The following is a 270,310-nucleotide window of genomic DNA, read 5'->3' as shown; positions in this document are numbered from 1 at the left end:
GAAATGAGTGAAGATTCTAGTTAGACAAAAACAGTTATTGTGCTTTAAAACAGTAAGTAACTTACCGTTCAGTATTCAAATTAGGGTAGTTATTCTACTTATCGTACTTGTCCCGATTTTCGTACCCCCGGATTAAAAACGTATAGAAAAAAGAAATTGTTATATATAATGTTGATAATCAATTGTTTTTTTATTACGTTTACTTATTAACATGAAAGATTTATGGAGAGGTATCATATTTTTCATATGATAAAACAACAAGCATTTTTCAATTGCTGTTCCAGCCATTCTGAGGAATTTAAGTATTATGTCTAGTAATGTGATTTGCGTCGTATGAAACGTCCATTATGTCTTAAAAGGGATTCATTTAGTACTAATAACGATAAAAAAACATAACTGATACATATATTTATATTTTTAATATAAATTCCATAGTAGGGTTGTTCGGTCTCAAGAAGACCAAACACGAGATAAACACGGTCGGTCGCGATAGCCAAACCACTCGACGCGACGCGACGCGACTAGTCCCAAAATTATCGGGTGTCATCGGACACCACTTCGAGACCTCCGTGAACGAACCCATTGACAGGGAAATATACAAACCATTTTTCCTGACCTTTTCACATCCTTCGAATCAATAAATTAAGTACAGTTTCTCCAAATCACATCCCTACTTCGACGACCAAATTGCACCACCCACTCACCAATTAGAGACCTTTTTCACCCCCATATAGATATTAAGACAACCAATAGAAATATCATAAGAGTCGACTTTATACACGACACGAGACGGAACCGGCAGAACGCAAAGTACATTCGTTAAGAACACATCGTAGAACACAAAAAAAACGTGCTAAGAACACATCGAACAACACTCAGTCTCTCGCACATAATACCACGAGCATACTTTGTACGATCAAGGCAAAATATATAAGTATTGTTACTATTCCTTCGCGAGTTCCAATTTAACTAGGCGTCGTTACATTGTAACCTCGTCATAGCCCCGAGTATCGTCACGAGCAAGCGAAACGGGATTTACGACCCCACGAAATCCGGCATACGGATTTGCGATATTTCGGCGCGCTACAAGGGTCATTTTAAAAAAATGTCCGTGTTGCGCGGTGCGTTACAGCGTCGACCGTATTTGATGACGATTGAATAACGCGCCTACCTCGCGATAAATTAATATGTTGAGGACAGATTTGAGGGTGAACTGAGATGGAACAAGGTGCCGTATTTAAACAAGGTTTAATAATAAAGAGACGAACAACTTATCACAAACTATAACAACTATGTACAAAATGTCGGTTGTCGGACTAGATGAGAAGTTACCGAGTGCAAAGTGGAAAGTGATGTAGGTACGCTTCTCATTCTCCGATTACGCCTTCGTATGTAAATGGCGTGGGTGGAGTTAGTATTTCATTGGCTACTTAAATTATGTTAAAACCAATGAATATTAGAACGATGGCCAAGAAGAGGGGACAGCAGAAATCTGGGAGTTCCCAGATTTTCATGGTCTTTAGCGTAGCTGTCGCTGACCGTACCCCTGCTCATGGCCACATCTGGTATCGGTTGTCGAGGGCCCGAGAGCTTCGATGCGGTATTATAAAGAATCTACCTGGGGGTCGTCATAACTTAATTACATAGGCCGCTCGCGACGCGACAGTCCGCATTATCGTGTCCGCTTATATTATGCTGTGTAATCGAGCTTAACCACATTTTCATTAAAAACAATTGAAAAAATGTGCATAAAATGCACCCATGGATACGAGGTACATGGCCAGAGCTCCTGGAAGAGCACAAAATTGTAATTTAGAACATCTCCTTTTATTTCATTAAAAGATATATTTAAAATAAAAAATGTTTGAAAAATCAAAATATATTTTTAATGCATTAAATAGCAGTAGTAGTAATAGCAGTAACAGTAGTATTTAATGCATTTAATGAGAGTCTTTGCAAACCAAAAATTAGCTTAAAGACACGATAATTGGAACACTTACCTTTAAATTTAAATATAAACATATTTCAATATTGAACCGACCGGAGATATGAAAACCCGTTTCTTTAGGGAGCTAGAATTAGCAATTCATAATGTTCCTGCTAGAAAAGTCAGTGGGACGAGTATTTAGTGCCTTGAAAATTCTCAAAGATCTTTGGAATGGTATTAATGAAAATACTCTGAAAAGTAAAATTACTTGTAAAACTAATTTGCATGACGGTCCTTTATTTACTCCAATTTTCCTTTAAGACTGTATTTACGAATAATGCAACTGAAAAAAGAATCAACTCTTATATCTACTAATAACAATAAAGTTAAAATTGTACTTACATAACACAATTGATAATGTAGATGTTAAACTAAAACCATAAAAGAAGTAATTAAGAAGTTAAACAAAGATCCTATATTTATGAAAGTTTAAGAAACAATTACTGTTAAAATCAAGTTCCGATTTTATGATAAAGAAATATTGTTGTCTATTTCCGGCCGGTCACGTATAATTATCAGCTTGTCTATTCTTATTAGTTTGTAATCTATTAGCTTGCTACACTATTTATTTGCCTATTTCGAAATATGTCTTCTTCATCACACCTGTAAAAATATAACCTCGCAACCTGGCCAAAATGGTTTTACTTGTTTTTGTGAGAACAAAAATAGTTGGGAATAAAATAATGACATTATTTGCTAGAACTCCACAAGGAAAATTACAAACAAATTTGTAAATGTTTATAAATATTACACGTTTGATTACTATTTTACTTTAATACAAATTTTCTTTATTAATAAAGAACTTTTATGAGTTTGTCTTATTATCCTTCATCGAACTCATGTAATATTTTTCTTTGTCGTTCCTCTAGATTTGATCCAATCAAAAACTTTTAAAAAATGTTGTAGGCACGAATTGACAGTTAGAATTCCTTCCATATTATGCACAGAAAATTATACTGATTTTAGCGATGAGCATTGGAACTCGTATCAAAGTGTAATCAAGTTCTATACGATACGATGCATGAACACGCAAGACAAATATTATTTTATATATTACACAAGATTTTTGACATCGAATTTAGACCAGTTTTTGGATACCAAATATTCCACTGTGCAGTGGTTCCTTGGTAAATCGTTTCTTTCATTGTCCCTCAACGATTGTCAGAACAATTTCTATGTTATTACAGTAGGCGTGTCGACGCAACAACATTTATCGCTGTTTAGACACGGCAAATATACATATAATACATTTCTGCATGCAACGTAATGGCGATTCAAGATTCTCCACGCGAAACGAAGCAGGCAGAGGTAAATGCTTTCCGATTATTCTGTAAAATTATTGATCGGTGGGATGCAGCAGCGCACGATGCGATCAGCTCCGGCCGGTGCATCCACCCCTTCGCATCGATCGCCGCGTCGGGTTCACCGACCTACGGTCCTCTCCTTACGAACGACGTTGCAATACTCCAGCATCAACCCACACCCCCTGTACTCCCTACACCCCCGGTATCCGGCCGCTTCCCTATCGTTGGCCCAGCCCGTCGCCACACTTTTAACCGTGGCTCCGTTAAATCGGGGCATCGTTAAATTTAACGAACCGGTGTCCGTGGAAGCGCGATATCGATTCGCCTATATTCGGGGACAGTGACGACGAACAATTGCACGTTTCCTCTTGATTTGCTCGTTCTTGGCTTATTTTAGACGCCGCGTAGACGAACGCCTTCGTGGTGCCGGCGTACAAAATTAATTGACGTAGTTATCGTGTATAATACGTCCATTCTGTCACAAGAAAATGTAATGAAAATACAATTAACCCTCGTAACAGCATGACATTCTGGGAAACAGGGTTTCGATATAGAACGAATCGAGCGTGTTATAAGAGGGTTGATTAATGGGTGGAGTATTTATAAAAATTTGTGGGTCGGTCACCCGGGAACAGGATGATATAAATAATTATACAACTTTATATTTAACAACGTCATATAATCCATCGGCTGGAACATTGACGATTATTTCAAAAATGTACATTAGTAATTTACATACATGTAGCTAGAATCATTGCAAATTTGTATTGGCGCTAATAAAAGAAAATATGTTTCTCTTTAAAATTATTAATGCTCGTATAAAGAATCTGCAAGGGTTGACATGTAACAATTTTCTTGCGAGTTGGATATACTATCTGACTTGCATATGCCGACCAAATAAGCAGAATTCCCAGCCTTACTACTGATCAGAACTGGGACTTTTTGGAACTGAAATCCCGTCCTTTAGAAACCGAGTCTACAATCTATTACTAATTTTACATTTTGATCTATTTTATGTAAACTGATATAATTGCATTCAAATCCTACATCATTTTATACTATGATATTTTATTCTATTTACTTTAATCTGCTACATCGTTTTATCTGAAATTTGATTTTGAAATTTGATAACGGTCTATCGCCTAGACCGTTATATTTTATTTAATTTTTACTTCAAAAGGCGTTGATGTTGTATTTATCCTCGGAAAGCTTTGTGATCCCGGGGGAACTTGAATTACAAGTAAATATTGTATCCATTTTATCTTGTATGATGCGCAACGTATAGTTCTGTCACATTTATTTCTTCCTCTTTCAATTTGATTCTCAGTCGCAACTGACCAAATGTCTTCCTATATTGTATACCAATGGATTTTTGACGGATATAATGAATAAGTACACAAGTCAATAAATAAAGAGATAAAAAGATGAAAGGAATAAGATCGAATGATATAATCTCGACGGTTTTGAAACGTCGTGATAGGGACAAAAAGTGCAGCAGAGATAAACGCTCGAAGTTCCGGCAATGTTATCTGTTGCACCGAAACATTGACTGGCATCGTTGCACCGGTTGCAACGTCAGGGATGTTAGCGTTGCCGACAAGATAAGCCTGCGTCAGATTCTATTTGTAAAGTCGCGTTGATCGAAGAGTCAGAACGGCGGGGGTGGAAAGCATTACCGAATAGATTAGCCTGTGTCAGATTCTATTTAGAAAATAGAGACGTTCGTATCACCGTAACGACCGTCTACCGTCGTTACAATTTCCTCAGATCGGTTAGTTGCAGTCGGTTGCCGCGAGGGTAAAGCGCATCGATGACGGTGCGGCGTCCTCGCGGAGGATTCGTAACCCTCACGTGGTGAAGAGGACATGCGCGCACCCTCCGACGAGACGCGAGGGTATAAAAGGTTGGACCGCGCATTGCCGAGTCTCAGTCCACCCTCGTAAACGCGCTCCATCATAGCGACCTGATATCTCAAAGAGCTGTTGTTTGGCAACGCGCTGGTACAGCGCCGACTCTGAATTTCGAAGCAGCGGGAAGCTCAACAGAGCGGAGGAAGAGCGTGGACTGACACCAGAGGAACAAAAACGACTTCAGTGAACACAAAGAGCTTAACGAGACTACCAGATAGATATATTCGATCGTAGCTTGTGAACGACATGCAACGAGTGCCGAGCCAGTTGGATTAACGGTCGGTGTCGAGTGCTTGTGTGTTGGCAGAGCGTGCGTGGTGTAACGTAACGTGAAAACCAGAGCCACGTTCGAGGCGACGAGAACGCGGGGCCGATCGCCTTTCAATTTCGATTGGATCGCTGGTGGGCCGACGATGGAAGACGCGACCAAGCTGACCGATCCGGAAGAGGATCGTCGCCGGAGCAGTCCGAGCGAGAAGATCAAGGAGAAACGCGGGAACAGTTCTTCGAACGCGGTGGAGTCCTCGAGGCGTCGACGCGACTTCGGCGACGACGAGTGCAGCACCGACAGCGGATGCAGCAGCGGTGGTAGCATCGGCAGTGCGGAGAGATTATCTCGGCGCGGGTCCAGCGAACATCTGTGTCGAGCCACCAGGTCACCGAAGACTCATTGCTACCTGGATCGGCTTCGAGGGCGACCGACGCGTTCCCAGGAGCGACTTTCGAGCGTGCAGAGGAGCACGGAACGTGTTCGAGCAAAATCTTCGCGATCGTGGAGCCCAGGCGACGTGAGAGGCATCACCAGAACCAACGACTCGATGTCCTATTCGCCGAGCCCCTCGGACGTGCAGAGTAGCAGCAGCGACAGCGACTCCTTCAAGAAGTCGTTTACCGCGGACACTCTTCGCAGAGCATTCCAGACGTTGAAAATCACCTCGAAGTGGGAGGGCAAGGAGAACAAGCACGCGAAAAAGAGTCCCAAAAGGATCCTGCGCAGCCCAGTCTCCTATACCTATGTCAGAGGGCTGTCCGGCCTACCGACCCAGAGGGTCCCCAGAAGCATGGCCCAACAGCTCCCTATGCCTTGCTCTTGCCAAGAACACGTCGGCCACTACCGATAGAGCTCTTCGATCGTCCGCCCCAATCCCTCCTCTCATCCGGAGGCCTTCGTGCCGACGCCGCGCCGGTGCATGCCGGTCGCGATCCAACATCGTGGGACCAGCGGATCTCGCGATGGAGATCTCCTCTCGCACCGCCTAAACGTTTCGAGCGAGACGGAGCAGCTTCTCGGAGACCAACGACCAATCCAGTGGTATCCAAAACCACCGGAACACCACGGCCAGGAGAGGACATCGAGAACCCCCGAAGACATCGAGAACGTCGAAGGAGATCGAGGACATCCGGAACGGAAAGGAGGGGGGTGAAAGTTTTCGTAAATCGGTGGCGCGGGGACGATAGCGTCATAGGTTACTCGCTACTATTCGTAAATCGAGAATAGATCACGTAGAGAGAAACATAGTCGTTCTACCACGTATACATACTTATGTACCTTCTGTAGGGGCGGTTAGTACACTCACAACTACACAGAGATGGTACGCGAGCCGTTTCGAACGACGAGTATCAAACTAAGGAGAAGTAGCCGATATCTCGATGAATCGATCTTTAAATTTTAAATGTCACCGCACTCCTCGTTATTCTAATATAACGAGACCGCGGTCCGTTCTGATCGGAATTTTGAACCGCAGTGGCCATTAAAGTTGCATCGCTGCTTAGCGCTCGATTCGCCGAGGGCGTACCAATATACATAGGGTTTCGAATGGCAAAGAGCTTCAACGTGTCTCTATCTTCTTTTCAATGATAATTCGAACTCGGTGCAATCTCGATGGCCACTGCTGCGCATTTTATCGAGTACTTTGGTACAACGTTCATAGACTCTTCGTTTTCTATTGTAGTAGACTTTAGACAATTAATTTTCTACGATCACCACTTATTGTCACGGACTTCGAAAACGGCCAAAAATGGACCCAAGCAGTTCTAAATCAAGGAACGGCCATCTTTGCGAGTACCGCGGAGTTGCGGCGTGCTCGTAGCAATCGTGAACGGTTCGAAAATTGCTTTTCGATCGCGGGACGTAATTGAAAAAAGGGTAAGAGACGAGCACCAGCTGCGCAGCGGTCCACGACCAATCGAGACGATCTTATTCTCAGCTGCGCAACAACAAAACTCTTTCTCGGATCGCAACGAGGCCGATTCTCATCTCGCGCATCTCCGCCGATCGTTACCGTTCACAGGACGGAATCGGAATCGGAATCAATTCGCCGGCGACGCGACGTAACATACATATTTATAAGTCAATTATGTGGACACGTTGGAATCGCGCAGTACGGCGCGTCTTCTGTCAAACAGGGTGGAAACGATTGAGAGTCCATTGTCGGCCGCGCGGAATGCGACTTTCGATCGTGTGTACTCGGATACACGTACTGCAGGGGCTCCAGGTGCTCGTGGCACAATCGGGGGCCGTAAAGGTTACGGAAAAATCAGACTTACGTTGCGCGAGGCTATTCTCGTATGATCAATCAAAATCCATGTCTATTTGTTGTCTACCGATTCTATTTGTAACCCAGTCCTTACGGAATGAGATAGAAGATTCGCAATCTATTTAGGGGTGTTCGTTACACGAAGCTATCATCAGGCTGTGCCACGACCGTCGCAGTCGCCTGCAGAGTAGAATATCTCGTTCATTAAGGGTACTTTTAAAAACATATCACGATTCGGAGATCGTAACGCGGTTCGCGCGACGCATCCTTTCACCGTGATTGCTTTCGCTCGGGCGCGAGTCGAGCGACTGCAGCGAATCATCGAGCGGAAAACGGCAAGAGCATTCTCTGTCTTGTCAACCGACCCACCGTGCGGTAATTCCTATCGGTTGGAAAAGCGAGCGTGAAAGGGCCCGCACGCGTCGCCGTTTACCCTACGAGATTCGCGCTTCTCGGATTCGATCAGTAAACCGCGACGATTGCCGGCCCTTCGATCCTCGAGCACCACCGAACGTCAGCTTCCTTTTTAATTCATGTCAATCTTTACATCGGTCGATAGACCATTCGACAATTCGTGCAATTAAAATGGTCCTAACTTAGGTAATTAATTGTTCGCTAGGATCGGTGGTCGAAGGGTTCGCGCGAATTCACGCAGAACACACGTAACGCGATCTTCCAGTGCCTTGTAAATATTTGCCACGTGATTGCACAGTACACACATCGCGAAGCAATTGGCATACGACGATTAAGCGTTTCACGCGCGACGTTCTATACGAGAAGAAGGCGAGCAAACGGAGCGGACTATACTGAGAGTCGAATGCGAGAACGGCAGAATCTCAGGACTGAATGTTTTGTATTTAAGTATTACCTATGTCGATACTCGTAGTTTACTTATCAAATAAAGATTTTTCATTCGAACGTCTCCCGTGCGTCATTTATAGCACTCCAATATCCTTGTACCGCAAATATGATTACCTCCGATCGTTAATGAAAATCCACAGACCAATTATCGACTAACGTCGTTTCGAACCGCTCAGTGTCAATGTCGCCCTCTTCGGTAAATGCCACCCTCTCTCGATCACATAGTTTTGCGTGTCGAGTGACCGTAACTTTGAAACGCAAAGGTTAATTGATCGGACCAGGACATGGCTAATTGCACCTAATAGACAAAGGCCAGTGGCATTTTTTCAAACGCAACGAGCAGAGGGTGACACTTGATACACCCGTTCAGCGGAAGCTGGAGGAAGCGGAACGCTGCGGACGTGGCCGGCAAAAGTCCAAGGTGACGGACTGTAGCAATCTGTGCGACGGCTACCGGAAAACGGTCCGCAGGAACACGCGAAAACGAGGAAGGACGCCGCTGGTCCGTTTATAGCCACGGCCATGACAGCGTCAACGAGTGACCCACTTGCAGGGGTTTGCACGCGACACCCCGTGACGTCACTACAGCCAGGCGACGCCATTCACGACCCTTCTTTGACCTAGATAGGACGACGCTTGGCCCATCCCCATGAAATACCATAGTTCATTCAAAGATCCCGTCTGCCAAACGTCGCCGCTATTCTTGCGCACGCGCCCGATCTATACATAGTTGGATCCATGGCCTCGTCGTACGGTTTCTCTTCCACCCCTTTTTGCCGGCCCCTCTCGGCCCCATCTCGGCCCCTTCTCGGCCCTTTACCGGCCCCGTCCCGGCACCGCACCGAACCGCAAATCGCTCTCCCCTAGCCGACACTATCTCCTTAGGGAACCGAGCCGACGACGACGCAACGTCACACCCGATCGTCTCTGCATATCCTGCTGAAAATACCACCCGCGTAGGTTTCTCTCCACCTTCCTCCAGGCGGTTCACTCGCCTCGGATTTCTCGACGATTCATCTATTAATAGACCCTCGATCTCTTGAGAATATCTTCTTTTGATCAAACTTGGCATTTTTATGACGGCAGAGAACTCTATCCGTTGAACCGCCTCGGTACTTCGTTGGATATCGATCGATAAACAATTCAGATCTTAGGAGTACATACTTCCTACTCCTCTGCAACGTCTTGTCTACGATCGTTGGCGGTAGGAGACAACTTTAGTTGAGGACAACCCCCACGTTAACTAACTTTCTCTAACTTTGCAAAAAAATTCGAAGCTCGTAATGACTCCAAGAGTTTCAAAGTTCAACGGGAAGATGTGCTCGTATCGGAGAGTGACCTACGGAAGCTGGACCCTCGACGTTAGAGAGAACTCGGAAAAATGGTACGAGACACGACCCGGTTGGAAACGCGGTTGATCCCGAAGGATCGACCGAAGATCGCGTACAAGTAGTCGACGTAGGCTTCGGACGATGATCGCTCCCCTCGAACGCTTTTCTTTTTCTCTCCTCGTTTGCCCTAGTTTTCCTTTCAAACGGGTGACGTCATCGACGTCATTGAGGAGACCGCCGACAACGCGCCCTAATTCCGAGCTCGCGATTGAATAAACTCGGTTCCAGCTGGTCTCTCCATCCTTCGATCACTCGACGTCATTGCGCGCACGTACGCACGCATACGGGCTTCTCCGGGGCCCCGACTTCCTTCCTCCTTCGATCCCGATTCATGCATCCAGAATCCTGCACCGTCGATTGTGCACCAATTTTTTTCGTCTTTGATATCATTGGTATCTCACGAGAAGCCAGATTCTGTTAGTTTCTTCATCAAGAACCGTTTCAATCGATTTTAGATATCCAACTGTACTATGACTTGCTTCAATCGGGGACCCTTCCTTTTCCAGGATTGGAGCAATAGATTCGGAATAAAGACGGCAACTTTGACGAAACTTCTTAGTTGCTCGCAGGAAATTTCTCCAATAATGTCTAGACCATGCAATTCGTAGATCATCGTAAACAAAGATGAACGAGTGTACAGGTATCACGAATACTTATAGATCTCCATCCAAGTGTTCGTAAAAGCGGTTTCGACTGTTCTCGGAACCTTTGTCCAAAGATAAAAATAAATACGTAATTATTTATTCAACTTTCGTACTGGTTAAGGGTTCAAAGAATTTTTGCAACGATATCTAGATTGCACAAACCATCGATCTTTCCATATATCAAGATCTACGAGTCATCGAATATGTATCATGAATGCATACAGATCCGCGTACCTGCGATCCCAAACTACTGTTCAAAAATACAGACATTCCCGTCACTATGTTACCAACTTCTTGTGATCGCTATTGCTTCAGGATGTTTCTGAAATGATTTCTATACTCAAATTTTTTACTTCTATAATTCTCAATTTTTTATAGTTCTGAAATTTTTCTATGAAAAGAATTCATTTATAAATTATGATATAAAGAATTAGCCGAATAATGTCAACAACTAGTGAATTAATGCTACCTTAAAATGAAAATGGTTTAAAATTTTGTAAATTAGATATTATTATACGAACAAAACATGTTGTTATAAACATAATTTTTAATATTATGCGCAGACCATGGTATCTTGTTGCTATAAAAACAATGAAAATTATAAATTCTGTCATTAAAAATAAAATCATAATATTGAATTATTTGAAAACAGAAACAGTTAACAATAAGATAATATATTATGTTGAATATGCACGAGTCTGAGCGATCATAAGGACGATTTTGATTGTTCTCCGAGCAACTTTATTAAAAAATAAAGACAACCACGCCACTATATGACAAATTTTCATGCTCGCGACCGATTTAAGAAATTTCTGCAACGATTTCTATACTATACGGTTCTCGCATATTTCCACGAAAGACAAACGAATCAGCAGATAGCACAAGTGCGCGTAAATCTGCATCCAAGCGATTTTGATCGGCTACTTTTCTCAAGAGAGTAGCAGAGTCCGCGGAAACAATTGTTCGATTCGGAACAGCAGATTGGTTCAGTTAAGAGGAAATGAGGACACGTTTCGGTCGGAATTCCGGCCCCGAAAACGGGGAAGAAGCCGCGTAACGAATCAATCGGGACGAGGATAATGGAAAATTCGTTGCAGCAGCCCATTCAAGCCCTTGGCGTAGCCGCGTTTGCGAGGAACGTACGGGCCGGGTCGTTGCGCTTTTCCGATGACGTGCTCGTTGCGTCACGTTGTCATGGATACCCCGTTGTTCCGTCGTCAACGAGCAGCCTGCTCTCCTCGGCGAACCCGTTGGAAATTGGGGCTTCGACCGCGAATTAGGTCGCCGCGTTGCTCCACTTTGAGCCGAGAGCGAGAACGAGCGCGAGTTAGGAGCCGAATCCAAGCTCCTTCCTTTCTCCCCCCACGATGCGCCAACCTACATCTACATCTCCGCTTTGCTCGACGAATCGTGGTTTCGGGATTTTTCGCTACTCGAACACCCAACCCATCGGTCTCTCTGACCAACCTCGAGTACTCCCCCTCTCTCTCTCTCTCTCTCTCTCTCTCTTTCTGTCTTTCTTTCTGCTTTTTTCTCTTTCATTCTCGCTACTAATAGCATCTTCCAGATTTTTAGAAACTGCAAACTGTACAGACAAACGGCGGCACGGCATCATCGAAAAGTCTTAGCGCAGTTGCTACTTGATTCTAGTACTCCTGCGGAATTCAAAGTGGTTGAAAAAGTAGCCGCATCGATGAATCCGTTCGTTCATTGTGTTGTTCTTATTTATAAACGGAAAATCCATTGGAATACATAACATAAAGTATTAGAACAATGGTGGCAATCTCATTTGACTTCAACATTTAACAATAGAAATACGAAGAAGAATTGATCTTCATCACAGTCACTCAACTGTACAGTAATTATACGCTAAGGTAGTAATTCTTGTTGTAGGATCCGAATAAAGAAAATTTGGCATGTATTGTAAAATCTAACAGCTTGAGTGCTGGATCGGTCAAATCCAAAGCGACACTAATTTTTTATCAATTTTGAACATTCATTTACATTATAATATGTTCAAACAAACTGAATTTGGCTAAGATGTTTCGAATGCGTAAGAATTCTAATGTTAATCACTATGATGAACTTTGACTTTCTTATTTCGGTCCAATTAATTAAATTGCTTTGATGTTGTGGGAACTTCAGTGGTTGATTGTCGGCGCTGAACGTATCAAATGAATTAATAAACTTCGTTATTCTTGATGGAGCATTGAAATTTACATAAGAAAGAAACCGTAGACAATTTATTTATATAAGTATTTCAATATTTAAAAAGAAAAATAATGTTATGAACAACTTTTCTAGATTCAACGGGCTCCAGGCCTAAGACGCACACTACAGGCAACTAGTTATGGCCTGTAAATTATTAGCGATCGATTAATCACCTTTGACGTTAGATCTGCTCGAAGTATCCGCAATAAACGATCTCACATTTTTAATTTTAGAACGTGCTTTTCTCGAGATCTGCCGGAGAAACTAATTTATTAATTTGCATGCAGTGCTGCGACTTTTCAAACAGACCACTCTTGCCGCTGTGCTGTACCGTTATCACTAACAACGGTCTCTTAGATGTAGCAATAATTAATTAAATCCACCATTCGAAAATCATGTTCGTCTAAGCACTTTATCTTTTTTTCAGTTAACCAGTTAGCTACTTTATCGAGTATACTTATCATAACGCAAAATATTGTTATTTCTTCGTGACAGTGTATTTGCCGAAAACAGTTAACTGGTTCAGAGGTATGTACAAGATGTCTCTGAAGAGTGTGTACAATCGGGCATTTGAAGATTCCTTATAAAAACATGAAAAAATGTATGTATTAATATAAATAGAAAAAATGTGTTACTCTTTGTTTCGGACTTAGTTTTCGAAAAAATTGGGTTTGAAAATTCAATATTTTATGGAAGTATCGTATTTAAACAAAATATGAAGATAAACAAACATATACAGTATAATTACAGTAACTTACACAATTTTCAAAAAATTTGTAATAGCTAACTGATTAAAGCAAATGATAGTAGATATCAGAGAGCATTTGAGAAGCGCTATCAAGAGACAAAAAGGAGGTAGACGAAAAAGAAGCAGTTACTGATGTACCAAATGCAAAAATAAAGCCACAGGAGGATAAGAGAGGAAATAGTGTGTGAAAAGAATGACAATAGATCAACGTAGAATCATAATGTAATATATTATTCTTATGATTATAACACAATATTGCTATCGTTATCATAAACCGTAACAAGTTTTCCTTCCTCCGTCTCTACCCCACCGTTAGTGGTCGCATACACGACATTTCCTCGATCCTCGTCGATCGTTATCACCGAGGCAATTAGCATATAAATCTTGGTAACATTATGTTTCAGCCGAAATGTAGAAGCTTTCGCGCATAGAGGCACTGTGTGTCGTCAACACGTTCGATTTTCACGGTTTCTTCACGAATCTCGTTTTTCGATCGCCTGCGACTTTTATTCCTCTCTTCTCGAGCATGAATAAGATCGAGAACGAGAAACGGGGATCGGATGGACGGAAAAACGAGATCAACGAGAAAGGGAAAACAGTATACGTGAGACACGACGTTGTAAGCGTGAAGCTTGGAATCGTTAGAAAATCGAGCCTTAATATAGAATGGAAAAGGATACGTTCGTCGAAGCGTAAAAAACTGCATAAAAATTCGAGTGAGAACGCGTCAATCTAGAATCTAGAATTCTGGGCGGATGATTGATCGCTGGTAGGCTGCGGATCTTTACCTCATGTAAACAAACACATAACATTTTTATTTGACTCTTAACGATCTTTTAATCAACGAGAGAAAGAAATTTTTTCGGTTTGAATTTTAGTTTACGTTAAAAAATGGGAGTACGCGTAAATAACCGCTGTCTAATGATCAATAATCCGCCGTTACTACGTTTTCGACTGCCCTGATTCGAAGATCAAGGCGAAAGAGGTATGTAAAAATATGATTATCTCGTTCGTCGATAGAGTTAAGTGCTGCTGTATCGATTATATCCGCGTGATTCTCTTCCATTCTGTTCGCTCCGTTTCGTTTCGTTTGTGTTTCGTTTCAATTACTATTCTTTTCGTTCGTTCGTGCCGGATTCGGAAGCGCTGCAAACGAGATGCTCCTCTATTTGCGAATGATCGTATCATTCTGGTTGCGCGTGGCTCGCCCCGTTGCTCCGGCAAGCAACGGCCTAACGGTGATCATGCGTACAAGCGCGGCGCGAGTTTGCTTTTTTAAATACGAACGGTCATCAACGAAGCGATTCGAACATCAATTTCAGGGCAAAATGACGACGCTGGTTACGCTGGCTCCGGTGAAACAGCTGAAGTCCGTCGAACATCCACTCGGCTCACTCCTGATCAGCAGAGCTGGCTGGATGGTATACGTTCGAGACGTGGAGCTTTTATATACGTTCTAGAAAACATACAACTATTGTCTTTAACTGGTTAGTTGATAACGAAAGCACGCAGTATACCTATACATACACAAGAGTATGCATTTAGTCTAGGGACGATCATTAGTCTAGCATCATTACAGGGATGACTTGACTCACAGGAATCAAATAGAGAGTACATACAGGACTTTGGTTTCTAACTAAAGAACACAACGATCAAATAGAGTCGAGAACAAGCAACCAATGAGTAAGCAAACAGAGAGAAAGAGAGGGGGGGAGTATAAATGATAAAAAACGAATAATCATGCTCAGGGAACTACTCATTGACTTACCTATTCACTGAGCACTGGCAGTAGAGACCTTACGCGAAGAACGAATCAGAAGAAAATATGATTAGCCGACCGAAACGTTTTACAAATGATCCGAGAAGTATACGTATTCCAAAAGTATACAATTAGTAGAAAAAGTCTGCGTATCCTTTCTGAAACGAAGTAACTTTTCTCAAATTGTATCTAACGACTCGTACGAGATAGAGAAGGCAAAAGAACTAATTTACTAAATAATAAAAAAATTTTATGACAGAAAATAATGACGTTTTGCATTATTTTACATTGTTTGAAAACAGTATTTCTTTATTTTTTGTATAATTCCAACCATTTGGCATTTTTACACAACTGTTTTTCGCATATCGTCTAGTGAACTAGTCAATCTAACGCCTCAAAATGTTCTAGTTTCATCCAATTTTACAAATGTTATTCCGTGTTAAAAAGTTCTGCAGACTTTTTCTACTGAGTCTATGTAAAGATTTTCGCGATGAATAACTACACTAATCACTTACAGTTCGATGTTCTGTATAGTGGACGTGGGACAGGTAGTGTCCACCTTGACGTGACAATGCTTATGACACTTCATCTGACAGTCCCTACATTCGTAGCCCTGTTTGCCCAACCGTCTTGCTAGCGTTCGTTTACAGACTTCGCATACCGTTCCCCTGAAACGCAACGCGTTCAATGGACATCTGTTTCTCCTCGAATAACTGCGATTCAATTTCTTACCCCGCCATGTGTTTCGCTATGAACGTATGATCGTTGAATATGTGAAGTTTGGTACCCTTTTTCCTCCACTTGTTTTTCTGTGCGAGTGACAGAGGTACCAAATAGTGCCTAAAAATCAGGAGACTCAGCGTCAGTGGCTGACCGTTAGAGAATCACAAAAGTGTATTGCGTTCCTTACTTTTTGATACCGTTCTCAACCGTCTCGAGAACTAGCGTAGAGGCTTCGTTGATATACGTTCTCGTCGACGCTCCGCTTATACCGGAAGCCTCGCTCAGACTGGACCGTCTCGAGTGCTCTTCCCTTCCTGGTATCGATAAACGAGCTATAAAACCCAAGCGAAAACACTATTTGCACTCCGTTGCGTTAGTCGCTATGGAAAGTAATAGGCGGTAACTAATGTGTTAACTCTAGCAATCAGCGTCATTTAAAGCTAGCAATCTAAGATGTCTACTGGGTTTCTATCGAACTTTTCTACATATACGTTTATAAACCTATGTATTTAGCTGGTTAATAGAATAGCAACTACACGGATGCAAGAGAGCCTATTGACAGGACTGCACCCGAATTTGCATTGACAAAGGGTTTGGCATCCGGAACACTGATAGCATCCTCGCTACCGATAGATAATACTCACCGCACGTTACACACACCGTGCCACAGGCGATTCGTACGCACAACAAACAAGTTTAACTTAAGCTAGTAACAGACCTAGTTCTACTTTGTACCACCTGCTCTTTATATTTAGCCTAGCTACTGTAAATTGCATGGAGAGTACAGATCGAGTCATACCGGATCCAGGATCGCGTGCTCTGTCTGCGGATATGGATCTAGAATGAGGATCTTCGTGATTTAAGTCACCTTCCGGACCCACGGACCTACTCCTTGTTTTCGATCTCGTAAGTCGCTTCTTTATAGTGCCGAAGAAGTCTCGCCGTTTTCTTCGAGTTCTTCCTCTTTCTGCAAGAAAACGTGAACCATGAGCACACGAGTAGATGTACGTTTACGGCATCAAAGAATAAAATACCTTCGGAATTGGAGGAATTCGGCGTGCTTTCTGGCCCTGACGTTGCGCTCATGTCTTTCGTTCCATGCTAAAACGAACATTAAAGTTATCATCCATACTCTTCGTATCGATCAATACTTTATAATTTAAGAGTTAATCGACATCAAACATTAAACATACAGACATTCGAGCACATAATTACCTCTGGGGATATCTCTTGCCAACTGCCGTGTTCCGTGAGGGCGACCTGCCGAATTAGTTAACACACGCAACGCAGCTGACGATTATTAGTGCTCTTGTGAGACGGAGGGTTGCTCTCGGTTAAAGCTATGGGCGCAACTAGATCTACGGGGTTCAAACCACGCGTAATGAAATGGGTGCGATCTATGATCCTAAGAAAACACTTGGGTACAATATATTAGACATTGTCAAACGCATACTCTGTGGATTTTAGATTACCCACAATCGGTTTGTTGGACAGTGTTATCAACGAGGGTTTGATCTATCTTGCGAAAAAACTGAAATGAAATGATACAATGGATAATTGTAATTATTGTAAAGAAAAATGGAAAAAAAAAGATCGAGGAAAAAGGTTTTGGGTGACCCGACTTGTGATAGGCGTGCACGGTTTATAGTCTCGGATGATGTCATGCAGTGTAACGGGTTACCTTAACTACTTGCCGCTCCGGTTGCTGTAAAAGAAAAACGAGAAAAAAAAACGAAACAGTTAGTCAAGTATGAGTTAGACAAGAAAAAGAGAAAGGAAGTATTCGCTGCCGTTGCGGATCCATCCAAGCGGAGCTTTATGGGAACGTACCCTCTGCTGGCTGTGGACGATCAGGGTCCCCTTGTTCCCGTTACTCTGACCAGTCCTGTAGGGCGACTCGATGACATTCCCATTGGTCAGATAATCTACGAAAACGAACGGTTCAAGTTGAATCGGCATGCCCATGAGAAATCCATTCGTGGTCATCGTCGTATATAAGACGCTTGAACGTTGTCCATTGTTTCTCTACGAAGCATCGGTCATTTCGTTTACCAGATGAATTTTTCGCGTTTGGCTACGTCCCGGCGGGTTACGTAAATCGTGATTTACTGTCATCGTCGCTCGTCAAGATCGGTTCTCTGGTAGCCGAAATAACTTTTGAAGGACTGCGTACCGGGAAACATTCCGATCAGGAGGCGAGCATGAAAACCATTCAAAATCGTGCTGGGCGTTAAACACGAATGTTAAGGGGCCCACAATCGTTACAACTAATATCAATCACGCTCCGCTACAGTTTTCTGACCGATCGAAGCATCATATTTTTTCGAAAAAGACGTAGTGATTTCAATTTGTAGAGCTCGTATGGGCCGCTTAAGGAGATAAAGAAGAGGTAAGGGAATAGACAAAGAATCTATGCGCTACTCGAGAATGTCTACATGCGAGTACAAGTCCGCACAATCACGACGCACAGTGTTTCGACAACATTCGAGTTTTATGGACAACGGAACCTCGGTACCACCGTCCAAAGATTTCAAGAATATTTAGCTAGATTCCATAATGAGGAATGTTGACTCTCGGAACACTGAGCGGCGTCTCGATGGTTCTGCTCAATTAAAACTTGGACTAGTGCGCAGAACCAGGCACGTTTCACGAGCAGGTGACAGGCAGAGCAGTACCCTGCGGCGTTAAACAGACGTCGGTAATTCGGAGATACGGTGGTTCGCGAGGAAAAACAGCGAACAGTCTGCGTCTGTGTGGGAGGAAGTGTACGGACGCGCGACACTAATCACTATGATTCCACACTCGTGAATAGGAACGCAATGCCTTTGCAGATAATGTAATTGGTAATTACCCCCTTCGGATTGAACGGTAGAGTCGTACAAGATAAGTGTGCTGTTACCATTGTTGTAATTTAGACTATTGTCGCTGATGAGATTTGTCGGATTGTAGGTACGAGGAGTCGGTGACACCGGCTTTAGCGTCTCCTTCACCTTGAAAGGTTTGCTCCCAATTTGAGGCACCTCTGCACCCTCGATGAACAGAAACTGGGGAAAAGAGAGAGAAAGAAAAAGAGAGAGAGACAGGGGGGTAACAGGGTCTGGAGAGAAAGCGGGTGAACAGAACAACGAGCCTTCAGTTCCGCGTCTTTGATCGAACTTTTTAGTTACCTCGACGGTCAAGGTGCCAGTGATGTCCTCTTCTTCATATGGCCGACACTGGAGAGGTATAATCTGCCTCTGACTAGGATTCGCGAGCAGCTCATCGACCCCGACGATTCCAAGGCCAAGGAACCGCTGAGACTTGTTCACGCGGTCGTATATTTCCAATAAAACTTCGGTGGTGTTCCGGTTCACGTCGCTGAGGATCAAAAAGAAATTAGAATTTGATGCGTGGTAGATAGCAATGCGTTATTATGGATTGCAGGAGAACTTACAACAAGAACGCCTCATCCCACAGTGGGTTCCGGGTATCCTTTTTCACCGAGGTCTGATTCTTTTGCGGTGGCTCGTCCAGCTCGACCACACAATACGGTTCCATGGCACCTTGCTCACCACCGAGCTCCGACGCTCTCACCACTTTCACTAACAACCTCTTCTCACCTAACACGTACTGATTCTGCGCTGGAGTCGGGGTACGGGTCCGCATTTGCTGTTGCCGCATCTGCTGGGCCTGCAACGAACCGCTGGACGTGCTCTGCGAATGAATAAAAAATAGATAGAGGCCACTTTTTGATAATAACCTCCGCCCAAATATAGCAATCCTACCATGCTGTCGTAGTGCACCGGCACAGAAAACCCGGGTAAGCTGGATGCTTGTTCTCTCCATAGTCGTGGACAATTGGGGTACTGGAACAGGTTCAGATGAACGTTGGTCCCTCTTAGAGCGCCGACGACAATTTCCGTAACGACCTCTTGCAAGTGGCTTTCGTCGAGGTCCTTCTTGATCGTTCCCACAGCCGCTAATGATACTTTCACCTGACGCATCGATTATTCATGTGAGCGTCAAGGATCGACCAATAGATTGTCTGCTACAAACCTCTGGCCAGCCGTCGCATTTCAGGTCAAGAAGAAGCTTCTCTGTAATGCAGATGACGTGCAGCCGGGCACGGAAACGGTTTACGTTGACGCGATAGTGGCTGACCTCCAGCTTGTCCGACTTGCGACGAAAAGCTTTTAGCTGCAGAGCGGGTGTAGCTTCGCAGTCGCACGTGATCGTCTGCGAACAAAACAGCAGATCAGAGTCTTTATTCGGGCTTAAGCGGATTTCGGATAAACCGATAGATTTACACATACGTACCACGTCATCCTTCGAGTCGCATTCGCAAAATATATTGGAGAGATTGGGTGGATAGGTTTCAGGGAGAACCCGAATAAATTCAACTCCAACTCCATGCTGCAAAATCAGTTATTGATTAAATTCTCGATACTTGCTCATCCATAATTGGCATGTAACCACAATATGTACAATGATACCCGTAGTGCTAGACGAACACGTTGGAAGAAAACATTAACGCTTTACCTACTGCCTTCTTCTTCTAAAGAGTCATCCTAAAGAAAGTAATGTACAACTCCAGATAACTCGTTGGTTTATAAATGAGAAAACTAACAACTCGTTATCGGTAGGTAAAGCGTTATACGGCAATGGCAAATACTTTATTAGTAAACGCTGTAGCAATACGAAATAGTTCCCCTTTTCATGCAAATTGTTGCAGGATGGCCCGGTTAAATGGGATCATCTAAATTATCGAATCTTTTTTGCACAACGATAACCAAGATGATTCTACATTCGTACGCATACTTCTGTTTGCTCATCGTGACAGTAAAAATGCAGGAGGAAAAACAGTCGGGAACACGTGAAATGTTTTCCAGTCGGTGATCAACAGCGTCGTAAAAGTTCTGCTCGACAGTGGTTGAGCGCGTGTGCGCGCATCTGTCAGACAAGATAAAATTGTCCGATGCCGAGTGGTTGCGACGAGAGTTTTCGTTACTGTGACCACCCACGCACAGCCGAAAATTCAGACCGCCCCTTATCTAGCCCCGCGGCATTTCGACTGAAGACGAGACGAGTTGTCGCGACGTCTCGATTGCCAAAGCAGCGTGGTCGACGACAGAGGAATAGATGCTCACCTCGTCGACAGAGTTGGCGGTGAACTGATTCAGGGATCCCACCCAGACCGAGAGCACCTCGTCGAGGATTGCGGGATCGGTGTAGAGCCAAACGATGATCTCATTGATCCAGCGCACCGCGTCCGGATCGGCGCCGGTCGCAGTCGGTAAGTTCAGGCTCCTGGAGCTTCTGGCGGGGCTAATCAGGGCTCCGGAAGTCTTTCTGGCGGTAAGGCGCTTTCGAACAGGTGGGGTTGGTGGGACGTAAGACGTTGGGGAACCGGAAGGTGCGGAGACAGGTGCGGATGTGTGGCTGGCGGATCCGGAAGCGGAACCGGTACCGCCACCACCTGCCCCAGACGGTGCGGAGGACTTTCCGCTTGACGATCCGCTCGATCCCGATGCTGGTTTCTGCTTTCCCAACGAAAGCAACTTGCTGCCGCCGAAGATACCGCCACCACCGCCGCCGCCACCGCCACCACCACCACCGACACCAACGCTATCACCGTGAACGATATGGCCGTCCTTCGCGGCAATTATCGTACCGGAGGCGACCTCGTTTAAAACGAACCGATTGTAAACGTATTTGCCAACACATAACACCACGAGCCCGAACAACATCCAGCCGAATATTAACATCGATAACGTATCCATGGTCGTGTCACCAGCCGAGTCGAAACTGCATATCAGATCGTCCACCCGCTCGGCCAAGTCGGCCATATTGCCCCATCGTTCGACCAACCAAGTCCAATTGGATTCCAAAAACATTCTTTTCTATTTTCACCCGCGAGCGAACGACGTCCCCCCACCAACGACGTATCGCGGGCTATTAATACGCCGCACCTATACCCTGGGCCCCCAGGTCTACGGCACTGGCTATGTCTCGATTTTCACTCGTGTTTCGTCGGCTACCGACGGTTCCCAAAAACTCTTCCGCAGGTCGCTTCCGCTCGCTTCGAATCTTTTTTCCGCGAACCTCTAGCTTTCTCGATCTACAAACCGGAAGGAGTTAGTCAATTCACTCCTCTACTTCCATTTTCAGTTACTTATTGTTTCTTTAACCCGTGAAAGGCACACTATACTCTTTAAGATGCCAGCAAAGGCGCCTGTGTGTTGATTTTTTGCGAGAAAACAGTATGCCTGTACAGAGTGTGCACTAAAACTACCACACCCGACGAAATTACGGTTTCCAAATTGCTTAATCCTTCTATTAACTCATCGATGTCGCACTGAAGTCACTAAGATGACATCGAAGTCATTTCAATACTGATCCTCGTGAGAAACAGTGTGCCTTTACAGAATTAACACTAGAACTACCGAACCCGACAAAATTATGATTTCTAGAGTACTTATTTTGCAATTATTGAGATTGAGATGATCATTTTGGTTACAATTACTGGATATATCTATGAGTTCCAGTTATTTTTAAAACCAATACAAGCTAATCGGTACAGTGTTCAATTGTTCTAGTGGTAAATGTCTAGTAATTCTTAAATTTTTCGATTTACCGCGTGAATTCACAATCTGCTAGAATAAATCTATCTAAAAGTCGATCGACAGGTTGTAAAGCCATCGACGCCGCAACGCTTCGACCGCGCCTATCCGTCGATTACTTTGTATTTACGGCTCACTTCGATCCATGTATAATTCCAACGGCTTTAGTTCTAAGTCCGATCTAAATCCAATCTTGATTTCTCGCTGAGGTCATCGTCGATAAGAATCTAGCCATTCCCACGGTGTCCAGCGATGCATCCACGACAATCTCATCGTCCGTTCCAGCTAAAATCAGAACGTTGCGTACAGCCCGACCATTTTCACGTCGCCGATCGAGGATGAAATCAATAGCAGCGCGTTCCGTTCACGACTCACAACTCGCGGACAATGAAGTCTCGATAAGCCGCGACTTATCATTATCACCGGCGACGCGTGTTTGCGCGCCACAAACGTTGACCGCGTGGATCGGCCCTCGTGCTCGAATCGCCGCTATATCTTACCGATGCTCCGTCACTGTGCGCACTGTCGGTCGCATCGCGTCATCTTCTATTCGTGGAGTCTTCGACTTTCCCTCTCGTCAGTCTCCTCCGATCCACGATCGCTGATTTATCGTGCTGCTGGCCGGTCTCCGATCACTAAACTCCGAACCCCGCTTTCACGTTGGTACGTTTCTGAAATGTGAAACGATCAGATCACATGTATCACTGGAATAGCAGAGAATCGTTCAAAGAGGATGAAGCTACCGGGCCAACCAACCCCCAAAGCGTTGGACGCTGACGCAGTCAGCGAGAATGACGCCGACGCCTAATCTCGGGGTGGGATCTGCACGAGCATATATCGAAACCGTGACGCACCGTCGTCTTACCGATCGATTGATTCGACCCCAAATCCTTTGGTATCGAAGCTAGCTAGGTCCGGAGTTAGTTTTTGCGACCGAACACGACGCGACTTTGCCACTTTATGACTCCGCGGTTCTTCGACTATCGCACACGCTGGACCGTGTTCTATCGGGCGCAAGCGCGAGACCATACTGCATTTACCTCAACAATAATTCAATTCGCTGGTTCCTCTGGAATTCTGCACGTCTCGGATGACCCCGTTTCCCTGGGACTCGCCAACAAGACGTTTCAGGGTCGCAGGTGGCGCGTCCTCGTCAACTTCCGGTCCACAAGAACGTCGACTTCCGTCGCCGAGAGCCTGAGGCTCGCGTGCACCAAGGTACCGGCCGGCCGGCCGGCCGCCTGATCGGCGCCGCTTTCTTCACTTCTCTCCCTTGCAGCTCCCTTCAGACCCCTACAACCCCCTTCGCCAATTCCTTCGACCTCGAGGCGAACCAGCCGAGACTAGCCGTTGCGCTCCAGATTCTCCGACGGTATCGATCCAGACGCGGTTGCGAAAACACCCGCAGGACGCACCCACAGAAACCCAGTCGTCGCACCACGTTGCAGCACGCGGACTTTAACTATCTTCCTCTTTCTCTCCCTTTCTTTCCGTCTCTCTTTTTCTCTGACTTTCTAGCTATCTTGATAGCAGCGTGCGCGCGCGTGTTTCGACCACGCGGCTTCTGGAAGGTGCGGCCTCTCGATCCTGCGAACGGAAACAACAAACACCGCTCTGCCTTCGCGATCGACCAAACTAGATTCCCCGCTATCCCACTTCACGCGTCATTCATTTCTCCCCCCGTCCCTTTCTCGCCCATCTGCTACTCCCACCTACCGTTCCGTTACCTTGCGTCATGCTCTCTGGACGACCGACGACGTGTAATATCGCTGCTGTAACCGCGATCGGTCAAAGATCGCCAGCGACGATCACGCACGCTGGTTTTCAATAAGATCCTAGCCGTGCAAATTTAGCCTTGCCGTCATCTTTGCCGATACGTGCACGTACATATCTTCAAAGCAATCACTACTTATTTACTACCGAGAATAAAAAGCTGTTGAAAACTATTTCAATTGCTGCGATCATTTTGGGACGATCCTCGCGTCTCGATCTTTTCGCGATCGTATGCCGATTCTGGAAATCGATTAGTCAAATAGCACTGCACTTTAAATCGATACAGGAGTAGGACATTCGCTGATTGCGATAACTTAATTTCTTGTGCGAGAACAAATCTCGAGATTTTCCGGTCTAACCAACTAGTTCGACCAGTCTCTGCTAGAACTTGAAGTTCCACAGGTTTCCTACGTTCAACTGGGTCTCGTATGACCCGATCGTTAATAGCTACGGCAGCAGAAGCAACAAGCGCTCCGCGTTGCTGCGAGGTCAACAACTTCGAGGAATAAATAAGAAAAAGAGAAGAGTTCCACTTTCATAGATCGATTTATCGAAAGAGTACTTCTTAAGTCTTGCTACTTTTTGCTTGTCAGTCTAATGATATTAAAAGGAAAGAAAGTGTCGATTATCGGTAAGTATAGTAGAAAGTTTGAAGCGGTTGCATAAGCGCAGGTGCAAGCCGGGACGAGAGCAAACGGAACAATGTTACTCCGACTGTATTTCGGCGTATACTTTTTATTGTTTCGTCATTCAATTTACATACAAATATTTTCAAGATACGTCTTAAGAAACAGTGTGCTCGGCATCGATTCAAACTTCTCTTTCTCTCTCACACATTCTCACGATCTCTTTCTCTCTTTCTGCGCGCACTAACGCTGCTAAACGTATTTTGTCGTACAAATGTTGTTTCGCTGGGGTATCCCTCGCGAATCACTTAAAATACTAGCAAAATAATACGCTACGCGGTGGTGTGCCTCGTCGAGCTCCCCTTCGATGCGACCGGGATATACAGATTGTACATGTGTATATCCGTTCCGTCGTTGTCGTCGCTCGAGAACAAAAATCCGTCGCCGACCGATCGACGATCTTCTCCGTCGAATTGCCTACGTCGAACGCTAACGATAACGATGGCTTTCGGTGGTGAATACAAGCCATCCGGCTTCGTCGCATCCGCTCTTCGTCGCACGAGGGTTAGACGAAGCAAGTCGGCGAGGATAAACGAACCGTCAGCGTGCATTCTCTCTGCGAATCATCCGAAGAATGCGAATCGGACGACGTTGTCCCACACGCGAGTAGTCGTCACGTGCACTTGTTTACAATCTATATAGAGACTGTAAACCCCGATACGCTCGAGCCACGCAATATCTAACCCTTACCGATAGGTGATCGTTTTTCCTGCTAATCGAATGCAGCGAGGATCAATGGATCTTTAGTCAAGTTACTAATGCCTTCCGATTAGGAAGGTTCCATGGGTTCTTAATGGAAATGATTGAAATGAACGGGCAATGAATTCAAATCGAGTCTATGTGGGAAGAACTGAATTTCAATCGTAGAACTGCACGAATGCATCGCTCGTGTGCATCGGTTCGAAAACAGTATCTGTATTTTGTAACGGGACAATTCTATTCGACGATTCGTTCTTTTTTCTTTCGTTTCGATGTCGTTCGAGGTAATCCTGCGTGAGAAACGGCGGCGAGACGCGATCGGTGGTCAACGCTTCGCGGTCTGTCGACAGCACGGCACATACTACTTCGACGACTCCTGTTGTCTCTCATCGATGATACCTCTAATCACTGGAGACACGAGCGAACCGTCGAAACGTTGACTAATAGCTTCAATTTTGTATTAGTATCCGTACAGGATGCTTCTTAAAGGAGACCATAGGCTTCACGCGAACTCCCATTTTTGTAAAAGTCGAAATGGGACACAAATATAGAAAGAGAAATAATCTCTGTTGACAGCAGCGTTTGTTGGGTAACAGTCTTCGCAATCGTAACAGTCTATTAAATGCAAGTTACCTTATAAAATATGAACAGACATATCATGCCGCACACTATAAATTTAAACGACACGGTATAAAATGGATTCGATCTTCGTCATGTAAAATACAATATCGTGGTTTTCGTGTATGCATCGCGACGCTGCCACAAATAAATCTTGATTCTTGAAAACATCCTGTAGAATAGAAAAATTGTTCGAGTGGGTCTTGGATCGCGAAGCGTTGAAACGCAACACAGATCGTTCGAACGTTATACTGCGCGTGCTCGCGCGCTTGTGCATGTATTTACAGAAGTCGTTGTCCTCGGATAAAAAGTAATTGCCGATGATAACTATAATCGCGAGTTATCGAAACGGTACGGTCGGTAAATAATAGTGCAACAATAATTAGCTTGGTCTCGTCTTTCGTCGCCGCTTCTGTGTCATGCTTGCGACACGTGAAACAACACGTCGAACGCAGCGATTTTCTGTCTGTTGTTTCGCCGATACGAAAAACTGTTCAACGCACATGTTGCTTCTTAATGGCCCTGGACGTGGTATGCCTCGCGATTCGATTCAGTTTGATGCAATACGACTTTCTCTCTCTTCCTCTCTCTCTTTCTCTCTCGACTCGCCAGTATCGCTTCTTAAATAATTGCAATCGTAACAAACACTCGTAATACTCTCGCGATAAACTTGCCATATTAAAATTATCCATCTATGATATATGTATATATAAATATACATATATTAAATACAATATAAATGCATCTAATACTAGTCGCTCGTCCTTGATCAACCATCTCTCGTACCCCGATATATACGATCACGCTCGCACTTTCTCTCTCTCTCTCTCTCTCTCTCTCTCTCTCTCTCTCTCTCTCTCTCTTCGTCTCTTCGTTCCCGGACAAATCTTTTGCCCAACAATTCGTACACTTGCACCATCTCTCTTCCTCTCGCACTTTCACACTTCGTTCTCTCTCCCAGTTTCTCGCATCATTCTCAGCCGGGGTTCATCGCGGTGCACCATCATCGTCATCGACGGTTGCGAGTACATACGCTTTTGTCGCTTATCGTGTGATCATTGGGCGTCGGATAAATTTCGTGCGGTCAATAAAAATCTTGAAGCCAATGCTCTGCACCAATTCACAAATCTAATTTACAGATGTTGCGGCCATTTTTCGTTTGCTATGAGAAAATTTTGTGAACAGGAAATGTGTCATTCTAGCTCATTAAAGAATGCAGGATGACGGGTAGGAAACGCTACCACATCCTCCTCACGGTTCAAACAAATGTCCTTGCGATTGTTGTTTGATTCTGTCTTTGTCGATCTCTGTTAACAATAAACGCCAATTTCACTGGAAAAATTTAACGTCCTGGAGCTTCGACTCAAAATCCGCACGACCTTTCTCCGCTGTCCTTGAAGCGTAGTTACGCGAGCCTGTACCTTCTGCTCAAATCGTTCGAGAAGGAAAATTCGGCGCGTTCGTGAGATCTTCGTGTTTGTTCCCCTTATCTCGCATCACCGACTAATTGTCTGAGAGGTCGATACAGGAAATTGATAACGAATACTGTCATACTGGAAGATCGACACGGAGGATCTCCGCGCGTTTCCACGCGCGGTTCGTTGGAGAAGTCGGATCGATGCGAGAACAGAGGGAACAAGAGGATCGTGCGATCGATCGACCTTGTGACCAACCGATTTCTCGATCGCTAACGCTTGACCGAGATGCCGCACTTCCGACGAATTGATCGACGTTTGTACTGATTCATAGGTACAATCGCGTAAACCATTGATTAAATAAATAAGAGATATAAAGTCTAACGCGATCGTCCTTTGATCAGTCAACAGATAAAACGCAATCAACCCGAACAGGTGCGTGAAAACTGTTACAGGCGAGGCGAGGATGGCAGCGTGTGAATAATCAGTGTACCTTCAATTGCCAACAGATGTTATCACGAAACGCACAGGTCTGGCCGTGCTTAAACTATTCTCCGATTTGCAGTTTTCCTGGTCGACTAGAAAATGTTGCGCAAGACGAAATTCGGAAATTTAGATCCGCGGATATGCTTAGAATAAAAAACGTCTGTGTTCCGATAAATCAGGAGAAGACTTGACGCGGTTGACAAAACCGGGTCAGTTTTTCGTTATCAGTCGTTGCGAATTTTTCGCGAATTTTCGCGCGCTTTCTCCCTCTTTTTTGGCCTTTTTCACAAAATTTTTCTTTCCATTCCCGCGTATCGATACACGATAGCGCTCTGTGTTTTACGAAATACGGTAGAAAAAGATACCGCTGCTACACGGAATGATGGGCACCGTTTTCCGTCTCTCTCATCCTCTCCTAGCTATTCCCCTCTTCTCCATGTTCTCTAGGTTTCCCGTTTAGTTTATTTTTTTGTCGCGCAAGGCTCTCTGTAGCACTCTTTCGTTCTTTCTTTACTGTTTTTCATTATTTTGTATTTTTCGTTAATTGCAATAAATGCCAATAAGCCGGTGCAGATCAGCGTATATACGACTATATTATAGGTACATAGAATATATATGAACTGCAACGTTACTCTTCTCACGCTCCATGAGAATCGTACGGGAGACGATAAAAAAATATAAGAACGGAGAATAATATACAATATCAATATCAAACACGATCGAACGTTCAATCGTCGTGCGGTCAAAGTGTGGAATTTCGTTGAGTCGGTTCTGCGTGAAATAGAAAAATTGGTAAAATTTCTAAAACGCTTCAGTTGATAGATGTATACACCGTCCACGGAAAGATGACACAAATTATGACAGTGAGATGCGAGTGACCCCACTCTTAGATACAACCCGTGTTTATTAGGTAGATGGGATTTCAAGTGGTGGGGGATGGATCCCTACAAGTTCTCTGTGTCATCTTTTCGTGAACCGGCAGTGCGTGTCATGTGTTTGTATGTAATATGTGCTTGCATGTATGTATTTATGTGTATTTATATTTGTTGAATGTATGTATTTAGCTACATACACATGTATGTTTTTATGAATGTATGTGTATATGAGCGAAAACGGTACTCGCGCCGTCTCAGGATTCATTTGATTCGTTTAATCGTTTGATTCGTTCGAAGTCGCGGCAGTCGATCGGTGGACCGCTTCACGTTTTTATCTTGTTTCTCTTGGATGCAGTTTTCTTTGCATTTTCTTTCTTTGCGTCTCGCGGAATCATTGCATGTCTCTTGGAATGTAACAAGCTGTGCGTATCGATTTCATATGTACACGGAAAAAATGTTGGTGCTGTATGTGTATGTACGAAAGCGTGATAAATCAGACTGGATATAGGAATTTCGAGTTATCAATCTCGCAATGTGCCGTGTGCAGCGCGGATTCGACCGTCAACAACTGCGCTATGAAGACGGCTTGAAATTGATGAAACGCGAAAAATGTGAGCGCAGTCGCAGACTCGAATCCCAATCTCTAAATCGCGTCTCGGACTAGAGGAATCCTTTCTCAGAAATATGATGATCGCGATTGGTTGCGACGAATCTCCACCGATATTTACATAAATTAATAGTCGCTGCGTGTCCTCGATCGGCGAAGCGTGGGTGAGGGATGGATGTCGACGCGGTTTTACGATGACGATAAACGATTATTCGTTTACACAGAAATCGTGCAATCCCACCGAAACAATACACGCGTTCTCGAACGTAGTAGTATTGAACTCTACCGAGGCGGTTCATGACCAAAAATTGTCTGTTGTGCGTCGAATTGGCAGAATTAGTAATCGATTCTCCTTACCCATAAATTGGAACGTCGCTTACCATCGGTCTAGCAAACAACGATAGGGTACGGTTTTACTTAGAATGCTAGGCTAGATAATAATGTACTTACGCACAAACGTGCCTGATATACACGGGCTATAAGTCTGCTTCACTCTCGCGAATACGTAGTAAAAAAACCTGTGTTGCGCACGCGACCATTGACACGATCATTTCGGTTGTCTGGCCTATGCGGTACATTGTTCTCCCTATCTTCTCCCATTGTTGCTTTCTTCGAGTCTGGCCCGGCGTCACGTCTTTATCTTCTACTCAACTCCGCCCTCACCGCTGGAACAGTTTTAAAAACAAACAACACATAAGCAAGTTCCTTGAATCATCTCACATCTAGAACCCTTACCGTCCACGATCTCCTGCTTCATTTTTTGGAACTCTTTGCGCACTTCCTTGATGATCTCCGCTTTAAATGCCTCCATTTCTTGGGCGGTGAGCACGGCTCCGTCATTCACACCGTTCACTTTCAGCAACGTATCCTCGGACGCGGAACCGAACCTTTTGCGAACTGATTTCGGAGATTCAGCACCATTCGAGAATTTGTTGTTCGACGAGTTCTTGTCCCAAGACTTCTTGTCAGGCGAACTTTCCGGTTCCTGTGAAGGCAAACGATACATATAAACTAGCTGGCAAAGTTTAATGTTCTAAACGGCAATAAAATATGTACCTGCGGTTGCTCCGGTTGCTTTTTCTCAACAGCGGCTCGTCTTCGCGCCAAGGTCTTCGCCATCTCATCCATCATGGAAGCCATACCACCACCTCCTCCTCTGCCCAAGGTACCATAATTTCCACCACTGCCAGTGCTACCGCTGCTATTGCTGCTCGAACCACTGTTCTCCACGGATTGTTGTGCCGACTGAAAACACGCAAGAATCATCAGTTAAAGAATTAAATCAGTTGAAAGACTGAACAAATGGGCAATTTGCGAACCTGTTTCTTCTTTAAACGTGCCGCCTGAAGAGCAGCGGCCAATGAATTAGCGTCCGGTGGTGGATCCGCGTTGCTGTTGGAACTCATTAATCCAGTGGTGCTCGGCGGATTAAGACTTAAAGCGTTTGCGTTTGGTGCAGGTGGCGGTGGAGGTGGTGGTGGTGCAGTCGGACCGGTCAATGGTACCATAGGTGGCGGTTGAGGACCACCGCTGCCAACAGGCCCGTAAACGTTCGAATTGACTGTCGGCCCATGGATTCCACTGGCAGCAGAACCTGCACCGCCACCAACACCAACATTACCGCTATTGTACTGATTCACGGAGTTCGCAGGAGTTCCGTAGGGGTTTGTGGTATTTGACGCAGCCTGCACTTGACCGGTGCCGTACGGTGGCTGTGCCTGAGACACGACACTGTATTGAGACTGATTCGGCTGAACATTCACGCCTGCTCCAACACCGACACCGACCACGTACTGCCCAGTTGTTGCTGCTCCACTGCTGGCATACTGGCCAATTGAATTACCACTCGCGTATTGGTTCCCACCACCACCTCCGCTGCCTCCACCGCCACTACTGCCACCGCTGCCATACTGATTCTGTTGACTTGGCTGTCCACTTGAGTACGCGTTGCCTATTTGCCCATTGTTACCATAGAAATTATTCTGGCTCCCGGAGGAGTACTGACAAGGACTTTGGCCAACAACTGTGGCTGTTGCATACTGATTACTGTTTGCTGTTGTACCATACTGACTTCCCTGCCCGCTGCTATAAATAGATTGAGACTGAGGCTGAGTCGGTAGATTCGTCTGAGATGACGGTGACTGCGCGTACTGGTTTATCATCATCGGAGGCGGTGGTACCGGTGCGTTAAAGTTCATCATCGTCGGCGGACACGGTGGTACAGAGGTTGGCATCGGAGGCTGAGGAGGTGGAATCGGAGGAGTACCGCCACTCGACATTTGTCCAGCTCCTGACGCCAAACCACCAACCGGCTGAATCGACTGCATCACGGATTGTTGAGGTTGCGGCGCTGGTGGTGCTGAAGAAGTTCTGTGGTGACCCGATTGCTGTTGCGGTGGTTGTTGTTGCAGTGGTGGTTGCTGAGTTTGATGTTGTTGCTGTTGTTGCGACTGTTGCTGAGGCAGAGGTGGGGCTGATGGTTGCGGCTGTGGTAGCGGTTGTTGAACTTGAACTTGTTGTGGTGGCTGCTGCTGCTGCTGTTGTTGCTGAGGCGCTTGTTGTTGTTGCTGCTGTTGACTTCCCAAAGGACAGCTGGGAGATATTGCGTTCGGACTGCCAGTTGCTGGAAGGAAAATGCGGTTTTCATTCGGCTTGCAGTGTAATTTCTACGGCTTTCACCAGTATCATACAAGGAAATATGATAAATAAGGTACCCTGACTTTGTTGGGACATTCTACGCTCCTGAATTATCGCCACGTCCTCCCTGGTCATAGTTCTGTATAAAGAAAAAAGTACTTAGTCATATTGCATAGAAAATTCTGTAGAATTGCGAAATTGCGAACCTGTAGCCCATATCCTCATCGTATTGAGCATTTCCTTGTTGCTGTTGCTGGAAAACAGGTTGCTGTTGAGTGGTCGAGCCAACCGCTGGAGCAAGACTTCTAGATATGTTGCTTCCATTGCTGAGAACCTGAAAAGATTAATGTAAAAATCAGCAAATGATTACGAGAAGACTTTGTCCAAGGATTTTTAGTGTTTCACTGTCTTACTCACATCGAGTGCCTGTAGCATCGCCCTAGCAAACGCGTCGGCGTCGTCCTTGCTGGAGAAATTGAGGCCATACACTTGCTTGTTGTCCCTCCATTGATGAAACGTGACCGTCGCCTGATTATACTTTAGACCCTTGAGAATCGCGCAGTTGATGACGATTTCGTGATCCTGCAACTTCCGTCCAACCACGCGAAATGTGTTGTTCACCAGGTGATGGTATAGCTGGACCTTGGAGAGTCCCGAGGAGCTGCCGCTTGGCACCCATTTCTTATTAACGTCATCGTACACCATTACCGACGCACGAGCGGACGATATGCTCACTTCGCTGGAACACGAGAAAAAGAATCATTATAACTGGTCTCTCGAATTCGGGTCGGTTTTCTGATTTCGTTACCAGGATTGATAGTCCCCTCGACGCGGTAAAAAGCGCACGCTGTCACGAGAATGTCGCTCGGAAATCATCGCTAAGAAGATCTTACGAAAAGAACTCGCAGGAAGCGGTTCGCATAACTTCAAGGATGATAAAGCGATTCGCGTGTTCTCGCAACGGCGGAAGAACCGACGGATTCCATCGGGAACGGTGTTACGCTCGATGTCACTTTCACCGTGCCACGAGCTACGAGCCAAGTTGTTGGACGGATTGCTCGCGAAACCAGAACAGAACGCAGCGGAATACGAAAAGATACTGACTACGTCCTCTTGCCACAAGAGTCGGCCAGGAATGAGCTGGCGTTACGATAACGAGCAGAGTAATATCCGTCGAACGCGCAACCATTTTTAACCAAGCGGTTCCCAATTCCTTCCGCTAAATGTTTCCCTTCACCCGTAAACGTTTCTCAGAATACCTTTACTCGCCATTTACAATGACCCAACTTAAAATTTTGACTACCGGAAATGTTAACACGCTCACCACCTCATCGTGAACCACAAAACTTTTAAAAAACTCCAATATAAGAACATATTATTAAAATGTTTAATTTAAGTTGAACCGTATCATCGCCGATCAGATAACCGATCCGGAAGTTCTTATTCTACAATTATTGAAATTATGAGAACACTTCGACCGAAAAACATTAAATAAATTCGAAAAAACTCGAAAAATATCTAAACAAATTCAATCTCGTAATTTTTATAAGGTATCACAAGTCACTGTTGACATCCGGTGTGGTTAGTGTTAACTTATTTTATTACGGAGTCGCAGAAACAAGTAATGCCACACGTACACAACATAAGCGTCAAACTTATAATACTCCTCAATTTTGCATTGTGGATTCAAAACAAATAACAATATTCCGTGTAGGCATTGATATAACTCTAACGCAATTCTATATAAACTGAAATTGTATAAATGTATTGCACTATAATACGTTCATAATAGTTATAAATTCAATAATAACATCAAAGAAGATCGCCACTGTTAATAAACAGAATATCAAATGCTATTTCTCTGTTTTCCGAAGTTAGTAGACCAAAGAGATGGATCACGATTACAACAAGTTTATGAAACTATACATCTATTTTGTCTGTGAGGTGTAGAAATTTCTATTCAACTCTTTCGATATATCGTTACAGCGAACGTTATCGCAAGATGATCGAATGATACATCCGTAAATGTATTCCTCTCTCTTTCTGCCTCAATAATAAAGATAAAAACGTGTCATAGAAATATATAATCTAAGGTATTTCGTGCAATCATTTGAACCAGATATGAATCACTCACCCGAGATGAATCAGACATCGATGTGTGATTATCGGGAATTTCAATGACAACACCAATTACGAGATGTTTTTTTTCGAATACCGGAAGTACCCGAGCGAATTGTCGTGAAATCACCGAGATAATCTTTAAGTGACAGCATAATTGCGAATGACACGCGCCTGCGTAAGAATGGACGCTTCGTCGGACATAAACAAACGAGTGACATACAATTTTTCGTAGATGTATTTTCATCCCGTCCTGGCCCATTCGCTTATACTGCACACTGCAACTGATGCACACGCCAGGAAAAAAGAACATGGAACGAGCAAAGAAAAGATGAAGCACGGTTTCAGCTTCGGAACATGCATAAAGACTTCGGAACACGAAGCACGAGACACAAAGTGTGTCCCGAATAACGTCGGAAAACCGAATTACTAATTCAAACTCACTAATCGACGCTTCACCGCAAGTTTTCTAAACGTCATTAATTGTAAACTGTGGGACCCTGTATTGTAACATCTCTTAACAATTTTAAGAAACTAGACGACCTCTTTTAATCCTCCCCCAATCCTTGCGCGACGATTATTAGCGACAATAACACGCACACTACAGTATTATACAGTACACAATACATTTAAATAGGTGATAAATGACTCAGAATCGTGTATTCTATGAATAAGAAATAATATTCTACCGATACGTCGAATAAATAGGTGAAATAATAAAATATTTTCTTATCTTATAGTATATTCTACATCACTGTATACTGTAAATATCTACCAAACGTTCTGCGATTAAGTTCAATGTTTTAGAAGAGTAGTCTCAGTGTGTACAACAAAAGCTTCTGTTCGGGTTATGACTAGCTGGATATGAGCTGTTTGCGTCATTGTCACTTGATCGCCTTTATCAAAAGGTTAATAAATATGATAGTACAATCCAAAAATCAAAGGAAATTGACCGATGGAACAATCGAATAAACGCTTAACAGAATCTCCCGGCACCGAATGGGAAACGACCAAGAAGCAGCTATAATGTAAGCAGAAACATTCGACGAAAAATGATATCGCTATCAAAGTTTTAACCCCCCGAAAAATCTGAATGCTATACTGGACAAGAATCTTCCCCCTTTGCGAGTAAAACGAAAACGCCGAAACGCCGTTACGAAACGTCGAAGAAAAATGAGAAGATCAATGTCATCGTGCGAGAAGAAAATCGAAATTATGGATCAAATTATTGTATACAGGCGTGGACAACGGTCGTGGACAAAACGGACCAGTGATCGAAGCCATGAACTCGAGAGACTAGAATCGAGACTGGGGCTTCTCTTTTCTTTGAATGCTATGTCACGTACGTAAAACTTACTTCATGTTTGTCTGACTTGGAAGCGTATGCTATGCCTTCATGCAAGCCGTATTCCTGCTTCTGCACAATATATCACCGATTCCATGAAAACACGCAAGATTCGGGCAGGATTTGCGGTAATTCGACATAAATAACGCACAGGACACTAACACCACCCCAACACCCTGCTTATGCACATCTGGCCGGCCATATTGCCGACTCCAAGCCCATACTCCTACCCTACCACCCTTCGTCGCGATGCACTCGTGTCTACTTAGAGGGCAGACTCGATCAACGAACGTTACCCTATCGCGCCATGTTTACTACTGAAGTAAAACCAGGTGAAACTTCGCTACTCCGATGTTCCTCAACAATCTGTATGCAGCAGTAAGTGGATTCAAATGCGCACGCGTACTACGAATACAGCTAGAAAATTACTTATTTTTAATTTTATCAAAAATATTTAGAACCATAAACATCAAAGGCTTTGACAGGGGTTTCGTAGTTAAATATAAGTTGTAGAAGTGCTAATTTAACTAATTTGTTTATACAAAAAAGTGACTAAATATGTTTGTAATTCGTTTATGTAATTCTGAAGCTATGTTCACGGGAGTAAACTTTACGCATGCGCATTGAATGTTACATCTGCTTACACACGCATGTGCAATGGAAATTGGTTTAAAAAAAAAGGAGAACAAAAAATATTTTTGTAAAAATATTCCAAAATAATGCATCGATCCGTGTTCGATTACATACAGATTCCCATTAACACTGAAAAATTGTCTATTGCACCACAGGAAATATAAATCTTTACTACTCGTAATCATTCCATTCGATTATCGATTTCATGTTAAGACAACAGAGTCATCGATCTATCGAATGTCATTTTAACGAATTCAACTGTAGTTGCGATATAATGGAGATAATAACATCGCAATCGAAACTGACTTGTGAAACTGATACTTCTTAATTATGTATAAATCTTTTTGCAAGGAAAGTAAAAGCAACTTGAAATTTGTGACAACGATGTAAATTCATTTTTCGTGCACAATATATTGAGTATTTAGATGGGAAACTTTTTATAACGGATTACGAACGTTATCAAACTGCAGCTTGATATATTCGTTCTGGTGGATAAAAAGCGATTGCTCCAAGAGAATAAAAAACAGAATTTCATATTAACCGCCTGTACATGTGTAACGGTAGATGGCGCGTCAATTTGAGTTCTACTTGAATACACGGGAGTTTCCACGGGTTTCTGTCGCCGACGCACCTGGCGCATCGACCGAGAAACAGAAACAGCTGTCCGTGGCGAAGCAACTTGAGGAATATCGTTGGTTAATCGTCGATCCAGAATTCTGTGGATCCTTGGCCGCGTTGTCGTGAGATGCGGAGGAGGAGGCCCCAGGGTATCGTGTCTGTCATTGTCCGCGTTACAAACTTACTTTTCGCTTCACCACTCTTCACCACGCTTTAGGCGCTCGCTTCGACAATAACGTGCTTGCCTTTTATTTTTTTCACATCTACGATCTGGAACCTTTCTCCCTCTTAGTCTCTCTCCTTCTCTTTCTTTTCCCTCTCTTTCATTAACTCCTTGTTCCCCTTCCTTTAGTTGCTTGCTTTTACGTTACCTTCCTCTCTCTCTCTCTCACTTCGTTTCTCTCCCTCTCTTTCTCTGTCCGACTGTTCCCTGTGCTCCTTTCTCGCAATATCTCTCTCCCTCACCCTTTCTCTCTGTCTATGCCCGTCTCTCTCTTTCCCTTTCCTTTTTACTCTCGAGTCTCGAGAGATCTCTGTACGCTTCATCGACGATGTAAACAGAGCGATCGCTTTTGGATAAAATTCGTTTGTCTCTCGCTCCGCCTCGTGTGCTGTTTGCGCGTGTATTCGTATTACGTTACCGTTGCCATCGTCGCTACCGTTTGTGCGTACACAAAAGTGACGCGCGTGTACCCGAAATACGCGCGCATCTACGTACAACGACGCGTAACAGATCCTCGGTGACGGTGTCTTTGATCGTAACGAATAATTTTCGGAGCCGACGATTCGGCCGTGGGAAAAGTCTCCTTCACTTTTCAATGATCATGATTCTGCTCCATCAATGTTTGTATCTTCGACGAGGTTATACGTGAACAATCTCCCGCGCTTTGAACACTCTCGTCTCCCACTCGTGTGCGAAATGGAGTAATGTAAAATTGGATCACTTTGAACCCGAATACCGATCAAACATCTGTTTCTGTTTCTCCGAAATATTATGCTTATCCGGTCAGTAAAGGGTTTCGAAAGATTTGGAAACTTCTATGACAGCAACCTTTGTGCTCTCTTTTTCAGCTTGACCCAATATGTGCTTGGAGGTAATAGTACAGCAAAGGAATAAGCCCTGTTGGATCTGGGTAAATTAAGCTCTACATCTTGTAGATATTTCTAGTTTTACAAAATTAGCCTAAATGAAGTTGATTGATGATTCCAGATGTCATATTATAATATTACTGGGTTTATTGACTTCCTGTATTGTTACCTGCAAGTAATATATTTTGCTTTTCCTGTCATAACTTCGGCTACTGATACATGATCACGAGTTGTCTGTACCTGCTAACGTTGTTTCTACAAGGGAACATGTTTGCATTTGCTGTTGCAGCTATATAATTATGACGAAAGTGTAAACACACTTACATGGAACATCAAATATGAATAAGCAAATATGGGAGCGTTACCAATACACATAAAGTTTAACTATCATAAGCTTTAAGAGAGACATGGTTTATGAGGATATAGAAGAAGTTGATCAGCGAACAAAATCATAAGGAATGGTATTCTATTGGATTCTATTGGATGTTAGATAAGCCAAAAAATGTCCGGTGATTCAGGATGGAGCGCTGTCATTCACCATCCTTTGGAGTTAGAACTACAGAACTGGAACTGGGAAGAAAACGATGGGGAGCAGGAAAGAGAACTTCCTTCGACTGTTGATATGGATGCCATAAAAGGTGGAGGTAGCTGGGATCCAACCACTGAACCTAATGGTATTACCTGTTTGTTTTATCAGTTAACTTCATACCTTTACTCGGAAGTCTCCAATATAAATATTTGTTTCATATAGGAACACATTCTGTCGATTCCGAAGAAGATTCAGATTCCGAGGACGAAAGTTCTGGTGGCACAGAAGGCAGTTGCTCTTATTCGGACACGAATTCAGACTCAGACGACGAGAGCAGTGGCGACGAAGAAGGGGAAGATACAGGTTCAAATTCGGATTGCACGTCTGAGCGCAGTGAACAAACGTTCTCTATTCAAGAAACCAATTTTGAATCGGTACGTTGAAAAAGAATTCGTTTATAAATTTATCTACTATAAAATAACTTTCATTCACCTTGCAGGGTGCGCTTAAATTAAAGATCACTATGAAAGGACCGAAAAAAGAGGATGTGGAAAAAGCACGCTGCGATAAGACCAGAAGAAGCTTAACGAAGAAACTTAAAACTAATTGTGAGACGAAGGTAAACGATTGTATTCTAATAGATTGTCGAAAAGTAATTGCCCTTTGCCGACAATTCTTCATTTTCTAGTCATCGGAATGCAGTAGTGATGACTCGGACTCGTCGGAAGGTCGCCTGCCTTCGCCCAATAATTCGCAACAGCAACAGCAGCCACAACAACAGCAACAACAACAGCAACCACAGCAGCAGGAGCAACAACCACAACAGCAACAGCATCCTCCTCTTCAGGAGATAAATCAAGAGGACCTAGCGGCCATCCTACCTGATCAAGAGCACGAGGACGCTCCGTTCGACGGATTCGAGGACTCGGAAAGCGGTCGGCTGGTATCGAAAGCTATAGAACGAATGTCGCTCGGGGCTGACTCGGATACGAGTGAGAACGGCGATCAGAATCCTGTACCTGTGTATAGTTCAACTTTATTGCAGCAGTTCGTCGAGAAAACGGCTCTGTTGTCGGAACCACGGAAGAGACGGAGCAAAGCGAACAAAAAGCTCAATGATCCCGAGTATCCTTGCGCTTCGAACGTGTCCCCGGATTCGGGGATTCAATCAGTGGATAACAGTCCGCTGCATCTGGCAATCAGTCCCGTGAGTCCACCAGTTCCGACGCAGTCGCCGATTCAGACCGTAGTTCCAAAACCGGCGGTGAACGTGGATCGAGTCCTGTATCCGCCTAAACGGAAACCCGGCAGACCAGCGAAAACAGTGTCGACGCAACCACGTGGACCTGGCAGGCCGAGGCTGAAGCCAGAAATAGTGGAAAAGATCGAGAAGATAGAGAAGACCGAGAAAGTGGAGAAAAACGAGAAGAAGGAGACAACCCCACAGCAAAAGATCCCGAAGGAGGAACCTAGTAAAAAGGGGAAATCAAAGTCAACACAGCATAAGACCAATGTGTCCCGAGAACAAAAGGAAGAAGAAAGCAGTGAATCGGCGAAAAAATTAAAAGACAAGCCAGTTTGTCAAAAGAAACGAAACTGTAACGTTTCAAAACAATTCTCGCAGGGGAGGATAAGCGGAAAGAGGAACAACGCAAGTTCTCCCACGCGCGTTAAGTGCCTAAGTAGAACTGTAACGAGTAAATACGGAAAGGATGCAAGTCAATGCGATGGTAGGATGTGCAAGAAGTTAAGGAAAGATAAGCCGGGTACAAGTAACAGGGCTGCGATATCATTGCGTCGGCAGAAACAGTCTTCTTGCGACAGAATCGCGGCTGATAGGAAGCCGGTCAACTCCGGTAGAAGGAGTCTCAAGGAGAACAGAAACAACTCCGGCCCGTCATCAAAGAGGCAAAATCTATTGAAAAAGAACGTTGCGCCGGTGACACGACGAGTCTTAAAGGAGAACAAAAATAGCAAAAGAACGTCGACCACGTTTGAAACGAACGGAGTCGGAGTCCAGACTCTGATTTCGCTACCGGTCGGTCAAGTGCTCAAATCGGAAAAGGTCGAGCGCCCAAGCAACAAGTGCGATAAGGCCACACAACCCATACACAACCATTGTCATAAGCATCATCATCATCATCACAAGCACCGACGACGGTTGCCGTTGAACCCTCCAAAAACTCCAATCCGCATTGATCCATGCATCATTCAAGAGTTGGAAAAACTGATCGAGGAATTCGCCAGGTCGTGTAGTTTGGGCCGGAACAACACGAGTGTCGGTTACTCTGAACTACCGCAGATCTTTCGCGTGAAGAAGCTAACTAAAAAGAGAAAAGGTGATATCGCTTCTAGCGACGACCAGAAATTGAAAAGACGCTCGAAAAAGGAAAAGATACCGGCAGGGGCTGACTCGAAGAGTGGCGTGAATGCGACTGCAAACTCGAATCCTAATGAACAGAGGCTGCCCTTAAAGAAGAGGCACTATCATGTTTCTAGCCCTCACAGCTCTCAGAGCTCGAACGCAAGCTCCAGCGACCCAACTGCCAATGAGAGCAACTGCACTGAGAGTCACATAGAGGAGGCCATCGAGGCTGCAATCACCAGATACGGGGGTGGAAGTTCCACTTCGTCTTCTCAAGAGGATGCTGTGCCAGTCACCCCGAAGAAGAGACACAGGGACGCAGAGAGCTCAAGCCCTGACAAATCGGCGACAGTTTCTTCAGAATCCCTAGAAGAAAAACCGCTCAGTCAAGCGGAAATACAGCCGCGACGAAAGAAAAAGATTGTCAAGGACCTTAGGGTCACGGTGACAAAGCTCCCTGTTGAAAGTAGTCACTCTGACAGAGTCGAAAAGTCGGATAGGGTAGACGGGAAGGTCGAGAAGGCAGACAAAAATGTCGGTGAGTTGAAAAAGAGTCACGCTGCTGATAAACACTGCGGTAAGAATGAGAAAACAATTAGCGATAAATCGATTAAGTCTGACCGAAGTCAAGTGGCAGAGAAGGTGGAGAAACACGAACAATCCCTATCCGATCACGTTCGCCTGGAGAAGAATATCAAGACAGATGCCACAGAGTTCAATGCAACCGAGAACTACGAGGACAGCGAGGCCGCTGGCGAGAGCAAACCGCCGCGAGACAACATTGCTCCGAACCTACCGAATCCCTTAAACTCTACAGCCGCTGCTGCACTGGTGCTCACCAAGAAGAAAATGAGGCGGCGCAAGGCGATCAACCGCACCGGTTTTCCGACATTGAAGAAGAAAAAGAAAAAGAAAAGATCGTTGAGCGCGAGCGAGACATCGAATGGTACAGCGACAAAAGCTGCTCTAACCAGCGACGACAATGCAGATTTGGACCTAGATCTAGATGGCGGCCGAAGCTCGTCTAAGGAAGGACTCGAAGATGCTATTGAAGAGAGCAAACCGACCGTGTTGAGTGCCGATATTCGAGAAATTTCGTCCGGGGGAAACCTGGACAAGCGCACCACGGACGGGAATGTTGGGCAAGCAGTCAAATTTGCTTTGGAAGTCTCTGATTCGACAAAGCGGGAGGGATCGTTCCGGGCTTGCGCAGCTGAGCTTACGGAGTCTCGAGCTGGTCAACTGAGGGTTAGGAAAGACTTGGTGGAGGTAGATAGCGACGAGAATGCTGCGCAGAAGTTCTGCCCCGTAAAGTTCGAGAAGATTCAGGATCTGAGGACGTACGACGAGAACGCGCCCTTGGAGGAGTCTTTGGAAAGATACGAGGCAGCTCAGCAACAACAATGCGCCGCTGAGGCCTTGGAAGAGAATTCGAAACATCCTCCTGAACGGACTGTCACTCAGGCAAATATCAAGACCGAGCACTCGGTACCGTTGAATGGAAACCAAAAGAAACGACGTGGTTCTGCTAGCCCTTGCACCCTGGCGCCCAGAAACGTAAAACGTTTGCGCAGTTCGGGTTACGATACTGAGAATGATAACTCGTCAAACAATAATGTCCTTGAGACTGGAAAGCACTCTAATGCGACACATACCAGGAAGAAACAGTCCAGATGGAAGAAACGGTACCTACAGGGTGGCGTACTGCAGGATTTCAGCAAAGACTGCGAATCGAAGACGAGGAGTGGTGCCAGCGGAACTGTAGAGACTTCTGGAAAGAACAAAATGGTCAGTGAAACAAATGATGCTGCTTCTGCTGTTCTTCTATCGGCTTCATATCAGTGCGGCAAATTCTTGCGCCAGAGGAAAATGTCGTTCCAATTGCGGTACGATTTATGGTGGTTACATGCGCAGTCTAGATTGCCTGGCAGAGAATCAGTACCATCTTGGAACTACAAGTAAGATAATTGATAATGACAAATTGGTATCCGATGGAGACCATATATTTATATCTTTTCTTGTCCACAGAAAAATTCGTATGAACGTTTACTACGATGTGAAACCGACCACACTCTACGAGGCTCAAGCATGCGAATGCAAACCGGAAAGCGGATGCGGTGACGACTGCATCAATCGCATGGTTCTCAGTGAATGTTCTCCACAACTCTGCCCATGCGGAGACAAATGCGAGAACCAAAAAATTCAGAAGCACGAATGGGCACCTGGTCTGCAAAAATTCATGACAGAGGACAAAGGTTGGGGCGTAAGAACCCAGCAAGCCATTAAGTCAGGGGTCTTCATCCTTGAGTACGTGGGAGAAGTCGTGTCCGAGAGAGAATTTAAGTCTAGAATGGCGACTAGGTATACTGACAGAAAATATGAGCGTATTAAAAAATTGCATAGTCGCCTAGCTATAGTGTAAAGAGTTTCAAATTGTTTTAGGTATGCAAACGATACCCATCACTATTGTCTGCACCTTGATGGAGGTCTAGTAATCGATGGTCACCGAATGGGAGGCGACGGACGCTTCGTGAATCATTCCTGCGAGCCTAACTGCGAAATGCAGAAGTGGAGTGTCCACGGGCATCCGCGTATGGCTCTGTTCGCCTCCAGAGACATCAAGCCAGGGGAAGAATTAACTTACGATTACAATTTTGCCTTGTTCAACCCATCCGAAGGACAGGAATGTAGGTGTGGTAGCAGTGCCTGTAGGGGTGTGATAGGTAATGAGATTACATCATTATAAGGAAATTTAATATTCGTTTAGTTAATTGAATTGAAACATACACGTTTATTGTATAGGTGGAAAGAGTCAGAGAGTTCCAAAAACAGTTGTTCCCCTTCCATCTCAATTAGAACCAACAGAAAGACGGTCGGTTGGTAGACCAAGAAAGAATGTGCGTAAATCGAACACTGTGCAGTCTGTCAACTCGAAAGGCATTTGCAAATCGCGAAAAGTAGGCGACTCGAGTCTGTTCCATGCTCCTGCATTGAAACCGATGTCACATCAGCAACGATGCTTCGCGCAACAGCATCATTGCTTTCTGCTGAGGAACTTGGAGAAGGTGAGGCGGGTAAAATCATTGGTGAACCAAGTACAAATGCAAAACGGCAAGGCAAAGTTCGGCAACACTGGTACCTTCAAAGAGAAGAGTCCTGGCGATGCGAAAATCCAATCGGACGCGTTCTTCTCGCAATTAACTGCCCTGACCAACACCAACACGCGAACGGTGCGGACGAGGAGATTGGCACAAGCACAAGACGATCCGGAGGTGCATAAAACCGCGAAGCTGGCAAAGGTGAATGAAACGGGCTTGGCGAGTCTGTTACAGTCTTGCTTGGAATAGAGCTTTTAACGGGTTTTCATTTTTCAGGTGTTGAAAGACTTGTACAGTGTCGTGGCAACAGCCAACGATGAGAATGGGCAATTGCTGTGCTCACCGTTCATAACATTGCCCTCGAAGAGAAAATTACCGGATTATTACGAGAAAATATCAGATCCCATAGACTTAACTACGATCGATCAATGCATTGGAACAGGCCACTATAAAACCGCTGAGCACTTTGATCACGATATGATCAAGCTCTTCGACAATAACGTCCGGTTTTTCGGTAGAACCTCGGAATTGGGTATTGCTGCGGCCAGATTAAGGAAATTGTATCTTGGGAGTAAACCTGATTTCGTAAACGCGATAACAGAGGCCATAGGTTGTCCTCCTTCTCAAGGATTCTTACCTCCTAGAGGATCTACTGCTGGGGAGGAAGACGTTATTAGGTGTATATGCGGTTTACATAGGTGAGAGAGTTAGAAATCTGCTAACTGGAAATGCAGATCTATGATAAACAATTTCAGTAAATGGAAAATTCTTATCCACATAGGGACGAAGGTCTGATGATACAGTGCGAGCGTTGTCTTGTCTGGCAGCATTGTGATTGTGTAAAAGCCGACACTAGCATCGACTCATATTTATGCGAGAGATGCCAGCCACGTCCTGTTGATTTGGAAATACCTCTAGAAGGAGACGAGGAGGAGGAAGGCAAAAAGCACTACGTCACTCTAATGCGCGGCGATCTTCAGCTCAGACAAGGGGACACGGTGTACGTGTTGAGAGACACACCGGAGAAACATACATACAAAACTATTCAAAAACCTGATTACGAACAAATGGACATCTTCCGAATCGAGAGACTTTGGAAGAACACAGTGTAAGAACGTTTCTTAGTAATTTTATTATTCTAGACTCGTATGGATGCTCATATAGTTTTATATTTATAGGGGGGAAAGATTCGTTTTCGGTCACCATTATCTGAGACCTCATGAGACCTACCATGAACCCACCCGAAAATTCTATGAGAACGAGGTGGTTTGCGCTCCTCTTTACGAAGCAGTACCATGCGACTTAGTTGCTGAACGTTGCTGGGTTCTTGATCCCCATACTTATTGCAAAGGTATTTATATTTTTATTCCCTCAGATATTCATTTGCTTTTAAATGAATTGTTTAATTATGTTTCCATACATTTCTCTGTCCACTTTTCTTGGAAACAAAGGCCGACCGGTTGGATCCACGCCTGAACACACATACGTATGCGAGTATCGTGTCGACCGCGCTGCTAGACTTTTCACTAAAGTAGCCAGAGCTAGACATCAGGTTTGCACGAAACCATACGCTTTCGAAACTTTTCCACAACGTATTAAGCATTACCGGACGTATTTGGTAAATATAATAACTGTAATATACCTCGTAAAATGATCAGGAACTCGTAATTAATACACACAAAATATTACAGCCTCACAGTCTCGAAGGGATACAAGTTGGTAATAAAATGAATAAAGATAAAAAGAAAATGAGTAATCAGGATCTCGATTCTAATCAAAAGTCGGAGTCGAGTGATAGCTCGAAAACACATGGCAAGGATCAACAGAAATCTTCTACGAGCAAGGGTAGACGACGCTCAAATGAAATCTTATCTATACACACACCTGCGACGTCCTACGCTCAGGTAAATATTTTATTATTCTCCAGTTTTTTTTTTACGACAACGCATATTAATTCTTGTTTGCAGAGAGAAGAGCAAAGGCGGAGATTAAATAACATCTTAATCGGCTTGCTGCAAAAAATGCCCAACAAGAAAGATCCATTGGATTTGTCGTTCTTGTTGGAGAGGAACAGACGAAATCGGAAGAGGCCCGGTGGATTAAATCCGTGACATTGGATTATACAGCAACGATAATGTGGCATTAATTGATATCCGTACGCAATACGGACCATTGTTAATCCGTTACAGAGAAAACGTCTGTAATCAGAGAGCGTTTTGCTTTGTCGTGAATTCAATTGATTCCATTCGATCCGTTTCATGAGGGTATACGTCGAGAAAGTATTTCGCGTCCCCTTCTTCTGCACTATTAATGCAACCCGTCCATTCGTATCATATTTAATCATGTACCCCCGAATCCTGCGCTCCACTACAAAGGACACGTCGGTTGGGATCTTTTTATATGTTGTTTTTACACGCACGAAGCTGTAGAAAATTTCAGACGGCGGCTATAAATGTAATCGAAATCTTTTACAGTTTCCTAGCATTATCGTTTCCGCCATCCTGGATTAGCTTCTTCTGTTTCGCGCTGGTACCGCGTCGCGACAATCAAGAAGAAGATAATCCGCGATCGCCTCTAGAGTATTTTGAACTGTTGTGCCGCGTCAAGATTGTACGTATCTTTCCATCGAATATAGGGGTGGATTTGTTTTTCGTAAAACGGATCGACTTGGATCGAAAATCTGGCCCCGTAACGTGAGAGAACGTGTCTATGAAATTGGATCTAACGCAGAACTGTTACTTCTCGTAGAATTCTAATCTAATTAGAATCGCGAAATTGTATAAAAATATTTGTAAATTTCTTTCGTAATGAAATAGTATACACTTAAGTGTACAAATTATACGTTGGCTGGCGATCAAATGATCAAGAGGCAGCGATACGCGTGCGCGAGTGTATAATTACAGCCGCATGCAAAGGAGCGGATATAGAAACCGACAAGAACGAAACTATCGAGTACATGCGAGGCTTTATTGCACAAAAGTACCATTATATATTTTTCATAAGCCCAGTGTTATTTGAATTAAGTGTAATATATATAGGTTTTTAAATTAATAGATAAACTCTACTAACATATTTAATTTATTATTGATCGCGGATCGAACATAGCTAATCGTTGCTATAACGACGAATATACGCAGGATTTCGTATTTATTATTACATTTATGCAGTTAGTAAATACATACAATTAAACGCTATTTAATACGCATAAGTCTTGTTTACATCGTGGTTTTTTTCTCATTTTTCTGCACTGTATCCGAGATATTTTGTTGCATAGAAACGGTGCCGTAGTAACACTCTCTATAATTAGTTTCATTTCACGTGACCCCATCTGAACGGGTTATCGCTTGAGAAAAAGAAAGTTACTTACAACATTTTTATACTTCAGTAGACATTTACGATTTGGTCCTTCAGCGAAAATGCGCGAATTATTTTAATTACTAATTTTATTTAATACAACATTCGTATTTTAAAGAATCTCTAACAGAAACTATCATTGTTCTCAATATCGATATGTTTAATTAATATACATTTTTTGCGGGGTAAAAAATTTATTTTAAAACGTTGTTTGATAGTTTCCACGCGTTATAGAACTTATGCAGCTTCTTTAAAAGTAAGCAGTACAGTACTAGTTTAAGAAAGTTCCATAGTTCTCTCCCTTCGATCAAAATGCCCGTACGATTCCAAGAATGCGTTACAAATATTGTCGGATAAATTGCAACGCGTTCATGTGTATATCATATTGAATTAATTTACAAATTCTTGTCCGTAGACCAACAAATAGTCAGCGATTGTCGTTGACGATTTACGTTAAGTATGCGTGAAGACTGAATTACTGTTACAGGATATTTCTAGCGGGTAATAGCGCTGATCCAATCTGGGTTGTAAATAGTTTAAACTCCAAATAAATAGAAGATATTTTTTATTTTTACGATTTAAGTTTGTACACTTTTGTCAACAAGTAAATTCTCCGATTACGAATATTAATTTGCTGATACTCTTATTCTATATTCGACCGGAAGAGAAAACAAAAAAATAATTTTGTTCAATAACTCACTATTAGTAAACTTTGATCGTGGCCGACTTCGAATCGTGGTAATATCCTCTGCGTATCTATTTTTTCTACCACATCCTCTTTCAAACTATCACCCTTGGCAAAAAATATTTTATCAAACACACCAAACGTCTGAGAAAAAAATTTACTCCATTGAACGTAAAACATTAATACGTAAATATAAATATCTTGGATTATTTACACAATACAAAACAAAGAACTTAAACAGCAATCATGAGATCTATTAGTCTCCAGACATTAGTCTAGACAGTTTCCAACTGCAACCAAAATCTATTCTTTTCTACTTAATAAGAGATTTAATTTCTAGACACGAGAAATATTAATCGTCTTTCCAACATTATCTTTACTTGTTTGATCGAATATATTTTGCCGGGAATAAAATGTATTCCGTTTTACGATTCGGTAAGGTACCTTAATTCGAAGTCTCATACGCTGTACATAAAATTTAAAAAAAAAGGAGGTAAAAGACAATCATCCTGTAACTATGAGCGAACAATTTCATTGTTAAAATCGAAATGAACAAAATATAAAATGATATTTACTATTGGCTGGTAACTAGGTTCGTTCCAACGCACAACCGAGAACCATAAAAATGAAACGAGTGGGAAGGGGGACTAAAATACGTGACAACGGGACATGACAAAAAAAAAAGTCAGAGGACGATGAAGGAGAAAGTACGTTGGGTAACGAACGCATATTTTTTGATCATGGAGCAACGTGACACAGATAAAAAATAGAACTTTCAATTCGGAAAATGTGATACATTCTGATAAAAGTTGCAAATTCGTCTCGTTTAATAAAACGCGGATAAGTAAAAATCAAGTTTAATAATTTATTCGTGACACGATATTCTCTTTTTGTACAACACTGTCGTTTGTATAGAAAGATAAGACAAAATCATACACATTATCACTCTCGTGTGTTGTCGAGAAGTTAGATCTGTTCCATTTTTTTTTCTTTTTCCCCTTATTACATGGTACTTTGCTTAATACATGTATAACTAGATTTCCAATAAACGTTCCGTGCAATACGTTTGAAAATCTGTACATATTTACACGATTCTTTTCCGAGAGCGATATACCGTTTCAAGTGTTTCAATTATTTTCATGTTAATTGTGTACTCATATCCAATGCTCGTTTTGTTCTCTTAAAAGGTAATATCGTTCTAAGACGTTACAAGACGTTTATACTGTTATAAGTTACCCCCTTTTGTTCGTTTAAAAAGATATATATGTAATCCGAATTTGTTTGCGTTGTAACGAAAAAGTTTCTCTTCCAACATAAAAATCAATCTGAAATTATAATTACATAATGCTTATAATTCGATTCGTTATGTTGCATTTTCCAATGCAAATGAGTTTGAAGGTGCATGTGTAACGGTGCCTTCACGCGACAAATCTAGATTGTTGCTTGATTCATGAGATACCGCAATAACTTTGGAATTTGTATATCGAACACGATATACGAACAAATCATCGTGAATATATTGTCGTGGAAAAGTTTGTCCATTTATCTGCGTGTGAGATCAAAACCAATGTTTGATAATGAAGACACTCCAGAACGAAGAGCATATTATTTTTCATATACTCCTGACGGTTTTTGAGGGATACTATATCCTACTGTGGAATCACCAGCTAAAGCAGTTTTTACAATATCCACTGTGTTTGCCTGCAAAAATAAACCGAAATAGTGTTAAGAATATTTTTTTAAGAATTTTTTTCCGGCAATATTTTGTTTTCTCATTCTTTTTTTTCAATTATTTTACAGTATAAAATTGTTGATTTAAAACTGAGAAATTGGTTAAATCAGAATAAAATTACAACCATTCATAATACCTCACTGTTCCACTCTTGTGACATTTATCACGGTGGATTATTGTTTGTTTACAGTTTGATCACCACTTGCGGTTGTCTGACCGCCTAACTGCTGCTGTTGTTGTTGCTGCGGCTGCTGTTGTTGTTGGCCCCAATACTGATTGTAATACTGCTGATTCCAACTATTCCAGCTTCCGTTACCGTAACCCTGTTGATTGTACGAGCTCTGTCCATAGCTCTTCCAACTTCCCCCCCATTGCTGCGATCCCCAGTTATTTTGTCCCCATCCTTGACTGCCTTGACTACCGCTCGGCCAATTGCTTTGCTGATTCCATGATTGTTGCGACCCTGAATAATTTCTTAAAAAATAACAAATCATATCATTTGATTTACATTTTCAATTTTGAAATTAAGCTGGTCAAAAATCTAATTACTCAAATGGAACCCAACCACCCAGGCGGGAAGCTATTGTTCGACTTCTATCGTTCCCCATTCGTCTGTCTATATTGCCTCTTCTGTCCATACCACGATGTACAAGTGGTATGGGTGCCCCTCGTCCTCTCCATGGACCATATCCTCCTCCATGCCTCATATGACCACTCCTTTGAGGCCTGTCTCTCCAACCCATATTGCTACCACCTCTCCAGCCAGGATTTCTATTTCTATCCGAGTCTGTAAACAAAGTCCCTTTAGATCCCTTCTCTCCACTTTTGTTATTATATTCTTTCTACGAAACCTACAATTGTTGCCCCGTCTATCGCGATAATCTCGGTCACGGTTGTCACGGTTGTGTCGTACGTTACGATTGTCTCGAGAGTTCTCTGGTCTTGACTCGACTCGTGGACGTTTGTTCTGTTGCAGTCCATAGCCTGCTTCTTTTGCGTCCTTGTTGTACTTTGCTATAACTTTATCACCATCTTCTTGATTCAGTTCGATCCAGTCGACTGCATCAAAAGATTCACCGATGACCGGCGCTCTAAACTTTGCTAAATTCAACATATATACCACATTAGATGGAATACATAAATCAACATACACATCTATCCCCATTCTTCACAAACCTTTCATTTCCATTAGCATCGATTCCGTAAGTTCCTTGCCTTCAATCGGCTTGTGTTTCGCAACGCGTGATTTGTATTCCTCTTCTGATGGTACCAATACTACAGCCTTTCTTTGATATCCACAGAAGGTCTTCATTTTACGTCTTTGTGCATTAGGATATACGTTTACCTGCATTAACATTTCATAAAATATTAAGTTATCTTATTGAAGAAATGGAAAAGTAAAATGTCCAACACATACCTGATCCAATATGTAATTGCGCCTTCTAGTTGGGGCCATTTCCAATAATTTGTCTAACGCGCGCGTACACTTGTCGACAAGGATTTCCCATTGGTCATTATTGTTCTCTTTGTGAGATAAATCTGCATCCTGAAATAATATTGTTGAAATGTGAAATATGTAATGAATGTATGTGTATATATCGAGTTGTTTAAGTACACACTTTGATTTTGTCGATTAAGCTACCAAGTCCTAGAATATTGTACATTTTGTGAGACTGTTCAGCAGCGTATCTTGTTGCCCAAGTTGTTTTCCCACAAGCTGGTAATCCACACATCATTATTACTTCGCATTCTTCTTTTTTGGTTGGTCTCCGTGGACCAGGGATCTTTGATTGAGAATCCATATTGCCAATTGAAATGTAATCTTGCAAAACTTCTTCGGCCCACGGTTTTTCTTGGCCGAAATTGCAAGCAAAGCTGCAATTTTTGCTCAAGATGTGCGGGAACAATGGTTTGCCGCAGAGTTCTGCTTTAGTGACGTTAAATGCAGTTCCTTGGTCTTTCCCATTCACAGTATAAGATAAAATAATGTTATCCTCAGATGTTGCATCGAGGTAACATCCGATAACATCATCTTTGCCAAACTGAAGTCCATAGTCTTCGAAGTGATTGTTTGTCAGTTTCTTTCCAATACTACTATAACCGAAACTGAATTTTTCTTCTCCTAATTGCATCGATGTATACAGAGTAGACCAACCGATTCTAAGTATGTACGGATTTTCCTCGTTTTCTGTATCAATGGGACAGAGATCAATTATTTTAGCCTCATAATAAACTTTTCCATGAAGAAAACCGTACGAAGCTCTTGCACCAGCCCACATGTGTGAAAAGCCATCGTTATGCATAGGTGTAGCCATAAAAAATCCCTCTTTGTCGATAACAAGATTTAAATCCGAATCATCTGAAAGCAGAGAATCTTGCTATAGCGTCATTCTCACCTAAAGAAATACAATTCTAATTAAAACCTACACCACGATAAGGTCAAAGCAGTATCATCGATTTCGGGTTCGTTCTCAACTATTTCCACTGCTGGGGAATCAGCGCGCTCTTCGATAGGACTGGGTGATCTTTTTCTTTTCCTGTCCTCTTCAGTGTCGTTCTTTTCTCGATCCTTCATATCTGCATCTGTATCTTCTTCAGCTTTTGCTTCCTCCATTTCCACATCCTTTACATGTAAATGAAAAAACGATCAATGAGTAAAAAAACAAGCTTATATTAAAAATAATACAGTAAATAAGAAATCGATTATGCATACCTGCTCATCCTGCTTATTATCAGAGACATCGTCAGTTTCTTTATCATCACCTAATAAAATATTTTCATATTCAATCGAAATCTCTTCGGGCTTAGATCCATCGTCTTCATCGTCATCAATACTTTGATCAAGCAAATCGTCTGTTGTTACATCTGTTTTAGGAATGTCACTAGTCTTAACATTACTAATAGGTTCTTCAATTTGCACATTATCCGTTGTTTCTAGGTTTGTTTTGCCATTATCAATGATTTCTTCATTGACATTGTCTATGTTACCTTCTTTTGTAACTATTTCTGTTTCGTCATTTTTTATTACATTCACCTCGCTATGTTTACTCTCTTTCGAAATCTCTGTACATTCCACTTCTTTCATAGAAGTAGCTTCTACAGACTGTTGCAATTTATCTGTTTCATCTTTATTTTCTTGTGACTTCTTTGGAGACAAATTCTCTGCAACAATAGATTTCTTCGGAGATAAATTTTCATTAACAGTAGATTTCTTCGGAGATAAATTTTCAATGAAAGTAGACTTCTTTAGAGATACATTTTCATTGACAATAGATTTTTTCGGAGATAAATTTTCATTGATTGTAGACTTCTTCGGAGATAAATTTTCATCGATAATAGATTTCTTTGGAGACAAATTTTCATTGATGGTAGATTTCTTTGGAGATAAATTCTCGTTGATAGTAGACTTCTTCGGAGACAAATTTTCATTGGCAGCAGATTTCTTCGGCGACAAATTTTCAGTGACAGTAGACTTTGCAGGTGACTTTACATTTTGTACTTGTACACTTTCTGCTTCAGCTTTGCTACTTTTTGTTTCATCTGTATCTTTTACAACTTCCTTTACATCTGAACTTTCATTTTCCGCATCTAACAATGGATCTTTCATCTCAACTTCATCAATTCTCTCCAAAGAATCAGATTTTTCTACTTGAGGAGAAACTTCTTCTTGTCCCATAGGTTCCTCTGGTATAATGGGTTCTTCATGCAAAGCAGGTTCTGATATTGTAGGCGACGATTCGCGAGACATATCATTTTGATCCGATTTTTTTGGTGATGTTCGTTTCCTGGAGGAATATGAAGAAACCCTAGAGGTCCTTCGTTTCTTTGTGCTAGGAGTTTCGCGAGGTGTTACTGCCACAGCACCTTTAGACAATCTACTGGATTTTTTCGGCGTCTGTGGTACCTTCGCTGATTCTGATTTTTCATCATTCTCTTGATTTGCTGTGTCGTGTATATTCTCTGCATTGACATTTGCTCTCCCTTCATCCTCTTCTACAATACAAACACATTTACAAAGTTACATCTATACAAAACACATCTAAGAAAAAAGTATATTTTCAATTTAAATATTTCGATAAATAACAACGAAGGTGATGCAGACAATTAAAGTACACTTCGGGAAGAAGATTATTGATTGACTGTAAAGAAAATTTTCAAGAAGCGTCGCGCGCAGGAACATATGTAAACACATGAGAAGAATATAAAGTTTTCGCGTATATGTCTCCGAAAATACAAAAAATATCTACGGTAGAATCTTTTATTAAGTTCGGTGATGGCCACGACGCTATTTAGATCGTTTTTGGCCGTAAAGAGACATGGCACAAGACTTAATGGAAGGGCAGCTATCACCTGATTCGAATGTTTGTCAACATTGGATCGGGGGAATGTGGAGATTGTTACGAGAAGAGGAATCCATGTGGATACAGTTAAAATGACGAGAATTTGTAGAATAATGAAAATAAGCGTAACTTACGACTTGCATTTTCTTCTTGTAGTGCTTTACGAAGTCTTTCAACGAGCACTGACTTGACGCCTTTCGTATCGAGTCCACGCTGTGAAAGTTCTGTCCTTAATTCGACCACTCTCAATTTTTCCGGATCCATTGCGCGTGATATTCAACAACGGTTTTTAATCCACGCGCTTTAATTCGGTAGAAAACGTTACAGAAAGCCCATACACGCGCCAGTAAGCCCGCGTTAAATATACAATATGGCGACCCAACTGCAAACAACGCGTTACGTGTTGTAAACGGATTTTATTAGTCAATGTGGCATTTGTTCGAACCAACGCCAACTTCACTGCTAATGGAATTATTTGTCCCTGTTTGTATCGACAACTTAGAAAAGATCTTATTGGTTTCCTTAAGGCGGGATTGCTCTTGATTGGTCAATGCATTGTATATACAAGGTGTTCCTGAATACAACCGCGAAGCTTCTATGACATATTTGAGAGATTACATCCTCTAAAAAAATCTTGTAAACAACAGACTAATTCAGTTCACCAATCGAGATGTAAATTGAAATATTAATGCATGTATCAATTATTATAATAATTAAATCTAATCTATTTTCTTTAAATTTTGTTGATACAAAGGCACAATTTAATTGAAAAACCATGGAAAACAACATTTTTTCTTTAGATTTAACAACATTTTGAATCTGCTGGCAAAGCTTATCAGTTTCCATGGTAGAACACCCTGTATATATGACATTCGTGGAAACTGCCGGTTTTCTTACTTATTTGTTGCATCGAAAGGATCCGATGAATTAAGCTGAGGAAAATGGATTCGTTCGGTCATTAATGTTTTAAAGTAAAAGAAATAGGGTTTTTCATATATATTCTTCCTTTATTCGGATTATTTAAATGTACTGTCCACTAATTATGTACCAATTAAAGTAACTTTTCATACAGATTGTACTGATTGCCAGTTTCGATGTTTATCAATGATTCCGGATATTGTTCCATTACATTGTATCGTGTTCAATTATGAATGCGATAAACGTGAATTGGTTGCATTCAGTGGAGGGTGAATCACTGGTACATCACTTTTATGTAAACACATCCAAAAAAAGAAGATTTTATGGTAAACAAAATTCTTCATTAAACAATTGATACATTTAAACAATTTCATTCTTATATTTACATTTTAAATCATTTTAAAGGAATACTTGAGAGACCACCACTACCATCTTCAATCGAGGAAGTAACTTACAAAATTTTTATGGTCGGAAGATCTGGAGTAGGAAAAACTTCTGTTGTAGCACGTCTTGCTGGTATACAAGAATCGAATAATTACATAGAAACCAATGGTATAAAGAAAACTAATATATTTTGGCCAGTCAAGATATGGGACAAAGTTGTATTATTCAAGTTACAATTTTGGGATACTTCCGAGATGAGCATTAAAAAATATAATCATATATTACCTGTAGGTATAATATATCTAAATTGCATGGAAACAGAAGTCACAGTCATTAATCTTTTTAGGCTTGTAAGGATAAAGTTGATGCAATATGTTCTGTATTTTGTTTTGATGATGCTACAGGATTTAATGATGTTCCTTATTTGATGAATACAATGACAGCTATAAAGGAAAAACCTGCTAATATAATAATAGGAACTAAGTAATATAATATTTCTATTCTTATTTATACTCTCAATATACTCATGATTTTTAATAACATCTCCATTTATAGATTTAAACCTTGGTCAAGCTCCACAATGGAAGATGCAAGAATCAAGGAATTCGAAGATAAATGGAAAGTTAAAGTGATTAGACTTGATATTAATAAATTGTCAACTAGATCTGAAATATTTGACTGTTCTTATCAATTAAATGCTATATGCAGTATTTTATGGAATAGAGACAAAGAATTTATCTCAAAACAAATGGGTCAGAATTAATTAGCTCAAAATTGTATGTTAATCTTTTGTACTTTTTTATAAATACTATTAAAGACATAAATTTTAGAATTTTTATGTATTTCATCTTCTTCAATTTAATTTAATTACATTTAGCTACTTATACATTTTGTTTACTAGTTATTTGTGTCGTTGGATTTCTGAACTACATAACTAATTTTTCCCATTCCGGCCCTCGGTATGACATAAGGAGAATTTATGGAATCAGCAGGTCGGCATCTGGTCGTACAGATTTTATTACAGAAATGATACTACCCAGATATGTGTAGTTGCTTGATAAATATGAGATAGAGCCACCAGTGGTTTCTTGTGAAGGATGTAGACAGTTAACGTTTTCTACTTTATCAGCAATTTTGAATATTGATTACGTTTATGAATTATGTTAATGAAGTATTTTCCACCTTGTTAAATATTAATTCAATTATTACTGTTTCCTACCAAAGAGTAATTCAATTGGTAAAAAATCTTCTTAGAGAGAACACGTATATGAATATCAAACTGCTGTTGTGGCACTCCCGTGTCACGGACGTGTAAGAATATGCAGGATATGTATACATATAATAGCAGAAATAAAAAAAGGCTTACAGTGAATAGTTATATTACAATAATTTGGAAGAATAGTTGAATTTTAGAGATATTTTTACTTTATGTAGAGGTACATGACGTGACTACTCGTATAAATGTGTGGTCACATCACGATGGATCGTGGATCCAACTACAGTCGATTCATTGATACACGACATCACATTTATTGACAAAATTCGATCCATGCACTTTGTTGGTACGTCGAGTGTATATCTATACATATATGTATACGTATGGAATCGATATGTACCGAATCGGATCTATACCATACACATATATAATAGATATACACTGGATACACCACAGTAAGCACGGACCGTGCTTTGTTTGCAAGTATGTCTGTCCCTAAACTTGCCGCTACAAGTGTCATAAAATTCTCAAATTTCTTTATAACTGCACAATTAGCTGCTATACTCTCATCTCTGCGTTTACATTAAGTGATTGAAATCAAAGTGAAAAAATGCAATCATTCCCTTTTTTTTATCTGTAGGATCATCTTCGAAAATTATTTTGGAATCGATGGCAAGATAATATTTATTATAAAGAGTTGGTTAAGAATTATAATTATTATAAGTTATTTTTATAAGTTATAATTAATACGTTGAGGATATAGTTAAGGGTGAACTGGATTGTGTTTAACAAAATTTTTATTACAAAATATATGTAACTAGGATCTTTACGTAAGTTACGACTGATCACGCGACTGCTCACTGTCATCGTCTATTTTTCGTACTAAATCACACGATCGTCGCGAAATCATGACAATCATGCGCTATGCAAAAATAAATGCGCGTAGAAAGCGGTCAAGGTGGCGAGACAGTAAAACACCTGGGAATTCCCAGGTCTATTGTTCATAAAGGGTCAGTGTTGGGGCACGAAATTGAGTTTTATGGCCACATCTGGTGACGATTGCTGTAAGTCCGATGGTTTATTGCGAGTGGTTGTAAACTACCTGAAGCCCTTCATAAATATAAAATGCATGCACAATTCGCAACGTAACAAACATATTCAAATGATCTCAAACAATATTACAAACAGTGTCAGATTTCGCATAGAATAACTCTATCAATTTATATTTTCACATTTTAAAAAATTTACGATAATTTGTAGAAAAAGGCGTAATAATATAGCTGTTCAATTCATTCAATATTTTAAAATTTAATTTATATTTGCAATTATTTAAATAATAACATTCACTAGTAACTTTTCCAAACATATAATTTTATCATATTTTCTAGCCAATTTCCTTTTATTTTTTGTATAACATGGAAATATATTAAATCTTTACGGTTGGTATTCAAATTTAATCGCAATTTTAAATGATACGTAGGGCTAAAGTATACTTGTCGCGTATATGTATAAATATGAACAACTGCTTGCAACTGCCCATCGTTTCCATTTGTCAAAAATATCGAACTAAAACACCATGCTTGCATGCATGCAAAAATTACACGTACTGTAGTTAAGCGAATTACAACCGACATAACTACAATACAAGCTTGCATCTGTTCCAAGCCTACGTTGACAGTCCTTCTACTTAAGAGCCACCTTATAAACACCAGTGTAACTAAACCTGTCAACCTTTTTACTCTACATTATCGATATCGTGAATTCTGACGCCAAAAAACTATGCCTGAATCCGTTCCCCAAGTTTTAGTCCTTATATGTGAATATTTTTCGATGGGAAATAAGTCATTCGAAAGAGGAGCTCATAGGAGCGCGCCGTTCTCATAATTTCATTCAAAATGGCATAATAACGCCTGGATTCCTTGACTTCGTCGCCATCAATTTTGACCTTATATTTTAAGACATATGACTTCTTTTCCATCGAAAAATATTCACATATAACGATAAAAACTTGAGAAGCGTAAATCTATCATTTAGATGTCTCTGTAGAGTCTACCCTCAAGAAGACAAAGACACTGCGCCACAAGGATCAAAAGAAACAATGGTAATACCATCTACGGTGACAGATTTATAAATTAGTTTTCCGTAATTTTACAATGTCTTTGTATCACCTACATTTTTGGAAACTTCAAAGACTTTTGGGGATATGTGGACCAGTTTTATGTAATATAGACTTAGCAAAAACAAAAAGTCCGAGTTATAACAATTGGAGTGATAGATAAAAGATTTATAGAAAAATATGGATAAATGAAATTGTAAGGAATCTATAGAAAGAAACTAAAGTTAAGAAAGATATTTTCTAAACATTTCTACATCTTTTGAGTGTAAAACAAGAAAATGTTGATAGATATAGCGTAGATAGGATAGATTAGAAATTGTAAGTAATGGAGAAAAATAGGCGACATCGTAAAGCAGAACATATTATAAAAGTAATGTAAAAAAAATAGATGTACATATAAAAAATTCTTTTTCTCCTAACTGTACTCAAGCTATATACATTAGTTTCTATCGTTGTATAATATAATCTGCGATTTTTAAACATTTCAGTCTTTAACTCTCTTTCTGCTTATTTTACATCTTAAATCTTACATTCTTTACTTCACTTTATTCTACCTGAATATTTTATAAAAAACAATTTGTACCTTTTATCTATTATTGTTTTTTTTTCTAAATTTACTGCTAATTCTAGTTTAGTTATCTATTTCTGATTACCTCTTTGTTTATGTTCTGAAGGAAATTTGTTATGACCGTGATGACTCTATTTTTTCCCTGTGTCAATATCAATGTTGCATGTTCTCAATTGACTTCGATTTCTTTTCTGAGTTTAATCCTTTCTGTTAACACTTCAAATAAACATTTAGTTCAAATCAGACTTCGATTTCCGTGGTAAATATTATTGTCGTATGATAAGCACGTAGAGTTATATGACAAGAGCACAATACTATACAGACTTATGCATTTTACGGAGAAAAAAAAGATAGCCGATGAGTCTCTTTAATATATTAACTTGAAAGAATATTCAATTCTCATTAATAAATTATTAAACACTTGCAACTAAAGAATATAAAGTGTACTTCTAGCTACTACTTTCACATACAGTTTTTGAACGGATTTTTTGCGTTTTTAAATAGATATTAATAATTATTGCAAGCTGCGTACCAAGATAGCACCAAATAATTTGACAGCGTCTCACAAATAATTAACTTCTTAACTTCTCAGACATAATTTATAATTTATTTTTGCATACGAATACTTATCTATTAAATGCTTGAAATAAGTAAAACGAATATGTAAGTAACGAAGTTAGTGACACTCTCAGGTTATTTGCTACCTACACATGTCGTACAATCAGTCTCTTCTGTGTTACAAATTGCGAGCATAAGGTAGATTAGTATTCTCATGTAAAAATTGATGATTAAAGAAATATAACAAGAGTGAGGTTCATTTTAAATCACTTTATTGTATGGGTCGTATAAAGTGTGTCATATTCAATTCTCAAAGAGAATAAGATTACCACTTTTCAGGTGAGGCACCTCCCCAACTCTGGGTTGTGGCAGCTGGTGCAGTAGTCCATTCTTCAGAAGGCTGTATAAATGAAAGAATATAATATAATAAAGTCATACTCCATGTATTAGATATTTACTGTTAGAAAGGAGGAAAATTTGCTGTTACCTGAGCAGCCCAATCTCCACTTGCTGGGAAAGCTGGTGCAGCACCTGCAGTTGGAAGTGCAGCTGCAGTTGGCGGTGCAACATCATCGGCCCAGTTTTCTGTTGGAACTGGTACTGTAGTTTCAATATCATTTACCCAACCAGGTTCTGCAGTAGTTGCAACTTCAACAGGTCCTGTAAATTCTTTGGCTGGGGCGATTTCCTTGGCTGCCTGTTCTTCTTTCTCAGCCTAAAATAATAACAAACTTCAGTTATTACTTAATTACTTATCTAGTATAAAAGATAAGAAAAAGAAATTTACTCAGAAAAGATTAAGCCATAATTAAATAATGTCAACAAATTATTTTCTGACTACTTTCTCATCATTTTGAATAAATAATATAAACGATATTGAAACATAAAATCATGTTCCACTGGTATGAAACAAACCTCTTCTGGATCCCTATAGAAGAACAGATCGACGACTACATCCCATTTACTTTCGCGAGCAATAGAACCTCTCAATCTGAGAACTTCTCTGGCTAACAACCACCACATAAGACCAACACAGTGTAAACTTTTTGTATTACAAGGAATAGCAATATCGACAAAACGCAGAGGAGAATCCGTGTTACAAAAAGCAATGACTGGAATGTTCACATAGCTGGCCTCTGTGATGGGTTGATGATCAGTGGATGGATCAGTAACAATCAACAGGCGTGGCTCACGGAAAGCAGACTGAAAACAAATATTATAAAATAATTATACAGCAATTCAACTATTTGAATTTATAAAATAATTTCTGTGTATCATCAATCAAGTCAATATGTACAAGGCACACAATATTTACAGGAATATTGTTATTATTTAAGTACTGAATGAAAATTGGAACCAGCTTTGAATTTTAAAACGAACTTTATCTTGTAAAATTTAGAAGATAAATGACCTGAATTTGATTAGTAAAAGCACCAGGAGTAAAACGACCAGCGATAGGTGTAGCTCCAGTGTGTTGAGCAAATTTTAGAACTGCTCTTTGTCCAGTTTGTCTGCAACTGATGACAAATACTTCGCTGGGATGTTCAATAGCAACTATGGCACGTGCAGCCAACAGCAATTTCTCCCACGTATGACAGAGATTGATAATACTAACTCCTAAATTAAACACAGAAATTAAAATCAATATTTTTAAGTAAAAATTTATTTATCTATTTTAAAATAGATCATACCGTCGTTCTTCTTTTTGTAGACATATTGTTCCATCTGAAAGTTAACATTTTCTGCACCCAGATGAGTAAATGCAGCTAACATTTTAGTAACATCATCCTCTTTGAGAGACAATACGTCTAAACCTCCTGACATCTTAACGTTGTGGTTAACTTACGATTAACCTAAATAAAAGAGAAATAAACAGATAAATATGATGTAGTTTGAATTTTACTTTTAACTTGAATTTTAATTTATTGCGGTATTATTTTCAAATCAACTTTCACAGGAAAGTAACCTCACTTCCTAATTTAAAGCAAGAACGTAATTTTCAAATATAATCAGTATATAAGAACGCAAATAGCAAAGATTAAACTATTAGAAACATAACATGAAGCCACTAAATATTTTAAGCTTCATATTTTTAAATTTCTATTATCAAAATTTTATAGAAACAACGCCACGTGCACTGAGCGGCTTAAATATTTCGATATATGCTGTAACTATCGTTACTCGTACTTAAATTTATATAAATATTAACCTCTGCAAGTTTAGAATTTTGTAAATAAGATTTTTACTATTTTTTTATGAGAAATAATTATTATAAATAGTTATAATGTTACGGAACACTTACGTTATCAATGCCACTAGGAGACTTCCAATCGGAAAGGAAGTTGTGAGCCTTGCACAAAGTACAACTCAATCAACTGAGATTAACAAAATAATTAGTTCGACAGAAAAAAGACTCGAAATTGTTGATTTTGAGACCAGAATAATAATTTTTGAAATACTGTATATAAAATTATAAAAGTTAATTGATTACACGTGTTAACATATGGAAATAACTTCGACTTCGCAAAATAACGGAAGTACACTTATCTTAGACCGGGAAATTTAAAATGTTAACATACTAGTTGTTATATGTATGTATAAGAAATGAATTTATGATTCCGGTTCAATGTAACAATGCCCCAGTATGAAAATCACGAATTAATTAATAATACTCGTAAAAACAGAAATGATTTAACTGATTTACTATACAGATACAATTGTAACAGTTATACTTAGATATTAATACAATGTTTATGTTATAAAAAATGACACTTTATTACAAAATAATGCAGATATGTATATGTTATGTTTACATATTCTCTTTACGTACCTATAATATTGTTGTACATAATTATAAGAAAATAACTACAAATGATTTCGTAGTGTCGTGTATTCTAACCTATAATATGTGAGGCCCTCAATGTACTATTCAGGTTATAAGAAATGTGTAAATAATAGGTTTACGACAAATTATGTTCGAAAGTAGGCAAATTTTTAAAATGTTATAGAAGAATGTATCCGGCAAATCATAAGACAATTTTTGTTTTGGATCATACACCATATTTTGGTATATCTACTGAATCTCCACTAGAATTTGATTTCCTAAAAAGTCGCGGACAAAATTTGATCCCTTTGGCACCCGTTTGTAAATCTTTGTGGACTACCAGTGTAGAAGCCTCATTAGAATATTGCCGCATAGTATGGGATCTCTTCCCAACTGGAAAATTGGTATAACATCGTTTTGGGTTAATTTATTTGAAAGATTGTATAATTCGAAAACAAATTACCCATATTTTTGTGACTTAATTACAGATAAGATTTGTAGTAACCGATCGAGCAGCTTACGTATTAAACTCATGGAGCCCGTCACAGCAGAATTTAAATCACGTAAGCTTCCATGGACTTTTTATTTTGGTTCTTAACATATCTTAGCAAATAATATTCTAAAAACAAATTCTTTAACACAGATCATGAATGGCACTGCTATCTTGGGAGTTCCAACGAAAACCCCAGAGCCTGGAGAAGATTATTCTGTAATACATGGTTTAAGAGTAGCTATAGAAACTCTCAACGAATGTTCAGAAATTCAGCACGAAAAAAGGACATCGTTAAATGAGAATGCTAGCAAACTCGTGAACAGGGGCAGAGTAATATGTATTACCAGTGCAAGGGACAACAGCAATATGAAAAGTTTAGAAAATATATTCCTCAACGAGTTGGCTCAAGAGAATAAAACTGCTTTAGCATCAGATCAGTCAGTATATATTTTAAAATCATTGTTGGAAGTTAATGAATATCTAATTTTTTTATGTTTTTCAGTTTGATACCTGTGGATTATTGCCATCTAGTTATATTGAACATATTTCCTAACAACATAGAGTCGCAAGTTACTAGCCAGGGACCTAGAGAGGTATCAGTATTTACATTGCTACAAATTCTCCATATGCTATACAGAGCATTTTGCTTTAGGTTTCACCACTGTTGACGGTGGAAGTACACTCGATCAAGGCACCTGCTCTGCATTCAAAACTATCTCATCTGATCTTATCTCACTATGATTTGGCGAGTACAACGGTTACGGGTATACCCATGAAGGAAGAACAGAATGCCAGTTCTTCTGCCAATTACGATGTCGAAATATTTCATTCATCGGCAGCGCATTCCGCTATTCTGAAGGGTACTTTGATTCTGAATATGATTGTGATAATAAATATAAAATCCATAAACATACCATAGTATGGTTATTGTAGGCAATCCGCAAGATTCAGCTCTAATTAAGACATTCATGAGATTCGAAGAAGGATCGGAGTACGAAACGGTAACATTGAAATGGTGTACACCGCGAGGCTGTAGCGCAGCAGAGATGCAAAACTGCACCGCCATGCACAGAATCACACCGGTGGATGTAAATAGTAGACCGTCGTCTTGCTTGATCAATTTTCTGCTAAACGGTAGATCTGTGATGCTTGAAATGGCTCGCAAAAGTGGAGGAAAAACTATATCTCATTTACTCGCTGCACATGGTGGAGAAATATTTATACACACATTGTCTACTGCCAGAAGTGTATTAGAAGATCCACCGTCTATCAGCGAAGGTTGTGGTGGACGAGTAACTGATTATAGAATAACGGTAAGTTATATATTTGATGCAATACAGTCTTATTCTCTCGATAACGGTTGCGTTTCTCACAGGATTTCGGGAAGCTCATGAAGAATAACGTATTAGTGCCTTTAAAACGAAGTACAAATAGCAACGGCGAAGGTCCAGCAGAGAAAATGCGGTCAAGATTGGAAAGGCATACAAAATACTGGCCAATCACGATTTCCAGTACACTTATGTATAACTTGAAACAGGTAAATTCCGTTGCAACTAACACCCTTATGGAACTTATTCGTCATTTCACTTCGCCGACTAGTCTTTATCAGCGTTTACTTTTGATTTTCAGTTGATAGACCCGTTGCCAGACTTAATGGTGAAAGAGGAGCTTACCGCGGAGGAGGTGTTGCAATGCAAACAAGTGATTTTCAGCTTATTACAATTGGAAACGAAACACGAGGCACTGCCTTTGCCTAGTATAGGCGGCGGACGTGGCGGGAAAGGCGGTGTACGCAGAGAAGAACATTATAGGTTGTTGTGGGGAGAACTGGAAACGTTCTTAAAGTATCATGCCAACAATTCCGCCGCTCATTCCGAAGTTCTGACTTGTCTCCTCGACATACGGAGCAAGGACGACAAAGATAAGGTCGAATTGGATCAGGCGTTGCGTGAATTGGATGGGTAAATAATCTCAATCGAACAGTTAAAAAAAACAAATATGCTACTTCGTTTCGTATTTCATAGGTTTGGGAAAGAAGATGGGACCGCTCGAGCCAGCGTGATAAGAGCAACTACTGATTCGCCGATGTCACCACCGCCTAGTACCTCGATGTCCTTAGGGAAACAACTGCTCAAAAGCGGCTTTTACGCCCCGAAAAGTCTACTGGACATTTGGTTGCAGCGGAGTGCACCCAAAGAGAAGAAACCAGACTTCCATGGCAGAGTGAACAGCGACGGTCACAAGGCCAAGTTGTACCCCAACTTGAAGGAGCCCGGTCGAGAACCTCGGGAACCTATTATAGAAGGTTAAACATCGATTACCGATTACGTATTGTCCGATACCAAAATCTAATGTACTAGAAAAAACCTTGTCATTTTCGTATTCTGAGGATCGGAGAAAAATAATAATTTTTTAATTTACGTTTTCTTACTAACGACCGTGCGTTACATTTGATTCCAAACGGGAGCGATTTATCTAGAAGAAAGAAAGGGAAAAGGATCGAGAGAAACGAGAGGAGAGGACGGGAAGATTGGCCGCGGGCACAGATAGGAGTGCAGTTAGGCAGGAAAGTGTATCAGTGGTGCAACGAAAGCGATTCCGCCGGCCTTGCACTCCGCACGCTCCCCGCTCTTGGTCTCTTTGTCCTTTCCTCGTCCTCTCCTCGTCCCACTAGGTTTTACAGAGCAGACACGTCTGCCGAGTGTCTGAGCCACCGCGATACGTTGACCTCCAATCGAAACTATAGCTCTCTATCGCCGCCTTCCCTACCCGCTTGAAATTCCGTTGCTAATCGATGGAAGGAAGGAAGGTACGGAAGGAAGGAGGAAGGAACCGAAGGCAGACACGGTACACACTGCACATAACATAACGCGAACACGAGAGAAGAGAGACCGAGACAGAATCGACGGACGAGGAGAAGCACAGAGGGAGGAGAGGCGGAAGGGGATCAGAGAGTACAAGTGCGTGACGTAATGGTTCATTCATCCCGAGACAGACGATATCCCGGTCAATGGTGTACATATACACGGACACACGCACTGCTACGTACACGTCTCGATACATAGACGCGTGTTCGCTCGCGTTCATGCTCGCGCGTACCTCTGTATCCGCGTGTCCGTGTGCACCAACGGTGCAAGCCAGCGTGTACTCGTGCAACCTTATAGTTATATGTCACGTAAGATACACACGTGCACGTGGTTGCTGTGTTTGGTTTGCTCATTCTTCGCCGCTGCCAGTTGCACTTCGAGTTTCCTTTGGTCCACTCAACTTGCCTTAGGTGTTACTAATGAGACCGTTGTGATAAGCATAACGCAGATCTTGTCCAACAGCACGTGTTTCCTTCTGAAGCAAAATTCTTACAAAGTAGTCCTGTAGCTCGATGTTAAGTGCTAAGATTTCAAATCGACACCCGAAGGCGGGATTCTCGTTCGACAATATAGTTAATGGGTAAAATGCGAGGAAACGTTGTCATATAATTTCGCAGGAAACGTTGGCTGTCGTATCGCATCGCGTCCCAGCCAGAAAAGTAAATTAGAAATATTGATCGTTGGCTATGCGCGACGGTACGTGCAGGCGGGCGATGAAGAATCCGCCGTTTATAATTTAGCTTGACTATCTAGCCGAAATATCGATCCCGGCAAAAGGTCATTGAACGCACCAGCGAAAAGAGAAATATTGCGGCTGCAGTCCACCAGATAATCGGCGACGTCATTCTGGTCGCACCGAGCATCGAACATTTTCAAAAAAACAAGAAAAAATGCGAATATATGAAACGATTCTCGGTCGAATTGGTTCGATAAGTCACGGGACTCGACGTCTTAGTTTAATTCGATGTTGGCATTGTCGTTAGAAAGACACATCGATAATGCATGACGTTATCGATTCTTGGTACGCATCGCCTAGCTCCGCAAAGTGGATATCGACCGACGCTTGGAACAGGAAAGTCAGGGATGCTCTATAATTCATCGTCGTTCCGCTTCCCGGTCTTTGTGCCTTCCGGACAGGATCGAAGGTTCGTGTCGAGTTCCTTCTTCGTAGAATCGGTCACGGCTTTCAGTCGAAACCGTTAAAAATCGTCGGTCTTATTAACAAGGAAGGATCGATCAATTCGATTGTGGATGTTGTAACGACACCGTGACCAAAGCAAGGGAAAGTCTTTTCATCGAGGGAAGAAGAAATACATCCTTCTATATCTGCTCGCAATATTCCGGAGAGTGCTCGCCGGCTGAGAGGCCAGGTCGAAGAAACGGGACAGGATGAGGCGGTGAAAAACAAGGGAAAATAATCTCCCAGCAGGATTTTCGACCCTCGAAGCGTTTCGCATCGGGGCTAGGAAGAGACCGGGTGATCGTTAGCACGAAGGGGACTTTGAAAAACGTCTCTTCCAGAAAGGGAAGCAGCTGGCGAGCAGCGGGCGAGCCAGGCAAGCGGACGAACGGCAGGCTGAGGCAGGAAGGCAGACAGGCAAAGCAGGCATGGCAGGCATGCAGGCGGACAGGCAGACACACTATTGAAAAGGGGCGACAAAGGGACAGCCCTGACCCTCGGGGATCGCAGCGGGAAAGCGGGTCCTGGACGCTTTTCTTCAGCTCAACGGAATACGTTAGCACGCGACTTGAAAAATTCAGAGAGACGAAGTTTTGGGGAAAATTTGAGGGCTGTGTTTCGAGAGTTCGTTGTAACGGCATATTATTCTTCCGTTATTCTCATATTTTAATACCTTGCTTGACGAACGAGAGTTACGAATAGTTTAACTGACTATCCTACGTGTTCCATTATTTAACAAATCTCATACTAGCGTAGCGAACGGAAGATTGCTGTCTACCGGAGTGAATATGAAACTCCGACGATATTGAAATTCCTTGTTCGCTTCCTTTCGTTTACTCGAGGCTAACGACTTGCTAAAAGTCAGTCCCTACTTCCTTTTTGTTGCGATCATCGCTAGCTTGCGGATCTTTATGCAATCTTGAAATGTTGTGTATCGGTTACAAAATATGGACACTAGGTAATTTGTTTCTTCTTCTGAACTATGAATTACGTATCAGTAATAACATCGAATTCAATTGTTCTGGCACTTTTACTGTTTTCTGTTTCATATACTCATTTATGCCATAAATGCATATAAAAACAGCCTATTATACCTATGGTGAGTCATTGTGGATCTTTTAATCTCATGACAGCATTACGCATTAGATGTGGATGGACTTCCTCTCCTTTTCTGCATGTTCTTTTCGCGATTTCAGTTGCCTTTCCATCCACCGAAAGGGAAATGCAGAGGCAGAGAAACGTCCTCTTTCTCTCGATCAGAGTAAAAAGAGAGAGAGAGAGAGAGAGAGAGAGAGAGAGAGAGAGAGTGTGAGTCGAGTAGAGTCGGCAAGAGGAATTGAAAGTAGAAGACGGAACGAGAACGGTGCAGAAACGGGTGCTGGTCCGGGTGCGGTTGCGGGTGCAGAGGGTGGAGGGTGTCCCTCGAATCGTCCCCGCCATGGTAACGTCGTAGCACGTGCTCGCTACGTCACCGCGTGTTTACAGAGAGATTCCTATAGCCGTACTCGTGACCTTGTGTTTTGTATATATCATCCTCCCTCCTGACGCCTGCGGGATTCCCCCGCTGTCCCGCGGACTCGGGAATACCCCCATCCGGTGTATATCGTTTCTCGTCTCTCGTCTGTCCTCTCTCCTCTCCCTTTCAGCGTCCGCGTCCGCGTCGAGGCGGCGAGCGCGTGCACGAGAGGGCTCCTCAAACTCCCCATGAGGCAACCAGTTGTTCCGTCTGTGACGTAACGGCGTATCACACGACCTGTCGGTGCTTTGTTGCATTCTGTCCCGCTCGTCCCCTCCTCGTACACAATCTCTTGCCCCAATCCCGACCGTAGACTAGCTTCTTTCTTCCTCTGTCTTTGGTCTCCTTCTCTTTCGATCGTTCCGACTCCCGCGCTACTCGCCATTCTCCCTCTTTCTCTCTCCTTCTCACAGCTTCTCTCTGTCATTCCCGATGCTTTGCTAACTTCTCTATCTAGCCGCGTTTCTCTGTCTCCTTTTGCTTCTCTGTCCGTCGATGTGTATACACTCGTCACCTTCCCTCTCGCTCTGCTTGCCGGTGGTTCTTCGTCTCGCGAACACCATGCTCGGAATTCCCTTTCCAGCGCCCTCGCCCGCTTCCACTCCCCTCCTTTACTTCTTTCTGCACCTCCTGCACCTCCTCCTCGGCACTATCCGTGTTCGTCCGTATGTACACACGGCTACGTACACTCGTGAGCTCTCCTCGTGATACAAGTGAGTGAAAGTGAGTGAAAGAGAGAGAAGGAGAGAGAGAGAGAGAGAGAGAGAGAGAGAGAGAGAGAGAGAGGGAGACAGAAGGTGGGAGGATGGTTTAAATGGGTGAACGCATATCGCCTCGAAGGTCGTGCCAGAGTCGACTGGGTCACTGGAACGACTTCGATGACCTCGTAGCGCGCGTACCTCTGCATCCAATTCTCTTTCTCATTTAGTGAATTTAGAATCAATCCCTCGATTTTTCTCCTTGCCGAACCCATTTACTCCGCTTCTATCCTCTACTCTTTCTCTCTATCTCTCAAATCCCGATGGTCCCCGATCCGAGGCACTGATCCTGCGATCCGCAGAGATCTGGAAGCCCTTCGAAAAAAGAGGAGGTGAATCGAATCTCCGGTGGATTCTTCAAAAGCTCGAGCTGTTCCCGAGGAAGATGATTAGCAACCGGTGCCGGCCAAGATTCCACTGGTCGAGCAGCATTCCCCACGGAGGAAAGTTTCTCTCTTCCCTGGCGAGGTTTGCGTTTCTGGCATCAATCCACAAGGCAAGACTCAGCTTCTTTCCTTAATTTTAGACACGTCCCGCCATGAACGCATTCGGGAGTTGCTTCTTTCCACGAAGACAATAACTTTCCTAGCTGGCTTTATTTCTATTCTCAACGACAAAACGACTTTCGATCGATTCGAGTCGAAGAGGACTATGTTCGTTTCATGAAGCTGCTCAGGGAAAGTCGAGGAGATCAGGGAAATCGCTTTCACTTTCCCAACCGGGCATCAAGGCGCCACAGAAATGTTTGTCGGACGAACCTTTGAAATTCTGTTTCTGAAACTGCAGGGACGATTCTTCAGTAATTACCCCTGACTCGTGATCTTCATCAATCCACTCGAATGCACGTCGAGTGCATCCGTCGCCGATTGCGATCTGCGCAGTCACAGCCACATACGCGCGAACGAACACTTTCGACTGGTCTGTTTGATCGGAGCCATTCCGCTTCCAATTTACCAGTCAATTAGCTGCCAAATCGTGATCGGTCCGATCGATTCGTTACAGTTGAATCGACCGAATTGCCATCGGCCGTTCTCCCTTAAACACGATACATAATTGCTCCTTTTAGGTCCGATTAATTTCGAATCGATTACCGACTTGTTTGGGCCGCATGCCACGCCGCATAGTTCGTTGTGGGTTCGGTTAATCGTTCGCGTAATTGCAGCAGCATGCGGTACTATTAACCCTGAAACCGTAAACGCTTTACTCGATTCCCTTTTCCTCGCTCGCGTCCGGTAACCACGTTTCTGACTTTTGCGAAAGCTTAGAAAAAATAATCTCCGCTTTGGACATAATGGTTGATTTGTTCAAGATTATACGTGAACAGTAAACATTTCCGTTCGTTACGGATTTAACAAAATCCAGAAAAGTTAGATGAATTAGTCGAATTCATCAAGTGGAGGGCAACTGATAAAGAACAAGATCTTAACAAGACGGAACGACGAAGGAATCCCATTCGAGACTATGATGCAGTATCGGCACAACTTCGACTGAGCGTTCGACGGAGAAACGATTAATCAGCCCAGTGAATTTTAACGCATGTTAAAATTAACAAAAGGCGGACATGAAAGGGGGATCGATCCGTTGCACCTCGAACGCAGCGCTCTCCCTCGCTCCGTCAAATCGCATCGCGTTGGTCCCGTTCCTGTTACCGTGAAGATGTTCTGCTGTAAAAAATAACGATGTTTTGACGTTGCGATCGTCAATGAGGACGTAAACACGGCGTGGGCGGGTTTCATTTTCCCTCGACCGAGTTCGCGGTAATTCTATCGCAATGTTTCCATTGGACGCGCCCGTTCGGCAGGGGCATAACAGCACAGAGCATAACGTTTTCAAATAATTTATTTAACCTCGTACTTCGTAATGACATCACGTTACTTTACAATTAATCCAAGAGTTACATATCGCTATTCAGAAGAGAAACGAAACTGTTCGATCGCTGAAGCGCTCTATACAAAGTTAGAGAGAATGGGGGCACGGAGGGCTAGGTCTGAGTCAGGTGCTATGATCAAAAGGAATTTGGAAAATGTGCATATCGGTGGGATATGTGACTATGTGGAACCATCTGATTGAAAGCCGCGTGGTCGCGATCCATGTTGAAAGCAAGGCAAAATCGCGTGCGCGATCACGATTCCCTTAGGTGCAACGCGAAACGCGCGATAATGGGGGGAATCGGACCACCGCGAAACGGACGATGGGGAGAAGCAGCCCATTTTGTGATCGCTTCTTAGTTACGGTAAATGGCAGTAATAAAGGCGGTCCCGATCGGTCATCGATCGTTTAAACGGATTTTGGACCTAACACGCGAATGTCTCTAAATTAGAAACATTCCCGTTTCCGTTCACAGCGGACGTTCTCCGTGAATTCCTGGAGCCGTGGAAACCACAAGCTTCTCCGATCTGCTTACACCCTAGGAATGGATCTCGGTTTTACTAGAATATCGCGATAACACGCTCGAATCTCCGCTTCGCCTAGAGAACTAAGAATAAAAAACATGTTTCTAGGGAAATAGAGAAAGAAGAAGAGAGAAAGAGAAAGAGAGCGGTCGCGTAAAAAAGTCTCGCGTCAATCACACAAACAAACAATCCCTTTTTTTCATAATCAATGCAGACTTTTGCCGGAGTTGTCCCTTTGGCAAACTCAAAAGAAAAAAGATTGTCATAACTGAGAAAAAAATAGAAAAATCCTTGTACGTACAAGTGTGTAGAAGTGGAATGTGTTTCAATGTATTGCGCGAAAAACAATCTGCTTCTTTTGCGCTGCGCTTGAATCCGTTGTCTTTATAAGACAATTAAAAACTATACTCTCTCGCTATGATTGGTAGTAGTACTAAGAGTAATAGTAATAATGATGTACTAAAATAATAATAATAATAATAATAATAATAGTAATAATAATAATAATAGAATAATAATAATAATCGTAATGATACTCGTCTTAGCTCATAAACGCGCATTGATTGATTTTTGGACAAGTTGCTTTTATCTTCCATTCGATATATCGTTCGCCAAATAAACGTAGTTCTTTCATCGATCATCAACGCCTTTCGTAAATTTGCACACGATTATGTATATGCATAAATGTATCATTATTTGCCAACGAAATAACCGATGTTGAATAAATTAGATGGTAAATAAATAGAACTGTTCGCTACAGTTTTTATTGAGTAGATTGATCATCAACGACAGTTGCGTCTCCGTTTTATACTCTTTCTCCTCTTGTCTTCGACTTGCTCTTGCCCTTCTGTGTTTCTACACTGGTTCGTTTCCGTGTTTTAAAGGAGAGGGATGCGACGACAAACTGACAATCGATGCACCGGACTGTACTGGAGTTTCCTCTGTGTCCCAGCTCTCTCCGTTTCGAATTTCCTTTCGTGCAGGCGAAAGAAGCGCGGCCGCGTGTCAAATGATAATAGGATTCGGTACTAAAGGGCAGCCACTCGGCCGCTCAGTGTTCTAAATTACAAATATATATTTATATATATTTATATTTATATAATATGTATATTTATAAAATTTGAATGAACGTTTTTTCGATCAAGTTATAGTGGTTTTTCTTTTCCTCTTGTATTTTCCTTTATTACTCGCTTTCTCTCTCTTTTTTCACACGCTTACGTTCTCTCGTTCCCATATTCGGGCCACACACAAACTATTATGCACTCTCTCGCATTTTCACTTTCACTCTCTTGCTGTCTATCTCTTTCCGTGTTTTGTAGCCGGTCGCAATCTCTTCGCGTTAAATATCTCCGTATAGTACGTATAGTGTACTCCTTCGAATCGTACGATTCGTCTCTTTGTATCTTGAACATTATCAAGATATCGTCGTTATTGGTATTCCATCGCGTCGATCGAGAGCTCTTTTTCGTGTCCGCTCGAACGATCGACGATAACTGTTTAATTAATTGCAAAAATACTAGTTAAATCCCTGTACACGAAAACCTCGACACGAGAATGTTGATACCGCGTCTCGCGTGTAGATGAGGTGCTTCCGTATTTCAATTGTTATGTATATACAGGGTGTTCCAAATTTTAATGTTCAAACGTTGTCAGTATATTCTACGGCACAAAGTAAGAAAAAAATGTTATGTAAACATAGGTCATATAGAGCTTTATTAAGAAGTTATAACAAAAATTCGTTGCTTACCTAAGACCCTTAACAGTCCGCGCTTGGCTTGGTTTCATGATACGTCAACGGGTATTGGGACTTTTAGCTAAAATACTAAATCTAACAAATCTCATTAAAACAGAAAGTTTCGCTAAATCTTAAAAACAGCCTGAAGTCACGACCGCAACGTAATCGCCTCGGTACCCTGCCGCGATCCTTCGCATCCTTTACACTAATAGCCATTACTGGAAAAAATTCATTTCAATGTTTGGTGACCTCAGTTAATAAACATAGCTTACATAAACAGACTGAAAAACACAATAGTGTTGATCTAAGTAACAGCAAATTGATTACTATTCTTCTTCGGAATTTTTGTTATAACTTCTTAACAAAGCTCTATATGACCTATGTTTACATAACATTTTTTTTCTTACTTTGTGCCATAGAATACACTGACAAAGTTTGAACATTAAAATTTGGAACACCCTGTATGTATACATATATACATACAATATATATATGTATATACATATATATATATATACGTGGTGTGTGGAACATGCGAGTGTATAGTGTGTAGTTTTCTAGGTCTGCCGCCACTTGCACTCGTTCTCTCGTTCTTGGTGGATTCAAAAAAGCGTTACTTTTATTTCCTTCTAAAGTTTCTTTTACTTACAAGGTATTTGGTTTTGCTTCATGCATCGCTCTGACATGCAGATTCGTTTAGGTATATAAATTATGGTAATGATTCTGTATTATAATTATAATAATAATTATTAATATTAATATTATCATTGTGTGTTCGGTGTACCGCCTTATAATTCTCTTGTTGGTCACGGAATCAGTTGCTCGATCTTTCTTTCTCTATCATCTAATTTTACGGTCTTCGCTGTCTTCTCTTCAGAACGCGTCTCTATCTCTATATCTCTCTCTTTCTCCTTATCTCTCACGCACACATACACACAACACGTGCGCGTTAGCGCTTTCTCTCTCTCTTTCTTTACGTCTTCCTCATACACGCACTGGTGCACACAATTCACACATAGAATGCAATACGCTCGCAGATATATGCTATATACGTGTATACCCAAAAAAGCGTGTCAACGTGTATTCGATTCGCGTTCGTAATTCATCGGCAGCCTTGAACACGCGTTACAAATCATGGTACAAAGGAATGATATTATCGTTCTCGTCGATAAAAGGCTACGGTCGTTTCACTACCGAACAACGTGAAAGCAGAGAAAGGACGATGTTGAGGGGGGGAAGAGAAGAGGCTGGGGAACGAATCCGCTGAAAAAGTCAGCATCAAGATCGCCTCATTCGGACGAGCCGAGAGCACAGAAGATAATACGCACGGAAAAAATCAAGAAAGCAGGAAAAACTCCGCGGTTTCTCGAGTGTTTTCCTCCGTCGACTCGCATATAGTCGAAACACTGATGTTTCGTTAATAGAAATCGTCGAGAAGGAGCAAAATAAACTATAAGCTAAAGAAAAAGTCGAGTCCGCATGTGTAATCTTCGAAACGTTGGTCCGAGAGCTTTACCACTTTTCATTCTGCCCCCGATCGACAGGGGAGGTTTTCCGATTGATCTAAAAATCAGCGAGGTGCCTTCGCGTGTAACAGTCCATCGTGTGTACGAGAATGCTCTATTTTACACAAGAATCTCGAGAAGAAAATTGTATGAAGATGTTCGACGAGGAGACAGAGGTGCATGGTTGATGAACATGAAGCATGAGAATCATATAAAAATAAAATGAATAGAGGTGAACGGAGTTTGTAGGAAACAGCGGAACGGATTAAGATTAAAGTTAAGCTACTCAAAAAATCATCAGTGGTGCAAGGAGAGATGAGAAGAGATGAAGAGACCAACGAAGAGTTTTTATGAGAAAGGAAAGAAGAGCATGAGTGTGTATACATGAGGAAGAAAAAGAGAGACGGGGAGAAAATGAAAGAGAAAGAGAGAGCAGAAGCGAAGGAGAGTCATCGAGAAACGATCGTGATGGTGCGATGGTAGCTACAAGGTCTACTATCCTTGACCCTGATCAGTGACCCTGGCGGATTTTAGAAGCGCCTCGCTGCTATCAGCGTTAGATTGGCGGCCGACACGAGGGTGCTGACGTTGTTGCTCGCATTGGTGGCTCCCTGGCTGGTGGTGGGTCACTTCTTGCTCTTCTTGCTGGGCGGTTCCTGCGCGTCTTGCGAATCCTCGGTGTCCTCGCTGTCGGTCGGTCGTGGCGTATTGTTACTGTCCTCATTGTCGTTCGTGGCGAGGGAGTCATTCGTGTCTTCGCTGGCGACCGCTACTGTGATCGGAGTTGCCGGTTTGTCCATCGAGTCCTCAGTGAACGATGTAGTCGTACTGTTCTCGTCGATGGCCGCCGGATCAATACTGCCTGGCTCCTTGCCGTTCACCGCCACTTCCTGATTGCTGTCATCCGACGGTTCTGTTGCTTCGCCGTTGCTCGGCGGATGAGAGTTCCCGTTCTCCGTCGAACCTGGAATACCGTCAAGGAGCTCCGGCTTCAACTCGGACGCAACGTAGTGTGTCCACAACGCTAGTTCCACCCTATGCGGACTCCAAGTCTTCCCGCTTGTCGCTGCAACCGAGCAATTCATAACCAACAATTATGATATCTTGTTGTAAAGTGACCTTGCTCCCTCGTCCCTCGATCACAAAACACTCTCTTCGAATCCACAAATTACAAATACCAAGGCAAAATTTAAACCTAGTCGGCCGCTTACTCTGTAAACCCTACAGCAACCAAAAAATGCAGAATCTACACCCACTGTACTCTCCAGTTCAAGACTGACCAAATAACAAAAGAAAAGCTAAGAAAATGAATACTCAAATATGTTGCTAACAAGTTAGAACCAAACATCAGTAAGATGACACACATTTTTATATTGTGTCGTAGAATCGGCATAAAAATGGATCAAAACGTAGACACCGCAGTCGCAGAATTGATCCCAATGGGGGGAGGTGGCACTCACTTTGTTTGTTCAGCCTTTCGACGGTATTCTGAATGTGCTGGACGAAGTTGAGGTACTCCTTGGTGGTGTAATCGATGCCCTCGATTTCCGGTATCGCCATCAGGCATTCATCCGCCATGAACGGCGCGTTCTCCGGCGACGCCGCCGCCAGCAGGGCTGACGCCATCGTGGTGCCTACACCTTTCAAATTTGAGAGAGCCGTGATCGCCTGTTCAAGGTTCGGAAGTTTTTTGAACGCCTTCTTCGTCTCTGCCATAACCGCGCGAGGCGTGTTCACTTTGATCAAGTAGGATACTTGGGGGTAGAATTTGCCACGCTGGAAACAAGTGCAATCGTCTCATGAACGAGTTGGTCTCAATCTTGGTTCCTAAACTTTGAAACAGAATCTCGATATACTCACTATTTGCTTCCACTTCATTGTTTGCACCAGTTCCTCGTGATTAAGATGTGCATCCTTACCGCGTGACTTGATCTTCTTTGGAAGCTCATTTTGGTACCTGCAAGCAGAAAAAAACGTCGATGCTTAATTTGCGAAATCGGTGAGAGAAGTGAGAAACGATTCTCCGAAGACACTCAAGAGACGACTTGGCATCAAGTGCTTCAACGAATAGTGATGTCACCGATTATTCATCATCATTACTTGGAACCGATCAGGAATCGTTCCAAAGGATTTAAAGAGTCAACTAGCTAACGCAGAACGAAAGACCGCCCGATCGGGATTAAGTGCCCATCCTTTTTCAAGAATCTGGTTTCCGTCTGTGAGAGAAAACACCCGATATTCAAGTAACGTTTCCTCTTTTTTCCCTTCTTGGCCTTTCTTTGTTCCTATTATTCGGGTCATCGACATGGGACAAGTTTTCGCTTCGCCGTTGTTCTCCAAGTGCGCGGAAGCGAGACAGACAATGAGAGAAGAGAAGACAACGGGAACGAAGGAGGAGAGAGAGAGAGGGGGGGGGGGGGGGGCAGAGAAGCAAGGCTCTCTCCGCGTGCTTTTATTGTGGGTAAGTGTTTTCGGAGGTCGCCCCGATCAGCTGTACGGCCGAAGAGCTAAACTTAGTTACGGATAGTTTGTATTTCATTCACAATAATACGACACTTGGACACGTGTTCCCTTGAATGACGAGCAGTCGCGTGCGTGCTCGTGTTCATGCTATCGCTCACACGCGTTGTTATTCGCGCACCCTGCCTTTGGAAGAGACCACGCTACTCGTACAAATCGACTATCGCTGTACGCTGCTCAACACAATTACGAACTCGCATTCCGCGATCTTTCCGATCAATGGATTGCGAGCGAGCAAGCTGATCGACGTTAAATTCCGAACTGCGGACAGCAAAAGAAACTATCCTGAAATATTTCGTGCTTAAAATTCGTGAGCCAATCTGACTGGAGCAAGATCTCCTGTGTAGCTTTATCGGTCGAGATGTGATGCTACTGTTGGGCAGAGATAAGCTCGCGATAATTTTTTCGTACTTGACAAAATAAAACTTCCCGGAGTCGATTTCGAAGCCAAAACCCCATGTTCTTTCCGAATCGCGAGCGTCCCTCAGTCGCCTCCAACTAGTTGTTCGGACCTGTTCGCGAGCAAGCACGAAATCTTTTGAGGCCGAACGCTCGCGCAACCGTTTCAAGGGGCGCTCGTGATTTGTGACACACTACTTCACTCTGCTCCACGCAACGCAATGCAACGCAATGCAACGCGGCGCAAAAACAACCTTGACACAATCGCCGCGCTTCAGCAAGAGGATTGTGTCTCGCGAGAACTCGATGAGGCTTGTTTTTCCTTGACGCTTTTCGTCGCGCCTTTGTCGCCTGCTTTTTCTACTTTGCAAGTTTCCAAAGAGCTGTCCGTGTTTCTCAAACTACCGCGCGTTCTTCTTTTCCTCTTCGATAAAACGAGACGAGAGTCGCAGTTTCCTCTCTGTATGAAAACAAACTCTCCAAAACCCGTGGGACATCGGAAGATTGCTGCGGTTTACGATTTCCTGTTTTCGCGGGACAAGGAAACCTTGAATTCGGCGTGGTCGCAGAAGCGTAACGCGGTCTCAGATTTGTCGTTATTGGAATGTACTATAGAGGATACTTGAACTCGGTATTCCAACTTAAAATTGTTTTGACGTTCTTCCTAAGGCGAGCCTACCACCTCGTTTAACGGGCTATTGGCTGACGTTCGATGTTTACGAGACGCGCTGGTTCGTTGCGATGCGAAAAAACTGTGAGAGCATCGTCGACCACGAGAAACACGTGGCGTTGCACAACCGGCCGTTACAGCATCGGGAAAATAAACGGAGGAAAGAGCGATCGTAAAGTACCACAACGATCGCGTAAAATCTAAAAAACTTGGTCGCGAAAATGGTGTACAGCGCTTTATCACCAGGAGACATTGGTCGCAATTCTTCTATGAGAAGAATACACAAATCGATGTTTTCCGAACGCTTGTTCAATTTTTAACGTGTTCACCCTTTCTACAACAATAAAACTGTAACTGCGCAGAGACAAAGTGAACGTTCATTTTCTCTTATTCATCTGAATAAGAAAAATTCTATATGCATGCCGAACACGTAAACAGATTCGAAACGGACGGTCAAATCTTTCAAGTAAAATCACTTGCGATGTCCGATGTACTGTCCGGAAATTAGAATCACAATGCGATGACTTTCTGGGTTCCAGATACTGATATCTGGGCTTGTGGAAGCGAAGGAACAATTGAACAGTAAACTGCAAGTGGAATAGATTCCATTATCATTGTTCGATTCCGATTTGTCGTCGAGAAAGAAAGTCTAAAAAGCCTCGACGCGATATTCCACGAGACTCGAATCTGCCTTTAATTAATTGAGGCAGACACGGGTGCGGTGTGGTGCGGCGCGGCGCGAGACGACGCGACGCCGGAGGAACTGAAGCTCGCGCGCCGAGGCGTCTCGCCGCTAGAACCATCCCCATTCCAGGTATGATTTCAGGCTTGAATCTCAAAGTTTAGCAGGTTCCAGCCAAATCGGATTCCCCATAGTAAATTAGCTACTTACAGATCTCCGAGACTCGGGTTCGTTAAACGCGAGAATTACGTGCAGCAGGGATATAAGAAGCTCGCCAGAAACCCTCGCTACAATAACTGTCTGTTTTTCATTGCGATATATCCTGCTCGAATTCATGATTTCTAGGGACGTTTACGTATAGTTTATCGACGAGCGGATATTTCGAAGTCGAGTAAATATCGCACGCTATCTGTGGCGATAACGATAGAGTTGAGCTACCGGGATGGATCGATTGGCCCAACCAAAGAATACTTTCGTTTTCAATGAAACCAATCTCGCTCGAAATCGTAAATGGAGCGAGAGAATGCTGGAAGAGGCTTCTGGTTCCTTTATTCGAAAACTAGCGGTTATTTATTTTTACGAGAAACGGGGTCGCCGACAAATCGGGTCGCGTGTCGAAAAAGGGATCGCGAAAACAAGAGTGGAGAAAGGTTCGTCGATGGTGTTCGAGGAAACCGAGTAGACGAGCGTCGCCGTGAAAGCGACGCCGGCGAGTCGCCTCTTTCACTGGCATCGTTGCCAGCGCGACCGACGCGGGCGAATCTGCCCCGCTATCGACCTAAGCCGTTCGAAAAATCTAACAAAAAGCGTAGCTATTTTCCGTCCCTTGATCGAAATATTGACATTAGAAAGGCTCTACCGAGAGTAAATGCAATGATTTGCGCGGGTATCGAATATTGAGATGCTAACCGCGTAATGGCAACGTCGGGACTTCCTCGATGAGCTGGCAGTAAATTAGTACGACTAAGCCGATAGGATCAGTTCAGGCAGCGAGTTAGGAAAAACTTTTCGAGACCGCGACACGGAGCGAAAATTTGAGAGAGAAGAAAAAATGGTGGAGTTAGAATCGAGCCGGGGCTAGACGACACGTGACGGGTATAGAGCAACTACATATCTCCCGATTCGAAATGATCACAGCAGTGTAGCGATCTTCGCCGATCGCGACATCGGGGTGGGTAAATATGTTATCTGGAATCGTGCCTGGTTCCGCGAGGGGGCTAAACGGGAACATGGAATGGTAAGGAAGGTAAAGAAGGGAAAAGAAAGGAAAGGAACGGTACGCTTACACGGGTACAGAGGGAGAGGGACAGAGAGAGAGAGGGGGGGGGGGGGGGGGGGGGAGGGAGGGAGAGGGGGGGGGGGGGGCACGGGCACAAGCAAGCACAGGAAGGTAGGCAGCCACGGGACGGGGCAGCCACACACGTATGCATGTATGTGTAGGCTAGCTGGTACGCGTACCGCGTACGCATACGCATACGCGAGGTAGACGGGCATGCGGTGGTACGCGGTGGCAACTGGCGCGCCGCGGGTTCATTGTCCCGTGTGGTGCCCGTGGTGGAAGCCCCTCGTTGAAAAGGAGGGCCCGAGTGTCGGGCGTAATGTGTCCACGGTATAGAACTGAAGCTTTCGAACGACTTACCAGTTGTCCAACTTGATCAGCTCCTCGGGTTTTTTTGTCTTGCGATCCGCCTTCAGTCTGAGCGCCTGCGGATAAAGCTTGAGGACGTGTTCGAACTGATTCGCGGTACCCTCCGCGAAGAAAGTCGCTGTGTCTTTCACGGAAGCCATTGTGATAACTGAGCTTCTCGGAACGGCCGTTGGGGCGCAGCAGCAGCGCCTCCACACGCTATACCCGTCTCCGTCGCTCGTTCGCACGCGTGCTCCGTCTCGCTCCCTCCTCCCCTTGCTGATCTTCTATCCTCTGCGAAGCCGCGTATCTCGGACTCTGGCGGTTTCTTTCCTTTCCTCTCCGATCGTGTCCCTCCTCTTTTCCTCTTCTCACCGCACCTCACACGGTTCGTCGCTGTTCCAAGGTGTGCTGTGTGTGTTGTCCTCGCTCGCCGTCGGTGCACGCTCCCTCTCTCGCGATCCGATGGTGCACCCCTCTCCGCGCGTGCCTCGGGAGAGGACCGACCACGCGAGAAATCCTATTTTACCCTCTGCCTCGTTCGAATTCTCTCGGTTTCACCGGCGGCGGTGATACGCGACACACGCGTGGGACGCGTTCACGATCGGTCTGCACACACGCAGCGTCACGAACGCGTGCCCGGGTCAAAGAGATTCAGCGAGACGCGACGAGTAGTTTAGCACTGGCACACCGATTTCTCTCTGTCTGATCGATGTTCTTCTTCCTTTCGCTCGTTTTTCGATTTCTACGTAAGAGTATTCTTCGTGCTCCCAAGAACGACGTCACCGAAACGATATTTACCGGTGGATCCGCGTGGAGTCGAACACGCCGTAATAATGTTTACGCGGGTACGAAATGCTCTGTTCTGCTACGAGGTCTCGTGCGTACACTCTGGTAAGGGAAAATCACCGTAGTTACACGCCGAGAACTCGCCTTCGGACCTCGTTCGACTGTCCCGGGTGGGGAGCGCGACTCGACGTCGCCAATAGGGAGCAGCACCACTCGGCGTGTATCGCTCTCTCTCTCCCTCTCTCTCTGGTTCGCTCTTCCTTGCTCGTTGACGGTTCCCCCTCGTTGATGCGATCGTTCTCTTTCTCGTTCCGTCTCTGTTTCTCTTCCGCCACGTCCTTCCACCTCTTTTCACCACCCTTATTATTCGTACCGAAAATTTCGACGGTTGTGTGCGGATAGTCACGCACGGGAATTGACGTTACGAAAATAAGGTTACAGACGACGATAATGGCGATACTGTTATATTATTGTCGTTCAAACGGTTCGGTGTTCTGAGCTTATGCGCCTGTCGGAAAGGAGTACGCTCAAGATACGGGAGCCGAGAACACTCGGAACCTCCTTTCTCTCTCTGTTTCTCTTTCCCTCGGTCTCCCGAGAATTCGAGACCGCCGTGTTTCCCTCGGCGCCAGATCCTTCCTCTCCTTTTCTCCCTCAGTCCGATGAGAGAAGCTGTCGTACGAATGAGAATGCGAATGCGTGCGGATTCCCCGCCGGATGTCCGCGAAGCAAAGACGGTCTTCCCCCACCGCTCGGATCTCGTACACGCACGTCGCACGTATGCACCGACGATTTACCGAATCAACTCTCGCGGAATACACACGGTTCTCGCGTGCTTCGATCTGCCGCAACGAGACTGTACGCGCGCGTTCCGCAGGGTACGTGCGTTGCTCTCTCGCCCCTTCTCGCTCTATTTATTCGTCAACGTTTCCGATCCTCTCATCTGCCAGAACACGGTGTACCGACGGATTCCATGTAACCGTTCCCAATATTCTTGTCTCTCGACGGTCTGCACTACGGCGGTAAGAGTCCACGCTCGAACGTCGGTAAACTCCCGCCGACGGTTTCATCGACGATGCTCGCGGCAACCACGAGAACACGACGAGGACAACGCGATGCACAAATCGCGTTGAGTCGCGTCGTCTCGCGTACAGTCTTTTTTCTTCCCGAGAAACGGCCTCGGTTACGCTCTATCGCACGTCCGCCTCCGTACGAATCACCGCGTTCGATGGCTGTATACGCGCTCGTTCGCCTGTCTCTGCACGTCTCTCTTTCTCTCTCTCTCTCTCTCTTCGTCTCTCGCAGTCGACCGTCTATTTCGAAGCGCGGATGTGCGAGTGCGAGCCTAGTCGAGTCGAATCGAATGCGCGCGCGCTCGCTCGCGACCGAGCGAAAGAGCGGGCAGAATGAAGCTCGAAGCCTTCCCTCGAAAAACGGGAACACCGGAGACCGGAGTAGTGCTCGCTTAGCCAGAGACCACGTATAGTCAATCGTTCGCTCTTCTCTGTATGCTGACTATAGTGAAACGGACGACCGACTGAGGGCAGCGCCTTCGTTGCCTTCTGGCTCGTTCTCTTCCCTCTGTGCCCCCTCGGGACACTATCACCGCAAAGCGCCGACCCTATCTCCCCACCGCTGCCCTCTTTGCTCCCACTCGCTCTGCCCCCTCTCTATCGGCCAATAACTCGCTCCTCGTCTACCTCACATAAATTCGCCCCCTTGCCCCGCGCGTTTGTCCTTCTTTATCCAATACAAAAAAAGGAAGTAAGAAATGTGATAAATCGTGTCTTTATTATGCGCATTTTATGCCGAAATATCCATCGTTTCGACGGCGATAGCGGCATGATTTCTCGCGCCGTTCCCTCGTTCGTGGGCTTCCAGCGCGCTCGGTGCGAGGCAGGCGCTCGATACGTCCTCGTGAAGGCGCGTACCGTTCGCTCGATCGCGCTGGGTCGTCCGACTGGAAATCGATGCTAAAGCCGGAGTAGAGGCGCGCCAGTGCCAGTGGTGCCGTACCACGGCTGGCATACACGGATCGCGATCCTTGTGTGCGCCGGAGCCTCTATATAAGCGACACCGCCGCTCTATACTCCGCAAGGTTAAATCGTGTGGGTAGAGACGGGGTTCGTTCTACGAAGAGGCAGAAGCTTGTGTGCGACGCGTCACGCTCTGCGAATACACTGAACGCTCTGTATGCGCATGCGCATTCTACCCGTCGATAGTAAGTGTGTACGTGTGCCAGCAGAAGTGGCCCAATACACGCGAAACGACATTTGCGGAGGAGGCGTGTGAGCAACCCTCGCGTCGCGCCGAACCGAACACATTTTCGAAAAGTTTGCTAAGCTTTTGAACCTCTCTAAACTACATAGATACACAAATACATACTACAATTTTTCCCAATGTGAATGGAAGGGATTGTTTTCGAATGACGGTGAATGTCGGAAAAGTTGCAGAACTTAGCAAATTTTCCCAATTTTGGAAACTTAAGGGAACGGTTTTTCAGAAAATTCATAGTCCTGAAACTTTTTGTTCTATAGTTCGATACATTATCACTGTCTTTACTTTTATCGTCGCTTACAGAAATTCCGAGACGAATCGATTTAAATCTCTCGACCTCCTTTTTGTTCGCTGCTTTTGCTCCCTAGCGCCCGTGACCGTCGCGCAAAATTGTAACCGTTTCCTCGGAACGATATATATTTCGCGCGAAGGGTTTGTTCAGTCGTGTTGTGTCGCGTTGCGTTGCGTTGCGTTGCGTTGCGTTGCGCTGCATCGCATCGCATTCGTGTACGTGAGAGAACGGGCGTTCTTTACAGCACAGCATACGCCTATACAGTACCGTATCAGTACTACATGCCACGCTGGTGGCAGAGCAGCGCTGGCATATAATCAACCTTGAGTTGGTGTTGGTATACGATACCAGTGTGCTCGTATGGGTACGCCGTGTATCGTCGTGAAATCTCGCTTCGCCAACCGAGCCATGCCCATGAGTACCATGGAAGAGCGAACGCCTCACTACCAATGTCAGCATCACTACCACTGGTGCGCTCTATAACCGCTAGCCAGTCGACTGTAGCCGTGGAAAGTGCCGAGCGAGCGCTTGCGCTTCGGTAACTTTCCATTGTCGTTGCTCCTGCCGAGCAACAGCGAGAGAACTTGCCGGTAATCTTTGCGAAACTTTCAAATCATCGACGTTGAATAACTAGCCCGGAAAATCTTTCAAATAACCACATCGCGTTTAATCTCACACCATCATCTTTTCTTTGGCCCGCGTGTAAATAGGTCTCTCCGAGAACGCTTACGATGCTCGCGGCCTCTTACTTTACGGCGCATCCCTTATTGTCTGGAACGAAATAGGACTTTCATAGAAGCGTGTCTACAACATTTGTCTACATTAATTTATGATATCTATAAGGATTACAGGGATTCGGATTTGCACCAAGAATTTTCAAATCCGAAGGTTCTAACTGCAGGCAAGGAATTTCAAGTTCCGGCAGGTATACGCGCGGACAATGGGGCAGGTAGTTGGACACCAAGTACTAGGGGTTGCGGTTGTATTTGCCTCATTGCCGGAAGTCGCCAAGACAATTTAAGAAGATTTTTTACTCACAGTGTACACCAGCGTATAGTCATGTTTAAAAACAAATAAATTGCAGATGACGAGGAACCACGGTTTCGTAGACGGAAATTTTGTAAAGTCAAGTATTTCAAAATACTTAATTAAGAGGAAACATTGCTCGAAAGGTACGTCGTTTACTGAATATCAAATGCTCAGCATAATGCGGGAGGTTGGAGAGTTTCAAAATTCGAATACGCAGGGGAATATTCGGTGGTGAGAAACGAGCGATTATGCTGGGACTCAACCCCATAGGCCTAGAGCGCAAGTCGCGGATAATGTTACGAGGGACACGGTACAGAAGGGGAAGACGAAGAGAAAGGCCGGTTTTCTTTCGAAGCGTTTTAGTAGGCAAGAGGCAAGAGAACCAACCGGGCAGCCGAGTATAAGCCTGTATAAGCCCCACATCACGGCCGTCGACTCACCGTTATGCGCCGAGCATCGGTGAAGCCCTCGTGCCCCCTATACAAAAGAGAGAGGCCCGACCCCCCTTGTCCCTCGGGCGCTTGAAATTCAACCCCGACACTGTCGACCGGTAAGTACACGGTTGCCAGATCGGCCGAGTAGGACGCGCGCGCGGTTGCAACGCGCCGTTATCGATGCTCACCGCACGGTTGGACAATAACCTAACCTCAAATTCAGCTGCAGAACGAGCAGAGCTCGATTCTGTTATCAGCATCGTCGAACCGCAGAACAGCCCTCTCGAAATTGAATCGACCGACGTTTAAAAGCGCCGAAAACTACTCTTGAATATCCCCCTGCTGCTCGAGCCCGCATTGTCTCTTCCTAACGAGAATTTGTTCTCACTCTTTTTCTCCCTTCCGACGGAAAAAATTACAGATTCTCTGGCTATGGAATATCTTCTTTTTTTCGACTACGCGCTGTTTGAAGATTGTTTTTAAAAATAAGTTCGCAACCCGCTAACCATTTATCAATCGCAACAGGTCACACTCTCTTTTGTCGGACTATTCTTAAAGCTGAACTTTATTGGAATTTTCTTTACGGATAAACGAATCTGATTAAACGCGTTCAGAAAAAATTGCAATTAGCGCGTGAGGAGAACGAAAGAGAGCGCGAACGGTAGCCGCGACTGCTTGTATCCTGTATCGCGTTCGAAATACGGTGCTCGAATGTGGAGCGCTGTTCGATATGAACACGTGTTCCCAATGCGGCTACCACACATTGTTGCGAGGCAACATGTGGGCCACGACAGTGGAGCAGCAACGACAGTGGCATGAAACGTGTGCGGACAGAGCATAGGACCAGTCGGACGAGAGACGGGCACCAGGCTCGGCTTTATCGTGGGCCAATCCGAGCGCTGTGACCTTGAGTAGCTCTAGAGAGAGAGATATATTTAGCCGTGAGCAGCGCTTGCCGCTGGTTAGGTGTTGTTGTTGCTGCTGCTGCTGCTGCTGTTGGTACTGCTACTGCTACTGCTACTACTACTACTACTATTACTATTACTATTACTACTACTACTACTACTACACTATCTAACTCTGTCTAAGAACCGCAGTCACTTTAGAGCATAGTCAGTGGCTCGAGGCAATGGATAATCATTGCCGGAAAACTCTGCCGACCGGGTTGACCGTCCTCTACATTAAAATTCCACGTTACGAAAATTTGTTGCCGCGATAGATATCGTTTCCTCATTCCCATTGTTGACCTCTTGGACGATTAGTATCGCCCGGTTCTCTGCTTTTTGTCACGTTATTGGGATGGTAGCACAGCTCATAAAATTCGTCGGTAACGACTCAAGGCTGGTCCATTCATTTTTCAACATTGACTTTCGCGAACAGTCGCTTGGTCCGATGTTTTGCTGCAGTCAGGGACATTTGATTATCTGCTTTTTATTTTGGAACGTTGAATCGTGGACGCTAGGTGACGATGATGATGAGTACCGAACCAGTTCTCCTTGGATGCTTCGGAGCAGAGAGAAGTCGGCGGTGTAGACTGGGTTACGAGTCACAATTTCCTCGAATTTCTCGAGCGTTGCGAGCGACGACCAAGCATTCTAAAAATATGGTTCACTAGTGATTTGGAAACCGTACATTTCAATTAGCACGATAAAAATTTCAAGACACCTTTGATTCGCAATAAGTTCTTTACATTTCGTGCCGCATCAGATCATAAATGCAACGACAAAGTGTCCGTTACCTACTACGACCCTGCACGTTCAAACGAAGGAATGGTTGCGGTTCGTCGAATCCGTAAATTCCGGCGTGCAGAGCAACAAGTAACCCGTACGCGCCATCGATCCTGTTCCTTCTCGAATCGATCACGCTGTCGGCAATGGTACTTGGAATTTCCAGGGGATCTATTTACACGGAGCCAATAGTTTGACGCAACAGGCAAATCGAGATTTCACTCTCTTACACGAGAGCGACGCGCGGCGGCGTGAGTTGCGAGAGGGAGGATGAGGAGACGGGGGTGGATAACGGCAAGAGGGAGAGATCTAGCCGGAAAAAGGGAGTGAGACGGGTGGAACGAGTTAAGAGAAAGAGAGATGGAGAGAGAGAGAGAGAGAGAATCGCCGGAGACACAGGAACGAGATGGGACACTGCTGGTAAGAGCAACAGCGAGAGATCGTAAGCCCGACAAAGATGTCCACTAGGACGAAGAGAGAAAGGCTACAAGTCGGTGCGGTATTCCTTTCAGTGTGATTGTCATTCATGCATTGTGAATCAGGGACTTTATTTTTAGAAGCGACTGAATGAAAGTGGAGTACCCGTAGTAGTAGTATAATGTCGGTGGTAGACGGAGAAGAGGTGGCGGAGGAGGAGGAGGAGGAACAGCAGGAAGAGGAGGAGGAGGAGGAGCAACGGACAGGAGGAGGAGAATGAGGAAGAGAAGTACGCGATAGGGGGAAAGGGTAGAAGAGAAAGAAAGAGAGTCGTCCAAGAGAAAGAGAAAGAGAAAGGGGGCGAGGGAGGGCACGAGAAAGACGTTCCACCGATCTGCGAGTAAATCGTAGTACGTCCTCACACGTGGCTGCTCCCTCTCCGTCACCCTTTTCCCCCGATTCCCCCCTTTTTGCTGCTGACGCCGCCACCACCACCCTCAGTCAACGACACAAACTGCGGACACGCGACGCAGAGGTAGACGCACGTGCCCACTTTTACCTATACCTCCGAGTCGACCCAAACAATTCAGTAACGAAGTATGTACCCGGGTATTCACAACTGCAAATTCAGCCGGAACTGAATCGTTCACCGTGCGTGTATTCTGATCGGCATGTGTTCAAGAGGTCGTCAGAGATCGTGGGTGTTGCACCGGTCCAAACAACTATTGAGAGATTGAAAGTGCCTTGAACTTGGACAGACAAGTTGCTGTGCAGTATCTACATTCTTTGCGCCTGCTCGCGAAGGTCTTTTAAACTTATATTATACTCCAATGTACTACTTGAAATAAAGAGCGATAATTAGTAGGTAATTCGACACAAATACTCACGATACAATTCTTGATGCCCGCGGCAAAAAAATGTGGCAGTCACTACCGTCCTCAACCGATGTTTCCACAAGAAAGCAGAATCTGCTACATAGTGTTATCGATGAGTCCTCTAGCCGGCTCGGCACCACTCCTTATTCATCTCTTCTCCATAATTTTACAATCTGTCAGAAGGAAATACGGTTGACAGAGAGTTAGACGCGAGGAAGGAACGACCTTCGAGGTCGCGACTGACGAAGCTAGACAAAGAAGGAGAGACGGCGCCGAACGTCAGCACAGAACATGATACACGTGCGTAGAGGTACATACACGGACGATAGCGCATACGCAGATAGAACGAAGAGGAGAGACGTGCGTAAGCAACGATCCAATAAATTAATAGGATCATTGACACCGTCCGCGTGGTCGAGCTTCAGTCGTAGCCGCGTTGTACTACGATGTTTACAGTTTAATTCGAGATACTCGAAATGACACGTGCGCGCGTTATCCGTGCCACTATGCTCTCGTGATAAATGTGTATCTCTCTCCGCGATTAGGGAACAAGGGAGGGAATCAGGGCGGGTCTTGTGGGAGAGAAGGGGCACATAGATGATTTGACAAACTCCTCGTGAAACGAGTCATTAAGCGGTATGTACTCTCTCGTGTTCTCTCCATCGGTCGCCTTTCCTTCGCTCTCTAGCGGAGCACACATTCTCAGGGTTCAGGAATCTATGTTACCGTTATCTGAATTTGATTATAAAACCGAGCAGCCTTGACCCAGGACAAACTCGTGTCTCGTTTGTAAACAGAGCGCTTTCATTGATTTCGCGTGTACCTACGCGTTCCCAAACTGGCTTCGGGACCAAAAGGAACGAATTATACGTACAGATCAATTATACAGAGACAGACAACGACGTCATTTGCATACACATAAACTTCTTGATCTCTACATAAACCTCTTCCCACTCAGAGCTACAGTTTCCAAGTCTCTTGGAACCCCTGTTTACCCACCCGAGTCTCGTCCACATGTGTCTGCTCACTTTTCTCACTGTTCTCGCCGAAACTATACTTCCCACCTCACATCATCTGATCATTATAGATCATATAATTTAAAGAAAAGACTCGGAGTGTAATGACAAGCAAGTTTTCGTTTTCGAGGAAAGATTTAATAGCCAATTCGAAGAAACCGAAAATCGGAGAAAGAATTTCTCTTAATCGGTTATAGTTACAAATTTTATGAATACTTTCGAATGTCAAAAAATTTATTCAATATTTTATTTAGTGTAAATTAAATCAATGTTTGCAAAAGACAGCATCGTAGAAAAGCTAATATCGCTAACAAAGAATGGAGCGAACTCGTTTGGGAATCCTTTTGTAATGAATCCTTTCCAATCCACGGACGAGGCTCGGAAAGTGATCGTAAAATTCGTAAATGTTCCATTATATCCTACATATAATACTTCTACAAATAAGCAAACGACATCTGTGATCTATACTGATCAATTGGTTGGGTTTTAAATGTATAAGGTGCCCAAAGCTGTAATCCGTATTTGTTTACAAATGAAGAGGCTAATACCACCCTTTGATTTGCTGAGTAGGTAGTAACGTCTGAAATGTGGGAAATTGTGGCTTGGACTCGGTCCGGATTTGGTCTATAAATGAACCTCTATTCGCATAGCGAGTTTATGACTGACCTATCGATAGAAATAATGTCCTAGATCCTAACAGAAATGATTTGACCAACGTGCTGCGAATCATCGGATTCCATCGAAGTTAAGATGACAATTGACTTTGTAAGCAAATAATTCTTTGCCGATAGAATGTTTAAATGTTTTCTCCTGGAAATAATAATATATGAAGGCTCTCTTTGCAGAATATCACGCATTTGCGGGCAACAATCGTTCCGACTATTATCTAATCGTGGCTTCTAGCCTCAATGCGAGTGTTCACGTAATTGTTACTTAATCCCTTTCTGGACTGCGCATCGAACAGATTCTCTGGACTCGGTTGTGCACGACTAGCACCGTTTTTTCAGAGAAAAGGTCAGTATCACACTACATACTTGTGAAATCCGAACGTTATTTGAAGTAAACAGCCATGATAACGTCATCGGGATCTCCCAGAATTTTCTCTCGATTTTCCTCGTTTTTCACCGACGGAGAACGTGTCCTCGATCACTCGTTATAAGGTGCACAGGCTCTGACTGAACCGAAAAGAGAAAGTCTGTTTTTTTCGGAGCGATCTCGATCGAGACGGTGCTACGGGAGCTTTAAAGTCTACCATGTACATTCTACTAGCCAGATGCGGTACACAGGATGTCTAGGTCACCGACTAAAGGACTCGTTCGACAGGATTATAAGATAGCAAGAAGCTGCCGTTCGATCGCGAGAATTGAAATCGAGATGAGCGCGAGATCTGTGGTTCGTATTCCGCGTCTCGTATTTCGGATTCTGGTTTCTTCACGATCGACCGCGGGATTTGAAATGAAATGTTATCTGCCGCGCATTCGGTGTAAGTTGGGCTGTTTCTGTATCCCCGTTGCTGTTGCAGACTGATAAGATAACGCTCTCGATCGGACCGACCAGTTTTCTACTTGATATCCTAAAAATTCAAAATACAATTTTTGTTTCTTTTTCATCATTTCAACACTAAAGTTTAACAAACTTAGCTTTGTTGCATGAGTTGCAGTTTTCGTGGAGACGAATCGATTTCGAAAACTGACGACATGTGAACCGTGAAGATAACACGTTTCTAAGTGATCGCAAGTCTCTTCTCCTCGTCAGCGATAAATCGACGTTGTGCAACGAAACGTTCGTGCATCGAGAAAACAAATCGCTGACACTGAACTGGTTCGGCGCGACACGCGCGCTTGCATTACATTCTTTCACAGCATATACCAATGTCTCGTCCGTCGTGATAATGGCTCGCGTTCGATTCTTCTTTATCATAGAAAAAAAAATACTTTTTCATCAGAATTCCTCAGCCCACAATCCCCCTTTTTAGTAAATTTTTCGCTAAACCTCTAGTTTGCGATTCGTCATTGTGAAAATATTCCGAGTCTTCGAGAAATAGTGAATGATCGTTCTACGATATACAAAAATAAATCAAATTTTGTAAACCCAATCGTGAAAAGAAGCTCGGAGAAATATACTTTGCAGTGCGAACGTTGCGCGCCAGTTCTATTCGCAATTCGCAGGATAACGCTTACGTACCAATTGACGTCATTTTATAGAAAACGTCAGTTTACCGATTTTACGCAACGCTCCACGCTATCGATTTTTCACGCGTAACGTACGCGTACCGCGTATCTGTAGCATGCACGCGATGCACGTTATTCCCCTTACAATAACGTGACAGAAAAAGATAATTTTACGAGTCGTTTAAAAGACGATTGAAGAAGAGAAAAAGATCCAGATAGATCGACGTCAACAAGGCGGCGAATCAGTTCCACGAAAACATAGTTCTTTTCGACTATTACTATTCGAATATATGTACATATGTATACCGATACTGTCTCGGCTAGTAATTACGAAAGTCAATTCCACAGGTTCGCTTATCTGCCCGACCTCTCCGAGTTGCGTATCAACCACATTATCTCTCCTTAGTGTCTCGCTGCAGCACAAAACGCAAACGAGACTGTGAACGCGCGAACGATCGTTCCGCCTCTAACGGTTTGCTAAACGCGTTTCTGTAAAACACGAGAAATGAAAACGAAAACACATAGAGAAAAAAAAACAAAAATTTACTCATCGACCGAATGCGTGTTTATTCTTTGACGATCGGGTTCTGGTAACGGATCGACCTCGTTAAAGATCCCGGTGTCTCGATTCGCCTTTCATGGACGAAGCAATGTAGTGTCGATTGCTTCAATATCGATAAGAACGTTAATTCCGAATGATCTTTCGAAGAAATCTGTCTCCATTTTGTATTCATTATAGCGTGCTTCAAAAACGAGTCTAGAAATGTTCGAGGACAATAGCTGCAACTGCAAATTTAATTTGTTCGATTCCTTGTGCGACCATAACACATTGCAAAATAGCATGAGAAACCGCGAGCACGCATGCGTTTACGACATATTTTCAAAATGCTATTTATTATTAAATCTATCCTGAGGATCTCTTCCATTATTTATTAACGAATTTCCTTGCTGCGAAGATGCAACGCTTCAGGTGTGAACTATAAGTTCATGGCAGAAGCAGAATTCTCTGGCGAGAAACGGCATAGTCGAGCTTTGTGCCAACGGAGCTTATATTTCAAAGGCATATCGTGGATAGGCCGGGATTAGACTATGGATTATAATCTCGTTCTCTCTCCGTCTCGCCGCGTCCATCCCTCTCTCGATTTCATTCTGTCGTTCTCTCGTTCTCTCTCTCTCTCTTTGCAAGGATGTCATGCTCGACAGTACTCCGCGGTTTCCGCTAATGAACCGGCAAGACTTACGGTGGTTTTATTCTGTTGCATCTTGCGTCACGATATCCATCGTCGAGTAAAGGAGTAGGTCTCGCTCGATCTCCGTCGCAGCGACGAACCTCTGCCGGTGGGTTCTGGAAGTTGGCCAGCTGGGCTGCGCCAACCTGACGAGTTTTTTTCCCGACGATAAAGTTCGACAGAAGCAGAACTTAGTCGGAAACAGGAAACGAGGAACGACAGGAAGAGATCGACCATCGACTTCGCTCGTTTTAACAGTTTTATTCGACACGTTAGCACATTACCTATCAATTCTTTTTTATAGATTTAATCGTGTTTCCTGACTCTATTATATGAAACACAATGTATCTCTATAAATACAATATTCGATATTCATGGTAGACAAAGTGCTAATAATGTCAGGTTCACTTATTAAGTACAAATTCTATCTCGACGAAAATGCCGTAACATCGAAATAATTCATTTAATAGAACAAAAACTAGATTTCAAAATGTATCATTGGTATTTTGATCTCGTGATGTCTTATAGAGCCTAATTTTATGTAGGATTATACGATATAGCAAAGGCTCGACTGCACGCAATTTCTCTTTATAATCGTACTTTGCATCGTGTTACCTGCGGATGTCGATGGAAGGGCGAGGGTTGCCAGTTGCCATAAAACTCTTCGGGGTTCCGTATACACTTGTTGCACCTGCCGGATCCGTTCTGAGTCCGCAGGTGCTTAGGAAAGTGCAGGACGATTGTAATCCTCACACTTTCGCACTCGCAAAGACCGCTGTTTTTCGAGGCTCAAATATTATCTACTTATTACTGGTCCGTGCATAACACACCTGCCACCTCGACTTCAATTTTTCTAGAAATCGCAAATCTGTATATTCTATAAATTTCAGTTTCTACGCGTGAAAGGATCTCTCAACGAAATCGCTACTCTTCTTTAAACCTGTAGATACAACAACCGAGGAAGTTGAAGTTCAATCTATCTCATCAATTGTTACCACGAAATAATCCATCTCATCCTTATATAGCCTATTTTAAAAAAGAAGTCGCAAAAACGAGAAATATGTACAAGAATTATAATTGCTAGGATAGCGGAGCTGGTTACTGTGAGATAACCAATTCCTGTTTATTTGTTTTGGATGAACTTTATATTTGTCAAATACGACATATTAAATTTTTTGATTAGAAAATAAACAAAATAGAAGAATACAACATTTCTATATGTCTTATTCAATAATTATAAATTTAATTATGGTTGAAAACAAATCAAAGAATTTTAGTTGTGAACACTTTGTATATCTCGATTCGCTTTACATGCAAATTCTTTGAATGCACGACTTGATATTAAAACCGCATCAAACTGCAGTAAACTTCTCAATATACGATGAGATTTCAAATTTAGACTGTCAAGATGCAAATTCATTAATAATCCGAACACACAGCGAAAACACTTGTTACAAAGCAACATAAGATGGATCTGTTTATTTTCGTATACATATATTGAGCCCCCTTCTGCTTGGCAGTCGAATTCTACCTTATCCAATGCTTGAATCCTTTCCGAAGATGGCAGCACGTACCGAGCATACTTTTATGCACACGATTTACGTCCATAGATGAGACAGATGCTAGATGTAACACTTTAGGATATTGAGCGACCAAATATGACTGCTTTACCCAGCTAGAAATTTAGGTAGAAAAAGATAGAGTGAATTTCATTTCTGCAATTGGCCTCTTAATTTTTATCTCGATAGGATAATCATATTGGGCTACGGTTATTCACAAGATGTTGAGTCTATTCTCATCTTCAAAAACCTCTTAGTTTTCCTCAATAGTTTTCTGATATACGAAAAGGGGTCTCCTCTATCAGTATATACAAGACGGTAAAGTAGTTAATCCCTAGACGTAAATTCATAAGTTATTTGGTCTATATACATATCTTATCCATGCTTTCACTTTACAAATTATAATATAAACAAATAAATGTGTTTCCAATGTTGTCTTCATCGAAACATTCCTTCTGTGAATCTACTCTATAAGACTTGCAATTACGGGGAGCCTAGAAAGTGCGGGAAATCCTAGAAAGAGGAATATCGATATTCAAATATGACCTAAATTTGTTGCATCTTCATATCATTTTTTAGGGATTTGAGAAATTTTTTGAACATGCCATCTTGACTTTTTCGAATCATAAATCAATGTTTTTTCAGTTAGATATGTTGACAAGAAAAGGGAACTTATCATACTCTATACTGTATACGAAGAAAAATTATAATTGTTTCTCGAATAATGCGATTTAAAGTTTAACGATACGGTGCCTCAGAAGATGACGTCAACTATGTTCTTAATCTCCATTCACGGTAGAATTTTACGTCAATTGGTTTCGAATCTTTTTTAGCATGTGCGCGGGTTTCGTTGTATTTCTAATCGAATTTAAAGTTTAGGTTAAACTTTCATTGAGAATCTCTTTTTATGAAACATGGAACGTAATAGTAGGCACGTGTACCATCGATATCCTCCTTTCCATTTCTCGTGAATCGATCAAGAATGCTGAATCATTGCAACAAGGTGCTGGGATGGCTTGTAGAAAATTCATCATAGACCGTTGTTCCGGTTTTCGACAGTCCTAAGAAGAAGAAGGAGAAGAAGATGATGATGAAGAAGAAGAAGAAAGAAGAGGAGGAGGTGAAGGAGGAGCTGGAGGGGGAGGAAGAGGAGAAGAAGACGACCAAGAAGAAATCTACGCGGCCGTCGAGAACTTCGCCGGTTCAGAAGAGCGTTCACCTCTTGTACGAGGATGCAAAATGAACCGATACAAATTTAGAACTGCCTTCTTTCTTTGTTTCGTAATCGGTTAAAAGGGGGAACGTTCCTCGGTGAATAGTCCTCGTGCAGCGTTTTTCCTCAGTTTTACACGGCGTAGGAACATGTCCTCGTCGAGGTCGGCTATTTGGCTAGCTAGCTAGCTGGCATAGTTCGGACGCGTAGTTTAAAATAAACATCCAAAAAGCCGTTTCGGTTCGCGTGAAACCGAAATTCATACTACTCTATCAGGTGCAACTTACGTGTAGGTGTACCTCATAGTTGCATCGTAGGTACGTAGTATCGTCCTAATTTGCAAAAAAACTTCGGATCGGCGAACAGGTTCGGTTCGAGTGATCACGCGTCTGGACCACCGATCCCTGGACAAGGAGGCTGAAAACCTTGGAACTCAGGGCCATTATTGTCTGGTGGGGCCTTTGCCTCTTCCCTTTCCCTTTGATAGCCACGGGAGTCTTTCATCTGCTGAGACACGCCAAGCAGAGAGAAAGAGAGGGAGAGAGAGGAACAGAGAAAGACCGGGGAGAGAAAGTGAGAGAGGGGACTTCTATGTGTGCTGCAAGAGAGGCTGTTTCTTCAACGATCTTGAAGGGGCTACGCCTCGTAGAAGATATGAGCCACGGTTGCGAAGTCGCCACCAGACAAGAACCGAAATTGCATTTCCACCGAGGGTCGCCCTCAGACATGAAGAGAGACCCCTTCCAGACTCGTTCTTTGCCTTCTCCGCCTACTTTTCATCTCTCGTTACGTTTCATCTTCCTTCCTTTCTCTCGCCCTGTTCTGTCTTGTCGCTGTCGCGCGGCTCTTCTTCGCTTCGCTCTATGCCCCGTCCCTTTTTCCCTTTTCTCTTTCAGCGTCTTGTTTGTTGACCCCAGTTTCTCTTCCTTGGAGATTAACCGTGCAACCAACATGCGTTTAGGATAAGTTGCTAACCATACATGTACTAGGAACGATAGTCGTTTCTCGCAATGGAAATCCTCTCGTCTGTTACCATTTCGTTGGTCTTTACGATGGAAATCGGTTTACTTTTTATTAGATGATTTGTACATGGATTGTTTGTTAAATGGCAAAGAAGGTTAGGGTCTGGGTTAAGTAACTGTGCAATAACGAGATCGTTAATATTCGACAGGAACGCACCGGGCGCGCACATGCGGTTAATTTTATTGTTCTCTGTTAATGACAATCCCCAAGTGTAACAGTGTCATCCTTTATAAGATCACGATAACATAACGGTTATGATAATGATGAAAAAGACGGCGCTAACGGCGCGTCAGGTAGGAGTCGTGAGAAACCCTAACAAAGGCCACTGCTGAATTTCATTTAAATTCGATTAACCGGATTTGAATGGATCACGATTTATATTTCCCGCAAATCGAAACCCTTCCTGTGCGAGACTTTGCTCTTTAACCTTCATGCTTCGCGAACCATCTGGTCAAGAATATTTGCAATGGAAAAATCAAAGAAATCAGACATGTCTACGATAAATAAGTCCAACCCCCTTTTTGTTTTGACTCATTAATATATTTCGCGACGAAACCACGGTCAAGAAATTTATCTGATCGCTGGGAATTAGCACAATCGAATAGCGTACAAATCTCTCGGAAACTTTCATTGAAAGTGGGCGGAAGCGTGGATCTGCGACGTCCGTAAATCTTCGACGGGAAGCGAAACGCGCGCGTATTCATGCGTTCGCAATGCGGCGGTCTATTCTCTTCCAAAATTCTCCTGTTCTATTTAAAAGATTTTCATGGGACCAGCAGCGTGATGCTGCAGCCGCAGCTAGGTGAAAAACACTGATACGTCCAGATTCTTCGTCGTATAAATTACAGTACTTTGCCGCGTTTAATTGGAAGCTCGTTTGCAAGGCGGTACAATTCAGTCTCGCTTTCAACGCCACGGTTGCACAAAGGTAATTCAATTTCCGTGGTAACGCGCTCGCACGGGCGCCTGCTCTCCCGTTGCTTCTCTGAAAACATTGCTCCTTGTGTAAACAGCCAAAGACAATGACGCGAATAAACAATGCGTTCGCATGAATCTTAGGTAACAGATCGACGCGGTATTTCAAGTTGTGGGCTATTGATTCGCGTGACATACCATGATCGACGCTCAAACTAATCGTAATGGAGACGATCGCTTTTTTGTTTCTTCAAACTATTTCAAAAATCTATTTCGGACTAATGAATTCAATTCAATCGAAGTGAATAAATTGAATAAAACAAAAAGGAACATTGTTCAGCGTCAAAGGTCTCGTTAACGAACATTCATCAAGGTCGACAATGGGCGTTTTGATAATTAGTTAACGGCGCCTATTTACGTCGAGCAATTATCGATCGACACACGCGGATAATTAACTCAATACGCGTTACAGCGGCGCGACGGTTTTCATTGTTTAACCGCGTTCACCACTGCTGCCTCGATCGCATTGTACTTATGAAGAACGTCAATCGGAGATCTTTATCGTGCCAATTTTGTCTGCTTCGAAAACAACCATGCCCCGGTAACAATTAACAATAACCTGACGCTGACGCATCGATGACCCGTCTCTCGAAACCCGTCGGTCAACTGTAAATAGAGTTGAAAAACGAGCAAACTACGCTTTGTAAACTAAAAGATAATTTCCGGTGCTTTAATCGCTGTAGAAGTACGTGTATCTTGTGCAATACGTCCATCTACCGCGCGACCAAGCATTTATTTCAAATATGTTTACCGTCCTTTGGTAAACATCTATAAGAACGATAGTTCTAATTTCAATCTGAACGTTGCAAATACTATAACCTATCCTGCTTTCACTGCACGTTTATTGAGAACTCACGTGATCGGTGACAATGATGTCGGCGGGAAATGTACAAGCATTTCGTGGTAAGTTCGAACGTTTCTCTATTTCTATTTCTCTTTTGCATATTTCATGGCGCAAGACGCTTTCAAACGTAGAATAATCGTGGTTTCGGTATCGCTTGCGTAATGAGTCAAATTTTTAGTCGATTCTTGTTTCGTAATTTCATCATTTAACGCAATCGTGCTTCCTTCAATGATGAGTGAAATAATTATGCAACGAACACGGCTTCATTCGCTATTATCGCATGGTCAGTATCCAATTACCCGATAGCAATCCATTCTACATGGCAGGAAATGACGGAAAGCGGAAAATACGCAGTACCCTATTATCTTTGGTCTTCAGTTTTGATTTATCGATGGAATTTCAAGAACAGAATATTTATTCCGAGGAACAAACGGAAAACTATTGTACGAAAAAGTTGAATAGACCCGTACTGGTAGAGCAAGCTCGCTAGATCATTCAAAAGCTCGCCAAATCTATTTATCGATTTTCGATCATCGAGCTTTCAATCTAACGGTTAAAAGTAAACCATACACGATGCTTAATCCGTAAATGGAAAATATTGTGATGATAAAGATAGAAAGATAGTGCTGAAAGATAGTGATACAAAGATAGTGCTTTGAAAAGTCGGAACATTAGTGGTATACACATACGGGTGATATCATAAAGTACAAAATGGTGGCAGAGCAGTCGACGCAGCATACATAGAACACGCATGCGCGCGCCTGCGCCACAGAAAAATAGTACGCTGGAGATTTCGTCTGGTAAAATCGCGTTCACTGTCTCTGTGGCTGTGGAAAGCTAGCGTTAGTTGTTTGTCAGCTCGTTTTGCAGGAATCTGATAGTCGTTTAATCGGTGTACACCTCGACATCGAATGCGTCGATCGCATTTCAATTTGGTGTAGAGGCGAATCCGGACGTCGAGGTGGGCTTGTCGGCGCAGTGAGCCAGTGCGCATCGGTGGACCGAAACACGGAGCCGAGATCAGTGGGAGAGTCGAGAGTGTAATGTCTGATAAGACGAGCGATGGACAGCCGTGCGAGCGCGTGATCCTACCTTTGCTTTTGACAGTTCACCTTCCTTAAAAAGTGACACGAATCGTCGAACGGGTCCATCCGCGAGCAGCAGTCGTGTTGCACCTAATATGTTCGTGCCAATGTGCCATTGATCCAGGCGGACTGACGGAGGACTAATTCAGATAATCGTAGGCAGCGCACCAGAGAAAAGCACAAGTGGTCGTTCGTTCGTGTGTATCGCGCGTTCCGTTCTGTAGTCGTGACCACCTACGTGTCTTTGACTCATAGTATAGAAATATCAACCAGGAAAATCTACCTCCGTACCAGACTAATAACAGTCAGTATCTGTCATTGCATTTTCCCAGTGACAAACAAAGGCGACTAGTTTTAGCGCTGCCTTCAACCTCTGGATATATAATATTGTCTCTCTCTCTTCCTCTCTGTCGTTCTTGTTCTCGTGGAACGAAGAAGCAGAATGGAGGCGATAGCAAAGCATGATTTTACGGCTACCGCCGAGGATGAGCTTAGTTTTCGAAGGAGTCAAATCCTCAAGGTTTGTACATCTAATACTCGATCTTCAACCATAGCGATACACTCTCCGAATAGAAAATTGGAGAAAACCGTTCACCGCTGCTAGTTTTCGACACATGGTTTCACCAATCCTGAACTTTCCGAACTGCTATCGCGCAAACGGATGTCGCGTGTCGCTTCAGGATATTCGCGACAATGCATAGCGTTCTGATCAAAATGATGCTCCCCGTTCGCTTTTTTTTCGAGTCGAAGGAAAGATGTTGATTTTTAGGAGGTTTTCGATATTATTTGCGCCTAAAACATGTGGCTCAAAGTAATATTGATATTGTGATAAAGATAACAATTTCTGTTTTTCCTGTTCCGTTTGTGGTTAATTAAAAATTTGTATGACATTCCTTTTAGCTTACACATTTCCTTTTATTAAAAGAATTCACCGGTAAATTATAATGTTGCACAATAGAGAGTCGTTTGTGTTCTAAAATCTTCCAGAGACATTGCTTTTTAATTATCTATGACTAAATCCTCTGAAAGTATAATTCATGTGGAAGTATTTAAAGAGAAAATATTTTCTATTAAAAGGGCATAAAAGATGTATAAATGGTTCAATTGTTTCAAATAATTGTACAGTAGTATGAGCTTTTGGAATAAAATTGAACATAATGTTGTTAATGCTTTGTCTATCGTTATATTAGAATGATAGACATATTTGTTAGCCTTAACAGATTTAACACAGAACATTATTACCATAACATGCATGGTATAACAGCTATGTTATTCTTACAGATTCTAAATATGGAGGATGACATGAACTGGTACAGAGCTGAACTAGATTCCAGAGAAGGACTCATTCCAAGTAACTACATAGAAATGAAAAACCATGAGTGGGTGTTCTATTTCTTTTTTTTTTCATTAATTTATTGTAAATTGCTATTAACTTCTTTCATGTTTTCATTGTTTGCTCATGCTTTGTATATCTCTTACAGTTGGTATTATGGAAGGATAACCAGAGCAGATGCAGAAAGACTATTAATGAACAAACAAGAAGGCGCTTTTCTTATTAGAATTAGTGAAAGTTCGCCTGGTGATTTCTCTTTGTCTGTTAAGTTAGTAAAATTCTATTGGAAAGAAACTACACAGATTAAATGTACCTATTAAGTAATAATTATTGGATGGTTTCCTTCAGATGTTCAGATGGTGTTCAGCACTTCAAAGTCTTAAGGGATGCCCAAGGAAAATTCTTCTTGTGGGTGGTCAAATTTAACAGTCTTAATGAATTAGTAGAATATCACCGTACAGCGTCTGTTTCTCGATCGCAAGATGTTAAATTACGAGATATGGTCCCAGAAGAAGTAATTATATATAGAGAGAGAGAGAGAGAAAGAGAGGAATTGCTTAATTTTTATCGTAATATCATATTTTGTTTCAGTGTCTAGTACAAGCTTTATACGATTTTATGCCACAAGAACCTGGTGAACTCGAGTTTAAACGAGGTGATGTAATTACTGTAACCGACCGTACGGATCAACATTGGTGGCACGGAGAAATTGGTAATAGACGAGGCTTGTTCCCATCTACATATGTCACTCCTTATCACTCCTAGGTAAGTATAATAGCAGTATTTTAAGCTTTTCATTTGATTTTTCAGAATAAAATGATCGTTGATTTTAGGCCTGATATCGCGCACACATAGGCCAAAAGCATCGGCCACCATGTCCCACCACTACTATACACAGGATCAGAGCTGGAGCAGAATTAATCAAGAAAATTTTGCAAACTCCGCCTATTGAATGGGCTACCAGGATGCATTGGTGGTCTAGACGTCGAGTTTTTAGCTTGGCTTGATACACCATTAGTACTCTTTATCGGTCCCATTGAAAAAGCTTCTCCTCGTTTAGTAACACAACTGCACAGATATAGAGTTTTATTACATAGCAGACAGCAAGGTAGCAAGTTTTTTTTTAGTTTGTTTATATTCAAATCGGCAGGAGAACTTTTCACTGAGACTGATATTACTACTCGAATTTATTAATAGTCATTATGCGTGTAAAATAGACACATCCCATAAGCATCTCATATTTCAGTTTCACAAGTAATCGAGTAGAGAGTAGACCTGAAAATACATTCATAACATTTACGTGTGACAAACGAATTGTGGAGTGGTGTTTCCTATTTCTTGGTAGTCCATTAATGGAGTGTTCAAACGCGAAGGTATAATATTGACCTTGTGTGTACATCGGTTAACAAGGAGCATCGGCCATATTAAACGAAAAATACATACTGTTTCGAAAGTCGAATTTAATGTAAGGCTGGCGTAAACACTGTATTTTTCGATACGAGAATTTGCTGTTCGAAGAACGGGTGACCTTCGTGATAAAGAGCCTAGAATGCCAGATACAAGAACTTTATATAGATATAGCATTAAAACGCGTCGCCTTTTGGCATAAAATGCACACTATGCCTCTATGTTGTGGATATTTTTACAAGTAATAAGGGGAAGATAATATTCCTCGAACGATTGAGACAAATCTGATACTGATGTATCAGATATACTTGCTGTGTATCATATAATATAGACTTGTACTTTCAGACTGTACGTTGAGTAATCGTTCAGACAAGATTCGAGGGAAATGTTTTTTTAAGTATTAACGAAGATCATTTGCAATTTCTGTAATGTTGTCTCATGGGTGAAACTTCTCTCGATTGGAAACTTTTATTTTTTTTATTACTACTACCTGTCTTATGAAACAAACTTTTCTTTCTTGAAATATGTCATGGTGTTTTTTTTTTGAGATTTTACGATAAAGAATAACAAACAAAAATGCCAATTTTACACGAACATGGTATGTGTTATACATATACATATATTAATGGGACTCGAGTACAACGAGCAACTGATTTATTCTTTGTAACACGTCAGAAATAAATTAGCGAATCAAGTAAAACACAGAATCGAGATGAATTTGTGTTCCGTAATGCATTTTTCAACACATACCAAAACATGATATAATTCCTCAAATTGGTCATACGAAATAGACTTGTCTGTATAACGTGAGACATATAATTTTTAAAAGATCGCTAGTTCGTGTATATTTTTTAAACACTTTCTTTTTAACAGATTATTTCGACACACCTTACTTTTTTTATCTTCGTGTAAACAGTGAAAATACGTAGCCCTATTTTGTAATTATTATTATTATTATTATTCGTTATGTTACATTTTATTGATAACAATATATTATATTAATTACACTTGCATGCCTTATTTACTTACGCCCATAATCCATAATACTTTTTGGTACTTGTTATGTAAGAATTAATAATTTAAATTCTATGAGTATTTTACAAGTGCGTTATATAGTAATTGAAAGTTGCATTGTATTTGTATGAGCACTACATTTATATAAAATAAGTAAAAACAAGAAGAGGCAATTATTCTAAAGTAATAATAGATTTCTTTTTAATTCAAAGACTGCAATAATTACAAAATACAGTACTATTTGGTTTTAGTACTGAATCCAATAACATAACGATTGACGTTTACAAATAAGAGATTACAAAAAATATATATATAGTTATTTAATAATCCCCTTTACATTGCTGACATTTTTTGAAATGATTTATAATATTTTGTATAGTTCCTATTGAAGCAAATGTTATCCTGATCAAATCGGGAGAAAAATTACTATTTATTGAATTATCCCGAAACAGTAGCGATCGTTTGTTTACGTTTTAAGAAGTATTAAAATTGTTAAAAGTTTTATTCTACCACTGTAGTTAATGTTATTAGAAACGTGGATGTAGAATAGACATTTACAATTTGAAAAAAACTTTGGGAAATCTTTATCTCAGGCTTAAATAATTCAAAAGCATGTAGATCCACCTCTATTGCATATTCGTGTTGACAAGCATATTTACACTCCATTAATTTCATTATTTTTTAATAGGTCTCATTAACAGTCGTTGTATACGTTTTGCATTCTCTAGTTTTCTAAATATTTTATATTGATTGTTGATGCAAGACATTGAAGTATGGTACACATTCACTTACTATAAGCAATGTTTCCCATATTCTGTATAAATTACTTAAATCAATTTGGAATTGAGTTGTCTTGAGACAACAGTATACTATGGATGTATCTGGACCAAGAAATGTATAATAATCAAATATAATAAAGTTACATGTTTGAAAAAAGTTGTATCTGCTAATCCTAACTATCAATTTTGATATCAAAGTAAAAATTATTTATTGCGTAACAATTAAAAAAATTGCTGTATAATTAAATACTACCTGCAAATACATTTGTAATTCGTTAATTAACAGAATAACTCATATATTTTGTACATCTTTTTGTCTTACATTATACTTATCAAAATTATATAATACATAAAGGTACTTTCATTTCAAGGCAATATACATGTATGACATAGTTGTTGCATACAAAAATTGTTTATTTAACATACAAGTCTGTAAGAAATGTATCTTCCAGCAGTTTCGGATGGCCTGATAATTTTTACAACTTGTCCACGTTTTAAGCCAAAATAACGGGCAACAGGATCACCAGCTTGTATACGCATCAACTGATTTTCTTTCAACTTGTACCTGGTAAGCAGTTCTTCTTTTTCATCTGGTGTAAGCACAATGTGTTCAGGTACTAATTCATGTTCTGTGATGTTAATGAGTAACTCTGATTCCAAGAATTGTTCCAATATGTATTTTGGAGCCATGTCTACCAAAGACTGTTTTGCAGATGGTGTCATACCTTGCTGAACGACGATAATAGCCCTATTTGTGATAAATAATTATATAAAATATAGATAGAGAATGTATAATATAAAAATCAAGTTTCCATAATAAATTGTAACACTACCTGTGAATCTTCTCTTCTTGCATTCTCTGACAATAAGTTTTAATTGTTTTGATTCCAATCTTGGGCTCATCCGGAAAAAATACAAATAATTGATCTGTAGGATCGTCATTGTGAGCTACCAAAACAATTAAATCACTGCGTGCTGGTCTTTTTTCGCTCGGTTTATCACCGAACTGTTCTTTAAAGTGTTCCAAAGTTTGATCCAACTCGTCCTGAGTAACGAGATAACCTCGATCATGACACAACTGCATCACAGTCTTTCTTATTCTCCATAACTTATAAGTTTCAGCTTCGTCATCCATATCTTTCCTGAATAATACCTAATCGTGCATGTAACTAATTCTTACTTTTGTTTACTTATTACGTTATTTAAACGAAATAATTAGAGAACCAATTTCATAATAATAAAACACTTTTACAGTGTGGTTCAATAGACCCTCGATCTATCTTTCTGATCGACACTACATAAATGATGCTAAACGCCGGCAGGCAGCGCGATCGCGGCACTCGTAACAGTTGGTATATAGTAGTAACGCTCGCAAACCGTAGAAACTTTCAGAAATTGTACCTTTTTGTCTAACCACTGGCCAACGCAAGGGAAAGAGGAAAGGACTAAAAGTTATGAGTATCGTGTCGCGTTACTCTCGGTGGCTCCTAACCTTCTTTTCCTTCCTTTGCAGTTAGAGAATTGGAGGGGATTCTGAATATTCGTACAGCCCGCGAAACCTGGTTGGTAAAAGCACGTAGATGGTATATGTAATGCGTAGGCGTAGGCGATGTGTAAGCAAGGACAAAGACAATATATGACAAAGATAGAAGACAACGAAGAAAGGGATATGTTGGATGATGGTCTTTATATAAATAAACTATTTGATTAAAATATTTACAGTCAACACTTATAATTTAATTAAATATTTTATATGAGATTATCAAACTAATAAATAAATTATTACAGCTTAATAGACACGCGTTCTCTCTAAGCACATTTATTATAAATTTAATGACTCATTGATATGAAAACAATAACAATTGAATACATATTTACAAAGTGGCAATAACTTATTCATTAATTTAATCGATATTTAAAAAATATTGATAAAATAGAAAACGTTAATTATTTACATCCGCCACATTACTCCCCTTTGAATATTTAAGATCATTTAAATATTAAATCTTGTTTTCTCTTTCTTTGAACCCAGGATATATTTGAGTCCGCTCTTTTTTTGAAAATAAAGGACAGTCTAAATTTTCTAACTGGTCATCTTGCTCTAAATTTTTCAAGTATGTAGATTGTAATGTTTCAATGTTAATATTAGTAGACTGTCCATCAATCTTTATTGTGAAAATACGATCTGATAGTTTGGCAATGATTTCATATGGACCCTCGTACGGTAGTGTTGGAGGTGGTTTGACTGTATCTACTCTTAAAAATACAGTGTATATGAATTTAAATCTTTATTAATAAATACCTTATTTTTAGTATAATGCGTTGTGTAATGTGACTTCAACATTTTCATGTATTCTCTTAATTTGTGTAAAAATATCTTTTGATTAATTGGTGTCTCTTTTTCTAAAAGGGGTTCACCAGGCAATCTTAAAGTTTGTCCATATAAAATTTCTGCTGCTGACGAATTTATACCTTTTTTAAAAACTGTTCTTAATCCTAAGAACACTATTGGTAAAATTTGTATTCAATCTTAAACATTGACTTTCTGTCTGAAATTATCTTTTTTAATTCTTCATTTGTCTGTTGTACTTCTGCTAAGTTTTCTATGATTACTACACAAGCATTTCAATAGCTTCAGTTCTAGAAAAAGTAACTGCAATTATATTTTCATCTGCCTTAATATAATTAAGTTCATTGTAAATTGTCCTATAAAATCTAAATGTCGAAGTTGTCAAAGTGAAGCTTTCAAAGATTTCTGTTGAAGTGCAAAAATTGTGTTTATGGTTAGTTTTATTTATTGATTTATATTTATATATACATATATATAATCTCGTCCTTCAATCATGAAATTAAAAAATTTTAGAATAAAATCCCAATGGTTGTCATTCATAATTAGCATATTATTCCAATACAGCTCGCATTACTGTAACTGATGTATCTGTAGTTAATGCTAGACATGCATTTGCTACAGAATGTACTTAATAATGTTGCATTAATCAATTGCTCTTTTGAAAGATGAAAAGAAGTTTTTCATTCTTCTGTCAATTGAATTATTCTTTTATCCTTCTTTTTAGCACCTGCAAGCAAAGAATGTACAGGAACATGAATGTTTACTGCCATAGGATTAAACCTTCAATAAAAATTTATTATTTCTAAAAATCTTTTAAGTTCTGTCCGGTTTTTTGGAAGAGGAAAATCTTTTAAAGCTTGAACTTTATCTTCAATAGATCTTTTATCTTTAGCATTGACTAAATATCCTAAATATTTAATTTCTTTAACTCCAAAAACAGATTTATTTACATTAATATACAATCCACATTTTTGTTATTGTCCAAAAATTATTTTTAAATGTTCCTATATTCTTCTTCAATTTCAATGTGAGAATTATGTCATTCATGTAACTATGACAAGATATTATCCAAATACATACCTTTGAAATGTTTGAGCAGCATTCGTCAATCCAAGTGGCATAACTAAAAATTCAAATAAACGAAATGATTTGATATATCTTCAGAAACCATTGGTATTTAGTTATAAATTTTAGTAAGATTTATCGCCAAAAAAATTGTTGAATTTGCTAATTTAAATAAAATATCTTGTATATGAGGAACAGGATAGCAATCAGGAATAGTTACTGAATTTATTTTTCTATAATCTAAACATAGTTACCATTCTCCATTTTTCTTAAAAATCATATTTAAAGGACTCGCCCATTAACTAAATGATGGCCTATACATTTCTTTCCATATCAAATCTTCAAATTCTACTTCCACAATTTTAAATTTATCTGGTGTTAATCATTTAGGTTTTTCAGTAATAGATTGTTCATTAGTTAACCCCTTGCCATACCATTTTCTTTACAATTACCATGGTTAAAATTTCTTTGAAGAAAAAGGAATTTTATATTTATTCCATACTTACAAATACTCGAATGTTTAAATATTGGTAACAAGGGAATAAAATTTGATTCCAACTTAAAAGAATGGATAAACATTCATATCTAACAACTTATTGTTATAAATCACCATCACGAGTCTGACTCGTTAAAGTACAGCAGGGGGTTAATATATGTATAATGATAAATATCTTTATCTCTTTTTAAAACATCTTTTTGAATTGATTTTGTATTGTTAATATATTCTTGTAATAATTCTTTATGTGTGAAAAAATTATTTATCATTGAAATAGAAATTGTATGTATATGTTAAAGAAAACCAAATATTTGTAATTTTGTTTCTTTGTCCAATATTTTTTTTTCATTTAAATCCACCAGGAGATTAAAATGACCTATAAAATTGGCTCCTATTATCAAATCTTGTGTACCTATCAAGTCCATAATGAATTCCTATGTAAAATTTCTACAAAATCCTAAATTTACAGTAATTAAACATACTTTTGTCATTAATAGTGAGATGATAATTACCATTTAAGTACCACCTGTACTCCAGACAGTATTTCTAGTTTTTCAATAACAATTTTTCATTTTATCTTTTCTTTTGAACATTTTCAGTCTATGAGCAGGGTTCTTATTTGAAAGAATTTTCTCTAAATTTTTTATGGTGATAACATAGTGATTCTTTATTATTGAACCTTGTTCTTGACGTATTCCATTCTGTTCTAGACGAAATTAATCTTGACTTTTTTCATATTAACAATTAGAATTGTAATTTGTTTTTGTAATTCTTGTAGTTGCGAATTTGTTATATCTATCTTTATCTTTCTTTAAATTAAAATAAAAATTTTCTTTTGCTTCAATCATAACAGCATCTTAATTTTTTCTTTAAGAAAGATCACGTTGAGGTCACCAAATAAATATGAAGGTCATTATATAAATGAACTGTTTGATTAAAGTATTCGCACTTAACACTTACAATTTAATTAAACTTTTTATATGAAATTATCAAGCTAATAAATAAATTATTACAGTTCGATAAACACGTGTTCTCCATAAGAAGGTTTATTATGAATTGAATAACTTGATATAAAAATAATAACAATTGAATAAATATTTACAAGGTAGCAGTAAACAATTCATTAATTTAATCGATATTTTAAAAATGTTAATAAAGTATAAAACATTATTTAAATCGACCACAGGAATAACGTGAACGTGCCAATAAATCTGTTTATTCAGCTTGGGGTAGTGAAGTCTAAAGAGCTGTAAAGCAAAATAGTGCAACGATTAGGCTAGCGTTATCCTTGTTGCAAATAAATCTGTCATTCTCTTACAAATTACGGATATAGAGTAGAAGATATACGTGAAAAAATCGTTAATAATGTACTAATATAGTACCAAATGTGTTTAAATGAAATAGTAGCATACAGTTAGAGGTTCATTTCTGCTTCTTTAATTATTATACATGACGTTTCTGAAGTCAAGAAATTAATTATTTATAGGACGCTATCAAATTGGATATTTAATGTTGTACCGGAACACAGCTTGCAAAATTTATTATTAATAACTATTCACAAACACACAAAACTCAATCAAAAACTATATGTGAAAATAACTAGAAGTTCACTTTACATTCTTTAATTAAATATTAAATACAAATATTTATAATTCATTAGCGAGAAATGAATAATAAATGAATCTTCTCTCGAGTTGGTGTGTAGAGAGACTGGCCGTCTGTTCTTTTTTCTCTCCGTAAAATGCATAAGTCAGACCTTGTCGGATACCTACAATGTCTCTTTTACATCTGGACTAAACGACTTGAATTTTTTTTTAGTTGATAGAAGGATCAGTTTATTAGATTTAGACCGTAAGTATAATGCTCTTTTAAAATTTTACTATTGTTTAGAATATTTATGACAAATATTTAAAAAATACGTTTTATTGATGCTGTAAATTATATGTATACTGAAAATTTCAGCGAAATCGATTAACGTAAAGTCAAGCTACAAACATTAAAAGATTTTTAAAACTGCAGATTTCTCACATTGATCGGTCAAAAATCGAAACAAAACTTTTTAGAATTTTTAACATGCACAGTGACTATTGTGGTAAACAACCGTATTTTTTTCATTTTCGTGATAGCATCAGATAAAAAAATTTAGAAATGAAAATTTTTTTATTTCTTTCGTCATTGTAAGCAATAGTAAAATTTAAGGAAAGCATTCTAGTTATGATTTACTACAAGTCTCGGGATTAAACAGCACGTAACATAAGGTTCGCAAGGATTGTGCTCCCAAAGTCCCGTCGCGTGTCTTCTTTCCAAATGATCACCTAAATATTACATATACACATATACAGGGTGTTTGGAAAATCACTCGCAATTAGTAAATGAAGGATTCCTGAGGTTATTTGAAGTAACTTTTCCCTTAGCGCAAATGCAACCCACAGCATTGTTTATGAGTTATTTACAAAAACCACTGACCAATGAGAGACGAGATTAGTTGACGCGAGCCGGTTGAACCAATCAGCGGAACTGGGCTTCGTCATTGGTCAGTGGTTTTCATTAATAACTTGTTAACGATATCTTGGAGAAAATTTTTGTAAAGGAAAAAGTTATTTCAAATGCTCTTAAGAATTCCTCATTTGTCGATTGCAAGTAATTTTGAAACATCCTGTATAAAGAAATCGGCACAAGCGATTTATGTTATCCGTAGTAAAAGATGCAGCCAAGGCAAGAGAGACGCGTAGTGGGACTCAGGAGGTATAGCCATTACGAACCTCATGTTGCGTGCTGATTAATTCCAAACCCTGATCTATTAGACTGGTCCCGTTCTAAAAAAGTTATTGCATTTTAAAAGGTATCCGAATATTAATCAGGGTCACTATAATTATATTTCACTAAATACCAGGGAATTCGAGGTCTCCAAAAAATGTAGGTGGCAGGAGCGAGACTACTTTCGCCTTTCTGCAAGAGCAGTATATTTATTTCAAATCATGTTCCCCCGGGCTTACAAGGAAGACCCGGGGGGACATTCTTGTTTTATACATTGCAAAGATAGAGAGCATTAGTTCACAAACCTGCCTCCGTAGGTGGCGTCTTAATAATTCTTTCTATTCTTGTCGCACACTGTATTTGTCCATACCTTACACTTTATTTTTATTATGTTATTTATCTTCTATGTCATATAACAATGATTCTTTAAACTTGGAAGACTGTTATAGATGAAAGATCTAGGGAAATTGCATAAATAAATTTACACGTTATATTAACAGCTTTACAAAATTTATATTGTTACACTTTACAAGTCATATTCTATTTCATAACAATGAATTAATGGATATATAAATAATGATTTATAATTTATACAAAAAACGGTATAATTTCGAAAATACCAGGCACATTGGGGCATGATCATAATTTTTTATATAACGCGCAATGATGACAATTGTAGATAAACAATTACGGAGGAGTGGCAAGTATACGAGAATGTGTACAGGAAAATCGTAAGTTTGATATTGATGACATGTTATTTAAGCATGTAAGTATGTACATATGCGCAGTTACGCATGTTGTGTAGCACTATACAAATGTTTCGATTACCTTTGTCTTTCTATATTATATGCACTTTTTTGGAGAAAAAGAAGATATAAAAAATGGTGAATAGTGTATGCTGTTATTTGGTTTTTATCGTTCTGGCTCAAAAATATAATTTAGAACGTAGGACACTAGAAAAAAAGGGGTTGAACTACCTATTGATGGTATCCGAATGTACTGCTACTGAATCCACGACTATCCACCATGGTCCACCATGTCTGATAGACGCGTAACCGGTTAGCTCTCGAACGCCACCTTAACTACGCCGTAACCGTAGCATTGTGATCGAAAGTAGAGAGAGATACGTTATATGTATTTGTATCTGCCATTTTGCAAGTGGTAAATAGGCGCGGGTCTTTCAGTCGGAATTGTCGTACGAAGAGTAACGCTGAATGTAAATCGATCGCGAATACAGCGGTGCGGTTTACGATCGATGGAAAACAAATGGCCGATTCAACGAATGGTTTTTAGTTTGATTTCTGCTGTGTTTGGAACGCGGTATTCATCGGAGAAAATTTTTCATTTTTCTTATTCCTAACTTACCGTCTCAACTGAGCAGTGACTCATAATTCCACGGTAATGACATTTGTGTCTCACGCGACATTCGCTCTACGTTTCACCTGCTAGTGTTTTTCAAGGTCTTCCGTATTTATATTCATCATATAACGATTCAATTTTTATGCGTTTACACGAGTCTTTCGACCGTTTCATTCAACACTCATAGCGATAAACGTCTACGATTCTGTTTCGGTTCGGTCACAGATAGCCGCGGAGTTTACACTGGACCGTTCGTCGCTTCGTCAAATTGTCGCATGTACCCTTCAACGAACCACGTAAGTGCTCCTATTTCAAAAGCATTTTGCAGCAAATCTCACTTTTATTACATGCAACATTTTTTAACTAACTGGTCTGTTATTCACGGTTTCACTCGTCCCTCAATTTCACGGCACATTCATTGTTTCCTAATCAATGTACTGATTACTGCGAAGTAGGTTAGATTGACGTTATTTCGATTCTGTTCCGAGTACATATCTACATATGTAATGTTAACAGGACAATCGTACATTTCTTCTCTTCTTTTTCCCTTTTTCCAGTTTCAGTTAACGAAAGCAATGAAACTTTCACTATGCCGATTACGATATTGAACATACTCGTCGACAAGAACGTCAATAGTTTAGTGTATATATATTCACTTATTAGACAGAATTTCACAAATTAATCAATCTATTTCCTTTGTAGAATGTACCAGTCCCATTGGTAAATCAAAACGGATTGTAGCTGTCAATTGCTTCCAATACAATAATCTAAAACTTAAACAACAAAGTTGGAAATACCTATAAAATGATGGACATTGATCCTCCACAATTTGTGTCTAAGGATGATGAAGTTCAGTATTGGAAAGATCTTGCACATCAACTACACAGAAGGTAAGTTAATTTTTCTAAATTCTTTGATAGGATTTCAATTTTTATGTAATTTATCAATTAGCTATAAGATCACAGAAGTTAGATCATGTAACAAACAAATTGATGTTCTATGATTATAGGAAAGAAGATATAGAAAGAGAATTGGAAGAGTTCCAAGAAAATTCACAATTATTAGAAAAAGAATTAGAAGCATCCTTGGAGCAAGCAGAAAAAACTAATAGAGAACTACGCCAACGAAATGTTAGACTTGCCACTGAGGTGGAACAATTGAGGACAAGATTAGATCAACAAACATCAGACTGTGCAATGTTTCAGGGAAAGGCTCAAGATTTGCAAGCACAACATGATCATTTATTAAAGTATATAAGAGAATTAGAGCAAAAGAATGACGATTTAGAAAGAGCTCACAGGTATTTAAATGTTTGCACTCCAATGATAAGAATAAATTCATTTAAATTACACGTATTACAATTTTTGTATTCCTTCCATTTAGGATAAACAGGGTAACAGAGGAGGAAATAGAGGCTAAGCTTAATTCAGCCATTGAAAAAAATGCTTTGCTGGAATCGGAACTTGACGAAAAAGAAGGCCTAAAAGTTATAGTACAGAGATTAATGGACGAAATTAGAGGTTGATAAAATAACTAATAAGACTTGAGGTCATATTGAGTAACGTAATCTTAATAATAGGCGCTGTTACAGACTTAAAGCAGGAGATTCAAGTCCAAGAAAGGCATCAACCAGATAACGATAAGTCCGCAGACAGAGTTCGTAATCATGTCGATAGTAATAAGCTACAAGTTGAATTGGAAACTCATATATCATCTACCCCAATAGTACAACAATCCATACCTCCAAGTAATACAACTTCGCCACTAAAAAGTAAGATACATAATACATTTCGTAAAACTAAACGCATGTTTTGCTTTGGACCTAAAAGATGATCTTTAATACTCTCAAACTGAAGGATCAACGACAAATATATTAATTCTAACAGATCGATTTAACTGTGAGGCAATAAATGGATGCAAAGTTTGATTATCGAATCGTAAATTATATTTTTTGTATGCTATTTAAAATTCTTTTTCAATGATAAGTAATTTGTTTATCATTAATTGATACTTATTAAAAAATTTTTTGCTCAATCCGACTTTTATGCTTCAATAACATTCTTCTATATGCTTTAATGACTTTTATCTTCCTGTGTGTCTGTGTGTGTATATGTATATATATATATATATATATATAAATATATGCATACACATATCTATATAACATATATACACATATATATGATATTGTTATCAATGAAATAAAAATTATTTTAACAAACTTGTTCTTTATTTTAGTTTCTAAAAAAATATAATGTGCATCCAACTTGCATGTAGACTATTTTTTTTTATTTATTCTTATGAAAGTATTGTGCCATTTAGTAGCTACAGTTTCTCTAAGTTCGATAGTTTAATATTATATACCTGTAGTAACTTTTGTCTTCTCCTGTTTGCAATTAGTTGGAAACAGAGTGGTAGGGGGTGTAACTGGGAACAACAATAACAATAATAATGTGAATCCACCATTGGCACCATGCACAAGAATATTAGCGATGAATATGATTGGTGATCTTATGAGGAAAGTTGGAGTAAGTATTTTTTTTGCTATATAAATACATCTTACATTTTTATACTTGTTGAGTACACAATGATGTACATTGAAATAGTTTTGATGCATGGCTTGTATACCCTGAAGTTTTTAAGTGACTTTATCAGTTGCCGTAAATAATGTCTTTGGCACTAGGTAACTGTTCCATGTAGCATGAATCGTTTATTCGCATAAACAATTTTAGATTGCCAATATTTTCGAACCCTATATCCAAATATGTTGAGTTTATACGAAAACTAGTCATTAGTCTATGATATTGGTAGCGTGACGTAGCTGGTGTTTTGGTAGCTTGACAGGTGGGTCTGCATGGAGTGTAGGAGGGTAAAGTGCACTTGTCTGGGTGGGAAAAAAACAGTGTCTGCTACACCTACCGATTTACCATCCGTCCAGGCTCATACACCTAGTCAATGTATACAACAGCAACCCAGATCAACCAAGTGCTGACCAAGCCTCCATGATACCTCACCGTTAAATTATTTTCTGCATTCTTGTGACACAGGTCTTTATTTGGATTCTTTTGCTTTGAACTTTAAACTTTTGTTACTGTACATACACTTAATTTCCTACTTCCCTGGCTAATCTTCCTGTATGTAAATAGTAGTGTCCAATGGTATCTATTTGTGCACTGAAGAAGCATAAAAATATGTGCTGATCACAACAACACATTTGTAAAACGACAATACATTAACGATAGCTGTTTAATCAACACAGGCATTGGAGAATAAGCTAAACACGTGTCCAAATCCATCTCGGGAGGATCAAGCCGTCCGTGATCTCTACAGGTAACATTAGAGCATCGTAATAATGTTGAAAAATTACGTCATTATTCCTTTATCTTTGTGCACTGCGTGTACTTGTAGTAAAATATCATGTATCAATGTGCAGGTTTTAATATGGTTTTTTTCGGAATTGAATTAAAAAATAGATAATTTATTTTTTGTGCAATATTGCCTCCTTCAATGAAAGAGCTTCTGATAAATTTATAATTCAGTGATAATGGAAAAGTGATACATGATAATTATTAAATTAGCTGTACTTATTTAGTTCTATGTTCGTCCTTTACATACATAGTGCTTCTTGTGAATGCTAGAAACACGAATTTGTGTGTACTCAAAGCTCCCAATGATCCCAGCTCACTAGTGTTTTACTCTGAAAGTTCAAAATATTTCATAAGACTGCATTACTTTTTATATAGTCCGTTCTTCGCTTGCGGTACTAATTTAAATAGTGCATCCCTCTTCTTTTTCACATTGTCCTAATTGTAAGGCGCATTACGTCTTAGTTTTTAATACATCTCTGAGACAAAGCGATCAAAATTATTTAGTATCATGATAGATTTATGAGTCTCTATTAAGTTGTTTGATTTCAATTTAACGTGACTTAATACTTCCAGTTCCATAATCGTACTCTATTATTCATCACATTTTAATATAAGGTGTAGGTGAATACCGAATTGCATTTAACTGTCGAATTTTCTTTTTGTGATATAAAAAAAATGTTCTTAGTTTTGTAATATCTGACGTGGTCTCAATAATTTAAATCTGCAAGAGGATAAATTTTAAACGGTTTTAAATAAATTTAATGTGTTACTAATGAACTCATATTTTTTAATTTTCTTGGACGACTTCGTTAGACAAAATTATTGAGACCTTTGTTTATTTATATTCATTTTAGTTTGAATATTTCATTTAATTCCTAAGTTAATGAGTATTACCTTATTTTGCAATGTAAATTGATCAATTATCTGATATTGTTTATCAAAAGCTATGTAACACTTTTTTCTTAAGTGTCTAATTTTTTCATATTTACTTTAAGTACGTTTACGTTATTATGAAGCTCTTGTGTATATTAGGTTGAGTCAACAATATGTTGTAATATAATATGTTTTTATAATTTCATTTTAGTAGTAAGTTAAAAAAGATAAGTTCATAGTAATATAAGTGTACTTGTAAATAACAGATATACGTATAGATGAATACGCATATTCGGAGTATTGGCTTATGTAATGGCAATATTAGATGCATAATTTCATGTAAAGATTACATACATGTAATAATGAGACTCGATAATTTGTAGAACAAATTATGGCTCAATCTATGTTTACCATTTTAAATGTTGATTTCTCGTGCTCAATTTTGTTTCATAAAATAGCTTTGGAAGTTTTATAAAAATTTGTACATACAACATGAAAGGACAACACATATTGCGTAATACATCAATGGTTGCAATTTATGTTTTCATTGCATGATGTGTATATGTCACTAATGTTCATTTCTTGTATAAAATAAAACCTTCTATTGTGTGTGTATAATATCAAACTGTTTAGACGTATTCAAAGTTGCACAATATAGAACTAGCGTTTTATCATAGTTTTATACCGATTATATGAAACACGCATTAATTACTCATTGCAAATAGGATGTACCTTGAAGAAGCAAGTATTACAAATTGCAAATCCTCAAGTATTCTCTTAATCGTCTCGATATGCATGCTGTACCATTCTACGCACAATCCATAAATATGTACAGCATTTCTCAATCTTTAACTGTGCTCTTAACATTATATATACTAGCTGTATGCAATTGAAGTTATTAAACGATGTAATGGTAAAATAGTGAAAACTATTCAAATCAGATCGAGTATATTGGGGTGGGTGTTTAACAAACAGCAGATTGCGAGAAAAAATCTTTTATAAAAATGATTGGGAAGCGCTGGTCAAATTTGAGTGTGCATTCAAGTATCATAAATTATAGTCCATAGTGTTAAAAGATGGTAATGAAAAAATATTGAATTTTTTAATTAGGACTAGGCGGCAGGTACGAGGCTTTGCCTCTGGAAACAGCAACCACATTCGATTATAAACAACGGGAAATATTCCAACAATACATTTTTACTTCGTACGACGTACATACTTCTATGCCTACTGATTTGTTTTAATTCTTATTCAAATCTCATTTATTAATTTATTGCAAAATTATGGGATGAATGAGAATTATTATTTTTATCGCGTTACTTTTTATTTACTTCTAATAATTATAAGATTACTCGACTCCTAGTTTTAAGGAGACTCAGCGAGTTTCAGAAATTTTCAGTTTCCTATCGTCATTATTTAAAAGTATGCTTTACAACGGTATGAACGGACTTTGTAAATATTTTAATTTCTATGTAGAAATTTGATAACGTGATAATTGTAGGCACGTAGCACAGTTACGTTTTATAGGTACATATTCACAAATGATATTACAAGATTAATTTGTGAGCTATTATTTTCAGTACATAATTTTAACACGATTAAACACTTTGACATAATTTAGGAAGAATGTTGTAACGTCTAGTGCAAATTTAGCTTTTAGAGTTAGATACATGTCTATTTTTAATAACAAAACGAATGAATTGTCTCACGCGTCGTGAAGTAGTTCAGTTTTATACTTCGGAACATGTAAAAGTTATTGGTACTAGATATTTTACCATAATTTGTGTGCTTTTATGCCACTTGCATAATTTTAAATAGCTTTGGATCTCTGAATATTTATACGAAGTAGAAAATATACTAACGCCGCTAAACGAAATGTATTATCTAATAAGAAAATTTGTCGATCCCTTATTAGATTTCGCTTAAATGTATCAAAATAAAAATTATTCAAATGATATTTCAATCGTATTGTTAATACCAAACTGATTGTAAACTGGATTTCCAAATGACGCTGAAATCCAAATAATAGCAAGTAATAGAATATTTGTAAAATAAATTTGTAAAAGTAAATTTAAATCTTTGTAAAATAAAGCTATTGTAAACAGTCTTTAAACTTGTATTTGCATTCGAATTCATTAAATTTATTCTACCTGTGGAATGGTGTTTACCTATAAGAGACAAAGGTAGGTTTATCTTATTTTAAAGATTTATTTATGAAACGTTCATTTTTACACGAACAATGAGTACTTAGCTGATTGAAATGTCCTATGTATTTTTCATACAACCAGAGTTCTAGCATAGTAAACACTACTTTGGATCCCTATAAAGAAACTGTCTTACTTCCTAATGCAAAATGTTTTGCTATATATTGTACCAATAATGATAATGATGACATCATGTGTTGCAATAATGACAAATACAATATAACAGGATCAGAATGAGAAACTAAAGCTCTTTTTTATATTCTTACTAGTACTTATAGAAGATCTGTTCTGTCTTTTATTACGATTATTGTTTTGCGATCGGTTTCCTTTCAATTTATATAATATATATATATCTTGACTTTATAAATAAGGATTAAAATAATAAAGAAACTTCCAATGAATTGAAAGAAAAAGTAAATAATTATACCGATTATTTTAGTAAACTAATGCAGTCTTTGTGTTTACAAGAAGCTATGGACCAAATTCAAAAACTACCAATATATTGAAAACAAATGATAACATTTTGCATTGATTTAAAAGAGCTCGAAAATCTATGCACCTATCGTAGGGATGAACTTGTACACTTTTTGTGGAGTACAACATAATACATAGTCTGGAATGAAAATGCTCCATCCAGGATCGTTATGAATGATAATTAATAATAATAATTGTAGTAATAGTAGCAATATATGGTATGTATGGGAGTTACATATTATTTAAGCACGCTCGCCACGGATTCGTCGAGCAAGCTGAATATCCTTGGGCATGATTGTTACACGCTTGGCATGGATAGCGCATAGATTGGTGTCTTCAAAGAGACCAACCAAGTACGCTTCCGACGCTTCCTGTAAAGCTCCAATCGCAGCACTCTGGAAACGCAAATCGGTCTTGAAATCTTGTGCGATTTCACGAACCAATCGCTGGAAAGGTAACTTTCTGATCAGCAACTCGGTAGATTTCTGGTATCTTCGGATTTCTCGAAGAGCCACAGTACCAGGTCTAAAAATTGCATATTGCATTTTTAGTATTTTAAAATTTTCTTTTCACAGTAATGCAATGGTTATTGGTAATCTATTGCAATTTACATTGAATACCTGACTTACCTATATCGATGAGGTTTCTTTACACCACCAGTAGAAGGAGCACTTTTACGAGCTGCTTTTGTAGCTAACTGCTTACGAGGTGCTTTACCTCCAGTTGATTTACGAGCTGTCTGCTTAGTACGTGCCATTTTTTAAACTGTAACAATGTTAAAAGTGACTTACAAATTATTTACAATGTAGATAAAATATTATTTATTAGACATTTATTTACTCAAAGTTATATTTTCGCGAAAATTCCGTTAAAGTATAAACAACAATTTCAAAATATATCCATTTAATTACTCATGTGCTTTCAAACTTTACGAACTCGATTTTTTCGAAAACAAAATATACACGAAAATATTGTTTTATGTAAATTATACACGATTATATATAATCAATTCATTCACAAGTAATTATCCCTATTTTCGTAAATAATGACACCATGTGCGTATGTTGGGAACAACCGTGTTATCATTTAAACGAAGCGGCAGAAACATAACAACACAGTGGGAACGACGCGGGAAAACTACTTCGAAGATCACATTTCGGAGTTCGAAATGGAATTGTGGAGTGGAGTGTGAAACAAGTTTTCGAATGGGGGAAAGGGTAGGCCAGTGGTGGAGGAATAGTAGTGGGGGTACGATCCGTTGCTATTCGTACGAAGGAACCGCGCACCGAGGAACGCTGCGCATTGCGCAATGTACAAACTTTCGTTCCTTCTGCATCGACGCGAAAAAAAAGCCATGCTAACATGAAAAATGTATGATTCGAATTTGCGGGGTTCTCGTATCCGTTGATTGTTGTTTCATCGAAGAAAACAAACGATTGGTAAACAGAGCTGAATCAATGACACTGGTAGTGAAGCAAGCGGCGAGCATCGGCCGTGAGAGAGAGAGACTCGTAAACGATTCCCTCCACGAACGTCAATTGCAAAATGGAGGCAACACGACAGTACGTCGCGTTCCGATGTGAAAACTTCAATTTCTTAACACTTTTTATTCGTCCCGATGCAACACTACACTCGCCGCGTGCTTGCTGGCACTGCTACTTACACGTGACCAATTGTGATATAGAATTTCAACGAGTTTACGTACCGCTCAAATGAAAAATTTCACGAGAAGCGAGAGCTAACACTATCTGTTTCCTTGTACTCCGATGGCAGTGGACGCTCTCCCGAGTCACGACTCCCTTGTCCCTACCCCCTAGAAATTAAATCGCGAGAGGCACGTAAGCCCGCGGTGCGGTACATCCAATCGGATGTCGGATAGCAGTTCTGCCTCATAGTGTAGGACCTGCGATTGGCTCAGCTTCCTACGCCTAGAAGTCGAACCGAGAAGAACACTGTCAATTGTAATATACACATGATACTGGCCGTCGAGAGCAACCTCGTTTTACTTGTAATAATTGCCTTTTCATCGTTATCGACAACGACACAATCGATATCTGGGTAAATCGGCAAATATTTCAAACAATAATTGAACAAACCGAGCAAAATTTATCCAACTATCATTGCTCGAATTTCTATCTGTTTCGGATGCTTTTACACAGGAATATCACGACTTTGTTCGTGCAATTCTATTAACAATGAAATTGGTTGCTTCGTGGAAAGTTCTAGAAAATATACATCGTCCTAAAATGCAACAAATAACTCTTAGGTCTTGATTGTTTTATTACTATCAGAACTTCACATCCATTGCATGCTGCTATTTATCAAATATACGGTTCGAGTTGATGATGAACTACTGCTTCCAAGATCAAGTATTCGCGTTTCAACTCGGAAATAGTAGACGCCATTGCGTGTCAACGTAAACATTACAGCGTCTGGGTTTACGTTCAATTTTGACAACGCAAATGACGCGGTGTCATTGTCGATTAGACGAACAACTAATTTTATAATTATCACAATTTACTGATTCAAATTAGATTATGATTAAAAGTAGGTTCTATGAAATAGAATGTATACAACTATAACAGGTAAACACATGCATAGATGTTTATATTTATATATGTACGTATATGTGTGCACTTAAGAGTAGTAATTTGTATGTATTAATAGGACTCTTCGATCGTATGCACATTATACTGATAATAATGTAAGGGTACATTTTACTTATGACGCACCATAGAGTAAATTTCCAAGTTCGTAGCATATGTAATTGATATAATTAGTTATGAAATAAACATGATTCATTATTGCGCATTAGTCATAGCGATTCCAAAAACAGCATTTTCGAGAAACCACTTACGGTCGAAATTATAAGTGTATCTCAAGATATCTTCCCCAAATATTTATGAAGGAAAGGTGCACTTTTTGCTACTAAGATAGTTCAATTAAAGTTTATTAAAAATTTCTATACATGAATTTGAAGGTGTAAATTATTATTAGTACTTATCATAATATTATATCTACTAAAATAATAACACATTAAACAAGGCTGTCATACGATCTAATGGACACGAACTTTTAAATTCAAATCAAGTGTGACATGAAATATAAATGCAAAATATTCTGATGCTTTGATAACGCAAATACAGCTAATAACATGAGCCTACGGACGACGCTCGGTACATAATTCTGTAACATTTTAATTTTCTACAGCTTATATTATGAAGTGTTACTTTCTCTACTTGCACAGAAGAAATATTTTACAATTCACTAAAAATGCATTCAATCATTGATTGCAAACTAAGTTTGTTCGGTAACCGAAAATAGTATTAAACATAGGAGAAAAATAGTGAAAGCAGCTAAATTCCTCTGGAAATATACGAATTCTTTGCACGTTTAATTGATTTTGTGTCACCCATTTCACTAGTTATAACATATCAATTATACAAAGTGTTACTATGTGTTAAAAACTACATACTCCGATCTCTGTGCCTCTTTCCTATTCTTCTACCATTAAATCATAAACGTACGTAATTAACTATACTACAAAATATAATATTTATTGATATACTTTATCTCCTGTATCTTATCTTTCAAGGTCTTGGCAGTGTCAATTACAGTAATGATTCATGAAAACAACACAACTGTAATGAATTTGATAGATTGTGAAAACTTTAGAAAATGGGACAACAAAAATGAATTTGATTGTGGGAACAGTTAGATGTTTTGAACAATGAAATGTTTAAGCACGTTCACCACGAATTCGTCTTGCCAACTGAATATCTTTCGGCATGATTGTGACACGTTTCGCGTGAATCGCGCACAAGTTTGTGTCTTCGAACAGCCCAACCAAGTAAGCTTCTGAAGCTTCTTGCAAGGCTCCAATAGCTGCACTCTGGAAACGCAAGTCTGTTTTGAAATCTTGTGCGATTTCACGAACCAAACGTTGGAATGGTAATTTTCTAATCAGCAATTCTGTCGATTTCTGATATCTTCGAATTTCTCTCAGTGCTACAGTTCCAGGCCTAAAATATAAATAATGTGATCAAATTTATGCTGGTACTTTATCGCAATAGCGTACGTTTGTTTAATTAAAAACATTGTTACCTATAACGATGGGGTTTCTTCACTCCACCAGTGGAAGGTGCACTTTTACGTGCAGCTTTGGTCGCAAGCTGTTTTCTGGGGGCTTTACCTCCCGTTGATTTACGAGCAGTTTGCTTGGTACGTGCCATGTCTAGAAAATTCATTAACCATTGATCGTTCTATGTCGACTACATTAGCATTTAATATCCTTAATTGATAAGTGATGAATAATTTCAACAATCGAATTAAGATTCATTCTTTATCGTAAGTGTTAATTGAGCGGTTAAATCAAAATTTTAATTGCGGGAATTTTTAAATGAATAAATTACAAGCAGAGAGAAGTAAATAATCATAGTGGAGACGCAAAAGTTAAAAGCCATACAATATTTCAATGCATTCTACTCATATTTGGACGTAGATCGAATCAATACAATCATACGTAATTTTGGTTGACGTAAAATAAGTTTTAGTTTCCCTCCAAAAGTGGACACAATAAACAAAATGGTGGACAGTGTTCTTGTAACAACGATGTGCTTACGAATTTCGTAGATCACGAAACCTACTCAATTTTTCGTCAAAATGAATGGAATTATTTGCTACTAATGTTATGCAACGTTGAAATTAAGATATTTTGTGTACATCTAAGTCTGAAAAGTTGGTAAACATACCTAATCGGAGTTGTTTTAGGATAAGATCGGCTGGTGTACAAGCTGTTTCGTCCGACGATGTTAACTGATGTTCGACTAATGTTTTTACAGAAACACAGTTTGGCCCTACGAAGGTAGGAGACAGCACTGTGCTCAGATACCCATCACAGGATTGGTCGTTGTTTCGTAACAACGTATGCGATTTGTTAGATTCCTACGAATAGACGCAGTTGATATGGATTTTATAAGTTTATTACGTACATGATTATAATAAAATTCAAAACATAGACCACCTCGATTTTTCTTACCTACACGATGCAGGATCTAATTGAATCACTAATATTTCATCACTTTTAAATAAATGATTACAAAATCTCCCCTTGCTGATATAGCACCAAAAGTTTTAAGTTTGACCATTGGAATTGCACCCTGAAGTTGGCACGTAAAAATTATGCGTTCGCATATTGATTTATGCGTAGTATGTGCATATATGTGTATATATAACGAGAACATTGTATAGACAACCTACAAATGTGTATGACGTAGCAATAATAATGTTTAAAATTGAAAGAGTGCATATTCACTTTTTACATTTTAACAACCCACAAGTATCTCTCACTAGTAGCATGACATCTGCAATCCAAAAACTATGGAAATTAGTATAGTAGATTTAAAAAAACTACAATATTTTCGAATATTCTATTTCCCCAATACGTAAGAATTCTTGAATTACCATGGTTTATTGATCTACCGCTTCCTTTTTTATGAAGTGTACGTGTTGGTTTTATTTAAAATAAAAGTTAATATAAATGCGTACAGAAAACCTAGTAATTAAGAGTTAATTCGTTAACATCATGATACACAAGTTATCAATATAGTTTATTTTCAAATGATCAATTTTATTAATTTACAATATTCATCTTTATAATCCACTACCTAATAATAGCATAAGAAGCAATAATGAACATTCGTCCTACAAATTACGCCATGAGACAATTATTATCTTTGTATCATCGTCGTCGTTATTATTCATATTTTTATATATATATATATATATATATATATTTATATATATATATATTTATATACATTTTTATATATATATATTTATATACATATTTATATATATATATATTTATATATATTTATATACATATTTATATATATATATATTTATATATATATAAATTGTGTGTGTGTAAACTTTCAGTCATCAAGAAAATATCAGAACAAAATTTATTTTACTAACATTCTAACTACTACTACACTAATTTAATTGTTATTTAAAATTGTATTGCCAAAAATACGAGTTGTTAATATTTTCTTTTTTCAGTTGCACACAAATGATGCTTTTTTTCTTTTTTTAGTATTCAATTTGTACTGACATTTATTAGAATTTACTACAATTGTTCGTGACAACAAAAAGTTCTTACTCCATTCTTTCTTTTCTTTTTCTTCCTTTTTTAATTACATTCCATTATGATCATTTCGTCATCGGTATTCAATCAGATATGAAAACTTGTTTGAACATTATGTAAACACTAATATTGATTTGCGAATATTTACGTCGTTTTTGGCAGGACATGAAGATTAAAATGCAAGCCCATATTACTTTTGTACTTTTTGAAAACCATTATTTGGAATGTCAAATTCATGTTGCATGACACCGTGTAAAGCAATAACATTACAAATAAAAGAACCAATTTTTTCCGAAGAGCGATCCATTAGATTATTTAAATTTCTTCTGTTCGATTTAATATCATTGCATTCAAAATGGTAGGAAAAACAGTATGTGCACATATTTTGCAACGCATATAGAACTTGAACATGTAATAATAATCGAAAATCGATATTATAGTATAAAAAGAATTCATGTTAAGATTTATTAGTTTCAGCAATAAAATAAACAAATTATCAGAGAATCGTGATTCGAAGCGCGAGACCTAAAAAAAATGTCTAAAATATTATATGTTTCGGCATTGTATCAAAAAATTTATGTACACAAGCGTTTTAATCTGTACGTATTGGTTTTGTTGTTTACGGAAAGAAAGAAGAGGAAGCAAAGAACCGATCTGGAATTTAGCATATTGTATGTTACGTACTAAATCGCAAACACAATTATCATTGTTTAATTAAATGATTTTGTAATTCGTTTATAAAATAGTTCCGTTCTTCGGCGCTGATAAGGTACTGCCTGATACTCTAAACAACGAGGTACACTAAACATTTTTTTTTTAATAATTGAATACCAAACATTGTTAACTCTACAATATAAGGTTTACCGTTCGACCTGATCACGCAGAGCAATCTATCGTTACTTGTACAATTTCTAAATGAATACGAGTACGAATACAAATACGATTAAGATTACGAATAGCTGAATACTTGGTACAATTACAAATTACAAGTGTGAAAACTATGCCTAATAATATTTTGAACGATTACACGCATGTTTAACCCGTAATTATTCTAAATCACACTCATAATTTGCTAATATATTAACTATTATTTAATAAGGAATTGAAACATCGCGTCATGTTGGATGATCTGTTTTGTTTACATCGAAGAATGTACAAATGAACAATAATTCGATATCTTTCCTTTCTTTTTTCAAGTCGAACAGGAAATCCATTTGACTTTATAAAAATTGATTCATAACACGAAACGCTCTATTAAAATTCTATGTTGTACAAATTGCTTGGTATACGATTAATAATACTACGCAGTCATCATATTAAAATTATGTTGCTGGTTGTTTTTATACTTCCACCGATAAATTCTTTTTAACTGGCAGCACCTTTAATTTCAATTCAATTTAATTGAAATATTGCAATTTCACTTTTTTCTCGTACGTTGCAGAGACGGTTGTATTCTTTTTCTTAGATGCGTCAATTAATCTGTTAAACTGGGTCGTTTGCGGGATATGAATGACATTATCGATTCTTATTTCCTTATAAAAATCTGGTAAAATCCGTCTCTGGTAAACTCTGGCGTACTTCGATTCGAACAATTTCTAGGTACATATAAAATATTCAAATCCATAGAAAATTAGTAATGATACATGAGCTCGGAATACATAGAATCACAATTATTGTATAAAATGCATATACAGAAGTAACCACAACCAGAACAATCGTAGATATTCATAAAACTTTTTTTTTATAGTCTATCATTATTATCTTGCAAATATTGTTTCAATTATTTGCTATCGTTCATGTCAGGGTGACCACAAACGCTCGCATTTTTTAATTTTTTGATTCACTTTTCCGCAACCTATTTATGTGTAAATTAACAATTCGTTCAAGATAACACCATCAATAATTTGTTCTTACAGCAAACGATGGTTAACTTATGTTTGAATTTCAGAAGGCTTTTTTAAACTGCAGCTATTAGGATCACCCTGCAGAAATGTTGTACGAGCGACATTTGCACCCTTTGATGTTAAAATGTTCTATTTTCTTTTACACTCTGAACTGTATTTTCGTATTTTTAGAGAACGAGTCATTTCAATTTTCGAAAATATCTTCTCGTTCGTACAACGGTTCGATTTAAGTAAAATATTTATTATCACAATATACATGCTTCACATAATGCGAATATACCTTTGCTTTCTCTGTGTTTTTCTCGAATGTTTCTAGATCTCTTTGCGCTGTAAGAAGAGCAATGTCTATTCGTGACAAGCTTAATCATAGAATTTACAAATATTCTTTCCATTTGCAATGTTTTGAAAATTCATTACTACTGCACTTTAGGCTATGCAAATATTATTGTACCGGAAGACGGTGTTGTAATATTGCAAAAATATTGAAATACTTTAACGGACGCGTATTTCCATGTAATCCTGCATACTTAAACGGCGGAAATCGAATCGGTATCAAGTGTATTTCATTTTTGTATTAAGTGTTAAGGGGTCACTTTACATTTCTTGTTTCACTCAATATAGCAAGATACATTTAATCGGTTGAGTGCATCAATCGGCTACACATTCAGAGTTTAAGATCAACATTTATTTTGTAAATGCACAGGTCGATAATTATTATTGTTTTTTACGAATATTATTTTTTCTAGTGACATGATGAGCCACTGTCTTGAAAGATCAATAAAAACTCCAAGCAATAAAATTAAACAGAGTATAGAAGAAGGTAGCGCCTGAATTAGTTTTAAACCTCCGTCTTTTGTCAGCGATGCAGAATTATTCAGAAACATGAACAGATCACATTCGCTTCTCGCAGAACGTAACTTTATTACTTTCATAAATTTCTTGAGAATGGCACTGTTTACAGATTGTATTCTTTTCGTGCATAACTAATAGTTTTTCCTTCGACTTCTGTACAATGTTTTCTTCACGTTGGCGTTCTTGTAACCGATCAACGTTGAATGATGTAACATTATTTTGACACGACACATTCATGTTAAAATATGAGGATGCAAATGACTGATACGTTCTTCGAGAGAATGCGCACAAAATTGCGATTGTTTTCGGATACAATTGCATCGTTTTAAAAATTGATGAATTCTTCGATTTCCACGGCCTCCTAAAATTCCTGTTAAAATTATGAAACACCGTCGATCGAAGCATGTTAAAATAATGTAAATGAAAAGATTGTTCGCATATACTTTTAGTTCTTTTTTCTTCACCCTTTTTTAATCAAAAGTTGTATGGGCTTGCTGTAATTGATTATAGTGAAACACGCAGATAGTGTTCCCTTTCTGTAGTTTCTATTGTGTTTATTTACCGCTATAATTCAGCCATTCGGGTTACGTGTCGAAGAAATTTTCTTTAACGCGTGACTGCGAAATCGAAAGTTTGCAGCCTTGTTTGTCTTCTTGTATGTAAAATAGTTGAATCTTTGTAGATACTGACATACCGAATTATAAGATCTAAGTAGAGAAATTGTTAATTACACAATCACAGTTGTACAGCCATTTGCTACCTCGTATTTAATACAAAAATGCTTAGATATCAGTACCGTAGAACTCGAACTTTCCTTTTTTTCTTTCCTTTTTCATTCGTGTCTGTGTTGTATTGTAGTTTTCTGAATGCGTATGCATGTGTATCTTCTGTATGTTATGTTGATTTCAGTCTGATTAAGAATGCGTATTATCACAAAAGCGAAAATAGAGAGATTCTACTACGACAATCGAAGGAGATATGCCAATTAAAGCTCGTGTAGTCTAAAATACACACGAGTTTACGATCTAAGCAGTTTTGTTACACTATAGTGGACAATAATACGAATAATTCGAAAGCGTACGTTCACATAATAATCGCATTAAAATGAGACACGTGAAAAAAATCGAATCATTCTCAACAATGTGTCCGCGTTTGCAGAAGAAAATGAAACAATGCAATATAAGTAAAGTAGTTTGAAAGTATTATAAAAGACGGTGAACAAGCAATAAAGGATAGTAATAGTTGTAGTCGTAGTAATAGCAGTAACAGTAGTAGCAATAGCGAAAGTAGTACTAACAATCGAAGAGAAATAAAAAAAAACAAAGGCATTTACTATTTTCCGGATCGCAAATAGCAATCATTGTTGCAAACAAGAACACATTCTAGGTTGAATAAAACCAATTTTGTTGTTTTTCAATAGACAGAGTGTTCCTGTCGTCGGAATTCGCACTGCTACTAACTATTTAAATAACAAATGCATTTAGTCATATATCAAAACTACAAGTGATTAAAGGTGATACGTGGTTTTATAGCAAGTATCTTTAGTTATAAATTGTAATATAAATGTTCAGCAAATTTGTTTTTAGATATTACATATTACTAGATTACGTAATTTATTTATTGTACAGTAATCTAATGATTATGTGTATGAGTTTTTGCCATCTGAAGTGTGCAGATAATTCTTCCTTGACGTTAAGGAACCCTTCGTCTTCCTTCATTTTTTGTATCGTCTTTAATTCTCTCTCTCTCTCTCTCTCTCTCTCTCTCTCTCTATTTGCTATACATACAGACACGCACACACACACGCACACACATTCTTCTACATTTTTTCTCTTTCGTGCTCATCTATTCTCTCTCTCTCTCTCTCGCTTTCCATCTCTCTTTGATCACGAATACGCACAAAAAAACGAAGCAACAGGCAATCTCTGTAACGTTCAACTAGTGCATAAACAATCACTTGTAACATGGTTCTTCTGGCTCTAATAATGGTCAACACAGGAGAAGAATCATTCGCACAAAACAGAGCATGTAATGTTTTGTATTTATATTATTGTAACTTGTCAAAAATATATTGTTTAATTTGATCTGCCCTATTGTTGGTTTATTTGTGCAGTGTTCAAAGAAACGATACAATACATTGATCTTCTAGAATAAAAAGATCGTTCGATTTACAAAATCTATAATTCGCGGAACAATTATTTGTCGTAAAATTAACATAGCAATTTTAAGCAGTGAATTGAGATAAGAACCAAAGAAACTTTTAGAAAATCCTGGTTTCGAACAATCCGTTTAATATTTATGAATTGTTTTAAAAAAAAACATAGCATATGAGATGTTCGATTGTGTTTGGAATAAAAATAATCACTGAAACCAACAACTGGAGCAGTATTATATAAATATTCAACTGTATGTTTTTTCTTTAGTACAGAATATTTGCTAATTAATTTATTTTGTTACTCTCCTATTACCCTATTTTGTAGCTAAATTTGTTGCTTTCACAATAATTTATGTTCTTAATAATTATTATTTTTAATCGTGTTATCGTTATAAGTAAAATAGTATATATGTATATATATTTATATACATATATATTGTAATTGTTTATAATATTCAATATTATATTATTAAGAAATATCTTTCCTAGATTTTCACGGAGCTCTTCGTAATCATAGCGTATCTTTCACGGGTTTGATGAAAAAAATAAGAATGAAATACTTCTGTCGATTTTCCTCTCTCATTATGAGTTGACTATCATCAGTTCAATCCCTTGCAGAGACACAAAGTAGATTTCTTTGATTCTAAATCACGGAACGATCATCACGGTCATCGTTCTTAAACTTTTTACTATCATTTACATTAAATTCAAAAGCAGTCGTATGATTACGCAGACTCCGTGAAGACAGCATTCTTTACAAGTACTTTATTACCGATCTAGTGTATTAATAATTGTTCAATCATCTACTATTTTCCTTTTCTATTAGAAGAATGTTGTGAGAATTCGCAAGATTTTGTTGTTGTATTGTAAGAGTAACAATATAACGCGTCTACATACAATATCATCGACACGATGTAAAAGGAATTGGGTTATAAGAATAGTATTTAATATAAAATATATTCGAAGAATGCGACGATAAATACATACATTGTTTATTTTTTCAATCTGATGTATCGTTATTGTACTTATAAAGAATGCATTTAAAACACAATTGAAAAATGCATTGTTATAGCGCTAAATTGATTAAATTCTAAATAGTACTTTGAAAATGATATCATAGTACACGCGATCTGGGACGAAAATGAAAATATCTTGTTTGTTTGCTCGTTAGACGCGAGGCGGAATATAATATAATTTGTATTTGTAACAATATCTCTTCCGCGCTCATTCTGGTTCGTCCATCACCATCGTTCTTATTTTTTCTCAATCTCCGTTCAAACCTTCTGTACTCGATACGAGGATCGCTTATACCATGATATATAAATTGTATTATCTTTTTTAGTAACATCTATTATATTTTAATATTAATAATCTGTAATAAAAACGGACCTAATAAAGATATTTATTTCATTTTTTGGCCTCACTTTTGATACTAAACTATGATGGTAATTGAAGAAAAAAATAAACAACAATCAGTTTCATTTGTTGAATGTTAAATAATTAAATAATTAAGTAAAGTTTGCTATAATACCCTTTCTTTTCTCTCGTTCTAGTGAAATTTGCATGCCGTGATTTTTTCTTCTCTTTCATTTTCATTTGTATTCGCATTCGGAATAAACGTCCGCCTTCGACGAGATTTGTCACTTGTATGAAAAGAATTAGAGCTAGCCATTAAAAAATATATATATTTATATATTTATATACTTGTTCTTCGACGTGTAATTTGTGCAGGGTATTATACATTTAAAATAATTTTAATTATACTGTAAATATTAAATAATAGTCTTTAAAAATTGGTTATTGTAACATTGTATGTCTATGAGGAAAAAATTTGATAATGTTGTCCTATCTATTCTAGTTATTTATACTTTTTTAGGCAATATTTTACCTTTCTTATCGTGAATGTATAGTCACTTTTTTTAGTAATAGCAATTACCAGCTACATATTCAAAATAAAAATATTTATAGAGCCGGTATGCAAACGCATTTCTTGCGTTTTATTGAAAAAGCTAATTGGCATGCGCCATTAGTTGCATGCCCCGTTGAGCTGTAACACGTATGTCACATATCACATGTATACGCGTGTATATAGATATACGTACAAATATAAATGTACACGCAAATACAAATGTGTGTGTGTGTGTGTGTGTGTGTGTGTGTGTGTGTGTGTGTGTGTGGTGCGTGCGCGCACGTGTCGTGTTTATGTGTGTTTTATTGTTGGTATCATATATGATTTACGTCATCGTTCTTTTGATTAAATTGAAAAATCCTAAATATTCATAATTATCTTACATCTAAAATGTAAAAACTTACAACACAAACATTGAGTTAAATTTAGTTTAGTAAATGTATTTTCGTCGTAAATAGCATTCTTTCATTATTATCACACACTATTTAATTTAGTGTTTCAATTTCATTGATAAGTATATGTAATGCAATTGTATATATCAAGCATACTAAAACATTTAAAAAGTAAATCCGTACTACATATACGGAGAAAGCATGAAATGTATAGTAAACTACTACGTATTATAACCAAAATATTATTAACTACGAAAAGTAAGGAAAGCATATTTATATACAAATTTGTTAACTACTATATCATATCATTCAACGTATCTAAAGTATAAAAAAATTTGTTTTCTGTGAATTATAGTTTAAGTATGTTTTATAGCAATTATAAAAAGTGAAAAAATACCTATGCATATCTAAGGAAAAGAAAATAAAAGAATTAAGAAAAATTATAAGAATGTCAGAAGCTCGAAATAACACATCTAACATGTCTCATTTACATCGAACCAATGTTATCGTTGAATGTATTATTTTCTCACTCGTCTTTTCGAATATCTCAATTTCAGCGACGTTATAAAAACGAGCAATTTTATTATGTTATATAAAAAACCTAAAAATCATATAGTCTTAGAGTAAGAGATATCATCAATACTACTTTCTCAACCAAAGATATAAAATTTGTTAATACTTGTTTGCGTCATTATCATCAGTACGAGTCAATTGAAAAATCCTATTTAAATATAGTTTTAAATACAATAGAAATATCATTTGACGTGACATACGTTTAACAGCTCAGTAGCAATCGAAGAAAATCGTCCCGTAAACATTATGTATGGGACAGTGTTACTTTTTGTTGCGTTTAATCGTGATATTACAATTCTCATTAAACAAATATATACTTTAGAGGTCCCAAAACTTTGTCCGTCATTATTCCGATTATAACATTTTCATTTTCGCTTTACATACTGTGTAACTGAGTACACGTATCTGGTTTTGTAAATGCTAACTATCTCAGCTAGCACCCTGGCTAATAAATGTACTTTGAATTATATATTAAATAATAAAGTATTATTTTCCATTTCCAAGATCTCGATAATATTCGTTTTTCTTAATACAAAGGATGTGACGTCAGAATCTTTGTAGACAAGCTATATAGCAGGTAATGACTGTTGACACAAGTAGTATGACAAATAGAGACTACGTTCACGAAGTCTTATATCACATCCGTATTAACTTTGGCGATAGTCAAATTATAATATTGCTGTAATTTGTTTCCTCTCTCTCCTCTATTGCAGTCATGCTTCTATACCGCAGTGAAGAATTCTTCAAAATTCTTTTACAATATATGTATATCACCATCGTGTTGGTTTCAAAGTACTGATTTCCATGTCAAATTTTCCTAACGTTCCTCTCTCGCATCGGAGCATCGAGAATATAATATTTGTCCTTGTTACTGAGATACTGCGGTAATTATAACAACGGGGAGTTCTAACAAAGTATTTCAGACCTAACTTGTGGAGACAACCGGAGTCTGGCAGTACGGGCACTCTCGTTGATTTGGAGCGCACGTCGAGCAGACCACGTAGTGGTTACAGGGTGAGAGGGTAACAGTGCGATTTTGTTCCTCGCAAACCATGCACTTTGATGCCGTTTCTCTGTACAGCACCTGTAACGGCAACGACTCAGCTACCTATACTGTTTCCATTAATCGATCTAGTCGCAAATATTAATTATTCTATTACAAATTCTTGATAATTTCAAATATTTCCAATTATCTTAAGAAAACATATATATATATAATAAATCCACGTGCAATATGGTTCAAAAAATCCTACTGCCTCCGTATAACACGTTACTTGAATCGAGTATAAAGACTACATTTATTGTTAGATACTATATATATATATACACAATCTTCGGAAGTCATTTTTCCATTACGTTATATGACAACGATAGCAACTTTTTTATCATGTTGTACGGAGGCCTACTATATTTATGTTTAAAGAAAATAAAAATAAAGAAATAGTAACAGTAATAGTGGCAATAATAATAGTAGTACTAATGGCAGCAAAAGTAAAGATAGTAGTAGCAATAGTGGAAATAGTAGTAATAACAGTAGCAGTAATAGTTGTAGTAATAACAGTAGTAGAAATAAACTTCTCGCATCCTTTTCAATAAACTAATAATTAATTGGGGATCGCTTGTTATACCAACTGTTTAAACCGGCGTGACAACTTTGCTTTACCTTTTCCACCTCTTCAAGATCCGAACGGAGCTGTGATTGAATCGTCTTTAATGCAGCTATCGACAATGTTCTAAGTTCACATGTTCTTGTCAATGTATGAAGGTAAGGACCACCACCGCTGGATGCTTCGTTCTCCGCCGTTAAAGCTTTCACTTTCAATAGGGCCTGTCGATATTTTACGTTTTTAATATGTTTATAAATACAAGTTACTTGAGAATAATTACGACATATAGTAATTAATGATCAATTAAAGATATCGAGAAATTAAAATTATTAAATTTTAATTGTACTAGGAATTTTAGAAATCTGAAATTGGTCATTTTGAACACTCTCATAATACCAATGTTAAAAGATGATACATACTTCATCTCTCTGCTGTTCAGCGATTCTTGCTCTACTTGTAGCTTCCTCGGTTTCTAATTGCCAAGCCGCACAAGCTGCTCTAGCTTGGTTAATTCGTTCCTCCCATGTCGCTAACTGAGCGCGGCTCGATGTTAATTCTTCTCTAAGCCTTTGTACCTGCGAAAAATGATTTTAACCATAAATTGACTATTCTACATGTCGATTTTTCGAATAGAACGGTGGCATTCGATTTAAAAAACTGGGGGATCGTCTAACCTCGGACAAAGATCCTGTATTACTAGGACTGATGGAAAATGCATTAACCAACGGAGATGCTGGGAGAGGTTGTGTACGAGATGGAGACATTCCTTGATTCGTAAAATCAAATAAGCTACTATTAAATCCACTAAGTTTAGAAGCTGAACTGCTAAGTTGTGAGATATGATTGCTAAATGGATCTGATACTTGATTCATAAATGGCATAGTCTGAAATCAATTGAAAAAAAAAAATAAATAACAAGTTCGAAATAACTTTTAGCGATAACTTTTTAATTCGTACAAAGTTTTCATTTACCGATTCCATAGAATCTTGATGAGAAAACCTGGACCCAGTAAGAAAACTTGCTGAATGTAATTGCTGAAGTGGGCTGGATGTAGACGGTGAAAAATTGGTAGGAAACGAACGATCAGCCATTCCAGGAATATTTACTGGAGCCGAGCTCCCCAATAATCCAGAACTTGCTAGGCCTGCTGATATTGAATTGCTAATTGGTGAATTAGTATCCCTATGAATTGATTCAACTAAATTTAAAGGATCATCTAAATGCAACTCGTCTAATGCATTCCCTGAAAGTCCAAGGCAAATTAATTACACACATCAAAAAGTAGAAAGGAAAAATGTCAGAAAGAAAGGGGAAGAAAAAAAGAAAGAAAGACCTAGCCAATCATTCTGAATAAAAAAGACTTACCTACTACAGATTCAACGGTATCATTTGGATAAAATGAACTTGAAAGTGGTGATACGGTAGTTGCTAAAGAATGACTGCCCAAGGTTCCATTTAAACTATAAGCAATGTACAAACTTTGTTTTTGCTGAGCCTTCTCAGCCTTTGTTAATAAGGGATCGCTATCTATAGCAACCATTTGTTTACGAATTTCGCCCTGTTTAACAATATTAAACTCAGTATTAAACTGTTCTCAGCAGTTTAAAATATCAATAACATTATATTGTGTAGAAAGTCAAACTTACAACCTGGAGAAGTGAACTAGGATTGTAGAGTATGCTTAACTTATGTTGATTTGAAGTATTTACAGCAGTATTGGAATTTGAATTATGAAGTTGAGCACCAGGAGCTTTACTGTGTGAACTGTTGCTGCCAATGCTACTGGTACTTGCTGACTCTGATACTTCACCGCTTCCATTCTACAAATGAAACTTTCAATAAGCGCTTAAGTTCAATGAATTACCTTCGCGGTAATATAACAAGGTCTACAAACTTACGCTGCTATCGCTAAGTGGTTTATCTTTTTCATGACAGCGCTTGTCAGGTGGAAGCGCATTACTGAGAATATCTGCCAGATTAGTGCCACAATCTATAGGTACCGCCATGTCCCTCGCCAGGCTCATTTCTTCTGTTGGCAACACTGCTCCATCAGCACACCATACCAACGTCCCAATATATCAATTTTGAGAAGCAATTTTGAATTCTAAGTTTATCATGTACGAAACGCCTACATCTATTAGATACAATCCGCAAGACTACTAAACGCCAAAATGTTTTTATTTTTGCTTTTCTAATAGAAGCGGACTGGTCAGTTAGTAAATCATAAGAAGGTACTTTAGCTGCTGCTTTCGCTCTGTAAGGGCATGCTGTTTTCTTGAACTATCAAACGATATTTTTACGTATATGGAGTGTATTCTTGAAGATTAATCTTAAAAAATACACCCCACAAGTTCAATTACTTGAACGGAATTAAAAACATTTCATATCTGCAGTCACCTTTTATACAGCAGCTGAAACCAGTGTGCCATTGCAGAGTGAGACTGCTTACGAAGCGATTAGCTGTTCCATAAGCGGCCAAAGCCAAAAGAAATGTGAAAAGAACTTTTTCAACTTACTAAGATAATAATAAGTGTTTTACGTACGATTTATGAGGGTACACTCACGGTCGACATGTGCGAATGCACAAAAGACTCCGCGTGGACAGTAACCAGCCTGCTGTACATCATTGCATTTTGTAGATTTGTATATTTCAGGATGAAACTGCTGTTCCGTACGTGTATGACAGTACGTACAAGCGTCTCCCTGTTCGCAATTACCTGGTTCACCCCATTCTTCTCCATGTTTTACATTTGGACACGGTGTTGACCTACAACAATGACTACTCAGCAACTATTCTAACAATTTCTTAAGAATATGTAGCAATTACTTACCGATATTTATATTTACGGGGACTACGTCTTTTATCTTTGCTATTGTGATATTGCGGGCAAGCATAACCCTGACGACAAAGTCTTGGTGGACGTTTGCATGGTTCTGTTTTATAGTTACTGAGTACATAATTTGTATCCTGCCACTTGGGATCTTCGTTCATTAAATTCCTTTCTTTATCCAATATATTTGGTCCATTCGATGACGAATTGGGATCTGAATCAGGATTTTCCAGCGCCTGTATTTCTTTGATGTCATAAACAGGTGGACGAAGATCATGATTGCCATGTGCAAAGGCACAATGAGGTCCATTCTTGACACAGAATCCACGTGTGTCCGTATCATGGACACACATGCAAGTCTTGTAATAGCGAAGGTGATAACGTCTTTCTGTGTCTCCAGCAGTGCGGTGAAGAAATGGACATCTGTTAAACAAACAGGACATATTATAGAAACTAACTGAAGAATATTGCAAACTTTATTATTAACTAGTATCAGAGACATGAATCGATATAAGTTAAAAAATACACTAAAGATAGTGCAAGTTGCAACTTAACTTAGAAATATAATGTTACATTACATAAACGAAAATGGTTACTGATTTATAAAAACACGTATTACAATATTTTGGTGCTCATTTAAATTAGAAACTAGAGATAGTGCATGTATTTTAGAGGGAAAATTAATTATGATTATCCCTCTAAAATTTTCGAATCTATTTCTAAATACTAAAGTAAAACTTAAAAATCAATGGCTGTCAATGAAACAAAAATTCTATTTCACAAAATACAATTTCTAACACTAATTTTAATTAAATAATACACAATTAGAGTCAGAAGCATTAATTATCATAATTAAGATTACACTTACTATCTCCATTTCTTGAATTAAAATACAAAAACACTTTGATAGTAGCTCTGAATTATGTTTGATGAAGAGTAGTAATCAGTTCATGTCTATCGTGAAAAGTCGTTAAAAAACTTAACGTAAGCTTTTACCACGCGTCGAAGATAATAATGCTCGATCGCGAACAAACAGAAACTGCTCATTTTCTTCATATTTTTAAACTTTCATTTTTTCTACGTTTCTATCCGAAAGATGCATTAAACAAATAATTTATGAATCAATAGCAAATCACGGTAAAAAAAAATTTTTCATTCATCTTGTCGAAAATTCCTTTCCCGTAATTTTTGTTGATTTTATACAACCTTCTCATTTGCTCACTACTATGCTCAATTCCGATTTCAACAAACAATTAGTTATTTACAAAAGTCTGCTCGACCATCGAAGAATTAATTAATAATGAGATAAATGAAAGAGGTGACCTAAATTCTGTGTAAAATGGTGTATAGATATCTGTAACTAAATAAATCAGAGTCAATAGCCACGATGTCGTAAATGCGGTCATTTCCATAAGTTTTATTTTTATTCCGTATTGCATTCGCTATACAGATAGAAGATATCATTGCAATTAATAAACTAAAGAAATATATCTCAACTTATAGAACACTAAAGTAATTTAAATAGAATACGTGGCAGTGAAAAAATATAAAAGCTTCATTAAAAGTAATAGAGAAATTCTGTCCATGGCTACCGTGGTGCCTATCTACAATGGATGACAACAGGTTAGCAGTCGACGGTAGTTATATTCTATCGCAAGCAATGGCGGTTGCAGCATGTAAGAACACGTTCTCGCGTCAATACAAATATGATTTAGAACAAGTTTCCGTAATTTTATTTTTCAGCTTTCACTCGGATTATTTTAAATAATATTTTACGTAAAACGAGTAATTAGAAGAAAATTAATAAAAAAAGGAAACTGATTCAGGAGAACAAAGTGGGCTTTGACTTTTCCATTTATACGTTGATGTAATTATTTTGATTACATTTTTTTCATTGATCGCACAGAGTTGTAGAAACCACATCAAATTTATTTGTGTATCGTAAACTTTATATTCAAATTCAAAAAATCTATAAATAATTTCGGAAGCTGTTCGTTACGTCAGTTTGCTCAGGTAGTTAACCAATGAATGTCGATTACTATTAAAGTAGAAGAAAAAGAGAAAGGGGTCGATGAATCAAGCAGAAAAAAGACTAACGAACAGCCAGACGAGAGGCAAAATAAAAAGATATATGTCATTTCATACAGCTAGATTCGTTCGTGAACCCTAGCCAGGCTATGCGTAAAGATTACAAAGAATTATGCAATACTTGGATTGAAATTTTATAATGATCACGTTAAATGCGTCCGTGTTTTTACTCATTGTAATTCGAACCGTTTTAACATATTTAGGAATAGGAGAGCTCTACTATCTCAGTGATTCTCCTTTTACGATCATTCACATGCCTACTTGGTTGTGTTTGTTTACCAACACAAGTTGTATAACGTAATGGCGTGCGTGTCGATTGTGTGGTACGTGTGTAACTATGTGTAGATAGATGTATACATGTATATACGAAATTTTCGTTGATTCTACGGTGTATCAGAAACTAATTTACGAAGCAAGCAAAGCGTTATTCGGGGATAGAGTAAACGATCATAGAAGTCTCTGAATAAAATGCATACTATAAACATATAGGCACCTATTGGTTCCATTCTACTTTCCGATTGTATACATATCCGACATGCGAGTGCAGCAATGTTTTCGAAGAGTTCTAGTCTCGCACTCACTCATACAGAGAATGTAGAGAGGCAGGCGTACACGTACGTATGTTTGAAGCATACGCGCACGCGCACGCGCAACCGCTTACAGTCCAGCAGGGAGTTAGGCACGCGTGCGCGCGCGTGTCCTCGAAAGTTACGTCGAAATTGGCCTCCTCTTCGTTACATAGGTTATTCTCGTCGAGACGTTACGTCGTTACGCGTTACCACGCAAATGCATATTACATGTTACAGCACACGCGTGTCAACGACACAAAGAAACTCACCACTACGGACCGCCTGTTTTTCCCTAAACACGCATCGATTAGACGACGAAAGCGGTTCCATTCAGAAAAGAACGCGTTTATGCGCGATTTTGTTCACACGACAAATGCCGCGTTTACCGCTTTACCGAGAGCGGAGAAGCTACACGTCTCTCGACCGTATGAATATTTCTACACATCCGTATACTACACGCATCCAGTAGTTGCGAAGGCGGAACAATGAATAAATGGCGCGCGAGATCAATCGAGCAATGCTCCACATAAAAAGCTAACAAAGTTTAAAGGGGAGTAGATACGGCGAAATAGGAAGAGCCTTAACGTTTTAATGGACGACTGGCAACACGAGAAATCAATGCGTTTAACACGAAAGCTAGACGTAAAGATATCATCGTGTATCCGAGGATGCTCTGCCGATGGAGGGATCCATCGGGAAGAGAAGTTAATCGCAACGGTCAAGACAGATATGTACTCACTCGTCTCCACCTGGACATATGCCGGTGGTCTCGTCGTACTTGGTGCAATAATTATCGGCGCTATAGTTGAAGGTGCGGTCCCTCTTTCTCACCGGTCTGCGCCTCCGCTGGTTCATAAAGTGCCAGTTGAAGCACGTAAAGGGTCGGTGTTGTGTGCATTTGCGCTGTATAAAGAGGGGACATTGTTCGACGCGAAATTCCTTCAAGTATCTGGAATGCGAATCCACAGAGCTACACATTATTTCGTGGCGTTTTTTGACGCGCGCGTTGATGCCGCGCTGCTCGCGGCCCTCCCTCTCTCTTTTTTCCGTTCTCTCTTTCGTGTTTTTTTTTAGTATATTTATTTACATATACATATGTATATATATATTTTTGTGCACGTATGTATATTTATTAATGATACTCTTTTGGTTTGCACTCCACTTTAAATCACGCACTTTTTGGCCTCCAATTTTTCCTATTCTCTCACTTTTTTCACGTAGCACGCGACCGGCCCGGCGGCCGCTTACTTACGTGTAATGATTCGCCTTTTCCGCCTGAGCTGTCAACAAAGGTTTAGAGTCGGACTTCATCTTGGGACAACACACAAGCGAGCAACGCGCGCGCACACACACGGACGTACGGGCGAACGGCACTCTCTCTCGTCTTTCTCGTCGTCCTCGTAGCCGCCGTCGTCGTCGTTGCCGTCGCGTAGTCTGTCGTTTGCCCCTTTTCCCCTCTTAGACAAACCTCTCTACCATCTATCGGACACGGAATGCGGGACGCAGGGCGCGCACGGCGCAATACACATTATATGCGCCTCGTTTCTGTCCAATCCCGGAGCTACTCTCCTGGTCACGTGACTGCTCTTCTTTCAAGGTCATTGATGTTTTGGTTCACTCGCACGTAAACACGCACTCTCCCACCGAAAAATCAGTGTCGCTGGTTCAACAATCAACGAGCAATCCACTCTATCGATTCTAACATATTTTTCTGTGTCTCGTGAAACGTCCGTTCCTATCGTTGCTCTTCTGTCGATGAAAAAAGGGGGAAGCGCGAGCGTCGAAAATGCTACGATCGATTCTGTACACTCGACCCCAATCGAGTTCCGATTCTACGCTATGTTCTCGCCGAAGTTGATTTGGCAACGTGTAACTGCATCTTTTGCAAAAGCTAACTGCTATCTCTTTCCGTGGACTCTGTTTCAATGTATGTATCGTATCCAGAAGTAGTACCAGTTATAGGTATATGCATATGCTTCGTTTTCAGTTACGTATTTTCTTTTCGAGAGTACTTGGTTGTCAATTTATTCTTTGCAAACTCGCCGATTATAAATTTTGTCGTTCGTGTTTTCCGTTACATCTTGTCTGTTGTACGAGTTTTTTGTGATCACGCACGCAATGTGTTTCTATCATGAATGTATAAAATACATTGATACGTAGCTAACTGTATTTTCTCCGGATAATTTGTATTTTTTAATAAAAAAAAAAAAAAGGTAACCTTATTTTACGTGTCGCAGGCTTCGCTGAATGATTACGTACATGATTTCAATAAAACAATACGACTCAATGCACTCTCACTTTCACTTTTACACCATGCTTACTTCAAACTGCTTCACTCCTATGGTCAATGATCTTATGCTGCATTTCACAACTTCAACTTCCTTAACAAAATTTTCTGTACAACTGACACGTTTTTCCTGTTGTTGATGAAGTTTTGTTATCATAAATGTTACGTGTATGAATCGTCTCTTATCGTCTCCTCGCAACGATTTTGATACATATTTAGATACCTGTATTGAGTACGGTCAGCTTCATTGGTTCTTCTCGATGACGATCGTTGAAAATTTGTCCGACCACGTTTCGAGATTTGTAAACCGCGACATGCAACGTTTAACACTGGCTTGTCGCGTACAAGCGATTCACTTTCTTCCCCTTCCTCCTAACCCTACACTCATACAAAACGCAGTAAAACTGCGTTACATACATATCATGTACGATATATATGTACATACATCGTTATTTAGTTGCTTCCGCACTAAAATTTTATAGAGCATAGTCTAAATTTTTCATCGAACATTACATTGTATAAGTAAGCATTTTTTAAAAAGTTATAGAATTTACATATATTTGATCAAACCGCGAATACATATGTCATATTGTATGGTACATATATACATATGCATATGCATGGACACATCTAAGAGCATGCGCAATTATGCGTGTACGTAAATACAGGGTGATCAAAAATATCTCGGAATCTACGAAAGAGTGCAAAGATGTTCTTACAAAAATTGTTTGATTTGATGATGATTTGCATACTACATGTTTTCAGTAGCCTTGCGTGGGCATAAAGAAGGCCAAGATTTCAAGGTTAAGTTAGTTTTTAAAAATGGAACAGTATATGTTTTAATTTATAATCTGTTACCGTTCTCTGAAAGAAATTCAACGACATATTATTAGTTATTATTCTAAACGATAGAGTCATAAATTACCACCCGGAATGATAACAAATAATATGTCGTTGAATTTCTTTCCGAAAATGGTAACAAATTATAAATTAAAACACATACTGTTCCATTTTCAAAAATTAACTCAACCTTGAAATTTTGGTTACCACTATATCTATGAAAAATATTATTAAATAAATAAAACCGCATAAACTTTCCCGTAAAGTCAAACAACTTTTGTAAGAATATCTTTTTACTATTAGTCGTAATTTTCGAAATATTCTGGCTTTCCAAACGAAACGGACACCCTGTATGTACATATGCATAAATTCATTGCGAATCAGAACTTTACAATTCAGACCAGTTAGAGTTGAATACGTTAAACATATTTTGTCAACATTACTAATCAAGCGATGCATAATGATTTCTTGCATACAAATTGTACACTTCTTTCATTGAAAAATTAACAGCATAGACCAAGTTTTGTGACAGAAACTACGTTTTGACAGAAAATTATTTACAGGGTTATAAAATTGCTGTATCATAAAATTAAAAATAAAAAGAAATTGACACGCAATATAATTTTATTTGTTAATTTTAATTGTCATTACCCACTTTAAATACCTCTTGTATTCGTATCTTTATAATGATATTATATATTTGCGGAAGAATATTGAACATCTTTTTTGTTATTGAGTAAGGAGGATTCGGACGATAATGTAGGCGTCTTTTCATCACACTTATGTTTAATGTATACAAAAAATTTATGATAATATCGAGAAAAAAGCTACATACAATATGTAGTGGAGCATGGTAATTCTCTATCTATCCCACAATTTATGCTGTAAATAACTATAAATGGGAAAAAGACACTTTGCAATAAACTGTTAAGCTCTGCAGCTAATATCTTACATATACAAGTATGCCTTTGGAATATTCATAGTTCTATACAAGTTTTGCATTGTAACAACGACAATGGGAACAAAATCTTAATTAAGGAAAACATAAAGTTCGTGCAACTACAACATACTTTTGCGCAATAGAAACTTCTATGTATATTGGCAGCTAACAATGATCTCAAGTTTTTTATTGGTTCCAGTAGTATTGCGAATACGTGCTGCATATTCCATTCGTAACTTATTTGTCTCTGTACAATTATTTTCTTGTCTACGAAATAATTAAATAAAGTCGTGTGTACACTATCATACTTAGACATAAAGTAAATGCGAATCATTCATCAGACTGATAAAAATATAATGCCTTTACATTATATGAAAATAATACACATTTGGTTTGTACGTATGCATGTTTGATTAATGCTATCTATATTCATGATACTAATTTTCGTCTACTCTTTTAAAATCTATTACAATTCATAGTACTCATTTTCTGTCCATTTCCATGTCAATATCACTCCATAAGAAGTTATAACGTTCGAGAGGTACTCTATTTTAAACCTCTCTATTTTAAAATCGTTTGTCTTAGTAAACATATGTTTTTAATCCCTTGAAACATGCAGTTCTAAAAATTTATACAAGTTTTCAATTGTTTAGCCATTAAAAGAGACTTGGGTAACATATTTAATTTACTAGAACAGTTAAATCACAATTATTAAGAGTTAAGCTAATATTTAAGCACGTATTCAAGCTATGTTTCAAAGAATTAATAGTTGCAGTTTTTGTGCTTTCAAATTAACAGTTTTTCAAAGAAATGGAGAAATTATAACAATTACATATATAATAGTTCAGTACAGTAATTCTAAAGAATCATAATTTCGAAGTATAATGTAAGAAATATTATACCCATATTTCTTTTCATTAAAATAGGTTTCTTAATTTTATATATTGCTTTATTCTGTTTGCCATCAGACACAATTAGATTCACATTAATATTGAGCACTCCTGGATGGATATTATGCAAATATTAATCATATAGTTGTTCAAACTATAACAGCATCTTCATTGGATGTTTTCCATTGGATGGACTTGTGCATTATATTAGTAAATGCAGAGGCAATTTCCAAAATGTGCCTTTCATTTCAAAATGGAGTGCTGAGATTCTTAACTACTACTTAGTCTGGTTTGACGGCAAACAAAGCCTGGTCGAAAAATGGCAATTGTATAATTATTATCACTTTTAATAATGGTTCCTATGGTTCACGACATCTAAATTCAAATATCTGTTGTTAATATTTCCACCTGATGCCAGTGAGTAATTTTTGAAATATCTCATTAATTACATTCTGCAAAATGCAATGTCCTTAAATGTCCTTAAACTCAAACTGTATCTTAGATGTACCTATTTGAAAGTCAAAAGTTTCATTATTTTAAAATTCTATGTTTTTTAATTCGATTGTATTGAAATATGAATCAGTTAATATGATCCAAACATATAAACGATTTCTTGCAATATGTTGCACCTGTTAATAATTAAGAACGTTTTACATTGTGACTGCCATTGTACGCATACACGCATTGCTACTACATGTTTCAATGAATACACATCTAAGAGTTGAAATAGTATAATGTTCGCTTTTTGTATATAATGTAATTTATATTTTCGTAGAATGTTTTTATGTTATTAATACAGTGAAAAGCATTATACCTTGTGACATATACCATCGATAAAAATCCAAACATAAATTTAGACAAGTTTTACATGAAATTATGTATATAATTCTTAAATGTACGTATGTCATGTAGTAGTACATATAAAAATAACATGAAACATAATTGTATATAATTAGAAAAATGTTTAGCCATTTAAATATTTGATTGATGGCTCTTTGTACGCATACAAATGGATTACTTCTGTAGAGGTATTAATGTAACCAAGTAAGTTAATGGTCAACATTAAATTATTCTTCGATTATGATATGACTGAAATGGAATTAAGTAATGATTTTTAAACGATATTTTTAATATACCTACTGGCAGCTTCAAACTTTCTGAACAATTCAGAATGAAGTAACCCTACTGTTTTACCTCACACGTATAGTGTGAATATTACAAGAGAGAGAGAAAGAGAGAGCAAACGTTTTTTAACTTATTTAAATGTCTTTTATCGTAAGCAACAAGAAAGTGTTTTTGAAGTATCATTACATTACAAGTTTATTTATACAATTAATCTATCTATGTACAATATATTAGTATGAATGTTATGTAATTTCTTGTAACATATATTTAAAGAGGCTTTTTAATGGAGCCGGCCGTTCACACACTAAACTTCTATTTATTCGACTCCGCTTATAATCCGTGTACAGAAAAGTTATGAATCTGTAATGACATCCCAGACTTTGCAGATGAGCATTCTATACCTATGATTATATCAACCACAGTAATTCACTTAATCTTTGTTAGAACTCAATACTCTTAGAAATAGTCACAGATTAATTTCTCAATCAGGAACACCCGTGAAAGCACAATTAAAAATGAATAAAATCAACATTTAAACTATGTTACGCTAGACGTACCAAAACAACATTGGATTGAAGAATTTTTAGCAAATAAATTAACAAATGAAAGCTAATCGTCCTCCACTGGTTAGCTAGTTAACATAGATCTTCAATTAGCCACAAAATATAGCATCCATATTGCATTGAAAACGGTAGCAATGCACAGTTAATAATACATAAATAATACTATGTAGATTAATGAAAATTTGACTAAACTTTATTTGGATACGTTTTAATTAATTATTATGCCTTCGCATGACGGAATCTTTTTGTATTATTTAAAAAAAATTCTGATGTATAATGATTTGAATCATTCTTTGCGATACACATATATCCACCTATACCCCTATGGTTTTGTAATGTATTTGAATATCGTACTTGGCGATGCCGTAACTTTGAAAAGTAGAATGAAGCTCTTACTTATTCGTTGTTCTTAAATGTAACCTTGTCGGAGACACGTTTAAACTATATAGAAAAGTATAATTAAATCAAATTCACGAGAGTATTATATGCCTTATGACCTTGTTGAAAATATACACATACAAAAAAGTTTCAGTAAATTCAATTTGCAACGACAAAACGTGTACTTAATCTACTTTGTAGTCAAATAAATAAATGCAAATTTATAAAATTATATGAATAGAAAGATCGTAACTTACGCTATTATATCGGTTTCCGTCTTATCTGCAGTTGTCTTCTATTCGCACCTATTATATATAATTTCTATAATATATTATTTACCTGATATAATATTGATTTAAACTTAAACAGTTGTCCCGTAGGTACTGAACACTACTCTGGTAGTATCCGTGTCCAGAGTAACATCTTCCGGGGATGCTAAATCGACTTTTATAGAACCAGAATTATTTCTTCTTCTGGTTATACCACCTCCCCAATTCGATAACGTCCAGTGGTAAGTTTCGCTCTCCTTCTCAGTGTTAGTGGTCTCTTGCGTGTCGTTGTCCTTGTCCAAACCAGTCTCAATGGAAACTGAGGACTGTGATGCTACAGAGTCGAAGCTGGAATCTGCTGCTCCTCTGTAGCGGCTAACATACTCTGTGGACATTTCACCGGGCGATTCTTCGATCGCTCTCAGTATGTTCTGACACAACTCTGAATCCAGTGGAATCGGATTTTCGGAGTCGCGATTGTGAATGGTAACAGCTATATGCGCTGGATGAGGGATGGGAAGAGGGATTTGCAGTTTTTCCGCGCTGTAAGGACGAATCTGACGTTTCCATGGCTGCCAACGTGCTTCTGTGATACCGTTTGTTGAGGTTGCTCGCCGTTTGCTTCTTGTTGACGTTAAAAGCCCCCCAGTATCACTGTGAAACAAAGCATGTATTTGTGTAGATACTTCAAAAACTCTGACGTCTTACTTTCTAGATCTTCTGTTTTATTTACCTTCGTTTCTCAGATTTTCTGCTATTGCTGGTTTGCTTAGCACGTGGATTAAACGCTGAGACTTCCAAGTAAGGGCTGTAAACTTGTATATTTCCGCGTGGGGCGTAAACTGCTCCTAGCAAGTCCGGGCCATTTGTGCCGCCGAGTTCAGTACTGTGAACCATGTCGGTGTAACGCGAGAGATCAACCCCCGGGTGCGGTTCCAGGCGGAACTTGGTGTCCGCATCATCAAGAGGCTGGAGGAAGTTTAAACTGAAAATGTCCGCGTACATCAGGCCAGCCAGACCAGCCCAGTCGCCGACGCTTAACCCTTTATTTTCCCAAAAATCTTCCTCGTTTCCTGACAATCTCGCGAACACGTGAGTAGGATAGAGGCGTTCTAACATGAGTGCTCCCTGTTGTATCACTACCTGTACCATTGCGAAAAAATGGCTTCAATTCTGAATGCAATGTCAGAAAACGAAAACATTTTAGACACTGGCAATTACCTTCAGGTCGAAAGTAGTCAGCTTTATCTTGCTTCTCACAACCATTCCGAGACCTGTTTGCAAATTTTTTCTACGTCTATCTAGTTTTTCATGTAATACAGCAATTAGATCTTTGGCTTCCTTTTCGAGCGATCTGTACGGATCCTTTGTTTTAGCTAGACTAGCGGCGAACGGGCCAAAACAAGCTTCGACGAATTGCGTGAAGTCTCTCTGCGGTTGAGTAATCAATCGTTCTGTCTCCTGTTGGAAGGCCAGCAATTCGTCCATCTCTAGTTTTGCTTCGAAAGCAGCTAGCGCTTGTTCTGGTTTGATCTAAAATCGGGAAGAAGAAAACAGTCAACAAGTTGATCTTTCGATTAATTTGGATTCATAGGATATGATTACGTACTTGATAATAGTAATCGGATGTCAATCCTGGTCCGGCTATTCGTTTCACTACAAAGCTATCGCTGGCAGGTATGCGACCCCTGTTCTTTATTACTAAATGAAACATAACCGTGTCCCAGAACACTCTAATCCAGTAACGTATCACAGAAACTAACCGAAACAAAACAACAGAATTTATAGACACTGTGCGACTATATAGTACTTGGAGCTAAATTGTTGCACAATACCTGTAAGTATCAGGAAAGAAATAATGGGACAGAAAAGAAGAGCTACGATTAACGCTGCGACTGGTTGTAGACATCCTTGAATGCCGATATTCCAAACTAACGCCTCCATAATGACTAAGTATCGATTTCTACTTGGTTCTGGGCTATCAAGATCCATGATAAGCGCCATGAACGCGTGCAGTGCCATGGTAATTACAGGCATCCTAAAACAATTTTTAAAAAATTATTAATTTTTTGAACAAGCGAGCGTAGATTATTGAAGATCGGATTGTCAACGAACCATAAAACCGCGGTGAGTGCAACAAGAAGTGATCCCAGACTCGTTAGTATACAAACAACAGGAAAAACAAATAATATTACAAGTGTTCCTAGCAGTCCCTTAACGCCGTAGTTCCATAGCCTATTCAGATGCCTTGTCATTCCTTTGCCAATAAATCCTGTTAAACGAAACCATTATCAGAGAGTGTATAGTTTCTTAAAGTTTAATTATCGCCGATCAATCGTCAGGAAATATATGCATCTATGAATTCAACTTACCGGTATCTGGTTCTGTTTCAAAGTGCGTCCGACTTTTGCTAATGTGTCGCCAAAGTGCGATCAACCGAGAACAAAGAGTGGGCATTTGAGAAGACTTTCTGGGAAATAAGGTGCCGTTCAGCTGACTTAATTCTAGATCAGGGGTAAACGGTTGTACGAGCAACAAGGCTCTAATGGAGACCGGACTACACCACGGCACTGCAACGCCCAACAGGAACATAGCGTTCCAAGTCCAACACCATGTCCTGGCTACGTAGTTTATCCAACGCCACATAGGCCACCTGATTTCATATATCATTGTGCGTTAAAAAAGTTGTGTTGGTCTAGTAATCCTGATCTAAAAGTAGCATACCTTGTCGTAGTCGTGTGCAGTATTTCTCTTTCGACTAAAAAGACTGGTTGACTTGGATCTGCGCGGGGAGTTGTAATAGACGTTGGTGTGTTGCTCAGCACCGTTGGTATAATTTCTGACTGGCCTTGGAAATTACGCCTGACGATCCAATTCTTTGGAAGCCATATTTGAGTCGGCCATTGGAAGCTTCTTGTTGGCGTTTTAACTTTTCGTAGTTCTTTCAATAAAACTGGTTCCCTCTGAAAAAGTAAAGGTGCACCATTGGTATTCTCTTCGCAAGAAAGAAACGTTACTATTACGGCGATACGCGGATAGTTCTAGATACCTCTTTCATAAAAGTTAAATCGCGATTAAGAAAGTAGACCGTCTGTTGTAGATTCTGATTGGTACAGAGAGTCAGAGCTTCCTCATGAGCACTCCATTCACAGTCTTCTATGAACTTTTCCTCTACCTCTCTCATTCTATCCCGCATCCAAGGCTCTATTCGCGAGAGTACCGGGTGTTCGTTTTCGATATGACGTCTTAGCGATTCCTTGGTCTGCAGTAATTGTCGTTGTACCGTTTCTACCGCTCGGTGCATCAGCACGACCGATTGCGCCTGTTGCACCAGAAGCTGAGCAATTCCGTTTCCAAGGTCGAGTATGTCTGGATGCGACAAAATATTCGAGAAAACCCTTTGCAGGTACTCACGCATAACCGCTTCGTTGACCTCCTGCGAACCGAAGAGAATTTGTCAGAACGAAGACGAAGTAGAAGGAGATTCAATCAAAAGACACATACTTTTTCGATCTCTTCGTCCGGCTTTTTTCGAGCTCTCAACTCCGATATCAGTCTTTCTCTGAAATGCAGAAACCAGCCTCGTGTCTCTCTCTCCGAAATAGCAACTAGAATCGGTAAAGCTTTTCTGATAGTGTCTCTGCTAAATAATCTAAGGTCAACCACCGCTCCACCAGGTGTTCCGAATACAAAAGGAACCGGGATCGGTAATAGTTGTGACAATTCCCTCTCCACCTCGAACTTCTCCATAGTTGCCCGCCGAAGCTGTTTCCGGACGAATCCGCATAGCAGTTCAAGCGAGTCTTCATACTCCGGCTGAGATGATAATATTTAAATAATTTCATTGGATTTGTAGCGATGATCAGCGATTGCTCCGAAACTTACCCTACACACCAACTCGGCGACCAAGTAGCGACAACGTTCTTCCCTGATTTTTGCATCCAGATTGTGCGCCTGAAGCGACGGTACACCAATGATAATGTCTAAAGAAGAACAAACTACATTATTTTCCAAGGACGATCATGAGCTTATAGGATATCAAAGTTCCTAGTTACCAAGAAGTCGCAACAGTCCAGTCAAGAACGCCTTCAGGGACTGCGAAACGCTGAAACAGTGTGATACAAGCCTGGCTTTCGCCGTGACCACGATGAACCTGGTCGCCAGAGCAAGATCTCGAAGCAGAGCATCCCGTCTCCTGTCGCGTCCACGCTGCAGCAATCCGCTCAATCTCCATCGATGAGTCTGTCCCGCGAAGTTGATCGAATCGACCTCGAATTCCCTGAAAAACGAATTGATCGTTAAGTTGATCAATATCAGGATGAAGAAGCGACACGAATCTACTGGTTTTCTATAGTCGTAAACGGAACAACATTCACATACATGAGTGGTTTTATGTTTTCTTTCTTTCTTTCTTTCTTTCTTTCTTTCTTTTGGGGGATTTTCTGGATAAAGAGAGCGAGAGATGGAAAGACAGGGACGAATAAGTTGGGAACGTGTTTCCTTTCCCGTAACGTTATAGTGCGGTTCTTCCCCGTGATGTGTAACGCTAATCTACGGATCCTTGTCTATCCTCTTTCGTAGAACCAAAACCAATCGAACAGATTACAAAGGCTACAAAGCTAAAAGGCTACGAAAAGGAAAGGGATTCGGCGAACCATTATGTACAGCAAAATCAGCCATGAAAATAAAAGTATTGCGGCAAGCTGCGTGAACTCTATCTAGCATACATCCTAAAACCTTGTGTAGCACGACGTTCAACAGTGGATTTTTGCAGACGAAGGTGGCCGATGCTTAATTCTTTCCATTTAGCACCAAGGGTAAAAAGTGCAACTCGTTGCGATAAGTAGAGCCACTGTTCAACGGTCCGCTATTATACGGGATTGTCGTATAGTTCAGCGATGCCTCGGATTTTTACGCTCTGTGAGAGACGAGTCAGGTGTGCGGTGCAAGATATCACAACAACGATCATGCTATCTCGTAGGGTTGTTTTCAGTGCGAGAATTCCGTTAATTAGTTTTGTCGTAGGGAACACGTGGCGTCCGTCGTCAGAGGTCACGTCACGAGAACGAATGATTCCAGTCTCTAAGTCACTGCCACGAAAGAGACTATCGATTCGTCGTTCGGTGAATATTGTGAGACGCTGATGCATGACATACCCGCATCTTCGAATGCTCTCCAATTGAGTGGCATTCAGCTTCTTCGGTTTTCCGTACTTCTCCTTCTGAAAGCTTTACAAAAATTGTTAGAATATCCGTGTTGCACAGAATCGCGGGAACGAGATACCCCTATTTTTCGTAGGGACGCAGGTGGAGGGATAATCGGGCGATTCGACACGGTCGGGATGCTTCCTTTTTCGACCCTCTTCCCTTTTACACGCTAACTAACTACGGCTACAGCGCGCGACGTACACCTTGAAACAAGAGAGACACTAGAGCGTTCACGGTGCTACAGCTTCGATCTATTCGTATCTGCAATCTTCTATCGTGAAGCGTCTACATACCTGTGCGGTATTACCTGGATCGGAATCGCTAATCTCTAACTCTACGGAATACGCTCGCTACTGGTATCGTGTTTGGAAAGCGTTTCTCAAGGGACTCCGAGGAAGATGGATCGCTGATCCATTGGCTGGTTGCAGCGAGAGAGAAAGATTTCGACCGCGAGCAATAGGGAATCCCTGACGATTGTGCAACTTGTGGATCGAGGACGCGGGGTGGGAGTCGAATACATCCGATTCCAGCCCGCGCGGTAAAAGGAAGACGCAAGAAACGCAAAGCCGTGGCGAATGGAACCTACCCCCGTTTGCTGATGCTCTCCAGCTGTTTCTTGGTCAGTCTCCTAGGCTCGCCCTTGCTGTCCACGGCGACCGAGTCCAGCTCGTCGAAGCTGGGCGCGACGAACAAATCTCTTAGGTGGTGCTTCTTCCTGGCGAGCGTGTCTTCTGGTTCCGTGCAGGTGGACAGCGGCGGCGGAAGCACGATCGGGAACGTTCTCCAGTGGTAGAGAAATTGCTGCGCCACCTCTTTGATGTTGTGCACCAGGGCCTCGACCTCGGCCGGCGCGCCTCGTAGGTGCGACGTATCGAACTCCACCGGTTCTTTCTGAGATCAACCACGAAAACAATAGGAAATATAGCACAAACTCCTCTAACCTAGATTCTGAAGGTTTACGAAAATTCTCATTTTTTTTACACTTGATTTTACGGAAGTTAAAAATGAAAAAGTTGTTCACTTTTTATAAACACACTACTTTCTTTTGTACATAGCAATTTAAAGACTTTGTACTCTGATGTACCAGTAAAAATTGTTACATTACGTTTCAAAAGCATTTCTACATTATCTTTGTTTATAGGTGTATTCAACCCCTTTCACTCGAGTGACAACTCTAAGATACCACTAAAAATTGTTGTATTATATTTTGCGATAATTTGGAGATTATCATACTAGTTTAATAATAAAAAAATAAATATTGTATGAGTCACAATGTGTTGATAAATTCTATAAGTCGGTAAAAGTGTTTCGAATTTTGAATTAAACTACTTGGGGTGTAAAGAGTTTAAAATCTGGTAGAGATGTATAACTCTAACGTTATGCACTTTTTACGTAGTATATGATTTTGAAATAAAAAATATAGTTTTATGATAAAAAAAGGAAGGCGATCTTAAGATAACCTTGAAAATATTCTCATATAGAAAAACTAGTAGTGTTATTTGACTGCCAGTTTATTGTTATTTTCAAATCACGTATCAACGAGATGTTTTACACACGCTAGTTGAATGGGGCACCTTGTATACATTTCTCTACTATATGCTCGACAGTGTAGATCTAGTAATAATTATGGAGAAGAATGGAACGACGGCATCTGTGGATCGACTTTTGAAAGGTCGATGGCCTCGAGCCTGTCAACAAAGAGAAGTTTCGGGGTCGAATATACCTCTGGCTGGAGTCCATCTCCGTTGGGCCGGTGATAAGGATGGTGCGCGTAGGCCTGATGATTCGGAGCCGTGTTGGTGTTGACGGTGTTGGCGGAAGCGGAGTTCAAGTTGTGGGGCATCTCGCGCGTGAAAAGCGTGCGCGGTGGCTGGGGTCAGCTGCCCCGTATCCCGACTATCTCCTCATACACCATGCTGCTGGTCGTCACCATTTATCATTCCACGCCCTGCGCATTCAATTTATTATCCCTCCGCGGGTGCGTTCTCCTCCCCTCCTTTCGGTTTCGAGCTTCTATGCCTCGATGTTTCGACATTCCCCGTTTGATTTGGTCCATCGCGTATTATGCGAAGAGGCCGACTCACTCAAGAAAGAATCGGATTTCGAACGGCGCCGCGGGCGGACGAAAATAGGAAGAACGAGCGATCTCTGTTTGACGCAGGCTCCCATTAACCGATTATACGTCCATTAAACGATTAACATTCCGAGCATTCTATTCGCTTGCCGTGGCCAGCATGCGAGTTAAATGAAATCGACTTTTACGCCGTTTTCCTTCACGGCATTTAGCATATTCGATCGGTATGCAATCGAACCGGGAACTCTGAATTATGATTAATATTTGTCCGATTACCTGTCCAATAAATTGTTTGAGCGAGCGCATAAGAGAGGAGAGAAAGGGAGGGGGTGGGGGGAGCGAGCAAAATCCTGATTAATTCTACCGCCCCCTAGTTACCTAGCTAAACGCGATAGCAGTGTATGCAACAACGTGAACTCTTTTTTCGTTCGCTCAGTTCGACCTGTCCCGATGCGAAACATGAGACGATTCATTGGTATTCTGCCAGCATGAGACAATGCGAGCGGCGGGGCACGAGGATAGAACCGGAGGTGGTCTTCTCTTGGCACAGAGCAACGATGCTTTACGATAATTGCTACATGTAATTGCAGCGCTCGTTTATCATGCGCGACGAAGCAGGACCGCGAACCAAGACGAATCGGTTTTAAAGACCTCTCGCGATCATGTCGGCTTTCTCAATGAATCCGACGCGCGGATGGGCAAGTTCAATCGGTAGAAACGCTGTCTACGACAACGTGGACGCATCAAAGACATTAAAGCTAGTCATGGTCTGGCTCCGATTAAAATCAGAGACTATTTTATTAATGCAAGACGGGGTTGTTACAACGTGGACAGCAATATGTAATGTACACAGTACTTCATTTCAGTCGGTTCATCATCAACATATCCTGCACTGTTTATTGCTTCATACTATATTCATAGTTTTTTCTTGTTTAATAAGTTATGAAGATCATATTGGGATTATTAGTAGCATTACTGTGCATACACAGTATACATATTATACACTGTATTAGGTCTACCGGAAAATTTTGTCGGATAATGTCATATCGAGTTTTAATAAGTATGTATATGCTCATTTGAGACATATATTTTTTTAGAAATGTTATTTACAAATTGCCATCACGCTGGCTAAAGGCCATAGGTATCGAAATTAAATTGTATAATAAATATCATTAAATGTACGAAAAAATGATTATATTCCTACACTTCGCGGACAGAACTTTCCGGTAGACCTAATATTTCAAATATAATATAACATATCACATATGTCGGAGAATCAGTTTTAGCAAATTCTTGTGTATTATCATTGGATAATTCGGGGTTTCTTCTCGGATGATCGGGTTTATTTCGTAAAACTCAGGAAAGTGCCAACTTATGTTACATCCCCCATTGAACTTCAAAACATTTTCGTTTCCTAAACAATCCGTTCCCCTCCAAGACCACGTTCAGACGCCGATATCAATTAATTGTACGTCTAACTTTCTTGTAACAGTTTTCACAAACAAAATTAACATCTACTTATAATGATCGATTGATTCGACATATACATATAGTAGAGAGCAAAACTGAGTCAACACTGAGTCAACAATGGTATAATTTTCTTAAAACTGGTCGAAATGATTTGAATTATTCTCTAATCGTTAAAGGGATTAGTTCACTCCACAATGACTAAACTATTTTTATTTTAATTTTGCCATTACTTTAAATAAGAAGAATATTAAAAAAGCTGTTGCTTCTTCACTTTTTTACCTGGTCTATTATAAAAATTTAGAGAATGCATTTGGAACTTCTCGGTAACTTATATACACGTTAATTATGCAACAAAATTCAAATGATATTAGTTTAACAAATCTTTAACGTTACTTTCTGATGAAATTACACTTTATAATAATGATAATAATAATCATCATTATTAATATTATCTATTTTAATTGTGCATTAGTCATCAGTCTACAACAATTTACCAAGTAATTCACAGCTGTTACAATATTAGGTACAACTAATGAACAGAAGTACAGTTAAAATATCTGGAAAGGTAATAATTTTTCGACATAGGTAGTTACCTTTTTTCATAGAAAACGTTGAGTTGCATTAATTATTGTATACAAAGATATATACTTATAATTAAAAACGTGAAGGTGACCTTGAAATCCCTGAAATTATTTCAAGCTGCAAAATTGCTATTACCGCTATATTTATAGATCTCCCTAAACTAAACAACGATTATTGATAAAGTTTCTTAATATTTTCGAAAATAACAGATATTTACGTGGCCTCCTTCAGATGGGATACCCTGCATATGCAGTGTATTTGATCGAATCGAGAAGAACGGCACGATATTGGCACAGCAATGTGAACACAACAGGATTTTATAGTGCCGATACCAAATTGAGATTGAGAGTGAACCAGGAACGGCGAGATAGTGTTGTTCCAGACCTAAGCGTGGATTTAAAGAGACTCGAATGAAACTGATCGAAACGATTTCTGGAGCACTCGAGCCAACAGAAAGCCAGCCGAGCCGCAGTCACGAACCGCGATCAAGTGCGAAATGAAATACGAGCGTGTCGGCATTGATTTACTCGGTCTTCTGAACTCTTTTGGGTCGCAAGATCCGACCGAGGACATCGTCTCTGCCGTTCGAACGTCTGGGCCAGCATTTCTAGCAGTTTTGGTCCGAAGTTGAACCGCTAACTTCCTGGAAACGCGTATCGAACCAAAATTTTTCAAGTGAAATGGTTGGGTTCTTCACGCGAACGCACAGTAGGCGTCGCAAATCCGCGTCTAAAATGGAACGTTTGAGATATTGAATTTCAAAAAATCTTTAGTGTACATTTATCGATAATCCTTCAAAGATTCAAAATCCAAAATGTTAATCAGTTTAAATAATTATATACGCAGGGACATCACGCAGAGAACAATAGTCGGAAATTAAAACGAAACTTGTCATTCACATAACTCACAAAGGTGTAGCCATTAGTATATGCACTAAGGTGCATGTATCCGATAATGTGGTAGCAAAACGTTTCCAACAAAAGTTCATCGATATTTATTTCTCTACATATTTAAATACATGAAATTTTAGAAACAATTTTTGTTACAAATAATTGAAGTCATTTCGATTTTTTCCAATATTAATATATGTATATTTTTCACTTCATAATATCATAGTTTGTGTCAAGACGAGTTTAATGGCTTACTATAATATAATCTAAACATTTGTAATAATGCTAAAATTTTGGTTACGCCAAATGGTTTTGTAGTCCATTGCGGATTGCCGCGACTAGAATTCTATTGGAAAAGAAACGCCAGAGAAAAAGACTAATGGGCATAGATCTTTGTTCGCGATAGAAGATCGAGTGTTTCGCGTTGGACTTGGAGGTCGACGGCGGTAATTGCAACGCATCGAGGAGAGTTAATTGCCAGGATCGAGAAAACGATACACAGTATCGCGTTTCCGAGCAGTCGAAAGGACGCGGTTGCGAGTTTGTTAGAAATCTGCTAGATGTCGGCGGTAAGTTACGAGTTGTTCGAGATTCATGAGATTCGACAGCAATTAACATATCCTGCGCAGTGAGTAAGGTGGATCATCGAATGATCGAAAGCTTTCGAATCGCATCGCACATGCACATGTGTATCGCAGACGCAAGGGCGTTCCTTGATTCGCTTCGTATTCGGATCACTTTCGGGGCTCCGAAAAACGAGGAGATTGTAACCGACGAGAATCGTTTTCGTATCAAGATTTAACATTCAGCTCGCGTCGCGCAAGGTACCAGTCTCGATACCGCGAAGACATCTACTCTCCTCCTCAAATCTCATCTGACAGATTCTGGAGAAGTTCTTTTTGACATTAGTTTTGCGGATCTTGATTGTATAGATATTTTTACTGAAGCGAGCCAATTTGATTCATACAACAAAACTGAAGTTTTTGCAAAAAAAAAGACAGTTCCAAATTAATTTAAATGAAAAATTTATTATTAGAAGCTTCATTGGAAACATTTCTTACGTTGTATAACGGGAATTATAGAATTAGAAACAAATTTGGCTCTTTTTTGGTAGGAGACGTATGAGCCGTTCACTGCACAAATTGATTAACTCCATGAAACAAAAAGTGGAGAAATATCATGACATAATATATTGTTTTTTAAAATTCCCTTTATAATTTAAATTCAAATAAATATTATAGAATGCATAAATACAAATGTAACTTTCATCTAATAGTATATAAAATTTATAAACAAGAGTAGCCAAAACGTAATCATTAATAATATTAATGTTTTTTACGTTACTGTAAGAGTTAATCGATTTGGCAAGTGAAGAAAGTAATAAGTTTACATTCAGTGTTTAAATTTTTAAGTTATTTAACACAGGAAAAGAGAATTATAAGATATTTTTATTACAGATTTTCCAATAGTAGTGGTTCTGTAATAATATAATATTATTTGTTGATAAATCGTATCGATGAACCATCAGATGATTCATTATTTTGCATGTCCACATTATTATTAGTTTTACTCATCTCGATTATAAGGGTATAATTTTATTTTTTTAAAAGCACTGTCAAATTAAAATAACTGTTTATAATAATTCAAACCAAAATACAATCTGGAAGTGATGGTGAAAAGGCTGAAAAAATAGATTCCTATAGTCCTATAAACCTGGTAAAAGTACACAGTAAAAATTAAAATGTATCGAATTAAACTTTATTCTTGTTAATAATTAATTTGGCTTCGTAATAGAAATTAAAATATACCAAATTAAACTTTATTTTTGTTAATAATTAATTTTACTTCACAGTGGAAGTTAAAATATACCAAATTAAACTTTATTCTTGTTAATAATTAATTATACTTAACAATAGAAGTTAAAATGTACCAAATTATACTTTATTCTTAATAATAATTGAATTTACTTCACAAGTACTTGATTCTGTGACTGACTAATTCGTTTTAGTTAAATTATGACAGTATGGCACTAAAAAATTCACCGTTATCATTCCTGACTCGCTAGTGCATTTGAGCTACATTATTACAACGATTTACAATAGAGTACGGGGTTAATAAAAGTAATGACTGAAATAAATAATTTATTATTCAGTGGTCAACAAATTTTTGTCGTTTAATAACGTTAATCTTAATCATTAGGCAATGTTATTATAAATATAAAAAAAGTTATGACTATAGCAGAAGTGCTTTGACATTTAAGTGTAAGATTTTTCAAAAAGTGGAGTTAATCGATTTGTGCAGTGAACGGGACATGAAACGAATATCTTCATCTTCACTGCTCGAAAATACAATCATATTGGTTTCCTCCTTCATTTCAATTTCGTTATAACATAATTCCATATTCATTGTGCTCGATTTATTATCTAATTGGTGTTCCCCTAATTCTATCAATGTTTTTATTGCTAAAAATTCTCCTTTGCAGACGAAATTGTTTATTTTGTTTTAATAGTAGCAATCCTACATAATTAGATGTGAAATAAATATCAATATCAAAATTATCCTAGGGGATCAAATTTTTGTTGCAAAAAATTACATTTTAAAAATTATATTATTCACTAAAGATGCTTTGTTCGCACGCGATATATAAATCGGAATGATGAAAGAAAGCAGATAGGTAGATAAGTTTTCATTAAATTGATTAACTGTTAGATCATTTTATGAATCAAATTGGCTCATAACCGTAAAAATTTATTCGACAATAAGGAATGAAGGGATTAGCTAAGTAAATGAATTAATATTTACATATATTTTATTACGTAACTAAAAACTATCGTATGTATTTAAGAAATATTATTTAGGTTATACATAGCAATGAAATTTTAAATGAGTTAAATTGGCTCAGTCCGTGAACTTGATGTCAAACATTAATTAATATTGACTAATTAATATTTCGTCTGATCACTGAACGCGCGTCATGGACAGACACACTCGGAATGAAACTGCTTCTGTAGTAAACTCATTGTGCAAGATCCACCACAGATTCCATGAAATAAAAGAAAAACGATTTTCCGCTCGAGGAAGAGACAGAGAAAGCTGGCGAGGACGGGAGGGAAAAATCGGGAATTCTCGCGACGAAACGGCGAAACGATGCGATCGAGCGAGTGCGAAGCTGTATTAGAAGCATAGGCTGGAATAGCTGCGGCGTTTTAAGGTTACGAGAGAGCTTGCGCGAGCTTCGAAGTGGGTCAAAAGGCAGCGTGGCACAGCGCACGGTGCGCTGTGCAGGGTGTGCAACCTACTTGGAACGCATTCGAGCGGAATCGTAAATATTCTTTCTCGCGAATCTCGTTCGCGGTCAACCCGTTTTCCGGGCGACGCGAACGGATGCGAAGGGGCGCTGCAAACGATCCTCCGATTCGATAGATTAGGGGATACTGATCACCGTAATGACACATGGGCGATTGTAACATGTTAAATATCTCAGATATGTTAGATACTATTACACGGTTCAGACATATAATATATGGAACACACTTGTTTATTATACATAGTTAAATACGAAATATACATTTCCGTAAAAGAAGAAAATAAATTTTCGGTACATAAAAATTAACTCTCTTTACTGCATTAAAATTGCGATACAAATATATTCTTCTTTCTTATTTGAAATCTCTAATTTCGTATGTTATAAAGAAATACTGATAGTCACTTTGCAATCAATAAGCATGTTATAAATAGCAATTCACATTTAAAGTTTGAAAGTGCGGTTGTGGATGATTGTAAACGATTTCTGCGCTCAAGTTTCTTCATCATATAATTTAAAAAAGCACCTACAATCATAAGATTTACTAATAAATTTGAAATTGCTAGAATTTAATACCATAATTAAACTTTTAAGTAATTAAACTTCTTAACTGGTCATTACAGCCATTTTACCAGCTTCCCATATTTTATTAATAACTTAAATCTTCTTTAATGCACAACAACACTACTATAACTGAATAATTTTCGATATGTAGGTAAGAGATTCGTATCATAATTGTCGTTGTAAATACAATAGTTGATACGTAATTGTGTTCTAAAATCAAAGTGTTACAGCCGTCTGCGATCTCCCTTACTATGGTTCGAAGCACACTGCTGCCGTCGAAAAAAGCCACTTAATATTTTGGTGACATTAATATTAGGATTAATAAAATAAACGATGAACATAGTTGCATTCATAAATAATGTTTATTTATTTATTAATGTATTTTATAAAAATTGAAAAATTTCTATTTCGTAAACAATAGGTAGTATAATTGCCATTTTTGTCTACTTCGATAGATGGGCATGCTTCATTAACGGCAATCTACAACTCAGAAACAGAGTTATATTGCTTGTTGCAGTTGGTGTTATATACAGGGTGTTTCTCAATTATTGTAACTCCGGGAAATGGGGGGTAGCTGAGGCTATTTCAAGTAACTTTTTCGTTTGCCGAAATGCAATCCGCGGCTTTGTTAACGAGTTATTAACAATTAAAATTAAGTTAAAAACAATTAAAAATCGAGGGCTGCACAGTTGGAAAAAAATATAGGAGATAATTTTTACATATTTATATGATAAATTCAACACAAACAAATTACAACGTCGTTGAATTTTTGAGAAAATGGCATCTGATTCGACGACTGAAAAATTAGCTGTCACGGCTACACTTATCAATGAAGATAAACAGTATAACAAATCGAAAACGAAAGATTCTGAAGAAAAGGGACACGTTTTAATTAAAACACTGAACTGTATGCGTTAAAAACGGTTTTCTTAAAAACCGTTTTGCTGTCGTTCGTACCATAAACTGGCTGAACTATTTGCACATCAAAGGGTTTATTGTTCGTGTCGATGGCTGCTGCTACTTTTTAATTTCAGTCTACATGTAAATGAATCATACAATAACATTTACATTTAATTGCTTAAAAACGTGTTTTTTAAGCGAATATGAATTTTTTTATTTATTAAAACATGATCCCCGGCTCACATACGATGCCCGTGGGTTACAATAAAATAAATCCCATGATAATAACTATGTATCTAATGTAAAGAAATGAACAATATAAATAAATATTATATTGCATAAACTTTCTCTGCGTGATTGTTGTAAATATGATCAGTGATGGACCGATGCTGGAACAAAAGACTAAAGTACTTTTTCGGTTTGATCGAATCACTGAAAGCATATCTGACCATGTGTTTCGGCCTTGATCCTTCGGGAAGCGATTAACGCGGATCGCACCCATTCATGAAAGCGAGGATCCTGGAAAACTCGGAGCGATTTTCCGAGAAACGGCGGTAGTTTTTCTTTGGTCCCGCGAGTTCGTTCGTCGAACGCGAGACAATTGCCAGAGGAAAAAGAGGGAAGAGGGGGACAGTGTAACGACCAACTGGAAAAGTATAACTCGGAAGTCCAAGTCCCGTGGTCGCACGGTTTTCTGAATGAGACACACGATCCTGACTGTAGTCGATGAGTTTCTCCTGCTCCTGTTCGCGTTCACGAGAATGCGCGGAGTATGTGCTCGGTCACGCTGCGTAAAGTTACAAGAACGTCACCGGAACAGGCGAGAAACCGAGTCGAGTTGAGTCGAGTCGCGTCGCGACTGCACACAATGAACGCATGGCCGACGGATAAAGGGGAGCATGTGCATCGTGCAGCTCCATTGTGAACGCGAGAGCCAGTCCTCTCGTTTCAACGTTTCGACCGACGTGCGACGAACTACCAGCGACAAACTACGACCGACGAGCGACACTTCAATCCAGCCCGGGCGAAAATGAGATTCGTCTCTCGAATCGATTCACCGATTCGAACGGTTCGTCGACCTCAACGGACCACACTCTTTCCGATTACTTCCTTTTCTCTCATCCCCCGTCGGGCGTTTTTTCTTGTAAACCAGCGATCAGATTCGACTCGTCGCGCTACGGCGCGCGGTATCATACTTTCATATTTGAACACAAATTGTTTTCCTATGCATTGAAAACTTCTTGGTATAATCAAAAATATCACCAACCTCATATAATTCTGTGAGTAGGTACAGCGTTTTACAGTAAAAAATGTGAAATTAACATTAAAACTATTTGTACACTTGATATTTGTAAGTTCTTGTATTATACTTGTAATTTATTTGCATGTAAGTAAATATATTTCAACTGTTTAGCGTGTCAAAAGCATTTTTTAGTTTATATAGTTAGAATGTTAGGTTTTTGAATATTTAAGCTTTAATAACGCTTATGAAAGAATGTTTAAAAATATTTAATGTAGAACTTCTTTTATATGAAAGCTTCGAATGTTGTTAAGGAGGACACGTAGAGAAGTGTAGTTTTTTGCAGATTTGCTGCGCACTGAACACTCTTATCCAATTTCAAAAGAAACCAAGATTTTTCAAACATTTGTAATGATTTGGTAAAAGAATGTTTCCAACAAAAGTTAGTCGATATTACTTTTTATACATATTAGAATATAAAAACTTCCGAAAGCGATTGGTTTTTAGAAAATGCATTGGGTACCTCGATTTCTTATATGTTAATACTTTTTTCAGTCGATAATACTTTAGCTGCTGTCGAGAGAAATTCAACAACCTACTATACTTTCCTTTTAAACCTTGAAACTACGCTAAAATAATTTAAGTGTGATTGATAAACCACTGCGCGGCGTCAGTGTTACCAGCATTGGACAAAAGTGAAACAACTGAAATCTAAATTTCGTAGCTTATTGTATTTCAAAAAACAAATAAAGGAACATAGATTTTAATACTATCCAAAATTTTCACTTCACATTCATTCCAACTCTTAATGCATTTTTTAAACAATACATCTTTGTATGTTCTTTAAAAAATATTAAGCGTCTTAGGTCGGAAATGGATTAGTTGAGAAGTTATGAATCTGTAACACGTATCGTCGATGCCGATGTATTGGTCGGACGCAAACTTCACAAAATCTTCTGAGGGTCTAAAAGGTATCTGTGTCTCAGTGATTAGGCCCTATTGAGAGCGTTCCAAGAACGGACAACGCTCGAAAGGAGACTGGGCGAAAGGAGAGCAGGGATGTTTCCGATAACGATGGAGCTCCATCTGGAGCACCGATGCCGGCTCGTTATCTGCGCCGATTATGCCGAGGCAAACAGAAACAGAACCTTCGAATACGTTCGGATATCCCAGAGAGGCTTTTTAATAACGAGCCAAACACGTAACAATGCTCTCTTCTATCGAGCCGAGCGACGCAACGCGATTTTTACAATTCAGATGCATCTCGGACGAGCTTCGCAGAACAACCCGATAATGGAACAAGACCGATCGATCGGTCATCGGACAAACGTTCCCGCTTATCATTCCAGATGTCTACGGAGTCGGCTGCATCGAGTTCGGTGTTAACCGTGCGTCGTGGCTTTCGCAAGGACTTTCAAGATTTAGCCGCCCCATTCGATAAAATTTCGAACTTTCGTAATTTTTTGCGCAGTAACACAGGCTCGATATATCCTGTTGTACTCGCGAAATTGCAACGGGTGTAATGAAAACATGTCAAGAAATTGTCGTACCTGTTGTGCGATCGAATCAAGCAGAGTTTCCGATTCTATAGGCGACTGTGAGATAAAATTAATTGATTTATTTATTCAATAAACGAGAATACTCTTTGGAGTAAACGTTCACAGGTAAAATGCGATTTATACGTTTCTGTTCGCCATAAAGCATATTGTGTCTTTCTTGTCCAAGAAGTACTTTTGACCTACCAACGCTGGTGAACAGCTCAAAGAAATAATAATTCCTAAACTATTATAATTAATTTTCAACCTAGAACCATGAATATTTTTTTCGGCTTTTTGAATGTTACACTCACAATCTCAAGATCTTCACATAAATATTATTTATATTTTATTTTATTGAATTAAAATCGAGAAGTTATATGAAATCAATTATTTCTTTAATATCCTTTTGTTTTGCGGAGCTTACTAAAATCAGGACGATGTAATAGATTAACATAACAATTAATGCTCAGTCAAAATGCTGAAGGGCATATGAAGATCTATCAATTGATGAATAAAAACATTTTTGATGAAAAAAATTTAAATAATGTTCATTTATTTATTACATAGAAAATTTTTCCACAATTTTATTACTGCAACTTGTTATACAATTACTTAACAAATTTTAGTGAAACAATATATTTATCAGATCATTGCTAATACGTTAAAAAATGATTTACTCAAACAATTGGCCAAACAAAAGGTGTTGATTACGATTAAACCTATCGAGCTATAAGAATGACTAACATAGCTTACTTCATAAGAATGACAAGATTAAATTTATTTAGACTTTCTGATATTTTTAGTATAACGTATGATATTTTATATAACTTAAATTAAGGAATTCATTCAATCGTTTTCCGTAGAAGAGTCTTCGTAACTCCTAGACTTCCAAAAGACAAAATCTGGACTTGATCATTTTGACTGGCTCGGTAGGTTTAGCATTATTATATGACAATGAATTGCAGTAAAAAATAGCTAAACAATAAGAAAAATTGAAAAAAGTCTATTTTTAAAATATTATTTAAACAAATAACTTTTTCAGAAAATTTTTACAGTGATTAAATTTGTCGGTCCAAAACATGCATTTGAATCAAATTTATTGTTCAACGCTCTCTATTTTATGAGATACCTAACAAATATGGCCTTTATTCTCGATTTTGAGAGTAAAAGCTATTTTTCTTTCATCCCCTAGATATGCATCATTACAGATAGAATAAAATATGTGTCAAATATTTTTCAACATTTCATATTTTACTACAATCTCATAAAAATTAACATGTTATATTCACAAACGTTTGCTCATCCATAGCACCTTTTAGAACAGAATTTGAGGCGCATCACTTTAAATATTATACAAACATACAGTATTAATTAAACTTAACATGTTAATTTAAGAAATTGGGTTCATCCTGCTATTTTTTCATTTAATCTTGCACATAACATCCATTCCAAACCTCTGTATTCTTAGATTTCGTAACTAATTGCTAACTTCTCGTAAAAAGTCAATAAATCAATAGTTTACTTAACAATACTAACGTCGGCGAATTTTCGTTTCATTTAAAAAAAGAAATCGAACACCGCGCGTCGCGTGTCTGCTTTCGTTTCCACTGCGAGTATTGTTCGCGAGTATCATCGCTTTCTCTGATTGAATTCAACGAAAAGTTGAATACCAAAAGTTGAATTGGTACCAGCCTATGAACTACATCCGCAAGTTCTCCACGCGTTTTGTTAGAGTATCTCCGTTGCAAATAGAAATGTTAACGTTGAAGGGGGGAAAAATGCGGTACACTTTCAGGCGGCTCTCGTCAGTTAGGGGTTAAACGCTGCACAGCAGCCCCGCGGCTTCGTCGAAAGGTTCGCCCTCAAGAAGTTTCCTGCGAGCCTGTTCGCACGTGTTTTCCGCAATAAGTACTAGAACGTGTTCGAGTGTGCGTACCTAGACTCGATTCCGTCGTATCGACCCCACGGAATCACGCCGGCGGCAGCCAGTCGCCTCGCTCTGCGCCTAGCTGCGCTGAGCTCGGTTTCGCGCTAGCACGACCGAACTTTATCAAACCGAAGCTGCAATAGGATCCCCGTGAAGATCCACTGCGTCTTTTGTCCCACAGCTTTTTTCGTTTTCGGGCTCGATCCGAAAATCGTGAGCGTTCCCCGATTCATCGTCAACGAGGGAAAGTGTTTAGCCACCGTATCGCTTAAATGGACCCGAGAAAATACGCATCCGAACGGATCTATGGTCCGTCCAACGAGACGAAAGAGTAGATAAGAAGACTTGGCACGTGATCGACGCGTGAGTAGGATAGGTCCGGCACACAATTTTGCGTGCCCCAAAAAATAAGGAAATGAGAAACTACTTTTCTGAATTTTATGTGGGATTATTAATATTATTATTCATTTTTCATTAAGAACAACTATATACCCACTTTACTATTATTTCCAAATCAACATATAAAACTTGAATTTATTGATCGTAACTCTAGGAATTTTTCAATTAATACTTTTCCGACCCTCTATAAATCTTTATCCGATCGACTTTAGAATCTGTCATATGGTCATTCTACTTTGAAAATCATATTACATCCATTGAAATTGCACAACATCAATTTCTCAGAATGGCCTTTCACTATACAGACACATCAATGTCTGTTTACTGTCATGACCATAACAGTAGCCATATATTATTAGATCGCGGATTAATTACCTTCGAAGAACGAATTCGTAATCAGCTAATGACCTCCTCTCATGTTCTACGATTAAAAAACGTAAAAATTCGAAACCATTTTCTTTTTATTCCTCCGATTCATAGAACTACATTTGAAAAATGTATTAGGTCGAGTAATAAGTAATTTCTAATGCAGCTAGGTAGAATCTATTGTTCGCATCTACCCATTATGAGTCACCAAAACAAACGAGCACTTGCTTTCTAAAGAAACTAAATAGATAAGGGTTTCAAATAAATAAAATAATAAAAACAAAAAATAAATTAAAAAATGAAATAAATTTCTGATAAAGAAACAGAAATTATTTATGACTCGACCTAATAATTGCCTAAATCGTATATGTAAAAATGCTAACGGTGATTGTGATTCTTTAAATTTCTGTCGCAACTCACTTTTCGACACTAAAAGCTCTGTTATAAATGCGATACTTTAACTTAACTTTTCTGTAATTATTGTAATACTTATTGTTTTTGTTCATCTTTATAACAAAGGTGTTTGAGTTGTGAGCACTAAATAAATCATATTTGAAAATTAACATTGTGCCTCGGCTTGTCTGTGAAGGCCATCGGCAAAGGACTACAACAAATTCTCCCCTGAATAACGGTTGTTCAACTATCGTTGCAACACCGATCACGTGAACTTCTTATTGTTTTTTTATAGGTACAGTCGCGTTCCAGGAATCGTTAATTAGAAACATTAATCGAAACAGTGCGATCGAGAGTTCGGAAAGGCAGCTGTTCACGATGATTTCGCGAAGAATGGTCGAAAGAGACCAGCTCGATAAAAGCGACACTTAAATTTCAGTCTGCGGTTTGAATGTGGACGGGCGAACGCGTGTCGCTACATTCTCGCGCTACTCTCGTTCTCTGTTGATAGCCGCCCATTCTTTCTTTGTCCCTGTATTCCTTTTCTTTCGTCCCTTTGCGGGCGTTCCGCTGCCAGCGCTTTCGCGCGCCGAGTTCTGTATCGTCGTTAAACGACCATTATCCAATCTACGCCAACACGTACCGCGTGCACCTGCACTGCTCCCGCAGCATCGCCGAGCACGTTTACATTACACGCTCGAACGTTTCCGGCGAATTGTGCGTGTTCGTCCGCGCCGAATCGAAATCGGTTTCGCTGGAAAAAACAATCTCGAGCTGTTCACTTTCGTCCGACAACGCGACTAGGTGGGGGAGAGAGAGAGAGAGAGAGAGGGGGGGGGGGGAGCCAACGACCGCGTTATTATTAATCGAACACGAAATTGTTTCGCGAAACCGAACCCCGGCGAATGCAATTAACAAGGAAATCGACTGGGCGACCGGCGCAACGAGTTATCAAACGGGGAACACCATTAGCGCGAAAACTGCACGTTCGCTGATCGGCGCGCGTCCACTTAATTAGAGAAAATGTTAACCTCCCGACAAAATTAATAACTCTTTCTACGGCGGAGAACGCTCTCGTATTTCCACTGATGAGATCGGATCGAATCGTGACTGAAATGACTCCATCCTTGGCACCTGTTCCACCGAGTTCACGTTCAAGGATTTTGTTTCCCCGGGGACTTTGCGAGAGGCGGGAAGAATCGTTGTAGACGGGAAGAGGGATACGGGGTATAGAATATCGCGGAAAGGTCGATACTAGACGATAACTCGGCCCGAGGCGGCTCTAAGCAATAACGTTTTCACGGAGTTTCAATATCCCGCGGCTCGATAGGAGCATCCAGCGTAGCACAGCTTTTACGGCCGCCGATAAAATTCTCTAATTCCATGAAAAGCCCAGACTGTGGACACAGTAACCGACGTTCGTCGGACGCCGTAGTACAATGGTTGATTCTCTCAGAAATTGCGACCAAAATGAAAAAATAGCAAATTGTTTTCTAAGTGGAAAATTATTACGTAGTTTGATTTAATATTGCTTAATCTAATCGGTAGTATAGTATAAAATAGTAAGGTTTTATACGTTTATTTTTATTAATAATTGAAAAACGTGAAATAATCTAAAATTATTTCAATTTTTATCATTATGTTTCTCTTCTACCAAAATGAATATGCTCTTAGTTGTTTAAAAACAGAATAGTTACATAATATATACATTATAAGTTACATAATAAATAAAAATCGTGTTAGAATTAATTCTTTCTTGTAGCATATAATGTGGTACTTATTACTGCAACCGCAAAATCTAAAAATAGCTGTGACTCCTTGTGAGTTTAGATGCGAAAGCCATAAACAATGGTATGCTTGGCAACCCTCATGGATATGACAATAAAACAAAATCTAAAAATCAATAATGACGTTACAGTTCAATATTTGACAGAAATGATACGCGCATTTTGCGATGATAAATGAAGGATGTATCATTTTGTTGCCAAGTCATAATGATTTTTCTGTCGCTTTTAGAGGAAATCGACCACTGTGCGCCGTAGGTTGACGAATGATCGCGCCCGAGCTCCCGCAGAAAAAAGGTTCGTGAAACGTATACGAATTTAAACGAACCCGATCCTTCCGCGTTCCGGTGGATCGTTTCGAATTAAGCTAGCGTTTCCGGTAAAGCCAACGATCGTGTTACCAACATGAAAAATCCACCGAGCAGAACAGGAAATACAAGTAAAGGACGGCTACGGGTCGTGCATCATCGAATTCGAATAAACTCGATCCTTCCTGTTGTCGTCGTCGCGGTCGTGATTCCACGGCTTCAGGACGAATAATGACTAATTGATGAGAACTGTCCATGTTTTTGCAGCATCTTTTCGCTTGGAGATTCCACTCCAGGAAGAATTTTTCAGCGAAGAAAAAAGGCCGCTTCGACTGTTCCACTAGGTCTCTCCGTTTCAGTAGGAAAACCGATATTTTCCATCGTTTTTTTCCTCCGGCCGCAATGGAGCCACACCGTTGATTTTCGATCCGCTCTCTTTCGCATTCTCTCTCTCTCTCTCTTCCTCTACATCTCTCGTCGATGCTCCAGATAAAACTTTTCTCTTCTAACGCAAAAAAACTCTGCATGGACGTTAGTCTACAGTTCGCGTGCCCTGAAACGATAATCCCACCGATTGCGAGTTAACTCACGTTCGATCGACGATGAGGAAGGTATTGGAGACTCTCTTGTTCCTTGCGGAAGCTTTTGCCGAGGCTCCGAGCCGCGAGATAGATTCTCGGTCGCGATTCACAATATTGTTGGAGAACATCGCGTCGGGGAAATGCTCGCTGCGATCGCGTGACAGCCCTCCGGCCATCCGGCGGCGGGCGGTCATTACGTAGTTAGGCCCTAATTCGTCTCCGTCGACCGTGGAAGAGGATACAGTTTCTGTTCGTCGAACCCGGGCGGAGAGCTTTCAAAATTCGGGCTTGGACTCGATCTCATTCTCCTTTGAATACGCACACTCTCTGGTGGTTTCTCGGAGTCAGTGATCCACAAAATTTCTGATAGCCGACTGGCGTCGAGAGTCTCTTAAGCACAACGTCCCCCACTTCCATTGTGTATCGCGTCAGCTATGCAGAAACTATGGGCAGAAACACTCTGTATTAATCGTGTCTTGGTTACAATGAAAATCGAAAACAGGTCTATTAGGTCGAATCAAGGAGGATACATTTGTTCCTCGAACGGGGAAGAGTTGGTCACATACAGAATGTTCAGAAAGGGTAGGACTAAACATATACAAACTATGTATTATTGATACATATATTTGAACGAACTAAATTTTACCAGAATGGTTAGGAATGGCGATAAGTTAAAATACCATACACTATAATAAATTTTAACTATCTAGTTTATGGTGATTAAATAAAATGATTATGGTGATTATCTGATTTTTGGCTTTTGGCCTCATACGTATTGACTGTATGGATGATTGAGATTTTGCTCGTATCTATTTCTTTAATAACTTAAACATTACTTGTTGCAAATCGAAAATATCGAGGCTAAATAATGTCAGATAATTCAAAGTCAAATTGTTACCTCTGACACTGGTCCTCCCTTCTTTTTTTGACTTCTATGCCAACTTCAAAAATTTCATAAAATAAAAGTATTAAATTTAATCGAATTAAAAAGCTAATTTGTACGATATCAATTAAATTTCTAACATTTGTACAATTTAAGGATCCTTATAAAATTACGAAGATATAGTAATTTTCTGTTCTGCGTGAATAACTCCGTCATCCATGCATGAGTAACACGGTAGTTAAAGTGAAAAGATATTACGGAGATATATTATTTTCGCTGTAACCATTGCAATCGTGAAGAATATCGTACGGCAAAGGGTTAATTCCTATAGCAACGTATCATTCTGGTCGCGCGAAAATGAGGGACGTTCTTGGTTTACTGTTCGAGTTTCCAAAGGTACCGCGAGCAAAGGCTCGCCTCTGTCGGTAGGCACGTTTCATAGAGATGATTTTGTCGTCACCGTTGCCTATAAAACAGTCCGAGCACGATCACTTCACGGCCGTAACCGGCAACAACGCGAGGCTAGAAACCGGGGACCCCCATATGGAGACGAAAGGGTGCGTATGGTGCGAAGAGCTTTCCATCGTGGGAGTGCAAGCACTTCCCACCGAGGGGAAAGAATACTCGACACTCCCTGCACGAAGTTTTTCTCGCGGTGCGTTCACGTATTCGCAAATAATTCGAGAATTTTGACCTGTGGGGATGGCGGTTTCGTCGAACATTCTTCAAAGTGCAGATTGTATTAAAATAAGTAACCGGAATTTTTCATTTCAAAGTGTCGCGGTACACGTATTTGGTAAATTTACAGTTTAATGGCTCTATCCTGAATGTGTTAATCTCTCTCCCACCTTTTTAAAAAACGATTTACATTATCATTAAAAATAAATATAAATCGGGAGAGCTTCGAAAAGTAATGTGCTTTTTTTACTTCCTTGACAAAAAAAAACATATAATTTAAAAGCTATAGAATGCGGGGGCTGATTTTGATAATTTTAAAGAATGTTATAAAGGATGAGATTTTGAACAACTATTATCTGCAAAATAATTGTCTCTCGATTATAGTTTGTATATAGCGGGTGAACCGATGAAGAAAGTATCTTCTTCGTAGAGAATATAGAGATTCGCTTTTTTAGAAATAAAATAATTTTGTATGAACTTGTCGATTTATAAACTCACATGTTTTAGCTAGAGGGGTTTGGTTTTATCCATGAGAGGTACGGAATATTGTAGTTGCAAGAGCGTCGATTTCCCTCCCCACCAACCCCACGCAACGCTAACCCCAACCAACTTCAACTACACGTTCTCTTTAATACTTTGTATACGTTAACTACCGTTCAGTAACAGCTCGTTCCAGAATAATGTGTACTTGTAATCTATTGGGTTGGCAAGAAAGTAATTTCGTTTTGCACCAGTAGATAGCGTTATGTTTGTTTCGTTATTCTTTGTCAATGTTAGAATTTTTTCCTCTTGAGATTTGGTAGTCAATGCCACTAGGTAGCTTTAGAAACAAATTCCGTGTAATTTTGTTTACAACTGTCAGTTTACGGTCAGTTTTAATATGGAGTGCAAAAAGCAGCATTTTCGACACATTTTACTTTTTTATTTTCATAAAGGCAAGAAAGCGGTCGAGGCTCGGAAAGATGTATGTGAAGTTTATAGTGTTGATTGTTTAACAAAAGGCACGTGCCAGAATTGGTACGAAAAATTTCGTTCTGGAGATTTCTCATTGAAAGGTAATCAACGTTCTGGTCGACCTTCCGAAGTTGATGATGACAAAATGAAAGCAATAATTGAATCGAATCGTCATATAACTGTGCGAGAGATTACAAAACAGTTGAATGTATCACACACAACAATTGAAAATCATATAAGACGTCTTGGACTTGTTAAGAAGCTCGATATTTGGGTTCCACACGAATTGAAAGAAATTCACCTGACACAACGAATCAATCACAGGCACACAGCCCCGATCTTGCACCATCGGATTATCATTTATTCCGAAGTTTACAAAACTTCTTCAATGGTAAAAATTTCAGCAATAACGATGACCTTAAATCGCACTTGGTTGAGTTTTTTACTGTTAAGGACCAGAAATTCTATCAACACGGGATTATGAAGTTAACAGAAAGATGGCGAAAGGTCATCGAACAAAATGGAAGATATTTGACTGATTAAAGTTCATTTTTTGTATAGAAAAAATTGAATTTTATGTTACACTAAAAAAACGAAATTACTTTCTTACCAACCCAATAAGTTTTCTAGCGTCGACAAGTAGTATCTTTTCAACAAGTTCAATCGTTGTACGTATGCAGTACGTTGTAGAAACAGTAGATGGGCGGCGATCTCATAAAGCGGCATACACGTGCATGTATAAGCCAAATTCTGTGTAATAATAGTAGTAGTAATAGTAGTAGTGGTAATAGTAGTAGTAAACATTTTTAGAAAGGAGAAAGTTTTTAAGAATATCATATTTATAACATAAAAAAATTATCGAAATCGGTGCAGCCATTCTACAGAATTACAAAGACTTTGTTAATTTTACATTTAAAACAAAATTGGTAAAGTACATTATTCTGAATCGAGTTATATTCATTATTAACCCCTTGCACTACGATTCCTTTCGGGCTGCGTTGATTAGCACTTATTTGCTCTTAATATTTTTAATAATAAGACCAGACAATTTTTTTTCATTTATTGTCTTTATATACTTTTGTTTCTAGACTTTGATAAGAGAAGAATTTATCTTTACTTTGATGTAGAAGAAATTAATAATGTTCATATTTAGTAGATCTTCCATGAAAAATCTGTATCACGAGTCTGACACGTTACGATAGTTCAAGGGGTTAATAATAAAATAATGCATTTCAAAAATTAAAATATAAAATTATTTAGGCTGGAGGAATTTAATTCTCTTTCATAAGTGTATGTTTGCAGTAGTATTTTGCAAGTTTGTATAAAAACAAAACCTTGATAGTATTATTAAATAAATAAATATCACTTATTTTTAAAATGTACCATCTTTCTGTCACAGACTACATTGCTTCGAATAGCGCCTATTTCGAACACAACGAAATCAGTTCGGATGAACGAATAAAAGAGTTTGCGTTTTATTCACAAATTCCAGGTAGTTTTTCTACACAATGCAGAGTGCTCTAGCCGGTATCAGCCGGCCGGTACACTCGGAACCCGTCCCCGCTGACATCGACGACAAGTCCGTTACAACCTTCTCGATCTTATCTCGCACGATGATTAGCTGTCGAGACTCGACACTCGGCTACTTGACGGGCCTCGACGAGACGATTGGGGGGTTGCTCCCTCCGAAACCCGATGATATAGAACGTATCGGGGGAAGATCGGAGGAGGTTTGGACATCGGGAGGCATACTCGCAGAAGATCCCGTCTCCCCACAGCCGATTTTCTAGCTCGGAGAATTCAGCACGATCCAGGAGTGGATTCCGACCCTCGGCAGGCGTTCATTGGGGTGCACCTTCTCATCTGGATAATACTTTCGTCAACACCGAACTCTCTAGTCCAAACTATGAAGAATCAAAGGATTCGGCTCGAACGCAAATAGACGATTCTCGGTAGTCGCGAAATTGCGTAACTGCGATCTTGGCCACAATGCGTACTCCCACCGACCCAGATTTCCTCGTTTATCTTGAGAGACCCATCAGGTTTCTTTCGCTTTCGCAAACTTTTACGACGTTTCTCGCGCGGATGACCTGGATCGCAAGTCGAAAAATAGGAAGCGCACCCGTTGACGTCGAAGTGAACGGTCCAATCGCGGGAATCGGTGCACAATGAGCTGGAAATTTGTTCATTTAAACGATTCAAAAACTAAAGTATTCAGCATTTTAGATAATTTATACAGGGTGAGTGTCATCTAACCTTGGACTTCAAATATTGTCGTTGTTGTTAAAGATACGTCAAATGTTTTGATACTATTTCTACAAAAGATGATGAGACACTTTCAAATAATTACTATTTCACAATATTTTATGACGTTTTTCATAATTTTGGAAAATGGATTCGGTAAATTGTGAAGAACAAAATATCGATAAAAGTAGTGTTAAGGACATAATTGAAATGGGGCTCACACGATACCATAATAATATTTATTTCTGTATTATTTTTTTTAAAGCCATTAAGATCACCTACATGCTTAAAGGGGAGTGCCTCTTTTTAAACACCTACGGTGATACTTCCATTAGATACTCAGTGACTATAATTATTTTCGATCATTGAAGATTACGGACAGAGAAAACGTATAATATTTAAAGTCTGAAAGTAGAATACGTTTATCACGCGTGAAACTTTCAATAAACATACTAAAGTTTTTCAACGAAATTGTATGTTTAAATCTTATCAAATAAAGCGAAACTAATAACGTCTTATAACAAGAGTCCATCGGTATTCATTTCTCTGATTTCAATATCAAATATTTCGGAAACAAATTTTTTCAAAACATTGAAGTTATCTCAATTTTTTAATATTAATTTACAGTATGTCTCGGGATTTTGCGACCAAAATGAGAAAATATAATTTCAGAGGAAAAAAAAGAAAAGAAATGTAATATGAAGTTTGCGATTAAACGCATTGTAACAGATGATGTCTTAAAAAATATCTATCGAAGTTATTGAATTGTGATAGAATTTTATATTATTTAACAAATGTTTCTCGCAAATAAAGATATTATTGTAAGATACGTCTATAAAATTGATTTCTCTATTAAAATTGTTTTTTCATTTTTATAGTATGTATAAGCAATTTTCTACGATTTCATGTTATTTAATAAATGTTTGTCACAAACATTAGACATCATATATACGATTTCTCCTTTATTTAGCGTTGAAATTAATTTCTCGTAGTTTTCATATTACAGTCAATGTCGAGATAAATCTAACGACCTTCTACACGATAACCTTAAACCTTCTAATAACATTAAAATAATTTTAGACACTATAAATGGGTTTCCAGTATGCTGTGCAGCGGTTATGATTCGCTGGAGAGCTTCGACGTAGGTTGAAATTGAATCAGGGAGACAAATTCGAACCGATGGTAGACGAGTAACAAGAGCACGATTACACCGACTTAGAAACTCGGTCGGGTTATTGCGAACGAAGGGTAATACCGAATCAGAAACTTCCATGATTACTGCTGACGCACGCCGTAGATGCTCCCACGCCGCCAATTACGATTTCTACCGTCCCGAGAAGAATCTCGCAACTCGAAACGGATGCGTACTTTGCAGATCATGCCACGTTTCGGTCTAGAACTTTCAACACATTTCGCTTCGAAAAAAACCGAAGTAGGGGAGAATACAGCTTGATCGGGGCTCCCTCTCTTCATTCAACGAATTTGATCCCGTTACATCCTGGTTCGCATGGTTCGCGCGTCATGGGCTCCTTTTCTTCTGGGCATTTTACCCTCTGAAGACATCACGTGTCCGTCGGACACGTGTCCCATGTCTCTTGGAGATCCTCTCTACTATTCCTCCATTTTAGTGATTAACAATAAACCTATCGAGCCCTATAATGGTAGAAATATTGTGTTTCTATCGATCTTTCACCATTTTTATTATAATCATAGATTAAAAAATGTATTCTACCATTTTCTATAAAAGAATCTTTATGATTTCAACAAAACTAAAACAAAAATGTGATATCGATTATTTTTACCGAATCGATAGATTTAGTGTTAAATATGGGAAAATGTGTAAAACGGAACCGACGCACAATGGGGTAAAATGACAAAGTTGTGTCAAAGTCAGAGAACTTGTGACAGAGATGAGATAAAGTGGTGTTATTTTTTCACGTTAAAACCGAAATATTGTAAAATATGGGAAAAATTTTGGAAAAGTAGTATATAACTTTTTTAATGTTGAACATTTATGTTAAACATGAAATATTCCAACGAAACTGTATTACGTACAGTTGGATTTTTTTTTATGACAACATTTCCCGTAAATTTAGACACGCTGATTTTAAATCGAGTCCAAGAAAAAATCGATCCAAGTGAAAAATTTAACTAAACCAGAAATTTTCGCTGAAATCACAGTGTGTCATTCTAAAACAGGCCAACTGTACATAATATCGGATACATTACAATTTAGTTGGAATACTTCAAGTTTAACTGAAATTTTCAAGGTTAAAACATTTCATACTACATTCTTTCTATTTTGCCCTTATTCTACATCAGGGGTTACAAATTGATGGCCCGGGGGCTACTTATGGACCGCGCGTCATCACGTTATCACACTCAGACACTGGCACTTCGCATGCCACATACACAACTGAAAGGAAAAGATGTGCGGCCTGCAACGGAGAAGTTTGTTGCTTCTGTTCTACATAATTTCAGCTTTAACGTAAAAAATTAGCAACACTTTATCCCATCTCTATGTAACGTCCTTTAATTTTGATAAAATTTTGCCGTTTCTCCTTATTAAACGGCAAATAAAACGAAATGGAATCAGTAAAACGAAGCAGCAACGTTTTTCTTAGATAATGGCTGCAAATAGATTTATATCGTGTGACATCGGATCAAATGGTCCTCACATCATTATGTGATCAACTATTATATGAACTCGCAGTGACATTACTTTATAAATTACAGTGTTTGATAAGTTTGTAGTGTTGAAATTTGCCTTTCATTTCCCAATCATTTTTTTAACATCTAATCGGAAAGTATAGCATTATATTATAATAGCTTTGTATTCTGGTGCATTACTACTGAGTAATACAATTCTTTATCTTACTGTAGTATAAATATTACATTTTTACTAAATTATCTCACGTGCAGTACGACGAAACATTTACATATAATGAATAAGGAAGAATGGAAATGTCTATTAATATTCGCAATGTTGAAACTGTACAATAAATTTAAACTGTACACTAAATATTTTCCACACTGTTTAGTTTTACATAATATACCATATATATTTGTTACATGATAGAACGTGTATTTTTTTTATATGTAAATTAATAGTTTTCCGTTCACAGAAATAAAGTATCTCTTATCTTGCATATTCTTAAATGGGTGTTCCCCAGAAAAATAGAAAATTTTATTTTCCTTTGTAGCTATATAGTTTTCTTAACAAACTGTTTCACTTTTTTTATAGTCAAAGGTTTACTTAAGCCTGCTATTAATATTTCATGTTGTTCTTGTCGTCTAATGTTTTGTCATTAGTGTCCAAAAATAAATGTTCCGTTTTAATATACAATCCTGTAATTATTTGATTAACGGAAGATGTAACTGTACAACACATTTATATAACAATTGCACCCTTATTATAATAAGATAAGTGATATAATAAAAGCGCTATCATGACTTGGTGTAATTTTGAAAGACTAACAAGAAAGAAAGGAAAAATAAAGCTGCTAATTGTGTTTAGAGTTCAGTTTATTTTTTGTTGACTTTCGTTAAATATTACCTATTTATAATCGTTAATCTCTGCTAATTATTATTTATTGTAATTTATTTTTTTTATCATCTATATTCTATAATTTAATTTCATATAAAGAGGATGAACGATGACAAACGTGCCATTCTTTTTCCCTTCTCATCTCTTCATCTTCCTTCTTAGTTGACCTCTCAAGGTCAAACAGGTGGAAGTAGCAGTTTTAGTTTACATTTTTTTATCTTTTGTAAAATATACTTTCGATCTATCTATATAGATCTGGGCAATTTTGACCTACCAACTACACTACTCCTACTGTTACTACTGTAAATACGCTCGTACGCTCGTACGCGGGACATGCAAGAGTTCCAGATATTTTCTTCTGTAGTAAAAAGTATTTGAGTACTTTAAAATATAAAATACAAACACGATACAAAATAACGTAAATACAAAAATCAAAGAAACAAAGTTAAAATATTTTTTAAATTAATCAGTTTTCAATGTCCTAATACTTTTTTGTAGAGAATAAAAAAGTGTACAATTCAATATAAATAAATACGAATGATCTTGAAATCACCAAGACGTCTCCACTTACGAAGTTTACAGGTGTACTGAATCATGTATTATCATGATACCTTTAAAAACTGTCTAATACATTTTTTGATACATTTTAGTAGTATTGTCCTAAATTTGTTTATCTTTTCCAGAGTTAAAAATAAACATTTATTTTATCAGTACAAACAATTTGGAGCTCAACAAAATTAATTAATTAATTATTTAATCAATTATTTAGGTTGGGTTAGATGCGACGTGTTTCCGGTACCTACATTCGAAGTCAATGTTATAGTACTAACAATTTTTACAAACATCTGGAAAATTAAGACCAAACAGTAATCGTTCAAATAAAAGAATTTCGTCCCGTATAATGTATTTCAAAACTATTACTCCACGCATATTGCTGTTTCTTTAACACGTTTCGTATTACTGGTAACCACTGATGGTACATGCTTATACATTTGTTCATTTAATACACTAAACGAATTTAGAACTGGAGAATTAATTTACTACCACAGGAATGCGTCCTAATAAGTTTGCTTTATTGTTGTATATATGATAATTAATAATTACATATAATATATCAAGTTTTAGTAAAATATCACATGGCCAGTGTGAAGAATCGAGTAAAAACAGCTCAACACGGAACGTGTTAAATATTTCTTTTTTGTGAAAAAAGTAACAGAAACACATTACATACTCTTGCATCCTCTCCTGATCTATATTTCTGTTTAAAGTAAAAATACAGCTCTTTTTATAAAAAGACCCAAGAAATCAAATTATCAACATTTGTTCTATCTTCTGTCATTTGACTGGGCCTAGTTGTTGTAGGTATGTGTAAGTGGGTTCTTAGTGTAGTAGTAGGCAAGTAAAGCCTCACCCTCAAGAGAAGAGTTTTCTCTGATTCCCATTCCAACTAATTTACGAGTCAGCAGCAAATGGAAATATCACTTCCTATGGTCCGACGACACTCGGAAACTGGAAGTTACGGGCCGGATGCATGGGCGCATTCTTGGTCCGCTCGCATCTCGAACCAACCGAGCTGCAGAATTATGCGAATTCCCATAGGAGTCGCGCGCGTAACCGCAGAATTTATTCTGGAACGCTTATGAACGAGTTTCTCTATATCTTATCACCCTACCCTGGAACGATCGACGTTCGCCACTATCGATAGATCTCCGATCGATTGAAATTCGTGCACTCGTCGGCGCACCGTTTAACGAACTTATCGCATTATGGAAATCGTTGGAACGCGGGTAAAGGAGCGGGCGATGCCGCGTTAATCGCGTGTCCGTCTGGAAAGCATCGCCTTGCTCTACGGTTGTTAGCGCTCTTCGCGATCGGGTCTTCGCAAAGATCCGTGAATACGATCGCGAGATTAAAGAAAAATTAAACCGGCCTCGAAAAATTACATGGAGACTCTCTCAGTGCTCGTAAAAGTTGTTTTCGCTTCGAGATTTACGAGGACAGAGAGTAAGTGGCAGGCAGCGTTACAAATTAAAAGATCTCTCTCTCCCGCTATTTCGAGTATCTCGGCAACTCCGAACTCCGAACGCAACGAGATGGCAATTTTTCCAACTACGGGAGCCCAGGCTGTCGAAAGTTCGCGGAGCCGCGGAAAACACGGAGCCTCGATCGCTCGTTACTCGGTCGTAGACTGCGGACAGTTTCGGCTAAAAAACGGGAGCCAGAAACACTGGAAACCCGTCCTTCGGAATCTTCTCTCTATCCCTCTTTCTGTGGAAACTTTGTTTTCGACACTGGTCTCGTCTTCACAACTCTCCTTCGTATTTCGAAACGGTAGCAAACTTTGCCCCTGTTTGTTAAGCGCGGGCTTCCTAGAGTTTCGATCGCCTCCTTTCCTAGTCGAATGAACCGCGGGTCTATGTACTTGGTTTTAGATCCGAGTACAGTACTCTCTTCCAATAACTCGATATACGCGACTCCAGGGGAATATATTTCCAAGAAAGCAAGTATCGGGGACCAAAAATTACAGTTATTCAGAAAATTTCAATGGAAAAAGTTATTAACAAAAACACATCTGTTGTTAACACTTCAATTACCGCATATTAGAAATGAGAAACAAATGTATACAGGAAATTAAAATTTGACATATTTATTAACCTTGTAATTACTGTATTATAAAGGTAGATTTTAAAATAAGTTTAGTAATTCCGCAGAGTATATTTTTAAAAGCAAGTTTAATTGTTAAGTTTTGGATAATACTCACGAACAATAACGAAATTAGAGTGGGAACATATCATCTAAAAAATATGGAGATTTATCGTGTCGATTATAAATAACCATTATAATATACAGAAATTTTTTCCCTTACCGATAACCTCGTTAGAGTAATCGAGAAAATAAATTTTGTTTTATTCGAACAACAGTTATCAAGGAGGGAAATTTATTTTGTTTGTTCATAGCAGTTATGAATAAGGAAAGCTCTACATCGATCGTTCATAACAGTTATCGATTAGAGAATTTCTACCTTGGTTACTTAGAGTAATTATTAATTAGGAAAACCTGTTTTTAAGGTTCATAACTATTATGAACTCAAAATTCTATTTTTAACACTCGCAAAAGTTACCGATGAGGCTATTTTTATTGTTCTTAATACTACTGACGAGAAAAATTAGATTTTGGTCCTTCATAATATCTAGTATATATAATATTACTTTTTTAGGATTGTTAGCGTTGAACCAGCCATTTTAGATTTGACAAATTCATGCACAAAATCACAATTTCAGAAAAATTTAGCTAATATAATAATTGAACTGTAACATATAGAATTTACGAATTTTTCAAAAAAGGCATCGTGAATACAAATCCTGTAAACCCAAAAAGATTATGCTATTTGAAACACTACTAAGACGAAACCATTAGTGATTAGAGCTAAGCGACAACATCTCGGAAGTAAAATCATGTGACTTACGGCGTTCTTTCTTGCGACCACAGAATAATGTTAGATGATCCGCGTTGCAATTTGTGTCCCAACAGTATAGAAAAGCTAATGTTTCTTAAATTGAATTGTATTTTACGATTATAAATAAGGAAAGTGAAACCAAAACTATAGTTTTCTCATTGAAAATAAATTTCCCTCGCCTATAACTGTCATGAATGATTAAAACCAAGTTTTGCTTACTAATAGTTGCAAGGAACAATTTTTCTCATTGATAGCTTTAATGCGTGACCAAAACAAAATTTCTCTCATTAATATCTACTATAAGTAACCAAAATAAATTTTCCTTACGGATAATGATTATCATTAAGGACAAATTTTGATTAATTATTTATAATCCTTAATAATTATTACCTTACAACTTTTTTTCATTTTATTTACAACTGTTGGAATCTCTACAAACGAACAACAAATGTTATCCCCCCTTATACACTGTTTCTCTTGAAGATACGTATTATTTTGGATATGTATTAACGTTGAACCTACTGACCGCTGAAAGTAATTGATGTGTCTTACTTTACACGAATGATTACACTGAATTTATTTAGACTTTTTGTCAGTTTCACAGTAATATATGCTTAAATTGAAAAGTCGATCCTATCAGTTTCTAAAGAAAGATTTTTGTAACGTTAACAATCTTAAAATAAAAATTGGGGAATCGTTCATTTTTACCGACATGGTAGCCTTAGATGTACTATTAGACTACTAGTAGCCTTAAACGAACTATTAAAGAGAGTACTGTACGTAGCAAAGAAATTCAATTTTAGCGGTAAACAAATGGATCCAAAAAGAATTTTTATTATTAGCAATATTAGCGTAGAATAACTTTGTCAAGAAAAGCTAAAAGATGGTGACAATTATCAATTTATCAACTAAGACAATTTATCAACTAAGCACGAAGCAGCTTTATACATTGGCCACTACAAATAATACTATAGAAAACAATCGACGATTAACCTGTATATAGTCATTTATAGAAGGTCCAATAAAAGGATCAATGTTGACATTGTAACGGCTTTATTTTGGAGAATATTAGCGATGATCGTATAAGGTAAAGCGTTGTTTATAGATCCCAAACGATTAGAAAATATACAACGCTTCTACGGCTCTAGAAGTAATAGGAAGAGAGCAACTCGAAATGTTCGTAAATTTCGATTGTGAGTTGCAGCTGTTCCAGAAGAGAAACAAGATCGATTGGAGCCGAGAAAGGAGAAATCAGTGAAAGGCGACGAGTTAATTCGTCTGAATTTGTTGATCTGCCTTCGTTCGGATAATAATGCAGAATCTTTTTTCGCGTCTACGAGACTCTAGCGACGATAGTGTTTCGCCTGCATGTGATAACGTTGCCACAGCACGAGATCGATTAAACCGTGTGCTGAACACGCATACGCACACGCACGAATAATGGTAGAGAGACAGACACGCGTCATCCTCACGCACGCGAAACAGATCCCTTTGTGTTTCGCGATTTTTTCGGACGGAAACGTAAAACTCATTTCGAAAGACAACGCCCCGTCGTTGCACTTGTCTCGGGATGAATTAACAGCTTCGGCAAGTTTGCCACCTATATTCCACTCGTCCTTGATCCCGTAACCCGTAAACACGTTAATCCCTGACAAGAAGGAAATGTTTTACCATGATCCTGATACGCCATATTTTGCGCGCGGTTTCTTCAAATCGATAAATTGGTTGAGCGAACAAAAGACAATCGGAACGCTCTCGGCTCCAATTGTTCAAGAGAACGTTTATTTCAATCCCCTTTTTGCCGAGTAACTAATAACATTACTCTAGATATGGAATAATTGGTAGGTGAAGAGGTTCTGAGTAGCATTTTCTGACAAAAAGGTAATTTCGTTTATAGGTCGGCGAAAAGGTTTGACCAAAAGATAAATAACGGTGAAGGAGCGGTTGGTGGGAGAGACCGTTGGATTACGGGCGAATTAATGACAAAAAGCTGCAGAAGATAATTAATATTCTGTCGGGTAACCTTCGCCGCGTCTAACGAGACGAGTAGCTGTCAAGCGGCTGCAACGGTTCACACTGATACACCCGATAAAGAAATTAAACAACCCGCCGCTCCAATATGGTCTCTCGATCAAATTATCCTTGATTCTGATAAAACTGAACACCCAAGTCCTGCTTCGTAAAAAGACAAGTTACGAACGTGAATTCGCACCAATTGTTATCCGGTACGGCCTGTGGCAGCGAACGATCAAACGACATCTCGGTGGTACCATGAATATTTTCGTACCGAAGCGGTTCGATGAACAATTCATGTCATTTACTTATAACAGTGCAGGATTAGTTGATGTTCGAATTTCACAGATAAATACATGGAATGACAATCATTGAATTGCAACTAAAGTATTGTACACTGACAAAAGAAGTCGTCCGGACAGCACAGTACGTTTCAATTAAACGTTCAAAGATGTAGCCAAAACGGTACAAAGCATGTCGAGGATTAGAAACCGTCCAAACTATTGAGAACTCGTTGCTTTGGGACATCCGTTAGCTTCGAATTAGCTAATAAATTGACGAACCCCGAGCGACATTCTGAAAACTCGATTAAATTCTCGGGTAGCGGTCTCCCTAACGACCGTGCAATCAAACCGAATCTCCGGACCTCCCTACGAACACAGATTATAGCAAGTAACGTGTTCTAACCTTGATCGAGGATGCTCGTTCGATAATCGTCGAATTGATTCGGCAAGTCGGATGTCCGAAAATTTTGCAAGGATCCCCGCCAAATCTTTTCTAGGTCATTCGACAGGGGCAGAACACGCACGGCTCCACAGCTGATTTTACTGGCCGTGGTCGAATAAATCCACGGTGTCATAGAACGTTGACGAAAGCGGAGAACGCGAGACGATTTCTTTTCGATGATTCGAACGAGTACTTACCGCCCCACCGATCACTAATAATTTACCGCGGAACTGCACGCAAACTCGTCACAGAAACCACACAGCACTGACACCACGCCAAAACAGCCCCTGCGAACGACTGATTTTTATCGAACTGTCCGCGGCGAAATGCAGCTCGTGTTCTTACTCCGCCATCTTCCAGCAAATTTTCCAATTAACCTCCGTCGACTAACAGATATGTCGTGCTGTGGCGCATCAGTACAGTCCAACATTTCCCGCGCGTGCGCATCACTCTCTAAATGTCAGTTTTTCATAGACCTGAACTTGGCTTAGACAATATGTATACTCCTAGGCACAGTATACGCATAGTAAGATTGGATAATTCTTGAGTTGATTATAAATCGTAGTAACAAAAATCAATTCAATCGAACCACGAAAATAAATTTAAAAAAAATCTGTATTATACTGTATTGCTTACTTCTTTATCGCAGAAGCTAATTTTTTTAATCAAACCTAAAATGCAATACTTTAATTTCTATGTCTATTTAGAAACGATTTACCAAATCAAGTTCTTCAATAAAAAAAGTAACACATTAAGTGTAGAACACTACTAAATTAGAATGGTATATTTATTTATTTATTGAGAACTTGCAAAATGAAAAATATACATAAATCATCATTTGTTAAGCATTCATTTAAAGGTACTAAAGTTAGAAATTTTATGGACACTTTGAATCGAAGATCGAGTCATAACTAAAAAAGTCGATTCGTTTCAATATTGATCCCATGCCATCTCTAACATATAGTGTGTGTTGTGTAGAAAAGCTAAGAGATGAGTGAAACAAAGATGTCAAAGGTGACATGGCGCGGAGTAAAATGTTGATCATTTGAAATTATTGACATGCCATTAACAGAGATGAGTAGAAAGATTGCTAACGTTCGGGTTTTGCTGTTTCGATGTTACTTGACGAAAATCGTCAAACAACATTATATGCACCGAATTTTAAAAATGAAGATTAGAACCTTTTTCAGCGTTGGAGGGAAAATTTAACCTGCACTTCGCCCATCTTCGTGCGCTCTCGGTTATATTCGAATGGTAGGAAAAAAGTAAAGGAATCCTAGACTAGATCATGGACCACGGATCAGAACACGAATTTAGAAATACATAGAGGGATGGTGCGCAAACTAGAAGGGCGGATCATGTTCGTGGAGAAGGAATGCTATTTCTGTTATAAGATTCGCTTATAGATTTCGGATTTAGCTACAGTATGTTACATGTGCATGCATAGCACTTATGTATAGTAATCTCTGAATTCAAGAACCATATTCGGGGGCAACGTGGATCTTGAATCGGAAGACGATTAAAAAATTGCTTTGCTCTGATTGTCCCCATATTTCCTCTAAAGTATACATTCGAAATATTTCTCAGTGTGCTTGAAACATCGTTTGCAAATACGCTGAAGATATGGTCAAGAATTGTACAAGGTGAAAAATACAAGACGAATATTACACTGCGTGTTTCAGATAGAACACCAGGTTTATGAATGCGCGAAAAGAGTTAGGTCGCAAGCACAATAACTACAACTCTTGCTATATTCCCTTTTTGTCTTTGACTATAAGGGCAGCACCGTTCAGCTGTGATTCGTCAACCAATCAGTGCAAAGCAGTTTCTTGACCATTTCTCAATTCAGGATCTACGTTGTCCCCGAATATAGTTCTTGAATTGAGAGATCAGTGTATTATATCTATAATGTGCATTCTCATTTTCCCTTTAATATGAACACTTGGGTTTGTATTTAGTGAATGATGATAAAACATGGCGGACTCAGCGGGCAATTGGTGTTCTATTGAAAGTGATCCTGGCGTTTTCACGGAATTAATTAAGGAATTTGGTAAAGTATTGTAAATCTGATATAGTATTGCTAAAAAATAGTTTTACGTAACTGTATTAATAAGAAACTTTTACATTAATAATTGTTTTGTATATTTGTGTATTGTGCCATTTTTTATTTGCATATTTCTAATCTATTTGATACTGGCAATATTATTATAGGTGTAAAAGGTGCACAGGTGGAAGAATTATGGAGTTTGGATGACGAACAGTTCGACAGTTTAAAGTGAGTAAATTGTTTTATATAAAGTCACCTAATTATCACTAGAAATGTTGACCAAATTTGTTTTGTAAATTAAATTAAACATATTTCTACATAAAACTTTATAATAAAATTAATATTTAAAGTGTCTTGTATATGTTTAATAAATGTAAACCAAAGATAGTTCTACTATTTTTATTTTTCATTTTTAGGCCTATACATGGTTTAATATTTTTGTTTAAATGGGTACAAGACGATGAGCCTTCAGGGAACATTGTCCAAGATAATAGGTTGGATAAAATCTTTTTTGCAAAACAAGTAAGTATTATGATAATGTACTATTAAATCAATCCAGAAGTTTGTGCAGTTTTAATTTTGATTTAAATTCTCCATATAATAATTGCCTAACAATTATGTCTCGTACATCATTTGAAAGCTTTAGCTTCCTCCTATAATGTAATTGTTTAATTATTCATTCCATGTGAATATTAAAGTGATTAATTTTTTGAAAACTATTGTGTGCTAAGGTAACAAGAACGAACATCTATATATTTTATTGTATAATTAAATAAAAAATGTTTAAATTTTTGTTACCTTGACACTCTATAGTTTTTAAATTCATAATAAAGTGATTCATTTTTTAAAAACTGTAGTACCAAGTTAACAAGAATTATTTTATATTTTAACATTTACGATTTGATTGTATTGCAAAATATGTCAGATATGTTCATTCTTCCATAGTTTTCATAAAATTAATCATTTTATTACTCATATGAAACGAATAAGTAAACAATTGCATAACAGGAGAAAGCTAAAGCTTTCAAATGACCTATGAGACATAATTGTTAGGCAGTTATTGTATGGAAAATTTAAAACGAAATTAAAACCATACAAACTAATGGATGAATGCAATATATGTCAATTTTTATAACGTAAAGAAAATATCATGAAGATATATATATATATAAAAATATTTTCTTTTTTGAAGGTAATTAATAATGCATGTGCGACACAAGCAATTTTAAGTGTACTATTAAATTGTAAACATTCCGATATATCATTGGGACTAGATTTGGAGGAGTTCAAAAATTTTTGCCAAAGCTTTGATGCTAATATGAGAGGACTTGCTCTCAGTAATTCTGATATAATAAGAGAAGTACATAATTCTTTCTCAAGGTATATGTTATTTCTATACAAAAATGAATTGTATACATATTAATTCTACAAAGTGACCAATTAAGTTTTTTCAAAACTAAGACGCTATTGTTTTCATGTGCATGGTGGTGATATGGGTGGACGTAATTGTTTTAGAAATGGAATTCTGTACTTTTTTGCTATATGTCTTATAGTGTTCTCTGTAACGGATTTATTGATTTTTGTGAGAATTGTTATGTTGAGTCATACCGAATCAAGAAATGTAATTATCATTTTTCCAAAAATTAACGTCTATCTCCAAAATGCAGTCATATATGTATTATACAGGGTTAAGCCGAATAACATGTATAACCAGGCGTAGGTTGAATCCTTATAAAGAAATTAAGAAGGAAATAAAATAAAATCTACTCATCTGGAGTTTCGTTTTTGAGAAAATGGAATTTGAGTATCCGTTTCGCTCAACGTCTATCTCCGATAATTACATACGACGTATAACGCTAGTTTTTATTGTAAACAAGGTTATATATATTAAAATATAAATATACTATAATTGATAATAATTAAATAGTTTTGTTTTTCTTAAATAGCATAATTTTGATATGTATATAGAAATTGAATTTGTATTCTATGAATTTTTAAACAATTTTGGAAATGATGCCAGTAAAGAAATTTAATTTTCTTTTGTTTCTTAATTTCTTCTAAGGAATGCATTTATATATGCTCGTACATGTTATTCGGATGTACCCTGTATAATTATATAATATTGAAATAATGACTAACTTATTGTAGTACAAACTTAAATCTCAAATTGCTTCTCTCACAACAAATAGTTTTTTTTGCACTTTCTGTTGTCTCTATGTATCTGTATGATCAAAATTTTTATCTCGATATCGGTTTGGTACTTTCTTGGACATGGTTATGCCAGAAACGGGCCATGAATTTAGGTGTTTCATGTAACAACGCGTTAATTTGATGTGTCATGATAAATACAATGACTATGGAAAGAAATTAAGAATTCCTCTTAAATTAAGGCATCGTTTATATCTTAATTGGTCGATTTCTAAGAATTATCTGTTCATTAATTTTAATACAAAATAATATATTGTACAAAATAAATATTATTTATTGTAGGCAAACATTGTTTGAATATGACTCAAGAAAAGCATCTAAAGATGATGATGTATTTCACTTCGTTAGTTACATTCCAATTGATGGTCGACTGTATGAGTTAGATGGACTAAAAGATGGACCAATGGATCTAGGTCCATGCCCGCTTGGAGATCAATGGGTTCAAGCAGCTAAACCTATTATACAAAAGCGAATAAATAAGTAGGTATTTTAGGTTCTCAAATTACTTTAACTTTTTATGTATAAACTATTTTCTTGCAGATATAATGAAGGAGAAATACATTTCAACTTAATGGCAATAGTAACCGATAGAAAAACATTGTACGAACGACAAAAAGCTAATGTTTGTGATCCAGCTGAGTTGGAGTGTTTACAAGCACTGATAGAAAAGGAAGTACGAAAATCTAAAAGATATCAGGTGGAGAATATTCGAAGGAAACATAATTATTTACCATTGATTATGGAATTACTTAAAATGCTGGCTAAAGATGGGAAACTTGTACCTTTGTATCAAAGAGCAAAGGAAAAGGCATTAGAAAAAGAATCTAAAAAAAATAATGTTTAAAGTTTCATGTTTTTAAAAGTTGGTGTGTACTACATTTCTGATATATATTGGACACCCGAATTATAACAATTTCTTTTTTTAAATAAATGTAAATATCAAATTTATTTTGTCACAAATTTCAATATATTTCAATAAATTCCAGTATTCCTTATTAACATACATTTAATAAATTAGTAAAAACATTTAATAAATGGTGTGTTCAAATATTTCTAATTTTCATCATTTGTAGGCCTCATTTTTATCAATAATTTCAACACTTCCATTTTTGTATGAAAATCTTGGGAGAAATTTGTCAGTATGACCATTTCGTAATTCAGGAATTCTAATGTCATAAAGATATTCTATAACATCTGAAACATAAAAAGTGTTATTAAGCTTCTCTAGAAAATGTATTGTCGCATTTATACGATAGTTACCAGGGACATGTCTTATGCCTGCTCTTTTATGAACATATTGGACCATATGAAAAAACGTTTGACATAAGAAGTTGGAGGTAATTCCATCAAAATATCTGGCAACATTGGGCCATATTATTTCTCGAGTATTTGAAATTCCTTTGCCATAAACGCTGTAAGGAAAGTTTCATATGTAATAAAATTTTATTATATTAGCCTTCTGTAATATTATTTTTCAGGGAGATCAGTGTAACGATCGTCACAATTTTCGAAGCACCTCTAGTAGATTAACAAAAAAATGTATCTTACACAAATACTTTACTTTTTTTATCGTTAATATATTATAAAAATAAAAATGGAATATACTAATGTTGTTCAGAAAAACATTGAACTTCATAAATACCATAAATTGTAAGTGATATTGTGAAACATTCGATCAATAAAACAAATATATATCTTACCAAAATTATATGTAATATAATAAGTATTGATATGCATCGAAATGAGATATTTAAGCTATATTAATACTTATCCATTCGTATTACATTATATTTACGTGATATTTCGCCAATATCATTGACCTTATATTTTTGTCAATACCGAAAATATCTAAAATTTTATGACAACCGTTATGTTGATCTCCCGAAAATCAAATTTTTTATATAACTTACAATTCAATTAATTTTATTCTAATATCATTTAAGTAAATTGATTCAGGGCAAAACAATTGCATATGCAATCGACAAATCCAAAATCCTCTCAAAACATTGAAATTTATATTTAGTTTCTTTTCCATTTGAAGCCAGATTGGTTTTGGAATGATAGCATCTTTCAATTCTCTTACATTATCACATAACATTAAGTCCAAGAGAATTTTTATAAATTTACCAATTAATTCTAATGTCCACTGCACTTCTGTTCTTGCTGTAACAATATTCATAATTAATTTTTTTCTTGTAGGTGAAGTTATTATAATTTAATAAAAAGCTTACGTTTCTTGTTTATAGCAGTTTGCATATTTAGAAGCGTTCTGTAACGTGAAAAAATTGAATGTCTGTCACGTCCTAGCATTTTTGACAATGTGAAGAAATGATTTGTATTCTTACGCCTTCTACGATACTTCTTCATATATGATAGAATTATTTCATCTTCCGCTGGACTGTATCTGTATAAATAAATCATTGATACAATAAACTATAGACTGTATGTCAGTACATGAATTATTTAAATTTTAAATTATACCTTCCGAAAGATTTTATACTTTTATTAAACAAGGTTTTAAATCTTTGGAATACACTACAAGTTGATCTACATGGCAATCCATTTGCTAAATACTGAACAAATTTTGCTCTTTCTTCAGAACTCTTAATGTACAGTCCATTTTCATTTTTCATGCCAATAAATGGTGTTACAACGTTAGGATTCCAATCATGAACCTATTTAGAAAAATAGTTGGTTAAATATGAGATACTATAAAACAATATTGAATGAACATACTTGACAGAATGTTTTCCAATTATTCTTGATAATTTCATCTTCACAAGGTAAAAAAACACCTTTCCTTAGTGATGCATATTGCAGAAACAAATTTCTTTCTGCTGTCGTTAATGATCTTGCTCCTGGTGCACACTGTACTTTATGTTGCGGTGGTACATCATGCGTTAATTGAACTTTCAAGTTACATAATTTCTACAATAAAGAATATCAATGGAGTTTTTATAGAACTGAACAATTTAAAAATACTAAAAAGTATTTTAGGTACAATATTTACCTTTCTATCATTTTCGGACAATTCTTCGTCTTTTATGACTGACGGCATATCTAAGTCTCCTAGTGCTATTTTGATTCCACTCGGAGTTTCATTAAGCTTCATATTATGCAATTCCATACTTTTTGATCTATTCCTAGTTATTAAATGATATGTAGGTTGTACATTCTCTTTTTTGTTTTTAATAACAATATCATACTTATCATCTTTGTCAATAGATAAAGGATCAACTTCGGAGTCTTTTGATATTTCTATATTGTCTTCATACTGCACATCGTTAGTGGTAGAGGATAAAAAGGTTGGTGTTATTTTTATTTCATCAAACTCCATCATAAAGTCTAGATCATGTAACATTTCTATATGATCTGTATCGTCATGTAATTCTGCTTTCATTGAATTTAAAAATTCATTATATTCATCAGAATCACTAATTTGTCTTTTACTTCGTTTAGAAGGTGAATTAGACTGTTCAAAGTAAGACTTTCTTCTTTTAATTGGTGTTGATATTCCTTGTACTTCTTGAGTATTATTAAAACTCCATTCTGCTGTATGTGTAGTCAATATGCTAGGAGTATAATGTATAGGACTACATGACTCTTCTTTCACGAATACTGAATTTTTTAATCTCTCCTTCTTTATAGGTGTTTTGCAAAGATCTTCAATTTTACGGATCCTGATTAAGGACTTTTTAGCGCTCCTTGTGACTTTGTTACTACTATTAGAAACAAATGCCTTCTTTTCATTACTACAATTAGTAATTTGTAAATTATTATCACATTTATTTTTGGTAGGTGTTTTTTCATTTTCTTTCTTTATATTTTCCATAGGAATAGATGCTTCATCAGATTCTAAAGCATTCTTTAATTCGACATTTAATGTATTGTTCATTTCAACTTTCTTTTTTTCAAAACTTTGCAAATTTTTTACATTCATATTGGTAAGTTTATGAGACATTTCTGTAAAATAATAATTTTATAAGATTCCAACTCCTTGCAGTTACTTTTGTGATTAATATCTTATTATCTTGCAATAATTTTTACAAAATGAATCGTTTTTAAGAAACTTTTATTACATAAATAAAAAATATTTAATTTATGAGAATACATTTTCAATAGGCACATAAGGGTAACATTTCAAAAAATTTTTTTAACCTTGAAAATATACATTTATTTCAATTGTTGATCATAAGATAAAATAAAATTATTACCAATTTTCATTTTAGAAACAATCAAAAATCAAATTGACTTGTAATAGTAAATAAAATAACATTTACATCTACTAAAATACTGTTACTATCATTCTAGCGTCATTGTTCAAACATTAAATAAACGTTTGGTTGTGATCATAGATTTTTTATTTTTTTAAGACTGAAATCAATCAAATTGATAGAGGAGAAAGAAATCTGGTAGTATGTATTTAAAGTATAGAAAATTGGAATTCTAAAAGCTTTTATATGAATTTCTTATTGTTTATATTGTTTGTTTTTTCTTATCTTCTTTGTAAAAAATTGGTCATTCTGAATATATTTTCATCGTAATCAGGGCTTTATTTTTAAAATGTAAGCATTATAAATATGTTACTATTTTGATGAACAATAATAAATTTTATTCCTTAATACGACTATTTGATTATAGCTATGCAATTTACCTTGAGCAAGGAATATAAATCATACGGTTAGATTCCGCATTGTAATAATGTATGATAATGTGGTCATCTTCAATCAATCGGCAACGAGCACTGTATATAAATTAATGATGGGTTAGGTTCCCAGTAACTTTAAAAGATATGAAAACTTTAAAATACAGTAAGTCTGTTGTTACGTTCCCATTAGTCCAGTATTTCAAGAATTCGATTTCAGATGTCGCGAGCAGTTAAAATCTTGTGGTGGATACGTAGTTTCGCACTCGGCCGCCGTAGCGTTGGTTTTCGAGGCGAGTTGATATACTACATTGTTCATAGTTCGTGCGTACCGTTTCGAATTTGTTTCGGACTGGTTCCCTAAAACCAAAGCTTCCTTTCTTCCTTCTTGTACCGTTAGCTTCCGCCGGAGAAACACCGTGTGCCTCCCGATTAAGTAAACTTAAATTATAATTCCACCACGTGGTGCAGAACCGTGGCGCGTCGCCATTAGTTAATATACAGGGTGGGGCAAATAAAGTGTTACAGTGCAATATCTCCATTATCATTAATGATACGCGAAAATGCTTCAGAAACAAATTGTTTGGTTCGGAGGGGGACGTATTTTGGTGGAAATGTTTTTTTTCAAGGTCATATTTTTTGAGATTTCAAGGTCATCGATGTTTTTTTAAATGGAACTATATATTTCTTTTTCGATGACATCATTGCCGATTTTAAGACGAATCCAGCGACCTATAATTTAAGGTCATTTTAGTCGCGCAAAGTATGAAAATCGTTGAAAAACCGAAGAGTATCGCAATAATCACTTTCACAGGTTCCAATAGCCTTGGTGTGGTTTTGTTTACAAAACATGCCCGAAATAATGTTTGTTTCATCCTCGATGGATGAAAACTGTGCCACTTCAACATCCGTGGTCCGTTAATTGTTGGTGCGGCATTGTCGGAGATCACGTCATTGGTCCACACTTTTTTGAAGGTCGCTTGACTGGGCAAGTTTGTGCCAACTTTTTGCGAAATGTGCTCCCTCAATTATTGGAAGACGTGCCCTTGCATGTTCGCATGAACATGTGGATGCAACAAGACGGAGCACCACCCTATAATGCCGTGTGTTCAAGACAAGTCATAAATGAGATTTTTAGTGAAAAATGGATAGGACGAGGCGGTCCTGTACCTTGGCCACCTGATCACTTCTGTCTTGTCCGTCGGCACAATAGTTCCGTGACAATCCCTATCTTCAGCTATTTCTTTAAGGGGTGTCCACAACAGGGCAGTATCACATTACAGCGACTTGATATAGACAATTCGCCGTAACAGTATCAATGTTTTATCGTGATTTTCTACTTAGCTGGTTATGGAGTACTCTGTACAAACGGAGAAACTACTTTTGATTTCAGTACTTTCCTCGAAATCAAATCACACATGAAGTGGACAACTACTTCTGATTTTAATACCTTCTTCGAATGAAATTAAATGGTAAACAATATTTTGGAGTTTTTTTATATCGTTCCGAAGTTTAACATTGTACTTACTTTTGTGCATTAATTGAACGTTTTTTGTATTTGAAACCATTTTGTGGGGGTGGGGGGTTGTTATTCACAATTCTTACAGGTTTTTTGGAGGTTTTACTAATATCATTTGAATGCTCCCTTGGCGGACCAATTGTTTTACGTTGATATCTTCTGTATGCTTGTTTGCGTGAATTCATTGTTGTGGAGACTTTTTGTGGGTTAATTTGTCGGAGTTTTTTTGTGAGAAGCAAAGTCCCAAGCAAACTCAACTACTTGGCCTATTTTACGTTGCCCTGGTAATGTTTTTTATTGTGATATATAGTGTTACGTTACCACGTTTCATGAGCAACGCGAACATAGTCACTAGTTTATATTACGACGACCGCGCTATTAGACTATACGCTTTCAATTTATGGCGACAAAAGGGAAATTCGAATGTATATACAAATTTATATCGCATATTTATGTAGAGATACGGTGTCGGCCGAGAGGAATAACTGAGAATATGTAAAGAGATAATGAGAGAGTTCCCACGAAATTCTTCGTTGAGCCTTTTTTTTATCTAGCGAGACTAATCGAGGAATGTAGAGAAAGTCACGTAGCCTCTCGTAAGACCCTCTCCAATTTCACATGAACTAGACGAGTCTCAATAGCAAACCTGGATCTCTCAAGTACAGGACGTCGTAAATCTTTAGACAAGGACTTCTCGGAACCCTCTCTGACCCCTCTCTCTTACTCAGTCCTCGAGCCGAAATCTTCGCGCGCGGCACACCTCTACACCGTTCGTTTCGGCGGGTTTTTTACCCCTGCGCGCTCGACTCTTGCGCATCCCCATCCGCACGTGCACCGTCGAACCACCAATCTGCAACCGGAAGACGGGTCATCCGACGAATCAGCATCCGGTTAGAGAACCCCAATTTTTCCTATTGGACAAGGAATGAAAAAGAAGAAGGAACGCAGGAACAAAACTTGATTCCTCGGGAAAATACCCGAACTTTATTTTTGGGAGGCTTGGAGATAACATCTTTATCCAGGAAATAAAGTTTTAAGGACGATTTCTGTGTAACTAGTTAATTTTTACAAGTCCTACACAAGCAGAACACTTTTGTGTTCCACGGGCATCCGAACCAGCCAAACTTCCTTAAATCCCACCCAAAGCTACGCAACATCTTCATTCTATCTACATCCGCCCACGGATCAAAACGTAATAAAGCTTCTTCCATACTCCGACCTCGTGTCCAGTTATTTCCGCGTGTGCGCACTGAACCCCGGTTGAGATAAATCCTACAGACTATTGTAGGATGTGTGTAGTGTGAACGAGCGGTGCGGTTGAAGATGCGGTACTATTGAAGACGCGGTACGATCGAAGCGCGGCATGTTTGAAGACGCGGTGCGAGTGAAACGCGGTATAACCGATCGCGGTATGTTTGGGGACAGCGCAGCGGTACGATTGAGACGCGGCACGATTGAAGCGCGGTATGTTTGATGACACCTGGGCGAATGGAGTGTGTTTGTTTCTGACGACGTATAAAAGGAGGCCCTACGGAGGACTCGGGGTCAGTCCGTTTTCGACGTTGCGTGGTGGAGATCCTTGTGCGAGAGTTTGCGAGTATATTGAGAGAAGTGCGTGGAGAATCCTACACTATCGACATAGAATCAGATTCAGATGCAACATTGGATTGTGGTTATGTAGAAAGCGTGTTCGCTCATCGATAGTATGAGTCTGGGTCCAGGTCGCAACTTGATCTGTCAGAGGGTCGACATCGAAATTTTCTTCACGCACGAATGAAAATTTAAATTTGTACATTTTTCAATAAACTTTTATAAAAGCATTAAGATTAAATTGAGCAGCTGTCTAAACTCGAGTATAATCAGACACTTTTATTGATAAATATGTATGTATGTTTATTAATTTCGGCCCTTGGGCCAAGAAATGGACTTGATTTACAGAAAAAAAACCCGCTTCATTCATCCTTCCATACGTTAGTACACATCCTTCCATACTTTAGCACACATCCTTTACCTCAACTGTTCCCGCCTTCCTTCTCTCTCCTCTCTTTTTTTTCTTCACATCCCTTACCCAGTCCGCTACTTTCTCACATTCTCTACCTTCTACAACTTGCTCTAGACTACACCTGCTTCTCTCCACCCCCTCACACTCCTCCACCAAATGTTTCAGTGTCCCGTAGTCCTTTCGACACAGTTTACATTTTCTCTTTTCATCCTTCATCCAAAACCTATTATATTCCTCTAAATTCCCACACCTCACTCTCGCTAACAATCGCTGATTCCCATTTCTTCCTTTCTTAATTAAATATTCTGGTCTATTAACGAATCTGATAAATTTATATCTATTATTGTACCTTGACCTTCTTATTCTCACAGCCTGTACCTGCATCTGTATGTCCTTATCTCTCTTCGCTAATTCATTCCGCACTACTTCATCTCCTCTCTCATTCCTCAGCATCTTCATACCTCCCTGACTATATCCATTTCTATTTAAGTATTCTTTCCTCTCCATTCCGCTGCGTGTTTCCGTATCATTCCCTACTTTTTCTTTCCAACATTCTTTAATTAATCTTTGATTCTCTAGTTTCCTAATTTTCTGTTCATAACACATTGCCCTTTTTCCCAGTCTATATCCTTAATCTCTCTACTTTTGTTTCCTCTAAAACTATATACCCTGGCGTACATCTGTCCAGTTCTAAGCACCATTTAATATATTTTAACTGTACCGCCTCTAGCGCCTCTCTTTCTTTCCACCCATATACCTCCGCCACATACAACATGTCACTTGCCACCAGGGTGTTGAACATACACATTCTTCTGCCAAAATCGTCCTTAACCCTTAGGGCTCTATGGACGCATATATGCGTTTGGCGAAAGTCGCCGTTGTGGCCGGAGGACGCAGATATGCGTTTACTCTAAGTCATAAAGACCGTAAGCGCTAGCCGCACGCCGTCCCTACGGACCGTTTCGGCCGGGAGTATTTAGAGCCCTAAGGGTTAAACATCCTCTCCCCAATTCCCCAAACCTCTCTTATTGCTACACTTGTCCTTTTCACGCATTCCCTGATTTGGCTTTTCTATTCTCCATTCTTTTGGAACCTTACCCCTAAATATGAGAATTCTTTAACCTTCTCTATCTCCTCCCCTTTCCACTTCCATATCGCTTTCTTTTTCTTTCCTCTTCCTTTCCCAAACACAATTATCTTAGATTTCTTTACGTTTAGCGTCATCTCCTTTTTGTCTAAATATACTATTTTCCAATCTCCTTAATAATTGTTTCATTTCTTCCTCCCTTCTCGCCACCATTACCACGTCATCTGCATAGGCCAGCGAACAAAATTTCATCAAATCTTTTATATGCTTTTTTAACCTTCCTTTTTTGGCTTTTGCATTCCTGATCCCACCATTTTGTCCATCCTATTTTCCTCTCCTGCATCAGTACTTCCTTGCTAACTAATGCTTTCCTTACTACCTCCGTTAGCTCTTGCCATCCCTCCCTTTGTGTTGAAATTCTGTTTCATATCGTCCTTCTTGTATTGTTCTGTTGCCTCCTTATCCCAACGCACTACCCTCTTCTTCGTATATTCCCGTTCCTTTTTCCCTCTCTCTATTCTCCCCTCCAATTCAATCTCCAATGGCAAGTGGTCCGACTCTACTCTTTCCTCTACCCTAAACTTCCTGATTCTGTGCCTCGTACAGTATTCGCTACTACTGTTCGTTCGTATCGCGCTGTGATGCCGTTTACGGTTCGGCGTCGTCGAAGGGCGTAAATCTTCAACTCAGGGCTTCCTGACAACGCGTACTGAAACGAATTCCCTACAACCTGGTCGGGTTCTAAAGATATTATAATAAATGTATGAACACGAGATTTTATGTCACTGGTAACTTTATTCCAACTTTTAAACTGTTAAAATCTATACGAGGTAACGACGGGCTGAGCGAATGAAGTAAAGTGTGGTCTGACTGAAGGTTCTGTTGTTAATGTCAAGAGTGAGGCTGTTTGCTCAGAGGTAAGTTCGGTATGGGCGTGCAGTTTCGGATGAAAAAAGCGGATTCGTTGCTGATATATTTTGAAATTGAGAGAGGGAAATGGCTGGCCTGTATTATTGGTTAGGGAAATAGTAAAGACAAGAAATAGGTGAAAGGCTAGAAGGAAAAGGAAAGAAGACAAAGGTAACCGCCCAGAGTACTGGTCACTTACAGGTATGAACCGTACACTGAATCGGTGCGCGCGTGCGATCCGCATGTCACGAAATTTGACCGTAGCAGGCAGTAAACCCGGAAAAATACCTCGACTTAGACGGGGCATATGAAATGAAAGTTTGTGAGCGCGGTAATAGCTTAACAGTCGATGTGCGGTATATAATACGGTACCGTCGCGTACTCGACCAAGATGACTCTTCGGATTATCCCGGTTTACGGCACGTCCTGGCTGTAAGCTTTTTCGAAATGCTATTATGAAATTCTCTTAGAAATCTTAACTTTGTGACACGTCACGGTTATTGAAGAAAACGGTAAAATTATGTCATGTTTAGTCTCACTTTAATCAGAAAATTATCAGCAATATGTTAAAAAGAAATTCAGTTTTCAAATCTTAAAATTAAAAAAGTTTTGTTATAGTATTATGAGTTGTCTTCTGGGAATTAGAGTCAAAGGAGCCACGGCGCGTGCCGCAGCACACGTGTTGAAATCAATAAATTACAGTGGCGTAGCAATAGCACTGCGACAGGAGTAGAATCGAAAAGTTGCGTCAGATATCGAACCATTACTGACTACGAAATATTTTTTCATTTTTATCCCTGTGACATTCAGAGAGATACTAATGTATTCTCAGGATTGAGAAATGCAGTGACATTTTCTTATAATCCATATCCTCATAACTTGATATACATATTTTTATAATTTTACAAATTATTTTTTACGTTCTAAATATGTATTTTATATGTATGTAAAATTTTATATAAAAGCGAGTAATCTTTTTGTAACCACCGCATACAGAAATTACCGAAAAAGTAAGTATGTATTTTAAGTTTGCAAACAGATATTTTTATAATTATCTATAATATTTATATATTTTTCAGCGGCACGGATTGTGCAACAAAATGCTGTTTTTGTACACCTTTTTAACCATAACAGATATTGGCTTGTGATTTGGTCACAATGATACACAAATGTTATGTGACAAACAGGTTTGAAAAATCGTACAGAGTTATGTTTATATCTATAATATTTTATTTATTATTGTTATAAGACAATTTGTCTAAATTCTCAATTATTTTTCTAGATATCTTTTCTCGTATGCTAGATGCGAAAGGATCAGAGTGTATGTATTTCTACTTGCATCGTGTTTCTTTTTTATTTCTAAAAAAAAACGCGTGTGGCCCTGTCTCGTATTTATCAAGTACATAGTTACACATTTCTGAGTAATATAATTTCTGTTATAAAATCTGTATGACCAAACACCGCCTGCTGAACCCGTAAGCGTATTTTGTCTTAAGTTTTGATTGTTTGACTATGAATCCGTTATTTTATTCATTGGTTTATTCAAAACAGAGTTGTGCAGCTATTGTTTGTATTTAAAAAGAAAGATTTTAGGTCATCTTACATCCGCGGAGAAGTTTCCTTGAGAAACGGAATATTTAATAATTAGTCAATTGTTATCACTAATACCTATCTGCCCCATCTTACGATCCATATTTACGTTATGGATAGCGCAATTAGTTTGTAGGAGTTTTTATATAAATAAACCATATGATCTACATATGTCTATGTATATGTACCAACGCAACGTTATTCGCGAGGGTTACGCCTTTTAACTCCTGTCCAGATAATAAATATCCAACCAAATATCTAGTAACTGGTGGAAGATATAAAGAAGGTTAATAGCTACTAGTTTCAGATTTCATTTTTCGTATCTTTAATCAATTACGAGACACCTACTTGGACATTTATGGTCGGACACCTTTTGCACTGTTTATATTATAATAATAACGTATTTCGAATACAGTAGATACAACAAACGTGGTCCATTGTAGACAAAAGAAAACAGGAAAATTAAACAATTTTTTGAGATGTTAGAGATTAGTTAACTAGACAATGCTTAAACAAATTTTTGCAAAACTGCAATTGGGTGGAACGACGGAATAATATAAAAAACTTAAGCTTTCAATCTTTTTAATAATTCTGTATGTATAGAATCTATAGTTTATCTCTTTGTTTACCGATTTCGATGGGATTTTCATTATGCATACAGATTTATAGTACGTAAAAATTTACTTTCAAAATATTTGAGATAGTTTTTATTTTTTCTATATGGCCATACACAAAAATATATTTAAACTTATATCTAGTTGCTTTAATATTAAACTTATTGCAAGGTAGAATTACATATATTTAGAAGTAATATTTAAATGTTTCCAATTGTACGAAAACATGCAATTATGATAGTTATCACTACGATGTCACTATTACACATATTTCAATGATCTGAATTTTACTCGATTGTGTTTCTACAATGTGCGCTGGTTGTTTGTGAATAAAAATGAGGATATCACATTGTGTATAATTCTAACCGTATGTTTAAATTTTTTCAACTATTAATTACTAAGAAAACAACACACAGATATACTATTTTGATGCGATTTGGGTTTTTCAACAGGCTGTATATTTTATAATATACATAGTATAAAAAATTTAATTAGTCAGTGTCATTATGCGAATTAAAGGATTTTTCTCATTTTTCCTATATCTGTTGTTCTCTGTGGAGTAAGTTGTCATGTCGTACATACCTATGTATATGCCTCAAACATACTTAACGAGCATTATAAAAGTTTACTTAACCTTTTGCACTCGAGACTATTTTAATTGTAAAATAAAGACATGTATTATTTGATAGTGTAGCAATTTTTAGCGTCACTTCAGAATCGCCAATCGAGTACAAAAGGTTAATGTTTGAATGACTTTGATCAATCAAAATTTATAAACTGAGGTACAATTTCCTATGTAAGTACGGTTCACACGCAGCAAGAAGATACCTTTGTATTTACATTCCCCTTGTTACTAACTGTTCCATTGTCGCAGCTATTGGTCGCTATTAAACGAAAACGGTGATGAAGATCGACAGCGATCAATAGCGACCGATAGCTGCGGCAGTGGGGCAGCTAGTAAGAGGGGGAACCATAAAATGCCTTCTTGTCCCACGAGGACTATATTTATTTCGTCTTTCTTGAATAGGAGAGACAACTACGTCTCTTTCATGTCTAGTTCGAGTGTTAAATTAAATATGTCGACGGTCGATGGTTAATACGGTCGATAAACGCAAATGTTTGATGGAAAACAGTTTTCAAAAAGTAGTATGTGAATTATTTTTTGATAGAAATGGTACTCGAGTTTCTCGTGATCCTCGTTTGATGCTACTATCATTGTTGATCGTCGGCGTAAGTCTACGTTGTGTTGTGGATAAATCCCTAAAAATAATAAAAGCAGTCATTAGACACAATGAATTTGTATGTATTATTAAACATTTTAATGTACGTAAGTGTAAAAATTAAATAAATCTTGATAAATCTTTGCCTGAGATAATCACATAAATGTTTTCACAGTTCAAATAGTATATAATGATATTCTCTACTTTTACGGGTTGAGTTACTATACTCTCTATCTCAATATGTAAAAGTACGAATATTATCATGAGAGAAATCAGTTTTATCCAGAAATATATCCGCAACATAATTTTTTAGGAATTAGATGTATATTTAAAAGATAGGCAAAAATTTTCAATTCAATAGTTTGCCTCCTCTTTAATTTTAGGATCATCAGCGCCTCCTTCTTTACTTTATTACACCGCATATGAGCCATTATATGCCCAGTTATTACACTGTTTGTTACAGATGTCAACAATAAACAGTTGACATTGTATGCGTAAAAGTTCAAAGGGGACTAGCCGTGTGAGATAGTCTTTACCGACAACTTTTCTAACGAATATTACCACCCTTCGATACTAGACCAAGTAAAAATTATTTCAGCTTTTTTATCATAAGCTGTAGTCGCAACAAGTGGAAAACCAAATAAAAATCATTGTATCGCTCTCATATTAATTTCCTAATAAGCACGGTTCTCGTAATGCTCGTAAAATACTGTCATGAGACTTGCTACTACATCAGTACAAATGATCTCAATTATGTTGAGATAAAAATGATATTTATTAAGATAGTTATAACTTCATATTTAATTAACTATATAAGTCTTATATAAATAACTATGTCACTTCATAAAAATCTGTCATGATTGTAGGCAGTGGGAATGGTATACTAGTAAATGTATATTTTTTTATGGTTATTCTACGTGACAATAGTTTATTATGTTAAAATAAGTAGCGTTTCGTTCGCGGTGAACAATCCAATTTTCAATTTGTATAAACCGTAGTGACTAATTCGGCAAAAATTGTTCGTTTGAACTACATATGTGTTACTGTAATATTTATAACGTACCTGTGATAGGAATTGTTACGATTTCTTCGAGACCATAGATGAAAAGCACCATAAATTAATGGATTTACTAAACTGTTGCTCATGCCGAAAAAGAATATTCCGCTTAGCAATTCTTCACTGAGCTGGAAGAAATATAAACTTGTTAAATTATAAATATACTGTTACAAATATACAGTTAGAAATATACTGTACATGGAATGTAAAGTTTAAAATCCGAAATTGTTAGCTACTTTGAAGAATTGTTTATTTTGCAGCCTATTGAATAATTATACTCGTTTTAATATAATATTATAACAACGCTTTGCAAACAGTCTATTTGTTACATAATAATACATAAATATGAAGACTGTGTCTTTATTTTTCATCGCGATACATTTGTAGTAATTGCTAAGTTTTTTCGACAGACAATATGTGACAGCAGTGCACAACTATAGGAAGTATAAATATAATTTCATAAATTACTCGTTAAGCAATAGTACTGCAATGACATGTGATCTTTTTATTGTAGGTATTGAACAAGTAATGCATAAATGAAACTGTCACTTGATATCTTCAGCCCGCAACATTCAGATCGCAAGGTCTACGCCTCCTGCGGCGTAGTCTACGCGATCTAAATGGTGCTTGCTGGTTAATTCCTAACGTTGACCTAAACCATAAAGGGCTACGAGATTACTGAGAATATCAAGTCACGATTGTATTTATGTATTACTTCTGCAATACCTTCGATAAAAAAATCTAGGTTCATAGGGGCGATTGTTTGAAACGATATCGTACCATAAAAAATATAAAATGTAATTGTATAGATTGCTTTATAATTGATAAAATCTGACGTTTGTTATTCAAAGCATTTTATTAATAACAAAAAAATGTGCACTTACATGTTTATTAGGGTTAAGGAACATTAAAATGATCATCATAGCGTAATAAGGAGTCCACCATATGATAAAGGCAGCTACAATGACGATGCTGAGCTTTAATGACTTGGCCTTGGCTCGATGCATCAATTTCCTCCTGTTTATATCTCCGTTCACATGATAAATGTTATTGTTAGTCGACTTTAGTTTGAAAATTTTTGCATTTTCTGAAATTGTTGTACAGTTTATATCAAACGACTGAAGAGGTTATATTTGAAAAAAGTAATTGAATACTAACACTTTCAGGATGCCGTAATATGTACATCGGTGATTCGTTCTACCGTAATCGTTTAATAGGAATTATCATAGTTTAATTTATAAAATCTTTGTCAAGGATAAGACTCACAACCGATTATGCTGTCACAAAATATTAGTGTAAGAATCACTCGTGACTCAGCACATTACTTAATGTGCTTCGGTAAAAAAATGCACCTATTGAAAAATAAATGTGAAAGATAAGAACAGTTTGAATGTAAATGTGCTACACAATTTTAAAAGCAAATGGTAGGCAGCATTTTTTTGAAACTGATTGCTGTCCAGAATTTGTTAATATTCAGAAAATAAAATTAAATGGGAAAGTGTGTGAAATTGTTTTAATAGTGATCAAATGGCAGAAGAACAAAATTAACTAATTTTAATAAATAAAAAGTAAACGAAATATTCGAAAATTACATGATTATATATACGGTGTCACATATAAAATATTATACGCTATTTCTTTCGAAATCGCTATAGATATTGAAATATACAAGAGGTTTTATTAACTCTATTATGAAGCAATATTTCTGTTGTTTTTAACGCTACTCATAATGCTAGTAGAGGAATAAATGGTATGATTCCAAGGAACACATGTTATGATAAAAATCATTTTTTTTAAAAGACACGTTTCTCAAGATTTCAAGATAATTAATGTTTTTCTAGATGGAATTATACATATATTTCTCAATAGATAGCTATGTTCAAGACGAATTTAATGACCTGTAATATCATGACAGTCACTTTTCTTTGAGTATAAGAAATCTCAAAACCCTTAGAAAAGGAAACACTTAATGAAATAACTACGATAGGGAGATTAACAATAATAAATTAATTCTAATAAATGCTTTAAGAAAATATTTAAAAAGTAAGTGACTCAGGTAGTCAGAATAATCATCGTTTGACATCTTTCGTTCTAATGACGATAATAAGTTAATATTTGTTCTTATTCAACATTTTATCGTTCGACATTCAACTCACATTTGGTCACCACATTTACTTATACATCTCTCATTATCCAGATTTTACACGATAGAAACAGTTTTAGACAACAGACTATTTATTTCGTCATTTGAACAGTATACTCTGTTTAGATCATGAATTATCTCAGCATGTGTTTATGGGATTGAAATAAACCAGAGACGTAAAAGGAGTAACATAGTTATGAATAAGAAAGTAGCAGAAATAACGGCAGTGTGTACTTACGTGAGATCGTGATCACTGTTGAAACATATGTTGTTATAAGAATAATTAGCGGAAGAACGAACATGAAGAATAAGCTAAAGGACACATAGAGCTGCTCCTGCCAATGTTTTGTGTAGAAACCATGGGTTACGCATTGTGTGAAGTCTTCAATAAATGGACCCTTGGCTATGTGGAATATAAAAACCTGAAAATTGAAGGAGTTTTAATTTATATTCAAATATAATCCAAATAAATTAAAAAAAATAATTACGAAATTTTTCTAGCGTTCGCCACAACTGTTATTTTAAACGATTTTTTATCAGAATCTATAACGAAAATTGTAATAGTGCATTTTGTATATCTCAAGTTCAAGAAAATTTCATTAGGATTGGTAGAAAATAGCAGATTTTCAGAACTTTTCATCAATAATTTTAAAAAATCTGGAAAATGCATCTTTCAATGCTTATATTTATTTCTGAGTTAATATGAGCATTGGTGTGCGATAGTAAATGTTTCGTAAATCGGGATCACATATTTTATATAATTTTATATAATTTTATGTAATTTTATATAATTTTATAATTATATAATTCTAATTTGATAATTGAATAATATGTACACAACTATATTCGCGAGTGTTTGATGGTAATGATACAAGTTTAAAATGTCGTAAAATGTAATTATTTTATCGCATAAGAAAATATCAAATGTATGCACAAGGCATTTGACGGTGACAACCACTTTGATTAAATACACTAATTTACATATTTTATGTCGGACAACTTTTTAGCATTCGTTCTGCTTCGCGTTAACGTCCTTAAATATTACTATGTACCTCGTGCAACTCATTTCCTGGATTATAGCATTTTCTATTTTTATCCTTTTCATTGAGACGAGACACCATACTAACGGTTCAAAGAAGTCAATCTTTTTTGTTTTGATTTTATTAAAGTTAAAATTAAAATATTGATTTTATTAAATATTACGTCAAAGCGATACTTTGAAATTTTCAGCGACTGAAGATAATTTGATCTTTCAACTCGATCGTCAAGAAATTTCCGAATTTAGCAGATTTGTTTCAAAGTTCACAGTGATATTCTGCACAGAGTATTCTATAATGTAGCATATAATTTTTTTATATATCGATTATTTAAATGAATAGAAGCATTTGAAGATTTTGGGATAAAAACTATTCTTTCTTTAAATTGCGATCATTTTTACAATTTTTAAAACTTTCAAAAACCTTTAGGTTACATTTTAGATCATAGCTTCTCGTTTATGAATCAATAAAATTGTTGCAATTCAGACCTTTCTATTTGCCAACCGTGACCGACAGAAATCGATATTCTACAAGAAATGGTTTAACGTCTATTTCTGAACGCCTCAGGATGGTGTCGTTCTAAGAGGTTTCTTCATCATCAATATGTCATGAAATTGTTTCGAGATATTAATATCGAAGAGGCAGGATTCATTTGAAACAACGATGCTTGTTCATTAACAATTTGTTTGCAATGTGACACAAGAAAATTTTTGCGTATTTCGTCAATGAAAAATTCGAAGTGGTTTCTTTTAAACAAAGTACCGAAGATCATCAAATTACGGTCCAGTGAAAAAGATTTTTGGAATTGAATGGAACACAATCAAATTGTACACCAGCTAATTTATTTCGTTGTCAGGTATCAACATTATTATCCAAAATCAACCTACGCTAGCAGAATTAACAATTTATTTACCGCAAGTTTATCTTTAAGGATCTTTTAAAAATAATAATTTCAGAAGAACTTGTCGCATTGTATTCATATAAATGATTTAGACGTTTTTCAAAGAAATTCTTAGCTGTTGATGTTCGATCTTAAAGAGCTATTAGCTAAATTATTTATTTATTATTAATTATTTAAATTCTATTTATTTATTTTTTTAATACTTATAAATATTTTTGCAATATGTGTATAGATATTTCTAAGTGCTTTTAACGTTTTTGTTGTTTGAAATTTTACTAATAACTCTTCGTTATAAAAGCATGATACCTGTTTAGCGATGATATTTGTCCATGAAATGGGCCTGCATGTTAAATGCTCGTTGATTCATTTAGTTATAGTAGATTCATAAGTGTGTAATGGCGCTACCAACATCTATCGTTATCCTATTGACATTTATTTTTAAAAATAACAATTTAAGTATTTAGGAGTATCTAAGACTCGAGATTCCCAAATAATTATAATATAAATGGTAAATATTGGGACGCCTGTATTTTTTTATATATGTAATATTTACAAATGATTTTTATCATGGTAATTTAATTAAATTATTTGTACAAAAAATCGAAGTCATTTTCAATATAATTACATGTAGCTAATTTTTATCAAGGTCTTACAAATTATAATTTGAACGATGATCGACTCATCTACAACTTTTGCACTGGTGGTTTCTGCGATTAAAAATCTTCGTGAAATAAAGGGGTCTACGACACGTGAGATTCTACGTTATCTTTGCTCTGTACACAATATTCCAGCCCAAGTTGCACGACGACAGGTACGTTCAGTTCAAATATACATGTAATAATTCTTGGCTTTTGTACTTTCTTACTGTGACTGTAATTTTATTTATAACCGTGCAGTTTTCCTCAATAAGTTGGGTTAATGTATCGTACAATAAATATTAGTTTCGTATTTTAGACTGACTTATAGGCTGACTTGTAGTGACTACAATATGACTAGTGTATAGGCTGACTTAGTAAAACATTTTTTAGATTTCCGAATTTAAATAAATGTTATCAATTCCGAAGACTACATAGAAGAGAAAATAAATCAAAATAGTATATAAGAATTCTTAAATAGTCAGCCTGCTTGAAACATTCCATTATAATATAATATATTATTTAAAAGATCAGATTTGTGTGAAGACAGAGTTTCGCTCGAAACAAATTAATGATAAAATTAATCGATTAGAATCTATCGATTGCAGTGTAGTTTGAGAATTATTTATTTTGCTGTATTTAAAATAAAATAATAAAGAAATAATCTTCATTTTGAAGTTGCTATTATTTCGAATGCATCGATACTATTGTTATTCTAGAATATCAGCATTGGATATGATAATTTGAAATGAATTCACTTACAAATTACAATCTAACAAGCTGAAATTATGTTTAAATGAACCCAATAAATTGTATATCGTTTGTTCAGATTGAATTAATTAAATTGTAAAGGTTAACTCTGAAAAATATTCAGCTAAATTGTTGTACGGTTAAACGTGATCCTCTAAGAAATCACATTTTCTTGGACAACAGATGCAAGCAGTACTGAAGCGTGGGGTGGCATATGGTATTTTCAAGAATAATGGCGGTCATTATGTCTTGCCACTTAGCTATGATTCGAAAGGTAAGGAAATCGCGTCCCAGGAACTGAACTTGTTAGACTTCTGTCGTAAGAAGCGATCGCAAAAGTTAGCCTGCAAATGCAAGAAGAAGCGACGACGGCGTCGACGAAGAAGAAGTATGAAAAGTTGCAAATGCAAGAAGAAGAGGAGTAGAAGTAGAAGCAGAAGGAGAAGAAGGAGCAGGGGATGTAGACGAAGAAGGACAAGGAGTAGGCGCTCTAAAAGGAGATCGAGGAGAAAGAGCATGAGCTGCAGACGGCGCAGAAAGAAGAAATGCAAATGCGGCGGTTTAGGAAATAAGAGCGATCAGAATCGAATGAAAAAAGCTGAAACACAACGAGCAGCCAAATATTTCACAGACGATAAAGCCTTTGACTTGTTAGCTAAGGATAATGATTCCGAATGTAGTAAATGTAATTCAGCGTCTACTATTTCTTCAGCAGTTGAGTAAAATTGTATGGATTTTTGGAATCTATACAAAACGCTATATAACATTATTCACGGTCAAAGACAGGTCAAGGTTAGAAACACTTTATATTACTTTTACGAATTTTTGTGATCTTTTATTTTGATTTAATCATTGTGCTTTTGAGCTTACTTTTGTTTTACACACTTCCTGTATGTTCTTGGATTTGAGAATTTACCGATAAACGAAAAGATATCTGACATGTTTCAAAAATTCTATCTGACATATACGTGATTTATTATTCTATAAGGAAAGTATGCGTTTGTCATCTTGACTTTTAATTAAATTTTTAGTTTAGTTATAACAACGTATTAATAAAAATAAACACTTTTGCATAATTTTAGCTTGCATTTGATACTTCAACAAATTTCTTTTTTTAATATCCAGCGAATAATCTTTGTAGCATAAATTGTAGTAATCCTTGTAGTATAAATTTTTTAAAGCTTAAACCCATCATTTTGTCGGTAACTTTGTCCACATACTTATCGATATCGCTACGGAGTCTAGCTTCTGATACAAAGTACGTAAGTATCGTTCGTGTCTAAAGAACGAAGTGAACTAAAGACCACCATATCATTAGCTGTTCCGTCTCGGAACAACAATTCTTCACACATATTATGTCCTTTCCATAGAAAATATTCATCACAAAGGCTCTGCGAGTACAAGAAATGTTTTATGGCCATAAAACGGTCGAAGCCGCCCCTCCTCGGAAAAAAACCCATCGGGCGACCGACCGACCGACCACCACACTGGCGTAAAAGCGCCCTTCAAACAACCGATTCCGATTGGCTCTTACCGGATCATCAAAATCGTATAAATATGAGGCATTTTTCAGAAATCAGTTAGTCAACAGTCAATAGTTAGAATTAGCAGCTATCGATGCTATACGCGCTATCGAGTGATCTGCGGCAATTCCGAACGCGGACTCGACGCAACATTAGCCAACACAATAAACTTTATGTGAAACATTTTTTTATTATTACAGTAGATATCTAGTTATTCCAGGGAATAGTTTTTATTGACTAATTCTGTATACTCAAAATAATTTCTCTAATCTGTACAAAATGGATTCTTATCCATGCAGATAATGCACAATGTTCTCCGTTAATATTCATACAATCTTTAAAAGAAAATAATATATTCAAAATTGTAAAGAAAGGACCTGAGCTACTTGCGAAACCAGATGAATTAATTTACTAAATGTCGTGTAAAAGAAATTTTGGAAAAATTGCAATTAGTCGGAATGCTTCTTTTAATATTAGGGTCTGAATTACCTACTGAAAATGCTGTGGTACGGTAACGTTCGATTTTATCTAAATGGATTTGGACAATTAACTGCAGCAGAGAAAAGTGTGAATCTGAGATGGATAAATTTACAGCTTTCTTGGCTTTTAAAATTATATTGTTGCTGTGTTATATCCCTACAAAAACTATCGATGCTTGCGACATAAGCGTTCAAACTATGACTTGGCAGCTTGTTGTTAATGGCACAGTCGTAATTCACAGCCTGGAATTCGTACAGATCCTAAATAATGCAGAAACGTACTCTTAACTACAACATTTTTTATTTCGCATACTTATATTAACCCATTCGCTGCCAAGCCTAAATTATATGAAGTCATTCCCATTGCCATTTTTATTTCATCATTTATATTTTATCATTCTCTATAAAAAATAAAGTATTATTTTTGTAAAAAATTTTATTTGTAGTATTTTTTCAAGTTTTTTACATGTTTATATTTATGTTTGTGGCCACAAAAAATTTGCTAATTCAAAAGCCTGCATGTTATAATATATTTAAAGTAGGACGAGTATACTCGTCCTGGCAATGTGTGACACCCTGCCAAAGACGAGTATACTCGTCCTTGGCAGCGAATGGGTTAAACAATTATGTAGCTAATCGTTGATTTATTCAAAAATCTTAAAACTTTTCAAGCTTTAAGAATTTAATATTTTTCATACATATGTAATTATATTAATCCGAGGAATCTATAGAACATGAAAAACGTTTTAAATATTTGTAATTTAGACATAATGTTAACAAATTTCCTCACATCAACATAACCTCTTATAGTAAGCTTTATGCAATAAATACATATCTCGTCTCTATACGGAAGGTATTATTTCTTGGTATGAAATTGTTAAGAAAGGCATAAACAATTGCAACATCGTAATTGTTAACGTGTTCCCGTATATGTTGGCGCCGGTAGCACTCGTTCGGATTATTTTGCTAGTTGCTAGGTTTCTCTCGAGATTTTTGTGACATTATCAAATGTCAAGTTTTACTAATCTCAATAATAGTGTTCTCAATTCTGCCCCTTCATTTTCATAAAATATTGAGGATATACACTTGTTCACGAAAGTATTCGAACGCTTACATTTCTAACATCCAATTAATGAAATATCTATATGTTACACGCATAACAAAGTATGAATCTTAAGATTACATAAGTGAAAGCAGAAAATAATTCAACAATGTATACTGTTTTTATAGTACATTTATCGTAAATATGTACGAGAAGTGGCTCGCAAAAGTATTTGAATGGAGCATTTAATAGTTATTTAAATTGAACGATTCAAGGTGTGGGATTTTAGTCATTGACCCACAGAAACGCTTCTCTCGGTAAAATCGTACGCTTACTTACTGATTCAAAAAACACTTTTGCAAAGAGTTCCACCATACAAAGGCCGGCGAAGACTGACCCCGAGGCCTCTGTAAGACTTTTTCACATATTGGGTTGAGGAATAAGTTCGTAGCGTTTTTATATTTTCTTTTATTTTACAACGATTCGTTGCTGTTTGACAGAGTGTATAATATTCATTCGATAAAACTGTTTCAGCTCTACAAAACTGTGTTAATAGTTATAACAATAAATTAATCCATTATTTACTATTTATTGTTTATTATTTTTTTTTACTACGCGAAAGTAATAAATAAATAAATAAATAAAGGAATAATGTAATTTCCGTCCTTGCAAACGTCAAGGAATGTTTTTTTTCGTCAAACCCTTGGAATCTGCAAGCGGGCAGCTCGAATGGTTATTACGGTCGTCGACCGTGTGTCGCTACAGCCTCAAAAGTAATAACAAATTCAATGATTCAAAAAGACGATTAGCACAGTTTTGTAGAGAAGAAACATCTCTATTGAGTGAATATTATACACTTTGTCAAACAGCAACGAATCGTTGTAAAATAAAATAAAATATAAAAGTGTCCTCAAACATGCCGCTCAGTTACCGAGTTGTCACTTTAATCATACCGCGTCTCAATCGTACCGCTCGTCCACAGGTGTGAACGTGTCACACTATACGCATCCTACAATAGTGTTGTAATTTAATTTTAGCGAGCTCCGTTCACATGGGTTATCAGTGAAACATACATGTAACTATAAATTAACTATTTAATATAAACGTGTAAAGAAAAAGGTAGCGACGCGTTTCTCTTTTTATATTTTGTATAAACGACGCGTGAAATCGTTTAACAAAATTGTTTGATTTGCCTTGCCTAACCCCGGTGGAAATCGTACAGTTCACTGTGGCGCGCGTGGTCTGCTAAGTGATACGATCGCGCATTGATTCTCCAGTTCATACATATCTCACAAATAGGAAGCTGAGCTACCGTTTGCTTTTATGAAAACCTTAAGTCTGATTTTCATTCAGTGAAATAAGTTAGAAGTAACATTTAGATCTATTGAATGCCATATTTTAATAATATTTCGTTTTAACTGTTCTTTCAAAGTAATAGCTGTATTTCTTAACCGTTTTTTCGACTTCATTCTAAAAGTGTTCAATGGGGATTAAGTCGGGACTTTGCTGTTCATATGGAAACACGTGTGGAACATTATACAATATCCATTCTTTGACTATTTTATCCGATGCCTCGGATTATTGTCCGGTTGAAATCAATAACTGTTTGGTAAATTCAATTTTGATACACTGTTTTTGAAATTTTCCTACAAAATTTTTAAGTACTTCTTTTCTTCCATTTTATCATCGATAAACACAAAGTGTCCCATTCCACTACATGCCATGCAGTCCTAAACCTATACAGATTCACCATTATGTTTTAGAGTCAGTCGAAGATTTCGCGGTACTAATTCTGTGGTTTATTTCCTCCAGACACTGTTACGTTCATCGCTACCAAGAACGTTAAATTTACTCTCACCAAAGAGTAATACTTTGTCCCAGAACGAATTATTTTTATAAACCAATTTTTCGGCGAATTTTAAACGTACAATTTTATGTTTAGTTAAATATTAGCGTTCATAAACATAAGCGTTCGAATACTTTCGTGTATGAGTGTATATGTATGCATAAATGTAAGACCGACATTTGTCCAACTATTTTCATGGAATGCCAACATGGTTGTTCCGTCTCGGAACAACAATTCTGATAGAAAATATTCGACACAAAGGCTCTGCGAGTGCAAGAAATGTTACAGCCATAAATCGGTTGAAGCCGCTCCTCCTCGGAAAATCCATCGGGCGACCGACCGACCGACCGACCACCAAACGGTCCTACAAGCGCCCTTCAAACAATCGATCGTGATTGGTTCTTTACCGGATCACGAAAGGCATATAAATATAAGGCATTTTGCAGTTAAGAATCAGTCAGTCAACAGTCAGTAGTGAGAGTTAGCAAGAAGGAAACAGTAACGCAGGAAGGAAACGAGGGTCATCGGCAGTGACGGAGTGACGAACGAGCAATATCGAAAGGAAACAACCACCAAAGGCAGCGAAGAGCAACGAGAACAAGGCATCGCTACAACCCATGTATCCAACATCCACTCCGTCACATCCGAAACATATCCCATTTCAAACATCATTAAATCACAATAAATTGTTAATTACAATAACCCGTTGATTCCACAATTATCTCAACACACGCGCCTTCGAGTGAGCTGCGGCAATTGCGTACGCGGACTCGACGCAACAATGGTGTCACCGGGTGGTAAATTGCTAAGATGTTCAGAATTGCTTTTAGAGCTTTTTCAATGACTATTTTACCGTTCGATAGCAGACCAAGAAGAAGGCGTCTGTGCAAAACTTCCACTCTGTAAATTGTAGACACTCGCCTCCTGCCTCGTAGCGCCTAATGCTGAGATAGGGCGCATCTTTTTGGCTTTGTTATTAACAACTATAACATTAAATATCTGAAAAACCGTGTACACATTACAAACTCTAACACTGACATTTCATTAAAAAGTGAGAGTGACCCCTTGAGATGTATCCTAGGTAGTCGCATCTCTAACAAATAGAATTGTTATAAATATCAAGAAACCAGAAATATGGATGTGTGCAATTAAAATTGATTCTTAATCGGGTTGGCCTCTTTATTTTATTCTTCGTGCCGACACGAGGCTGCCCGCTTGCCCACGTAACTCGGCGCGAATATAATACGTCATACGGATTTCAAAAACATAATAGGGTAGCTCAAACAGCAGAATTTGTTTACGAGTCGTTCTGTTGAAAAATTTGGTGCCAAAGAGACTATTGGTCGCAACCGCGAGTACGAAATGCCTTTCCTTATTCGTACGGTAGCCACGAATCGTTATTTTCGGTCGGTCATTGTATCACCTCGATGTTCAGAAAATTTTATTCTCGAGTTTTTTATAAAATTACTCAGTCAGTATATCTAATGATTGGTATATTGGCTCGCATTTCATATTTTGTCGTTTCGAAAGAAAGAACAAGGTATCGAATCGCATACATCGATTCAGGTATCGATCCAGGGAACAGGATGTTCATTGCGACTTGTAAGATTGATTTTCCGGCGCTCGTATTTTCGGATGATAGAATTACGATGACATTATTTGATGTGGGTCTCTTGCGTTTATATTTAGTTTTGCGTGGACAAAAATGAAACCACATGGGAGTTTATCATTCTTAATGAAATAAATTAGCGTCGCGATAAAGAATGCATTGCTCGCGTTTCCTTTTGGACAACAATGCCTATTTCTTAAAATAGTGTTGCGCAAGTATGGTGCACTCGAGCGTTCGTTTGGTATACATATTGTGTTGACCACCATTTATCTAATGTATAATATCTTTCATTTTTTATATTTGTTCAGGTGCTACTTCAAGCTTAACACTCAACCACCGCCGGTCAAAGTTTCATATTAAGTCTAAATAAATTCAGTCTTATTGTTCCTACAGGACAACACACATTCGTCACTCTTAATGCTCGGTAGGTTTAGTGTTAAGTCTGTTTCAGATTATTTAGTAAACGAACATTAAACAGCGACGATGGAAAAGTAACACCCACTCAACTCAAAGCATGATCATCACATATCATAAATTTCATTTATAATAATTATGCAATTGTGCTGTAATTTACAAAAAAACCTAAATTACTTTTGTAACAACTCAATACCACAGACTTAGAATTCGTAAACACATTGCATGTAATGCTTATAACGTTAACGTTGTAAATAACCATCAGCAAGATCAAATGTATGAAACTATCACTATACAATGTGTACTGTCATCAATTACGTAATTAGTCGAAATATTTGCTCAACCGACCTTAAAAATAATTACATTTCATATCATATTAGGTCTACCAGAAAGTTATGTTCGATGATGTTATTTTACGTTCACATTCTTGATACATTCTTCAAAAATGATATTTATAAATTGTATTACGCTAGCAAGCGGGCATAAATAAAGACGGAAACTATACAGTACAATAAACATTATTAAATGCATATAAAATTTATTATTTTCTTTCATATCAAGAACAGCCAGAACTTTCCGATAGACTAAATAATATTCAGCACTCATAGTAGAAATGAAGTATAAAAGATAGTCGCTTCTTGCTAACATGCCTACTGTCGGTAACGCTGAGTGCGATACAAAGTGGTAAGGAATTACCAAAGAAATTATCGTGCCTGTCCCAATTTTCATATCCCCGGATGAAAAACGTATAGAAAAAGTAAACTGTTATATAAAAATGTAATACCTTTTCATGAATCTTATGTTAACCCTTTCGCTACGGTGCGTTTGTGACAAAATGTGATAGTTGACGGAATGCTACGAAGTAAGTAGAAGTCGTTTCTTGTTCTTTAAATTTTACAATGATATTTATTATATATAGTAATAACTGAGTATTGTTACAACAAAACACAATATCGTCTTGCCGGTGGTATTATTTCATGATAGTCAACTGTTTGAGGCATGCAGCGTTGCCAGATACTCGATTAACAAAAGCACCTTATGTAAAGTATGAAGTAAAAGAAAGAAAGAAAGAGAGAGAATGAGTAAGAGTGTGAGAGTGCGAAAAATTGTATGCAAATCTAAGGAAAGATGCAAGGGCCGACGAAAAAGATCGAGGGATTCGTAATAGAACCACCGCCCTGTAAAGTTGTGCGTTGTCATGGATATACATAGTTGTTGCGTTGTCATTGTTAAGTGTAGTCATCGTTGTCATCGTGTTGCCGTTTAAGTCATAAGAGGTGGCTATAGGTATTGCTGCGCGTTTTCTGCGAACGTCACGGCATCACGTTTATTTAACACGAGATGCACAACTTTTAACAATTATCACATAACAGAATAAATCGGCTCAATCGATCAGTTTGCTGACTGGTTCGCTTGACAGACAGATTTCAATTCCGTCTTTTAACCGCTACGGAGACCGACTGTATGTAGTCGGCTGCCGGGCGAAGTGCTATGTGTACGGGTGCCGACTATAATCGACGTCCGCGAGACCCGTGATATCCAAAATCGGTCCGGTATGTACCCATGCTTCTAAAATTTGTTAATATTTGTATATTTCTGAATACCCACAATATACTCATTTTTATGTTTTATAACTCTTAAAAAAGTATACATACAAGACAATCCCAAAGTGCTATTGGAAGACGTAAGTGCGAATATCGAAGACTACCGATGCGCAATGTGCATACTGCGCGGCGTGGAACGGACTGCCGTAACGAAAGGGTTAACTTACTGTCGATTCAACGCTTCCATAACAACCCCGAACTTCTTATATTTTCTTAAGGGTTGTTCACCGTGAAGTAATTTTTCATTATAGCGACTCCATATGAACAACCGCCTTAACAATATAATATCACTAATAAACTGTTACTTTTATTGTTACCCAACGTTGTTTGTTGCTATTTGTTATATTACCACGGAGTTTTGTGGGATTTGCCAATAATCATCCCTACAATACTTTTCGTTTTCTATACGTTTTTAATTCGGGTGTACGAAAATTAGGACAGGCACGACAATTGGAGCTTTATATAGAGCTCACTAAAACTGAAACAGAGAAGCCCATAAGATGCACTGTCTGTAAGGATCCTAAGTCTGTGTTAAGTGTTAGCATAGACCAGAACCTGTTTAGTAAGGACGAGGTGTAGATCGAAAGACTCAGATGATAAACAGTGCAGGTATAATTTTTATTTATAGTTTTTTTTATCAATCCTTTAAATCTTGGTAAAGCAGTATTTTAGGCGAAACTTCCGTTTATGGTCCATCTCAGAATTCGATGAAATTTTGAAAATAGGTTCTTTTTTTACTAAAATGACGATTGCCAGAAGGATTTTTGGCGACTCGAAAAAAAAATTTTATCATTTCAATGTCGCACTCTACCTTACCGACTTATCGACTTTTTATTTTATATAGAATATCTTCAATTACCATACCTGAGACACATAACCTGAGATGGACCATAAACGGAAGAACAGCCCAAACTGTTATTTTGTTGTTGTTAAAAGAAGGTGCTCAGTCTTATTGAATTATTATTTCCACGGAGACACGTAGAATATAACTCTTTTAAAATAATCCTACACATTTTACATTAATTTCCAGAATATATATATTTAATATCGTCAATTAATTGTAAAAATGGATCTTTGCCAGCCTGTTTAACCTCATAGCGCCATAAAAATTCACACATATGATCTATAAGGGAATCTTTTCTGATTCCACCTCTAGTTAGACGAGCTCGCAAAGCACGCCACGATGATTCAATATTTTGTGTATACGCTCCACTATCCGGATCTACGAAATTTGCACTATGGTTCACAGTTTTATGGATATAACCATGATCTTTTAAATTCATATATCCCTTCCAACAATCTGTATGAATTTCTGAACCCACTTCTACATGTTTTTTAATAAGAGATATTAACGTAATCTCGTCACGTTTATTGTCGGGACATATTTCCAACCGATATTTCTTCCCTCCTCGCTCTATCATACCTACATTGATAACAAATGTTTTAAAATAAAAGTTATTAAAGCTCGATTCCCTCAGAAAAATAAAATGATTGGCCACAATAATTGCACCTAATATCCATACCCCCTCACGTATACGCCCTTTTTCAAATTTCCTCCGTCCAACTTTGCATTCGTCAATCTCTACTATAACACCACGACCACCTATTGAACCTTTCATCTCGTATCGTCTATCAAGACAAAGAGTACATACTTCTCTGCAGAATGAAAATCTATCGCTAATCGTTTCCGAGGAAACCGTCTCATTTTCAACTATAGAGCACTCATGTTGCATTAGTTCGAATGAAAATTTCCACGCAAAACCATAAGTAATAATCATACAAGTCTCAATGTTTAAATGGCATCGTTCAAACCTATTAAAATTTTCAATTAGAATTCTACCATATAGAATAATAAAAATAATAATGAACCAAGTAATAACTACCATGTATTATGTGCAGCTGTAATCCAATGATCATATTTTCCCATTTTACGACATCGAAAGCGACCTAGTCTTCCTCTGACTTCAACATACGTCATTTTATTCTTATGTTTTCCACAATATTTTTCGGTAGGAATTAACCCAAGTTCTCTCACCCATTCTAGTGCTGACGTGAAATCATTCATTTTTTTTACAATGTAAAACAAATTCAAATGACTCATTGTTAAACTATACGACTTATACAACTCTAAAAGCACTTGACAAACTGTTGCATCATACTTACGCATGCGCACAGCACGAACATAAAGTACAAAGTCGATAAGTCAGTCAGTCGGTAAAGTAAAGCGCGACATTGAAATGATAAAAAAATTTTTTTCGAGTCGCCAAAAATCCTTCTGGCAATCGTCATTTTAGTGAAAAAAGAACCTATTTTCAAAATTTCATCGAATTCTGAGATGGACCATAAACGGAAGAACAGCCGTATTTTATAACTAAGTTTGGAAAAACTTAATTTTTCCGAATCCTTTATATGGGTTCTGACCTATGGTAACATTTATTGGATGATAGGGTCTAGTCTATGCTAACGTCTTCTGGTTTGCATTGTTCGCCGCTTGGTGTAACATCATTTCTACAGAAGTTTGAGTCACCGAAACCCCGGGTACAAGTATCCTGATTTTCTTTCCACTATTTGCTTTGTAAAATTGTGCCTTAACACGACTCTTGTACACTAAGCGCGGTTAGTCACAGTGGATCGCATATGTAAGTATTAAAATGTATACCTATTTCGACTACAAGATGTTTTTTGACACCTTTCATTTAAATGCAAATAATTGTTAAAACTGTCGAGATTTGAAATTATCAGTTAATATAGACAATTTAAGCAATATATTTATCGATATTATTTGTTAAGATTTAGCTCAAAGGTGTAGGATCGCAGGAAAGAATTAAACACTAGAATCTAGAGTCGCCGCTCGAATGCAAAGAGTTAACAACAATTGTATGAAAAGTCAAAGAATTAGTTGTGGAGAAATAATTTAATTTAGAGTATAATTTGAAATTTAAACTTGAAAAGTGTCTTTTGACACCGCTTGGTAGAAATAGTATGACCGGTTTCAGGTATTTTATTTAGAGTTCTTCCTCAAAAAACTGTCCCGTAAGATCTAGCTTCCATGAGAATTCAGTCTCAGGAATGTTCTTACCGTTGTTATAAAATAACAAACGACTCTGTTTACGACTCTGTCTAGATGATAGAAGGAAATACTGGTTAACTAATTACACAGTATCTAAACAAAATTTTTAGTTAATAACTGTAAATTTTTGAAGTGACCAAACAACTCACGTTTGTTACATTTTGTGTTCGAGTATAGAAAGAAAACAGTGCGTTTTGTAGGTTTCGGTGATTTATACATGTATGTATTTATGTATACTAATAATATTTGTGACATTTTTTAAATTAATAGGAAATTCATAAAATCCTTGTTCATTACTTTGATTGTGGTTCAAAGCCGTCGCGCCCCGAAGTGAGATAGACTTCAGTTAGCTAGCTGGCACGCGTAGCAGTAGGTTGAATCCTCGCGCGCGCGCCTTTCATTTGCCTATCTTCTTTCATTAATAACTCGTTAACAAAGCCGCGGGATTGCATTTCAGCAAAGGAATAGGTTACTTAAAATGGCCTCAGGAACCCCCCATTTCCCGATGTCTGTATACTTTTGGTACAGCCTGTATATAATACTAATTTCCCTGAAACGTTCAGTATGTATAGGTATAGGTGAGATTATTGAATTGCGGACGAGCCGACGTTTGTTTCACCGTCGGGACCAACAGAAAGGGTAACTTGCAGACGAGCCGACGTTACTTTTGAGTTGGTGCACCTCGAGCGACAAAGTTACACCATAGTGGATCTGATACTAGCTACAGGAATCGGTGATTGGATGTGGATTATAAACGAATTTGACTTTAGGTATCGATATACAAATATTCAAAGTATATTACAGAAAACAAGACTTATAAAAGTAGTTGATTATACATCGTAGAGCCTAAATTTCGAACTCTCAGTTTTTACGCATTGAGAAATGCGTGGGTTCGTACAGTCTAACAGTTTAGGTGAGATTCAAGCGTACATTTTATACTCTGCTGATTTTGCTGGTGTACTGACCGAGGTCGAGGAAAATCGTGACCCTTTTACACCCCGAAAGTTGTTTAAACGTGGCGGCCAAACATGACCATGTGTCCGGTTTCCCACGATTTTCCTGCGATTAGGCGCGATGTTTTTTCTAATGAATGTATACAAAATGTGGTATCTCCAACGCTAATGGAAAAGCGGATTTTTGTTTCGAAGAGGCAGGCTCAGTCAGAAAAGAGGAGATAAATGGTTTCTGGAGCGACGTACGAAGACAGACTTTGTACATGATGTAAAAAGTCTTCATACGTAACAGGGGTAAAAGTAACTAATGTGGATTAGTATACGATAGCTGGGTTTTCTCGATTGCGACAATATCACCAGCTGTTGGTAACAGCTTTTCCTTAGTCGATTGCGTGTTAGGTACGACGATTTGTCGTTTTGTAGTATGTAATTGATAGCATAAGAAATCGAATGTTTTTAGGAATCACGAATATTCTCGAGAACTCGTCTCGACCCGATGTGGATCTTATCGTCCTGTTCCAAGCACCAGGTTTTAGGTATTCAAATGTTTTCGCATACCTCTACAGTTAACCAGTTTCAACATTTTTAGTACGGATATTTAAGGTCCAAGGCCTACAAAATGCACTGCTTAACCAGTTAGCTGTGGCGATCTCTTTGCAAAGCGCCCACCAGTGTGTGCCGCGATAATCAAGCGATGACGAAGAAAGTTATGAATCCAACTTAAATTATTTATAATTTTCATTTGTTTGTTTCATTCCGTCTTGACCTCTAAACATTTTAAACATATTAAAATTTACGAACATATTTTAGTTGTCGCCAGAATTACAATTTAAATATCAAATTGTAACAATATTTTACGCATGACGGATATAATCGTCAAGACACAAGATTTTGTCACATCACCATGACGGATATAGTCATCAAACACACTTAACTGGTTAAATTGTCAGTCTAGATTTATAATAAAATGTTAAAAAATGTGTGATTTTTGAAAAACATTTTTTAGTCATTGTATACGAACTAATCCGTTTAGTACCTAAAAAATAAAAAAAGTTAAAAGCTGTTCCGTTTTAAAAGGTTAAAAAGACCGCCGTGTCGACCCGTCCGATACAAGGACATTCCTCCTCGAGACGAGAAAAAATACATGCGGCATGAAAATACGTTCCGGAATGTCCATCAAAACCGATTAACGTTAATATGAACTACAATTGGTTAGATCTCGCTGCCGCCTCTGATACTCCATAATAAAATTGTTCTATTTTAGACAGTTGTGTTGATAGAGATGTAACATTGACCTGCTCATTTAAGAGTTTTTAAATTATGGTTTATAAAAGTTTCACATATCAACACTTTTGTCTTATAATAAGTGATCATGAAATGATCATTATTAATAATTGTTCGTTCGGGAAATTTTCTCAATCGGATGAATTATTGGTATCAGCGTCCCTAATTAATAGTTCGATCAAATTGCAGTCATTTGGAATATATAACATTTTTAACGTGTTCATAATTGTATGATAACATTTTATTTTCATGAATGTTAAGATTTGAGGTTTAGTTATGACTAGGTGGGTGCGTGTTACCGGTTATCTTATTCTACAAAAAAGCTGAAAATCTTGTTATTATTATCATAATGTCGTATACTTATTTATACAGGCTAAACTTGCTCGGAATTAATATAATTAGATTGTGGAATTTAAATAATCTAGGGACAATAAATAAGTAATATTCAATAATTGATATATTTAGTTAAATGCTGTTGCGATGGCAATACCGAAGGTCGCACGTGCCTAGCCATCCCATTAGCAATTAAATCATAAACGTGCGAATAGACCGGCAATAGGTAAAAAATCCTACCAACGAAACGACTTCACGACTACCGCACTTTAAGAAATTCGACTCGACGAACGAACAACACGTGCGACAGACCCACAGTACCGTTGCACGGACAACCACTAATTAATTTTACTTTGACAAACGAAGACGACACAAACCAGAACTTTCGACCAAATTTCCCACACTTCATTCCAAGTTCCTTCCGACACACACACCTCCAATCAAAAACGCTTCATTTCCTCCACCAAAAACTACCCTCTACCAATCAACAGAAATCCGAGGTGACAACAGATAGAACACGACGAACGAAAGTCAGAACGAAAGTAAAACTCGAACATAACGCATACAGAACTAAATTCAAACTCAAACATAACGCATACAGAATGAAAATCATCCTCAACTATAATGCATTCAGAACGAAATCCTAATTCGAACATAATGCATTCAGAACGAAATCTTAAGTCGAACATAACGCATTTAGAACACATTCAGAAATCGGGAACATTATACGAGGGTTGCCTTTAATATTTCGGGATTAGAGAACAAAAACAAATATTAATCATCGAAAATCACTTTATTGTTTTTCAAAATATTCCCCATGAAGATCTATACACTTTTGCATGCGTTTGAACCAATTGTCGAAGCACTTTTGCCACTCTGATTGAGGTATCTCCAAAACATGCATTCTGAATGCAGCAACCGCTTCTTCAGGTGTCGAAAAACGTTGACCTCTCAGTTTGTTTTTTACGTACGGGAATAAAAAGAAGTCATTCGGTGTCAAGTCAGGACTATACGGCGGATGACTCATCAAATCGATGTTTTGGATGCTCAAAAATGCAGTTGTTTGAGCCGATGTGTGAGAGCTCGCATTGTCGTGGTGAAGAGTGATCCGTCTTCGGCGGTTGGTTCAAATTTTTTTTACAGTCAAATGTTTATGCAATATTGAATGTATGCTGGTCCCACTAATGCCTAAGGTTGTCTCAATCTCACGATAGGTCACATGACGATCTTGCAATATCAGTTCGCGCACAGTATCAATGGTTTTCGGAACAACAACTGATTTTGGACGACCTTCACGAAATTCATCTTGGTGTGAACTACGACCACGATTGAATTCACCATACCATCGATAAACACTGGTCCTTGATGGAGCTTCATCGCCAAAAATTGATTTAAGTTCATCCATGCACTGTTGCTGAGTTAATCCACGTCGAAAGTTGTAAAAAATAATCGCACGAAAATGTTCACGATTTAATTCCATTTTTGGGCCGTGATGAATCTTTTAAGTTACTGTAAACAACGCAAATAGCGCTCGTATGTGAAAACGTTCTGAGTACGTATAACCTCAAAAATGTCCAACTTTACGATAGAGCTGTCAGTTGCCAGATTGCAACACTAGAGTTGCCAAATCCCGAAACATAAAAGGCAACCCTCATATCGGTACAATGTTGTATTGATAAAGTGTAAATAGAAGCAAACAAGCGTCTTCATCACTACGGCATTGTACCAAACGCATATACATAATTTTGGTCCTCCGCGCCGGATACAACAAACGCGTACACAAATACTATGCACAATAATCGTTGACATTTACAAACTAGATGAATTACAGTGATTGTATGACTTCAATTTTAAGCTATGATGTACTGTTTTCGAGTTCTGTAAAATACTACCTATTATATGAAAATCTAATCTCAATTTAAAGCTAACAATAAGTTCTCATCTTTTATATGGTGTTCCACTGTTTTTTCTTTTTAAAAAGCTACGAGTATGAATATTAGCCGATTTATAATTAGTAACAATTTGCAAATGTAGCAGAACACAAAATTTTGTTATATTTGATTTCAATTAGTTTGGTAGGTAGAAGATGCAAATCAAAGTTAGACTTCCAGCTAAATTATAGGTATATGTTGTACATTAATAAGTGACTATAATTGGCAATGTGGGAAATCATTTCGTTTATATTGGGTTGGGGAGAAAGTTTGTAGCGTTTTTATATTTTCTTTTATTTTACAACGATTTGTTGCTATTTGACAAGGTGTATAATATTCATTCGATAAAGCTGTTTCTGCTCTACAAAACTGTGCTAGTCGCCTTTTCGAATGATTGAATTTTTTATTACTTTTGAAGCTGTAGCGACACACGGCCGGCGGCCGTAATAATCATTCGAGCTGTCCGCTTGCAGATTTCAAGGGTTTGGCGGAAAAAAACATTCCTTGACGTTTGCAAGGACAGAAATTACATTATTCCTTTATTTATTTATTACTTTCACGTAATAAAAAAAATAATAAACAATAAATAGTAAATAATGGATTAATTTATTGTTATAACTATTAACACAGTTTTGTAGAGCAGAAACAGCTTTATCAAATGAATATTATACACTCTGTCAAACAGCAACGAATCGTTGTAAAATGAAAGAAAATATAAAAACGCTACGAACTTATTCCCCAACCCAATATATTCTATTTTACAATGATTGAAATTGTAACGATATTATTGCAGAGAATGTTTGAATGGATTTTTTTATTATCAAAATCGTAAAATATTCGAATAAATTCAATTTTGTCACTTTTTGGGACAATGCGTTTCAGCCCTTCGGTTCGTGATACAGATTGCATTTTATGGGCTTTTGTGGCTTTTGTGTTATGTATCTTACACGTGTCATGCTCAACGCTACTGATAGTTTATGTAATTTAGGCACGTTTGTAAAAAACAAATATTCTACATATAGGGGGAAGTTGTCAATATCGTATGAGTCATTATGTACTTTTGATTCTAGACTTTGATAACAGAAGAATTCAATTTGATTTCGGCTGATTATTATAATTAATAATATTCTTATTTAGTAGATCTTGCATGAAATCATTATCACGAGTCTGACTCGTTATTATAGTGCAAAGGGTTAAAGGTTCAGTCAATCATAATAGTTGTTAACATTTTGTGATGCGCAGGAACATGTTTCTGTGCTGTCAAACACTAAACTATTATTGTTCTCAATGTATTTGATTTTTGATAAGTATCCGTTTCTTCAATAAATAAATATAATATAAATTAAACTCAAATCATTCTACAAATGACCACATTCCACTTTTCACCTTCAATAGTACGCTTTTTAAACCGTGTAATTAGGTATTGTAAAAGTGATAACAAAGGTACGGTTTGGGATACAGGTTGCTAAAATTGTACTTTTCGACCTTTTTCAAAATTGAAATTAAAGTTAATAATAAGCCTTCTTCCACATTTATAAAGATAAAAAATGTTTAAATAACATGTCATTGTGTTACTCTAAACAATTACTTTTATAGAAAAAAATTATCACTTTCACATGTTTTTAAATATGCTTAAGTGGTACGATTAAGACAACTCTCCCCTGATTTGACCCTCATTGTACAATTACGTTTGAATTGATATGAAACACCTAACAAAAATTTCTTAAAATGCTTACCTGAGGAGCTGCTAAGATGAGAGACAGTATCCAAGCTATGATAATTAGCCTGCAACATCTGTTAGACGTGTTCAGTCCTCTCATGGGATATCTCACAGCGATGAAACGATCTGCGCCAATTAATACGAGTACGAACGTGCTTAGATATAGGCTGAACATTTGTAAGTATTTGAACAGTTTACACGTAGCGTTCCCCCATATCCACTCTACTGTGTAGCTCCATATTGCTTCTCCGCCTATACAGAATACACTGACCAAAAGATCAGCTACAGCCAGGTGTAAAATCAATGTGTAAATTGCAGTCCAACTGTGCCGACGACGACGATTTTTTGCGATTGAATAGATGGTCGCTACGTTCGCCATAAAACTGAGGATCGCCATGATGGATAAAACGATAACCTTGAACAGGATTCTGTTTGTTAATTGTGGCGCATGTTCCAGACACGTGACATTGTTTAACGAATTGAAGTGATGTAGGTGCTTGAGTTCGCTGTTGTTGTGCCATGTTTGAGAATCGAGACCGAGACCAGGTCCACGGGAATACTCGACAGACGTAGCAGTCAAATTGTCGCAGGCCGGTAAGACGGCCAAGGCAAAGTTTCCCGCCAGTTCAGTAAACGTTGCCATCGTGTGATTTCTTCTGTTTCATTTCTCTCGGTTTTCATGCCTTTGGTCCATTTCCTTATTCGGCAAAAACCTAATTTGTAAAGATTGACAGTTACATGAGAAAGGTGGAATTCGAAAGAAACATTGCATGCAGAGGGAAGTGTGGCATTATTGCTTTTCTCGATATTATGAAACTGCGTAAATACACTAAATTCTACCTAATAATAGTCTATGTATTAACACATATTTGTCCGGTAATTTTTTTCTGTAAAATGTCGGCATTTTATGACACTACTTGTAGAAATGATACGGTCTATATAAAAACAACGTAACTTGTTAAAAATCATATATTTCTCAGTGAAATCTTGGAAAATGATAAAAAACAAATTTATCTCTATTGGAATTATTTCTGTTTGGTAAAAGTTAGAATTTAATTTATTTAGAATTAAAAGAACAAGAATTAATTATCTTCTGTAATATACAAATGACGAATTTTCGTCATGCGGACGTATAAGTATTAAGGGCTAGCTTACATTGTTTCTGTGTTATTCCTACGACTGTACAGTAAATTCTGCCTAGTAGTCCATGTGACTGTCTTGCTAAAATTGTCCACGTACTATTCATATGCACATACAGTCAGCTACATTGAAAATCGTCTAGCACCATATCTTTTCTACTTTAGTTTATAGGATATTTTTTATAAACAAGTAACTGTTACGAACTGTACAGAAATGTTCTACATACTTTACTTAATGATTTCATGTACAAGATAATATACAGTTTTCTATAAAAACGAATAAAAATTAATGTTTGAAATTCGTTAACATGTAGTAGAAGCGATATCCGGGGATTTCCCGAACTAAACAATGTGTGGTTAATTGTTTTTTTTAATATTTTCTTCCTCATTAAGTGTCAGATTAACCAGCGGGCGTAAATTACTTAATGTATATTAAGCCCGCATGTCTGATGTCCGGTAAGAGTTAAGTTCTAGTACACATTTTAAGCGTTTTGAGTAATGACGGAAAATAGAAAAAGGTAAATAACAATAGAAGAATAAAAACTTGTAATTTTTTATTATACTCAAGAGATTTCCAAAGAGAAATTGCAAAAATAGTAAATAAAAATCGGACTACAGTGCAGTATATTCTAAAAAGATACCTAAATGAAAATCATATTACAAATAAAACAAAAAGAGTGATAAATATAGTAAACGAATATGACGAAAATTATATTTTAGGACAAATAAAAGAAGATCCAAAGAAAAGTGCTTCAAAAATTGTTGCAGACATAGAAAAATATTTGAAAAAGAAAGATTGTCTGAAAAATATTAGAAGGATTTTGCGAAAAAATAATTACCATGTGTCAGTAGCACGATCTAAACTTTACATTAGTGCTCGAAACAAAGTCAAGAGATAATAATTTTCACAAAAGTCGATGAGCATGGATTTTCCCTTCTGGAATAATGTGCTATTTGCAGAATGAATGAAATGAAAGGAATTATGGATATGTGGATATATTTAAACATGTTAGAAAAAAATGTAAAACATAGTCGTGAAAAACTCAATATTATAAACACCTATTAATACTATCAAGATAACAATCCAAAACGCAATTGTGTAATCATCAGATAATGGCTGCTCTGTAATTGCTCTAAAAACAATGAAACCCATGTATGGTACGAATTAGAAACTAAAATAAAATAATATATTAGTAATAAACGAAATCTAAAAAATAGATTCATGATACAGTGGACTTCTCGGAAAATCGATGTATAACAGATTAAAAGTTGTAGAAAATAGTAGACATCCGAAAAAATATTAAATATATGTAATTTTTACAAATAAAAATAGATGAACGACTTTTAGTGTTTCGTAGATGTCACTGAAGACATTAATTCTGATTCGTTTTTATACGAAAATATATATTATTTTGTACATGAAATCATTAAATAAAGTACGTAGAATATTTTTGTACAAATTATAACAGCTACTTATTTATAAAAGAATGTCCTCTAAACGAAACTAGAAAAAGTATGGTGACGGACGATTTTTAGTGTGAGCGAGTGTATACGTCACTCTTACGCCTATGCTAAGATTCGACGGAATTGGACAAGCGTATCATGCGACACGTGACGCGCTCTTTAGATTGGAATTCCCGAAATGACAAATCACAATATAGTATCTCTTACTGTTTATCCGCGCACACACGATTATCTTGATGGTACGCGGTTCCCGGTGATTCTTTCGAATGACAAGGATGATAGAATTGGTGGATGTAAACGTAATAAACTCTTTATTATAATAACACTTAACAACAATATCAAAACTATAAACGACGTTGATTCTGTGACTATTATTAATTGATTATGATGCCGCGAATAACTAACAGATGATAATGATGTCTAGACTAATGAATTTCGTATGAAGTGTATGTTTGTACTGGAGATTGTGTTGCGAGAGTGTCGAGTGAGATGCTATTTTGCTCCGAGGTAAATTCGGTATGGGCGTGCATTTTTGGTGGAACAAGCGGATTTGCTGATGATAAATTTCTAAATTGAGAGAGGGGAATGGTTGTCCTGCATGATTGGTTATTGCCAGAGTAGAGACAAGAAATAGGTGAAGAGATAGAAGGAAAAGGAAAGAAGGAAGAGGTGACCGTCCAGAGTACTGGTGACCTCCAGGTATGAACCGTACCCCGGAACGGTACGCACGTGCGATCCGCATGTCTCGAGATTTGACCGTAGCAGGCAGTAAACCCGGAAAAATACCTCGACTTGCACAGGACATACGAAATGAAAGTTTTCTAAACGCGGTAGTAGCCTAACAGTTGGTGAGCAGCTGCTGGTCATAATGTAATAAAGAGATAAAAATTTATTTGAAGTAACGACTTTTCAGAGAACTGCATGCTACGGCTGGATTTATGTTGACCAGGTCATAGAATTGTATTTTGAAGCGAAACATCCTCCCCCCCTTGAGAGGGAACCGATCAAAGTGTAATGGTGTGTATGAATGTGATGTTCTGTACAAGTGTGCATATTTGTGTGGTATATATCTTTCTATTCATGAATTATTAGAAATAATGTTTCCGGGTTGATCATCCGATTGGGTCGGCAATGGTACGAGTTTCTTGACGCTCCGATCGAACACGTTCGTAGCAGTCTTTACTGTAACTGTACGAACTATGCCGTCGGAGCCTGGGTGAATCTTGATGACGCGTCCAAGAGGCCATTGCATAGAAGGCACATTATCTTCTCTGAGGAGAACGATGGTGCCCTCGGTTATAGGGTGATGTCCTCTGGTCCACTTACGGCGCGTGGTCAACTCATTGAGATACTCCCGATGCCAGCGTTTCCAAAATTGTTGCTTTAATTGTTGGACACGCTGCCATGCAGATAAGCGATTTGACGGAGTGTCCTTGAAGTCTCGTTCGCATAGACTCGTAAGAGCATCACCAATGAGGAAATGGCCTGGAGTTAATGCAAGGAGATCTGTTGGGTCGGATGAAATTGGAGTGAGGGGTCGAGAGTTAAGGATGGCTTCGATATCAATAATTAATGTGTTTAGATTCTCAAATGTAAACAGTTCAGCACCTACGACGCGTTTTAAATGATTTTTGAACGATTTTACCGCTGCTTCCCAGAGACCTCCAAAATGGGGAGCTTGGGGTGGGATGAAATGCCAATTGATGGCGCGTTCTGTGAGGAATGTGGTTATCTTCTCGCGATGATCATCTGAACGTAATAATTCGCGCAGTTCCCGAAATTCATTATTAGCTCCCTTAAAATTCGTTCCGTTATCGGAATACAAGTTTAAACAGAAGCCTCTTCTGGCGATAAAGCGTCGTAATGCTGCGATAAAAGCTTCGCTGGTTAAATCACTAACGAGCTCAAGATGGACGGCTTTTATGGCTAGGCATACAAATACTGCGACGTAAACCTTGACGCGACCACGGTTTCTGAGTTTTCGTTCTTTTATAAAAAATGGTCCGCAATAGTCGACTCCCACGTTGGTAAAAGGACGCGATTCTGTTATTCTTGCTTGAGGTAAGTTGCCCATAATATAATTGACGGGTGGCGGATTGGCTCGACGACAGCGGATACATTTCTGGATGGTGTGCCATACTTGGCTTCGACCATCGATTGGCCAATACGTCCTTCTTAATGAATATAGGGTATGTTGGGTGCCCGCATGTAAAAGGTTCATGTGTTCGTTTAAGATGATACACGTTGAAACGTGCGATTTTGGCAGAATAATGGGATGTTTTTGTGCAAACGTCAAAGTTGAATTGTGCAACCGACCTCCTACTCTGATGATGCCGTCTTGATCGATAAACGGACTTAGTTTTGATAATTTGTTTTGGATTTTCTGGCCCGCTTGATGCCTAAGAGCGCGTAACTCCTTTTCGAAATATTTGGCCTGTAATAGCTTGATTACGGTGATTTTCGCTTGCGCCAACTCGCTGACAGTGATACTTCCCCTTGCGATCGGACCCGGCTTCCACCGTCGGCATAGTGCAATGGTCCGCACCAATTTTCCCCACGATGAATACCGTTCAAGGATACTCGTGTCAATTGATGTTGTTTTTGTAGCCAAGCAGGTAACTATTCTTTGCTCCGGATCGCCTATATATGGAGTTAGGTCCCAACTGGGCCAGAATGACTGCTCCTGTTGAAGCCACTGTGGTCCATGTTGCCAGATAGATGGTTGTAGGAATTCTTGAACCGCTTGGCCTCGCGATATCAAGTCGGCTGGATTATCAGCAGAGCTGACATGACGCCAGTCTGGGATGAGAGTGTTTGTCTGTATCTCGGAAACTCTATTCGCGACGAAGGTTTTAAGGGTGTGAGGTGACGAATTTAACCAATGTAAAACTATTGTAGAGTCGGTCCAGTAGATTGTCCGATCTATTGGTGTAGTCAGGGATTTCTTGACGGTGTTCATGAGTGATGTTAATAATAGTGCTCCGCATAACTCAAGACGTGGAATGGACTGGCTTTTCAAGGGTGCGACTTTAGATTTGGCTGTTAATAACTCTACAAGCGTGCCACCGAGGCTATCACGTGACCGAACATATACGCAAGCGCCGTAGGCTCGTTCGCTTGCATCGCAAAACCCATGCAACTCTATATTTGATGCGGTATGAACGATGGTTTTCCTACTGAATACTATATTATTGAGCAGGGGTAATTCTGCGTAATACTGATTCCATTTTGTGTGTATTGACATGGGCAACGACTCATCCCAATCAATTTTCAATGTCCAAAGTTCCTGGAGGATCATTTTCGCGATAATGATGACTGGCCCTAAAAGGCCCAGAGGATCGTAAATTTTTGCGATTTCTGAACTGATGAAGCGTTTGGTGATACGATGTGTGTGGAGAATGGGTTTAACTGTATAGGTTATTGTATCGGTTGCTGAATTCCAGAATAATCCTAAAGTCTTGATTATAGATGATTCACCTAAGTGTAATTGTTGATTTATGTTTGATTCGGGTAGTCCGTCCAGTAAACGTCTATCGTTCGATGCCCATTGTCGAATGTTTAAACCTGCGGAGTCGAGTAATGATGTTAAGTCATTCCGCAATGACATGGCTTCGTGAATGGTAGAGGCTCCGGTTAGCAAATCGTCTACGTAAAAGTCCTTTTTTAATACGCTAGAGGCCTGGGTAAAACGATAACCTTCATCGTCAGCTAATTGCTGTAAACACCGTATAGCTAGGTACGGTGCTGCTGATAATCCAAAGGTAATCGTGTTCAACTGATAGGTTTTAAGGTGATTCTTGTCGTCCCGCCAGAGTATTTGTTGATATTTCCTATCTTCCGGACATAGTAGAAATTGTCGGTACATTTTTTCTATGTCGCCAGTGATGACGTATTGATGGGTACGAAATCTGAGAAGGATATGGAATAAATCGTCCTGTATTTTGGGTCCGGTGTGTAGTGTGTCATTTAGCGAGATGCCTGTACTAGAAGCAGCTGATCCATCGAAAACTATGCGTAGTTTGGTCGTCTGGCTGGACATCTTGATCACTCCATGGTGGGGTAAGTAGTATCCCTCATTGTTGTCTGGAACCTCAGACATGTGGCCGAGGTCCAGATATTCGTTAAAAATGGCCTTGTATTGAGCCATTAACTCCGGGTCTCGTTGTAACCTCTTCTCTAGGGATAGAAGTCGCTTGTGTGCGGTTGCCTTGGATTCTCCGAGTTGGGATTTTTTGTCGTTGAACGGAAGTGATACGGTGTATCTTCCTTCGTTGCTTCGTGCGATTGTGTTTACGAAGTTTTCTTCGCAGGTCTTCTCCGATTCCGAGTAACGTCGTGTCTGTGGGCCGTCTTCTATCTCCCAAAACCGCGCGAGGTCAAACTGTACTGTGGTGTGACATGAAGCGCTCTGGATTGGGTTGAACGTAGGTGCGCTCCCTCCGATAACCCAACCTAGCATTGTTTTCTGAAGATAAAGGTCTGGGTGATCGAGTTTTGCAAGATTAATTTGACCAACGCTTAGAATTGACAATGCTGTGCCGGCACCTAATAGCATATCGATCGGTGCTGGGCGATGAAACGCCGGATCTGCGAGTTCAATATTCTTCGGTAGGTTCAAAGTAGTGCGGTCGATTGTGTCGCTAGGAACGGAAGCAGCAATGTTGGGTACGATAAGAAATGGTAAGGTGCGATGATAATTGTTCAATCTCGAACGAATGGTCGCTCGAACGGTGTGTTTTGCCACAGTGGCTAGTGAATCAAGAGCGCCGACGGGAATGGAACATTGTTTCTGAGGTAGTGACAGTTTTTTGGCTAGATTTTCTGACATGAAGTTCGCGGTTGAACAAGTGTCGATCAGGGCTCGACATAGAACTGGTTTATTTTTCTTGTTGATTGCGTTGACTGTTGCAGTAACGATGAGTTCGTTGGGATGGGCATTCACGGCGAAGATATTGTGAATGCCCTTTGATCTTCTCCGATGGATTAGTCATGGATTGCGTATTGATTGTTCGGGAACTATTTCCTTTTCCTTAAATGAGCTGGTGGTTGTCGATGTGGTCGAGGGGGTTAAGGGTTTGCGACTGTCTGTGTGTGAATGGCGTGGCTGATGTAGCAAAGTGTGGTGTCGTTCATTACAAAGTCTACATGTAAAATGTGAACGACACATCCTAGCATTATGACCCGCGCGTAGGCAATTTGAACATAACGAATGTTTGGTGACGTGTTCCCATCGCTCGGACAGAGAATATGTATTGAACGGTTCGCAATCCCGAACGCTATGCTCTCCGTCGCAGATTGAACATTGCGAGAATTTGGATGTGAAATATATTTGTTGTTTCGGATATACTACATGATTGTCTTTAGCTCTTGTAGCTGATGAATGGTTGCGAATTCCGGTGGCTGGAGTCGGTATACAACGTACCGTTAGTGAGCAGTTTGCTCGTTTTTGTAGGAAGCTGATTAAATGCAAGTATGATGGCATGTTTTTATCCGCTAGTGTAAGTTCCCACTGCCAGATCGTTTCAGGATTAATTTTTGATAGAATCGTCGATACCAAGAACGAGTTCCATGATTCTATTGGTTCCCCGAGATTCTTCAAAGCGCGTAGGTGTTGATTTAATGTATCTAGCATCTCGTCGATGGCTTCCGGAGTATCTTTCGCGAGTCTCGGCATGTTTTGTATGGCGTCACAGTGTCGAAGGATGGTTTTGCGAGGGCAATCAAACTTTTCCTTCAAAATTTCAATCGCGTCGAGGTAATTGGAGTCGGTAGTCTCTAAAGATTTAATGCACGCGGCGGCTTTTCCGGTTAACGTTGATCGAAGGTACTGTAATTTTTGTACAGCGGTGAGGTTGTCGTTCCGTTCGATAACTGACGAAAATATATCATAATATGATGTCCAATTTTCGATGGTTCCGTCGAACATAGGTAGCCTCATTTCTGGCAATTTAATGGCGATCGGGGCACACGCGCTTGATACAGGTGACACATTACCGCTGGTTCGCGGGTCATTCGAGGGTTCGCAGGATTGAAGGAGAGCTTTAGCCCGAATAATGACGTTCATGTAACTTTCTTCTATTTCTTCTCGTCGCGTCTCTTCCGAAGGATCTTGTATTTCTAATTCTATTTGAATTGCCTCAAATCGAGTCCATGCTTCAGTGAGTGAATTGAGATATTCCGTAATTGTTATCTTTAGGTTGGTTGTTGCGTCTTGTTTGTCTAGAACCTTTCCGAAGGTCGTGATTTTTCTTACGATGCTACCACGCTGGCGGCGTAAAATGCTGACTGAATTACTTGGAGTGGACATGGTTGGAGAATTGGAACGTTATATGGGAATTGGTGATACTATAAACGGGCCTACCTTACGATGCGAAGACGTCAGTGCTGAGGTGCCTTGGTTGGTGCAACCGTGGTGGTGGCCGTTGGTTGCGTTGTCGGTGTCCGTTGATTGTTCACGAACACTATATCCGGCTCGAAGGACCAAAATGTTTATCCGCGCACACACGATTATCTTGATGGTACGCGGTTCCCGGTGATTCTTTCGAATGACAAGGATGATAGAATTGGTGGATGTAAACGTAATAAACTCTTTATTATAATAACACTTAACAACAATATCAAAACTATAAACGACGTTGATTCTGTGACTATTATTAATTGATTATGATGCCGCGAATAACTAACAGATGATAATGATGTCTAGACTAATGAATTTCGTATGAAGTGTATGTTTGTACTGGAGATTGTGTTGCGAGAGTGTCGAGTGAGATGCTATTTTGCTCCGAGGTAAATTCGGTATGGGCGTGCATTTTTGGTGGAACAAGCGGATTTGCTGATGATAAATTTCTAAATTGAGAGAGGGGAATGGTTGTCCTGCATGATTGGTTATTGCCAGAGTAGAGACAAGAAATAGGTGAAGAGATAGAAGGAAAAGGAAAGAAGGAAGAGGTGACCGTCCAGAGTACTGGTGACCTCCAGGTATGAACCGTACCCCGGAACGGTACGCACGTGCGATCCGCATGTCTCGAGATTTGACCGTAGCAGGCAGTAAACCCGGAAAAATACCTCGACTTGCACAGGACATACGAAATGAAAGTTTTCTAAACGCGGTAGTAGCCTAACAGTTGGTGAGCAGCTGCTGGTCATAATGTAATAAAGAGATAAAAATTTATTTGAAGTAACGACTTTTCAGAGAACTGCATGCTACGGCTGGATTTATGTTGACCAGGTCATAGAATTGTATTTTGAAGCGAAACACTTACTTTTTTTAAATTTAAACGTTGTAAAACTGATCTTTTTAACATATAGAATTTAAACTATAATCAACAAATCCATGTTGTTGTTATTTTCCATTGTAACCAAGCTTCTGCTAACATTTGGACAAGTGTTTCTGTTTATATAAAATATAATCAATGGCTACTTAATTGAACAAATATAGTCTAAAGCATGTTTTGTTTCGTCTCATGTTGATTGGAAGAATCTCGTCGATATGTTACAAAATTTATTCATGTATAACAAATTGGAAATAAAAGAGTTAAGGCATCGTTTTTATTCTAGTATAGTTTAGATACAAAGCTTAGATTTAAAAAATTGTTGAAAGTGTAACTGTTATACATAAGACACGAGCCTCAATTTCATATGCATAGAATGAATTTTGTTATACATAATAGAAATACTATATAAGCAAAAAAAAATGATTTTAGATTTGCAGTTCAAATGACTTGAAAAGTGCAAAGGGTTAACTTTTGTTTTGTGCTACCATTATGAATTATTATATTATTAAAAGAAATCAAATTACCGTTGTTACAAGAGGTTTTTGACATCGTCCATTTTATATTAAAAGTTATTCACTAAACAAAGATATACGTATTAAATTAAGACAATATGATAAGGGTATAACATAATAATAAATATTTAAAATCGTCGTCTTGACAACACATCAGAAAATGATCGAAATTGTAGAGAATGCTGTTCATCAGCAAGTTTACCAAATTTTGTTACGTAACATATGTCAAAATAGACATAGACGTTTAAATCATGCGAATTCTGTAGATTACATGCAGCGAATCCTACAACTTGTGGAGTTATTTGAAATCTACTATACGGTATAGCTGCTCATAAAATCTATTATGTATACAGAGCATATGCTGACAGGGTCGAAATACTTCGCTAGAGAACTGGACAAGGTCTAGGGCTAACGGAGAGGATGCAAAAAGATGATTTCGAACACCATTGTAAATAGATACAGCGTATTGTAGAAGAGCGTCGTTTTAACTTGAAAACTTGGTCAAACATTATATACGTTTATGCAAATATTCCTATTATTTTTGAAAAAATTCACTAAACTACTATAACTAAATGAAAAACCACGAAACATCCTTTATAATAAGCCTGGACAAATTCCATCATTTGCCGGACAAAAGAGAGCTCTGTAATAATCTTTAAATCGGATTAAAACATATTAATTTTGGCCCACATATTTTATAACAATTAGTTCATAATAAACTGAATTATCATCTAAACAAAAAATACACATTTGAAAACGTAAATAGGTTTACAATACTATAAAACAAATTCAAATATAATTATACGTCTTGAACAAAAAAATTAAATGGATTTCCATGCGGAAGATAAACTCACCGGTGTTATATTAAAAAATAAACTTTCATATTAATACTTATTAAATCTGCGTGTTAATGTTTCCAAACGTTCTGTTGCGTTTTCGTTCAAAATTTCAACAAACGAGAAAAATTAACAGTTAGAAGTTTGAAGAGATAAATAAGAGGTGAGAAACCGGTGAATAGCAAATAGTAATATAAACGAGCGAATATTGCACAGGAAAAAATTGTTCAAGAACTGTAAATGTTAATATTTTATAACGATGTAACGGATAAAGCAACCAACAACTTCGTCGAATCGAATTAAACCGCCAATGGGTTATTCGATAGCTTATCAGGAAAGAAGATTTTGTGCCAAGTTTTAAATCTCCATCCTCGAACGAGAGGGCACTTAAAGAGGAAAATTGGGTCATTAGATTTTTCGTTCATTTTTCTTATTGGCATGCAAAAATTCAGGAAAAATAGTGGGTACGTAGCAGTTAACATATAATATATAATTTAATTAAAAATTCTGGCAAAGCATTATAAATGTTAAAAATTGAAAGGATTAAATGTCATCTGTTATACGAGTAAGTTGCACTGCTTGAAATTTCCATAAAGTCACCTTATTATATTATGCTAAAATCTTAAAATTATTCCGTAGCAATAAAAACGTGACGTATCAATAACATTTTAGGATTAATGGAAGAAACCATATGCATGATCAGATTCATAGATATAATATTTATTTATAAAAAAACGTAAATTTATCTATTTTATCAGAAAGGAAGTATGAAATTTCCATAATCACATATACGCGTTTTAAAAAAATAGTAGCAGGATAAACAAAAATTTGGTCTCCATTTCGTAACCAATATTAGTATAATAATATAATTATCATTTATTCGAATAATGTTGAAAATTCGATTAATCATACTACGAGCAGTTTCTGTTTCAATTTGCAATTGCCATAGTTTTTTTTTAAATATTCCCTGAAGGTTTTTTATTCAGTTTAAACATGGCGAATATACTGGCCATATAAAAATCATAATATCCTTATTATGTAACTACTAGTTTGATTGTCTTCACGCATGAACTATAGCGTTTTTTTCAGGTGAAAAATGATATCGCCACATAAATATCGCCATGAATATACAAATGATTTGTATATTCTGTTGAATTCGTTCTACGATTAATTCAACAGATCGATATTTTTTTGGCTCTGGATGCAGTCCAAATCATTAATAAATCACCGCCGAATTACAGCTCCTCGCAATGTTGTTTTTTGTCTCAAATATTCTCTTATAAATCGTAATTTATATAAATCGTTATTAGACAGGTCATGAAATAATTAGAAGATTTTACCAAAATATCAGGTGACGCTATGAAATTTTCAGGCACCGTATAACTCGTGCTGTGGTATCAATACTAGTATTCTGAATACAGGTTACGGTAGCTGTTTTCCCAACTAATGTTTCTGTGTATAACTACATATATGTATATTAAGTACAATAAAGATTAGTTAAAATTAAAACATATGCAATATTTAAGAAGAAACAACTTTTGTTCATTTATCTGTACCCACATCAACGATTATGTTTTGCAGAGTTTCAATGTTCTTCGATGTTATTGAGCAGATACTGATTATTGAAATGAAAATGTCACTTTGACGCGAAATGATATTACCGAGACACCTTAATGAGACTGTTATTACATGTTATATAAGTCGAATTCATTTCCGTTATAGATGGGCGTTTAATACAATGATTGCCTTGCTTATTAGGTATTACTGAGTATTTATTTACAGCGTTAAAGCACGTTCAACGCCGCTTCGCACAGAGCGATCGTCAATGATTGAAATTCAGGAAAGTCACTGTTTCGTATTTATTCAAAACTATGTGTATGACGTGTTAAAATGTCTAAATAATCATATTTAACAACAGAGTAGTAAAAAATTAAGGCAGAGATTAATTCCGAGTGAGTTCTCCGAATGAATACTGGGAAGATCAAATAGTACGTTAGTTCGCAACGCAGCTTGTTCACATGATTGAAAACAATGACCAGGCGTTATACCATTGTAATTAATCAATATAATAATTAAACTGAAATGAAATAATTAAGATCCGCTTATTTTCTTACACTTTAGACAAGATTTAAAAAAGAAAACGTTTCAAAATATTCTAAGATTTATATTCAGATATATTCGTCGCATAGTACATTTTGATATCATAAAAACTGTTTTTGAAGAAAAAATCTTTTGGACTCGGAAAAATCTGCATAGAAGTTTTTTTTCGATAAAAAATATAGATGACACGAATTTTTCGTATGAAATCACATAATTTTTTTATGCGAATCGATGCACCTTTGTATTTTTCTTTAACAAATTATTAAGGTATTCTGGTCGAGATTTATCTTAACAATTGTCTTAATAAAACTGCCTGTGCTCATACAAACGTCGTACATTGCGTCGATCATATACGGGTAATATTTTACTAATGTTAAACATTCATTTTTATTGTAATATATTCGAAAAAACTGAATTTGAGTGTCATTCTAAAATTCTGAATTCTATGTCATTCACTATGATGAATTTTAACTTTCTAGTTTCGGTTCAATCAATTAAATTGCATCGACTTTGTGGGAATTTCAGTGATTGATCGTTGCCACTGAATATGTTAACTGAAAAAATAAATGACCAAACGGAAGCTACTTTAACCTCAGAATTGATCGACTTCCTCTCGTAATTTTCAAACTGCTGCAAGTTTTCTGCTACGAAGCAAAGTTAGTTTTACAACGTTTTATTAATTTTATTTTGTTGACAGAAATGGAATAATGCGAGTTGTTTTATTAATTTTATTTTATATAATACATGTAAGTATACATATCAAATTATTTTTAAATAAATTGAAGTCTTCGAATAAATGTTTCGTTTATTACGTCGACGATTTGACATAGCTTCGAGAAGGCGAAGTAACGTTATTTTGGACATATGGGTACAGGATGTAATGTTTACCTTTTCAAATACACGGTCTCATTTTATATGTATATTTTTTCCTAAGTCTGTATAAAAAGATCGATCGTTACTTCGAAGTTTTATGTACACCTTATACACTGATATATGCGTATCATTTTGCCACAAGAAAAAGTTGATGAAAGAAACATAAGCCAATGCAGGTAAGTTTACAGAAAAGAAAACGTATCTCCAAGAATTTCAAAATGTAAAACTTGGACGAGGTGAAAGAGAAACAAGGAGAATAATAAGGCAATAATTATGCACTCTTATACGAAATAATAAAAGACATAAATAAAAATGAAAAGTGTCTAACTTAGATCGATTGTCTTAGTTCGCGTGTTAATTATACGAAGAAACTAGCTAGACGGCCGGTAATCGTTTGATGAGATTCATCGTCGCGTATATTAATTAATTGAAAACTGGATCGAGCCGGCATTGAAGAAACTCATTTTCACGTTAAATACAGACGTCGCGTCGCGTCGTGTCGATTCAGCAGAAACGACGCGATCTGTGCTCCACTTTTCCACTCGATTCGAACTTGTTCAGGCAAAAACAGATCGGCCTCGTAGAGGTGTGTAGCAGTCTCAACTTTTTGCTAGACCGATACAGAGAGTATTTTATTTGCTTGACCGATCATAGTATCTCTATTAGCTTTTCTGACATAGACGAACGCGTTGATCAAGATGCAGATAAACATCCGTGAGTTATTACAGTGGAGCCTCGATTCGACTTGTATAAAAAATTCGACCTTTGGGAAAAATGTTAGATACAAAGCTTACTCGATTTTGAAAATCAATGAACTTATATATTTAGAACAAAAGTTTTCAAATAATCATCCTGTATACATTATCTATACGGTTGCACTCAAACTTGAAATAAAAATATCTCAAAAATGAAGGCGCATTTTGAAAAATGTGCCATGAGTTTTTATTAAATATTATTCATGTACTATAACTTTAATCCACTCTCGTTTCAAAAATGATTTCAGCAGTTATAAGTTCCTCTAGTTAGTAGAGATCGTGGTTTTGAACGTGTATGAAAAACATACGCGTACACGTGTACACGGGCGCTTCGTGTACACGTGTGCTTCGTATACACGTACTGAAGTACGTGTCATAATAAGACTCGTGTATCCATGAATTATTTCATGTATATTTCAATATTTCAATACACGTGTATCAATTTATTTTGGTATGCGTATCTACATGGTATGTACATATACATTTTCGTTTAAATTAATGTAATTTAAAAATATATGACATATATTAGTTATATATTCAAACTATAAATTAATACCAACATTCCATCAAAATTACATGAACTGAATTAAAAATGTATTAATGCACGTGTATTTAAATTTATGTCGTTCGTTTTAGCCTATAAAAGTTGAATGATTGCATTTATTTAGGACGTGCTCTTATAAAGAAATTTAGTCGCTCATGTTCCATAAATCATCTCTGTAATTTCAATATTCTCAAAATAGAAAATTAGAAGTCGGTCGATGATCACGTTTAGTGTAACTACAGTATTTTATTAAGTGTATGGTTTCAGAAAAACAAAAAACTTGATATTTTTGCATGCATAAATAAATGTTGAAGCAAGACAGTTCAGTCTACTCATGTATCATTACACTGTTCTAATTAAAATAATGATTCACTTGCTATGCTTGTAGATAATTATCAAGTCATTTAACGTATACGACGTCATAACGACGAAATATCCAGACCTTTTGAAAAGGAATAATCTCCTCAAAATTGGCCAAAATGATTTCGACTTTGCTGAGACGTGAGAATGATTCGTGCGTACAATAATGTATAGACTGAATATTAGGAAAATCATTTCTCTGTTTTACTTTGCCGTACAACTAATATTATTCCAATTCAGTAACTAGTATACTACTTCTCGTCGCGCCGTAAGAAATAATGAAACAAAGCATCACCTGAATTGGAATATAATAGTAAGAATTGTGATGAAATTACAAGCGTATGATTCAGTAAGGTTATATTTATAACAATTTCTGTCGGGAACTATTAAGTGGTTATTAAAAGAACAGGACTAAAAACCAGTTTAATTTTGTTGCCGCTGTGTCGTTAATAATGTTGTACCAGCACTGATATACATATGTAGCATTCAAATGTTTGAATAATGAAACTTTCTGTTGGTGGTGTGACAGGTATTATAAGATGATGTGTTTTATAATAGATTCGAAAATCTCACTAATTTTAACTGTAAAAATATCGATATAATATTGTCATCATAATACCAATCCAATTTTTGCAATATAAAAATAATATAAAAATATAGAAATATTAAATTTTATGTAATATTATACATTATATGTTATACACTTTGGTATAATAAAATGTAGCGTAATTATGACTGTAAGATATAATATAATGTTTCGTTTATTCTTGTGGACATCTTGCGGCTAGAAAGGTAATGATCAGAGCAAGATTATATGGATAATATACATATTGTTGCGACGTTTCTATGATCGTACCGTTTCGTCTTTCCGTTTGGGTTAGGCCGATACCATTTTTGAGAGTCTGTTTAATATGTCTTTGACAAATTTATTAGTTTACGACGCTGTTATGGCTGAAGAGTATCGGCTGACTTTCTTGGGGAAAGTCAACGAGACCGTAAAGATCTCAATGGCACTTGACGTCGCCTAAACCTACACAGGGCGACAAGAGGGTTGAACAGTCTATTTCCCGTAGTTTCCATGGGGTACAACAGATACCTTTGCCAGCGGCATCACCGTTCCTGTCCTACTGACATACTGCCACCGTCTCTGTCCCGATTTTGTTTCTAATTGGTGAGGTCAGTATCCCACTATTTTTAGCAAATGGTGCGAAGGTTTTTTGATGTTTACGTTTTTAGTGGACCAATAAAATTTATTTCAGAATCTCGCCATTCGTCGTCACTGTTCATTTCGTATCTTGTTTATTATAGTTTTAAAATATATATATTTATTTCGAACCACTGCTTCAAAAACCTTGTATTAGTTTCCGATACCTTCACTGAATATTGAGTTCAGTTGAAGTCGTATATGTATAAAACCGCGAACATCACTCGCGGATCTGTACGCACCCTTGCACATATATCACTATTGTAAATTATAATATTGTCTATTTTACCCACACAAGTATGTATATACCGGTAAAAGTCCCAAATTGTGAATCACGTTCAGATCATCCGGGTACATATACATATAATTATGCTGTACCTTGTACAAGTAGATGTTCATTTTAATTTTCTGAATTAAAGATACATATATATAACAGTTTTACGAACATATCGATTTTTTTTCTTCTGTAATTTGTCTTGTCATTTTCTTTTTTCTTCTTGATCATTTTTCTTTCAATTAGTTTAAAGTGTTTAAAATGTATTCTCAAGTTCCTTCATATTCAGACATTTTCTACTCTTTTTAACTTTTCCTTGTCATTGCTGAAACTGTACTAGCGTCACTCTACGATCTTTCTTCCCTGCTAATCCTCTTATATCATTTCTTTCATCCCCTTTATTCATACTTCTAAATCTAACACCACTTCCACTAAATTTTTGATCTAGGCTCCCAAATCTTCTTTCTTTCCTATTTCTCTTCTTTATCACTGTATTTTTCTTATTCTAGATTTACATTTTTAACCTTCATTCGGACCTCTTTGATCTTCATTTTTATTTCCCGGTGATTGGTTGTTCATTCTTAACCTCTAGTTTCTGTACTCTACACCTTATTAATGTCAGCCTGGCAACTATGACATCAATGACAATCTATTATATTACAATTAGATTATATTATATTACTCTATGTTATACTTTACACTTTACACTCTACACTATGTTATTTGGAATCTAACCTGGTTCATCTTTGGTTCTTACTTGCGCATAAATCTTTATACATCTTTCTCCTTTATTCCTAGCGTCTTTTCTATTTATCTTAACCATTATTTTTCATTCACATTGTTTTCTTTTCCTTTATTTAGAACTTTCCATATCCCCCCTTTAGTTTCTTTTCACCGATCATTCTAATTGCTACGGTCTCCATTTTCCTTTTTTTGTAACTTCTCTAAGCTGTATACCCTGCTTCTTCGTAACTTTGTCCAATTCATCTGTTTCCACTATGCTCCCTTTCCCCTGTTTCTTAACTATAACTCATTTAAGTTCTTACTTTTTTGTCATATCTCCATTTTTTACTTTTCTAATTTCTCTCCATAAAATTAATTCGCTATCTTTCCTTTTATTACCTACTCGTGTTCCCGTTTTTTTTCTTCTGTTGACTTATACGGTTTTTCTAGGTTCAATTCCAACATACACAACGTAATATTATACTTTATTTGCATACATTTAGATACGTATTATCATTTTTGCGCAACACACTGTGATAAAATGTTTAGGATTTCCCGTAGTACTTTTTATGAAAATGGTTGCTATATTTAAATTAAATAATTTCATCGAGTATGCTGATGAACATTCCTAATTTTACGTAGAAAAGTTTTATATCAGGGAATTAACACCATCGTGATAAACAGCAAGACTTTTTGACTCTCTGCATGCGACAGCACTTTTTCCGACATTAGATTCTATCGCATGTAGATAACAGATTATCATCATAAATATTTATGTTGTGTTATCTTCCATGTGTTATTTTCGTAGATCAAATACAAGAGAACCGTTTCAGTTTAGTATTTATTATACAGGGCCGTCTTTCTAAATCGATCCAGTCAAATATTTTTGAAATCGCCGATGACACTAAAAAATGTTTAAAACGAAATTTAAATGATTTTTGAAGACATGTAATCTGATATTAATAAAATTTTTTAGGTGAACGCATCGAGGACATACGAAGAATTAACTTCATTTCTTTTTAATGGAATCGTACACGTTTTGTTACACTAGCCGATTCAGATTGTCGTTTTCTTTATAAAAATAGTAAGGCATTTATTATGAAAAACTATTGATTTAGAAGATTTTTTAAATTTAGTAATGATTAGTGTTAGCATTCACCTGTATAATGTTGGTGTAGATACTACAACTTAAATATTTTCTAAACTAATGATTTTTCCCAATAAATGTCTTAGTATTTCTATAAAGAGTATGCCGAACTGAAGTGTGTAATATAATAAAAAGTATGTAATTCCATGAAAAAAAATAGTTGGCCTTCATATATCCTCGACGCGTTCATTTAGAAAAAATTTATTAATATCAGCTTACGTGCTTCCTAGAACCAGTCTAATTTTGTTTGCAACATTTTTTAGTATCATCGACGGTTTTGAAGATACTTGACTAGATCAATTTAAATGGGTCACCCTATATAATACTTTTCCAATTTAAACATCTCTCGCGATATTGCTATCGTAAGTATACAGTCGTTTTTCATTAAAAATTTTTCATTATAAGTTATTTTTTGAAAACTAACAATTCGAACAAAAACTAATTTAATCATAAACTAAAATAAAGCATTACCCACATCTCGATGATATCAGTATTATAACCAAGCATTTAATACGCAGTCAAATTGATAACTTACGGTATTGTTTTGTTCTACTATCATTTTGTAATGATCTGAATAACAATCTTTTGTGATTGCAATTCTAATGAAGAAATTATGAAGTTTGAGGTCAAATATATCTTTCAAAGAAAAATCATGGGTTGTTGCAATGCCTACAATATGTAAATTATAGTATCGTGTAAGTTAGAAAGTATATCATGACTAATTACTTTATGTTTGATAACACATTTTAAGCTATGCATAATGGTGCAAAATCTATAACAACTTCATTTTTCCATAAGCTATTAACATCCAACAAAATATATTGTTGGCGTATATTGTTTACTGATGGAATTTATTGTCAAGATAATTTAGAGTACAGACAGTTTAAAGTAACTTTACTATTTGTAAATGTTACCCATCAAACACCTGTAAACTTTTAAAGACGCTTCGTAAAAAGTTTGTTTTAATAGAATTGTTATTATAAGAGATCACATTTTCCAGTCGAACGATATGAATGCAATAAATATGTAAGTAGGGCAGCTTCTACTATATTTAAGCTTGTGAAGATGTTGACAGATGGATATTCAAGATATTTTCGTGTTCCGTAGGCGTGCGTATCGACATGTGGCCACTTTAACAGAGCCTTGAAGCTATGCAGAAGAGGTCATGAACAGTATTTAAAAATATTTACTCTGAATAGATATCTAAAAAATTCGAAGTTGTGGGACTTGTGTCCTAACCTTTGCTAGTACGTCTAATTAGTACAATACATTCCTGTCACTTTTTCAGCGACCTCTGCAGAGTTAATTTATGAACCTACTTTCTTTACCTAATTCAAATAATTTCAGGCAACATCTTCTATTCAGCATTTAGATAATTTCAAACTAAATTTATACATACTGAAATGAATTATAATAATTCCATTGTTATACGTTTGAGTTATACTTTAATTTTATCAATTACATTAATAATTTTTATTTTTGTAAAACCATCTATAAGACATTAATTTAAATTTTATTCATGAAAAGCTTATTCTACATTCTCTGGAAGAATATTTATGGCCAGTCCCTTTTGATATACGATTACGTTGAAACTTTTAGATACGACAGCTATAAACTAATGTATTCAAAATAACAACAATATTTTATTACTGATATTCAAAGATATACGAAATATGATACATATACGGTATATAAAACATATACGAAAACATACACATTAATAAAATAATTGTTATAATGTCAAATGTTGTTATAATTGTTATAAATAATCAATATATTGCTATCTAACTTATACATATAGAAAAACATTTGTAACAAATTGTAATATATATTATTTCTCATAATATACGTGATCTTGTAAATTTGATGTTCAGTAAACCACGAAAGTATTTAAACAGTTTCAAATTAAGTATTTGAGCTTCAAAAATTTACTTACATTAGAGTCTTATAATGTTTTTATTCCGGTAGTAAGTTACAAGTGACATGCTTGGTATCTGAAATATGTTCGAATCTCATGAAGTTAGTGGTTCCTCCGGATATGCGAAGATACTTTTTTTTAGCGCAAATGCAATCCGTGATTTTGTTCGTTTTTTTACTAACGATAAACACTGACTAATCAGAGGTCAAACCGAACGGACATGCTCCACCAAGGTAGCTAGCACACATTAGCCGCGACCGCACTCGGCGATTTAAAACGCGATTTTAACTGAGTAAATCGATATTTTTCGCTATATATTTTCCTCCACGTTAATATATACACGCATACGAACAAAAGTTTAGAAATACTTACTAACACTTGAATATTTTTAAATGTCATTGTACATTGACTAAAATACTTTTGTTTTAATTTTGCTGTTATTTGAAATAACAAAGTAGAATAAAAGACTTTTGTTTTTTCGCTTCTTTCTGAGCCTGTGATGAACATTTAGAAAATGAGTTTCGTAGATCTCGGTAATTGTACAGTTACTTCCGATTTCATTTAATTGTGTAAATGCCTTCGTTGTTGATTATACATGTTTGCAACAATGTGACCACCTTCTCATTAACATTAAAGGAATTTGCATGAATTTATCGTTCAAATTGTGATCTTATTATTTTAACTAAATCACTTTCAAAATGTGATGTGTGCGTTTTGCAAGAACCTCAGTTATTTAACCATCTATTACTATTACCTTTACTATTACTATTACTATTATTAGGCATCTAATGGTGTTATTAACTTCTTGCCGTACCAGTTTCTTTACAATTACTATGATTCGAATTTTTAATACTCGAATGTTTAAATATTGGTGACAAGAGAATACAATTTTATTCCTACTTAAAGGAGCGGATGAACATTTATACCTAACAACTTATTGTTAGAAATCTCCATCATGAGTCTGACTCGTTAAAGCACGGCAAAGGGTTAATACTCTGCAGTTTCAGTTATTAAACTAGACAGAAAATATGCGTTATGCAAATGGACTTTGATTGTTCGCACGACAATGAGTGCAACAATGATCTGCTTCAACTTTCGATTTAGTTTCTTCGATTTCCTGCTTTCGTTCTGGGGACTCGTGCAAATATTTATTCATATTTGGTTTCCATTCTTTCCCATTTCTCTGCTAACAATTTGTTTCCTTCTCCTTTCCTTAATTAACTGCCGCTTTTGTAATATTTCTTATTCTTATTTTACTAATCGGTGTCGATGCGTAAACAGTAAGTACATATAGTAGGGAGCAAAATTGAGTCAATAATTATGAAATGGTATAACTTTTTTAAAACTGATCTAAATGACTTGAAATTTTCTGTAAATGTTAGAGAGACTAGTTCACAAAAAAATGTATGATAAAGAAAAAAAGAATGTAAGAAAATTATGGTTTAGAAAAAACTGATGTAATATGTGAGCTTATAATGAAAATTTAGAAAATGCTTTTGGTACTTCTCCGTAACTTATATGCATTGTAAAAATGTCATTGAAGTTGGTTGACGCCTAGTCAAACTACAGCCATTGAAATGTGTAAGAATGACCTGTTTTTGGTTGCAATTCGTGAAACACTCTGATTTTCGTGATCTTTAATTGTTTAAATGCATTATTTAAATTTTCATCATCAGTTCAGATAAAGAAGTGAAAAAAGGTCAGTTCTTTTACATTTTCTAATTACAAATAATAGCAAAATTTAAAGGGAAGTATTTTAGTCATTGTATAGTGAACTATTCCGTCGAACATTTACCGAAAAATTCAAGTCATTTAGACCAATTTTAAGAAAAAGTTATACCATTTTAAAAGTATTGACTTGAACAGTATGTAAACAAAAATTTATGTTTTCTCATTATTTATGTATCGATCTCCGTATTAAGCACATTTTTTGATAGATAGAGAACAATATACAAAAATAATAAATAACATGTTTGAATTCGTATCGTATTAACAGTTTAATTGCACAATCTTGTCCGACAGTTTCAATAAAATCAAATAAACAGTTTTGCTAATATTGTTATTTACCTCATTTTGACGAAGATTTCCACAAATTCGAATTACATAAAATGCTGTTTCATCGCTCTACGGTATATTACGTTGCACTATAAAGTCCTTTGTGTGTATTTTTCAAATGATCATCCTCGAACGATTGCTTCGTTTGTTGATCGATTGTTTGTCACTGATGTTTGCGCGGTGTGCATTTTTAGCCAAGAGTAATCGGTTTATTTGGTTTTTATTCGATCACGTATTAGTAATGCAAGCCTCGTAGCGGGGAAACTCGATGTAACAGATCCTAGATTACTCAATCAAATCGAAGATCATGCGAACTTCAATTGTTGCGTCACGTTTGTTAACATTAAAATAAACTGATGCGTAGTTGATAGAATCAATACAATTTTATAGATAAGCGAAATTAGCTTTTGAATGTTCTGCAAGCTTGGACGTCGCTTCGTGCAGCAATTCGTTCGCGGCGCGGAAATCGACTGATGATGAAACTAACCGAAGGCAACATCAACAGTGTCTGTTCCCGTGTTCTTTCCTTCACCCGCGTTTTCTCACTCGCCTGCGTTACAAAGTGCAATCAGGTAATTTGAATGTTTACGCTTGAATAACACGCATATTGATGAAATTGGCGATCAAGTTTGGTTCGTACATATATAAAATTATAAAATTGGGAAACTCTGATGATGAGTTCGCTTGTCAACAGTCTTGTGACAAATACTTGTTTCGCTAATATTAGCGTGAAAATATTATTGAAGTATCGATTTTTTTCGAATTCTTTACTGAAATTTGACAATAATTTTTGGAAATAGTAATGTATGCGATATTGGCTATTCAATTACGGATAAAAAAGAAATGTAATGTAAATGCGTGTGGTTTCAAATGATTAATGATTCCATATCTTCCGAATGTAATAGCACTAATGATAATAATCGCGTTAAATTTTGAGTTGACCCTAACTATTGGTTGACTTTTATGATGAATAACTGACCAAATATGATTATTGTTTTATGTCGTTCTTTTATTTATTGCTGATCACCTTGTAGAAATATTGAAGCTTATAATTTTCAAAAGGATAAAATATATGTATATATCATGAACATTTGTTACAAATTTCTTTTCATAATATGATAATTAGTCACTAGAGATATCGTCATCTTATTGATGGATCGATTTTGAACGAATATTACAAAAATAATTTTCGTACTGCGACATTTTATTTAAGAAATTATGAGTTTATTACAAGATATGTAATATAATTTATCTAGAAATTTTACCTAGAATGGAAAACATTTGTTTTTCCCTTATTCGTATAATCCACTTATTTATATAACTTTTATATAATTTACAATAATGAATATATAACGTAGCGTTTAAATTTCATTCATGTCCGCATTATTTTGTCTTTTACTATATATATATATATATAAACTATGTCAAGAAGTACAACTATTGTACTAAACAGGGACAAATACGAAACTAAATTTCAAAGATATTGAGAAAATGTTAATGGTTGACAAAACGACCTTGTATTTTAATAATGCCCGTGAGTGATCGCATTCTTAGCATATATCCGAGAACTATAATTTGCATACATGTATAATTTAAATAATAGTTATAACTACTAGCTATGGGAGTGTCGATTTACGTAGTCATTTATCAATTATTTATTGTCGATGTGTACGGGAATATAAACAATTAATTATAGGGTTAGAATAAGAAAAAACGGCGATAAAAGAACAGTAGTGAATTATTGAAGTGGATTGCATTCAGAATGATATTAGAGTAGAGTCGCACAAGTGGGGTGTACGGTCATGGTCGGACGCAGCAATTCCTCACGTGTAAACTGACGGCAAAGTTACGGGCAAAGTTCTCATAGCGAGGCATGATAAGTGGAGAATCGACTGTGATGTATACATATACTGCAAATGGACTATCCCATGCTTCAGATTCCTAAAGTTTTGCACAAAATATTTATATGCATCAAGAATGATCCTTTCTGATAATATCATTACATGTTTTATCACTAGTACCATTTCATTCAGTATGTCATTTATTTAGACAGATCGACGAGATAAATTCCTGTAAATTCACCATGAAAATGTCATTTAACATATTTGTCTTTTTATCTAACAATTAAATCATTAAAATATGTTGGAATACTAATAATTCTTTATTTTCCGCTTTACAGCCAAGAAGAGAAATTACAGTGTGCAAATACAACTTAAACACATTTATACGTCTCGCGCACACATTCCACGCATTCCATTCACACCATTCCCTTTTTTTCAAATCCTGTTCTTCTATACCCCGTATATTTATTTTCTATCACGTTGTACCTTTTTCCTCTCTTAGCTTTCTCTTACGCTTTAGCTACCTGAATCAAATATGTAACGCAAGCAGTATCTATTGTGCACGTGTATAAATGAACCTATAGAGGGTGATCCGTTTAAATCAATCAAATCAAATATCTTCGAAACCGTCATGATACTAAAAAATGTTTTAAAGGAAATTTGGATGCTCTTAGGGAGCACGAAATCTGAAACTATTAAGATTTTTCTAGGTGAACACGTCGAGGACATGTGAAAGTCAATAATAGTTTTAATTAAATGTTTCTTGAATTTATTTTGTCTTTAATAAATACTCGTTTAAAAATTATATCTTGTTGATTGGAGTTTTCAGAGTAGACTAAAAAAGATTAAGAGGATTCTTAAATAAAACTTTGTTGCTTTTTTTTAAAAATGGAATCATATGTATTTTTAATTTTACTAGTCGATTCAGATCGTGTAGAAGATATTTTTCAGCTCGTTTAGAAGATATTTTTATTTTATTAGTATCTTTCAAAGACCGTGCAAATCTTTGCATCAAGTTGAAGCAATAATATTTTTAAACAACGTCTTTAACCTCTTAGGCACGGCTGGATTTTGCGCAAATAAAGTTTTTCATAACCAAATTACCATTTTTCTTATATATATATTTTTTTCCATTTCTTTTCTTAGTGTATTGTACATACACACTTTTGCTTTAATTGTTTACTTTAATAATTAATGAAACAATTGAGTAAAGCACGAAACATTCGAGAAAGCAAATATAGTGGCGCGTCTTGCCTAAGAGGTTAAATAGGTGAGTGATAACACTATGCATTACTAAAATTAAAATATTTTTTAAACCAATGATTTTTTGGAATAAATGCTTTAGTATTTTTATGACCAAGATACCACGAGCTGAATCAATTGGTATAATAAAATGTGTACGATTCCATTGAAAAAAATTAAGTTGATCTTCATATGTCTTTAACTTCGTTTGAAACATTTTTTAGTATCATCGACGGTTTCAATGATATTTAACTGGATCGATTTAAACGGATCACCCTTTATACTGACTTTACAATCGAATAAATTTTTGTTCGAACGATTTCGTATTCGAATAAAAATTTCGTTGACTGAACAGCATTGTTGGATGAATAGCATTGTCATGTAATTTAAATTTCTATCAATGCGTTGCGGCATCTCTAATCTTTTAGGTCAAGCGACGTTTATTACAGTTCGCAGAAATTGTGAATAGTATGGTATAGTTTTTTACTTAATACAAACTCAATATAAATATAATTTTGATACCACCAAAATCGAAAAGACTGCAATTCGATGAAATGCGTTTAAAACGTTATACTGAATTGTCATTACTTTGTTATTTACATATGAACTCCAAAGCATTTTTTGTTGTTTGATGCTTATTATCTGTACTATGTCGTTTACCGCTGTCCTATGTAATTTGTCGATTTTTGTTTGTCTTATCGACATGCATGTTTTTTCGAAGCATTAAAATATATTTCTAAAATTACAGTTTCTGTCGCGTCGCGAGCGGCTTATGCAGTTGAGTTTATAACGGCCCCCAGGTAGATTTTTTATAGCACCGCGTCGAGACTTTCGGATCCTCGACAACCGCTACCAGATGTGGCCATGGGCAGGGGTACGGTCAGCGACAGCTACGCTAAAGACAAAGAAAATCTGGGAATTCCCAGATTTTTGCTGTCCCCTCTTCTTGGCCATCTTTCTAATATTCATTGGTTTTAACATAATTTAAGTAGCCAATGAAATACTAACTCCACCCACGCCATTTACATACGAAGGCGTAATCGGAGGATGAGAAGCGTACCTACATCACTTTCCACCTTGCACTCGGTAACTTCACATCTAGTCCGACAACCGACATTTTGTACATAGTGTTATAGTTGTGATAAGTTGTTCGTCTCTTTATTATTAAACCTTGTTTAAATACGGCACCTTGTTCCATCACAGTTCTTTCTAATACATCCTCAACATATTAATTTATCGCGAGGTAGGCGCGTTATTTAATCGTCATCAACTACGGTCGACGCTGTAACGCACCGCGCAACAGTTTCTATGTTGTAATTTTCTAAAAATATATTTTTAAACAATATAGTACAAAGAAAATAAATGTTTTACACCTGTTACATAAGAATGAGTCATTAATACATTGACATATGTAGATGCAATATCTGAAATAAAAGATTTATTGATACTATCGCATTTATTCGTTGTTTAGTCTCATGAAGGAACGAATAAATTATGTTCGAATTTTGGTTGTATGTGTTTTGGTATAAGCAATAAACTGCTTTAGGCAATTTGATGAAAGGCTGTTCCTCGAATACATAACGTCACCTGAGAAATTAACACTAAACTGACCGAACCAGTCAAAATAACCGGTTCCACATGTTTTACCTGAAAGGGTTTTTTTACAATCGAGGGTAAAAAATCGTTTTATATTTTCTTGAAGTCTGATTCCTTGAAAACATGTTTGCACAGCCTTTCGATACGGAATTCGCAATATCGGCCGAAATGTAGATGGTCAAAGCGAACGGGGTTCTGCGAACGGTGTCCGAGATTTTTCAAAAACTAATATACCGATTACCACGTAACTTCGCACAAATATTCAGCATTCCTATAGCTATGATTCGAACTAGAATTATCATGCTGACACAATTAAACAGGTAAGTGAAAAAGTCGATAAGACAAGTTCAGAAAGTCGTGAGTTTTATCGATATTTTTTTCATTTGCCTAGTTCCTGTCTTAGCTATACACCTACATTAAAGGGGTATTACTCAGTTTCTCATATGTAATAACAGGTAAAGTCTGAATCATGGACGCCATCGACTGCGGACTTTTTAATACACCCTTCGGATCACAATCTTTAATATCGGCATGTTTTCATCTATCGTAATGAAAAGTTAGAAACATGTAATCGGACGATGCAGATGAGAATTATGTACCATGAATGGTACATATATTGAATGAGATATTACCATTAACTAAAAAATTATGAATTTTTTATAATAATATGATACTTGTTTTTTAACTATATTATGCATATCTAATCACGAGTAATTTAAAGTCGCTACTAGTTAAGTAATTATGCCAGGTAATTGATTATTTTTATTCTTACAAATAATATTTTTCTTTTTTTCTCTCATCGTTGCATCTTTTGACTGAGTTATTATTTATTATGTTATATTAGGTTTTTCTCAAGTATGTTGATATGTAGCATCGAATAGCCTTTTGATTCTCATAGTAATAAAACAAGTTGAAATTTTAATGTTGTAACCAAAAATATGAATGGGAATGTTTATGGATGGGACGTGAATAAATCATCTGGCCCAATAAATAATAAAGAAAATTTGAAACGTATTAGAAATGTTTTTGAAGTCAATTTAATTAAGAAACAGAAAAACAAATGACAAACTTTGTTGAAGAATCAACAACAACAAAAAATATGTTCTAATTTAATTTTTGCGAGCTCCGTTCACATGGGTTAGAGAAACACACATGTAGCTATAAATTAACTACTTAATATAAACGTGTAAAGAAAAATGTATAGTACGATTAAGACGCGTCCATACCATAAGGCCGAATATACGCATACGATCGCGCATTGGTTCCCCAGTCATACATTTCTCACATCCCCTCTATCAATAAGATTGACAAACATTGCACACATGCACGCATACAGCACACTCCTACTATTGTACATACCATTATATGTGCAATACCTTAGATAAAGGTTTTATCAATAAATCAGCTAGTATACAGTTGGTGCTTAAGTATTTAACATCAACTTTATCTTCCTTTCTTGCCTTACGTGAAAAATGATATCGAAGTTCTATATGTCTGCTTCTTCCGTGATGTACACTATTTTTACATAATTCAATGGTGCTTTGATTATTACAATATACAGTAGTAGTCCTTGCAATCAAGTTCCTAAAACCTATATGACACAAGAATCGTCTCGTATAAATAGTATCTCTAACGATTTCTGACAACGCAATATACTTGGATTCCATGGTGGAAAGCGCCACGGATTTTTGTAATTTTGATTGCTAGCTGATAGGTTTACCTGCTAACATGAGCACAGTTCTGGAACACGATGTCATGTTGTCGATGTTTCCGGTCCAATCAACATCCACATAAGCGATCAACGGCTTATCGTTTTCGTCGTATGTTATGCCGGAATTTTTGGTATTCCTTACATACCTTAAAACACGTTTAGTGAGTTTCCAATAAGTCGGTCCTCGATCGGAACAAAAACTATTTAACACGCCTGAAACAACTGCTAAGTCAGGATGGGAAGCATTGGCTAAATAGATCTGGTCTCCAACAAGTTCACGGTATAGCACAGTCTTCATCGCGTCTCGTTCCCGCTCAAAGTCAGGTCCATCTTCTTTAGTTAACCTAGCTTTTCATACCAAACTTTGCCAAAAGATCATTAACATACCTTTTCTGTGTTAATCTCATGCTTCCAGTTGGTCCATTTCTCGCAACATTAATCCTTAAAATGCTTTTTATAGGGCCGAGATCTTTCATTTTAAATTTGCTCTTAAGCTTTTCTTTAAAACATGTTAAGTTCTTAAGACTACGGGACGCTAGTATTACATTATCTACATATTATAATGATTATTATGTCATTCATTCTATCTGAACACACATATATTGTATACGGATTCGATTCTGAATTTTTCATACCAATATTCAATAAAAAAATTATCCAATTCATCATACCAAGCTCTAGCCACACGTTTGAGTCCACGCAACGGTTTCTTCAGCAAGCATGCTGTTCAGTCCCGAAGGTACGAACACCGATGTTTCCGCCGATGGGGTTTATGACACGAACGCGAGGAATATATTTGGCGAGCAGCTAGCATGCTAATGTCATTACCGTTTTCCACAATGACCATGATGTGTCATAAAGTTAAGATTTCTAAGAGAACTGCCTAATAGCATTTCTAAGCCCACTGCCGGGACGTTCCATAAACCGGGTAATCCAATGGGTCACCCTAATCGAGTACGCGACGGTACCGTAACCGTCGAAGGCTGACCTAAAGAAGGCACTGATTAATACTACAGCAAAAATCAGTCACTGCCCTTCTCTTATATCAAAAATGGAAGTTCTCGCGGAAACCTCCAAAAGCGGAAACCTCCAAAAGCAGAAACTCCCACACCCTCAGACAAATTTCTAGTTCGACGAAATGATAGCGGTCGAAACATTTGTCTAAACACTCTTCTTGAAAACGTTCGTCGAGACACTTCTTCACAACTGCGACACGAACAGTGACCCTTCGGCTCCTAACATTGACGCGCACAGTCTTGGCTTCAACCGAACATTTTAACGTCCGACTACAACGAAAGTCTCATAACGGAGACTACGAAAAAGCACGCACAACTCTAACGCAAATTATTATCCTGACGATTTCAATATTTCTTTATTCATTCGACGAAATACCGTGTCGCGTCATGTGCCGTCCATTTACATCGCGATTTACAACCGCGAAGGCGATCTTTCGTGCGTCACCACACGACACCTCCTCCTAACACATACCTTATCCGTTTGATTTTTCACACTGAACATTTCAGGCTGCAAGGAGTGTCCTTATGGTTTCAAACCTGGTGCCTGGTGCGAAAACTTCCTCGTAGTCAATACCTTACTTTTGTCGATGTTCACCAACGACTATCCTGATGGATGGAAAGAAAGATGAACATGATTACATAATATTATATCGGTTTACAATCGATAAGGAAACGATACTTATAACATTAATATCAAGATTATTTTATTTTATTACACCGTTCCATACAATATAAGCAAAGTCGCATAAGTAAAACACAAAGTCTAAACGATTCTTTGAAACAATTATTAAAAAATATGTGACATAGCAATATACTAGAAAATTTCTTAAAGATTATACAATCTCTTTCATACAAAATGAAGGAATCAATATGTCAAGGTTATAAAGCAATGCCAAACATTTTTAGTGTTCGAGAGGTCTAGTGTTAAAAGTATTTTGAAAGCAAAATTTTATAAACGATTTGGACAACTTAGACGTGTTCAATAATTAAAGTGTGTGTATCTCTATAACGTTCCAGCTGTGTTTCTGGACAATCTGTTTTCACACGTCTTATACATTAATTTGTTAGTGCGATTAGTTGGTTGAACATTCATCCTGTTGCATTTTCCCTGTCAGTAAACTGCTTGAGTTCTACAAGGTGATTTGCTCGATCGTCTCAATAATCTTCATCTCTTGCTTCTCATTGGTAACTGTATTTTTGTTAATAACTCGTAAAAATTTGTGTGCATTTGTGTTAAGGAAAAATTTACTTCAAATTACTTCAGGGACTCTTCATTTTCCGATTACGAGTGACTCTTGGGACACCCTGCAGATCATTGCTAGGTGACGAACCGTGTGGTCCGTCCAAATGTGTTTTCTGATACCTGAGTGACCACATCTTTTCGCGCCGCAAATTACGTAGTAAAAAAAGTAACACTGACAAATAGTTTTTTGTTTAAAATTCGCAGGTCTATGTATACAGAAAAGGTTATAGAAATTAAAATTTGGTTCTCAATCATTTTCAATCTTGATCTTTTCGTTGCAGGTAGGAATTTCTGAATAATGTATTATTATATAATTGTATATATAAGTTAAAGTAATAAATCATTCTCCGCCGAATAAAGTCGTTATTCAGTATTCAAGAAATAATTTGAGACATTTATTCGTTATTACAAATAAAATTTGCCAGACTCTGATTTTATTGTTATGAATAGTTTCATATAAGGACGGAATAATTTTTTTAAATGTGGACAAAATTGTATATTTTGAGAGTTTAGAGACTAGTTTACTAGACAATGTTTACAATTTTATTTTTTAAATTACAATTGGCTGTGACGAAGAAATATAAGTAACTCACGATTTACAGTAGAGATTCTCTTATCTGGAGGTTCATTTTTGAAATATCCTGATAATAAAACATTCTAATATGTAAAACTGTTATTCAAGTTCTCTATTAGAGAAAAATGATACAATGATTAGATAATGGAACGTTTACTTATTAAATATTTCATCGGATTCGATTAACAAAGAGTCAAGCTGTAAACATTCAAAGATGTAAAAATCTCTAGATTTCTCATAGTTCTTCGTCGAAAGTTGTAGATTATTGCGATTTTCGCTATCTTTAGTTGTTTATTGTTAACACATTTAGTTGTTTATTGGTAACACATTGTTAACAGTTATTTATGTTAACAACGTCAACTTATTCCGATAAAATTTTTAATCTGCATATATGTAAGTTAACAAAATTTACAAAACGCATTGTAGACTTAGTCAACGAGTTAGCTTTTCACTGTATGCATATTCTAAGCCAAGATCTAAGATAACTCTTTCCTTCTAACATATATTAATAATATTTAAACGTGTATAAAATGTTAATTTAACAAGAGTATACGTATTATAATAATATTCTATAAAAATATGGGACAGTTTTCTGTACGCTTATTTATCGCACAAATATCTACGTAACTTTCTCACTACATCGCTAATTAAAAGTGCTCCAGAAATATTAACGGATGAAAATTAGAAGGTCTATTTCTGGAGAGTTAATTGCACATATATGATTATTCACTTAACTCACAACCTGCATGTGCAAAGTACAGTCGTGACCACTAATACCGATTTATCTGCGGAGGCAGACATATTTTCGCGTTCATGAAATTCCAGCGCCCTTACTCTTATTAATAAGGGTCACACGAGCAGTACCCAGGATTCGATAACGACGGAATTCAATGGCAATGCGTATCGTCCGCGGGAATGCCAGGATATCTGTCATAAATCACGTGCAAATTTTGACAGCGAATAATGAAAATTAAAATCGTTTCAATTTATGATTTATCACATGAAAAACCATAAAATAGCAGATCTATTATATCACAAAAAAGACGTATATTTAAAAAAATTAACATGATCTTGAAATCTCTATCACTGTACCGGAAAAAAATTTGAACAATAGGCAATGTGTCCTATCATATTAAGCAGTTTTTATAAGAATATTTTTTTATATTTTGAACCTTTTTTGAGATATTCTGACAATGTGTTTAGTGCTGGCGGAGATGAAAAGATCGAGAACGAAGGTAAATATAGATCAATGAGTATAAAGATTGCAAGAGGGAGAGAGAAAGAGAGAGAGAGAGTGAGAGAGAGCGAGAGAGAGAGAGAGAGAGAGAGAGAGAGAGCAGAACGACACAGGCAGGAAAGTATTATTGAAGAATGCTTAGAACAGAAGGAAAATTGAGATGGGAAAGTAGCTATATCGAAGAAATGAAAGAATATTTGAACAGAAATTGACTGAGTCAAGGCGGGGTGAATTTGTTCAGAAAAGGAACGATGTATTGAATGTAAGAAAACTGTAGATATGTGAGAGTAGCTCAAAAGGAGAAACATAGAACAACATCTACAAGAATCATAAAGAAAATTAAAGCTATTCGTGTATAACAGGAGATACTATCGACATAACAAGATGTCTAGAATATTTATGAAAAGAGCAGGGGAGTGAGAGTTCCAATTGAATAGTTCAAGTGAGATGTAGAAATATACAGGCTGTCCCAAAAGTTACTCAAAATTAGAAAATGTAGAGTTCCTGAGATTATTTAAAGTAACTTTTTTTTAATGAGTTATTAACGAAAAACGCTGATTAATGAGAGGTGAGCTCGGTTAGCGCAGAGCAGTCGAGCCAAAGAGCAGATGAAGCCCAGTGCTGCTCATTGGCCCCGCCACTTGCCAGCTGATTTCGTCTCCCATTGGTCACTATTTTTTCGTAAAAGTATATAGGAAAAGAGAGTATAGAATAGTAAAAGAGTATAGAAAAATCTGCAGAGGAATTAAGATAGAGGATATAGTATCTAAGTGAAGAAACAGATGAGAAAGTAAAAGAATGGCGCAGGAGACTAAAGCGAAGAAGAAAACAAAGCAAAAGAAGAAAGGAAAGAAGTGCAACATTCTTAAGAAATATTGGATTGTTCGGAAAGCAATTTTTACCAATCAATTTCTCTACTTTTTAACCAGCCTTGTACCAGCATCATATATGATTTGATAGTTGATATTTCAAGCCTTATTTGTATAAAATTTTGTTTGATTTTGTGCAATAAGTAGAAGTTAATTTGTTGCTAATGAAGGATGAATTAAATTGTAAAATTCAATAACATATGAAATCGTTACAACTCTTTTATATAAAGCCACTTTCAAGCTTTAACTTAAAATAATAATGGAATTTTCACTCAAAAGTAGGAGGCAATTATTATTATATGTAAATATAATGTGAACAATGTAGCTTTCAATTACTTTTAGGAAATAAATAAAATGTATAAAGCGTAACAGAAAGTAAGAACGTTAACTTTTTATTCGTTGCTGACTTCTTCAAAATCCATATGCCAATGTCATCAACAACATTTATTGCTTCGAGGGATGTTAAAAATGAATAACGAATTAGAGGAATGTATTGAAGCAAAAGAAGCGTGTTATTTTGCACATAGCGCGTTAAATATACACAGACGTCATTATTTAATGGCAATAAATGGTTGCGCAGATTTCTTTGATATTGGCAGTATTAATTTATGAAATGGTATGTCTCCGTTGAAGTTTTTCTTGTATAGCATAGTATAAAGAACGTCTTTCCTAAACGTCATCCACTGGATCTGGAACCAGTTTACTCAGGAGCCTTCATCATTGACATTTTTTTCTAATTGCAGCTTTTTCAAGCTGTAGTGTTGATTTCTTCCTTCAGTTTCATTACATGAACTTGAAATCTGTTCTTCGTACGAGAATCGCTTATAGTATCCTATCAGTATGTCCTACTAATTGTTCGTCTTGCTATCGACTCAATATTACCGAAATCAGAATCGTTTTTCAGGAATTGATGACCAGATGCAAAGATTTATGATCTATTGCAGAAATTTTTTTGTGCGGTTGCTCTATTATTTTCATTCAGTTGAAGGCTATTTTAAAATTACAGTTTTTGCTCACGTGTTATTTGCATTAATTTCACAGTGGAAACGCAAGGTTAGATAGAAGATTATTTCATGGAATCATCTTGAGGCCATCGCTACAATCCACACATACATAAATGTTTTAATTGTGGTCAAATCATGAACGCCCTAGTTATAGCAATTTAAACTTCTTTTATAATAGACGACAGATAGTAGGCTTGGAAGTCAAAAAACCGTTTTATTTCTCGGTAGTAACTCTAATCTGAACTTTTAATCTGTCCCGCTGCACCGCATAATCAAGGCACACTTCATTGATATGCGATGATGTGCATACGTGTTATTTCTTCTGCAATCTTACCGCGCAATGTTTTTTTAATCTAACAATAAAAAACTGATAGCTTCGGTAGCTGTTCCTAATGGTTTGTACGATCGTGAATAAGTATTTGAAATTTCTACCGGCTTTCATAAAGAAAAAGTCCAGGTGAAAACAGTCGTCGAAAGTGAAGTTAGGAAATAATTTTCACGAATATCTTGGAAACCATTGAAGACAGATGAATGATATAAATAGTAAAGTTGTATGTCTTTTTGTAGAGAATGCACTTACGAAGACAAATTTCAAATATTTTTAAATAATATATTAGAAAATAATATTTCTTATTCACTTTTCTACGTATATATTAATATATTTTCTTGATTATTTTCGTGCGGATTGTGAATACTCAAACATGAAATACCAAAGTGAAATTTAGTCTTTTACGTTTTGGAATTGTAATATTAAATTTCTCACATCGAAATAATTCTGTACAATTCTTTACTATTTCTAATAAATATATTTCGATTGTGAGTAGGATTATTGTTGATCATAAACGATTGCTCTGGGACCTGCGTTGGCTAAAACATAATACTTTTTTAGCTGAAATATTTTTAACGTTTTTAATAAAACAGTGATAGTTTTTTTATTGTTATTTCATTAAATGTAATAAAATTTATTGATTAAAAAATTATGGATTATTTATGTTTGAAAGACTGGTCATTAAGAAATTAATTATCATGTTCAGATGCTCAACATATAATTTATGATGCGAGCAATAGCGGAGATATTTTTGAGGAATCTGTTCCAACGCGTACTATTAGTACAGTAGATAAAGCATGCGTCTCGTTCTTTAGAATCTTTCGTTTTGGCTTTTATTCGATGTGAATAGGAAAGTAAAATTACGCAAGAGTGGGATAGGCAACGCGTTGCGATTTTATTATAGTTCAGAATTACAGTGAACGGCTTTGCTGGGATTGTATCTGTGCTATTCTTTCGATTATGCGAAGGTTCGATAGATTCATTCAGGCGTATGAATGCAGCACGTGACATGGTTCCTTCGACTACAATTTCCGGAATAACAATTCTTAATAAAAACATGATATAGTTTGGATAGTGATTTCTGATTTACATAAATTAACATTAATCATGATGTAAGTGAATAATTTTTCTTTAAGAATTTAATCTTATATTAAATGGAAGATTGTGTATAAAAAATCAAGAATAAATAAATATTTTGATCAAATTTTCACGCATATGTTACCTTATCGACTTCCACGAAAGGTATTTTCTAAATTTTCGTTATGGACTGAGATAATAAAGTTAGAAAGCTTTTACTTCTTTTATCGTTCCTAGTAAAAACAAAATTAAAAACAAAGCATTTGTGTTAATTACGTGTATAGCATCATACGATGTTCGTTTACGACGGAGAATTTTTCCTGTACTACAACGGTGAACAATGATGGATGGTTAATTTTCACACGCAAGCGTGTCTATCATCGGAATTAAAATCTCGTTGAAGAGTTTAAAAAAATTGCGATGTTAAATGATTGAAAAACTTGTACCGTAAAACAAGCAACTGACAGATTTTTAAATATGCATGGCGGCTATATAACGTGAAGCTAAATGAAATGGGTGGCGTTCTGTCATATAAATATGCTAAAAAAGAGTATATTTTTATACACGTTCCTGATAATTTTGTTTTGTGAGTTATAATCTGTACCAACAGTTTCCATGAACAAATGAAGCACAGATGGATAGTGCCATGGTTTCTATCCCTAAGTTTTATGACTAAATTAAGAGAATTTTTATATAAATGGAAATAAATATAAATAGAATCATAGTAACAACATTAATCAATTTCAATGAAATTTTAAGAATCTATGTAATTAAAAATAATATACAAGCCTTGTTTTTTAAAGTTTTAATACAGAAAGTCGTTCTTTGTAATACATGTATGACTGTATTTTATATTGTAGTACATTGAAATGGTTCCCACGAATTTCACTGGAACAGACTTCCCGGGTACAGTTTTCACTGACAGCATCTCATCGACGGTATTTCAACGACACCAGGCTTCACCGACAATGATTTTTGGCGGCAATGATCTTAGCTCGTCGACATCGACATTAATAGGAAATAGTAATAGATTAAGTCTGGGTTAGGTAATTATTAAAATAGTTCGTAGATATTTTATACTTTATTCTACACGATGTATTTTCCACATATTCTACACCTGAATTTCATAAATTACCAGTGCCATATACAATACGAAAAGACAAACCCAGATCTAAAATCGGTGACGGTTAAAGTCGTTGTTGGAGAAATCTAGAGTCGATGAAATACCGTCGGTGAATTTGTGTTGGAGAAATCTGTGTCGGTTCATGAGACTCCATTGACACTGTTCACTTTACAGAAATAATAGTTTTCGCATTGTCACGATTCGACAAAATATTTAGGTTGTTTTTCTTAAAATAACCATCCAGTATGTACAGTAAAATGATCGAACGAATAATAATAGAAAGCACTCTCGTGTAATAGATAGATGGCGAACCTTTAAGCTTCTTTTCTCTACTCATATTTGAATTTTAGATATTTCGTGCATTCATCATGGTCTACCAAATTTCATCGAAACTGTTTCCATCGTGGTCAATATCGTTTCCATCAAATGCTTTGCGATCATCGGTGTAGTAATGTTTCCTTGTAGAAATGAAATAAAATGACGACTACCGAAGGCTTATCGGACTTCATCGAAATTCCTGGTGCTCGGATTTATCGATTTTCTCCGCGACCGACCGGACTTCATAGAAATTCAGACTGTAGAGTGAATGTTGATTTCATCAGGGATCCAAAGGTCCCATCAGGTTTCACCCAGTTACCATCTCAGAATATCAATTTTATCAGAACCCTCTTTCGACGTTGAGTTAGTCAATCGTGTGGTTAAGACTGAGCTAAAGTTCTCGCCCTCTGAATTACGACCACCGGGATGGGGGACATCATACCCTATGGACTGTACTCGATTGACCTACACATATACATCGACTACTTTCATTAAGCTTTTACACAACCCTGGATTGGCACATTTTTCACTATACATGTTACATTACCAATCTTGTTATGGTCAGTGACAAACAACAAGAACAGACGCTTGTACTGTAGGTGAAAATTACCATGTGTGGGACGCATATTGAATGGGACATCTAATAAAATTATACTGGATCTGTAACTATATTATGCAATCAGACGTAATTTGAAGTCGCTATCAGTTAATAAGTAATTATGGCGGATAATTAGTTATTTTTTTACTCAAAAGTAATATTTTTCTTTCTTTCTCGTATCGATCAATGTAATCCTGTTACTTTTGATCGAGTTATTATTTATTGCATTCGATCAGGTATTTGTTAAGAATGTTGACATGTAGCATCGACTAGTCTTTTTTCTTATAGAAATAAAACAAGTTCTTATTTTAATGAAGAGGTATAAAAGATGATGACGAATATCAAATACGTAAGAAAAAGGAATGCAGATCGGTAACAGTACGAAATTATAGTGACAAATGACCCTCTTTTTTACTTATTATACCACTAATTTTTAGGATATTTGTTAAGATAATTTTTAAGATGTTTCTATCCAGAAATTTTTGTTCATTTTGTTCAGCATCTTCTTATTGAAAGGATTATTTCTTGTCATAAAAGGCTAGAATGTGGTATTAACCAAAATTGCAGAGAAAGGTTAATGTAATCGAAGATCATTATATGTATTGCTACGAGCCGAGGACCACTGCACACGTGGCCGGAGGTAAATAAGTTTGTGCGGATATTTTGAAAGGAATGCGTGGACTGGCCGATGCCTCTTTCATCACCGGGTCGCCACCTAGATAGGAAATGCGTGGACTGGCTGTTGCCTCTTTCATCAACGGGTCGCCACCTGGGGGATAGGTTTGGTTCACGGACTGGCCGTTGCCTCTTTCATCAACGGGTCGCCACCTAGATAGGAAGTTGGTTTCGTGGACTGGCCGATGTCTCTTTCAACACCTGGTCGCCACCTGATTGGGTAATAGGGTTTTTGATTGACTCTAATTTTGCCTCGTAACTTCAAAGAATATTAATTGATATACCTCGAGCGGTAAAGGTGTATCTTTGTGAGATCATTACCAACAACTGACTCGAACTGGGAGATGGAGTGAAATAAACTTGTACGCTGAATTGCAAGTAAACTAATATAATCTAACAACTTCAGTCTATTACAACTGCGTAAGTGTAGTGTAAGATTCGCGATGATCCTAAGACACGCTCCCTGGTTTACGCACCAAGTCGGCGGGGGTTAACTATTGCTCGAAGGAGAACTTGGTTCGATCTTGCTACGTCTCGCGTCGCGATTTGACTTGAAACTGCCCCGATGAGGAGAAAAATCTTAGCTTTTTTATACGCAGCTGAACTAGAAGATTTGGTAGTGGGGACCGGGCCTACGTGACCCAGGTCACGCCGCGGATGGTACCGAGAATCGGGGATGTATGACCCTTATTGAACTCGCACCTATACGGCGAATTAGATATTCTATTTTTGAATGAAAGGACCGCGTTCACCGCCGATGTTATCTAGCGTATGCCTTCAAGAAGGAAAGAAAAAACGTCGGGAGAAAATCTCCGTACGTAACAGTACATAATTTTACATGTACTTACAATCAATAAGAAAATTGTATTTACAACATCAATACCAAGATTACTTTATTTTCTTATAATACCCCATTCGTGAATATGGTTGCCCCAATGAATACGACCACTAAACGTACATAATATTCATTGTCAATAATGAATTCTTATAGTTAAAAAAAACAGATCTTTCGAGTGTTTGAAACTAGGATTACATTATGTTGAAATAACGATTCCAATTAAAAAATAAAAAATGGGAAATCGTATTTCTCGATGCGTTTATTCAGAGAAATAATGTAAAAACTTAAAAATTCAATTCAAGATGATCGTGTAGCGGTTATAATGTTACATTCAAGAATGTCAGAATACCAGTTTGAAAAACGTGGGTTTCAGAAAAGCACACATATTGAATAATGTCTGGTGAATAAAGTGGCTAAAGTAGCTTATAATAACATGGCTTTTCAGAATCTCTGTACTTGTCTTGCTATTTTCGAAATATTATCCATCCATTTGTTTGTTAATTCTCTCTCGCTTATCGATGCATTGTTCTCTTAAAAATGGTTATAATTTTGATATTTCAATAGATTAAAGCACCTCATTTTGAGAAAACATTTTCAATTAATTATATCCCAATATGCGATGAAAAAAATGGATTTTTTATCGTTTACGAGTGGGACTACCCTTCACCGTTGTACTAATTAACAAAAAAATTTATAACGTCGTTTATTTTATTATAAATAAAAATATGACATCTAGTAGAGAGATAAAATGATTCAACAGTTTTAAAACGGTATAACTCTTTTTAAAACTAGTCTAAATCGTTCGAATTTTTTTTAATTGTTAGAGGGTCTAGTTCGCTGTACAATTTCAATGAAATGTTCAAGGTTATGTATACAAGTTGTCATAAAGTACTAAATGTATTTTTTAAATTTTCATTACAGGCTTAAATAAAAAAAGTGAAGGAACGAGAGTTTTTTATATTCTTATTGTTCTAAATAATAACAAAATTAAAATAGAAGTATTTTATTCTAGAACTATTTTAGAAATATTGTAGAGAGAACTAGTACCTTTAATATTTACAGAAAAACTCAAGTCATTTAGACCACTTTCAAGAATGTTAAACCGTTTTGAAAGTGTTGACACAATTCTGCTCTCCACTGTAACTATAGAAAATCCAGAGCGTCACAAATGCACCGTAAACCAAGAGCCTGTAGGATAATTAAACGTTTCAAATGATTACTCTCCACCCCATAGTACATATACTTTATGATAAGAACCCATTGTACCCTGACCAGGTCAGCCGCAGACTTTCCAGAAATGATATAACAACGGCTTATCTGCATTTGCGAAACTCCTCTAATATTGTAGGTTGAGTTACTTCTCACCAGATAATATAATACTGCTGCTTCGGTGAACTTTCTGAATCTAAGTAAGCACAATCATGATCATAGTGAGCGCTCGTTATTTTTACAGAAACACAATCGGCGATAGTTTTAAAACGATTTGGAAGCGTAAATAACGATTTCGAAAATAAAATTCTTCATATATTAATAGAATAATGTAGAAATATATTTAATAATAACTTCGAATAAATTAGAAAA

At 37.6% G+C, this 270,310-nt stretch overlaps 22 protein-coding genes and 1 long non-coding RNA gene across 51 annotated transcripts; 8 read left to right on the top strand and 15 right to left on the bottom strand.

Moving 5' to 3' along the window:
• Positions 1 to 5,580: 5,580 nt before the first annotated feature.
• LOC144469168 (uncharacterized) lies at positions 5,581 to 6,322 on the top strand. The gene has a single exon (XM_078179134.1). It carries the CDS (start codon positions 5,615 to 5,617, stop codon positions 6,320 to 6,322), a length of 708 nt encoding a protein of 235 aa, XP_078035260.1. The 5' UTR covers positions 5,581 to 5,614.
• A 7,481-nt stretch (positions 6,323 to 13,803) lies between these two features.
• On the bottom strand, positions 13,804 to 24,291 carry LOC144468755 (uncharacterized). Of its 9 annotated transcripts, XM_078178453.1 has the most exons (20): positions 23,715 to 24,291; positions 23,175 to 23,345; positions 22,689 to 22,959; positions 21,202 to 22,172; positions 20,372 to 20,467; positions 20,111 to 20,290; positions 19,840 to 20,049; positions 19,509 to 19,768; positions 19,243 to 19,432; positions 18,927 to 19,119; positions 17,906 to 18,000; positions 17,757 to 17,780; positions 17,291 to 17,335; positions 17,110 to 17,176; positions 16,875 to 17,042; positions 16,263 to 16,407; positions 16,085 to 16,192; positions 15,868 to 16,020; positions 15,362 to 15,389; positions 13,804 to 15,049 (listed from the first exon to the last, which is right to left on the bottom strand). In XM_078178453.1, the coding sequence occupies exons 4-19, from the start codon at positions 21,946 to 21,948 to the stop codon at positions 15,362 to 15,364; spliced, it is 2,709 nt and encodes a 902-aa protein (XP_078034579.1). In that variant the 5' UTR covers positions 21,949 to 22,172; positions 22,689 to 22,959; positions 23,175 to 23,345; positions 23,715 to 24,291; the 3' UTR covers positions 13,804 to 15,049. The 9 variants fall into 9 exon arrangements, with proteins under 9 accessions (XP_078034579.1, XP_078034574.1, XP_078034578.1 ...); XM_078178448.1 differs by lacking the exon at positions 15,362 to 15,389; XM_078178452.1 differs by lacking the exon at positions 15,362 to 15,389 and having other exon boundaries at positions 16,263 to 16,389.
• Positions 24,292 to 25,166: 875 nt separating this feature from the next.
• On the bottom strand, positions 25,167 to 33,403 carry Ena (ENAH actin regulator enabled). The gene is made up of 8 exons (XM_078178476.1): positions 33,279 to 33,403; positions 32,888 to 33,209; positions 32,677 to 32,804; positions 32,548 to 32,609; positions 31,153 to 32,456; positions 30,890 to 31,078; positions 30,569 to 30,818; positions 25,167 to 30,498 (listed from the first exon to the last, which is right to left on the bottom strand). Exons 1-8 carry the CDS (start codon positions 33,344 to 33,346, stop codon positions 30,470 to 30,472), a joined length of 2,352 nt encoding a protein of 783 aa, XP_078034602.1. The 5' UTR covers positions 33,347 to 33,403; the 3' UTR covers positions 25,167 to 30,469.
• A 3,740-nt stretch (positions 33,404 to 37,143) lies between these two features.
• Ash1 (histone-lysine N-methyltransferase ash1) lies at positions 37,144 to 48,193 on the top strand. 5 transcript variants are annotated; one of them, XM_078179729.1, is made up of 14 exons: positions 37,144 to 37,333; positions 38,563 to 38,947; positions 39,025 to 39,236; positions 39,302 to 39,421; positions 39,491 to 39,745; positions 39,848 to 43,125; positions 43,196 to 43,528; positions 43,610 to 43,890; positions 43,970 to 44,466; positions 44,542 to 44,963; positions 45,047 to 45,373; positions 45,444 to 45,616; positions 45,717 to 45,883; positions 45,957 to 48,193. In XM_078179729.1, the coding sequence occupies exons 2-14, from the start codon at positions 38,776 to 38,778 to the stop codon at positions 46,374 to 46,376; spliced, it is 6,657 nt and encodes a 2,218-aa protein (XP_078035855.1). In that variant the 5' UTR covers positions 37,144 to 37,333; positions 38,563 to 38,775; the 3' UTR covers positions 46,377 to 48,193. The 5 variants fall into 5 exon arrangements, with proteins under 5 accessions (XP_078035855.1, XP_078035850.1, XP_078035853.1 ...); XM_078179728.1 differs by having other exon boundaries at positions 37,146 to 37,333; positions 39,491 to 43,125; positions 45,957 to 46,169; positions 46,233 to 48,193; XM_078179724.1 differs by having other exon boundaries at positions 37,145 to 37,333; positions 39,491 to 43,125.
• On the bottom strand, positions 48,168 to 54,788 carry LOC144469448 (uncharacterized). Its single transcript, XM_078179730.1, has 10 exons — positions 54,511 to 54,788; positions 52,750 to 54,029; positions 52,464 to 52,659; positions 51,656 to 52,395; positions 51,454 to 51,582; positions 51,213 to 51,381; positions 50,892 to 51,137; positions 50,586 to 50,823; positions 50,173 to 50,510; positions 48,168 to 50,005 (listed from the first exon to the last, which is right to left on the bottom strand). The coding sequence occupies exons 1-9, from the start codon at positions 54,638 to 54,640 to the stop codon at positions 50,210 to 50,212; spliced, it is 3,429 nt and encodes a 1,142-aa protein (XP_078035856.1). The 5' UTR covers positions 54,641 to 54,788; the 3' UTR covers positions 48,168 to 50,005; positions 50,173 to 50,209.
• On the top strand, positions 54,738 to 56,504 carry LOC144469449 (ciliogenesis and planar polarity effector 2). 3 transcript variants are annotated; one of them, XM_078179731.1, is made up of 5 exons: positions 54,738 to 55,347; positions 55,449 to 55,620; positions 55,700 to 55,965; positions 56,025 to 56,161; positions 56,234 to 56,504. In XM_078179731.1, exons 2-5 carry the CDS (start codon positions 55,524 to 55,526, stop codon positions 56,439 to 56,441), a joined length of 708 nt encoding a protein of 235 aa, XP_078035857.1. In that variant the 5' UTR covers positions 54,738 to 55,347; positions 55,449 to 55,523; the 3' UTR covers positions 56,442 to 56,504. The 3 variants fall into 3 exon arrangements, with proteins under 3 accessions (XP_078035857.1, XP_078035859.1, XP_078035858.1); XM_078179733.1 differs by having other exon boundaries at positions 55,434 to 55,620; XM_078179732.1 differs by having other exon boundaries at positions 54,738 to 55,620.
• Positions 56,505 to 60,386: 3,882 nt separating this feature from the next.
• On the bottom strand, positions 60,387 to 62,577 carry Sta (stubarista 40S ribosomal protein SA). Its single transcript, XM_078179003.1, has 6 exons — positions 62,439 to 62,577; positions 61,828 to 61,989; positions 61,548 to 61,753; positions 61,052 to 61,339; positions 60,624 to 60,851; positions 60,387 to 60,536 (listed from the first exon to the last, which is right to left on the bottom strand). The coding sequence occupies exons 2-6, from the start codon at positions 61,958 to 61,960 to the stop codon at positions 60,462 to 60,464; spliced, it is 930 nt and encodes a 309-aa protein (XP_078035129.1). The 5' UTR covers positions 61,961 to 61,989; positions 62,439 to 62,577; the 3' UTR covers positions 60,387 to 60,461.
• A 420-nt stretch (positions 62,578 to 62,997) lies between these two features.
• Positions 62,998 to 65,887, top strand: Asun (integrator complex subunit 13 asun). 2 transcript variants are annotated; one of them, XM_078178123.1, is made up of 10 exons: positions 62,998 to 63,069; positions 63,145 to 63,364; positions 63,449 to 63,523; positions 63,604 to 63,890; positions 63,956 to 64,046; positions 64,106 to 64,313; positions 64,387 to 64,766; positions 64,829 to 64,990; positions 65,083 to 65,414; positions 65,478 to 65,887. In XM_078178123.1, the coding sequence occupies exons 2-10, from the start codon at positions 63,149 to 63,151 to the stop codon at positions 65,761 to 65,763; spliced, it is 2,037 nt and encodes a 678-aa protein (XP_078034249.1). In that variant the 5' UTR covers positions 62,998 to 63,069; positions 63,145 to 63,148; the 3' UTR covers positions 65,764 to 65,887. The 2 variants fall into 2 exon arrangements, with proteins under 2 accessions (XP_078034249.1, XP_078034248.1); XM_078178122.1 differs by having other exon boundaries at positions 63,036 to 63,364.
• Positions 65,888 to 73,242: 7,355 nt separating this feature from the next.
• On the bottom strand, positions 73,243 to 83,586 carry Amun (protein amun). Its single transcript, XM_078178458.1, has 4 exons — positions 81,318 to 83,586; positions 77,268 to 77,364; positions 76,868 to 77,183; positions 73,243 to 76,473 (listed from the first exon to the last, which is right to left on the bottom strand). The coding sequence occupies exons 1-4, from the start codon at positions 81,464 to 81,466 to the stop codon at positions 76,034 to 76,036; spliced, it is 1,002 nt and encodes a 333-aa protein (XP_078034584.1). The 5' UTR covers positions 81,467 to 83,586; the 3' UTR covers positions 73,243 to 76,033.
• A 16,294-nt stretch (positions 83,587 to 99,880) lies between these two features.
• Drk (growth factor receptor-bound protein 2 drk) lies at positions 99,881 to 104,007 on the top strand. The gene is made up of 7 exons (XM_078179112.1): positions 99,881 to 100,564; positions 100,696 to 100,780; positions 101,542 to 101,639; positions 101,742 to 101,861; positions 101,942 to 102,107; positions 102,185 to 102,358; positions 102,427 to 104,007. Exons 2-6 carry the CDS (start codon positions 100,703 to 100,705, stop codon positions 102,356 to 102,358), a joined length of 636 nt encoding a protein of 211 aa, XP_078035238.1. The 5' UTR covers positions 99,881 to 100,564; positions 100,696 to 100,702; the 3' UTR covers positions 102,427 to 104,007.
• A 1,065-nt stretch (positions 104,008 to 105,072) lies between these two features.
• Positions 105,073 to 106,595, bottom strand: Rpb5 (DNA-directed RNA polymerases I, II, and III subunit Rpb5). Its single transcript, XM_078179113.1, has 2 exons — positions 105,627 to 106,595; positions 105,073 to 105,541 (listed from the first exon to the last, which is right to left on the bottom strand). The coding sequence occupies exons 1-2, from the start codon at positions 105,926 to 105,928 to the stop codon at positions 105,211 to 105,213; spliced, it is 633 nt and encodes a 210-aa protein (XP_078035239.1). The 5' UTR covers positions 105,929 to 106,595; the 3' UTR covers positions 105,073 to 105,210.
• A 1,000-nt stretch (positions 106,596 to 107,595) lies between these two features.
• On the bottom strand, positions 107,596 to 112,538 carry LOC144469157 (uncharacterized). Its single transcript, XR_013493927.1, has 3 exons — positions 112,439 to 112,538; positions 108,224 to 108,266; positions 107,596 to 107,870 (listed from the first exon to the last, which is right to left on the bottom strand). It is a non-coding gene; the product is annotated as an uncharacterized LOC144469157 (long non-coding RNA).
• On the top strand, positions 112,469 to 119,095 carry Nude (Nuclear distribution protein nudE). Of its 4 annotated transcripts, XR_013493926.1 has the most exons (10): positions 112,469 to 112,859; positions 113,046 to 113,116; positions 113,523 to 113,710; positions 113,830 to 114,120; positions 114,204 to 114,340; positions 114,412 to 114,591; positions 115,221 to 115,348; positions 115,657 to 115,867; positions 116,080 to 116,150; positions 118,172 to 118,233. XR_013493926.1 is itself a non-coding variant. In XM_078179111.1 (8 exons), the coding sequence occupies exons 2-8, from the start codon at positions 113,625 to 113,627 to the stop codon at positions 118,227 to 118,229; spliced, it is 951 nt and encodes a 316-aa protein (XP_078035237.1). In that variant the 5' UTR covers positions 112,618 to 113,116; positions 113,523 to 113,624; the 3' UTR covers positions 118,230 to 119,095. The 4 variants fall into 4 exon arrangements, 1 of the variants encoding a protein (XP_078035237.1); XR_013493924.1 differs by having other exon boundaries at positions 112,469 to 113,116; XR_013493925.1 differs by lacking the exons at positions 116,080 to 116,150; positions 118,172 to 118,233 and adding an exon at positions 115,967 to 116,053 and having other exon boundaries at positions 112,469 to 113,116.
• A 154-nt stretch (positions 119,096 to 119,249) lies between these two features.
• Positions 119,250 to 121,588, bottom strand: LOC144469154 (histone H3.3A). Its single transcript, XM_078179114.1, has 3 exons — positions 121,445 to 121,588; positions 120,369 to 120,504; positions 119,250 to 120,264 (listed from the first exon to the last, which is right to left on the bottom strand). The coding sequence occupies exons 2-3, from the start codon at positions 120,494 to 120,496 to the stop codon at positions 119,982 to 119,984; spliced, it is 411 nt and encodes a 136-aa protein (XP_078035240.1). The 5' UTR covers positions 120,497 to 120,504; positions 121,445 to 121,588; the 3' UTR covers positions 119,250 to 119,981.
• Positions 121,589 to 122,673: 1,085 nt separating this feature from the next.
• Positions 122,674 to 124,643, bottom strand: LOC144469156 (histone H3.3A). Its single transcript, XM_078179115.1, has 3 exons — positions 124,491 to 124,643; positions 123,844 to 123,973; positions 122,674 to 123,761 (listed from the first exon to the last, which is right to left on the bottom strand). Exons 2-3 carry the CDS (start codon positions 123,969 to 123,971, stop codon positions 123,479 to 123,481), a joined length of 411 nt encoding a protein of 136 aa, XP_078035241.1. The 5' UTR covers positions 123,972 to 123,973; positions 124,491 to 124,643; the 3' UTR covers positions 122,674 to 123,478.
• A 1,795-nt stretch (positions 124,644 to 126,438) lies between these two features.
• Positions 126,439 to 143,414, bottom strand: Unk (RING finger protein unk). Of its 6 annotated transcripts, none has more exons than XM_078178946.1 (12): positions 142,021 to 143,414; positions 141,508 to 141,717; positions 138,112 to 138,534; positions 137,824 to 138,047; positions 137,179 to 137,321; positions 136,927 to 137,100; positions 136,646 to 136,838; positions 136,252 to 136,523; positions 135,954 to 136,163; positions 135,699 to 135,854; positions 135,336 to 135,500; positions 126,439 to 134,756 (listed from the first exon to the last, which is right to left on the bottom strand). In XM_078178946.1, exons 1-12 carry the CDS (start codon positions 142,077 to 142,079, stop codon positions 134,598 to 134,600), a joined length of 2,388 nt encoding a protein of 795 aa, XP_078035072.1. In that variant the 5' UTR covers positions 142,080 to 143,414; the 3' UTR covers positions 126,439 to 134,597. The 6 variants fall into 6 exon arrangements, with proteins under 6 accessions (XP_078035072.1, XP_078035074.1, XP_078035075.1 ...); XM_078178948.1 differs by having other exon boundaries at positions 137,179 to 137,309; XM_078178949.1 differs by having other exon boundaries at positions 137,179 to 137,306.
• Positions 143,415 to 144,351: 937 nt separating this feature from the next.
• LOC144469054 (uncharacterized) lies at positions 144,352 to 186,408 on the bottom strand. 3 transcript variants are annotated; one of them, XM_078178944.1, is made up of 16 exons: positions 186,287 to 186,408; positions 154,991 to 155,215; positions 153,854 to 154,158; positions 153,217 to 153,288; positions 152,116 to 152,339; positions 151,946 to 152,043; positions 151,565 to 151,876; positions 151,110 to 151,496; positions 150,785 to 151,023; positions 150,433 to 150,713; positions 150,176 to 150,332; positions 149,896 to 150,098; positions 149,670 to 149,818; positions 149,282 to 149,593; positions 148,794 to 149,203; positions 144,352 to 148,714 (listed from the first exon to the last, which is right to left on the bottom strand). In XM_078178944.1, the coding sequence occupies exons 2-16, from the start codon at positions 155,108 to 155,110 to the stop codon at positions 148,153 to 148,155; spliced, it is 3,831 nt and encodes a 1,276-aa protein (XP_078035070.1). In that variant the 5' UTR covers positions 155,111 to 155,215; positions 186,287 to 186,408; the 3' UTR covers positions 144,352 to 148,152. The 3 variants fall into 3 exon arrangements, with proteins under 3 accessions (XP_078035070.1, XP_078035069.1, XP_078035071.1); XM_078178943.1 differs by having other exon boundaries at positions 186,051 to 186,396; XM_078178945.1 differs by lacking the exon at positions 186,287 to 186,408 and having other exon boundaries at positions 154,991 to 155,582.
• Positions 186,409 to 187,993: 1,585 nt separating this feature from the next.
• Uch-l5 (ubiquitin carboxy-terminal hydrolase L5) lies at positions 187,994 to 191,798 on the top strand. The gene is made up of 6 exons (XM_078178956.1): positions 187,994 to 188,139; positions 188,301 to 188,364; positions 188,553 to 188,658; positions 189,329 to 189,516; positions 190,627 to 190,824; positions 190,885 to 191,798. Exons 1-6 carry the CDS (start codon positions 188,064 to 188,066, stop codon positions 191,186 to 191,188), a joined length of 936 nt encoding a protein of 311 aa, XP_078035082.1. The 5' UTR covers positions 187,994 to 188,063; the 3' UTR covers positions 191,189 to 191,798.
• Positions 191,395 to 195,203, bottom strand: LOC144469057 (uncharacterized). 2 transcript variants are annotated; one of them, XM_078178955.1, is made up of 8 exons: positions 194,999 to 195,203; positions 193,355 to 194,307; positions 193,081 to 193,272; positions 192,826 to 193,019; positions 192,576 to 192,748; positions 192,255 to 192,507; positions 191,605 to 191,756; positions 191,395 to 191,538 (listed from the first exon to the last, which is right to left on the bottom strand). In XM_078178955.1, exons 2-8 carry the CDS (start codon positions 194,303 to 194,305, stop codon positions 191,408 to 191,410), a joined length of 2,046 nt encoding a protein of 681 aa, XP_078035081.1. In that variant the 5' UTR covers positions 194,306 to 194,307; positions 194,999 to 195,203; the 3' UTR covers positions 191,395 to 191,407. The 2 variants fall into 2 exon arrangements, with proteins under 2 accessions (XP_078035081.1, XP_078035080.1); XM_078178954.1 differs by having other exon boundaries at positions 191,395 to 191,756.
• A 6,563-nt stretch (positions 195,204 to 201,766) lies between these two features.
• Crzr (corazonin receptor) lies at positions 201,767 to 251,909 on the bottom strand. Of its 3 annotated transcripts, XM_078178659.1 has the most exons (7): positions 251,452 to 251,909; positions 249,403 to 249,460; positions 228,278 to 228,974; positions 207,369 to 207,552; positions 205,872 to 206,074; positions 204,994 to 205,115; positions 201,767 to 203,970 (listed from the first exon to the last, which is right to left on the bottom strand). In XM_078178659.1, the coding sequence occupies exons 3-7, from the start codon at positions 228,902 to 228,904 to the stop codon at positions 203,847 to 203,849; spliced, it is 1,260 nt and encodes a 419-aa protein (XP_078034785.1). In that variant the 5' UTR covers positions 228,905 to 228,974; positions 249,403 to 249,460; positions 251,452 to 251,909; the 3' UTR covers positions 201,767 to 203,846. The 3 variants fall into 3 exon arrangements, with proteins under 3 accessions (XP_078034785.1, XP_078034784.1, XP_078034786.1); XM_078178658.1 differs by lacking the exon at positions 249,403 to 249,460; XM_078178660.1 differs by lacking the exon at positions 249,403 to 249,460 and having other exon boundaries at positions 228,278 to 228,958.
• LOC144468876 (uncharacterized) lies at positions 209,716 to 211,240 on the top strand. The gene is made up of 2 exons (XM_078178661.1): positions 209,716 to 209,879; positions 210,637 to 211,240. Exons 1-2 carry the CDS (start codon positions 209,739 to 209,741, stop codon positions 211,174 to 211,176), a joined length of 681 nt encoding a protein of 226 aa, XP_078034787.1. The 5' UTR covers positions 209,716 to 209,738; the 3' UTR covers positions 211,177 to 211,240.
• On the bottom strand, positions 231,943 to 235,692 carry LOC144468422 (uncharacterized). Its single transcript, XM_078177872.1, has one exon. The coding sequence runs from the start codon at positions 235,690 to 235,692 to the stop codon at positions 231,943 to 231,945; it is 3,750 nt and encodes a 1,249-aa protein (XP_078033998.1).
• On the bottom strand, positions 235,852 to 237,171 carry LOC144468421 (uncharacterized). The gene has a single exon (XM_078177871.1). It carries the CDS (start codon positions 237,169 to 237,171, stop codon positions 235,852 to 235,854), a length of 1,320 nt encoding a protein of 439 aa, XP_078033997.1.
• Positions 251,910 to 270,310: the final 18,401 nt, after the last annotated feature.

The sequence above is a fragment of the Augochlora pura genome, chromosome 4 (assembly GCF_028453695.1).
Source record: "Augochlora pura isolate Apur16 chromosome 4, APUR_v2.2.1, whole genome shotgun sequence".
Taxonomy (NCBI): Eukaryota; Metazoa; Arthropoda; class Insecta; order Hymenoptera; family Halictidae; genus Augochlora; species Augochlora pura.
Note: the sequence above shows the minus strand (reverse complement) of the source record. Positions and strands in the feature narration are given on the sequence as shown.

Coding starts and splice junctions, on each gene's coding strand:
- Crzr (XM_078178659.1), bottom strand. CDS start 228,904: ATGGCAACGTTTACTGAACTGGCGGGAAACTTTGCCTTGGCCGTCTTA. Junction 205,116..205,871: donor TCCTTAACCCTAATAAACAT/GTAAGTGCACAT, acceptor TATTTCTTCCAG/CTCAGTGAAGAATTGCTAAG. Junction 203,971..204,993: donor CGTAACAATTCCTATCACAG/GTACGTTATAAA, acceptor TATTATTTTTAG/GGATTTATCCACAACACAAC.
- Uch-l5 (XM_078178956.1), top strand. CDS start 188,064: ATGGCGGACTCAGCGGGCAATTGGTGTTCTATTGAAAGTGATCCTGGC. Junction 188,659..189,328: donor AAATCTTTTTTGCAAAACAA/GTAAGTATTATG, acceptor TCTTTTTTGAAG/GTAATTAATAATGCATGTGC. Junction 189,517..190,626: donor GTACATAATTCTTTCTCAAG/GTATATGTTATT, acceptor TATTTATTGTAG/GCAAACATTGTTTGAATATG.
- LOC144469156 (XM_078179115.1), bottom strand. CDS start 123,971: ATGGCACGTACCAAGCAAACTGCTCGTAAATCAACGGGAGGTAAAGCC. Junction 123,762..123,843: donor AAGAAACCCCATCGTTATAG/GTAACAATGTTT, acceptor TTTATATTTTAG/GCCTGGAACTGTAGCACTGA.
- LOC144469449 (XM_078179731.1), top strand. CDS start 55,524: ATGAATGCGATAAACGTGAATTGGTTGCATTCAGTGGAGGGTGAATCA. Junction 55,621..55,699: donor CAAAAAAAGAAGATTTTATG/GTAAACAAAATT, acceptor ATCATTTTAAAG/GAATACTTGAGAGACCACCA. Junction 56,162..56,233: donor AATATAATAATAGGAACTAA/GTAATATAATAT, acceptor CTCCATTTATAG/ATTTAAACCTTGGTCAAGCT.
- LOC144469054 (XM_078178944.1), bottom strand. CDS start 155,110: ATGCCCCACAACTTGAACTCCGCTTCCGCCAACACCGTCAACACCAAC. Junction 150,333..150,432: donor TGAAACAGAACCAGATACCG/GTAAGTTGAATT, acceptor TTCGTTTAACAG/GATTTATTGGCAAAGGAATG. Junction 150,099..150,175: donor GCACTCACCGCGGTTTTATG/GTTCGTTGACAA, acceptor AAATTGTTTTAG/GATGCCTGTAATTACCATGG.
- Sta (XM_078179003.1), bottom strand. CDS start 61,960: ATGTCAGGAGGTTTAGACGTATTGTCTCTCAAAGAGGATGATGTTACT. Junction 60,852..61,051: donor TCTATAGGGATCCAGAAGAG/GTTTGTTTCATA, acceptor TTATTATTTTAG/GCTGAGAAAGAAGAACAGGC. Junction 60,537..60,623: donor GTGGAGATTGGGCTGCTCAG/GTAACAGCAAAT, acceptor TCATTTATACAG/CCTTCTGAAGAATGGACTAC.
- Ena (XM_078178476.1), bottom strand. CDS start 33,346: ATGATTTCCGAGCGACATTCTCGTGACAGCGTGCGCTTTTTACCGCGT. Junction 32,610..32,676: donor GATGAGGATATGGGCTACAG/GTTCGCAATTTC, acceptor TTCTTTATACAG/AACTATGACCAGGGAGGACG. Junction 32,457..32,547: donor AATGTCCCAACAAAGTCAGG/GTACCTTATTTA, acceptor TTTTCCTTCCAG/CAACTGGCAGTCCGAACGCA.
- Drk (XM_078179112.1), top strand. CDS start 100,703: ATGGAGGCGATAGCAAAGCATGATTTTACGGCTACCGCCGAGGATGAG. Junction 101,862..101,941: donor GATTTCTCTTTGTCTGTTAA/GTTAGTAAAATT, acceptor GGTTTCCTTCAG/ATGTTCAGATGGTGTTCAGC. Junction 102,108..102,184: donor GAGATATGGTCCCAGAAGAA/GTAATTATATAT, acceptor ATTTTGTTTCAG/TGTCTAGTACAAGCTTTATA.
- LOC144469154 (XM_078179114.1), bottom strand. CDS start 120,496: ATGGCACGTACTAAGCAGACAGCTCGTAAATCAACTGGAGGTAAAGCA. Junction 120,265..120,368: donor AAGAAACCTCATCGATATAG/GTAAGTCAGGTA, acceptor TGCAATTTTTAG/ACCTGGTACTGTGGCTCTTC.
- LOC144468422 (XM_078177872.1), bottom strand. CDS start 235,692: ATGTCAGAAAATCTAGCCAAAAAACTGTCACTACCTCAGAAACAATGT.
- LOC144469168 (XM_078179134.1), top strand. CDS start 5,615: ATGGAAGACGCGACCAAGCTGACCGATCCGGAAGAGGATCGTCGCCGG.
- Rpb5 (XM_078179113.1), bottom strand. CDS start 105,928: ATGGATGACGAAGCTGAAACTTATAAGTTATGGAGAATAAGAAAGACT. Junction 105,542..105,626: donor CAAGAAGAGAAGATTCACAG/GTAGTGTTACAA, acceptor TATCACAAATAG/GGCTATTATCGTCGTTCAGC.
- LOC144469057 (XM_078178954.1), bottom strand. CDS start 194,305: ATGTCTCATAAACTTACCAATATGAATGTAAAAAATTTGCAAAGTTTT. Junction 192,749..192,825: donor AGTATAAAATCTTTCGGAAG/GTATAATTTAAA, acceptor TTATTTATACAG/ATACAGTCCAGCGGAAGATG. Junction 192,508..192,575: donor AACTGCTATAAACAAGAAAC/GTAAGCTTTTTA, acceptor ATATTGTTACAG/CAAGAACAGAAGTGCAGTGG.
- LOC144468876 (XM_078178661.1), top strand. CDS start 209,739: ATGATCGACTCATCTACAACTTTTGCACTGGTGGTTTCTGCGATTAAA. Junction 209,880..210,636: donor CCCAAGTTGCACGACGACAG/GTACGTTCAGTT, acceptor CTTGGACAACAG/ATGCAAGCAGTACTGAAGCG.
- Nude (XM_078179111.1), top strand. CDS start 113,625: ATGATGGACATTGATCCTCCACAATTTGTGTCTAAGGATGATGAAGTT. Junction 113,711..113,829: donor GCACATCAACTACACAGAAG/GTAAGTTAATTT, acceptor CTATGATTATAG/GAAAGAAGATATAGAAAGAG. Junction 114,592..115,220: donor TACAACTTCGCCACTAAAAA/GTAAGATACATA, acceptor GTTTGCAATTAG/TTGGAAACAGAGTGGTAGGG.
- Asun (XM_078178123.1), top strand. CDS start 63,149: ATGTATCCGGCAAATCATAAGACAATTTTTGTTTTGGATCATACACCA. Junction 63,365..63,448: donor TCTTCCCAACTGGAAAATTG/GTATAACATCGT, acceptor ACTTAATTACAG/ATAAGATTTGTAGTAACCGA. Junction 64,767..64,828: donor TAACTGATTATAGAATAACG/GTAAGTTATATA, acceptor CGTTTCTCACAG/GATTTCGGGAAGCTCATGAA.
- LOC144468421 (XM_078177871.1), bottom strand. CDS start 237,171: ATGTCCACTCCAAGTAATTCAGTCAGCATTTTACGCCGCCAGCGTGGT.
- Unk (XM_078178946.1), bottom strand. CDS start 142,079: ATGAAGTCCGACTCTAAACCTTTGTTGACAGCTCAGGCGGAAAAGGCG. Junction 138,048..138,111: donor CCCCGTAAATATAAATATCG/GTAAGTAATTGC, acceptor TCATTGTTGTAG/GTCAACACCGTGTCCAAATG. Junction 137,101..137,178: donor AACCACTTAGCGATAGCAGC/GTAAGTTTGTAG, acceptor TTTCATTTGTAG/AATGGAAGCGGTGAAGTATC.
- LOC144469448 (XM_078179730.1), bottom strand. CDS start 54,640: ATGGATCCGGAAAAATTGAGAGTGGTCGAATTAAGGACAGAACTTTCA. Junction 51,583..51,655: donor GCTTAATCGACAAAATCAAA/GTGTGTACTTAA, acceptor ATATTATTTCAG/GATGCAGATTTATCTCACAA. Junction 51,382..51,453: donor GCAATTACATATTGGATCAG/GTATGTGTTGGA, acceptor ATGTTAATGCAG/GTAAACGTATATCCTAATGC.
- Amun (XM_078178458.1), bottom strand. CDS start 81,466: ATGGCTTCCGTGAAAGACACAGCGACTTTCTTCGCGGAGGGTACCGCG. Junction 77,365..81,317: donor CTGATCAAGTTGGACAACTG/GTAAGTCGTTCG, acceptor TTCTGCTTGCAG/GTACCAAAATGAGCTTCCAA. Junction 77,184..77,267: donor CAATGAAGTGGAAGCAAATA/GTGAGTATATCG, acceptor ACTTGTTTCCAG/CGTGGCAAATTCTACCCCCA.
- Ash1 (XM_078179724.1), top strand. CDS start 38,776: ATGTCCGGTGATTCAGGATGGAGCGCTGTCATTCACCATCCTTTGGAG. Junction 44,964..45,046: donor TGTATATGCGGTTTACATAG/GTGAGAGAGTTA, acceptor TTATCCACATAG/GGACGAAGGTCTGATGATAC. Junction 45,617..45,716: donor TCCCCATACTTATTGCAAAG/GTATTTATATTT, acceptor TTGGAAACAAAG/GCCGACCGGTTGGATCCACG.
- LOC144468755 (XM_078178448.1), bottom strand. CDS start 21,948: ATGTTTTTGGAATCCAATTGGACTTGGTTGGTCGAACGATGGGGCAAT. Junction 20,291..20,371: donor GCGACTCGAAGGATGACGTG/GTACGTATGTGT, acceptor TTTTGTTCGCAG/ACGATCACGTGCGACTGCGA. Junction 15,050..15,867: donor ACTATACAGAACATCGAACT/GTAAGTGATTAG, acceptor TATGTTTTCTAG/AACGTATATAAAAGCTCCAC.